The sequence below is a fragment of the Microtus pennsylvanicus genome, chromosome 13 (assembly GCF_037038515.1).
Source record: "Microtus pennsylvanicus isolate mMicPen1 chromosome 13, mMicPen1.hap1, whole genome shotgun sequence".
Taxonomy (NCBI): Eukaryota; Metazoa; Chordata; class Mammalia; order Rodentia; family Cricetidae; genus Microtus; species Microtus pennsylvanicus.
In genome coordinates this window covers 42,197,475-42,485,832 of record NC_134591.1, presented here as the reverse complement: position 1 = coordinate 42,485,832, position 288,358 = coordinate 42,197,475, and the positions used below count along the sequence as shown (strand labels likewise).

At 44.3% G+C, this 288,358-nt stretch overlaps 4 protein-coding genes across 5 annotated transcripts; 3 read left to right on the top strand and 1 right to left on the bottom strand.

The window, feature by feature from the left end:
* Positions 1-46,806: 46,806 nt before the first annotated feature.
* On the top strand, positions 46,807-54,866 carry Tmem61 (transmembrane protein 61). The gene is made up of 4 exons (XM_075945080.1): positions 46,807-46,873; positions 47,055-47,467; positions 50,573-50,919; positions 54,431-54,866. Exons 2-4 carry the CDS (start codon positions 47,453-47,455, stop codon positions 54,702-54,704), a joined length of 636 nt encoding a protein of 211 aa, XP_075801195.1. The 5' UTR covers positions 46,807-46,873; positions 47,055-47,452; the 3' UTR covers positions 54,705-54,866.
* Positions 54,867-63,422: 8,556 nt separating this feature from the next.
* Positions 63,423-72,414, top strand: Bsnd (barttin CLCNK type accessory subunit beta). Its single transcript, XM_075945510.1, has 4 exons — positions 63,423-63,703; positions 68,011-68,093; positions 69,169-69,423; positions 70,420-72,414. Exons 1-4 carry the CDS (start codon positions 63,527-63,529, stop codon positions 70,823-70,825), a joined length of 921 nt encoding a protein of 306 aa, XP_075801625.1. The 5' UTR covers positions 63,423-63,526; the 3' UTR covers positions 70,826-72,414.
* A 17,130-nt stretch (positions 72,415-89,544) lies between these two features.
* Positions 89,545-106,397, top strand: Pcsk9 (proprotein convertase subtilisin/kexin type 9). Its single transcript, XM_075945479.1, has 12 exons — positions 89,545-90,018; positions 93,021-93,212; positions 94,304-94,427; positions 96,246-96,379; positions 96,586-96,727; positions 98,694-98,890; positions 99,699-99,882; positions 100,689-100,862; positions 101,060-101,220; positions 101,729-101,906; positions 103,585-103,766; positions 105,056-106,397. Exons 1-12 carry the CDS (start codon positions 89,827-89,829, stop codon positions 105,269-105,271), a joined length of 2,076 nt encoding a protein of 691 aa, XP_075801594.1. The 5' UTR covers positions 89,545-89,826; the 3' UTR covers positions 105,272-106,397.
* Positions 106,398-107,312: 915 nt separating this feature from the next.
* Usp24 (ubiquitin specific peptidase 24) lies at positions 107,313-247,427 on the bottom strand. 2 transcript variants are annotated; one of them, XM_075945478.1, is made up of 68 exons: positions 247,000-247,427; positions 217,671-217,836; positions 216,363-216,430; positions 211,144-211,287; positions 210,501-210,623; positions 203,491-203,526; positions 202,735-202,800; positions 199,323-199,388; positions 195,933-196,007; positions 195,210-195,368; positions 194,158-194,272; positions 192,642-192,745; positions 188,666-188,773; positions 188,351-188,446; positions 188,098-188,259; positions 187,847-187,894; positions 182,363-182,470; positions 181,392-181,541; positions 179,988-180,119; positions 179,096-179,207; positions 177,580-177,656; positions 176,314-176,454; positions 176,083-176,136; positions 174,234-174,349; positions 171,881-171,947; positions 171,647-171,757; positions 170,554-170,652; positions 170,292-170,465; positions 167,097-167,182; positions 166,802-166,895; positions 164,812-164,967; positions 161,277-161,374; positions 158,730-158,825; positions 158,381-158,609; positions 157,593-157,752; positions 155,962-156,117; positions 153,527-153,597; positions 152,569-152,729; positions 148,870-148,931; positions 146,773-146,964; positions 145,733-145,850; positions 143,746-143,890; positions 141,233-141,352; positions 140,530-140,655; positions 139,661-139,759; positions 138,779-138,861; positions 138,228-138,369; positions 137,921-138,040; positions 137,358-137,578; positions 136,792-136,916; positions 135,799-135,940; positions 135,181-135,331; positions 133,802-133,897; positions 133,048-133,151; positions 131,503-131,616; positions 127,186-127,282; positions 124,855-124,971; positions 124,372-124,464; positions 122,915-123,017; positions 120,930-121,051; positions 119,827-119,940; positions 117,145-117,210; positions 115,516-115,582; positions 114,284-114,362; positions 112,267-112,342; positions 110,787-110,873; positions 110,399-110,509; positions 107,313-109,855 (listed from the first exon to the last, which is right to left on the bottom strand). In XM_075945478.1, exons 1-68 carry the CDS (start codon positions 247,312-247,314, stop codon positions 109,793-109,795), a joined length of 7,854 nt encoding a protein of 2,617 aa, XP_075801593.1. In that variant the 5' UTR covers positions 247,315-247,427; the 3' UTR covers positions 107,313-109,792. The 2 variants fall into 2 exon arrangements, with proteins under 2 accessions (XP_075801593.1, XP_075801592.1); XM_075945477.1 differs by having other exon boundaries at positions 217,671-217,833; positions 247,000-247,343.
* Between the last annotated feature and the right edge of the window lie 40,931 nt (positions 247,428-288,358).

The following is a 288,358-nucleotide window of genomic DNA, read 5'->3' as shown; positions in this document are numbered from 1 at the left end:
TCTCCTCTTCCTGTCTGCTATAAGGTAAGGGGCTTGGTCCACCATGCTCCTCATCCACGATGTTTCTGCCTTGCTATGGGCCCAAAAAGAATGACGCCAGCAGCCCATGGACTGGCTCTTCTTAACTCACGGGCCAGAGCTGACCCTTCCTTCCTCTAAATTGTTTCTCTCAGGTTTTTGTCACGAAAGTCTAATGTGACTGGCCTGTGGGGGGCTCTCAGTACTGATTCCAGCACTGGAAAAAAGGGTGAGGATTCTGATGGTGTTTGAGTTAAGGTACCCAGGACTCGAGGGTGATGCAGCTGTAGTGGAGTGAGGTGAACTGAGAACACAGGGGTTAGCAGGTTGCCATGGTCTCAGGGTTGGGGGAGATGAAGAGGCATCGAGCCAAGGGGGTGTGGGGATGGAAAGGAGAGATAAGATATGAAACAAGTTTCCAAAGCCAAATCAGTAAACACGGCTGTTGGTTAGATGGGGAGGGTGAAGGAATGGAGGGATGATATGATCTCACAGATGTTCCGGGTACAGCAGCATGGTGGCAGAAACTGAGGACAGTGACTGTGAGGTTTAGCGAAGCATCCAGGGAACCTTCTAGAAAGCGAGTTGGCTTAGAATTAGTAACTGAAGACATGTGTGTGAATGAGGTTTTATCTTGGACTTGGGAAGAGGACCAAAGACTACACTCTGGAGCATGGTCAGTGGATATCTGGTCACCAAGGTGGTTCAGGATCACCAGCCTCTCACAGGGTAGGGACTGGGTCAGGCTCTGTGTTTCTTGGGGGAGGGAAGTACTCTCCTTTGTTGAACAAGGGGAGGAAGAAACCAGGCTTTGTGGGCTGTGTGTACCTCCCTCCACTTTTTCTCCTTAGAAGACCACACCAGACGAGTGGTAATGACCTGTGATGATTCCCAGTGACAGCAGAAGAGAGACAAAGGAGGTAGCGAGGTGACAGCAAGCCACCCAGCACCGAGGAGCTATCAAAGCTCTCATGGGAGAAGGACAGAGATCAACACAGGGCCTGTTGTGCCGTGTAAAAAGAGCAGAGTTCATGGTAGGTTCCAGTTCATCCCGGTTGGTTTAGCAGGAAGAACAGCTATTGTAGGAGGCAAAAGCAGCAGGTAAGGGCCAAGAAGATAGTTTACTTGTTAAGGTACCTGCTGTACAAGTATGGGGACCAGAGTTTGACCCTAGAACCCACTTTAAAAAGGGGGAGACTGGATATGGGGACACGTGAGTGTAATCCCAGACTGGGGAGACGGAGACAAGAGGGTCCCTGAGGCTTGCTGGCCAGTTCAGCATGTCAGACCCATGAGTGGCCCTATCTCAGAAACAAAACCCATCCTGGTGGACTCCACATGGGTGTGCACATGTATACATGTGTACCTGAACACATATGTGCCCACACACAGACACAAATAAAAATCAGATATCCTGTGATATCTAGGCTGTCATTGTCTGAATAGTTATGACTTGCAGGATAAGTCGCTGCAGTAATGGCTAATGTTAATGGCCAGCTTGGAAGATGAGCTTCTGGGTACAATTGTGAAGGAGTATCTTGATTAGGTTAACGATGTGGGACAACTCTCCTTAGGTGTGGATGGGACTATTCTCTGGCCAGGGATCTTGGACTAGATAAACCAGGGAAAGGGAGCTGAGCATTCCTGGCTCTCTGTTCCTGACTGTGGATGCAATATGACCAGTTGCTTCAGGATCCTGGCCATCTTGTCTCCCCCACCATGATGGACAGAGCCCAAGCACACCCTTAGGGCACTTTTGTCAGGATGTTATATCCTAGCAACGGGAGAACAGAGACAACTGCCTGCTGCGGTACCAGCCTGGTGGGTTGCCATGTGCACGGTTATCGGAGTGCATGTGAGCGTGTGGGGTGTGCAGCAGGCAGTTCTGACTCTTCTCTCTGTGGGCCATTCTCCGCTGTTCAGTGTGCTGGATGGCATCACCAGCCTCTTCCTCATCCTATGAGTGAAAATCTATTCTAGGGTCTTTGAAGCCAATGAACATGGATGGGATGAGGTTGGAATGAACACATGCTGTCAACTGTGGCCAAGCCAGGAAGGCAGACAAAGGTGGTCACAGGAAGTGCGGTCATGCCCAGAGCAGAGCACAGTTTCCACAGCTTCAGGACATGGGGACAGGCAATGGCTTCTTCCTCTCCCATTGATCCTTGGATGACCGCACACAGTAGACAGACCATGCTCACTTCTTGAGTCTTCCATGTCAAGAAGGTGGGACACCCATCGGACGGGATACTTATAGCCAACACCTCCTTTTCCTCACATCTTCTTCTTTTTTTTTTTTTAAAGTTTTTTTTTTTTTTTTTTGTTTTGTTTTTGTTTTTTTTTTTCGAGACAGGGTTTCTCTGTGGCTTTGGAGCCTGTCCTGGAACTAACTCTGTAGACCAGGCTGGTCTCGAACTCGCAGAGATCCGCCTGCCTCTGCCTCCCGAGTGCTGGGATTAAAGGCGTGCGCCACCACCGCCCGGCTCCTCACATCTTCTGCAGGCAGGCAGCAGCTGCCCTGCTAATTGGGATGGATTTCAAACCTGCTTGTGTCTGTTTTATAGTGTGCTAAATGGCATCTGTATCCAGTACACATTTAAGGTTTCATTTATGCGTAACATACATTACAAGACATGTTTCTTGGGAGAAATTAAATGTGTATTCAATACTGTACAGCATCATTGCATGTCGCTGATATCCAAGGAGGTCAACCCTTTCGATTAGGTGGCCCTTATGTACTTTGTATTTTGTTGAAGATTCATAGCAGTTTGTTAAGTGGTTGCTCATGACCATGTCAGTGACAACCATAAAAGCTGACTGTGCTTTTTAGATGGTTTGTAAAATATTATTTTTTTCTACTTAGAATATAAGTTCTGACTGGCTGAGTTCTCTTTAGCAGACCCAGTAGCCTTCAGTTGCTCTAAAGAAAAATCTAGAAGCTTCCAGAGTATGGACAAGAACCAAACACAGCAGTAGGTTCTGAGTTAAATGACCTAAGGGACCAGGGGTGGTGGTGAGCTGGTGAAGCTGTGGTCCCACCCTCCCCCAGGATGAAGAGTGATCAGCAAGCAGATGACATCCCATGGATCTCCTGTGTCCCCTATCAGGGCTCCATTATGCCACTTCTACAACTAACTGGCCCAAATATGCCATCATCAACGGGGAAACTGGAGCCACAAGGGGAAAGACTTGTCTGAGGTCATTCCACAGACTAAAGGTAGAGTTGGGAGGAAAATCTGAGTATCCAGGCCTGTCACAGCGTGAAGTACCATCAACCCAGCCCTCATGTCACTGCTGAAGAGTGTCCTGGAAGCCCAGCGGGGGATCCTGAGTAGTAGTGGCTGTGCTAGGGCTGGTGCTAGGTAGGGGGTGTGGTGTGCAGAAGCCAGATCTCAGGCAGACAAAGCAGTTTAGTGAAATGTAGAAGGGCCAGGGTCTTGGACATAGTTGTAAGCAGACTGGGGTGGGGGAGGAGAGAGGTGGGTACAGGGCCAGGAATATGGGACTTTTCAGAAGACATGGGCCAGAAATGGGGTGACAATTCCAGACGGCTCCTGTTCCCTGCAAAGAGAGCCCTGACTCTGGACAGAATCTGGATTTCTATTAGATACCCGTGGGAACTTGTAGATTAATAAGCCAAACTCACAAGAGAGGGAAAGAAGAGAGAAAGAAAGAGGGCAGACCCTAGGCTAGAGTCTCAGAACTTGAAGGCTCCCCAATCTTTACAGACTGAAAACAAGCTGAGAGGGGGCAGAGAACTGGCCAAGGTCACATGTTGTGGTCCTGGTCCAAATTCACCCCTGTTGTCCCTGTTCTTCCCACCATTCAGTATATCGATGACATTGGTTGCCGTCTTGCTTGGTCCACCTAGATTCTCTGTAAACAGAGGGGCCCTGTGCAGGTTCCTGAGCACCCCAAGTGTCCTCTGTTGCCAAGGCTTCCACCAGCCCTCCCCTGAGCACCAGCAAGCCTGGCTCAGGTCTTCTGGGAATCTTGCCTTGGGACTTCACAGACCAGAGACCCAGAATAAGCCATAGACTGGCTTGGCTGTAAACTATGTTCCTCGGAAGCTGCGACCTTGAAACCTCTGATTCTTTTCTTACTCAAGAGCTGTGCTTTCATTTCTAGACCAGGAACTCGGGCACCAGTTCCTTGCTTCTCTGCGAACAGGCAGAATTTCAGGAATTGGTGGGGCCACTGCCTCTGGACATGACCAGTCATGGATCTATGAGGAAGGACCTGTCTCTTTTGAGCTTCAGAAGTCTGAGAAGTTCATTCCGGCTCCATGTCTGATTCAACTAACACAACAGGAATCTGGAGGTTTCTCAAAGCTTCCCTTCAAATCACCCACACGGGCTCATTCTCCCCTCGTGTGTTAACGAGTACCCACTATGTGCACGGGAGCCTCCTCTACAGGACAGAACTTACCCAACACAACAGATATCCTTGCTCTCAGGAAGTGGGAGGTGGTCCTGGAGCTACTCTATGTCCACCAAAGGCAGGAGGGTGCAGAGCTTCCGTGTGGGCAGATTCAGGTTCAAACGTGATCTGTTCCGGATGATCCTGGGTAGCTGCTTTGACTTCTCTGGGCCTCAGTTCTCAACCAGTTGAACACTGAGTTAACTGTATCATCCTGTAAGTCCCCTCCTCCCCGGTCACACCCCCAAGAGAAAGGAAAACGGGGCCATGCTAGACCTGGCTATGAACGTCAACAACAGCAGTGTTCGTGTTCTCCAAAGGAAGCGGCAAGCCAGTGTGGATCAGCTAATAAGATGAACTGTGTTTTCACACGGCCCAAGATGGTGTTCAGCAGTAAGAGCAAGCCATGTCCGAAAACATGGTGGAATATGAGGGGACCTGGCAAACACAATGAATGAAGGAAGCTGGACGTAAGGACCCTGCCTTATATGGTACAGTCTATGGGAGACGTCTGGAAGAGGTAAATCAGCAGAGGCAGAAAACTGACTAGTAGCTCCGGAGAATGGAGCCAGGATGCTGAGTGACCTGGGACTCCTTTCTAGGGGCGATTGATTACGGTGATGGCCACAGCTCTGAATGCACCAAATAGCACTTAATTGTACACTTTAGGTGGATGAGTTTTACGCTATGTGAATCATGCCTCAATAAAGCTGTAAGAAGGGACTCCTTCGACGCAGGACGGAGACTTCTATGATCTAGGAACACAACGAAGGTAACATAATGTCTAGCAGCTGGCAGCCACTCAGGATGTTGACTTTACTCTGTTGGTAATCTTTAACAAGCTGGCTTATGCAAAACCTTAAAACTACGTTCATTGTCTGCATTGGAAACACATGCCCTCTGGTGACTGGCTGGGGCTGAACTTTGAGCAAAGGTCCCTTTTACCTTCAGGATCTGCTGAAATCCTCTGTGCACTGGGTTGCCTCCTTGGGTGTCCAATACACATCTGAAGTACTTTCTGCACTGTCACCAACAAGAGACATTCGGAGGCAGGATCTTGTCACCACCTGGCTTGTTTCCGGGTTCCCTATAAATATACCATCTGTCCACGTGACACCTGGAAGTCCTCATCCAGTCTCTGGCACCACAGAAGGCAGGGCCGTCTTATGTCTTGTGTGTCTCCACACACATTCTCAGTGTTCCCAAGGAGGGCAGAATTCAGAGACCTCTGCTCTCTGGGGCTGACCCCGTGAAGATATGATGATACTTAGTGAGGGGAGGTTGGTAATTGTCATTCAGGTCCCCAGGCAACTGATGCTGAGCTGGGAGGAGGGTGGTCTAGCCCAATCACAGATGCTTCTCTGTCCAGCAGCAGCTGGGGCAATCAGGGAGTCTGGATGCCTCAGTCAGGATGGATTTGAGGGGCTGAGATGCAGGGGCCACGGGCGGGACCTGAGAGCCTCCCTTAGAAGGCCCTGGACAGAAACGAAAGCAATCCCGTAGTTCGTCAGTTACAGGACCTCAGCTCAGCCAGCATCTTGAGAGCTTGAGAGAGCTTGCAGGGGGGTGCTTTATCAGCCTCTGGAGAAGCCTGGCTTTGTTTTGGGGAGCCCTTGAGCAGAGGATCTTGTAGAGCCCACCTGGGCATCTGACCTACATGCTAGGAAATAATAACAATAAATGTTATTTAAAGCTGGTTCCTTTGTGATAATCTGCTGTGTACGGCAGGAAACTCGTCATACGGCCGCCATCTCTGTAGAGACAATTTCTTTGTATTAGTTTAACCTCACAACAGTCTTTTTTACTTTAAAAAGTGTGAAATCCATTCTTTGTTTTCAGGATATTGTTAATCCCACTGGTGGAGAATAAGACCACTACCACCGCTTAAAGCCAAATTTGGAGCAAGCTTTAATTAAATACTGGCCAAAGCACTGGCCAGGGCTATACTCAGGTACCTGGAAAATGGCCCAGAATCATAGTTTGCAGTGGCTTAAGAAGGAAAACCCATAATTCATTGCATTTCCCATCAAACCCAACCAGAGGCAAGCCTACATCCCGACGTACCTCTACCCTGTCAACCTCCCGCCCACTTGTGATCAAGCACAATGGTACGGATGGGTCAAACAAACTTGTTTAGGGGCTTGAAAACATGTGGCTTGCTATCTCTCATAAACAATGGTCTCCAGCATTTTAGTAACCATCTGTCCTCGAGCAAGGGGTTTGCAGATCAGAGGCAGCTTTGTTCCATGGATCTCTGAGTTGTAGTAATTAAAACTTAAAAATGTAACTTTGCCTCTCACAATGTATACCAACAGCAGCGACACTGGGGACTGGCATGTAGCTTGCTGGTAGAATGCCTGCCTAGCAGGCAGGAAGCCCTGGGCTTGATCCCTAGCACCTCACTAAAAGCAAAGGAAGGAAGGAAGGAAAAGAGAGGGAGGAGACAGGTTGGTCTTTGGTCAGGTCTGGTCTGGAGCCACAGCTCTTCCACCCTTCTACGTGCCTCACTGCTAGCCCTAGATATGGGTGACTGTATGGAGTGACTCAGAGGCTGGAAAAAAGGATTCTGGACTCCAGAACTCTGAATGTGGGTCCCTGCTGTGCTGAAGGGCTTCTGTGACTTTGGGCGGCCTGCTGTCCTTTACTGAGCCTCTGAGTCGAAGCAGGACAATGGCTTTGGACACATTCCCCTCCCCTCCCTCCACCCCAGGCCTTTTCTCTGAAGAAAAGCTAGAGTAAAAACCCCAATATCAAAAACTAATGCGCAGCCCTGGCTTGTGCCAGCCATACCTAGGCCCTGAGACAGGATAGAAAGGTAGGAACACATTCTGGTGACATGGGAGGGAAAGGCTGGGACAGAAGAAAGCCCTTCACCTCAGGATCTGATGGAGTCAGGAAGCTTCAGGCACCACTGAGACAACTCACGTTGCCTATGGAAGCAATGCAGTACTTGCCTGAAGATAACTCCATCGAAGTTGTCAAAGTCAGTAAACAAAGCGAGTTGACTCGTAACCAGGTCACCTACGGCCTTGAGAGGTTTTCATTATGACAATCTTGTTTCCAAATCTGGACGCTGACCACTCATAAAATTTATTTCACAGCTTTGTTTGTAAGAGAAAATTCCTTAACATTTAAACTGCGTTATGAACTACACCCCTGAGCAAGGCAGCTTAGGAATGACCATGGGGTCATTTAAACCGCTAGCATGCAGTCGGGTGCGTCTCTACCCCAAGAGGCCTGTGTCCACGCTGGGGCACGTCTCATTCTTTCACTGGGCATCTCTCTTTCTACTAACTCGTGTGCTTAAAATCTCCATTAAAGACATCTAAAACAATAAAATAAAATTTCAACTATGTTTCATATTAGCTGGTCCGGAAATTCTGTTCTGTGTTGAAGCTAAGAGTCCTGGTTTTTCTTAAATGGAAATCCCTAAGGAGAAGAAGAATGTTCTAGGCTGCTGCTTAGGGCTGTATCTCCGCCCCCTCCCCCACGTTGCAGATAGCCTACTCCCTCCTCGGGAGAGATCAGAATCTCTCTGCAGAATGTGGAGGCTTTGGCTCTCCAGACCCTCTCTGAGATCTGGACTCTCCTCCTTCAGACAGTGGGCACTTCTGTACAGAAACACTGTCTGTACCCATTAGGTTGCTACTCAATGCAACCCCATTTAAAACACAGTCAGAATAACCAAAGATGTTTCTATACACTGCTACATGTCCCTTGGGAGGATAAGAGCAGGTGAGGCTCCTCAGTCTGGGACTGGTTCAAGTCTTTTCTTAGTTGACGCCAGATCTCAGAATCCCGTTCTTTGAAGACACTTGACCTTGGCTGGCTTTCCTTGCCCTGCTGGACGACCTTGAGATGTGCAGAGCTGTTGAGAAAGAACAGAGGGGACTCACCATCACATAGCTCATGCTGTTCATAGTAGGTCTCATAGGCCTGTTGTCATCACTCTGAAACGGCATGGGGCAGATAAGGGACAAGGCACAAGATGTCTTTGAGATGTTGTCAGTGGGGGAGGAGCGAACATGTGAGCAAAGAACACAGACTCACACAAATGATTTAGAATAATGCTAAATGTAAAACCCAGATGTAGGTGCTGGGTAGATGGCTAAGTAGGTAAGGTGTTTGCAAGCATGAGGACCTGAATCTATGTGAAAAACTGAGCATGGCAGTGCTTGCTTGTAATTCCAGTACTGGCGAAGTTGGAATGGGGGCATCCCTAGGGCTCAATGGCCAGCAGATATAGCTTAATCTTTGTGGCCAAGGCGTGGCACTGTATCTTGGGCATGGTGACAGGGAACTTGGGAGTGACATAGGGTAGGGGAGTGAGGTTGGGAGGTGGCCAGAGTTTTGGTCACAAGAACATGGATGTAACTTAGCAGCTGGGGTGGCTCTTGGGGCAATGGGGAGCCATTGAAAGTGTAGGCAGGTGAGGGACTGACTGGGAGGCTGGTGTGAGAGCCAAGGCTGGTGCATTGTGACAGACAGGCAGCTTCAGAGAAAAGAGACAGAGAAAAGGGTTGCAGTTGAGGCTGTGAGTGAAAAGAAGGCAATGTCTAAGAGAGGAAATGTCTGGAAGATCCAAAGGATGAGGCTTTTAGCCCCTCCTCTCTCCACTCCTCACGGACCTTGGGCCAACCACTTCTCATAGAGTCTCCATGATTAGCAGAGGTAACAGGAGGAAAAGCACTTGCCTGGTAACAGAAAACGAGGAGGCACAAATGCCCTTCCCTGCTCCCTTGGGGTAGATGCTGCTGACCGATGCTCTTCTCCGAGTCAGCCTCTTGATGCCAGGAAAGCCTGAGGCTGCTTGTTCAAAGAGGATACGCAGGTACCCAGGCCTGCAGCGACCAGCACCGTGCCTCGGCTTCGTAGCTGGCCTCGGCATTGTAGCTGGGCCTCTGCATCATAGCTGGCCAAGAAATACCGGCTGCTGGAAGCCGGTAGGAAGGAAGAGGATGGAGGCAGACCAGCCCAGACCCTTGCATTCTAAATCTACTCAGTCCCAGTCCTCTGGGGTCTCTGGGACAGGTGTCTGGCTAAACCCTAAGCACCATGGTACTTGGCCCCTGTCATTAGGGAGGTCTCACAGGTTCATTAGAGGCATGCACAGAGCTCCTGTGAAATACAAGAGTGTATATATACATATATATATGTATATATACACACTTGTATTTATATATTTTATATATTATATATTGTATATATATTATATATATAGACAGACAGAGATAGATAGATAGATAGATAGATAGATAGATAGATAGATAGACAGATAGATAGATAGATAGTCCGGCTCCTTGCGGAGAAGGAAGGTCTTGTTAAACCCCAGTATCTGCCCTGAGAAGGGGGCTTTTCGAGTTACAGAGGACAAAGTCCTCTGTCCTGCAGCTGGCTGGAGACAGGAACCATGACTTTCCAGCTCTGGCCTTGATCTCCTATCCAGAGACTCAAGTTCAAATAGGGCCCATGCTGGACCTCAACCTTACTATGCAGTGACTCATCTGGGGATAACAGGCAGGGAGGACACACCCTATGTGGATGCCTGCACAGCCCAAAGTGTCCTGGCCCTCCTATCTCTCACCCACATCTCCTCTGAACACAGCACCAAGGGGCTGCTGGCAGACCTTAGTCACTGGCAGGCTGTCTCGCCGGGGTACAGCAACGTCAGAGGTCCCTGTCTCTGTTCAGCCACTCTGCTTCTCAGCCTTGTACAGGCAGGCATATTGCCTGCTGTAAAATTTATGCAAACCATACACAATGAGGAAGATAACAGATCATGCATGAAGGACCTCTCCAGAGGGAGGAATCGGTGCTCAGAGAACTCAGGCACCCTGAGTGGCATCTTTTTTTTTCAGACACAAGTTCCCTATGACTTTGTCCAGCTTTGCCTATACTGTTCCTTCTGTGGCCTGCTGTGATCACCCTTTAAAGATGTGTCCTCCCGGAGACATGGAACACAAACTGAGCTAACCCTCCTTCTGGGTTTTTGAACTACCTGTTTATCAAAAGAGCAGGCACTTGCCCTCCAGTGACCTAACACAGTGGGTGATGCAGGAGGAGGGTGCTTCCGGGAAGTCGGTGCCACAGCTTCTGGCCAGCAGTGTCCCCAGGAAGGAACGCTCCAAGCTGGTCCTCGGACTGCCAATGCTGTCCCAGATAACAGAGCGTGGGTAGGGGAGACTGCTCTCTGGCCCCCGCGATAAAGCTGATCCTGTCAGCACAGGATGCAGGAAATGCTTGGGTAAGTGTTTTTGAGCCTCAGTTTCTCTCCCCTGTGAAAGTGGTGTGAGAGGGTCCTGGCCCAGGCCTCCCACAGACAGGTCCCTCCCCTGGATGTCTCTGGGCAATGAGTTTCTGGGCCCAAGTTCCATCTGTGCAGTTTCCACCTCTCTGGGAAATTACTTCTCCCTCCTGTCCGGTAGGCTATCACTTTAAGTTTGGGCGGGGCCTGTTGGACACCGGCCCAGCACCTGGAACCTCGAGGAAGCACTGAAGCAGGCCACAAAAGTCTCTGAGGTGGTGAGTGAGGACATACAAGGACTAGGAGACAGGGAGTAGGTGGCTTCCCAGCGGGATCCCCAGCTGGGAACCCAGCTGCTGGGCTGGGTGGCAGGGAGGGAAGGACCTGTGGCCTCAGCCTTCCTGGGGACCAGAACAGAGACCTCAAGAAGCCGGTGAAGTGCCAAGGGCACAGCTGGGGACAGCTACTAGGGCCTCCCCAGATGCCTGCTGCCTGCAGAACTCAGCTACCACCACCACCACGCCTTCTAATGCGCTGGACTCTCCCCTGGACCGCTCCTGTGGCTCCTGGACCAGACTGATGGCTGTTCGCGAGGTGGGTGTGAACATCCTGTCTCCCTCCCTCCGGAGTACCTCAGCTTCTGCTAAGGGTGTAGCGTGGACCCTTCCCTTTAGCCTGTACCGTGCAGAATGGACCCGGGGTGGTACTCCTGATACTCAGCGCCTCGGCGCTTAGCTGGGAGCCAGTTTCTCCGCAGTTCGTGGGCGTAGGTGGGCTCTTCGTGTTCAGATGGTTGGATACTCCTTCAATGCTCTCACGGTGCCATTGCGGGGCAGCAGCAGCGGAGGCGACACTGTGGGTCTCTCCCATCTCTGTCAGTCTGGGGGCTGGTGCTCAGCTCTCTTCTCCCTCCTCTGACAGGAAGAGGGCTTTCTTCTCCCTGGTTTAAACTGAGCTCCCTGTAGCAGACTGCCGGGGCTAGAGAGCAGGTGATTTTCTGGTTCAAGTCCCTCCCCGCTGTGGCCGAGTGTTCATTTCAGAGGGGCGCGTTTAGACAACGAGACTCCGGATAACCTTGTAGTGTCTGAGTAGGGCCACCCTCTATCCAGCTGCGCTAACTCATGCCACAGGTACAACTTGCTGGACTCAACTCCCTAACCTCTTAGCCCTGAGGGCCAGGATGTGAACTCAAAGGTGTGGACAACAGGAGCCTGCTTAGCCAAGGGTCCCAGAGTGAACAGATTGGCCCCAAAGAGGGAGTGATGGGCAAAGCCTTGTGGTGGGAAAGTTCTCCCCTGGCTGGAAGGAGGTGGGTACAGCCCCTGGGACGGGTGATATTGGTCTCCTTTTTGAACAAGGGTGAAGTGGGGAACCAGTCAGAGGGAGTAGCAGGTCTAGGAGAAAGTCCCAGGTGGCTTAAATTGATGTGGGAGTAGGGTCAAGGAGAGGCCAGCAAAGCAGTGGAGGTGGGACCAGCTTGGCAGGCCCGGACTGAGTACCAGGATGGGGTGGAACTTCTCTGGGGCTGGAGAGCTTCCTGTCTGCCCCCCAGGGGTTGTAAGTCACACCCTCCATGGCAGGGAGCCCTCCCTTCCTTCCCAACAAGGTGCAGGGGCTGGAGGCACATTCATGTAAGGGGTAGTGAGATTCCTGATGGCGGCTTCTCAGAAGTGGGAGCGGAGGGGTCCAAAGGGAGGACACACTAAGAGCCACTCCAGGGACTGACCCGAGACTGAGCACAATACTAACTGTCACCGTCTGATGCTGGGAGGAGAGGGGAAGGCATCTTGTCAGGGAGAGCAGACTGGTGGACACAATACTCATGGTACGGTCTCAACTGCAGGCATCTAAATCTGTATATACAGGAATCCAGCAATGCGCGCGCGCGCGCGCGCGCGCGCGCGCACACACACACACACACACACACACACACACACACACACACACACACACACACACACACACACGGGCACTTGAGCTAGGTTAGATCTGCATCTAAATCCATCCCTAACCAGTATCCCTGAGATATCACTGTGGTGAGCATTAAGCAAGTGGATACCCGTAAAGTGCTCGGTATGGTGCCCAGCTGGGCAAATGCCTTGAGCACATGCTAGCCACCAACATTGTGTTCTGTAGATCAAGGGAGGGCAGGGTAGAAAACTGCTCAGTGGGGCTCATGCTTGTCTCTGAGGGGCAGGATTCATCTTGGCTTCATTATGCCACTCCACTCTTCACAATGAGCAGTGTTTGCTTTCCTGGAAAACAGAAAGCATCATAGGTGACTTCAAGTCTGTGTGTTCAGGTGTGAGCTCCTTAGGTATGTAGATCCCTGCTCTACTTGACTTTGGATGAGGACCTCCCCCAGTGTGGACTGTGTCCCCCACCCTCAGCTGGGGATACTCATTCCCCCACCCTACTCACCTGCCTTGTTTGTAGGAGTCAAAAATGTTGGCCGTGAGGGGACGGTCACCTTGTCAGGGCTGTAACATGCAGGCCCAGGATTTCCTCCGCTGACTTCTTTCGTGTTTTCTCCAAGCTGGTTCCTGCAGCCTTGTTCCCACCAGCCTCTCCCTGTGGATATGGGAAGGGGTTGGACTGCTTCAGGAAACTCTGGTTTAGTTAGGGGAAAAGCCAAGGGAGGGGCAACGGTAAGAGGTGAGCTGTGTGCTCCCAGAAGGTGCAGGGATCTCCAGAAGTTTCCCAAGCAAGGGCCAAGCTGACTTTTGCAGGGATGTGTGGGAAGTCACTAACCACACCAAGGGATCAGTAGGGGCAGTGGCTTAGAGGTGAGCTTTGGGGACCAGTGCCAGCCTCTTCTGGATGGTAGGATCTGGGGCAGGGCTTGCTTCTTGCAGTTATCCCATGCAACACTTCTGCCGAATCCTTCCTCTTCCAGTGATTCATGGGAGTTCAAAAGAGCAAAGCACATGCGTGCCCTCCTTCTGCCAAACACTCATGCTGATCCCCACTTAAATCTTGAAAATGTGTGTGGGTGTTCTGCTTGTGTGTGTCTATGCGCACTATAAGCACGTCATGCTCGAGGAGGTCAGAAGAGGGAAAAGATGGCCTGGAACTGGAATTAGAGACAGCTTGAGCTGCCGTGTGGGCGCTAGGAACTGAACTCAGGTTCTTCGGAAGAGCGGTTGGTGCTCTTAACCATCGAGCCTTCTCTCCAGCCCTGGCCCTAACTTTGTAATGATTTAGGTTATTTCACCTAGGGGTCATGACACCATCCATGCGCTGTTTTGTTAGGGCTGGGATTGTGAGCTCTTCCAGTGCTGTGACTCTGGTAGTGACATCTGTGTAGATGTCCTGGAAAAATCCTGCTCTATGGATTTAGCTACGCTCAACTTCACATCTAGCCCCGCCATTCACATTTGTCAAACAGAGACAAGAACTGGACCCCACGAGATGGTGACGATAGGAGAGGGGCAGAGCGCAGCCAGCAAACCCTGGCTTCTCCCAACCGCCCATAGACCGGCCAGCACAGGAACCATCTACCCACCAGGCCCAGACCCGATAGAATGTAGTGCATTTATTATTATATGATTTAGCCCCTGCTGTATCCCAGGTGTAGTGCTAGGAACTTGAAACAGCTTATTGGTGACCATCAAAGTAGCCCGGCCGTGTGTGGGTATCATCTTCATTTCACAGGTGAGGCCCTGAAGTATAAGTCAGAAGGCTCCTCCGCGGTCTTGGAGCATGTTGCTGGCCCAGTTCTTCAGATTCTCTCTCCTTCTGTGTGCAGACATGCGTCAGACGCCAAGTGGCCTCCACTGTGCGTTACTGCATGACGGTCGGTGGCACAGTGGTCCTGGTCATTGGGACACTCTGCTTTGCATGGTGGAGCGAAGACGATACAGCCTTCCAGCCTGGATCACTGGCCCCCACAGTGAAGCATCCACTGCCCAGGATCCCCCTGACGTGGCTCAAGTCTATCAGTTTATTCTGCTGTAGCATGGGTGGCCTGCTTCTCTTCTTTGGCCTGCTCTGGTCTATCCAGGATAGCACAAAGAGGTCGAGCCAGGGGGACCTGTACCAACTCTCCAGAGACCTGTGCCACCTTGCTGCTGAGTCTCCTGAGAAGAGCTGCAGGTTAGTGGGGCACGGTGGGGACCGTGGGCGATCACTACAGTCACACTACCCCTTTGCCAGAAGATACTCCAGTATCTTCTGGAGTATCTTGCTATTGGCCCATGGCTCCTTGAAGCTAGATGCATCTGACAGATGCTACCAAGGCCACTAGGCAGACCTCAAGTGGGGTATGGTGGGCACACCTGTAATGTAGCATTTGGGAGGTGAGTTCCAGGCTAGCCTGGGCTGCAGAATCAGACCATCGGTGGGAAGGGCATCTTACCCAGCCAGACTTTGCTCTTTTCACACGAGAAACTTGTCCCTGAGAGAGTGACGTACCTGCTCATAAAATGAGTTGTACTCTGACAGTCGGGCCAGGCCTGTCCTCCTGCCCCGCCCAGCCTGGCCTGAGCAGAGGAGTTGCTGTTGTCTATATACACAATAGTGTTGCCTCAACAGGGCCCAGGCCACAGCTGCCGGTTAGGTGGGCTACTCCCTCCCTCCTCAGTTAGGCAGGATACTCCACCTCCCCACCCTCCTCACTCCCACCCCTCCACCCCCTGTCAGGAAGCAGGCAGGGGCCCTTCCAGCTCTGAGACCCAGATTCAGAGACTGGTGTGACTGGGTACGGAGGAAGCCTGCTGGTCATGGGAGGCATGAGTTCACTCTCTTCCTGGGGTTGCCTGGTTGTGGCTAGAAACGGGCTTGGGCATTCCGCTTTCCACGTCGGGTCTTATGTTCTCTCATTTCGTCACCCGCTCTCTCTTGCTTCTCCCCAACACCACTGGGCACCTACCGTGTGGTGGGTCCAGTTAGGAGTGTTGGTGATGCATCGGCGACCAGAAAGACAAGACCCTACCCTAGAAGCTCCCCTGGCAACTGTCAGTCCTGAACAGAGGCCCCTGCTGTCCTTCAGTGAGCACAGCAGACTGTGCTAGGCCCCCTCGGAAGGCCAACTTTCTGTCGCTACCCTTTCTGTTCCAAGCTGTGTGTCTGCGAATGTCCCCAGATTTCCCAAGTCACACCTGACGCCTTGTCTGTCAGTTGCTTCAGGAGGAAGGGCAGACCCTCTTCTGTACCACAGCTCACTGCTGTGACAAGTTACCTGAAAGACAAACCAGAAGAACATTTTGAGGAAGGGTTTATTTAGGTTCACGGTTTTCGGGGCTATTCCGTCATGGCGGGGATGGCACAGGGACAGGAACGTGAGGCAGCTGGCCAAGTTGTGTCCACAGGAAGCAGACAGACGAACGGTCATACTCAGTTCACTTTGTCCTTTCTGTTCAGCCCAGGACCTCAGTCCAGGTGATGATACACCTCACATTTAGGGTGGACCTTCCCACCTTAACTGACTTAGTTGAGAAACTGTCCCACAGAGGTGCCCCGAGGTATGTCTGTCCCCTGGGTGATTCTAGACCTTACCAGGGTGACACCGAAGACCAGTCAGCTCTCTCTCTCTCCCCGAGGGGGCTGTGGCCTCCTGTGACAGGACCATTGTGTGTGTGCATGCCACGAAGCCTGCACCCCTTAGCTTTCCCTGCTCTCCGAGCCTTGGCTGCCTATAGGGAGGGCGCAAGGATGGTGGGACCTGTTTTCCGAAAGGGAGACGTGAGGGTGTAGCTGGCTCAGGAGAGCTGTGCAGTGTGGGGTGAGTGTGACCTCTGCCATTAGAGAGGGCTGTCCACTTAGCCGCCCTTCACTCATTCGTCTGTGAGATGGGTGGGGCTACTCCTGCCCTACTGGGTTTGGTCTCTCAACAGAAAGTCAACAGGACCAGCAAGGAGCCTGGCTCCTGCCCCCACAAGGCTGTCCTGGTCTCCTGGACAACCTGGCAGGACCACCCCATAACCACAGAACTCTGGTCTGGAATGTACTAGGAACCTCCTAGACTAGGACAGGCCCTTGCAAAGGCCCAAGTTCTGGGCTTTCCTGTGTTCTGAACTATGACCTTGGACAGTTAAGGTGGATGAGCCAACAGGCTACTGAGGTGACGGAGCAGGCTTGAGGGCTGTTGTACACCTGCCCTCTAAGCAAACTTCCTGCTGTGAGCTGAGCTCCTGTGGTAGCTAGCTTTGGGGCCTGTCTTGGAACTAGCTCTTGTAGACCAGGCTGGTCTCAAACTCACAGAGATCCGCCTGCCTCTACCTCCCCAGTGCTGGGATTAAAGGCGTGTGAGTTCTCTTTGACTTCCTGTTTAGGCTGTTTCTTTGGGGGGGGATGGGATGGGGTAGAGGTCATCACAGAAGCCCCCCCACTGTGCATCTGCCTTCATCGATGGCACAGCAAAAGCAGCTTCACTTCCCCTCACGCTCAGCGGGAGTCCCCATCATGGGCCTCCACACAGTTTCTGGCTATAGCACAGACCACGAACCTGGTCGCTCCCGTCTGCAGTGGGACCATGGACACAGACAAGGCCCTTGGCGGTAGTCCAGACCATGGGCATTAACATGGCCTCAGGTAGCAGTGCATGCACTCACATCAATATGGCTCTCAAAATGTTCTCAATAGGAAACTGTTAAGTAAGTATTTAGGTTAAGGCCACACTACAACCCCTGGCATCCATATATTCAAAGAGCCTGGAATGTTCAGGTGGGAAGTTCCATCCCAAGCCCCTTTCCCTGGGAGTTGCCTCAGTCCAGACTCTACTCTGAGGAAGCCTGCTAAACGATGACCCCTCCCCAGAGATGCTAAAAACCACTCCCACAGGGTATTTAAATTGTTCTCCAGAGAACAAACACGTGTTTTTCCTGGCTTCCTTTCCTGTCTCTTCTCTGGGGGGCTGGAAGGTCACCCAGGAGCACTGGTATCCATTAAACCTGGACTTTTTCTAATTTTGGTCTGATTTGGACTATTGCATTGGTGGAGAGTCTTCTGGGGCACAAAAACCTTTCATCTGAAGGTTCCACCGAGGGATAGTTTTTCTCACCGGCCCATGCCCACATGGTAAGAAAACACCTTCTTTTGTACCTGCTCTCCAGCTCGGTTAAGTTCCGAGTTCCAGACATTGCCTTAGAGGCCCAGGACTCATGCAATTTCCGGTCTGTTCTGTGGAAGATGTGGCCGTGCGAGGCATCCGACCTGACCCGGACGAGGACCTGCCTTGTCCCTGTGGGATTCCTTTTTCAAGAGATGTCCTCTTCTAGGTATTTCTCACACCCCTCTGTTATTTTGACCCAAAGTTTACCACAATGGACGCATTGCACTAGGTTATGGGTCCTGGCACAAACTTGCTAAATGGGTACCTACAATTCGAGGTCTGATCTCCAAACGCCCTTGGGCAGCCGTTTACAAAAACTTTTTAAATTGGTGCTATCTGACACTTGTACATCCTTGATGCCTAAAAATTTTTGCCAGCATGGAAACAGGTAAGCAAACCCCGAAATGCCCATGGTTTCTGGATACTGTGCTCCCGCTCCCCCTCCCCACTTCTCTTGCTGTTTGCTGTTTGTCTGCATTCCTGGCCTGTGATCTGGTTACCCTGGGATTCTCCTTACAACGGATCCCTTCCCCCTGTCCTTCCACTCTGAGATGCATAGGTGTTCCATCCCTGTGTTTCTGTTCTCACTTACAGCATCTACTGATCTGGCCCTAAATGGGACCACCTCTGTGCTCACCTGGCTTCAGCAGCCTACTCCAAAATTTTTAAGTTGGTCAGCTGACACAGGTTCCTAAAAAGAAGTTTTGTTCATCTGTCTGTTAATATATATGTATAGATAATGTGGCCACAGTCTGCTTGTTTTATGTCTGTGTGTGTATGTGTGTTTGTTTTAATATCTGCAAAATTTATAGTTCCAGGTTATCACAACAGCTGTGGAGAGATATCAACACGAGGAGAGGCGCCATTTTTTGGTTGAGGTCAAAACAAAAACCTCAGCGCCTTCTTTGGTAAGCTGGACCTACCAAGGAGACGTTCTGCCTCCAATATACTTAGGTTTATTTGGATATACCTGACAGGTAATGGTACCCCGATTCTCAAGTGCCTTTACAGATCTGAGAGTATGACAAAAGACCTTCTTAGGCCAGAGACATGCCTGCTCCTGCAACATCCTATAGCTCCTCTAAGAAGACGCATGATTGCAGAAGACATTTTGCCTGGAGGCTTGCCTTTGAATATGGCAAAGCCACCACACAGCGAAAAGCTGCCTTCCACCTCATCACCTTCCTGGACACTACCCCAGGGGATTGATCATCTCATCCTGCCAAGACAGGTAGACGGAACCTTACCCCCACAGGAAAATTTTCAATCCTCATGGGCTCAGCAGCTAAAGGCAAGTACTGCTTCTAAGATTGGTATTCACCAAAGACCACAGAGAGACTTGGGATTGCCTGCACAGCTGACAAAAGCTGTCTCTCTTCTGCTCATTTATCCTTCCCAGATCTGTCTGATGGCATTTGATGACTTAAGGTGCTGGTAGCTCATTACTTCATTTGTTAAGTTTCCTGCTAAAAGTACAGACAGGTGTGCTTCTTTCACAGGCTTCATAGTCCAGAATGAACCGTTTTCAGATGTAATTTCAGAGGTTCAGAGCTTCCACTTTCTTTTAATTGTCTTCTAAAATGTTCATGCCTCTTAGCAGAATCTTTTGCTATGACACCAAGATGTAAATCTGTTCCAGTTGTCTTACAGGTACGTGCAAGTTCCTGAGAAAAGTTCTGCTGCTGTATCAAGAAATCTGGTTTGGTGAAAACAGTCTCCAGAGCCTATTTTGACACCACCTATTTTCAATCATATTTTAGAGGCCACTCCTGCCTGGACCGAGACAAACTTGCAGAGGGTTCTCCAAATAACACCAGCACCTACTGGGGCTTCACCACTGGTACCACCTCTCCAGGCTCAAACAGGCACCTACCCAACAACTAAAGGACGCATTTGTTTTCATCTTACTCATTCACCCTCGCCTCTCCTGTACAACCAGGGCACTTCTCTTTTCCATTCTCTCTGGCAGTTAAAGACTCTTCCCATGGCTAGCCCCGTCCATAGGGCTGATAATCACATTCTATTTTGTTTCCTAGCAACCTGCCTTCTCAGTTCTCCCAAGAAACAGATGCCTAAGGTCTCCAGGATGGCAGTTAACTGGATGCCTCTCCAGCCACACTGGAGCATAAGCCCAGCAACTCCCAGCTCTCCTCACCCCGTCGCCCCATGCCTGCAGGAAGTAGCCAGACTTGAGCCGGTGCCCCTATACCCAAAGAATCTGGAATGTTTGGGTTGAGGCCACACCACAGCCATTGGCATCCATATATCCAAAGAGTCTGGAATGTTCAGGTGGGAAGTTCCATCCCAAGCCCTCTCCCCTGGGAGTCATCAGTCCAGAGACTCTACTCTGAGAAAGCCTGCCAAACGATGACCCTGCCCCAGAGATGCTAAAACTTTTCAGAAAGGTTTCTGTTAAAGCTGGACTACATGTAAAATAGTGGATATGTTATGCCCAAGGTCCAGACCCCCAAAGACCACCAAGAGACCAGATCCGATGCAAAAGCAAAGAGTCTTTTTAATTACAAGTTTGAACTTGGTCCCTTGTCTGTCTAATGCAGCCGTGGAGCAGAAGAGACCTCAAGCTGCAGTGGGACAGGGCATTTTTTGGGGGTAGAGCGGGAGGGGGGCTGGGGGTCTGCAAGTTGCATAGTCACAGTCTCAGGATTGGCAACCTCCAGACTGAGGGGCACCTGTCCTAAGTTGATTGGTTAACTACCGCGACAGGTAAATTGCTACATCCGATGGTGTTTGCTGTGGTTTCTGCATTCCTTCCTTATCAGCACAGTGTGTCCAGAGCCTGCTAGCCTCGCCTCTGATTGGTTCTTTACCATATGGGGTGTATCTTGTGGCCTTTTTAGTGACTAGGGCAAAGTTGGGTAAGGTCAGGGGGCACAGCACATCCTGCTGAGTCATGGCCTACGTCCTGCTGGGTCTTTCCTGCAGCCTATCATGGCTGCAGAATTGTCAAATGAGGGCCTGGCGACGGCCTGGGCCCTTCAGATGTAGCTCATTAGCTGTCAGTCACAAGGTGTTAGGTCATCAGCTGTCAGTCACAAGATGTCTGTAACAGGATGTTAGATCAGACATACGTGGGAGAGGCATGGTCATTCAGGGAGCTAAAGTTAGCTCAAGACGATTGCAAGTAGGCTCTGACCTGCCTGACCTGCAGCGTTCCAAGGGCTCCCAACTCTCATCTGTTGATCAGCCTTCCAGCAGGTTCAGTGGTCTCCAGTGATGCACGTCCTCCAACAAGGCCACACTCAGTTTTGTCTAAAACATAGAACGCACATACATGGTATCTCAAATATTTAACATTTATAAACATATGCAAAAGGCATTAGTAGTCTCGTTTATATTTGTGGTGAGTATGTTAATAATTTAACAAGTATTTTACCTCAACTGTTTTAAAATAAGATTTATTTATTTTTATTACATGTGGGTGTTTGCCTGCATACATGTCTAGTGCAGGCATAGGCCAGAGGAGAGAATTAGGGTCCCTGAAACTGGAGTTAGAGACAGTTTGTGAACTCCCCTGTGGACTGGCCCACATCAGTTTTCAGCAAGTTCAAGACTCACAGTAATTTAAAGTGTATGGTAGTCAGCAGCTGATGCTTGGATGTGTCTGTCAGCCAAGTGGAAATCTGCTGACTCAGATACAGACTAGGGGCAGAAGTTAAGATTTAGGAACTTAAAGGAAAATCTTACATTGGGAATCTTCAGGCCCATAGTCCTAGCAGTTGTGGAAAGGGAGGTATCCCAAGACCAGGAGAAAGAGAAACAACATCCCCAGAAATAGACAGGTGGGGAAACGCAGGCTGGGCTCATCTGGAGTCTGCTTGACCTGTGAGAGGTGGACCCAAGTCTGCTGCCTCCCCACATTCTCTCAAGCTTAGATGATTTTTTTTTTAGTTTATAAAAAGACATAAAAGTTTTAGATATTATTAGCCTTACCAATCTGTACTGAAATCCACACTGTGGAAAAAGCAGGTAACAGGTGTCTGCGAAGCAGCTGGAATAGACTCACACCTCTGAGTCCTAGCAAAAGCTATAGATTTGGTTTAAAAGGCATGAACATTTTCCCCTCAGTTCAGAGAGCTAGATATAGATTGGACAGAGATGTCTTTGGGCTGAAGAGAAGCACCTTTAAGTCTATACTTAGAAGAGAACTAAAGGAAGTTTAAAACCTTGAGCTTGTGACTGAACAGTAAGTAGTCAGCTTGCCGGGAACTCCACTGATCAGTGTTAAAACTCCGAACTTTTGAAATCTTAAACAATAGCATAGAAAGGAATAAGACATCTAGACTATTTCCCATTCTCACACACCTAAAATCACTTATTTATGCCTTTACAACTTGCTTTTACATCTTAAATGACTTTCTGAAACCTTCAGAACTTCTTAAACTTTCACATCCTTAGGCCTTTCTATACCTTAAATTTTTTTCTTAGACCCTCAAAACTTGCATAGACTGTAACATGAATAATAAAAACCTAGAGACAGGATCAACCTGAAGGTTAGAAAAGCAAAACAGCCAGCCACTGGCTCTTATCTCTACCTTAGTCCAAAATGGCAATTTTGCCTCCAGGAATCTCAGAATGAGACTGTCTGTGAGAGCTGTCTCCTCCCGTCTTATATTCCTCTCTAGGGCTGGGATTAAAGGTGTGCACCACTACTGTCTGGTTTCTATGGCTAACTAGTGTGGCTGCTGGGATTAAAGGTGAGTGTTACCACTGCCTGCTCTGTAAGACTGATCAGTGTGTCTGTTTTACTCTCTGAATTTCAGGTAAACTTTATTTATTAAAATACAAGTGAAGTATCACTACAATAGACTTTAACACTCTTTCCCATCTAATCATTTACCAGATACACAAGTGGATTACTAAGAACAATCATTTCAAATCATATTCCTTTAGTGGAAAGTTACATCTGAAACCTGTTTATCTTTTAATATGAAGCCCGTTAGCAAGGCAAACCTGTCTACCTTTTCTCAACAGGATGCTTAGTAGCTCTAAAAAAAAGCAAGCCTTGATTTTTACATATGAAATAAACTAAGAAGCTGGCTGTAGCCATGGAGAAGAACTTGGTTGTTGCTTTTAAGTTGACAAAGTCACAGCCTAGCCAACTTCAGAGATCTGAGAAGGGTAAATTATAGTGAAAGACTTTGGGGCACCTCAGCATTACTGCACACCCCCTTCCTGGGATCCAGGACCCTGGTAACCAACCATGCGTGCACTGGAGCTTTGAGTACTTTCCATCCGCTTTGTAGTCTTTCTTCAATAGACCAGACTCTGGAACTGGGGTGAGACGACCTGCAGCTAACCTGCAAGTGTTCCTCCTTGTTCAACCAACCCAGCAACCGCCATAACATTGATCAAGTAGAGTTAGCGGACCATTGAATGAACTAGTCAAAATAGTTGACAAATGATTTCTGGACTCTCCCTTTTGATTCTGTACTACTCCCCTTGATTCTGTGGTTTTCTCCTGTAATAGACAAAGCAGGGGTCCTTCTCCTCTCAAGGCTATGGGACCTCTGCCACGGCAGCAAAATAAAAATTCCTCTTGCTATTGCATCAACCGCGGTGAGAGTGTCTCTTGGGGCGACCTCCTCCTTGGTGGGGCTTTAGGGCCCAACAATAGCAGAAAATATAACAAATGGACTGTGTATCAATTAAAATGACAGAGATGAATTCATTACCTAGGTGGTCATCCCAGGCTCCTGTGGTTTCCATAGCATTGGAGGCATTAACCTTTGGCTGCCAGGCCCAGAAGGCGAGAGGCTTTCCTGTGGAGGAACACGGAAGAGTCTGACTTTACTTTGTCTAGACAAAGTGGGACAATCAACTCTTCTGTGTCCTGCTTGTCCATAGTTTGGGCAGGGTCCTGGCGGCAGGTGCAGCATTGGGACAGTCTATCTCAGTGGTTAGCATTACCACAATCCAGATGAGGTTATCCTGGTGTCCTGACATCTTTGGAGACCTTGGGGTCACTGCTAGGAGCTGGGAGTCTCTGTCTGTCATAATAATATTTTTCCATTAAACATTTTAAATGCCATATTCATCAGCGCTCTAACAAGTTTGAGGGCCATTATCTATTAAGTATATCTGAGCTAAACAAATCTAGGCTTAACCTTGAAAACACATACACAACATGACTACAAGTTTGATTATTATAGATTACCATTAACCCGCATTTTAAAATTAAACATTACATTTTAAATGAACTGCATAGGTTCAATACCTTAAACAAGAGTAGAAACTTATCATATAGTGTAACAAAAATAACCTTAAAGTCGTATCAATATACAAAAGTCATGCCAATGTGAAATATTCGAGACTAGTAGTTGTTTTTTTAGCTTAAAAGTAGATTCAATATTCTACCCTTTTATATTACCGTTTTTATTTTAAAAGCAGAATCAATAATCTGCCCTTTTCTAAACCCCTCCCTGCTTATTTTGGGGAAAAAAAGATTCCTGAATCTAGCTTCCTTTGTTTAGTTTCCGTCCTGACTATGACCAATAACAGCTTGTAACCAACCCCCTTAAACAATGGCAAACATCCACTGAGTGACCAGAAATTATCCACTTCACCTTTTGGAAATGTGAGTGTCATGTTCTCTAGACTGCTTCCTGTTGTCTGGGGGTGATGGTATCTCTAGGAGACCCTTAGAAAATTGGAATGATGATCAAGCCCTGGGAGAGCTAGGTGTTTATTTTTTGTTTAGTCTCTATGTGATTGGAAACTGTGGAGCTTATCTGAAGTCTTGGCTGGAGTAGTCTGTGAGGCTGGACCATCTCAACTGGCAGCTTTGAAGTTGTTCTGGATGTAGATTTTTGAGGAAACTGTAATGAAGGCATTCTGAGAAGCTGGGTCATTTGGGTTAGTTTATTCATATCTGGTCCTTTTGTTCTGAAAATATGCAAACTTTTAAAGGTGACATACGTATCTATATTAACAAGTATGGAACACGTGGTGTGCAAAAGTCAGCTAAAGATGATTTGTTTTATGTATGAGCAGGGAAACACAAATGTCAACTTTATAAGTCTTTTTGTACTGTATAACCAAACTCTTATGAGGACTCTGTAGCCAACAAGATTTATCAAGTCTCATCCAGTCTCAGAGCTGTTCCTATGTAGCAGGATCAGCATACACATCACCTGCCCTGTAGTCTTTCCTGGCTTCCTTCCTCACATCTGCAGCCAAGATCCTCAGGAGGTCTCCCCTGTCAAATCTAATCTTCATTAATTTTGAGGAAATTCATAGGTTTTTTTTTTTGTTTCTTGTGGAAACAAAAGCACAACCTCTCCCTCAATAGAACACATTTCCATTCTGAAGCCAAGACATCCCTAAAGCATACACTGATTTAATTTAGCAGAACCTTCTACAATCCAATGTCTCAGCAGCTGCTGTTTGCTCATCAGCATTTAAAAAATTCAAAGTTGAGCTGGGCAGTGGTGGTGCACACCTTTAATCTCAACAGTTGGGAGGCAGAGGCAGTTGAACCTCTGTGAGTTCGAGGCCAGCCTTGTCTACAAGAGCTAGTTCCAGGACAGGCACCAAAGCTACAGAGAAACCTTGTATTGAAAAAACAAAAAAAAAACCCCAAAAACTAAAACAAAAATTCAAAGTCAACAAGCACCATACAGGATCCAGGCACCCTGTGTATTTCCCATCCTTACGTGGCCTTTTTTAAAATATTACTTTATTTTTCTCTATAAACTTTATTATTTTAAAACTATTTATTAATTTATTTATTTTATGATTGTCTACACCCATTTTTTTTCTTTCTTTAGCATCTAAGCACATTTTCAAGCACATTATAACCTGTTGAAAGATTTTCTTGCCCTGGACCTGGCTTTTTTTCCCTGAGTCTGTAGCATTCTCTGTCCATGTGAGCCAAAGCTTAAACTGTTAGGCAGCAGCTAGGCCCTCTGCCATGAGGCTCTAGTGACTGGCTCGCCCCTCGGTTCCCTAAGAGTCTAGCCTCATGCTGGCAGGAACCCTGATTACTACTTCAGCTCTGGGAAGTTAACAACCCACTTTCTGGAGTTCTGGTGAGTGATACCCAACTGTTCTGAGTGCTTACAGAGAGGCTCAGACGGTGACTGTGACAGGGCCAACTGGTGTGACTTCTCTATCTGTGTGGCCATGCCATGTGTTGGATGCCAAATATAGTCGGATTTTTCTTAATTACCCTTAACAGTTTACAATAACTTATTAGCTTTCATAATACTATTACTTGCTGGGGTAGGGCTTGCAAGCAGATATTGGGGAATCCTAGAGGCTAGCGCTGCCCTTGGGCAAGTAAATAGTCATCACAGCCCTGTGCTCATGGAAGGCCCACAAGGTCCTTTTGTCAGAGATAAGAAGAATGCCTTCCTTTTTAGCAGGCAGGACTTTCTTCAAGCTCCTGAGGGAATGGGGGCTTTTGTCTAATGCCTGACCCTGGGAAAAGGATTCTATAGCTTTGTCTCTGTTAAGTTTGAACCTTAAAAGCAATTTCTAAATTGAAGCTCCTTTAGTATTAAAATAAATCTTTTAACTCATTAACACAGTCCACAGAGAGACTGGGAAATTTCCTGATCCCTTTATAGTACACCATTACAGAATATAACAGTTTCTAATGTGACTCAATTTATCAAAATAGCTTAAGCTTAATAAAGTTAGCAAAGATAAGGAGGCTAGACATACATTCTTAAGCATGAATAGAACTTAGGTACGGAGAGACATTTTCTAAGCCAGTGTTTCTCAATTTTCTCCATGCTTTGATCCTTCAACACAGTTCCCTGTGTTGTGGTGACCCCCACCCCAACTACAAAATCACTCCTTTTACTATTTTACAACTGTAATTTTGCCATTGTTATGAATGTCAATGCAAGCGTCCTACAGGCAGATGGTCCTAGGCTACCCCTATAAAAAGATATTTCTACCCCCAAAGGGTCAAGACCCAGAGGCTGGGAAGCTGCTCCAAGCCCTTTGCCAGACTGCTCAGGTTATTGTGTGGTTGCATCATAAGATAGGACTATCTCAGTTTCTGGTGTTTAGTATTTGGTGCTCATATCGGTGGCTTTAATTCTTAACCTTTTATTTAATTTTAAGTTTAAATATTAATAACATAAAACATTTTATAAACTTAAAATGTCCCATATATAATGATTCTGCCACACAACATGGCTGACACTTCCGGGTTCCAGGGCCATGCATGTGCGGACAAGATCTCAGGCAGAAGTGCCTAATGGCTCTGGGAATCTTAAAGGACCCCGCGTGACCAACGTGTAGCATGGTTGCATCATCTATGTATGGTGCAGCTGCGTGAGCCCATGCACGCATGTGTGAGCTCCATCATCTGTATGACGTAACCATGTCATCCCCCTGTGTGCATGCACTAGGCAACCCTTAAAAGCTGGAGGCGCCATCTTCATCCCCCTCCACTCTGTACACCGACCTCACCAGGCTTGTACACGCCCCCCAATAAACTCCTAAGTGGGTTTGTTGTGTGATTCATGTTTCCTTCTCACTCACGCCAGGTAATCTCATTGGTGCCATGAGACTTGGGAGGCATAGAGAAGCTGGGGGACCTGTGTAGAACACCTGATTTGTCTAATAAAGAGCTGAATAGTCGATATCTTGACAGGAGAAAGGATAGGCAGGGCTGTCAGGTGGAGAGAAAAAAATAGGAGGAAAAATCTGGGAAGTAGGATCGAGGAGTCAGAAAGAAAGGAAGAGATCTCCAGGGGTCAGCCACCACACAGCAAGCCACGGAGTAAGAAGTAAAGAAAGGCATACAGCATAGAGAAAGATAAAGCCCAAAGACAAAAGAGAGATGGGATAATTTAAGAGAGGCTGGCTAGAAATAGGTCAAGCTAAAGCTGGGCATGTATAAGAAAGAATAAGCCTCTATGTATTAATTTGGGAGCTGAGCGGTGCCCCTCTCAAGGAGTAAAAGGCCAAAGAGAAAAGAGTAAAATCAACAAGAGTACATGTCCTGTGACTTTATCTTAAGATGACTGTGTGGCATAAAGCAATAATTATAAAATTCAATCCCATTGAGCACTTGGTTTATATCTCCTTTTAGATTAAGGAAGCAACAAGTCTCAAAGATTTTGGAGTAATATGGATTTTTATACGATGATTAACTTTTAAGGTTTTAAAGTCATTGAGATTAACAAAAGTGATTTAAGGTGTATGTCTAACTGCTTATGTCTTTGCTAAATGTGTTAACACCAAGCTGCTAGAAAATTTGGATAAGTGACAACATATGTTTGATAAATAAGGTATATCTGATAAATAAGATTTATTTGATAAGTAAGGTATTGCAGTGGTTTGAAAGAAAATGACCCTCAAAGGGAGTGGCACTATTAAGAGATGCGGATTGTTGGAGTAGGTGTGGTCTTGTTGGAGGAAGTGTGTCACTATGGAGGCAGGCTTTGAGGTCTCATATATGCTCAAGCCACACCCAGTGAGATAGACTACTTCCTGTTGCCTGTTTATCAACACATAGTAGGGCCTTCTCCAGCACCATGTCTGCCTGCATGTTATTGTATGCCCCACCATGATGATAAAGGACTGAACCTCAGAAACTGTAAGCTGCTACTTCAATGAAATGTTTTTCTAAGAATTGTTGTGATCATGTTGTCTATTTTCAACAATAGAGACCCTATGACAGGTTTATTTAATAATCAAAATTAGTAAAGTCAGATTTATTACTTCCCAGTCCAAGATGGCCAACTGGTTTGTCTGCCTGTTCCTCACAGGCCTAGATCAAGGTGTCAGTCTGCTTATCTCTTCTGTGAGGAACTGAGGGAGCCTCCGGCTCCATTATTTCTAGCAGAATTGATCTCTGAGGCCTTGTTTCTGGCTGTTGAGGCCTGGCCCTCTGCACTCTTTTTTGGGTGGCCTCTGCCCCAGTGTGAAGTGTCCCTGGGCTGTGAATGCCTTCTGCAAGAGAATACAGCCTGACTGTAAGAGACCTATCTCAGTCTGCTTCCTCTCTGCCACCTTCCATGATCGTGGGAGCGGGATCCTTTGTATTTGCTGTCCCGGTGACTTTCACCCACTCCTCAGGACTTGGCTCAGAATTCACTCTCATAGGAAGCCTTCCCTGAGATCTGTCTTACTGGAATCCATTTTTACCTCTGTCAATTGCTTTGTATTTAACTCCATTTCAAGTTATAGGATTTGGGGGATTTGTTCTGGGGACTTTAGCCAAACCAGCCTTGAACTCCTGATCTTCCCGTCTCCACTCTCAAGTGTGGGGATTACATGTGTGAGCTATCACACTCAAATTTTCAGGATTATTTAAGTAAGGTCTGTGTCAGTCTGGAACCTGTGTGCTGCATGAGGGTAAGGGCCGATTCTGTTTCACTTATGTGGCTCATCTGTCACAGCATCGTGCAGTCTGACCTGCACTTAATCAGCTGCCCTGTAGGGGCCAGAGTGGGGCTGGCTTCTTAGGCAGTATATCAAAACTACAGCATAAATTACACGTCTGTCCACAAGAGGGCGTCATCGGCCCCTGAGTGCTGCGGGAATTGCGGTGCCGACTGTGACTGCAGCTCCGTGGGTACATACAGTGGCCCTTGCTGCTTACCACTTGAATATATATTTTATGAGTAGGATGGGAAGATAACTTTACTAGGATTCAGTCCATGCTGGTTGGTTTTACCCCAAATCTTTCAAATCCTCGAGCCCTTGGATGAAAAATAAAAGCTGCCATCACAAGGCCACCAGGTGGCAGCACAGGCAACAACGAGTCGTGAGGCTCTGAGTTGCTCTCCGTCCCCACAAGAGGGCAGAAGCTGGCCGGAGAACCCCAGTTAGACTCCCGATCCCCTTATAAGCTAGGAAGGACAGTTTTTGCAGCCCAGATAGAGTGCCATGGAGGATTCCAAGACACACTTCCTTAGCTCCCTTTGACCCCAGCTCTCTAATTCTGGAGTTGGCATCTGGCCCATATCCCTGCTTCTTTCCATCCCCCGCCCCAACCATTTGCTCATCTTTGGCAAACTTCAATGGGACCCAGATGGACAAAGATGACTCTCGGTTTGAAAAGTGCTAGTCGGCAGCTGGGCCTGGCCCAGGGTTATTCAGCAGAACAGGACGGACCCTGATTGTGGGCAGTGGTCAGGAAGGTGTCACAGGGGAGTGTTGGGCTGAGCCTGAAGTTGCCGTGTAAGCAAGCAACTGCAGGGGAGGGGGAGATACGGGCCAGAGTGTGGGATGCAGGGATGCCCGACCAGAAAGAGGCAGGTTGGGTTGAGAGATGACGTCAGGGGACAGGGCTGTTTCACGGGGTAGGGGAGCTGAAACATTCTGACACCCAGACATGGACCTCAGGAAGGCAGGGATCCAACCTTATGTGTCCTTTGGGTGGGGCCCAAAGTCAGACATATTAGCAAGAATCCCAGACCCTTCTGGGATGGGTTTTCTGTAGCGCAGGGAACACCCAGACAAGACCAAATGGTGATCTTTTGCCGGGGTGTGACGGTGAAGTTAGCTGGTCTTCACTCCAGTGGTCCTTGCCTTTCCTGGAGATGCTCAGAGAGGAGCAGAACAGGACAGAGAGGACTACTCCCAGCATGCTCTGCAGCAGAGAATCCTGTCATAGCCACTCAGGCCTGAGTGATGGGAGGGAGGTCACAGACCTAGATAGAGTTCAGGAGCGGACAGAGGTTCTTCCTTGGTGGCAGAGAAGGCCTAGCCACTCATCCATGAGCTCTTGTTTCGTCTTCTGTGAGGCAAGGAAGGACTGCCAGTACGAGAGTCAAAATAACCTGTAACTCCCCCACCCCCTTGCCCAAGCACGAGATAACTTCCTGAAGTGATGGGAGCTGAGGTTCTTGGGAAATAACAAGCCACATGCCTTCACTCCTCAAAACAAGTTTGCTTGAACCAACTGCACTTGGCCACATGGAGGTGGGCGGTACATAGGCAGGAAATACGTCAGGGTCTATGCTTACCCCCATTGGATCTGATGGGAAATGCAGTGAATTATGGGTTTTGCCTTTTAAAATTCCTGCAAAATGTGACATGTGGCCATCCTCTGGAAATCTGGGTGTGGACCTAGCCAGAATCCATCCATCTTTCTGGCCAGTATTTAATTAAAGTTTGCTCCAATTAGACTCAAAATTCTGTAACTGGTTTTTCTCCCGTGACTCTCAGGATTAACATCTGCTGTATACCATCCTGGTTGGGCATGGTGTTCTGGACCCTGAGAGGCAGGAGGTAGCAGAGAGGGCCACTGGACCTATTGTGCCTGATAATCCCGATGTCCTTGTTCTAGACCATCAGTGGCCATTTCTGAGGGCCCCAGGCTTCAGGATGAGTGACTGAGAGATGGCCTAGCAGTCTGAAGCCTGTCTCTGGGACTTGGCTTATCGGGTAGTCACTGACTTTATGTTGCCTTGATAGTAGATGTAACTACAAGGTGCCACTCACTCATTTTCCATGTGTGGGTTCGCAGTTTATGTTTTGTTTTTGGATGTGAAGATGAGACCCAGGACCTCGTTCACGAGTACTGGCTGGATAAGTGCTTTTTCACTGAGCTGCACCCCCAGCTTTCTGAAGTTATTCATTCCCATCTCCATACATGCACAGTGATTCTCTTCACGTGACTGAGCAAACAGAAGGGTAGCAGTCATCACAAGGCTGGCGCGAAGGGCTGTGCTATTTCCTACTTTGCCATTTTGCAACATTGTGCAATTCCCCTGCCTCCCTGTGCCTGAGAGGGGTAGACTAGGACTCCAAGACCAAGTAAGGGTCCTCATTCAGTAACCCTGATGGCAGTTGGCCACCAATGGCTGACAGGACAGCCCTCCAGACGGCTGCGTGACCTTCAGCAGGTCATCCATCCGCTCATAGCTTCAGGTGGGGAATACGAAGAGCAGGCAGAAGCAGTGCTTGGATTTGTTTTTGTCAGAGCTTCGGGAACTCAGCGTACACTTCTCTAAGATGCTCATAGTCCCCGACTTGACACCCAGCCTCTGTGTAACTGGCAAAGGTATCTATGAAGCATGGCTGCCTTCAGGGGCCCACACTCTGGGAGTCTCCTGAGAATGGGTCCTCCTTGGGCTTGGCATGTGAATGACTTTCCAAAAATGTCTCTTGGCCAATGTGTGGTCCATCTAGCATGTCCCAGCCCAGTAAAGGCCATAGGAATGCAGAGCAGTGACTTCAGCTCTCTTTAGTAGAACAAGGCGCCTTCTCATCAATCCAGGGACCTGTCAGCACCTTGGGATTAGGCTAACTGCTCCGAGTGAGGAAAGGGCTGACTCCTCTGCCCTCTAGTCAGAGCTGACAAGGAGACGAGGTCAGGTGGCCCCAAGGTGATTGAGTCTCCTACGGATCTGGCTCAGAACCTCTGTAGCAAGGAGCCCTGTCCTCTTGGTCATCCATGGCCTGCAGGAGAGGAACCACAGGACATACCTCTTCTTGAAGTTCCCAGGAAGGGCTGGCCTATGTGCTGTTTAGTCTGCTTCCTTCTCAGGAAGGAGACACCACATGAGCCTGGCCTCAGCTTCATGTTTACCCTAACCCTAAGTCCGGTCTCTCCTCCAAGTCTACTGGGACAGATAAGGCTCTTTTCAGAGGCCAGATATCAACAGCTCTCTCCGCATCTTGTTGACTACGCTCACTGCCAAGTGTAGCCCTGTGGTCAGAATTGCTGTCAGGCCTCCTGGGTTCAAATCCTGCTTCTACTCCTGGCTGGTTGGGTCCACCTAGTGAAGTGATTTGACCTGACTATTCCTGGGCTCCCCATCTGTGACATGGGCTGCTGCGAGAACTGAATGAATATGTTTGTAAAGTGCTCGCAACAGTCGGTTGTGAATCTCTTCTTCTTCTTCTTCTTCTTCTTCTTCTTCTTCTTCTTCTTCTTCTTCTTCTTCTTCTTCTTCTTCTTCTTCTTTTTTGTTTTTTTTTTTTGTTTTTCAAGACAGGGTTTCTTTGTGGCTTTGGAGCCTGTCCTGGAACTAGCTCTTGTAGACCAGGCTGGTCTCGAACTCATGTGAATCTCTTCTGAATTAGGCCTGCCTCACTGGGCTCTGGGCTCTGCTGGTGGGATGCTGTGGAGATCAGGGGACACGGGCCTTTATAAAGAGGCATTTCATCTGAAACACTTGACCTGTGGCATCTATGAAGCTCTTAATGACCACAGAAGGTAGGAACTTTCTTCCACCCCCATGTCTGTTGGACTGCTGAGAAAACAGACCTTGTTGTGGAAAGGGACCAAGGTAAGGTTATTGTTGCTATGGAGAAACGACCCTGTCCTCAAGACCAGAGCTTTTCCTTTGACGTCTGTGTCTTCTGGCCCAGGCTTGTAGGCTCCACAGCCTCTGTCCAGGTTGCTCTCCAGCCTGTCTGGCCTGGAGTCTAGAGGTTGTGTGATGCTGACCACCCTGGCACATAACTTCCACCACATATAGAGCTCGTTACTCACACCGCAACATCCTAAACATCAGGTTGGGGAGGGGGAGTCTATTCTACCCTGTCCCTCGAGGACACAGGGCCCCTCCTTCTGTGACCTTGCTTCCATAAGCATTGAGGCTTAGATGGACCATGAGGTAAGACTGTCTGCTCCATATCAATCCTGCCCCGGACCAGGGTATGTAATATATGTTTGCCGAATTGAGAATCCCTTTATTTGGGAGCTTGGCCTCTACTTTTCCCTGGGAAAGGAAATGAAGAAAGTGATCACCAAAACAGGGTCCCCTGAATGGTATCTTACAGCAGAAAACATTCTCTGGATAAAGAAAAGGAGGACATTTTTGGGAAAAAGAAACAGCATATGCGAAGACTTATCAGGAAAGGACCTGGTGTACACGGAGGTTTCCCTGTCCTGCCCCGCCCTGCAGCACTTTAAAAATAATCACTCAGAGGCTTAATATTAATTACAAAATGTTTGGCCTATAGTTCATGCTCATTACTAACTAGCTCTTACATTAAATTAGCCCATCTCTATTCATCTATGTACAGCCATGTGGCAGTGGCATTTACAGGTCTGCTGGCATCTTGTTTCCTGGGCAGCTGCTGTGTCTCTCCCATACTCTGCCCTTCTCCTCTCTGTATCTCTGTTTGGCTTTCTTGCCTAGCTGTACTCTGCCTGGCTGTAGGTCAGTTCAGCTTTTATTATCAACCAATGAGAGCAACACATATTCATAGCACGCAGAAGGGTTATCTATCCCACAGCAACCTGGTGTGAACAGCAATTAGGAGCCAGTGTGGCAGGATTATGGAGTACAAGGTAGGAGCCAGGTAAGGTGGAAAGGCTGGAGAGGGAACCAGATTTGGAGTTAGAATGCTCTTGTTTTGGTCTGAGTATGGACTTGTGTGCTGTGGACTATAGACAGACTTTTAATTTTGGACCGCCAGCTCACAAAAAATGACACGGAGACTTATTATTAATTATGAAAGTTTGGCCTTAGCTTAGGCTTGTTTCCAACTAGCTCCTCTAACTTAAATTAACCCATATTTTTAAATCTGCATGCTTCCACATGCTCGTTGCCCCATCTCCATTATGCCCATCCTGGTTATCCCGAGTCTGGCTGGAGACTCTGCTTGTCTTCTTCCCAGAGCTTCCCAGGCTGGCACCCTGAAGAATCCCATTTTTATGTAGATCTAAGTCTTTTCCCATCCCTCTGCTAATGGAAACTTCTAGACTGATTCTGTGACTTGGAGGTTGTTAATAGAGCTGTAGTAAACATGTTGTGCTGGTGTCCCTGCGGTGTGGTGACTTAGAGCCGTTAGGTCTGCACCAGGAGGGGTCCAGCCGGGTCAGACAACAGATCTATTTTTAGGGTTTTTGAGGAACCTCCACAGTGATTTCCACAGTGACCGTATCAGTATATATTCCCACCAACAGTGTACGTGGCTTCTCTTTTCCTGCGTACCCTCAATAGCATCTGCTGTTGTTGGTTTTCTCGGTGACAACTGTTTCACCTAGAGCAATATTTAAGGATGGTGAGGATTTCCCCATATATTTGTATATCTGTCTGTTTAGAGTTGGCAATTGTTTGCCCCTGGCTCTCTCTCTTTCTTTCTCTCCTTCTCCCTCCTTCCTCTCTTCCTTTCCTTTCTCTCCCTCTCCTTTCTTTTCTTCTCCTTCTCCCTCTTTCTTTTCATCTCCTATAGCCCAGATGAGCCTTGAATTCAAGACACAGCTGAAGTTAACCTTGAACTCCAGAACGTCCACTCTCCGCCCCTCAAGAGCTGGGGTTACAGACACGCGCTACCATAGCCAAAGTTTGTAAGCTGCCTTCCTCACGCCTCCCTCTGCTGTGCAAAGCAGGAAGAGCAGAGGAAGCTGAATTTACTTTTATAGCCAAGCCACTCCCATCCTAACAAAGCCTTCTCCTGACAAATGGCCTTCATCCATCACGAGGGTGGTGCCTCAGGACTTAATCTTCTAGTAAGACTCATCTCTTAATGCCATAGTGGTGGCAATTACGTTACAACGTGAGTTTTAGAAGAAGACGTCAAACCATGAAGGCGTGGCCCTCAGTGGTCATTTACTTGCTGTATGATCTCACTGCTTGGCCTCAAGTGACTGGTCCAGGGCTGGGCACCTCATTCAAGTGCTTGTCCTTGGGGTTGTTTTTCTGAGCCAAAGGTGTTAGCTGCTACTGTGGGGAGATAGTTTAGATAAAACAAGGAACTAACACAGCTTGGGAATGCTCAGGGGGGCAAGATTGCAGGCTTGGGTTTCTATTGCTGTGATGAACACCATAACCAAAAGCAACTTCAAGAGGAGAGGGTTTAGAACTCAGCTGGAAAGCTTACAGTTCATAGTCTCTCGTGAGGTAAGTCAGTCTGGTATAGCCATGGTATAGTCTCTCATGAGGTAAGTCAGTCTGGTATAGCCATGGTATAGTCTCTCATGAGGTAAGTCAGTCTGGTATAGCCATGGTATAGTCTCTCATGAGGTAAGCCAGTCTGGTATAGCCATGGTATAGTCTCTCATGAGGTAAGTCAGTCTGGTATAGCCATGGTATAGTCTCTCATGAGGTAAGCCAGTCTGGTATAGCCATGGTATAGTCTCTCATGAGGTAAGCTAGTCTGGTATAGCCATGGTATAGTCTCTCATGAGGTAAGCCAGAAGGCAGGAGCTGAAGCGGAGGCCGTGGAGGAGCTCACTGCCTTTCTCTCCTGGCTTACTTAGCCTGCTTTCTTCTACATCCCAGGACCACCCGCCCAGGAATGCCACCACACATAGTGAGATGGGCCCCACGTCAATCACCAATCAAGGAAATGCTCCACAGGTTTGCTCTAGGTCAATCCGGTGGAGGTGTTATCTCTATTGAACTTCTTTCTTCCATTGATGAGTCTAGCTTGTGTAAAGTTGATGGCAACACCAACAAAAAGCCAACGACAAAACCAAAACCAAAAAACAAAACCCCAACCAACACAGTTGCCCATCCCCTGGAGAAAACTGCTGTAACTTAGGAGACGACGAACTCAGTACATCACGATAAATAGAGACGAAATCTCTAGTGCAGACAGGAGAGTGTAGCTCAGTGGTAGAACGCTTGCTATGGTTGAATATAAAATGACTCCCTCGGGTTCCCTCAGGCTTAGTCCCTAGTTGGCGATGCTGTTCTGAGAGGTGTTAGGTGTTTTAGTTAGTGAAGCCCACCTGGGGGAAACAGATACTGGGGTTACACTCTTGGGAGCTGACGTACCCCATTTCCTATCTTTCTCCTCTTCCTGTCTGCTATAAGGTAAGGGGCTTGGTCCACCATGCTCCTCATCCACGATGTTTCTGCCTTGCTATGGGCCCAAAAAGAATGACGCCAGCAGCCCATGGACTGGCTCTTCTTAACTCACGGGCCAGAGCTGACCCTTCCTTCCTCTAAATTGTTTCTCTCAGGTTTTTGTCATGAAAGTCTAATGTGACTGGCCTGTGGGGGGCTCTCAGTACTGATTCCAGCACTGGAAAAAAGGGTGAGGATTCTGATGGTGTTTGAGTTAAGGTACCCAGGACTCGAGGGTGATGCAGCTGTAGTGGAGTGAGGTGAACTGAGAACACAGGGGTTAGCAGGTTGCCATGGTCTCAGGGTTGGGGGAGATGAAGAGGCATCGAGCCAAGGGGGTGTGGGGATGGAAAGGAGAGATAAGATATGAAACAAGTTTCCAAGGCCAAATCAGTAAACACGGCTGTTGGTTAGATGGGGAGGGTGAAGGAATGGAGGGATGATATGATCTCACAGATGTTCCGGGTACAGCAGCATGGTGGCAGAAACTGAGGACAGTGACTGTGAGGTTTAGCGAAGCATCCAGGGAACCTTCTAGAAAGCAAGTTGGCTTAGAATTAGTAACTGAAGACATGTGTGTGAATGCGGTTTTATCTTGGACTTGGGAAGAGGACCAAAGACTACACTCTGGAGCATGGTCAGTGGATATCTGGTCACCAAGGTGGTTCAGGATCACCAGCCTCTCACAGGGTAGGGACTGGGTCAGGCTCTGTGTTTCTTGGGGGAGGGAAGTACTCTCCTTTGTTGAACAAGGGGAGGAAGAAACCAGGCTTTGTGGGCTGTGTGTACCTCCCTCCACCTTTTCTCCTTAGAAGACCACACCAGACGAGTGGTAATGACCTGTGATGATTCCCAGTGACAGCAGAAGAGAGACAAAGGAGGTAGCGAGGTGACAGCAAGCCACCCAGCACCGAGGAGTTATCAAAGCTCTCATGGGAGAAGGACAGAGATCAACACAGGGCCTGTTGTGCCGTGTAAAAAGAGCAGAGTTCATGGTAGGTTCCAGTTCATCCCGGTTGGTTTAGCAGGAAGAACAGCTATTGTAGGAGGCAAAAGCAGCAGGTAAGGGCCAAGAAGATAGCTTACTTGTTAAGGTACCTGCTGTACAAGTATGGGGACCAGAGTTTGACCCTAGAACCCACGTTAAAAAGGGGAGGGCTGGATATGGGGACACGTGAGTGTAATCCCAGAACTGGGGAGACGGAGACAAGAGGGTCCCTGATGCTTGCTGGCCAGTTCAGCATGTTCTGTAAGGTCAGACCCATGAGTGGCCCTGTCTCAGAAACAAAACCCATCCTGGTGGACTCCACATGGGTGTGCACATGTATACATGTGTACCTGAACACATATGTGCCCACACACAGACACAAATAAAAATCAGATATCCTGTGATATCTAGGCTGTCATTGTCTGAATAGTTATGACTTGCAGGATAAGTCGCTGCAGTAATGGCTAATGTTAATGGCCAGCTTGGAAGATGAGCTTCTGGGTACAATTGTGAAGGAGTATCTTGATTAGGTTAACGATGTGGGACAACTCTCCTTAGGTGTGGATGGGACTATTCTCTGGCCAGGGATCTTGGACTAGATAAACCAGGGAAAGGGAGCTGAGCATTCCTGGCTCTCTGTTCCTGACTGTGGATGCAATATGACCAGTTGCTTCAGGATCCTGGCCATCTTGTCTCCCCCACCATGATGGACAGAGCCCAAGCACACCCTTAGGGCACTTTTGTCAGGATGTTATATCCTAGCAACGGGAGAACAGAGACAACTGCCTGCTGCGGTACCAGCTTGGTGGGTTGCCATGTGCACGGTTATCGGAGTGCATGTGAGCGTGTGGGGTGTGCAGCAGGCAGTTCTGACTCTTCTCTCTGTGGGCCATTCTCCGCTGTTCAGTGTGCTGGATGTCATCACCAGCCTCTTCCTCATCCTATGAGTGAAAATCTATTCTAGGGTCTTTGAAGCCAATGAACATGGATGGGATGAGGTTGGAATGAACGCATGCTGTCAACTGTGGCCAAGCCAGGAAGGCAGACAAAGGTGGTCACAGGAAGTGCGGTCATGCCCAGAGCAGAGCACAGTTTCCATAGCTTCAGGACATGGGGACAGGCGATGGCTTCTTCCTCTCCCATTGATCCTTGGATGACTGCACACAGTAGACCATGCTCACTTCTTGAGTCTTCCATGTCAAGAAGGTGGGACACCCATCGGACGGGATACTTACAGCCAACACCTCCTTTTCCTCACATCTTCTGCAGGCAGGCAGCAGCTGCCCTGCTAATTGGGATGGATTTCAAACCTGCTTGTGTCTGTTTTATAGTGTGCTAAATGGCATCTGTATCCAGTACACATTTAAGGTTTCATTTATGCGTAACATACATTACAAGACACGTTTCTTGGGAGAAATTGAATGTGTATTCAATACTGTACAGCATCATTGCATGTCGCTGATATCCAAAGAGGTCAACCCTTTCGATTAGGTGGCCCTTATGTACTTTGTATTTTGTTGAAAATTCATAGCAGTTTGTTAAGTGGTTGCTCATGACCATGTCAGTGACAACCATAAAAGCTGACTGTGCTTTTTAGATGGTTTGTAAAATATTATTTTTTTCTACTTAGAATATAAGTTCTGACTGGCTGAGTTCTCTTTAGCGGACCCAGTAGCCTTCAGTTGCTCTAAAGAAAAATCTAGAAGCTTCCAGAGTATGGACAAGAACCAAATACAGCAGTAGATTCTGAGTTAAATGACCTAAGGGACCAGGGGCGGTGGTGAGCTGGTGAAGCTGTGGTCCCACCCTCCCCCAGGATGAAGAGTGATCAGCAAGCAGATGACATCCCATGGATCTCCTGTGTCCCCTATCAGGGCTCCATTATGCCACTTCTACAACTAACTGGCACAAATATTCCATCATCAACGGGGAAACTGGAGCCACAAGGGGAAAGACTTGTCTGAGGTCATTCCACAGACTAAAGGTAGAGTTGGGAGGAAAATCTGAGTAGCCAGGCCTGTCACAGCGTGAAGTACCATCAACCCAGCCCTCATGTCACTGCTGAAGAGTGTCCTGGAAGCCCAGCGGGGGATCCTGAGTAGTAGTGGCTGTGCTAGGGCTGGTGCTAGGTAGGGGGTGTGGTGTGCAGAAGCCAGATCTCAGGCAGACAAAGCAGTTTAGTGAAATGGAGAAGGGCCAGGGTCTTGGACATAGTTGTAAGCAGACTGGGGTGGGGGAGGAGAGAGGTGGGTACAGGGCCAGGAATATGGGACTTTTCAGAAGACATGGGCCAGAAATGGGGTGACAATTCCAGATGGCTCCTGCTCCCTGCAAAGAGAGCCCTGACTCTGGACAGAATCTGGATTTCTATTAGATACCCGTGGGAACTTGTAGATTAATAAGCCAAACTCACAAGAGAGGGAAAGAAGAGAGAAAGAAAGAGGGCAGACCCTAGGCTAGAGTCTCAGAACTTGAAGGCTCCCCAATCTTTACAGACTGAAAACAAGCTGAGAGGGGGCAGAGAACTGGCCAAGGTCACATGTTGTGGTCCTGGTCCAAATTCACCCCTGTTGTCCCTGTTCTTCCCACCATTCAGTATATCGAGGACATTGGTTGCCGTCTTGCTCAGTCCACCTAGATTCTCTGTAAACAGAGGGGCCCTGTGCAGGTTCCTGAGCACCCCAAGTGTCCTCTGTTGCCAAGGCTTCCACCAGCCCTCCCCTGAGCACCAGCAAGCCTGGCTCAGGTCTTCTGGGAATCTTGCCTTGGGACTTCACAGACCAGAGACCCAGAATAAGCCATAGACTGGCTTGGCCGTAAACTATGTTCCTCGGAAGCTGCGACCTTGAAACCTCTGATTCTTTTCTTACTCAAGAGCTGTGCTTTCATTTCTAGACCAGGAACTCGGGCACCAGTTCCTTGCTTCTCTGCGAACAGGCAGAATTTCAGGAATTGGTGGGGCCACTGCCTCCGGACATGACCAGTCATGGATCTATGAGGAAGGACCTGTCCCTTTTGAGCTTCAGAAGTCTGAGAAGTTCATTCCGGCTCCATATCTGATTCAACTAACACAACAGGAATCTGGAGGTTTCCCAAAGCTTCCCTTCAAATCACCCACACGGGCTCATTCTCCCCTCGTGTGTTAACGAGTACCCACTATGTGCACGGGAGCCTCCTCTACAGGACAGAACTTACCCAACACAACCGATATCCTTGCTCCCAGGAAGTGGGAGGTGGTCCTGGAGCTACTCTATGTCCACCAAAGGCAGGAGGGTGCAGAGCTTCCGTGTGGGCAGATTCAGGTTCAAACGTGATCTGTTCCGGATGATCCTGGGTAGCTGCTTTGACTTCTCTGGGCCTCAGTTCTCAACCAGTTGAACACTGAGTTAACTGTATCATCCTGCAAGTCCCCTCCTCCCCGGTCACACCCCCAAGAGAAAGGAAAACGGGGCCATGCTAGACCTGGATATGAACGTCAACAACAGCAGTGTTCGTGCTCTCCAAAGGAAGCGGCGAGCCAGTGTGGATCAGCTAATAAGATGAACTGTGTTTTCACACGGCCCAAGATGGTGTTCAGCAGTAAGAGCAAGCCATGTCCGGAAACATGGTGGAACATGAGGGGACCTGGCAAACACAATGAATGCAGGAAGCTGGACGTAAGGACCCTGCCCTATATGTTACAGTCTATGGGAGACATCTGGAAGAGGTAAATCAGCAGGCAGAAAACTGACTAGTAGCTCCGGAGAATGGAGCCAGGATGCTGAGTGACCTGGGACTCCTTTCTAGGGGCGATTGATTACGGTGATGGCCACAGCTCTGAATGTACCAAATAGCACTTAATTGTACACTTTAGGTGGATGAGTTTTACGCTATGTGAATCATGCCTCAATAAAGCTGTAAGAAGGGACTCCTTCGATGCAGGACAGAGACTTCTATGATCTAGGAACACAACGAAGGTAACATAATGTCTAGCAGCTGGCAGCCACTCAGGATGTTGACTTTACTCTGTTGGTAATCTTTAACAAGCTGGCTTATGCAAAACCTTAAAACTACGTTCATTGTCTGCATTGGAAACACATGCCCTCTGGTGACTGGCTGGGGCTGAACTTTGAGCAAAGGTCCCTTTTACCTTCAGGATCTGCTGAAATCCTCTGTGCACTGGGTTGCCTCCTTGGGTGTCCAATACACATCTGAGGTACTTTCTGCACTGTCACCAACAAGAGACATTCGGAGGCAGGATCTTGTCACCACCTGGCTTGTTTCCGGGTTCCCTATAAATATACCATCTGTCCACGTGACACCTGGAAGTCCTCATCCAGTCTCTGGCACCACAGAAGGCAGGGCCGTCTTATGTCTTGTGTGTCTCCACACACATTCTCAGTGTTCCCAAGGAGGGCAGAATTCAGAGACCTCTGCTCTCTGGGGCTGACCCCGTGAAGATATGATGATACTTAGTGAGGGGAGGTTGGTAATTGTCATTCAGGTCCCCAGGCAACTGATGCTGAGCTGGGAGGAGGGTGGTCTAGCCCAATCACAGATGCTTCTCTGTCCAGCAGCAGCTGGGGCAATCAGGGAGTCTGGATGCCTCAGTCAGGATGGATTTGAGGGGCTGAGATGCAGGGGCCACGGGCGGGACCTGAGAGCCTCCCTTAGAAGGCCCTGGACAGAAACGAAAGCAATCCCGTAGTTCGTCAGTTACAGGACCTCAGCTCAACCAGCATCTTGAGAGCTTGAGAGAGCTTGCAGGGGGGTGCTTTATCAGCCTCTGGAGAAGCCTGGCTTTGTTTTGGGGAGCCCTTGAGCAAAGGATCTTGTAGAGCCCACCTGGGCATCTGACCTACATGCTAGGAAATAATAACAATAAATGTTATTTAAAGCTGGTTCCTTTGTGATAATCTGCTGTGTACGGCAGGAAACTCGTCATACGGCCGCCATCTCTGTAGAGACGATTTCTTTGTATTAGTTTAACCTCACAACAGTCTTTTTTACTTTAAAAAGTGTGAAATCCATTCTTTGTTTTCAGGATATTGTTAATCCCACTGGTGGAGAATAAGACCACTACCACCGCTTAAAGCCAAATTTGGAGCAAGCTTTAATTAAATACTGGCCAAAGCACTGGCCAGGGCTATACTCAGGTACCCGGAAAATGGCCCAGAATCATAGTTTGCAGTGGCTTAAGAAGGAAAACCCATAATTCATTGCATTTCCCATCAAACCCAACCAGAGGCAAGCCTACATCCCGACATACCTCTACCCTGTCAACCTCCCGCCCACTTGTGATCAAGCACAATGGTACGGATGGGTCAAACAAACTTGTTTAGGGGCATGAAAACATGTGGCTTGCTATCTCTCATAAACAATGGTCTCCAGCATTTTAGTAACCATCTGTCCTCGAGCAAGGGGTTTGCAGATCAGAGGCAGCTTTGTTCCATGGATCTCTGAGTCGTAGTAATTAAAACTTAAAAATGTAACTTTGGCTCTCACAATGTATACCAACAGCAGCGACACTGGGGACTGGCATGTAGCTTGCTGGTAGAATGCCTGCCTAGCAGGCAGGAAGCCCTGGGCTTGATCCCTAGCACCTCACTAAAAGCAAAGGAAGGAAGGAAGGAAAAGAGAGGGAGGAGACAGGTTGGTCTTTGGTCAGGTCTGGTCTGGAGCCACAGCTCTTCCACCCTTCTACGTGCCTCACTGCTAGCCCTAGATATGGGTGACTGTATGGAGTGACTCAGAGGCTGGAAAAAAGGATTCTGGACTCCAGAACTCTGAATGTGGGTCCCTGCTGTGCTGAAGGGCTTCTGTGACTTTGGGCGGCCTGCTGTCCTTTACTGAGCCTCTGAGTCGAAGCAGGACAATGGCTTTGGACACATTCCCCTCCCCTCCCTCCACCCCAGGCCTTTTCTCTGAAGAAAAGCTAGAGTAAAAACCCCAATATCAAAAACTAATGCTCAGCCCTGGCTTGTGCCAGCCATACCTAGGCCCTGAGACAGGATAGAAAGGTAGGAACACATTCTGGTGACATGGGAGGGAAAGGCTGGGACAGAAGAAAGCCCTTCACCTCAGGATCTGATGGAGTCAGGAAGCTTCAGGCACCACTGAGACAGCTCACGTTGCCTATGGAAGCAATGCAGTACTTGCCCGAAGATAACTCCATCGAAGTTGTCAAAGTCAGTAAACAAAGCGAGTTGACTCGTAACCAGGTCACCTACGGCCTTGAGAGGTTTTCATTATGACAATCTTGTTTCCAAATCTGGACGCTGACCACTCATAAAATTTATTTCACAGCTTTGTTTGTAAGAGAAAATTCCTTAACCTTTAAACTGCGTTATGAACTACACCCCTGAGCAAGGCAGCTTAGGAAGCCATGGGGTCATTTAAACAGCTAGCATGCAGTCGGGTGCGTCTCTACCCCAAGAGGTCTGTGTCCACGCTGGGGCACGTCTCATTCTTTCACTGGGCATCTCTCTTTCTACTAACTCGTGTGCTCAAAATCTCCATTAAAGACATCTAAAACAATAAAATAAAATTTCAACTATGTTTCATATTAGCTGGTCCGGAAATTCTGTTCTGTGTTGAAGCTAAGAGTCCTGGTTTTTCTTAAATGGAAATCCCTAAGGAGAAGAAGAATGTTCTAGGCTGCTGCTTAGGGCTGTATCTCCGCCCCCTCCCCCACGTTGCAGATAGCCTACTCCCTCCTCGGGAGAGATCAGAATCTCTCTGCAGAATGTGGAGGCTTTGGCTCTCCAGACCCTCTCTGAGATCTGGACTCTCCTCCTTCAGACAGTGGGCACTTCTGTACAGAAACACTGTCTGTACCCATTAGGTTGCTACTCAATGCAACCCCATTTAAAACACAGTCAGAATAACCAAAGATGTTTCTATACACTGCTACATGTCCCTTGGGAGGATAAGAGCAGGTGAGGCTCCTCAGTCTGGGACTGGTTCAAGTCTTTTCTTAGTTGACGCCAGATCTCAGAATCCCATTCTTTGAAGACACTTGACCTTGGCTGGCTTTCCTTGCCCTGCTGGACGACCTTGAGATGTGCAGAGCTGTTGAGAGAGAACAGAGGGGACTCACCATCACATAGCTCATGCTTTTCATAGTAGGTCTCATAGGCCTGTTGTCATCACTCTGAAACGGCACGGGGCGGATAAGGGACAAGGCACAAGATGTCTTTGAGATGTTGTCAGTGGGGGAGGAGCGAACATGTGAGCAAAGAACACAGACTCACACAAATGATTTAGAATAATGCTAAATGTAAAACCCAGATGTAGGTGCTGGGTAGATGGCTAAGTAGGTAAGGTGTTTGCAAGCATGAGGACCTGAATCTATGTGAAAAACTGAGCATGGCAGTGCTTGCTTGTAATTCCAGTACTGGCGAAGTTGGAATGGGGGCATCCCTAGGGCTCAATGGCCAGCAGATATAGCTTAATCTTTGTGGCCAAGGCGTGGCACTGTATCTTGGGCATGGTGACAGGGAACTTGGGAGTGACATAGGGTAGGGGAGTGAGGTTGGGAGGTGGCCAGAGTTTTGGTCACAAGAACATGGATGTAACTTAGCAGCTGGGGTGGCTCTTGGGGCAATGGGGAGCCATTGAAAGTGTAGGCAGGTGAGGGACTGACTGGGAGGCTGGTGTGAGAGCCAAGGCTGGTGCATTGTGACAGACAGGCAGCTTCAGAGAAAAGAGACAGAGAAAAGGGTTGCAGTTGAGGCTGTGAGTGAAAAGAAGGCAATGTCGAAGAGAGGAAATGTCTGGAAGATCCAAAGGATGAGGCTTTTAGCCCCTCCTCTCTCCACTCCTCACGGACCTTGGGCCAACCACTTCTCATAGAGTCTCCATGATTAGCAGAGGTAACAGGAGGAAAAGCACTTGCCTGGTAACAGAAAACGAGGAGGCACAAATGCCCTTCCCTGCTCCCTTGGGGTAGATGCTGCTGACTGATGCTCTTCTCCGAGTCAGCCTCTTGATGCCAGGAAAGCCTGAGGCTGCTTGTTCAAAGAGGATACGCAGGTACCCAGGCCTGCAGCGACCAGCACCGTGCCTCGGCTTCGTAGCTGGCCTCGGCATTGTAGCTGGGCCTCTGCATCATAGCTGGCCAAGACATACCAGCTGCTGAAAGCCGGTAGGAAGGAAGAGGATGGAGGCAGACCGGCCCAGACCCTTGAATTCTAAATCTACTCAGTCCCAGTCCTCTGGGGTCTCTGGGACAGGTGTCTGGCTAAACCCTAAGCACCATGGTACTTGGCCCCTGTCATTAGGGAGGTCTCACAGGTTCATTAGAGGCATGCACAGAGCTCCTGTGAAATACAAGAGTGTATATATACATATATATATATATATATACACACACACTTGTATTTATATATTTTATATATTATATATTGTATATATATTATATATATAGACAGACAGAGATAGATAGATAGATAGATAGATAGATAGATAGATAGATAGATAGGCCGGCTCCTTGGGGAGAAAGGAAGGTCTTGTTAAACCCCAGTATCTGCCCTGAGAAGGGGGCTTTTCGAGTTACAGAGGACAAAGTCCTCTGTCCTGCAACTGGCTGGAGACAGGAACCATGACTTTCCAGCTCTGGCCTTGATCTCCTATCCAGAGACTCAAGTTCAAATAGGGCCCATGCTGGACCTCAACCTTACTATGCAGTGACTCATCTGGGGATAACAGGCAGGGAGGACACACCCTATGTGGATGCCTGCACAGCCCAAAGTGTCCTGGCCCTCCTATCTCTCACCCACATCTCCTCTGAACACAGCACCAAGGGGCTGCTGGCAGACCTTAGTCACTGGCAGGCTGTCTCGCCGGGGTACAGCAACGTCAGAGGTCCCTGTCTCTGTTCAGCCACTCTGCTTCTCAGCCTTGTACAGGCAGGCATATTGCCTGCTGTAAAATTTATGCAAACCATACACAATGAGGAAGATAACAGATCATGCATGAAGGACCTCTCCAGAGGGAGGAATCGGTGCTCAGAGAACTCAGGCACCCTGAGTGGCATCTTTTTTTTTTCAGACACAAGTTCCCTATGACTTTGTCCAGCTTTGCCTATACTGTTCCTTCTGTGGCCTGCTGTGATCACCCTTTAAAGATGTGTCCTCCCGGAGACATGGAACACAAACTGAGCTAACCCTCCTTCTGGGTTTTTGAACTACCTGTTTATCAAAAGAGCAACTTGCCCTCCAGTGACCTAACACAGTGGGTGATGCAGGAGGAGGGTGCTTCCGGGAAGTCGGTGCCACAGCTTCTGGCCAGCAGTGTCCCCAGGAAGGAACGCTCCAAGCTGGTCCTTGGACTGCCAATGCTGTCCCAGATAACAGAGCGTGGGTAGGGGAGACTGCTCTCTGGCCCCCGCGATAAAGCTGATCCTGTCAGCACAGGATGCAGGAAATGCTTGGGTAAGTGTTTTTGAGCCTCAGTTTCTCTCCCCTGTGAAAGTGGTGTGAGAGGGTCCTGGCCCAGGCCTCCCACAGACAGGTCCCTCCCCTGGATGTCTCTGGGCAATGAGTTTCTGGGCCCAAGTTCCATCTGTGCAGTTTCCACCTCTCTGGGAAATTACTTCTCCCTCCTGTCCGGTAGGCTATCACTTTAAGTTTGGGCGGGGCCTGTTGGACACCGGCCCAGCACCTGGAACCTCGAGGAAGCACTGAAGCAGGCCACAAAAGTCTCTGAGGTGGTGAGTGAGGACATACAAGGACTAGGAGACAGGGAGTAGGTGGCTTCCCAGCGGGATCCCCAGCTGGGAACCCAGCTGCTGGGCTGGGTGGCAGGGAGGGAAGGACCTGTGGCCTCAGCCTTCCTGGGGACCAGAACAGAGACCTCAAGAAGCCGGTGAAGTGCCAAGGGCACAGCTGGGGACAGCTACTAGGGCCTCCCCAGATGCCTGCTGCCTGCAGAACTCAGCTACCACCACCACCACGCCTTCTAATGCGCTGGACTCTCCCCTGGACCGCTCCTGTGGCTCCTGGACCAGACTGATGGCTGTTCGCGAGGTGGGTGTGAACATCCTGTCTCCCTCCCTCCGGAGTACCTCAGCTTCTGCTAAGGGTGTAGCGTGGACCCTTCCCTTTAGCCTGTACCGTGCAGAATGGACCCGGGGTGGTACTCCTGATACTCAGCGCCTCGGCGCTTAGCTGGGAGCCAGTTTCTCCGCAGTTCGTGGGCGTAGGTGGGCTCTTCGTGTTCAGATGGTTGGATACTCCTTCAATTCTCTCACGGTGCCATTGCGGGGCAGCAGCAGCGGAGGTGACACTGTGGGTCTCTCCCATCTCTGTCAGTCTGGGGGCTGGTGCTCAGCTCTCTTCTCCCTCCTCTGACAGGAAGAGGGCTTTCTTCTCCCTGGTTTAAACTGAGCTCCCTGTAGCAGACTGCCGGGGCTAGAGAGCAGGTGATTTTCTGGTTCAAGTCCCTCCCCGCTGTGGCCGAGTGTTCATTTCAGAGGGGCGCGTTTAGACAACGAGACTCCGGATAACCTTGTAGTGTCTGAGTAGGGCCACCCTCTATCCAGCTGCGCTAACTCATGCCACAGGTACAACTTGCTGGACTCAACTCCCTAACCTCTTAGCCCTGAGGGCCAGGATGTGAACTCAAAGGTGTGGACAACAGGAGCCTGCTTAGCCAAGGGTCCCAGAGTGAACAGATTGGCCCCAAAGAGGGAGTGATGGGCAAAGCCTTGTGGTGGGAAAGTTCTCCCCTGGCTGGAAGGAGGTGGGTACAGCCCCTGGGACGGGTGATATTGGTCTCCTTTTTGAACAAGGGTGAAGTGGGGAACCAGTCAGAGGGAGTAGCAGGTCTAGGAGAAAGTCCCAGGTGGCTTAAATTGACGTGGGAGTAGGGTCAAGGAGAGGCCAGCAAAGCAGTGGAGGTGGGACCAGCTTGGCAGGCCCGGACTGAGTACCAGGATGGGGTGGAACTTCTCTGGGGCTGGAGAGCTTCCTGTCTGCCCCCCAGGGGTTGTAAGTCACACCCTCCATGGCAGGGAGCCCTCCCTTCCTTCCCAACAAGGTGCAGGGGCTGGAGGCACATTCATGTAAGGGGTAGTGAGATTCCTGATGGCGGCTTCTCAGAAGTGGGAGCGGAGGACACACTAAGAGCCACTCCAGGGACTGACCCGAGACTGAGCACAACACTAACTGTCACCATCTGATGCTGGGAGGAGAGGGGAAGGCATCTTGTCAGGGAGAGCAGACTGGCGGACACAATACTCATGGTACGGTCTCAACTGCAGGCATCTAAATCTGTATATACAGGAATCCAGCAGTGCACACACACACACACACACACACACACACACACACACACACACACACACACACACGGGCACTTGAGCTAGGTTAGATCTGCATCTAAATCCATCCCTAACCAGTATCCCTGGGATATCACTGTGGTGAGCATTAAGCAAGGGGATACCCGTAAAGTGCTTGGTATGGTGCCCAGCTGGGCAAATGCCTTCAGCACATGCTAGCCACCAACATTGTGTTCTGTAGACCAAGGGAGGGCAGGGTAGGAAACTGCTCAGTGGGGCTCATGCTTGTCTCTGAGGGGCAGGATTCATCTTGGCTTCATTATGCCACTCCACTCTTCACAATGAGCAGTGTTTGCTTTCCTGGAAAACAGAAAGCATCATAGGTGACTTCAAGTCTGTGTGTTCAGGTGTGAGCTCCTTAGGTATGTAGATCCCTGCTCTACTTGACTTTGGATGAGGACCTCCCCCAGTGTGGACTGTGTCCCCCACCCTCAGCTGGGGATACTCATTCCCCCACCCTACTCACCTGCCTTGTTTGTAGGAGTCAAAAATGTTGGCCGTGAGGGGACGGTCACCTTGTCAGGGCTGTAACATGCAGGCCCAGGATTTCCTCCGCTGACTTCTTTCGTGTTTTCTCCAAGCTGGTTCCTGCAGCCTTGTTCCCACCAGCCTCTCCCTGTGGATATGGGAAGGGGTTGGACTGCTTCAGGAAACTCTGGTTTAGTTAGGGGAAAAGCCAAGGGAGGGGCAACGGTAAGAGGTGAGCTGTGTGCTCCCAGAAGGTGCAGGGATCTCCAGAAGTTTCCCAAGCAAGGGCCAAGCTGACTTTTGCAGGGATGTGTGGGAAGTCACTAACCACACCAAGGGATCAGTAGGGGCAGTGGCTTAGAGGTGAGCTTTGGGGACCAGTGCCAGCCTCTTCTGGATGGTAGGATCTGGGGCAGGGCTTGCTTCTTGCAGTTATCCCATGCAACACTTCTGCCGAATCCTTCCTCTTCCAGTGATTCATGGGAGTTCAAAAGAGCAAAGCACATGCGTGCCCTCCTTCTGCCAAACACTCATGCTGATCCCCACTTAAATCTTGAAAATGTGTGTGGGTGTTCTGCTTGTGTGTGTCTATGCGCACTATAAGCACGTCATGCTCGAGGAGGTCAGAAGAGGGAAAAGATGGCCTGGAACTGGAATTAGAGACAGCTTGAGCTGCCGTGTGGGCGCTAGGAACTGAACTCAGGTTCTTCGGAAGAGCGGTTGGTGCTCTTAACCATCGAGCCTTCTCTCCAGCCCTGGCCCTAACTTTGTAATGATTTAGGTTATTTCACCTAGGGGTCATGACACCATCCATGCGCTGTTTTGTTAGGGCTGGGATTGTGAGCTCTTCCAGTGCTGTGACTCTGGTAGTGACATCTGTGTAGATGTCCTGGAAAAATCCTGCTCTATGGATTTAGCTACGCTCAACTTCACATCTAGCCCCGCCATTCACATTTGTCAAACAGAGACAAGAACTAACCCCACGAGATGGTGACGATAGGAGAGGGGAAGAGCGCAGCCAGCAAACCCTGGCTTCTCCCAACCGCCCATAGACCGGCCAGCACAGGAACCATCTACCCACCAGGCCCAGACCCGATAGAATGTAGTGCATTTATTATTATATGATTTAGCCCCTGCTGTATCCCAGGTGTAGTGCTAGGAACTTGAAACAGCTTATTGGTGACCATCAAAGTAGCCCGGCCGTGTGTGGGTATCATCTTCATTTCACAGGTGAGGCCCTGAAGTATAAGTCAGAAGGCTCCTCCGCGGTCTTGGAGCATGTCGCTGGCCCAGTTCTTCAGATTCTCTCTCCTTCTGTGTGCAGACATGCGTCAGACGCCAAGTGGCCTCCACTGTGCGTTACTGCATGACGGTCGGTGGCACAGTGGTCCTGGTCATTGGGACACTCTGCTTTGCATGGTGGAGCGAAGACGATACAGCCGTCCAGCCTGGCTCACTGGCCCCCACAGTGAAGCATCCACTGCCCAGGATCCCCCTGACGTGGCTCAAGTCTATCAGTTTATTCTGCTGTAGCATGGGTGGCCTGCTTCTCTTCTTTGGCCTGCTCTGGTCTATCCAGGATAGCACAAAGAGGTCAAGCCAGGGGGACCTGTACCAACTCTCCAGAGACCTGTGCCACCTTGCTGCTGAGTCTCCTGAGAAGAGCTGCAGGTTAGTGGGGCACGGTGGGGACCGTGGGCGATCACTACAGTCACACTACCCCTTTGCCGGGTAGACAGTATCTTCTGGAGTATCTTGCTATTGGCCCATGGCTCCTTGAAGCTAGATGCATCCGACAGATGCTACCAAGGCCACTAGGCAGACCTCAAGTGGGGTATGGTGGGCACACCTGTAATGTAGCACTTGGGAGATGAGTTCCAGGCTAGCCTGGGCTGCAGAATCAGACCATCAGTGGGAAGGGCATCTTACCCAGCCAGACTTTGCTCTTTTCACACGAGAAACTTGTCCCTGAGAGAGTGACGTACCTGCTCATAAAATGAGTTGTACTCTGACAGTCGGGCCAGGCCTGTCCTCCTGCCCCGCCCAGCCTGGCCTGAGCAGAGGAGTTGCTGTTGTCTATATACACAATAGTGTTGCCTCAACAGGGCCCAGGCCACAGCTGCGGGTTAGGTGGGCTACTCCCTCCCTCCTCAGTTAGGCAGGATACTCCACCTTCCCACCCTCCTCACTCCCACCCCTCCACCCCCTGTCAGGAAGCAGGCAGGGGCCCTTCCAGCTCTGAGACCCAGATTCAGAGACTGGTGTGACTGGGTACGGAGGAAGCCTGCTGGTCATGGGAGGCATGAGTTCACTCTCTTCCTGGGGTTGCCTGGTTGTGGCTAGAAACGGGCTTGGGCATTCCGCTTTCCACGTCGGGTCTTATGTTCTCTCATTTCGTCACCCGCTCTCTCTTGCTTCTCCCCAACACCACTGGGCACCTACCATGTGGTGGGTCCAGTTAGGAGTGTTGGTGATGCATCGGCGACCAGACAGACAAGACCCTACCCTAGAAGCTCCCCTGGCAACTGTCAGTCCTGAACAGAGGCCCCTGCTGTCCTTCAGTCAGCACAGCAGACTGTGCTAGGCCCCCTCGGAAGGCCAACTTTCTGTCGCTACCCTTTCTGTTCCAAGCTGTGTGTCTGCGAATGTCCCCAGATTTCCCAAGTCACACCTGACGCCTTGTCTCTCAGTTGCTTCAGGAGGAAGGGCAGACCCTCTTCTGTACCACAGCTCACTGCTGTGACAAGTTACCTGAAAGACAAACCAAAAGAACATTTTGAGGAAGGGTTTATTTAGGCTCACGGTTTTCGGGGCTATTCCGTCATGGCGGGGATGGCACAGGGACAGGAACGTGAGGCAGCTGGCCAAGTTGTGTCCACAGGAAGCGGACAGACGAACGGTCATACTCAGTTCTCTTTGTCCTTTCTGTTCAGCCCAGGACCTCAGTCCAGGTGATGATACACCTCACATTTAGGGTGGACCTTCCCACCTTAACTGACTTAGTTGAGAAACTGTCCCACAGAGGTGCCCCGAGGTATGTCTGTCCCCTGGGTGATTCTAGACCTTACCAGGGTGACACCGAAGACCAGTCATCTCTCTCTCTCTCCCCGAGGCGGCTGTGGCCTCCTGTGACAGGACCATTGTGTGTGTGCATGCCACGAAGCCTGCACCCCTTAGCTTTCCCTGCTCTCCGAGCCTTGGCTGCCTATAGGGAGGGCGCAAGGATGGTGGGGCCTGTTTTCCGAAAGGGAGACGTGAGGGTGTAGCTGGCTCAGGAGAGCTGTGCAGTGTGGGGTGAGTGTGACCTCTGCCATTAGAGAGGGCTGTCCACTTAGCCGCCCTTCACTCATTCGTCTGTGAGATGGGTGGGGCTACTCCTGCCCTACTGGGTTTGGTCTCTCAACAGAAAGTCAACAGGACCAGCAAGGAGCCTGGCTCCTGCCCCCACAAGGCTGTCCTGGTCTCCTGGACAACCTGGCAGGACCACCCCATAACCACAGAACTCTGGTCTGGAATGTACTAGGAACCTCCTAGACTAGGACAGGCCCTTGCAAAGGCCCAAGTTCTGGGCTTTCCTGTATTCTGAACTATGACCTTGGACAGTTAAGGTGGATGAGCCAACAGGCTACTGAGGTGACGGAGCAGGCTTGAGGGCTGTTGTACACCTGCCCTCTAAGCAAACTTCCTGCTGTGAGCTGAGCTCCTGTGGTACCTGAGCCACTTGTCCTGCTGGCTGCCACCTGCTGGGTTGGCCCTAAGCATACCCAGAATCAGCTCCAATAATCTGAGTGAGGGCAGGCATGACTGGGAGCCTGCAAGGGAGAGGAGGGTTCTGGAGCCCTGTTACCTGCATTTCCTTCAAGGCTGTTAACCCTTTTCTGCTTGTTCTCTTCTGCATGTGTGACATGGCGCGTATTATCCCCATTCCACAGACGAGGAAGAAGAGGTCCAGAGAATGTGAGAACAGAGCCCAGGCCACACAGCAATAGAGTTCAGTGTGCTGCCTCCAGGCACACAGCTTCTGAGAGCCTGCCCCCTTTCTTCTTTTCGGATTTGTTGAGACAGGGTCTTATTAGGCATCCCTAGCTGGCCTTGAACTTGCTATGTAACCCAAGCTGTCTTCAAGCATAAATCCTGCTGCTTCTGCCTCTAGAATTGTGAGATTACAAGCATGTATCACCAGGCTTGGCAGAAGCATTGCCCTCCCTTGCAAAGCCTGCTGGGAGCTCAGAGAAAGGAGAATGCTGGTTGGTTCTTGGCTGCAGGACTCCTGGCTGGTCCCCAGCCCTCTTCTATCTAAGCCCAGTTCAGAGCCAGGGCCTGCAGAGCTACTTTGTGAGCAGGAGGGTGAACTTGCCTCGTGGGGGCCTGCTGTGAGGGTGGCAGCCAGCTCAGAGTCCTGGGACAGGGAAAGGCACTAACTCCGTGGAGGTGGCCCTCAGGAGCTCAAAAATAATAGAACATTTGTCCTTGGAATTGGGCCTGCAAATCCTGATCTGGGGTGGGGGTGGGGCTTGAGGAACTGGTCTTTGCCTCATAGACTGTTAGGTGATTCGGTTGCCTAGGAGTGAGGGTGGGCTGGAGAGTCGGGGTGGGCTGCATTGTGGAGTGGAAGAAGAGACTGACTTGGTAAGCAGTGAGCTCTCTCTCCCCTGGAGGCGTGCAAAGAGAAGCAATTACCTGGTTAATTTACTGTCTCAAGCCTCAAGCATCTAGATGGGCAGGTAATATGAGGCCTCGCATTCTGCCCTGAGCATCACAGCTGTAATTTACAAATAGTATTTCAGTCAGCTGGGAGTCTTTATGTCCGTGGACCAGCACTCAGTCTCAGCAAACACACCAAGCACCTGATCTCAGTGTTAGCCACTCGAGTCAATCTCTGGCCCAAGAGACAAGCACACAGTGTCAGTACAGTGGCAGAAAAGAACAGCATGGATGCTCAGGGAGAGCAAGAAGTGGGGACAGGTCAGAAAATGTCCCCGGGAAGTGTCAAAGTGAAGAGGATGGCTCTCATGCTGCTTGCTGGAGCAACCTGAAGAGGAGGGAGGACTAAGGTCGCAGGCTGCTCCCCCAAGCATCATGAGAGCTATGTGGGCATGGTCACGCAGACTCCTCTGTCTTCCCTGGCATGCAGGAGAGTTTTGAGCAGGTCCTGCTAACAGCTTCTTTCCTGTTCCCATAGGCCTCCTAAGGAGGCTGCCATTCCCACTTACGAGGAGGCCATGTACTGTCCACTGGCGGAGGGTCCCCTGCCATCCCCTGTGCAGCCCGAAGAAGAAGACCTTCAGTGCCACGCCCCGAGAGACGCCCTTCTGGGATCTCCATCCCTCTTACCCCCACCCAGCTACGAAAGCATCGTCCAAGCTCGGGAGGCTGTTTCTGGTCCACATGCTGCAAGCTCCAGCCCAGGTCGAGCTCAGGCTGTAGGGGGGTTCCAGGGCTCTAGCAGCCTCTGAAACTGGCCCCTAAGCCACGAGCTTTGCTTTGGGCATACTCCAGTGCTGGGCTCCCAGCCGGCATTCACAGAGCTTTGCTACTGGATGCTGTTTATGTATCTGTTGCCGTGTAAAAGTCCATCTCCATGTCAGGTGGCTTTAAATAAACCCCACTTTATAACATCTCACTGTTTTTTTGCATGACTGATTCCTATGGTTCTTCTCCCCACGAGGTATTGGGGAGGCCATCATCAGGGTCCCAAAGAGAATAGGACTGTGCTGTGAACACAGGGCCAGAGGCAGAAGCAGAGGTGTCCAAGTTCATACCACCCCAGTTTGTGGCCAAGAGAACACAGACTGCAACCTAAGTCCCCCTGAGCCCAGGTTCCACCCTGTACCACCATGACAATGACTTCTTCTCTTGGCCTCAGTTTCATCATTTGTGAGAGGAAACTGGCATTTTTAGCAGCTCTGGCCCATGTCTCAGGGAGCCAAGTGGAAGGACCCGTGGGGTGACAGCACTGAGCAGCATACTGAAAGCAGGGGCACATCCCTGGGCCAGAGGCCCTCAAACTGCTGCACGCCTCAGAGTTGGTGGAGGTAAGCCTCCTCTACCAGGTGCTGGCTCAGCATCCAGTGACAAGGGCCTCACTGCTGTCCCTGGCTCTCCAGATGGGACTAATAGCAACTTTCCCTCCAGCTGCTCTCTGCCCACTCTGCCTCTGCCCACTCCACTATGCCACCAAATGGCTGAGTCCTGTACCTTCCTCGCTGGTAGTTCCTAGCTCACCCTTGCCCCACCCCACCCTATCAGCCTGAGCTACAGATCACAGACCGGCAAAGCAAATCCTGTTAACTCAGGCTGTGTTGCTCATGCTGAAATGTAAGGGACACATCGCAGCAGAGTAAGGGAGGCATATGTCATCTTGGGTCCCTTTTGGCCCTCCCTCAGGGACAGCGTCATTCTCCAGTATGCAGGCCAAGGGCCTAGAAGGCAGCCGGTCTCGTGAGTCAGGTTAAACCAGCTTCTCATTAGGGATATCATGTCAGGCTCACTCTCACTCAGGGGGACTAAGGGACCTCCCCAAGGCTCCAAGGCAGCAGGGGCTCAAAGGCTGGCTAAGGCGGCAGTCCCAAGGGGCAGCTGGTGCTAGGCTAGGACTCTGCGCCTATCTCCTCCTCACCCCAGGTATGTGTGGAGTCCCCGTGTGGGAAAGCAGCCTGTGCAAGCTGAGGGCTCCCTATCTAGGTTGGGCCACGGTGGGGTCCACGTATTGTCACTTTGCCTGCTTCCCACAGTATTCTCAGGTCACTGAGAGCCTCTCAACGCCAAGTCCAGGTCGGGCCTGGCTCCCAGCTCACTCTGAAGGGCAAAAGCCCTCACATAGCCTGGGCTGGGAGAAGAAGGCCTACTCTGCATAATAACACTCAGCTTGCTGCTTACTCCTGCCCCTTGTTCCTTGCTCCCAGTTAGACCCCTGGACCTTGGCACTTCCTGTCCTATCCTCCCGTCAGAAGTTCTGGCCCCTCCCTTTCTACCCTCCTGTCACATTCTGTCTCCCCAGAGGTTATCCTCGGCCACCAAGGAGTCTGGAGAAGCCTTGTCTCCCCACTCTGGTGGTGACCTAGGCTGGGTTTATATTAGACCCTCTGCAGTTCCTAAGGGTTTCCCAAGTGAGGTATTGACCCCAGGGCACAGAGTTAATGAGCGGCTGGTGTGAACAGGTTCTGTCTTGGCAGCAGCTGAAGGGCAGGTGGGGAGCGCTAGCCAGCCACAAAGGACTTTTCTGTCTCTCTGGATCCACATCTGTTCATCTGGCTCAGGAAAGGACAGTGACTTGGTCAAGGTCACCAGCCTGGACCTGAGCCAAGGCTATGGCAATCTCAGCAAGGCAGGGTACTTACTGTCCCTTTCTGTATTATGGTGGCCTCCCTGAAGAACCTGTGGAGGAGCCAGCCACCCAAGGCAGGTCTGTCTGTCCCTTGCAGCCCTGCCATGGAACCAGGCTGTTCCCTGCATCCACGCTTGGACTCTTCGTGATTGGCCACCTAGACAGTGACACCCAGATGTCAGGGACCTTTGTGACTCAGGCTCTCCATCTTTTTCCAGGATCCTTGCAAATACGTGTTTCTCAGCAACCCTTGCCCATCACTGCTCCCGGCCTTTAGTCTGGTGTCCTCCCACCCAGTGTGACCCCCTGTGACTCCACAGAGGCTCCTGCTGGCTTCAGGAAAATGTCAGCCCAGAGGTTTCTTGCCCTTACATTCTTGCTCTCCTCAGGTCTAGTCCTTACACTTCATCTCTCCCCTCTCAAATACCGCCCAGGGGGTTCCTTGGTCCAGACCTAGGGGACACAGAGGTAAACCAAATACAGCCACTCCCAGCAACCACTGTAGTTTGGCTTTTAATTGGAGGGACAGACAAGAGACGGAATAGATAATTTGTATAGTAAGATAGATGGTGGTGACGCTGTGGAGCACAACAAATTGGGACAACTAAGGGACCTCCTTGGGGGAGGACTTCTGCAATCTAGGGGATGGCTAGGGAAGACCCCACTAAGGTGACCATAGAGTAAAGGACTTAGCTAGGGAGACAGCCATGCAGATATCTGGAGGAAGATCATTCCAGGCAGAAAGGTCCTGGGGTGTCTGTACATTCCAGGAAGAACATGGAGCCAGAGTGAGCTTAGGGAGAGTGAAGACTTGGAGGGGTGATGAGCAGGCAGTATGCAAAAGTGATGTATGGACTTATGGACCGCCTCGAGGCTTTTACCCTAAGAAGACAGGTTGCTGTTCCAGAGTTCCGAGCAGAGTAGTGACGTGTGCTGACGTCCATTTGGGTTAGAAAGAGACGTTAGGGGTCAAAGGTGGAATCTGAGATCAGCAATAGGGAGAGGACAATAGAGGGAGAGTAGTGAGTTTTGTTTGCAGAAGGTAGAGTGTGGTAGTTTGAATAGGAATGGCCCCCGTAGATGTATGTGTTTGAATGCTTGGCCCATACAGAGCAGTGCTATTAGGATGTGCACCCTTGTTGCAGGAAGTGTGTCAATGTGGCGGTGGGCTTTGAGGCCTTATATATGTTGAAGCCATTCCCAGAGTGGTGCACAGTCTCCTTCTGCTGCCTGTGGATCAAGATGTAGAACTCTCAGCTCCCTCTCCAGCACCATGTTTACCTGCATGCTGACATGTTTCCTGCTGTATGATAATTGACTAAATCTCTGAACTGTAAACCAATGAAATGTTTTCCTTTGTAATAGTTGCTGTGGTCGTGGTGTCTCTTCATAGCAATAGAAACCCTAAGACAGAAGTTGGCACCAGGGACTGGGGTATAGCTGTGATAAGCCTGCCAAGCTTTTGTTTGGAGGAATGTGGACTTTGGGAGTTTGGATTAGAAAAGCAGCTGAACACTTTCAGTGGGTCTGAATGGGTCGTCCTAGTAGGAGCATGAAAGACATTTGTGCTAAGGGTGATTTGAACTGTAGGGATCTGGCTCAATAGGAGGAGAATTTTAGTATGTTGCCTAGAGACTGTTCTTGTAATAATGTGGCGATGAATGTGGCTGCTTTTTGCCCTTATCTGAAGAGTCTGCCTGCAGATAAAGTGAAGAGATCTGGATTAATTCTGTGGGCAGTGGAAATCTCAGAACAGCCTAGTATAGACCCTGTTGTGTGGTTACTAGTGTTAACTCTGATGAAGATTTATCATGAAAAGGATCAAACTGAGCTAGTAAAGATACAAAATGATCGAGGAGGAAAAGAGCACCAGGAAGTAAAATAGAGCTAAATTCTGTGTTCAAGGAGATAAACAGATTAAGAAATGGAATAAAGGGAGTGGTGACCTCGGGGCAAGACCTCACCCAGCTAAGCTCCAATTTGTGAGAAGGAATTAAAGAATAGTTTAGGTCCAGGCGTGGTGGTAAACACCTTTAATCCCAGTACCCAGAAGGCAGAGGCTGACAGATCTCTGAGTTTGAGGTCAGCCTGGTCTACAGGTCCAGTTTCAGGACAGCCAACCTTAGGCAGTGAAGGAAAACCATTGAAAACAGAAAGCTGGAGAAGATGTAATGGAACAAGGGAACCATGTTCCAGCCCCAACAAGCAGCACAACTTGGCAGCTTCAGCAATGCAGTTCTGGCTTTAGAATCACGGATTCTAAAGAACAGCCTCTGAAGCTAGGCTTCTTCCAGAAGCGGTCCCCATGGGGGCCCCCGAGAGGCCACTGTGAAGCTGTGAGGGTGAAGCCTGGGTTGCTTTGGAGACCCCAAGATGTTGGAGATGCCAGAGCTGTGGGACACCTGCTGAGAAAAGCTGCTAACAGGGAGTGGAACCAGCTTAAAAGAAAGAAGTGTGTTGCAGTCAACAAATCTGAAAGGGGTTGGTGATCTGAAGAGCATTTTGATGTCATATATGGAGATGCAGAGTTTGGAGCTGGTGTTTGGTCTTGCTTTGGTCTAGTATTTCCTTAATATGCTCCCTTTCCTTCATTTTGGAATGGTAATGTATATCCTGTGTCATTATGTGTTAGAAGAATGTGATCTGCTTTTTGATTTTGAGTTTACAGGGAATTACAGTTAAGAGATCTCATGAGTCTCAGAAAAGACTGAACTTTGGATCTTTAAACAGGGTTGAGGCTGTGATAGACTATGGGGATTTTGAAAGCTGGACTAAATGCATTTTGGACTATGTTATGGCTACAAGCCTATTGGGGCCTGGGAGTGGAATGTGGTTATTTGAAAAGGTATGGCCCCCATAGACTCATGTGTTTGAATGTTTGACTCATAGGAAGTGGTACTATTAGGAGGTGTGGCCTTGGAGGAAGTGTGTCATTGTGGGGGTGTGGGCTTTGAGGTCTCCTGTATTCAAACTTTGAGGTCAACTGTATTCACAGTTGCTTCTGCTGCCTGAAGATCAAGCCGCAGAAGTCTCAGTTCCTTCTCCAGCACCATGTCTGGTTTACACGCTGCCATGAAGATAATGGACTAAACCTAGACCTAGACGACAGCTGACACGGGCAGTGTATACCACGGTAGGCTGCACACAGTGAATCACAATCATGCCCATCATTTTTCACCATCCTGGAGATGATGTAGCTGAGCACTCCATCCCCGAAGCCATTCTTTTTTTTTTTTTTTTTTTTTTTGGATTTTCGAGACAGGGTTTCTCTGAAGTTTTTGGTGCCTGTCCTGGAACTAGCTCTTGTAGACCAGGCTGGCCTCGAACTCACAGAGATCGGCCTGCCTCTGCCTCCCGAGTGCTGGGATTAAAGGCGTGTGCCACCACCGCCCAGCACCCCAAAGCCATTCTTGTCAGCATGCCTTGACCCTCAGAGTGCCCTGTGTGGCAGGAGCCTGAGGAGAGGAGGTGAGAAAATGGTTGATCTCTGTTACTGACAGGCTCTGGCTCCTTAGGATGAGCCTTGTCTTCACAGGCTTAGGTTTCTACTTGTGTCCAGGGTGTTCTATGTTTGAGTATCTTGTGGGGGCAGCTCACTCCCCGGACCCCCAATTCCTTCAGGCATGTTCAACTTTTTGACTTGCAAAACAATGCTGTCTTTCACAAAGTTCACACTGAGAACAGGAAAACTGAGTTTAAAAGAAAAAACTTGAAAAAGTTTCATGTTTAAGTAAATTTACAGTTTTGTGTTTGGCTGCATTCATAGTTACTGTCCACAGGCTGGACACGCCTTCAAGAAGACAGCACTTACCACACGCCCTCTGCTGGAACACCTCTGACTCCTGGACCACTCCTCCGGCTGCTTCCTCTGGGTGCCAGGAAGAAGGTCAAAGCCAGGGTGGCCTCAGGCCTGTGAGAGCAGGAACCGCCTCTAGCACAATATTTCGTTGCTCTGAGCACACACTCCCATTTCATTCTTTTTTGTTTTGGTTCTCATTTTTATAAATTCTTTGAGAATTTCACAGGCTACACCCTGATCACACACAGAACCCCTCTCACGCCCGGTGCTCTACCACCTCCTCCCCATCCACCCAAGAAGAGCCTTCCTCTTCTTTCTTCCCTTTTCCTTCCCCCACAGGTACCAGGGAATGCCAAGTGTGGTTGCTCCAACAGAGACCACCACTATTTGCCTCCCAGTGGCCAGGGGCCAACAGCTGTCCAGCCAATGGCCAAACCCTCTTCCCTCCATGCAGGGACCCCGCTCAAGCTGAGCCAGTGAAGGCCCTGTTAGCGCTGTCACAACTGCCACCAGCTCATATGTGCAACAGCCCAGTCCTGCCCAGAAAATCTTGTGCCCCTCCCCCGTGTCATCTGCCACCTTCAGAGCTCACAATCCCCTTGCCCATCCCCGTACGAAGATCCCTGAGCCCCGTGGAAGGAGGGACAGGACAAACACAATTCAACCAGGGCAGGGCCCTCCACAGACTCTCACCCTCGGAAGTGGTGAGACTAGCCCAGTGTCCACTACAAGAGAAACCCCTTACGAGGCTGAGAGGCACACCCATCTACGGTCACAGCAACAAGTGTCACTAGGAATTGCCTTGGCACCATGTCTACACAGGAGAACAACACTGGACATTTCATTCTTTTAAAAATATTTTTTATTAGTCCTTTGGGAATTTCATGCAAGGTATTTTGAAAATATTCACCCTCCCTTCCCCAGCTCCTCCCATAACCACCATCTCCACCTTCCATTCCTTTCCACACAGCTTAGAGATTTTTTTCCCCCTTTTGTATTTTCCTCTCTTTTTCCAGGTGGAGCTGAGTTTGTGCTGCCCCAGCTTGTCCTGGAAGAGAGGCCTGCCCTATGACCGTTTAATTCTTGACTCCAGAAGAGATCGGGCCCTTTTAAGCCAGCACTGACATATCTCAGAGTTTCTTACTCCTCCTTGCTACTAAAGGGGCAAAGAAAGACTGGGTCATGGCAATGAAAGAAAGATCAGTGGATTGGGGAAGAATACCCAAAAGCTAGATCCATCCATGGGGGCACTGGGAGCATTGGGGAAGTCTTGGTCAATCTGTCACTCCCCGGGGCTTTGTCTCCTTATCTGCAAAGTGGGTGTGGCAACTCTTCTGTGCGTTCCCGTGGACAGAGACATGCCAGGTCACTACAAGGCCACCAGGGGGCACGAGAAGCTTCTGTGGATGTGGCAGAGAGTCATTCCCTGGGCCTTGTGTTTTTGTTTTTTTTTTTTTTTAGAATGGATACCAGCTAGGTTGCTCTACATTCAAGGCCTCTCTTGTCTCTAGTCTCTTTAAGATGCTTCTAACATCTCCCTAGAGGTCCCTGGCCAGTCACAATTCCAAACGACTATTCCTCCTCTACGTCACTTTCCGGTACCAGACCAAGAGATGATCTAACAGCTGCTTACAATCCAAAGGTGACAAAACTGAAGTGCACTGCCTAAGTTCACCCTGGGAATCAGACTGGAGGTAACCAGAGACTTGGCACCTGGGCGGTTTCCTCAGGGTGTCTAGTCCCAGTTCCTGGGGCGTTTACAAACTGTGAAGTAAATTTACAAGCTGGACAGAGCTGAGGGACAGAGATGGCGGGAGACAGAGAGAGCAGAACCCTCTCTGGGAAGGGACCCCATGGCCATGTAGCAGACGTGCATGGGCGAACACAGTGGGGCATGAGGGACACGCACAGCCCGTACAGGAAAGTCCCCGAAGGCAGGGATTCAGGCAGCTCATTGAGAGCCCTTGCCATTGCACAGGTCACTCACAAGAACCCCAGCTGTCACACTTTGGGTACCTGTGGGGGCTCCGAGTCTCTGCAGTAGCAGCGATGGAGGCAGATCTGACTTTCCCCCTCAGTCACATCAAAACTAGAAGTCTTCTAGACTGTCATTTTTCAGACAATGATGGCTTTCCAAGTTGGGGACCAGGCCAGGTGAGGTAGATGCCAATCAGTTAGTCACACCTGTAGGGACGCTCGTTCACTTGGCCCCCATGGAAAGCAGGTCTGGGCTGAATGTGGGCTATGAAGGGGATGGGGGAGGCAAGAGCTGGAGCCGGTTCTGGTTCTGGGAGGAGCTACAATTGTCCCTGGTATACAGAGGAGGAAAGAGAGACAATCAGCTGGTGAGCAAGGCTGTGCACCATACAGCTGGAGACACAGATCAGGGACCACCACGGGCTTCGCTGCTGGAGCCTGCCCCTGTTTTCACCTATGCTGTGGTTGACGAGGCACATGCTAGTAGGACCTGCAGCCCCTGGGTTCTAGTCCCAGCTGCTCTGTTATTTGTGACTGTGGGCAGGTTACTTGTTCATGCCCGCGTCCTCATTTGTGAAGTGGGAATATGGGACCTGTCTCCTTAAATGAACCGAATGGCTAGGATGCTGGCTATTCAGTAGGTTCAGAAACTCCTGTTGAGCCTAGGCGATCAGGTGTCCTTGAGAAGGTGTCTTTAGGTGTCCAAACTGTCAAGCTGTGGGTTTTGGACTCGGCCATGGCCCCACCCCTGCTTCCCAGAGCTGGGAGGTGCAAAGCCTGTCTGGGCTCAGCTCCACGGTAGGCAAATGAGATGATGTCAAAGCCAGGGCTGGCCCAGCCCCTGTGACCTCCCCCAGCCCTCCCCTGCCTCTGTCCCATGCTCAGATTCACAAACCCCAAACAGCTGGGCCCAGAGAGGAGAGTGGCAGGAGGAAAGGTAGATGGCTGGGCTCTTGGGCCCACTGACGCGTGTCACCTCCTGCCCTGCAGAACTTCTGGGCCCAGGGCCGGGAGCTGGACCTGTGGGGACCATTCCTTGATTTGGGCTTTATGCCTCAGTCTATGCCTCAAGCAAGCAGCGTATCATCCGACCCTGAGCCTGCTCGACATTCGCTTAGGATTGTGGGCAGCCCTCTGCCGGGGAGCTGGTCAGCTATCAGGGCTGGTTAGCCACCATGACTGAGGAGAAGACCTTCCGAATCGGCTTCATCATTCTGGGCCTTTTCCTGCTGTCCCTCGGCACGTTCCTTATGAGCCACGATCGACCCCAGGTCTATGGTACCTTCTACGCTATGGGGAGCGTCATGGTGATTGGGGGCGTCATCTGGAGCATGTGCCAATGCTATCCTAAGGTAGGGGGCTGGGACAGGGGCATGTGCCAATGCTATCCTAAGGTAGGGGGCTGGGGCAGGGGCATGTGCCAACACTATCCTAAGGGGGCAGGAAGATGTGTGACCCTCCTTGTCTCAGGGTACCAACCCCTTGACTCCAGCTGCTATGGTTTTCCCATTCAGACTCCCCATATTCTCTCTATTCTGGGGGGGGGTAATACTTTTGTTTATCCATCCATCCATCCATCCATCCATCCATCCATCCATCCATCCATCCATCTCTTGTTGTGGCTGATCAGAATGCTCCCACGTCTGGGTCTTGAGCCGCCAGAAAAGGGACACAATGGGATCTACACGCTGTTTCTGTGTTTGACCAGAAGCTGGCTAGCATTTACTCTCTCCCAAGCTTGAACCCACAGCTCACCCAGACCCTATCCCAAGCGCTCTGTGTTTTCTGCAGGACTCTGAAGCACAGATCTCGGATTGGTGCTTGTGCCCTGGGTGTTCCATCCTGGGTGCCCCACCCAGGGTGCTCCCTTCTGTGCCCCCAGCTGCTGAGGGCACTGTCGGGCTGGGTCTTTCCGAGTCACAGTGTTTTCATCTGTAAAGTGGCTCCCCGGTCTGGGCTCTGCCTAGCCCTGTGGTAGCCCAGAGGTGATGTGTGGAAGATGGGAAGGGTATGTTTGCAGCTGGCATGCTGTGTTTAGGCAAGCAGCAGCTGCTGCTGTTGCTCTTCTTGATCCCCACACAGCTCTGAGGGGTCGGCAGTCAGGTGTTGTAAACCTTCAATGCACAGAGAGGTAGGGTGACTCTTCCAATGTCACACAGCTAGTCAGCTGCAGACGCGGAGATGTGAGGAGAGCAACAGGAGTCTAGCCTGTGTTCTGTCTCTGAGTCCCCGGGGGGGCTGAGCCATTTTGTTCTCTAAACCTCAGTTTTCTTAACTATACAACGTGGGTTAGGACACAGACTGGGAGATATCTGAGTCTTGACTCTAACAGCCCAATCGCCCCAGCTTCCTCTACCCCTCCCCACTTTGGTGGCAAGTACCCAGAAGGACTTCTAAGAATTGGGTCCAGGTCCCAGCCTCTCCCAGCCCTCCCCCTCTCTGTGGCCAGCCCAGGTCTGTCACTTATATCTGGAGCTTGGGCAGTCCGAACTGGTTTGGGGCCATTTTACAAAGCAGTTTACAGTCAACTCTCCTCTCTGCGCTCAATGTCCTGAGCAGAGGTCACTGGGAGAAGAGGGCCTTGAGGCCAGAGCCACTACGTCACCACCCAGGGAAGGTGGGGATGTTGGGAAGAAAGCATCCTTCCTAGGGGAGGGAATGGGGCTGAGCATTAATGAGTAACTGTGAAAGGCTCACGTGCTCCTGTGTGGGGAGGTGGTATGGCTGGTGGAAACCCACACCTCCTAGTGTCCCTCAAACCCCAATTCAAGTCCCTGAGCCCTGTGCAAAGTCTGTGACCTTGGCAGAGCCTCCCTCCCCACTCCGTGCCTTGAATGGCCAAGTGGAAGGGAGCAAAGGGTGCTGTAGGGACGGGAGGGATCCTGGGTGACGTGGGTGCAGAGGCCTTGTTCTAGAGAGAATGTTGCTGGTACTGGGAGGGCTGCAGGGGAAGCAGGGAGGACAGGGCTGTGAGAGCTGTCACAAGCGGAACAGGAAGGAGAAGGGCTCCTGCTCTTCACCATGGCTGTTCTGTTAGGATTTGCATACAAACCTGGTTAGACTTTGGTGATCACCTGAGTCTCAGGCATGGTCAAGAGGGAGAATCAAGGCAGGGCAAATGTGGGGGCTACTGATGATGCTGGGCCTGGAGGTCGAGATCGAATGGGGGGAGTGAGGATGAGGGGTGGAGTGGCAGGGAAAGCAGATCCTTGGCTCTGCTGGGGCTCAAAATCAGGACCCAGTTGTAGGCTAGAATCTTTCCCGGTAAGCTACCACCTCGTGGAACTACACAGATTATTAGAAATAGGTTAATGAAGATGATGAAGATGTGAGAATTAGCCAATAAGAGCTGAAACTAATAGGCCAGGCAGTGTTTAAATGAATACAGTTTTCGTGTAATTATTTTGGGGCATAAACTAGCCAGGTGACCAGGAGCCAGGCGGCGGGAAGCGGCCCGCAGCGCCTTCAACACCTAGTGGTTGAAGAACCTGTCCCCTTTGAGGGCTTCCCTCTTTATGCCTCTTCCCTCTGGGGACTGGTCGGTGTGCAGCCTGAACTCAAATCTGATGCTATTCTCCTGCTAAAAATCCCCCTGGAATGCCCATGGCTGTGGATAAAGGTTGAAATTCTTAGTCTGATGTTCTGAGGGTTTCCAGGTCTGATCCTGCCCCGGATCATCAATCCTGCATATCTTTCCTCTTTCTTTAGAAAGAGAATCTGGGTTCTAGGATGCTGCTTCCTGTCTGTCTCCTCCTTGCTTCTCATGTCAGCGATGGTAGTCATGATTGCGGTGGTCGTGATGGCAGTGATGATGGTGAGAGTGATGGTGATGATGGTGATGGTTATGATAGTGGTTATGGCAGTGGTGGTGATCATGATGGCGATGGTGGTGATGATTGTGGTGATGATGATGATGGCTATGATGATAGCAATGGTGGTGATGTAATGATGGCCATGGGAATGGTAGCGATGATAGTGATGATGGTGATGGTTATGATAGTGGTTATGGTGGTGGTGGTGATCATGATGGCGACGGTGGTGATGATTGTGGTGATGATGATGATGGCTATGATGATAGCAATGGTGGTGATGTAATGATGGCCATGGGAATGGTAGCGATGATGGTGATGATGTTGATGATGGTGACAGAGTAGATGATGCTGCTGGGTCATGAGATAGGAAAAAGAGATAAATCTTAAAAAGTATGGAACCATGTGGCCAAAGGCATCCTTAGTGCAAATGTAAGATGCTTAGACACCTGCGGAGGTGCTTCCTCGGAAAGGTAAGAATCCTCTACCTAGCACCCCCTTCTTTCCAGCATCATGAAGCTTTGCTGGTGCAGGCAGAGCCTCCCTCACTGTACCGGTGCTGTTTATGACTCTGGAACAGCTCAGAAGGAGGCCATCAGATGTTACATGAAAGATGTTCAGACTTGTGTGTGATGTGTGTGTCCAGATGTGTGACCAGTGGCTTGGTCTTCATTGGGCCAGGCTGTGATTTATTAAGAAGCCATGTGTCCAAGTACCATATTGAGAGAGCCCTCTGTATTAAATACATAAGCGCAGGATACAGTGCTTTAACCTCTGGTAAGCATGCGGTTCCGAGGCATTAGGTCCATTCTCAACCTGGTCAGCCCATCTCCAGGACCAAACTGGGAAATGAAAGATTTACACCCACTATGCAACGGCTCCCCATTACCACTCTCATTAGCCTTGGGGATCCACCAGCCTCCTTTTGACTTCCACAACTTGGTATACCATGGAAGTGGGGTCTTTCAGTGTTTGCCTCCGCCGCAGCCCAGTCTGGCGTATCTCACTCAGGCCCGTGTCTTCAATGTTCATCTTTGATATAACATGCATCAGAACTTCCTCCTGAAGGCTGGCAGGCATGCTGTGTGTATGCTGTGTTCTTCTGTCTATCACCCATCAGTGGACCCTGGGTTACCTCTTGGGTGTGGGACACAGTGCTTCTCTGCGCATGGAGGAGCAGGTGTCTCTTGGAGGCTTCTCTCATTGACTAGAAGATTTCAAAGAGGCTCTGGAAGGAAGGGTGGCTCCCAGGATCCCCAGCAAGGGCCTGGTAGTGAGAAGATGCCCTCCTGTCTCTAGGGCCCCAACGGCAGGACTCTTTCCACCTCACCTGACTCATCCCTTTAAGGCGCTCCTTCCCAGCTTCAATGGCCACCCCTGAAGCTAGGCTGCTTGATATCAAAAGTTCAGGGATGAGATTTGTGGGCACTGCTCACTCCACGGCTGTGTCCTGTGAAGCACAAGTCAGTGCCTGGTTTACCATCCACTCACCAGGTGCAGACGGAGCATCCTCTGTGGATACCTCTGGGAAATGGGTCTGGGCTCTAGGGCGGGGCATCTCACTCACCGCTGCCCCAGTGTCCAGGTGGTGTCTGCACAGGGCAGGTTCTTAGGAGATTGTCCGGTAAAGGGAGAAAGTGGTTCGGACAGGAACCTAGATATCTGTCTACCCGCTGGAGTTGAGCCACGAACAGAAACTTGCTCAACAAACAGGGGCCCTACTGCGTCCTTCTCCTCCTACAATCTGCAGAGAAGCCTGCAGAGGCTCCAGGCCCAGCGGTCAGAGCGTGTGGCGGCAGTCAGCTCTATAGCCAGTCAATTGCAGAGACAATTTTCCTCTCTCCTTGCAGATCACCTTCGTGCCGGCAGACTCTGACTTTCTGTCCCCAAAGGCCCTGAGCCTGATGGAGAACAGGCTTTTGGAGGTGAAGAGGTAAGACCAGGGGGAATGGGTCCTCAGTCCAGCCTCCTGTCAAAAGAGGGGAAGAGGGGAGGAAGGGAAGAGGTAAGGAGGGAGGGGATCAGGATAGTTGGGTTGGATGTTGGTGTCTCTGTCTTATCCCAGCCAGCTTCCTCTTTGCCTCCCATTTTCTGAGAACACACTCAATCACAGGTAGTTTCAAACTCTCAGGTTGGTGTGCTAACATCATCATTCCTGTCTTATAGATGTGGACTCCGAGGCTCGGAGAAACAAAAACCTCAGATCTCTAGGGGAGTCAGTGCTAGGACAGGTCTGAATCTGGGCCTGAGTTGGCTGTGGAGGTGTCAAGCCCTGCTTCTGGCTTGGGATGGAGCCAAGAACTCTTTGGCTTTCGCTAATTCCTGAGCTGCGACTCCCAAGCTCTGAAAGCTGGGCTTATGAGGGTCACAGCCCTCTGCTTTGCTTGGGGTAGTTTGTCAGGCCGACATTTTCCATTCCAGAAGTGCCCCAGTGAGAAGCACTGGGCACACCCTGGTGGGCGGGGCCACCACAAACGTGTCCTTCCTTTGTCTGGTCACCTCCTGTGACCTTGGACAAAGACCTAGTCTCTGAAGCCCACAGGCAGAGAAGAGCAATAAGGCCCTGACCCACCAAGCTGGGTCTGTGTCACTCTGTGTACAAGCCAATTTTAGTTGCTGTGCCTCAGTTTCCTCACAGCACCTCCTGGAGTTACAGGGAGTGCAGAGGCGATCACTTCCCAGCCTTGCAGGAGCCCACAGGCAGCTGTTACACTGCTGCTGAACAGCAGAGCTGTGATTGGTGCATTGGGGTGTGCTTCAGAGAGCAGAGTCTTGGTGCTGGGCCTTCGCCATCTTAACATTACAGACAGTGGATACCTTTTGAGACATTGTGATGTTGACTTGGAATCTGGCCTCAGCCTCTCCGTCTGTGGTCTGGGTACAGTGACACCCTGAAATTTTTCTTTTGAAATCAGTGGGGCCATGCTCCCATAGTAGACAGGGTGCCATGGTGAGGGAACTCACGTCTACCCCACCCCGACTTCTCTCCCTCTGTCTGTTGGACCCAGCCCCCAACCCCCCTATGTCAGGCTGTGGGAGGAAGCCGCCTATGACCAGAGCCTTCCAGACTTCACGCACGTCCAGATGAAGGTCCTGGGCTACAGTGAGGACCCTAGGCCCCTGCTGGCCACTGAACTGAAGACAGGAGTTGGAAATGGTGGGGAAGGCGAGCCTCGTACTGCTCAGGCCTGGATGGAGGCAGCAGTGGTCGTCCACAGGGGCTTGGATGAGAATGAGGGAGAAAGATCTCGTGCCCAGAGCAGGTGAGAGGGCAGCATGGGAGTGGGAATGCTGCCCAGTTCTAGGGCAGGGAGGGGGGGCTGTGTGCCAAGAGGGCGGTAGGGACTCTTGGGAGTCAGGAGCAGGCGGTGGAGGGCCAGAGTGGCACAGGTAAATGAGGTTGGCCTGGGGCTCTAACGGACCTAGGTGCTGATCTTAACTCCCAGGCTATATAGTTGTGTTGGTTTCGGGCTCTCCTGAGCAGTTTCTCTCAGGGGAACAGTCATTTCCGTGACACAGGGACAATGTTTAAGTGCCCAGCACACAGTTCTTCCTTTTCCAAAGGCTTGTTATGAGCAGCAGGAGGCCAGGAGCCAGAGGGCTTGGGTTTAAATCCTGCCTGGGCCATTGACCTGCTCAGCATCCCAGGCAAGGCTTAGTCCCCAGCACAGCCCAGTTCCTGTTTGTTTTTGAGTCAGGTCTCTGATTGCTCCACTCAGCCACAAGCTCCATCACTACTGGACACCAACTCTCTCTAAGGCCTTGACTGGCCTCCAGTCTCCTGAGTTTCGCTGCGGTGGGGGGAGGTGGGGCAGAAAAGGACACTGAGGTACCTACAGTGTGACGTGGACTGTGAGGGGACAGAGAAAGATCCCGAATGCCTGCAATAGTGGATGAGCCACTTGGCTGGTAGTTTTGTGTGTGCGTGCGTGTATGTGCGTGCACGTGCGTGTGTGTGTGCGTGCATGTGCGTGTGTGTGTGTGTGTGTGTGCATGTGCGTGTGTGTGTGTTTTAGAGTTTTTTCTTTTCTTTTTAAATAACAGCCCTGTTGCTTGGGTACCTACCCTGTGCCAGGCACTGTATGGAGAGCTGTGAACATTCTCCCTGCACCGCATGGGAAGGAATTCACATTGCCCTGATTTCCAAGGAGGGGGGAAGGTCCAGGGATATATGAACTTACTGCCGCCAGTGGCTGAGGTCTGGACCCACACAGTGTGACTCAGGGCCTTCCCTTCACGCATTCTCTTTGCCTCTGCAGCCCTCCAACGTGTTCCCAAGGCTCTGCACCCTTGGCCTCATTCCAAGATGAGCTGGACATGGGTTCCAGTGAAGGCAGCAGCCCTTACCCATCCCCATCCAACAGAGATGAGCCACACCCACAGATGGTCTGGGCCAGCAGGGGTCCACTGGATCACTTCAGTGACTTTGCTCTCATTGATGACACCCCCACATCAGAGAACATGGTCCTGGAGGGGCAGGTGCGGGAGGCCGCTCTGTCCAGCAAGCAGCAGCAGTCCCTGAGGACGAAGGAGAAGGAGAGTGTCCATGCAAGTGCAGAAGAACCTGAGCAGGAGGAGGAAGACCTCTACTATGGGTTACCAGACAGCCCTGGGGACCCCCTCCCTGACAAAGAGCTGGACTTCGAGCCCGATGCTCAGGGCTGAGATGAATGGCTTCCTGGGTCTAGCCTGGTGGCACGGCTCTCTTCATGTGACCCCACCAAGCCTCAGTTTTCCACCTCCCAAATGGGACTGTATGGAGGGTCAAGTGAAGCGATGAGCTGAAGAATCTTGGGAACTGAAAAGAACACACATGGGGGCTATAATCACACACAACACACACACACACACACACACACACACACACACACACACACACACACACACACACACACTAAGCAGATGCTTCCAGGTGTAGCTTGTTGTGCTGACCTGGAGGAAGAGTGGGCTTTTCTGAGGTCCTGGGTTACAGCCAGACCCTCAGAAGCCCTTTCCATGTCCTAATGCTGGCCTTTGATTGGGCCCTTCTGTGGTGCTACCCAGGGCCCCTGCTCCTTCATGGAGGCCGATCAGGGACCCGTGTCTACTGAGGTTTGTTCCTTTGATGTGATGGGTAGTTGGACTCATCCCACTCGGAGCTGATGAGGTCTCCTGGCTCAGTTTCATTAGCAGGTCCCCTGCTCTGGGTTCTGTGATGCTCTGTGATTGACCTCTGCTGACCTAACCTGACCTCTAGACCTAACCTGGTCCTGCCTGTTCCTGTAGCTGCCGCTATCTCATGCCCATGCCCATGCTATCTTCTTCCACTGTGCTGGGGAAATTCACTCATTCCTATCTCCTGGCCAAAGTGACCTTCTTCCAGCTTTCCTGACGTTCCAACTCCAAGATGAGAATGTTCTCTCTGGGGCTTGGGTATCAGTTTCTGTGGCCCGTTGCTTGCCACGGCCCTGGGACAACTTCTTGGCCTCATTGACCATAGTTCCCAGGGGATGCTGAGCAGGTGCAGATCTCAGCAGGTCTGGGAAGCTTTGCAGATAATGTCACCCTCCCCAGTTTTGACAAGTATGGCCTCTTAGTCTCTGGAACTCACTTTTCTAAATGCTTCTGTACAGTCACAAAAACCAGGCACAACGTTGCCTGAAGAATCCTGCAGCAGCTTGCAGAACATACTTGCACTGACTTACAGGGGGCAAAATTCAGCTGCTGGATTAATTCCACTTGATGCCTTTGGCATTTCCTGAGCATTTGTTATATGCCAGGCACTCACCTTGGAAAGAGACATTGGTCCCAAAGGGTTCACAATCTTGTGAGCTTGCTGACTTGTAAGTCGGGGACAGAGCACAGAGCAGAAGCTGGGGTAGGAGCCGAGTCACCCCGGCAGAGCTGGCAAAGCCCTTTGCTCTTAGCCCAGGATAGAGGAAACAACAGGGAGGTGGGTGCTGCTACCTCCTCCGGCCAGCTCCACACACTTAGAGCTGTTGTGAGGCATCTAGAAGCAGGGGTCGAATGAAGGTTGGAAATCCCAGCCAAGGGAAAGAGATACCGCTGGTACTGAGTGAGGACACACTGTGCCCCTCCTGCCTTCCGGGGCATTGCTACCTCTTCAGCGAAAATGCCTCCCCCAGGTACCTTCTCTCTGTTGATGTGTCACAGACAAGGTGTCCCTGCTCATGTCGCAGCCATGGGTGAGGTGAAATGGAACAGGCTGCTGTGTACTGCTGGCCCAGGCAGGAATGTCTGTGACCCACATCAGACAGAGCTGAAATAAAAACGTTTTCAACATTAAAAGGTCACCTTTATTTGCCTGCAAATTCTTTTCTGTGAAACTGGCCATTCCCTCCGGGCAGAATAAAATGAGGCTTCATGCCTGGCTGGCACCCAGGGGCCTCTCTGAGAAGGAAGCAGGGCACAGCAGCATGGCCATGTGGGACAGCTGAGTCAGGGAGTGGCCCCTACGCCCAGAATCATGGCTGCAGAGATTTCAAGAGCCTCTAGCTGCCAGCCATGGGACAACGGAAAGTTAGCTGTGTCCTTTCTACAGATGGGGGAATCTGTAGTACACCACAGGTGTGCAGTGAGAAGTTTCTGGGCTGCCTGGGATGAGCCCACTTACACGAACATTTCTGCTGAGTACAGCCATTCACTCAAAGCCAGCTCACAGCGTGGGTAGGGAGCGACCTGTGGCACCAATCTTGGCAAGAAAGGATACACGAGGGGATAGGGGCTTCTGTCAGGTGGCAGTCAGGGGGCAGTCAGGGGGCAAGTTTTGCTCCAGATCAGGCAGTATCAAGAACAGGCTGATTCCTATGATCCTGCTGCCCTGGAAGGGGAAGAGTCTGGACAAAGCCACACTGGTGAGAAACCAGCAGTGGTCCTCCAGAGTTGGAGGGGCTGGAGGGGCATGGAGTGTCTGCTCGCCTTGTGGCTAGGTCACCATTCACCAAGCAGTAGTTGGGTTAATTCCACTTGATGCTGTTGGTGTTTCCTGAGCAGCTCCTGCTAGGCTGCTTTTGCTACCCCCTGACTCAGCCCTCCACTCTCCATGCCGGCCTCTGGACTGGGAGGTGGGGGTGACTGGTAGATGGGGGTGACTGGTAGATGGGGGTGACTGGTAGGCAGGGGTGACTGGGAGGTGTGGGTGACTGGGAGGTGTGGGTGACTGGGAGGTGGGGGTGACTGTTAGGTGAGGTGACTGGTAGGTGGGGGTGACTGTTAGGTGAGGTGACTGGGAGGTGGGGGTGACTGGGAGGTGTGGGTGACTGGGAGGTGTGGGCGACTGGGAGGTGGGGGTGACTGTTAGGTGAGGTGACTGGTAGGCAGGGGTGACTGGTAAGTAGGGGTGACAGTAGGCATGGGTGGAGGGAGGGCACTGCTGAGTCAGATCATGAGGAAGGACATGAATTTGGGCAGCAGGGGTAGTGGCCCACTTCCTCCACTATGGCCTTCCCTAGCTCTGGCTGTTCCTGCAGCTGCCACATTGGACTTACCCTTCTGTTGCCTACTGACTCAACGTTGGGTGATATTGGTACCTCTGGATGTCCCCCTAGATGGCTGATGGGATCAGAGGGGATCAAGGTATTCCCGATGGCTTGGAGTAGCCAGAAGGTGGTAGAGGAGCCCGGTGGACGTCATACCCCGGATTTTAGCCTCCAGCCCCAGGTACTGGTTTGTGTGCCAGGACAGAAAAGCCTGACATTTGTTTTCCCTGTCTGACTCTGGGAGTTTCCACTCTAGGGAGAAAGTCTCCGCAGAGGTGTGGCGTAATGGTTTGTTGTGACCTGGGCACCCTGCTGTCCTTTCTATTCATCTGTCCCTCCTCTCCACGTGAAGGTCAAAGGAGACATAATCCCTCCCCCCCTTCCCCTTCGGCACATTCACACCCTTTATCCCATCTTGTCCTCAGAAAAGCCCGGGGGGGGGGGGGCAATCTGTTGACCACACGTGGTAAATGTCCTCAGTCTCAGACTGAGCTACAGACAGTGGGGACACATTCATCCTCTGCCAGGTCCTCGCTATTCAGACTTGAACAAGTTACTGTCTCCAATCCTCTGAGTCTACATTCCTGTAGTGAAGATAATCCCAATGGTTGGAGTCATGGGTAAGACGGACAGATGGATAAAGTGCCCCCTGGCACGTCGCAGGTATTCAAATAGTGCCAGGCTTCCTTCCCTCTCTGCACCGTTTCCTGGTTAGTGAAGAGGGGATCAGCTGTGTCTCGTTCTTCAACAAGACAACCAAGTGATGTGCACACGGCAGGGAGAGTGTGCAGAAACTCCCACGGGGTGGTGAAGCTTCCGTCTGTGCGCCAGAGGTGCTCTAGCAGCCAGCGTCATGGAGCTAAACATGGCATCTCCTGAGCGAGAGGAGGGCTAGGGAGGTTGTTGTGGCCTCCCAGGAGTCTGTAAGAGAGGGATGGAGGGCAGGAGTGCTGGGCCTCACAGGTAACACGGTGCATGGCTGCCCAGCTCTACAGCGCTGCTCAGAGGCCATGCATGTACATCCTACCAGCGCTGAGATGTTGGTGTTGCAGGGCCCGCGCTGGGACCACAGTGCAGGTCCTCTTGTGAGCACAGTTGTAGGACTTGATAGTACACCTGTCCTGCTTGGCCGCCTGCTTTCATCTCACTTCCATAGCCTGCAAGGCTGCGCTGTCCCCATGCGACAGGAAACTGAGGCTCAGGGAGGCTGACTCTCTTGTCTGTTTTTTCAGAGTGGAGGCGAGGAAAGCTAGTCGTGAGATCTCAACTCCTGGCTGGAAGCGTCTGTCACCCCATGCTATTCAGGCCCTAGAACACACAGAAGACAGACAGACCAGCCAGTGAGGCCACATGGAGCACCCACCTGCTCCTACTTACTGCTGTGATGAGGGAGACTCACTCTTGCTTTCAAGCCTCCCATGACCCCTCCCCCCATTGTAGTCCGCTGAAGGTCAGAGTCCTCAGCCTGGCCTCACAGTCCTTCATCATCCGGCCTCTACTGCCCTGTGCAGTTGAATCATCCGCTAGGCCACGCGCATCCAGTACTGCACACCTACCTTCGTGCTGCCCTAGACTTGGGTACGCCTGCTCCTGGGTGTCCATCTCTTCCAGCCCTCAATGCTTGGCTCAAATTCTCTATCTGCTCCCTGGACTGTGAACCAGCCTGCCCCCCCCCCCCCGACCAGGGCAGAACTCAGTCCCTTTGCATGCTGTCCTTGCCCTGCGTGGCTCTGTTTCTGTACTTCCCTAGGACAGTTGGGTGATTGCCCATCTCTGCTCCTGAAATGGGAAGTCTTCGGTAGCCTTTTCCTCTCACTCTTCCACCTCGCCCAGAAAATCAAGAACAGCAGTTATGTGGGACAGAGTGGAGCTGGAGGGAGCCAGGTGCCCACGCTGCAGATTACTAACACAGGTCCAGTGACTCCCGCTTGGGACAGAGAGCCAGCTTTAGAGTATCATTGCTGAGCGTGAGGCTGGGCTTCCATCTGGCCTGTGACTCTGGCTGAGACATTTCATCTTTCTGGGCTTCATCGTCCTCATCTAAAAAGTAGAGGCAGTAACACAGACATCAGAGGTGCTCTGTAATGATGAAGCGAGCCGCTGTGTACAGAGTGGGCGGTGGCGTGGACACGGTGCCAGGGAGTTCTCCCTAAGCCCATGCTCGCCGTTACTCTCGTCGTCTGCAGAAATGAGCACTAGGAGTCAATGTAGGCCCGGGGCGGCCGCTCAAACTCTGTCACCAGCATTTCCAGACTCAGGGGATGAACTTGGTGAGTTAGAACCCCACCCTCAATCTTCCTCAAGCTAGAGATGCTGGAGGAATGGATGCTTCATGTTTTGTTTTCAATTGGATTATCAAGGACCTCAAACTGGGACCTAGACAGGAAAAAAGAGACAGGGGATCTCAGACAGGAGGCAGGACAGAGGCTAGCTCTGGGAATGGAAGGAGGGGCGCCCCCCAAACTAGAGGAAACTGGAACTGAAGGAAACTGGAACTGGAGGAAACTGGTATGCCTGGAATGATGGAAGTCAAGGTTGGAGGCTTCAACAGTCTTGGGCTCCTTGAATTCTTGCATGGAGCCCGATTTGGATTTAACAGCCAGGGCGACTTGATGATACTCATAAGCAGAGGAAAGGAGTGCTGAGGGCCCATATCGTTAACAGGCATAAAAGGGACCTGAGACACGCTGGTGGCCCGAGGATGCCACTGGCTGCCCATAAAGATTTATTGTCCTGGTGACCCTCACTGGATAGCAGGTCAGGCCTGAAGGCCATGGAGCCATGGTCCCAGATCATCACTGCTTACCACAGGCCCAGCCAACCCACACAACCAAGCCCAGTGCTTCTCCTGCAAGACACCAGAGCCCTGGTGAAGCCAGAGTACAACTCAGGGATGACCCAGAGTCAACTCTGAGTCCCAGGGAGACCCTAAGGTAGAAGACAGCTCCACTGCCCTGTAGAAGATGGAGGTTCTTAAGCTGTCTGTGCATCGTCTGCACTTTGACCTGGAAAGAGCAGAGCACGTGAGGTCAGAGGTTAAATGGCAATGGCACACTTTAGACATCTGCCCACAAGCCTAGCAGGTGGGAATGGACAGATTTCATTCATTCATTCAACTATAAAGACCTCTAAACCTCTGCAAGGTGCCTCTTCTGTGCCAGGTTCTGAGGACAGAGATGTGACTGGCCTTTCCCTGTCAGGGGATCTGACTCTCCTGGGACAACTGCAGAATGAGCTCATGGCTCTGAGAGCTGAGGGACAAACCTCAGGAGGCACAGAGGACAGAACTTACCTGAGAGTGAGCAAGAAGATGATTAAAGGGAGTGAGCAAAGAGAGTGAGCAAGGTCTGTGCCAGGCACACACCTGTTCTGTGGATGGTGTTCCCCGGCGGGAACTCGATGGAATCCTGTTTGTACAAAGGCCAGAGGAGAGTCATCTTTCACATCCCAGACTGGCCCTGAAGCAAATGGAAACCCAACCAACCAGGCATGGAGGGTGTCAGGAGAGGATGGAAGGATTGGGGAGACAGAACTGGATTCAGGAGGTTTGGGTGTTTCAGCAGAAGCCAGAGGGTTAGTTTGACAAGGACACAGAGGTTCTGAACAATACAAGAACTAATAATCCACAATTGGTGATTAGAACACACTATTCTAGTACAGAAAGTAGGTGTTGGTGAGGTATTCATGAAGAATGTGTCTTAAAAAATTAAAAACATAACTCCAAGTGTTATGGTTTTTAACATGTAAGAAATATCACTCTACATCCATAGATGCTGAATTGCATTTCCAGTAGAGATAGGTTGCACACTGCTCTGTAAAAGTGTTTGTTGTATTTCACACAGGAGTTGAGAAAATAAAGCGAAACTCACACAAAAAAAGGAGGAGATTTTATAACATATGTAACAGAAGTGTGTGTGTGTGGGGGGGGGTTGTTGGGCAGGGGAAGATTTGACAAAAGGAGAGAGGAATCCATCAGCAGGAAGGAGCTAAAATCTCCTAGGGAAAGAACAGAAAGATCAGCAGCTCCAGGAACATGATAGGAATGCAGCTGAAGACAGCCAGACATAATGCCACCACTCCTGTACCTGTAACAGTTTGGAAAGACAACAGTGAGACAGAAAGTGGTACTGGAGATGAGGCAGGGGATAGGCTCTGTCTTGGAGGACAAAGGGTGGGTGTACTGGGGAGAGCAGGTCTGAAGAAGGAGCTTCAGGCTAGCAATCCCCTACCAGCCAGCAACACCGCTACTGGGTACTATAGTTTACAACAGATTTATCCTAAGGAAGTGACCAGGCAGTGTGTTCAGATGGGCTTTCAGAGGGCACTGGCGGGTAAAGCTAAAACATGTTAAGATCTAACTGACAGCAAAGAGGCTGCTTAAGCCATCCCACCCCAGGAAGAGGACTCGGTGCAGATACTAGCGTTGTGACCTTCTGCTCATTATGGTGACTCTCCATTCAATCTGATGACTCAGCACAGGGTGTGATGATCTATCTGCTCAACACAGTGACCCACCAAACCCCATAGTGACTCCATTTGAATCAGCAGACTGACGCTGCACTCAACACGGTGAGGCTCCTCTCCATATGATGATACTCCACTCAACACAGTGACTCCCCCGCCAACACAATGGCCCTCCATTCAACTTTGTGATCCTCTGCTCAATGTGGTGACAACCCTTGTTGAGTCAAACCTAGACCCATTTTTCTGTGCCACACAGTAAAACCTAAGCCACACACTCTCTTTGCATTTCTTCTGCAGTTTCTGTGTGCTTCATTTAGCTCTATGCTTCATGACAGCAGGGCTTCATGATGCCCAGATAGGGTCCCAGAATGCACTACGTTCTCAAGGGTCCCAGAATGCACTACGTTCTCAAGGGTCCCAGAATGCACTACGTTCTCAAGGGTCCCAGAATGCATTGCGCTCTCAATAAATCATTATTAAATGAGTGACTGAGTGTGTTTCTTGATATGGACCAATTTGGTAGTATGGAATTAAGAGAAAGGGGACAGGCTATAAAACAGCACACACACATCATAAGGCTGTTTGTGTATGTTTTTCTTTCCTTGATTTTGATTGTGGCGATTACATGCACACTCACAGCTAATTAATTACGACTGATTCAAAGGCACTTATGACTCTTATTGTTGCTAGAAATATCTATATGGGTAGAGCTTTCTGTTTAGACCATCGAGATCAGCTCTGTCCTTCTAGCTGTTCCCCAAATAACCACACACAGGCTTATTATTAATTATAAATGTTCAGCCAATAGCTTAGACTTATCTCCAGCCAGTTCTTACAACTTGAATTAACCTATATTAATTTGATGTGGGATGCCCTTCTGTATGCTACGAATATGCATTGCTTTTGTTGATTGATGAATAAAGCTGTTTCAGCCAATGGCCAGGGAAAATATAGCGAGGCAGGAAATCCAAACAAAGACGCAGAGAGAAGGAAGGTGGAGTAAAGGAGATGCCATGTAGCTGCTGAAGGAGTAATGTGCCAGGGCAGCGTAGTAAGCCACAGCCATGTGATAACACATAGGTTAGTAGAAATGGGTTAATTTAACCCTGCAAGTTAGTCAGTAATATGCCTAAGCCATTGGCCAAAAAATCACAATTAATATTAAACCTCTGAGTGGTTATCTTATAAGCGGCTGCAGGGACTGGTGGGCAGAGAGAAACAGGTCCAGCGGGACTGGGAGAGATGGAGAAAGTCTCCATTCATATTAATCTACGTGCTTCCCTAAGGCTCCTTTACCTCCTCTGTGAACTTCCCATTTGCTCTCTCTGCATCTGGCTCGTGACTCCTCTGACTCTGTTCTCCTTCCCAGCATTCTCTCTGCCCCCCAAATCCTGCCTAGCTTTCGGCCAACCAGCTTTTTATTAACAATGAGAGCGGCATATCTTTGCAGTGTATATAGAAGGATTATCCCACAGCAAGTCCGCAAGACCAGAGTCTAACAAATGAGCCCTGAAGACCAACCAGCTGGGGTCATAGCTGAAAAACACTTTGGTTCCCAAGAGAAATGTAAAAATGACTGCCTTTGCTGGTCTCCACCATGGATGCAATGGGTGGAGCTGTGGCAGGCATGTTGCAACTGTGAGGAAAATTCTGTTGAGCCAGTGGACCAATTAGCAGCCTTAAACACTCCACCTAAATGCGAGAAGTCCACATCTTTCTTTAAGCTATGTTACTTGCACCCAAACACACTCCCAATGGGTGCAGAGTATGAGCCCGCAAACATCCGTGTGTGTAGAAACAAATAGAAATGCTTTATGGGGTTCCTTTTAAGTGGGATTTTCCTTCCCATTTTTACGTAATGAAGATTTTTTTTTTGTTAATGAGAAAATTTGTAAATCATGAGAAAGAAGTTTATATTTAGAAAATACTGCTTCTTTTTTTTTTTTCAACTAAACAAGACATCAGAGTCCCAGGAAGGACCTCATATCCAGTCACCTGTTGACACCATAAACGAGTTCAAGGGCGCAGTGGATGAGCTGGGAGTACAAGGGCTAAAAGTGCCCTCACAGTGGTGGGTGATCCCAACCCTGGGAGGTCAGCAGCAGACATGAGGGTTCCAGGGAGACAGGGATGCCCGAGGCTCTGAAATGATCACCCAACCCTTCAAGGACACATTGTCTTTACCCGAGACCAGACCCCTGGCATCTCTGCAGCCCCGCGTGCCAGGTGCTGTGGGGCCTGCAAGGTGGGGCTGGCAGGTGGCGTTGGCAATGTGTTCACTGTAAACGCAGGCATGCAGCAAGCTGCCCTGTCTGTTCTTCTCATAACAAACCCAGTTTGTCCTGTGAAAGTGACCCTGGGAGGAGCATAGGAAAGTGGAGGGGACGCCAGGGAGATGTCAACCACTCTCCTTGGTGAACATACTAGGGGCAGCCATGGTTGAGCTATAGGCAGTGCTCCTGTATGGCTGCTGCCCTGGGTATCAGTTTGCGTTATGGACTGACTGCCCAGGATAGGTGTCCTGAATAAGTTGGGCTATGGACAGACACAGATGACCAGGGTTACCGTGGGATGTGTGGGACACAGCCCCATAGGGACAGATGACAGTAGCCTTTCAGAGCTGAATCTGGTAGTGACGACACATTACCCACCCACCCTGTGGCTTGTCAATTAGGGTGGGGTGCAGACCAGCCTAGACAGCTGGGAACCTAGTGGGTATCCTTCCTCCTTGCTCCACCTTCCTCGCTTCTGCCTCTCGAACCCTGGATCAAGGCCTGTACCCCGAGCCCCTGCCTCTTGCCCACACCTACACCAGGGCCTCCCTCCTTCCCAGGAGCTTTCTCCATGACTGGCTCCCAGAAAAGTCCTCCTCGGCCTCAGTTTCTCTTTTCAGACAGTGGAGGACAGGCTGGCTGATGGTTGGGTGGTTTCAGCTGGCTGACTTCCCTGCACCATTAGCACCCAGGCCTGCGGGCTGGAAGTCTTCTGATTCACAGCTGTTCTCCCCACCCCCGCCACTTGCCCCGAGTCCTGGATGCTGGGGATTCCTTCCCGTGACCCTAGACCTTGATGCCAACCATGTTCACACCCTCGGGGTCCTTCAGATCCAAATCCTCAGTCTGAGGACAGGGCTGGGTGTTCACGGGGTTACACTGCCCTGACATGCACACTGTCCTTCCGTGCTGGACAGATGGTTGTGAGGTCCAGTCAGTGCAGTAAGCCCTGAAGCATTCCCCAGCTGCTCTCTCATTGGCCCCCTCCCCTTGGTGAGGTTGAAGTCAATGCCACCGTTTTTAAAAATGAGGGAACAGGAGGGGAGTGGGTAACTGGGTGCCATGGAAACACTCTCCAGTCAACAGCAGAGCTGGGATAGCTATCTGGGATTGAAACCTGGCTCTGCCTCACCTCACCTGCAGCCAAGTCCTGTCTGCTCCTCCCCTGCAAGGCCCCTCCCCACACTTCACCTCCCACTCTGGCCGCTGTCACTATCCCCCGAGACCTGCGTGTCTCCTGGCCTCTGCCTCTACACTATCCACCACACCCAGCAGAAATCCACTCCTGAATGATGACTGGGCTCTGAACCCACTTTGTCCAGACCCACACGGAGCAGGAAGAAGAGGCCAGGGAGAGATGGGCACACAGCAGTGTTGACAGCCTTGGCAGAGAGGACTCAGGGAGGCAAGGGATGATCAGGGAGTACGGCCTGGTGGAGGGTGCCTTACAGAGGGTCTGGAAGGATGGGTGTAAAGTCATGGGTGGGAAGAACCCTGGGGATAGGCGTACAGGAGGAGGGGGCAGGATTGTAGACATTTGGGGCATTTTCAGGTCCCTGCACAGTCTAACGAAGCTGACCTTCTCACGGGTTGGCACACAGCCAGTGCCCTGCTTTGGGCATCCTGGACCAGGGGGAAAAGCCTAAAGAGTTCTGGTCAGAGCATGTGGCCAGGCCAGAGTGGGGTGGGCCGTAGGAGGAGCTGAGGGGCTGCAGGGTGGCTCTCCCACCCCTTCCGGACACACGCGTATCCATCCTGTCTCTCCCGGAGCTCTGATCACCACCTCAGGCTGAGCACCAGATTCACTATTATCTTGTTTACAGCTGCGACCCAGTGTCTGTGATACTTGAGGTGACAGAGGAAAGTTTTGTTCCTTTGTCTTAATTCTAATTTTACGAGATGAGAGAAATGTGGGTATGCTTGCAGGAGGACGGGAAAAGGGGCGAGCAGGCCTCAGTTACATCTTCTCCAAATGGCCTGCAAGGGGGTTCAGGACAGGGAAGGGTGGAGTTGTCCCAGGGTTGTGGGGAGCCTGAAGAAGATCCTGCATGTGCAAACGTGTGTATGTGTGTGCATGCCTGTGTAAAAGCATTACTCTCAGCATAGGACTGTGGTCAATACCCTCTTCTGTTCCCGACCTTCCAGACGCTCTGTGCTCTCAGGAAAAACAGTGCCTTGTCTTGGCCTCAAGAGACAAGAAAGGCAGGCTTCCGCCATAACCACTCCAGCTGAGCCATGCACTGTATCCAGCATGTGGCAGCCATGACAACTGGATCATAGATCCTGCTTGCATCTGTAGCGCTGAGGTTACCACCAAGGAGTCTGGAGACAGTGGGTCTAGCTCTTCTCTCTAGAACAGGTGCCTATGGCATTGGCTCTACCTCACCAGTCTGCCAGCTGAGATTTCTCACGCGTGGTAGTGGGTGCCCTCTGCTGGTCCATTGCAGTCACTGCTCCTGGGCTTCTGGAGCCTCCTGTCTCAGAGAAAGCTTGGCCTTTCTTTTCCTCCCCTCCTCACTGCCTCATTGAGCCCTAAACACCATTGTTCATGACCACCAACCCCTTTTCCTCAACAGCCTCTCCCCCTACACCCCTCCTGCTCCTTGCTCTGGAATGCCTTGTCTCCCAGAGAGCCTGTTTCGTAGTCTTTGCTTTCCCCGGCCTTCCCAGAGACCTAAGCTGCTCCTTAGGGCCACCTCCTCCAGATCACGGTCCTCTGCCCCCACAAACACACAACAGCTCACCGTAACCACCCCCGTGCTACCCCTGCTGCATGAAGGACTCGTTCCAACTGGCTCATTGCCATCTCTGTTTCTGAGGCATTGCTGCCACTTACCTAGCCTCCCATTCCGTCCATTGTGCTCTCGGCCTATGGTACCTGTGTCTCTTCCAGCATTTCGGCTTTAAAGCGCTCACCCCTGCTCCAGTCTGACCACACACCCCTCTTCTCAGCAGCTCCCCTAGCCAGCATTCTCACAGACATCCTCGACTCACTGCCTCTCACCTCCTTCCACACCTTCCCTTCCCTCAGTAATCATGGCAGTCGCTCGTTCTTGGAGCCCCCTCTGCCCACACCCTCAGCTCCCTGACCCGGGACATGTGCTCATCCTCTTGGTCTCCCAAGTGTATGCTACCAGACACTGCTATTTATTCTAATTTAAAAAGGTACAGCTGGTTAGGTGATGGCGGCACACGCCTTTAATCCCAGCACTCTCGGGAGGCAGAGGCAGGCGGATCTCTGTGAGTTTGAGGCCAGGCTGAAAAACAAAACAAAACAAAGACAAACCTTTCTTGGTCTCATACACCTTTACTTTCTGTCTATTTAGGGTGCTTTTAAATTATTTTTTAAATTTAGTTGTCACAGAACAGTGTGTGTGTGTGTGTGTGTGTGTGTGTGTGTGTGTAGAGCAGGTGTTGATTGGAAGTCCTTGCTCCTTTCTCTAAGCCAGCACCTGGAATAGCATTCAGATGCAATGTGTGCTTGGCAGTTAAGTCAGAGGTCAAAGGGGCATGCCATGCAGCAGAGACAGGGCTCCTGCTCACACCAAATTCAGTTTCTGGGGAGGACAGACACCCTACCTGACTGATTGGCAGGCAACTATTTTTATTTGCCCTATCTGATGCAGCCCTTGTTGAACCTGGAAGGGGTTCACTGGGGCAGAAAACCGAAGCTCCTCTCACCCACCTCCTCCGCAATCCCCACCTGCTCTGCAATCCCCACCAGCTGGAGAAAGTGCCTTGACCTCTGACAGCTGCCCACGCTAGATTCAGCCTTTGCTCTCTTGGCTATGCTCTCTCTGGACCTTGGGGAGCAGCTGGAAGAGGACCCAGGGTCTCATGATGGCACGGTAGCCTTCAGTTTCTTCATCTATTAAGGAAAGACAATAGTCTCCGCCCAGCGTGCTCCATGGGGCCTGGAAGGATGATGCAGGGAGAAAGGAAACGCTCTGGATAAAGGCAAGGCGAGATGTGTCACTACTGCAAACGTGACAGACCTAAAGAACACAGGCAGCAAGACCCCTAACCCAGTTTGGGATCTATACCTGGAACATTGTTTTATACATGCAGAGGCAAATGTCATACATGCATATGTGCTATGGTTGGTATATCACTTGATCATCTGAGTGATTGAGGGTTTGGTTCCTAGGGTGCTATTGGGAGGGATGGAATTCTGGATGGTGAGTTCTTGTGGGAAATCCTTAGGTTATTGGGAGACCACTCTGGAAGGTCACATTGGAGGAGATGATGGGGTTCGAACCTGTCACCTCTCTTTGCTTTCCTTGGAGACATGAGCCTTTTTGGTCCATCACACACTCTTGTCATCGCCATGGCCACCTTCACGTGTGCCACCAGCCCACACTGGTGTCCTGCCCTAACGGTCCTTAAATGAGTAGATGCTTAGGAGCTGCAATTGTCCTTTAGCCACTGGAGTTTCTTAGGAACTAGTACACTCTTGTTCTCTGCCTTGCCCATCCTAGGCTATGAATGTGGGTGCACCCCCAGATGTGGGATGATCTGCAATGGGAATCAGTGGAATAGAGATGGCTGTATGGGGCCCTAGAAATGTCCGTAAATGAATGGAACCAGTTGAGATTCCAGAGGTGGGCGGAGAGGAGAGAGGGAGGGAGAAAGAGGGGGAGGGAGGAGAGGGAAAGGGAAAGAGAAATTAAATGCATGGCAAGTGAGGCCAAAGCATTCGCTCAGGTCCTTACAGAATGAGGTAGCGTATTCTCAGACAAAGAGAGACGGGCTGTCAGTTACTTCGACCATTCTATGGCGATCAGCTGTGGCCTCTTCTGTTACTCTGTACTGTGTAAAATGACTCTGTGTGTGTGTGTGTGTGTGTGTGTGTGTGTGTGTGTGTGTGTGAGTGAGTGTGTGTGTGTTTCTAGATATATAAATATAACCTGCTTGGTCTGTATAATGATATTTGCATGTATACAGTTTCAGGACTGACAGCTTGGTATTGGATCTTCCACAACAATCCCCGAGTCTTAGGTATAAGAGTTGTGTTGTAGATGTATTGCTTGGGATCAGACTCCACAACTCCAATTTTGATCAGTTGTGGTTTTCTATAATGGTCTCTACCGGTTGCAAAGATAAGTTTCCTTGATGAGGGCTGAGAACTATATTTATCTGGGGGCACAAGGACAAATATTTAGAATATAGTTAGGCATTATGCTGGTTTAGTAAAGTGGAGGTTTTCCAAGATTCTTGAATTCTAATCCTGGATAACTGCCTAGGTTCCCAGTACCGGATATGAGACCCCTGTTGTCCAGTGGGCCTTAAACAGAATTAGAGGGCTGTTGGTTACTATGAAGGCACCTGTGCCACTATTACATCCCTAAGGGTTTAAATGCCATGCTGGCCATTGCTATGGTTCATGGGCATCGTGGCTGGGTAAGACTATTGGCTGCTTCCCTCATTTGGAAGCTCACAAGGCACTTTCTGCTATGATGGAAGCTAGTCCCCAGGGAGGAGGCTTTCTGGTCAAATGTAGCTTGAGTGACTCCATTTTGAGTGTCCATGATGAGGCAGGGCGACTATCTTGTTTGTGCACATGAACGACCACACATGCCCAGCACGAAGCACGAGGCCTAGATTGATGGACAGCTTTTTCCTGAAAGTAAAAGCCGTCACCAATCTTACCAAAGCAGCTCAGTAGCACGTGGACACACAGGCAGCTTAAGATACCGGTCAGAGGCACTGGAGAGATGGCTCAGTGGTTAAGAGCATTGCCTGCTCTTCCTAAGGTCCTGAGTTCAATTCCCAGCAACCACATGGTGGCTCACAACCATCTGTAGAGAGGTCTGGCGCCCTCTTCTGGCCTTCAGGCATACAGACAGAATATTGTATACATAATAAATAAATAAATATTAAAAAAAAAAAAAAGATACCGGTCAGAGCAAGCCCGTGAGCTTACCGAGCACACCAAACACGCTCCTGTCACCCGGGACTGTGAAAGTAGTACCCCAAGACTGAAATGTGTGGACACACCAGCCTATCTCCTCTTGTCCAGGAAAATTACCACAGGAAAGGACTTCTGCCTCTGTCCCCAGGCTTCGGCTTTACTCTTTCCTGAAGTTGGTTGGTAAAGCTTCTTCTCTGGTCCCCTACGGAGACTTTCCTTGTCTCTCTTCCTCTTCCAGTTCTCTTCCTCTGCCTCCAGTGCAGCCTCTAACCCTCGCATAGCGGGCTGAGTCAGCACAGGCCCATCAAGTGTACCACTGCGGTGGGGGATGCTGACAGCAGGGGAGGCTGCGCATAAGGGAGGCCCTCAGGGGCACAAGGAACCGGGTGGGATTTGGCTCAACTCTGCTGTGGATAGAAGCTGTGTAAAGTGAAATGTGCGGCCTCAGTGTTACTATTCGTAATTAAGATTGGAGTAAAGGAATCTGTGACGGCCGGTGACCATTATCGAGATGAATCAGGATCACTCGGTGAACTGCAAGCAAGGAATCCGACATAGCATGTGGATGTGTTGCCTGCTAATAAATTCTGACTTTGTAGAAAGATGCGAACGTGTCTGTCTGTCTTTGTGACTCCTGCAGTCAGAGGGGCAAAGATGGAGCTGGTATGTGTCTAAAGGACTTTGGCTCAGGGTGGAGCCCAGGTATTTTGGACAACAATCTAGCGGTCCTTGTTAGTGCCCTGGAATGTTCAAGGTCGCGGCTTGGGTTCCAGCCTGCAGGGATTGGAGGACCTGCAGCTGGTGAGAGAGCAGTCAAACGCTCTGTGATTTTCAGTCACACAGATGCCTCAGGGTTGGGGCAGAGGGAACTGTGGTGCCCTATAGCTGGATTTAATGGTTAATACAGTCACCTTGACAGGATCCAGCTCACATAAGAATCAAGCCTCTGAAGAGGTTTGTGAGAGATTTCCTAGACTGGGTTAGTTGAAGGAAGATGGCTTCTGGACTGAACCAAAAAGAATACTGTCACTCATCTCTCTCCGTGTCCTGACTGGGTGCATCCGGATCACGTGGTCAGCGTCCTGACTGGGTGCATTGGGATCATATGATCAGCTGCTCCTGCAACTACACTTCTGCACAATGGACTGAACTGGTAAACTGTAAGCAAAACAAACCCCATCTTTAAATTGCTTTTCTCAGGTATTTTCACAGCAAACGAGAAAGGTAACTAGCACATGGGATAGGACGCTAGTATCGCCAGCACCTTTAAAAAGAAAACAAAACTAAGGTATCTCCTCACCACTTCACCAATAGAAATAAAAAATTAAATGTTGAAAATTCCATTTGAAAATATTTCTATAAAAATGCAGCATCTCTGAAAAGATATTCCAGTAAGTGACAATATTAGTTTTCTACAGATGACCACAAATTTGGCTGTTTCAAACAACAGAAACTTGTCACTTTGAGGTTGTAGAGGCCAGAAGTCCCTCCAGGGTGAGTGGAACTGTGCACTCCAAAGGCTACGGGGAGAACTGGTCTCTTCCAGTTTGGGGGCCCCTAGCTCTCTGGTGTCAGCATTGCTCCCATCCGAGCCTCCGTCTTTGCCCAGCCTCTTCCCCTGGTTTCTCTGGCCTATTCCCCCTCACCTTTTATCAAACCAGCCCCCTAAGCAGGGTAAAGGCTGGGCATATCTTTTGAGTGAACATTCTTCAACCTACAACTATGATTTCAGGAGTGGGAGAAAGATCTTCCCAGTGTACCTCTGGGGGGTAGGGCCACCGGCTGGTGATTGCTGGCTGGTACTAGGAGATGGATCTGAACAGGGAAAGGAATTGCTTGGGGGCAAATTATGGGGGGGCGGACAATTAATGAGGGATGAGAACCTAGCCAAGTGGCAGGCACCCAGTTAGGTGTCCTCTCTACCCCATTGGAGGATGCAGTGGAGGGTGTGGGATGAGACGTGACTGCTCCTCTCGTTCCATCTGTCACAGAGCCCAGGGTACACACCTTCCCCTTTCCTCATCTACCCCTCCCCGCCTCCTGTGTGTGCACACACACATGCTTGGGTTCACCCACACACTTGAGTGCACACACAAACACATAGGATACTGGACAGAGACTGTCGTGGGCTGATGTCGAGATGCTCTATCTATAGCTTCATCATCCACTGGGCGGGCCAGAGGGCGAGAAGCCTGGCCTCCCAGGCATGAGAAAGGTTAGCTGGGGGACTAGCTGGAGGTAGGCTTGGTGAGGATGCTGGCCAGGGTCTGGTTCACTGAAGCAAGGCAGAGTCTCCAGCTATCTCTGAGTAAATGTGAATGGGCTCATTTTCCTTCAGTGGTGGGCTGTTTGGTGGGGGAATAAAGCAACAGAACAAAGGGATGACACCAGCTGACCTCACAGGCCTCCCTTTAACCCACTCCGGTGGGTTCTCTGGTGTGAAGGACAGCTGCCTCAGACTCCAGGACTTGGATTCCCGGAGCAGCGGCGGACTGCGATCCCAAAGCCGCTTGGAGTCCTGCTTCCGAGCATAGCCTGGCATCGTGCCCTCCTTCTGCAGCACCTGCTATGATGCCAGAGCGACAGGCTTCGCTCAGCATCTCCTGCCCAGCGCGACGTTGGTGTTCACACGTTGGTGTTCACAGGAAGCTTGTTCCATTGAGTTCTTGGCTACAGTGTGTAAAAGGCAAGACAAAACAAAATAAAACCCCCCAAACAAGCAAACAAACCAAACCAAAAGGAAATCCTCAAACAGACACAGACTGAATCTTTGGATCACCCGGCTTGTGCTTACAATGGAGTTTACTGTCTGTGAGGTTTGAAATGTGGAGTCTTTGTAGAAACATCCCTGGAGGTGAGGGCAGCTGGAACCTGAAGAAAGCAGTTTTCTTCAGGTAGGCTATGGGAGCAGAAGGGTGAAGGCCAGGGAGGGGATCCAGGCCGGATGGAGTACAAAGTTTAGACAGGTGGAGAGAAGTTAGTGGGGAATCTATATCTGACATGGACTAAGGTCATGGGTCACAGGGAGGAGGAGGGCCCAGGGGAGGCTAGTTAATATTGTTGGAGAGAGAAGTAAGGGGGTGGCTGACAGACCCCGGAAACACTGAAGAGGTGGGCTCAGCATGGCTCTGACTTGGCAACAGGGCTGAAGATGAGAGGCGGGAGGAATGTGGTAGGCCCGGTATACAGTCCAATTAGGATTTGGGGTTTCCTCCTCTCTCTGAGCGTCATTTGACGCTGTATGGGGAGGGCGAGGCCGAAACCCGATCCTTTAGTACCCGGGGCCGGTTAATGTTTAATCAGAGAGGATCTTCCGATGAGGTTTGGGGTGGCGTGATCTCCCAGCCCCGAGGCATCCAGCACCCACACCCTGGAAGGCTTTCGCCCCCACGTGGACTCACGGACTGCAGTCTGAGACTGGAGGGCTAAGCTGGGGCTTGGTGCCTCAGAGACATCACAGCCCGCAGCCCCTGAGCCCGGCGCTCCAAGTCCCGCGCGTCCACGTCCTTCCCAACACCGCGTAAACCTCTCCTTTCCGCGATGGGCACCCGGTGGCCGCTGTCGCCACTGCTGCTGCTGCTGCTGCTGCTGCTATTGAGCCCAGTGGGCGCCGGTGCCCAGGACGAGGACGCAGACTATGAAGAGCTCATGCTAGCCCTCCCGTCCCAGGAGGATGGCCTGGCGGATGAGGTCCCGCATGTGACCACTGCCACCTTTCGCCGGTGCTCTAAGGTGTGGGCGAGGGGTGCCAGGCAACGGTGTGGCTTTGGGCTTGGGGTGGCGTTCTCCGAGGCTCTTCTCTGCGCATACAGTCTTCTGGTGGTCTCTAAGTGCAACCCTGGGGTACGGGAGACAAGACCCAGCGTGCAGCTGCACCTTGTGGCAGTGGTAGGGTGGGATAGGGGAGGCCATGTGCTAAATGCTTCGTTTTTAAGGTGTAGGAGGGAGAGGGAGCTACTGGTGTGGTCACGCAGAGAGGGTGCCCTTCGAAGTGAGGTGGCTGAGGACCAGGGGAGGCTGAGAACTCTGGTACCTCATCTTCTCAACTGAGTGCCAATAGTCATCCTGGGTGTCTGTTGGGGGCTCTGTGGGCCTTGGACTCAGGGAAAGGGTGTCACAGCTGAATGACTTGGGGCACCAGCGGGTGAGTGAATGAGTGGGTGGGGTCAACTTCCTGGGCATATCTGTCTCTGACCCTGGGCCACAGGAAGCTCCTGCCTGATCAGGATGGAGCCATTTTTTTCCAAGTTAATCTTCCCAGGGTTCCACTCAGGTTCGCTGCCTGGAAATGGACTTGGGCTTGGAGGCTGGAGTCGCTCACCTGGCTCTGGGTGTCCAGTTACTTTGTCTTGAACTTTCCTGAAAAGGGAAGTGAGGGACCCTTAGGTGACTACATAGGGGATCTCCGGATGTAACCAGGGAAGAAATCACTTGTGGGATTACAGCCGGCGGCAGTGTGACCACCTGGCCACATCTACTGGGGCAGAAGGCAGAATGGGCTCCCTAGAGCTACCTGGCCCCAGCCAGTGTGCTGGTGGGCTGATGTCAGGTTCTTAACTCAAAACACTCCTTACAATGTTCCCTGAACCCTGTACCTAGAGGGTAGAGGGGCATGGAGTAATAGAGGGCATTTTAGAGCCAGGCTTGCCTATAATCTTGGCTCTCAGGAAGCTGAAGCCTGAGCTATATAGCATGACCCTGTCCCCAAAGCAACCATCATTTGAGCTAACTGGATCTCCCAGGACAATGCGAAAGCACAGCTTGTAGGGAAGCAGAGGAAGGGCTAGCAGAAATGGCTTTGTCTTCTGAAGCAGGAGAAGAAACCAGCAGACTGGGAGTGAGGTGGAGCTGAAGGCTGCAGGTCAGGCTTGTCTGCATAGTCCCCGCTTCTGCCTGAAGGGGTGGTCTGTCTGGTGGCTTCTCCTTGCACTGGTAGGATAGAAGCAGTTTGCAAAGGCTGGATTACTCAGATTAAAAGGAGCCAGGCATTTAATGGGTTCATCTCTTCCTGCTGAGTACCCTGTTTGGAGAGGTGAGTGACCGGAAGTGAATGTGAATCCGAGGGGTTCAGGAATGTCCAAAAGGCCACTCGTTCATTCATTCAGTGGATGTTTTGTGGGCAGAAAATTTAGAATGAAAATCGTTTCAGCTAGGGATTTTCATCCAATCTTTGGCTTCCAGGAAAGCTCTGCTTCCATTGCAGAGGACCCCCCCCCCCACCCCAATTGTGCAGCTTTACACTGGGCAGAGGGCATTCTGCATGGAGCTTTGAAGTTTAACCAGGAGCTGAGCGAATGAATGAAGGTGGCGTGAGAGTTTTCTTCTGGAGAGGAAGTGGCATGGATGAAGGCACAGGGCTGGGGGAGGCAGAGGAGGCGTGAGGCTCACATGTCTGCAGCCCCTAGTCTGTCTTCTGAGGCATGAGATCCCTTTATGGGTTACTGATGGTCCATCGGACCTGGTCTGACTCAAGGTTGTTGATAATCTTCAACTCGTCCCATCACTGTGAATGTGGCTGTGCAGACATATGCTGCACTGACCCTTGAGCTGACTTCTCATTGCCCGTGTCTGCCTTTCTAAAGTGGTAATCACTGAAGAAGAATTAGCATTTTGGTTTTATGCTGTTCGACTAACAGTCTTTATGCCACCAAGTCCTGAACTGAAGGGGGTTAGCAGGTTTTAAACAAGTCCTGGCCAGCGTGTCCCAGTCATGGGGTACAAGATGATCCGCTTCAGCTATCCCTCTCAACAGTTCCAGAGTATATGGAGATGTAGCTTCAGATAAGGACACGATACACCTAAAACCCTCAAGTGGGGATGGCTTTGTCTTCTGAAGCAGGAGAAACCAGCAGACTGGCAGTGAGGTGGAGCTTAAGGCTGCAGGCCAGGCTCATCTGCATAGTCCCCGCTTCTGCCTGAAGGGGTGGTCTGTCTGGTGGCTTCTCCTTGCACTGGTAGGATAGAAGCAGTTTGCAAAGGCTGGATTACTCAGATTAAAAGGAGCCAGGCATTTAATGGGTTCATCTCTCCCTGCCCATGAGCTTGTTCAAAATAACACAAAGCATCTTTCTGTTGTTTTATGTGCAGTGTACACTATGGTGGCAGCCAGGAACAGTATGTGTTTATATATTCTAGCATTTAAAGAAATCCACTTTTTTTGGTAACTCCCCCTCCCCCCCCACACACAGTGCTTAGCATCATGTACAATAAGCATATATGGTCACCTCTTTTGCTTTTGGTTTGACCCATGATTACCCTGGTGCCCTGGCGTGGGCTCCTTGTGTGCTTGCTAGAACCATATACCTCTCATTAGAGTCCCTGTGGTTTGGGTGCCACATTTTTCACTCTGCCAGGGATGAGTGCCACTCGAGATTCAACAGAAACGGGAGACTCAAGGCTTTCATCCGTGTTCTGCGGAGTGCGTATTTGGATGGTTCAGAGTCCAGAGCAGGGACAGAGAAAGCATGGAAAATATACATATTAATTATTACTCTCACCAGACGTACTCCAGTGACTGAAAGTCTCATGGCCACAAATGCACTAAGCTGCATTGCTAAGGCCTTTCCTGAGGCATTCCTTGGGCAGGCGGAAACATTGCTGCCAGAGAACTAAATGAAGGTCTATAGGAACACACAGATAATGTGGGAAGGTCTGTTCTGTGCATGCTACATGGGGTCACTGTGGGTCCACTGGAACTCTCATGTCCTCTGCTTCTCTTCCTCCCTGGGGACCAGGAGGCCTGGAGGCTGCCAGGCACCTACGTGGTGGTGCTAACAGAGAAGACAGAGCGGCTGCAAATTGAACAAGCCACCCATCGCCTGCAGATCTGGGCTGCCCGCCGGGGCTACGTCATCAAGGTTCTCCACATCTTCTATGACCTCTTCCCTGGCTTCCTGGTGAAGATGAGCAGTGACCTGTTGGGCCTGGTGAGCTACCCTCTTGGGCATGGGACTTCCCAGGAGGGACGGGCTCCCGTTTCCATGTCTAGACTGACTTTAGTGAGTACCTATGAATTCTTTCTGGGTCCAGGAGGCCTCAGAATTTGCCTGGGAAGTTGAGCCATGGCACCTCAAAAAGTGCCATGGCCAGCTCGGTTTAACTTAGAGCAGAGGTCTCTGTCTCCCAGGACTAACTGTAAGCCAGATGTGGAAATGGTAGCCATTATTTAAGGACTAGTGGAAAATGTGACTTTTTAAAAATACATGTGCATACACACACACACACACACACACACAGGGATAGGTTGAGACAGTGTCATGCTCTATACTTCAAGCTGGCCTTGAACTTATGGTTTCCCCAGCTCTGCCTCTGGAGTGCTTGTGTTACCAACAGGCACCAACATCCCCACTGAACATGGAGTGTTTAAGCAGATGTTAAGTGATGAAACTGGCGGAGAATAGGTTTCGGAGCCCTGGGGATATTGAGGCCCCAGAGATGTGGTGGTCTTCCTGGAGGGGGGCATGGAGAGGGGATGCTGAAGCATGGAGAAATGGCATGTTCCCCGAGGATGTGGCTGCTGTGAGCCTGGCTACGGAGCAGGGTACAGGCCCCCTCACTATCACACTGATGTGGATGCCTCCTGGTAGCTGAGCTCACTGGCGGCCTCGGCCTGGGAGTCTAGTGCTGTAATCATTTCAGAGGATAGGGCTGGAGGCAGACACACAATGGTTAGCACTGCCGTCCTGATCTGAGTGTGAGATTTAGGCACTAAGATTCCTGGTCGCCTCCTCAATGCTGGGCATAGCCTGACTCCCGGGTGAGATGTGGAGGCCAGAATCCTTCTGACCAATCCCATGGGTTCATCCACTCGAGTTACAGAGCACTGTGTTCCATAGCCAGAGAGGAGTGAAGACACTAGCCTGTGGTCTGTCTGGCTTCTGGGCCCCAGGAGGGAGACTTTGGGAGAATGTGGGTACATGCTGGTTAGAGACACAGACAAGCAGTTGGCTCAGGTTGTGGGCTGCAGTTAGCTGGGGGGCTTTTGAAGCTAAGTGATATGGCTCTCTGGCTTCCATAGGCCTTGCAGCTGCCCCACGTGGAGTACATTGAGGAAGATTCCTATGTCTTTGCCCAGAGCATCCCTTGGAACCTGGAGCGGATTATGCCAGCAGGGCACCAGACAGAGGAACACAGCCCCTCCAGTAAGGTCCCCAGTAAGCCTCCCGCCTCCATTTGCTTTGCTCTGACCCCCTCCCCCGCTTGCTAGGGCTCCAGAGTCTGCACCGACCTCTTCTGTCCTCTCTGCATCGCTCCATGCAGAGTGCTAGGGTCTTCCCTTAAACGACCCTCCCTCCAGTTTCTCGTCCCTGTCGGCTTCATCCCCCCCCCCCCCATCTGCACAGGTCCCTCACGCTTCACTTCTCTCAGGGAAGAGGCTAAGCCTGACTGATGGGCTCTCTGTGGGATACCCAGCCCTGTAGCCTGGGACAGACCTCTCAGTAGTGCAGACACAGTCCACTGCAGCTGCTCCCATCGGAATATCTAGTTTCCCAGTTCACCCTGCCCCCTCCCTCCAGTACCATCCGACGGCTGGAGACTCTCTGCATCTGTCACTCGGTCTCCTCCACCTAGTGTGTCTTGTTTTCAGATAGAGGAAGGTGACCTGGGTCTGGTAGGATTGTGAGTGATACGGAGTCAGAAAAGCTGGCGGGTACCTGCTTTGGGAAAGAATTAGGTTCTGCAGAGTGTAACGTGTCTGTCCCCTGTGGGGCTTCTGGTCTGTAAGGAAAGTTAGTCTATTGCATAAATAGATGGAGTATGGATTATGTGAGATTGGTGAAGCCTTGTAGCTAGCTGGGAGTGTCTGAGCTTAGGCTGCATCCAGCCAGCCAGAGTGCCCCCTGGGGTGGCCACAGAGCTCTCCTGTGAGACACCTTGCCCTGCTCCCTTACCATACCTTCTAGGGACTGAAGTTGGCTTGAGGCCTGCTAGGGAAGTACTCTAGGACTTAACTGTGTCCCCAGCTCCAGAATGAGGATTTTTTTTTAAAGATACCTTCATCTTTATTTCCGGTGTGTAAGTGTATTTTCTAAACGTATGTCTATGCACCATGTACACACAGTCTCCGCAGAGGCTAGAAGCGGGCATTGGGTCTTCTGGAACTGGGGTTACAGATGGTCGTTGGCCTCTGTGTGGGTGCTGGGAAGAGAACCTAGTTCCCGTCCAGGAAGAACAAGTGCTCTCAGTCATTGAACCATCTCTCTAGTCCCCCAGGATGAGAACTTTTGAGAGTGGCTGTCACCTTGGGCTCCTCCTTCCCTCCCCATCCTCCTAGCTCTCTCTCCTTCCATAGGAAACAGGTATGTGCTATCCTCCACAGCCTCCCCACACCAAGCCTGCACAAGCATCCTCCCGCCCCGCCCCTTGTCTCACGCAGTGCTTACCTCCAGCCTTGTGCCTGCTTCTTGGAGACTCTCACCCTCTCAGGGATGGAAGGTGCAGGTGCCAGGTTCACAGTGAGCATTCCCGCCTGACCTCACTGGAGGAAGACAGAGCCCTGGGCTTACCTGGCCCTGGCTGGTGAATGTGTGGACTTGAGAGCGCCTCAGTTTCCTCTCTGGGAATGTGCCAACCAGGATGTCAGGCAGCCCTGTTGGTTTCTTTTCAGCCCCTGTCTCAGCGAGCTGTAAGAGGCTAATGCTTGGGAGACTGGTTTATTTTATACTATGATATTATGCTTTGAATGTTCCTATTGTTGGTCTCACATGGAACTGGATCGCTTAGCTCACCCCTGGATCTGTCGATTGCCAGCTACAGGCTTTGGGCAGCTCCCTCCCTGCTCTCTCTGTGCCTCACTCCTTGCGGTAAAATAGATTCAGTAGCATGTAGCTTGCAAAGATCATGGGGGGACTCCGTGAGCTGTCTGATATGTAGGGTGGCAGACAGCTCAGGACATAGCAACAACCGTAACCCCACAACTATTCTTTCCCCTTCCCTTCTGCGGATGCTACCATGGGAAGATGGAAGTGGCCAGGTAGAGGTGTATCTCTTAGACACCAGCATCCAGAGTGACCATCGGGAAATTGAGGGCAGGGTCACCATCACTGACTTCAACAGTGTGCCTGAGGAGGATGGGATACGCTTCCACAGACAGGTGAGCGTCTCAGATTCCCACTTTGTCTCAGAGGTCGGGAAGAGGTGAGCAGAAGTGCCCCCCCACACCCAGCCCCGAGCATCCTGTCAGATCTGCCTGACTTTCCCTGCCATCTGTGGGGTGGGATGTCAGTCTGATCAGGCATCTGCTGATATATCATGGGGTAAGGAGAGTCCTCTCACATGATCCCTGTGTCGATTGAGCAGGCCAGCAAGTGTGACAGCCATGGCACCCACCTGGCAGGTGTGGTCAGCGGCCGGGATGCCGGTGTGGCCAAGGGCACCAGCCTGCACAGTCTGCGTGTGCTCAACTGTCAAGGGAAGGGCACGGTCAGCAGCACCCTCATAGGTGAGTGGCTCTCTGGTTCTGTCCTCGGTGAGAAGGTAGCCAATGCTCAACAGGAACCAGGGTCTCATAGTCAGGCAGTCTCAGCTACAGTTTAGGGTGATAGAGTTGGTATGATCCCAGAGATGAAGAATGCAGGGAGGGGCAGGGCTTGTTCCAGGTGGGTGTCTGGGTGAGTGCTCTTCCACTGTTCTCCACTCTTCCCCATCAGGGCTTTTACAGTGCTTTTTTTTTTTTTAAATGATGCAGCATTAGACTTGCAAAGCCCTGGTGGTAGAAGGTGGTAGAAATCGTCTTTCCCCATCCCTTTGCTTCCCACCAAAGCCAGGGCCCTTACTCGGCAGGGGAACTGCAGCAGATCTTTCCAGACTTTTCTGCAGGTTACTCCATTAGTCCACTCCAGCAGGTACCCAGAGGGCTAGCACTTTGGGATGTAGGTAGAGGAAAGGGAGTGAGGGAGCACTTGGCTTATTGCCTCTCACTGTGCTGGGCACGTGAGTACACGGCTTGGCATATAATTCTGAAGCTGGCATGAGATGCTTGTTAAATGGCCAGTATTCACAGCCAGGGAGGGTGATTTGGCCAGGGCCCATAGCTGAAGCCTGCCAGCCTCTGGGGAAGGAGAGGCTAATTAATGGTTTGACTACAACCAACCTAGTCAGATGCTGGTCCTGAGCCGGCCCAGGCAGCATATGGGAACCAGCTTGGCCTATGAACCCTTCCTGGGCCTTCAGTTATTATCTATCTATCTATCTATCTATCTATCTATCTATCTATCTATCTATCCATCCATTTATCTATGATCTATCCATCCATCCATCCATCCATCCATTGATTCTTCCATTCATCAATTCATTTATCTATTTTTATAAGCATGAATGTCTTGCCTGCATGTGTGTATGTGTACCAGGTACATACCTGGTTCCCACAGAGGTCAGAAGAGGGGGGTCAAACTGTGTAGAACAAGACTGTTCATTCCCCGGAAGTCCTTACTCAGGTGGGGCTAAGCCTCTGGAGGACTTCCTGTGGGAGAATGCTCCCTGCTTCCAGGCCCCCACCAGTGTATAGAAAGCTCTTAGTGAATTCATTACAGGGCAGAGTGGGCTTAGCATGAGGGAGTTATTGCATCCACTCTGGCTGCATGAAGCTGTGGTGTAAGCACAGTTCCACACAAGCCAGGACCTGGTAGCCAGCTGTAATCACAGACGTGACCTACACACCTGTGTCTACTTCACTGTCCCTACCTCCTCCTGGTATGACAGGCCTCACCAGCCAGCCCTTATGAATATGGTCCTGGACTTCAGTTCCTAGCTCAGCCACAGCCCCACAGGGACAGCCGGACCTAAAAGGTTCTGAGTGGTTGTCTTGGCTATACTGTGTGTGGCAGAACAGGAGCCTGAATGGGAATGAAGCTGTCAGGACTGGACAGCTAGGGTCTCCAGGTTATGGGCTGACAAGGATTAGAGCGGTGGGCCTGTGATAGACTTGATCTTCACGCGCATTCAAAGCAGAGTGTCTCTGATGCTGAGTGGAGTCACATCTTTGGGGTGGAGAGTTGTGGGAGTCTGTGGTATATTTACCTCCTGAGGTGATATAAACAGCATTAGACCCTGTTTTATAGAGGGGGGGTCGGCAGCTTGAGAGTGAGTGCCAGGGTTAATCTGGGTACAATAGTGTGGTGAGGGGCCTCTGAGCAGGCCTCAGTGGGAGGTGGAGGTTTATGAAGCCTGGGGGATGCCCAGGAGGCTTGCTCATTTCTGGAGGACTAAGAATCTTCTCTCTCTCTCTCTCTCTCTCTCTCTCTCTCTCTCTCTCTCTCTCTCTCTTTCTTCTTTCTTTTGAACTTTCTATTCAACGTCTCTTTTGATAATATTTTAATCTATTCTTTGACAGTTTCATGCATGAGGGAAGGAACGGGAAGAGGAAAACACACCTCTCCAGAAGGGGACCTGGGCTTCTTTTTTTGCAGGCCTGGAGTTTATTTGGAAAAGCCAGCTAACCCAGCCTTCGGGGCCATTGGTGGTCCTGCTGCCCCTGGCGGGTGGGTATAGCCGGATCCTCAACACCGCTTGCCAGCACCTGGCAAGGACTGGGGCCGTGCTGGTTGCTGCAGCTGGCAACTTCCGGGATGATGCCTGCCTCTACTCCCCAGCTTCCGCCCCAGAGGTAGGTGCAATGCTGTCCCCCCAGAACCAAGGGAAGGTGGCAGATGCCCCCCGCTCTGCTGACTGAGCTCCCAGGGCTGAAAGTGGTTAGAGCTCCCAAGTGGGACCTTAGTGGGACTCGTGCCTTCTCCATCCCAACCAACTGTCCTGTCCAGTGCCTTAACCTCCCTCCTCCTGTCCAGCTCTCTACCCATAACTGACCCTAGTGAGACTGGAGGCTGCGGCCAGCCCCAAAGCCTGCATGTAATGACCATCAGCATATTCAGCATGTCTGGGACTGTGACAGGTGCATCCTGGGTGGGGCCTCCCTGGAGGACCTGACAATCCAGTGGGTCCATCTTCATCTGGGGGACACCTGCAGGGCAGTGGACTGTTAATGCTGGAAGTGTAGGAGTGGGAGGTACCTGTCCCAGTTCAAGCCTTGCTATAACTCAGCCTGCCCTCCCTGACCACAAGGGATTACCAGACTGATGGATTTAACATTGCCAAGGCCCTACATGTCTCTTCTTCCTGGCCTGTCTTAGGCTTCTACACAGTACCATGCCTGAAGGACAGAAGAACCGTTCCTCTTCAGTCTCTTCATTACAACATGGGCTCCACAGGGAATCAGGAATGGGGTCTGGCACATGGTGGGGATCTCTGGCCAAGGCGAAATGCCAGCGTTCCCTCCAGGAGCTGCCTTTCTCATGGAGGACAGCATTTCATCGGCACACAAGGGGGTGTTTGAGTTGGCTAGTCCAGAGGCAAGATCTTCCTATCCCCATTGTGGCCCTCATCTTTCTCTGCCACCCACCTCCTCACCTTGCCAGGTCATCACAGTTGGGGCCACCAATGTCCAGGACCAGCCAGTCACCCTGGGGACCTTGGGGACCAACTTTGGACGCTGCGTTGACCTCTTTGCTCCCGGGAAGGACATCATTGGTGCGTCCAGTGACTGCAGCACATGCTTCACGTCACAGAGTGGGACGTCACAGGCTGCCGCTCATGTGGCTGGTGAGTCGCCACCCCGCCATCCTGCTGCCATGGACCTTTGGCGGGCAGCAGGATCTGTACCCTGACCCTCTGCGATAGTCTGAGCCCAAGGGTGCCTGTGGTGAGCAGCTCTCTGTCAGTGTGTCTGAGGAGGAGGTGTTTATTTTGGATTGTGACTTCAGAAGGTTCACCCCATGGCCGCTTGGCACTTTTATTTTAGGGCACACCATGGTGGGGAGTATGCGGCCGAGCAAGACTGCTCTCCTCATGTGGTTGGAAAGCAGAGAGGGCTTTTGACTATGACACACCCCAATGACTATTTCTATTAGGACACATCTTCTCCTCCGATGACCAAGCCTTCAACATTTACATTTTTCGGGGTTTTTTTTGGGGGGGGATATTTAAGAATCAAATTATCACAATGTCCTGAAGAACACTGGGTATACCAGGTTGCACGAACCAATGGAAGAGAAAGCAGTCAGGGCTGTTGGAGCCCCACGGAGGCACCTGTACAGCCTGGAAGTCAAGGAGGCCTCCTTGGAGGAGGGAAGTTTGATGTAGGGTTTGATGGATGGCTTCCCCTAGCAACTGCCTGCAGTTGCCAAGGCCTATAGGCAGGAGAGGATCTTCTCATCCGACTTTTCGCCGAGTGAGGGGTTGCAGGCGTTTACATTCCCAGAGGAGTAGGTTTTATATGTGTGTGCATGTGTACATGAAATGTGTGTGTGTGTGTGCATGCAAGTGTTTGTTTCTTTGTGTACACCTGGGCAGGAGTCCCATGGCTGGGAACGAGGGTCAGGCCACCTTCTCTCATTCTGCACCCCCAGGCATCATAGCCAGGATGCTAACCCTGGAGCCGGAGCTCACCTTGGCTGAGCTGCGGCAGAGGTTGATCCACTTCTCCACCAAAGATGTCATCAACATGGCCTGGTTCCCTGAGGACCAGCAGGTGCTGACCCCCAACCTGGTGGCCACACTGCCCCCCAGCACTCATGGGACAGGTGAGCAGGGTGGCAAGGAGGGCACACTGTCCCCTTCCTGGTTCTCACAAGAGGGTTTTCTTTCCTTAGCAAGAGTTTAACAGCAGAAGCTTTGAAAGGGCTTGATGACATTTCCACGATGGTATTCCCATGGGAAAACAGTGAGCTTGAAGGCCCTTCTTTCCAGCTGTCAGCATTCCAAAACCCTGCTCATCTAGGACTTGTTGCCGACGGGCAGCTGCTCTGCCGGACGGTGTGGTCAGCACACTCGGGGCCCACACGGACGGCAACTGCTGCAGCCCATTGTGCCCCAGAAGAGGAGCTGCTGAGCTGTTCCAGCTTCTCCAGGAGCGGGAGGCGACGGGGTGATCGGATAGAGGTACCTTGGCCCTGTTCATGTGTCTGTCTATCTCCCACCAGTCCTGGCCCTCAGCAGCTGCAGCTGGTTGGTCCCATCTTCAGGCTTAAAGGCGTGGTCAGAGATCCACATCCAGGGTGAGCAGTGCCCACTGGGCATGCAGTCAGGGCCTTGTGGTGATGGAGCATTTTAAGAGCTGCTTCACTGTGCTGCTCTGTGGAGCTGGGGTAAGGGGTATGCAGATGCCGGGTCCTAGGGACAGCTTCTGTGACAACTTCCTAGCTGGGGCTGGAGCTGCTATGTCAGCCGCCCATTGTCTCCACTTGGAAGCAGAGTCTCGGTGTCTGGAAATTTTATGATGGAGCTACCTGGAGATGGAACAGTCTGGGGCCTGGCAAGCTCCTTGTCTCTATAGCCGTGGGGATAAGGATAATGCTGAGGGTTCCCAGGGTCCCAATTAGGTGTCCCTGTACCTTTGTCCCAGCCCTGTATTCTTTCTTACTGGTTCTTGTTTTTCTGTGGCCCTCAGACCACAGGGGGCCAGCAGGTCTGCAAGGCCCTCAATGCATTTGGGGGTGAGGGTGTCTACGCTGTCGCTAGGTGCTGCCTGCTTCCCCGTGCCAACTGTAGCATTCACACTACCCCTGCTGCCAGAGCTAGCCTGGAGACCCATGTCCACTGCCACCGGAAGGACCATGTGCTCACAGGTAGGAGTCCAGTGCAAGCTGGGAGAAAGAGGCTGTGTTTTTAAGTGCTTGACTCCAGAGCCTGGTCCTCTAGAGCCGGAGACCCAGGGCCCTTCTTAAGCTTTGCTTCCATGTAGTGCAATCCTCTTCCTCCTCGGTTTCCTTCTGCAAGAGAGGGGTGGAGGCAGTGCCTCCTCGGGGGTGATTATGGCTGGGTAGGATGGCGCATAGGCTGAGGGGGCCTGGTGTCACCCAAGGGAAGGTTCTAAGGCCTGTCTCCAAGGGGGCGACTTCACTTGTTATTCTGGCACTCAGCAGGGATCAAGCCCTTTTATCAGCCCCGTGCTTGGTTTCTTCACCACGAAGTGCAAGGATGCATGCCAAGCATGTTAGCCTGGTGCTGGGACAAGGTACATTAGCTGTCCTTGTCATCTCACTGCCCCGCCTCTGGGCGAGGGAGCCAGAAACATCCCCAGGCAGTAGTAGAAATCACAGGTTGAGTGCCATTAGGGGTTGGTGGCTCTCAGGTCAGGAGGCTGAGCAATCCCGTGTGGATAGAGAATGTGGACCACATGTGTGAACCACATGAAGGGGTCCCTGGGAATTGCTTGCTCAGGGACAGATTCCAGTGGCCTACAGGCTGGGGAAGCCACTGAAGGTCCCAGAGTGAAGGGTGGGGTGGGCCGAGCTTTGGCACAGAATGGATGTGCAGGGGGCAGATGAGGCTAGTGGGTGACTGCAGACTGGACTAGGCAAAGCTCCCTAACCATGTTGGTTGCACTTCTGTACTGGGCTCTCTTGGCTTTGGGAGTGTCAACAGCTAAGCCCCAGGGCAGGTCTGGAGCAGTGAAAGCCTTTGACCTTCTCTATCTGCAGCCTAGCAGAACTGCACTCCCCAGTGAAGGAAGCTGCCCCTCCAGGTGGAGCGGCTCTACTGAGGTCCTGTAGCCAGGATACAGGGCCCTCCAGTCCCGGACTCTGTAATATGCAGCCTTTGCTGTGCATCGTTCTATGTGAGGACTTCACACATACTGCCTAGATTCTTCTGCTTGCAATGTTACAAAAGGGAAACTGAGGCTTGGTATAGCTGAGTGTGACCTATATCTATGATTTTGTAGCTGGTGGTGTCCCTTACTTCCAAGACCAGAGGGGGTCTGTTGGTGTCCCAGGCAGATCTGGGTTCATGCCTTAAATTTTGGTGGTAGGCTGGGGAAGGAACTCAGAGGCTCTCTGAGCACCTCAGGCTGAGGAGCCCTGTCCTGTCCCCCAGCCCCCTTCTCTGGGTGAGAAGACCATGCTTTTCTTTTCTTTTTTTTTTAAATATTTATTTATTTATTATGTATACAGTATTCTGTCTGTATGCCTGAAGGCCAGAAGAGGGCGCCAGACCTCTTTACAGATGGTTGTGAGCCACCATGTGGTTGCTGGGAATTGAACTCAGGACCTTTGGAAGAGCAGGCCATCTTAACCACTGAGCCATCTCTCCAGCCCCTGACTATGCTTTTCTTAAGAAAGCAAGGCTCCAAGACGTTGAATGGCTCTGCCAAGGCCACCCAGATGGTCAGTGGCAGAAGTGACAATCCAGGAATCATGTTGCTCAAGCCAGCAACATCTCTTCTACTCTGCGCTGAAGTAAGTAGACAGAAAGACAGGAGGTTCACAAAACCCCAGTGTCTGAGCTGGATGCCCTCTGTTCTAGGCTGCAGCTTCCACTGGGAGGTGGAAGACACCGGTGTCCTGCGGCAGGCTGTGCTGAGGTCCAGACATAGGCCTGGCCAGTGTGTTGGCCACCAGGAGGCCAGCGTCCACGCTTCCTGTTGCCATGTCCCAGGCCTGGAGTGCAAAATCAAGGAGCATGGGATCTCAGGTCCTGCAGAGCAGGTGAAGGGGTTGGCGGTGACTGGGTACCTGGGTCTCGTGGGATGGCTGCCACCTGTCCTGTGTTGCTGGTACCCCGTGCTATTGTGTGTCAGGGTAGGTGGCGGGTGAGCCAGGCAGTGTTTACTGTGGTACGGACAGTACGTGTGTGTTTGTGCATGGCAGGCAGGGCTGGTTTCGCTCTTGTCCAGAGAAGCAAGGCTCGTAACTCACCCTGCTCCTCTTCGAAAGCATGCATGACCACGGGAAGTGGGAAAGAAACACAGTGCCTGAGCGTTTTCTGACCCAGCCATTATTAAGGCTGCTGGGAGGCAGCTGGGGCAGGGACTCTGCACTGTCTGGACACAGAGCCATGCAGGTTGACTCAGGGACAGCTAACTGAAGGTTGAGGGAGGGAAGAGCCCTGGGAAGAGGCCCTGAGGCCTGACAGCTGGCCTTTTGGAGCCTAAGACAGGAGGCTCTGTGGAGCGGGGCGGAGTGAGGCTGGAAGATGCGCTGAGGGGAATCTCAGTTCTCACTTTATCTACAGTGAGCATAGGTACCCTGTGGCTGCCTCCCTACTGGTCCTAGACGAGGTAGAGGTTCCAGCTAAGCGCACCAGGAGTGCCCATTCTGGTGGGAGAGGACAGTAAACAAAGTTCCAGAGTACCAGGAGGATAAGATGGAGTGGGATGGAGCAGGAGGAGTGGTGGGGTTGAGGCACCCATGGGATGGAATGGAGCCTTCATCAGGAACAATGTTTCTGGCAGAGGAAACAGCCAAGGCCAAGAAGGGTGACAGCAATGTCTTGAGTGACAGGATCATCCAGGCCAGTAGGGCAGGGTGGGACTCAGAGGTGTGGAGGAAGGATGGGGTGGGGGCTAAAGCACCAGTCAGACCTTAGGGATTGCTGCGTGATGCAGCCATGTAAGGCTGAGTGTGCTCTGACCTGGGGGCTGACCAGGCACAGTTCACTGCACTGGGAAGAGGTGGCAGGAAACATGCAGTGGTCCAGCCTAGGAGGTGAGAGCCTAGGCTGGGGTGGGAGATGTGGGGAGACTGCAGGTCTGGAGATGGGTGTGGGTGAGGAGGAAGAATGGGTTTGATGTTTCCGTTGAGCCTCTCAACAGTTGGTGTTAGCATTAAATGGGATGGAAGCCTGCAGTGGTGCTGACTTTGAGGACGTGAAGGAGGCCGAGTTAGCTGTCTGTCCTGGAAGGAGTGTGTGTGGCCCTATCTGGGTCTGAGAGGCTGTAGAGTTTTGACAGCCCCCAAGTCCCAGACACAAGCTTTCTTCCTCTGGACTCTGGCAGGTCACCGTGGCCTGTGAGACAGGCTGGACCCTGACTGGATGCAATGTTCTCCCTGGGGCATCCATCACTCTGGGGGCCTATGCCATGGACAACACGTGTGTGGCAAAAATTCGTGACACTGATCCAGCAGGCAGGACCAGCAAGGAAGCCACAGTAGCTGCTGCCATCTGCTGCCGGAGTCGGCCTTCAGCCAAGGCTTCGTGGGCTCACCAGTGACAGTCTCAGGCAGGGAGGGTGCCTGCTGCTGGGTGCAGATATACCTGCCTGGCTCTCCTGTGGCTAGCCACGGGTGGAGAGAATCTGTCTGGGAGAACTTGGTGTCTCACCCTGGATACCCCTTCCTGGTGTAAGTGTAGGGAAGCCCCTCCCTCATCGTGGGGCCTGTGCTTGGCACTCTGCCATCAGAGGTTGTGGTTGGCCAGATGCCATCAGTGGTTGTGGTTGGCTCTGGCCAGCTGCTTTAGTTACCAGAGCCTGTAGGCACTTGCTGCAAGGGTTGAATTCAGTCCTCAGGCCTCCAGCATATATTTATCCTGTGGGAAGGTAATGAGGGAGACCCTTGGAGGTTCAGGGACCAAGTGCCAGACTGGGGAATTGAGTGTGAAAGCTGCTGAGACCCCTTACAGCCTGCTCACATTGGAGATACTATTTTGGGATCCCTGATTAAATTCGGATCAGTTCTGCACACATCTGGGGTGATGAAGAAATCTAGCCAGTAGTGGATCCAAATGTGAGGCCATGGACATCTTCCAGATGTCATCATCTGTTGTACCCCAGGCTTTGGCCCTGCTCAGGCTAACTGGCTGTACGCTCCCAGCTGACTTTGCACTTGAGAGCCACATGGTGCTTACCCCACCTCACCCCATCCCCACTACTACCCCGCACCGGAAAGACCGGCAGTCTTGCTTTGTGGAGGAAGAAGACAGGACCAGGGAGGGGAATGCCTGGTGATGTCACACAGCCAGTGGTGTCAGGACATAAATCCAGAGTGGCTGGCCCTGAAGCTATGCCTCTTGGGAGTACCAGGCTGGGCACCCTATTTCTGAAACACATGAGACAAGAGGACAGTCTGTGCTTCAGCAGTTTGTCCTTGGACTGCTCCGTAGGGCACAGGCCCTTCCCATGGCTACCACAGCCCCCACTCACATGGACTGCGAGGAGAATGACTATGCCAAGGCCACACAAGATGACAAGACCACCTCTATCCTCTCAGCTTCTTCTGCCTTTTTACAGTAAGCTTTCTCTACTCGTGTTGCTTTTGTAACTTGATATTTATTCCGGGTTTTGTAGTTTTTATTACGTGGTGAGTTTTCAGAATAAAAGCAGTTATGCGACTACCTGCACCCGACTGTCTAAGGGACTGCCTGCTTACCAAGCGCAACCATCTGCTGGGTGCTGGTGTGCACAGGCCTGTAATGGGAACGCTCTCCTTGTGACCATTCTAGGAACGCAGTAACTGTCTTCCTGTAGCCTCCTGACTCCTCAGAGTCCTGGTACTTTGTCTTGGAGAACCTGGTTCCCTTGGGCATTCTAGATTCTTGTGGCTCCTGCCCACCAGCACGCCCAGTTCCCAACACCTCATCCATCTCTACCCAGTGAAGGTACAGGGCGCAGCAGAGTATATGGACTCATTCGCTCCCAAGTCTGTGGGTGTTTCTCAGGCAGACCATGGTTGCTCCTGATCTGAAGTGAAGCATGCTCTCAGATCTCTTCCCAATGTGTAATGTGCAAACATCGCCCTCATCTTAAGCAAAGTACGTTTATATAGCAAACGGATCTGCCAAAAATCTCCCAATTGTTTTCTGAACTTTAGTGTCATGTGTGGAAAGCACTCTAGTTGACGGATGCTAATGGCTCAAATGTCAGAATGGTGTTTTGGCACCAGAGCCACTGGTACTTGTGCTTTCAGCCCAGCTAGATCTCTGCTGTCCCCTACATGGCAAAGGACCATATGCTGGTTGGTCAGAGAGCCACACGTGGACAGAGGGTTGGCAGGCATTCACCAAGGATTGGGAGGAAGGGCTAGGCCTGCAGGGAGTGGAAGATGTAGTACTAAGGGGATGGGACCCATGTGAACAATGTAGGCCACCAGGAATGACTGACCAGAGCAGGAAACTTAGCTTGAGACTCCTTCTGAAAGCTGAGGCTACAGCCCCTTGCAGCATGGCCCTCACTCTCTGCCACCTACGCTGCTCCCCAGTGTCCCTCCCACAGCCCGTGTGACATTCAGAGAAAAATGTCTGTGAGACCCCAACTCTACATTTTTGAAAAATTTATTTCCTACTCTTAGAAGCTAAGAACTCCACCACACATGAACCAAATTTTGAATCCAGAGTCTTCCCTAGTTTATCTACTTCCTTTTGAAATTTTATAAACAAGATTTTGTACACAAGAGGTAGCAGAGGAAAATTCCAGTCTGCTTGTTCCAAGCTCAAAAGATGCTGCACACGCCTGGGTGTTAGCAGGGAGGGTGGGGCAAGCCAGGTGAGTCTTGTGGCTCGAGCTCTGGGTTTTGCGGCTACTAGCTGCTGGCAACCATGAGCGTCCACCTGGGGAGCTACAGGCAAGTTTCCTGTGGGAGGCTCATCTGTCTGTCCCAGGATGCCTTAGGAGTAGGAGAGCAGTCCTGAGGTCAGCCTGGACTGCAAGAGCTTCTTGAGAACACACAGCGTTGAGTCAATTGTGCAATTCCTGCTTGATTGCGGACCACTGTAAAAGATTATAAAAACATCTTCATCCAAAAATTGGCAGTAAAAAGGACAACTCTTCCAAGGCAAACTTGCCATAATTGTCACTTTGTGCACTACATTTTAAAAAGTCCTCATACGTTAGTGGACTGCAGCTGTTAGAAATCAAGTGGTTACTGGTAACGTGGGAAAGATGCTCAATGCAGCAACACGGGAAGAAGATGGACCAAAGTGTACAGTGCCGGCGATCCTGACGCAGCTTTATGTGAGGACAGCAGGTGCAGGGGCAGAAGGCGTCGTTTCCATAGGAAATAAGGGGACTGACTAGAAGTGGCAATTTCACTCCTGAATTCGGGCTCCTGAGTGCAGTTGCCGGCAGAGATATCCCATTGGTACCATCGCCAGCATTTCAATACATGTCCACACAATCTTTCTGCAAGCATGGGTGTGAAGAGATGGTGAGTCGGAAGGGAACAGTGGGACATGGATGTTCAGGTATTCAAATCAATTTTAGACTTCACATTCAAAAACTGTAAGAACACCAGAACCTGACCAAATCTGCCACTTGCCTCTGTTTCCCTGAGGACACAGCTCTGTTCTTCCATGCTAGCCTTTCCTTCTTTGTGAGTGACCAAAGCTGGCACTGGCCTGTGAACAGTGAATGAAGGGTCCCTGAAGCACACAGCAGGGAATGCCACCTGCCTGCCACGTGCCCCCACAATGCAAAAGTAACCAAAAAGGCACTTAGGGGCTGGCTGTGCCTCGCTGACTTGGCAAATCTAGCTGACAGCGGCAGCCTGGCACCTCAGAGGCTCCTTTTGTTCTGTGCATGGCAAGTGGAAAAAAGGCAGAACATGTAACTAAAGGTAACACAAGGAAGAAACTGAGCAATTCAAAACACAAAATGAAGAGCACAGGAATGGCTGTGTGACCCCAGCCTGAATGAGTGACTGATACCATGTTGGCAAACACAACGAAATGGATGGTATCTAATTATTTTTTTTTAGTTGTTTCAGAGAAAGTAAGTTTTAAATCTTGCCTTTTCAGTATCAGTCATGTCATGGAGAAACAAAGTCTTGGATTCTTTCTCTGTAGTAAAATTATGATCAATTTCACAAAGCAGCAGCTCCCAGCTTAGGTATTTAACTCAATATACAATCGATACAAGGGCCACAGGAATCATGTTTAAGTAAAAACAAATGATTGCAGATCACATGACTTAAGACTAGTTTATTCAATATGTCTCCGAGCATTAAAAAGGTAATTTTATGAAGTCAAACTCAATAAAATTATAAAGTGCTTTTAATTTTGTTGTTTTAAAATTTTATTTTGGGAACAACCCATCACTTTTCAGTGATTGATGTCAAAGAATGCACCCTATACTTCTAGAGAACATAGCTTTTTTGTTTTGTTTTAAATTATTGCTCTTTTCAATCTTGAATCAGAAAATACCTTAAAGAGCTTAATAATGCCACAATTTCTGATACTAGTAACATGTCATCAAGATCTAAGATTATGCTGAGGGCTCTTAACTAGACAAAACCAGAGATTCTGTACAAAGAGGGAGACATATTAAATACAAAGGTCTGTGTAAACCAGATTCAATTACTATTTTACAATGAAAGGACTTTTACCACATATCTTTACATCATTCTAAATTGGATATTCCTATTCAATGTTACTGCAGATTAAAAATTTCCCTCACATACCTAAAAATATAAAACCCAAAGGATCCTCCCCTAACAGCCCCCCAACACAGAGAAAACTGTAGCTTTATCCCTCCATTCTCACTCTCTATGTTCACGTATCAGAAGTTTGCCACCTGCTTTATTTCCTGAAGTGTCAGTGCACATATAATCCGGGGACAGCTGATCCACATGCCAGGATTCTCCCACTGCCAAGCAGCTCTCTAGTGACTAGAGAAGGCTTCCCTTCAGAACACATGGTCCTCCATCACACTCCTGGTTCAAACTCCAGGCTCTTGTAAGGGTTTCAAGGATGAGATTCTGGTTTCTAAAAGGTGCTGAGCTTCCCATCTGGGCACACTGCTCTAAGGGTCAACATCATCAAGGTCACTTCTTAATTCACCAATCATCATGGGAGATTCTGAACCCTAAGGCAAAGAAAGGAAGTTAAGGTTCCTACAATTAAAGTTAGGAAGAGTTTCCCACACTGACTTCCTTACTTGTGGTCTGTAATTTAAGTATATCCTCATTGAGCAACTTAGTTCTGCTTATTAGAAGGTAATAAAACACAATGTTATTTACTCTTCTGGCAATTTCTGATTATGCAAAACGTGTGCATTTGTATGGTCTTACTCAGTCACTAAAAGAACCCCTGGACTGGCCTCAGGCTACACTTTCTTCTCTACACCCACACAGGCAGACTTATATTTGGACTGACTGAGCAATGGAAAAAGGGGGGGGGGACTGGACACCAGTGACACTTTACTTCATGCCAGGCACTACCCCTGCTGGGTCGTTCCTGAGTCTACAATTGGGTTCTGCAATCTCATGCCTGGGGACTGACCTAGTTGAACTAGGGCTGAGCTGGTCTATCTTTATCCCCACTCTCTGGAGCAGGGTCTCTTCTTTCTTGATCTTTGAGATGCTTAGGAGCAAATGTCCCTTCAGCCAAAGACAGGCTCCTGTTGTACCTGTTGTAAGTGTCTCTCTCCATTCTCGTTGGCAGGGCTGCTCTCTGAGCCATTGCTGCTTCCTGATTGCTCTTTTTCATTCAACAAAGCTGTGGCATATGCTAATGTGTCCTGTAGAGATTCAAACACCAGAAGATAAAGTAGCAACCAGTGACAGCACTTTCCCCACATTGCCAAAGCATCCCACAAGCCGTTGTCCTGGGAGACCTGCCCAACAACCTGCAGCAGCGCTTTTCTCAGACAAGCGATCTATTCCCATTGGGTTTGAGAACACCAGCTCATGTTCATACAAAAACCCAAAGGCTGCTTCTGTATCTCTTTCCTGAGCTGTGGTTTTTAAGAACCTGGCATAAGGGTTTCAAAGCACGCCAGAGCAGACACCCCTCACCTGAGCTGAGATGGTTCGCTGAAAGGTTTTTCCAGTTGAGGTTTCGTTAGAGACATTGCTCTGTGGAGTCCAATAATGCTCTGACATCTGGGATAAAAGGCCAAGCAGAGGTGACAAGTAAGCGCCCATGAGTACACAGTCCTACCTTACACACCGGAGTCTAGCAGCCAAAGGTACAAGTCTACTTAGACTTCTACCACCTCAGTTATCATGGGGGATTATCCCCCAGTTTCCAACAGGAAGATAATGCTTCTTAATCGGAGCACCAGCCTCCAACTTTTCATCTCCGGAGTTAAGACAGATGTTAAGCAGTACCCCCCCTTATGCATGGATGTGTTTCCCATACTTTGTTATTTGTGAACAACCACGGTCCAAACATATTAAAAGGAGAGTTCTAAAAATAAGTCAAACTGTGTGCCGGTGTGAGTACTGTGATGAAAGCCTGCACTGTCTCACTGTCACTCCAGACATAGCCACTTGTCCAGCCAGGTTTCTACCCTTTATGCGCTAATGGCTCAAGCATCTCTCCACTGGTAACATATGAGAATTACAACAGTCACGTGGCCTTCTTATACCACCCATCTCTTCATACATACGTCACATCATTTCCCACCCCCAAGAGATGCATTAGTACAGTATAGATCCTTTGATTACAGTACACTGTTATCATTTTTCTAAGATATTCTGTCTCCATTTTTTCATTATTATCATTAATCTCTTACTATGCCAAATATCCAACTAAATTTTATCCTAGTTGTATGTATCTAAAAGAAAAAAATAGCATATATAGGCTCGGTACTGCCATCCACTTGGAGGCATGTCTTAGATCATAAACCTTTGGGGCTGGAGAGATGGCTCAGTAGTGAAGAGCACCTGCTGCTCTTGAGTTTGGATCCTAGCATCGCCAAAGTTTGGATGTGACACCCTCTTTTGGTCTCCACGGGCACTTACAAGCATGTACATATACTCACACACATGTACATAAATAAAAATAAAATCTTGACAACAACAACAAAAAACCCAAAGTCCTGTGAGATGTGGGGGAGAGGGTGTAACCATATTAAGACATAACTTTAATACTTGCAAGTATGTACTGACTAAAGAAATGTTTGAACGGCTAGAGAGATGACTCTGTGATTAAGAGCATGTATTCCACTCATGGAGGACCCAAGTTAGATTTCTAGCAAACATGTCAGACAACTTACAAATGACTACAACTCCAGCTCCAGGGGATCTGATATATCTAACCTCCATAGGCACTAGCGTGCATGTGTGCGTGTGTATGTGTGTGTGCGTGCACCCATACACACAATAAAAATAATAACAATAACAATAATAAAATTGATCTAAAAAATATTTGACATCTCAAAGTATCTTGAGATCATTCTATGAGTCAGTTTAAGGAAAAAAATCTTTTTCCAGGTAAGGTGTCGTTTTAGAGCCTATGCTATAGAGCTGGGAAAGCTCAGAATTCTAGTACCTTCTTCTGCAACCACTGCACAGCCCAACTCCAGTGATGGGAATTCTCCTTGAAGTATTCTTTAGCAGCAGGACACCTGGTGACCAAGCATATTATTACAAGTCAAAATACTTCTTTGAAAATATTCTTGTTCAACTACATTTGTACTTGAAACATGAGTGCCACTTTTACTAAAACTAATTTTCCCTTTATGACTGGACAGTAAAGACCATCATCTGTTTGAACTCCAAAAGGCAGCAAAAGCAAATACAGTGCCTAGTCTCACTATCTCTCTTATCAACAGCCCTGCTAAAGTTCAGAGCTGGAAAACTAAACAAACCCACCCAACTATTAATAAACTGTATATTTAATACGTAATCTTTTTATATAATCAAACTAAGCTTTAATTTTGTGTTAGAAGGGAGAATGAGATTTTTGGGGGAATACTTTTAAAGCATGCTTGGGAGCACCTCTCCTCATCTCCACTCTACTTGGCTTCTTCTATCACTGTCCTTCTTTGAAGACAGCCCTGAAGATGATGTTGCTGTTGGTGTGTGCAGACAGGACATGTGAGGACACTGACAGCATGTAGCTGCTGGTAGGGAAATGCCATTGGTCCCAGCACTACTTGGAAACAACCATTTTGACATGCTGATATCAAGTCTAATCAAGGGACCTGCAGTTGTGGTAGGATAACACCTGTGTATCCAGAGTATTATGTCTTCTAGAAAAATACACTATTTCAAATTACCCTAATTCTCTGTTTAGGAAGTTCAAGCACAACAGATTAAGCCCCATAAACTTCTCATTCTTATTCTGATACAAGTCTAAGTCTTATTCTGATATAAGTCTAAGAATATTTCTATACCCACAAAAAATGATGATTCAGTGCATATACAATAGAGTTACTAAAGTCACTGACCTTGTTTGACTATGGACTACACCAGGTTAGATTAGCACCACTGTAAGTTCCCAACATCAGTTTAGTTCTTTGATTCTTTAGGAATGACACATGGAATGTGGCACATAACTACAGTAACAGTCTTCAAAAGGAAGGAAGGTCTAACTAGAGCACGGACAAACCTTGAAGATATTGCACTAAGTCAAGCAAGGTAGTTATGAGGTACCCAGAGTGGCCGAATTCATGAAGGTAGAAATTAGAATGACTGCCAGTGGCTCAGGGAAGAAGGAAATGGGGAGCCAGTATTCAATGGGGGTTCGGAGTTTTAGTTTTGGAAGATGAAGGGATCTAGAGATGGATGGTGATAAGTACAAGCTTTCTTTAAAAATTTTTCAATTATTTATTTACTATGTACGTGCCATGGCACACAAGTATAGGCCTGAAAACAACTTGTGGGAGTTGGTTCGTTCTTTCTACCAACACAGAGGAGCCTCCGTCACTGAACTGCACGGACTGTGTATACTCAGCAAGGCCAAGGTAACATGTACTGTCTATCGTGTGATGGTTAGAAAGCACCTTCACTGTGAGGTCAACCTCCAAGTCTAAGTTTAGGTCGAAGATGGTGAGATGGTGGGTGTGCTACTCAAACCATCTGTGATCCGGCATCTCCCCAAATCCAGGCTGTTTTAAGGATCATGAAGCGGAGAAAACAAAACACCTGGCATAGAATTGCGGTTTGTAAGTGCTCTATTGATTCAGGTGACAAAATTCTGGCTCTTGAGAGACGTTCAAATTAGGGACTTTGGGCTCAAGGAGCTGCTGGTTAATGAAAGCAACTTTGGGAAAGCTCGCCAAATGTTCCCGAGGTTTTCAAACCCACTCGATTCTTACCCTTCTGATATAAGGCCAGGGGATCCCCCTTTTCTCCTTTTTGAAATTCTGGACCATCTATTACTTTTCTAACATTCCCCCTTCATTTCCTTTGGGGAGACAATCTGAATAGGGTCCCGTAGTTCCTAAGCAAGTTCCTAAGCAAGCATGACCACAAATCTGTGAGATTCTCTCAGGCCCCCAAAACAAGGCAGTTCCCACACCACAGTGAAACCCATGTCCTCTGAACTCTAAGTCTGTACTCACTTCTGAGCAAGAGTGACGAGGAATTTGACACACTGGTAGCAACGACTGCTGTCCACATGGTTGCTGTGGTGCATTAGTGCTGGAGGAAGACAAGATGCGTTAACAGGAAGGCCCGGAGAGGCTCAAGTAATAGTGATGCTCTTGTTCTGGAAATAAGTTTGATAAGTGGGTAGGGGACAACTACCTATTCAACAGAACCACGCAGATTCTAGTGTTTTACTGTGTTGAGAACACAGCTGTATGTAGTAGAACTGGAAGAACTACAACTTCAACTGGATGGTATTCAAAACTCCCCCATATGGCTACCCAGACAAGAACAGTTACAACTATCTATCACTTGATAACGGAAATTTATGATATTAGTTCTATGTAACAAATGTTTCCTACTTTCTCTTTTAGCAATTTAAAAATAAATACTTCCTCTTACTTGTCATGTGTTTATGCTTTTAGATTCCAGAGGACCTGGTATGGCTGATGCTATGTTTACAGTACACTACCCCAAACTGGGGCTTAGAAACCTTTGAGCTTGTAGCTCTTTTCTGCCTTAAATGGTGGCTCTTAGGTTCCTATTAATGCTGCCATGTGCTGCTTGAGGATGGGGATATATTCTGAGAAATGTTTTGTAGGTGAGGTCATTGTTGTAAAGATCAGGGGAACTTATACAAAGGAGAACAGCTATACCAGCCATAGCGACATATCTTATGTAACCCTATGTTAGATATAATCAGTGACAGATATGTTATGTGTGCCATGAATTCAAAGTATCTGTGATGAAGGACAATTTTACTGAACTATTTCTAAGGCAGTGTATTAAAGCTAACTCAGATTTTTACAAAACAAAGTCCAGACATACAACATGGTAGACAATGGACATGTGGGTCAAATGACAATCATACTTCACGTATCTGACAATACTTAGGTCTAAGGTGTTAGTTTTTCTTTCCATGGCTGCTGGGGAAGGAAAAGATTTCTGTCACCAGAAAAACCTCCTTAGCTCTTAGAAAACTTTATAGTATTCCTGAACCTTCCCTGACTTGGGAACAAACCCTAGATTGTACCATACTGAGTGGAAGGACAGTCTCCTGGTCAGGATGAGGAACCCAGTGACAATAAGAAGACTTCTAATGGAGAGGTCATCTAAGTCAGGGAGAGCAGAGGGGCCATGCCTGCTGGAACAGAGCTTATTTATAAATTTATAAATAAGGCACTTGTTCCTTAGCTGGCATACTTACCTAGTAATCCATTTTCTGTCTCAAATACAAATTTGATTCGCTCTACTTGTATGGGATCTTCAATGACCTGTCAGAGGAAGGAGACAAAGTTAGCAACTGAGAGCAGCAGCCTGTGCAGAAGTTACTGGTGTTCCCCACAGCTCTACTCAAGAAGTTAGTTTCTACAGCAGGGCCCAAACACTAAGGGATGTTATGATATCACTAAGCATCTCAAACACATCTCTAATTCAAAACCAAAATATAAAAATTTTAAAGAGCTATTCATTTCCTATATATGTGTTTCTAACAACTTTATGCTGAGGGCTGAAGACAGATGGTTTGTGATCCTAAGGACACAGGTTCATTTTTAATTTATTTAGCAAAAATGCATTTTTGCTTCAGGCTCTTGCTATATCTTTAGTTATTGGCACTAAGTGCTGTGCACTATAGCCCACTGCTTGGGTCTGCTGAGCCCAGTTCAATGATACATAGCTCTACAGCATTTCCCAAAGTCTATGAAGAAGGACTGGGGTCAAAAGTTAGAAAGAGATCAGAGAGACAATTTTTTTTAAAGTAGATGACACCCATCATGTATTTTCAATGATATATTTTTATATTTTAAGCCATTTCAAACCTCTGCACTAGGTTTTTAAAGGGATACAATCTTTCCTAGGAGGCCCTGGACTAGTCTCTCTCATCAACTCACTCAAATCATTAAATTTTATTAGCTCTCTTTCCAGCTGATCTGCTCCTTCTTGGCCTTCTACCGTCTGCCTTTTCTTTGCCAGGATCCTAGATGTTCTCCCAATATCCAATTCTGCTTGTTTTAGTTCTTCCTTCAAATAATTGCCAAAGGTGTCTTGCTATGCAAATGAGTCATTTCCTTTTTTTGCTTAAAGCATTTTCAAGGCTCACCATGACTGACAGCAGAGGCTGGGAGATGTGGTGATGAGCAAAAAGGCATGTTTCAGGAAGCAGGAGTGAAGGGAAACTGGAGGCTACATGCACATCCAAGGAAGAATATGGTTGTTACTTCTCTTAATGACTGGTGTTTGCAAGAAATGGAGCTAATATGGTTTGATCACTTCCATTCATATTAATTAACTAAATCCAACCTGTGCCCTACAGGAAGAAGTTGCTGTATCCTGGCATTGGTAGTAGAAGCCTTTTGTAATCTGTCTTTGTCATTCTCTCTCACTTCACCCCCACTCCAAGCTCTACTACATGGCTCCATTCTATTCTTTAGTCACACAGTCAAATCCATAGAGACCCTCTGTCCTAACAGAAAGGATATGACCAACAATATCATGCCTGCAAACCCATCAGCTAACTTCTGAGTGTTGCCCTCAGGGTTAAGCACAGTGAATCACACAACTGAGGCCTCAATAAAGGTTAATTGTCATCCATTACTCCTCTGATTATAATTGCCTGTGGTTTTGCCCGGCTTTTTCAAGATACTGAAAGCTCCAGGACTTTCATTGCTGGTCCTTTCCAAGTCACTAATGCATGTGACACATGACTGATATGAAGAAGAATCAGTAAACGCAGACAAACTGAACAAAACCCAGTAAGGAGCTAGTGGCTTATGAACACATGCGAACTTGTAAACATGTAAACGCAAGTGAGTCAGCAGAGAAATGTGAGACTTACCAATATCTCATGCAGCAGCTGGAATGTATTCTTTAACTCGTGGGGTGGAGCAGTGTCTAGCTGGTTCTGAAAACAATTTTGTGACAGGACAAACATTCTGGTGACTTCTCAGCGGAGAGCACAGTTCTGGAATCAAGCTCCAGTTCTACCACTGTCTGCCTGTCACTAGTCAAGTCAGCTCCTCTCAGGGCCTCAATTCCCAGATCCTTAGTTGCGGCCAAATAAACCCCTAAGGCTCTTTCAGTTCAGTATCCCGTGACACTTATGTTATTAGGAAAGTGAGGGAGAAAGCGAAATGGAACATTCTAAGTCACAAGCAGCCCTGATCTTACACAGTACCATCCACACTCTGCTCGTTTCCTAAAGGACGCTGGTAGCAAAGAGAATAAAGGGAAACCTCTGAGGTGAGCTCTCAGTGAAGTATATTAAAAAGGCAGCGTATGAAACAGAAAACTCTGCTAAAATGCACTAAGAAAACAAGGTTTATAAAACCTCTTTATGCATTTTAAATTTTATTTTATTTATGTGTATGTATGCACACATGTGTGCGGGTGTCCACAGAGGCTAGGAGGAGGCATTGAAAATTCTATGGAGCTGGAGTACAGGCAGTTGTAAACCGCCTGGAGTAGGTGCTGGAAACTGATATTTGGTTCTCAGCCTGTGCAGAAGAAAGTTGGGAAAGGATATTGCAATATTGGAAGTATTAACAGACTTCCAAGGAGGCAGGAATGGTATTTATAAAACACTTTGCCTAGTGCTGCACGGATTACAACAACTTTGAAATCAAGTTCTATTTCTTCCTGTTTTGTAGAAGAGGAAAATGCTTGGGTTCACAGCCATACAGTGAATAAGCAGACACAAGAGGAGGGCAGAACACCCTTTATTTACTAAGAGCTACAGCTACGCCTCACTAAGTACGTGCTCCTTGTTAACACTACGTGGATCACTATTACAAACACGAGTGTGCAATTCTACCACACAAAAGAACTTCTGTGGGTAGGAATAGTAGATACGTGTGGATTTCACATACAGAACCTGAAAGGAAAACACGCTCCTCGGGCAGGGGAAGTGGCCTATGGATGGCCAGCAGGACATGTCAAAGTAGACTTTGGCCTTATTTGGGTGCATTTTTTTCACCAAGAGAATCAAAAGCATAATTACTCAAAGATTCAAAAACTAGTAAAATGACATGTAGACTTTAACACTTTTCTAGTAACATCTAGAAAAACAGTGAGCGAAAGACACAGGTACAAGCTACCTTCTTAGTCCCAAAGCCTTACTCTGTCACTGGCCAACTGTATGACGCACCTTACTCTGCCTCAGCTTCATGTTTTGGGAACCATATCGATTTCATAGGACTACGTGAGAATCATGCGAGTTAAATGTAGTACATTTGGCATAGTTTTTGTGATTAGTAGGTGCAGTGGGTGAGATAGTGATTACTATATTGATCAATGCCTTATAATTAATTATATCACTGTTCAAGAAGATATGAAACCTATTTTTGATTTTTAAGACACTGCAGGTAAAGAAATTACAGCTGTGAAACAATTTCATCCACTAATGATCACCAGAACATTAATATTATTAAAACATTATTCTTAATTAGTTAAAAATTGAACCATATGCAAATGTTTACCACTAAGAAAAGGGCTAAGTGAATTATGGTACATAAAAGGATGAAGTATGGGAAATTACATGACCAAGTCAAAGAAGACAGAATCATAAAACTCTCAATTACATTAAAATACAAAGACAGAAAATAAAAACATATAACAGGATAAATTAAAAGGATGTTCCTGGTAGTAGTCAGCATTAAATATTGGGGTTAGGAATTCTTTTCTTAATTCTTTAAGAATCAGCACAATACTTACTATTTTTACAATTAAGAAAAATGTATCAGAATTGCCTGGGAGCCAGAAAATGCTCTCCCAGGGTCTCACAGAATGCTACCAGGGATGGCTAGGGTGACTGGATGCTACCAGGGATGGCTAGGGTGACTGGATGCTACCAGGGATGGCTAGGGTGACTGGATTCTACCAGGGATGGCTAGGGTGACTGGATGCTACCAGGGATGGCTAGGGTGACTGGATGCTGCCAGGGATGGCTAGGGTGACTGGATTCTACCAGGGATGGCTAGGGTGACTGGATTCTACCAGGGATGGCTAGGGTGACTGGATTCTACCAGGGATGGCTAGGGTGACTGGATGCTACCAGGGATGGCTAGGGTGACTGGATGCTGCCAGGGATGGCTAGGGTGACTGGATTCTACCAGGGATGGCTAGGGTGACTAGATTCTACCAGGGATGGCTAGGGTGACTGGATGCTACCAGGGATGGCTAGGGTGACTGGATGCTGCCAGGGATGGCTAGGGTGACTGGATTCTATCAGGGATGGCTAGGGTGACTAGATTCTACCAGGGATGGCTAGGGTGACTGGATGCTACCAGGGATGGCTAGGGTGACTGGATGCTACCAGGGATGGCTAGGGTGACTGGATGCTACCAGGGATGGCTAGGGTGACTGGATGCTACCAGGGATGGCTAGGGTGACTAGATTCTACCAGGGATGGCTAGGGTGACTGGATTCTACCAGGGATGGCTAGGGTGACTGGATTCTACCAGGTATAGATAGCTAGGGTGACTGGATGCTACCAGGGATGGCTAGGGTGATTGAGTTGTACCTTAATGAAATGCAGCATCGTGAAGGAAAAGTGCTCATTACAGAAACAGCAGTACACCACCATCTCCATGAGTGCCAGGAGGGAACCAGTCAGCTCTCGCAGAGCAAACATGACCTGGTGGGAGGACACAAAGGAGTAAGCTACAGCCACAGTCAGCAGTCTGTTCTTTCATCGGATTTTTCAGAAATTAAGAACAATGACATTGTCCTAAAACAGGGTTTCTCGCTTGAGGTCTAAGGAAGGATTTCAGCGTATCTGGATCTCTCTGTCATTTTATACAGACTTGTACAAACATGCACTTTTTATTTCCTGAGGACTAACCTTCAACAATTTTCAAATGCAAGCATTCTCATGAGAGGTTAAAGTAATAGCTGATGATAAGAAAATAAAGTTAAACAAAAAAGATGAAAAAACTACTACAATATGTTGTTCTCATCTCCATTGAAAATCAGATTATGGAAGTCAGAATTCATAGGAAGGTAACTGGGTAAAAGGAGAGCTGGCCAAGAATAAGGCACAAAACATGTGCCTCATGCAGACACGGGGACAACCCAGCCTGTGTATGGCCTGTGCAGACATGAGGACAGTCCAGCCTGTGTATGGCTTGTACAGACATGGGGACAGTTCAGCCTGTGTGTGCCTTGTGCAGGCACGGGGACAAGCATACTTGGAAGGTTCACATACACATGCTTTTAGGCTGCAGTGTTTTAGGACCAGGGACAGACAGACTGAGGACAAACTTTCTGATAATGAAATTACTTCAAAGGTGAACTCTCATTCAGCTTCTCCTGGGCCTTAAGGATAGCTGGTGGGGCTGGAATGGAAGTCTAGTTCTTGGATGGAGAGAAGATGAATAGTGCCCACTTGACAAATTCACCCATCTATCCACGCCGTGCTGGACATGGAATACACTGGGCAAGTGCTCTACCACCCAGCCATGCCTCATCTCTAGTGTTTTGGAATGCATATAAAAAAATAAGCATTTCTCCTCGTAACAGTATTTCCTTTCACCAGAGTAACTTGAAAAATATATCAACAAAAGGATTTTGCTCAAATAGGAGAAAATAACATAAGTAAATGTCTTCAGCACAGCAATTACATACCTCTAACAAATAAGGTTTCCCTTCAGACAAGAACAATAAGGCTTCTACTTCCTCGTGGAGGGGCAGCAGAGGGCTTGAGGGAGCAACACTGATAGGTGGCCGTTGTTTAAATATGCCAGGAGCTTTAGGAGACCCAAGAAAAAAACACAAAAGCACAACTTGTCTCACTTGGAAATGTTCCATGAAACACATGTCCACAAAAAAGTGAAACTCTCAGGTTCACACACACAATTGCTGCGTTCTTGCAACTCAATCCTTCAGTCTACTGGACCAATGAGCTAGGCAGATAATTTCCTTTATTTTTTTTTTCTCAAATTTTACCTCAGCTATAGCTATGAAAAAGTACTAAAAGCTGCTATCAGAGAGACACTGGACAAGTCACTGTTCTTCAAGCAATTGTTTGCAAAAAACAATTATGCTAAGCAGATAGGTATATACTCTTTCTTCTGTAAACTGAACTATCACAACCAGCAGTCTTTTGAGAGGAATGAGTCAGGTGTAGGAAACAAACTGCACTCACAACCAAGTGTCCCAGTCAACCTCAGCTGTCAGCTTGACACAAAACAAGGTCACCTGAAAGAAGGAACCTCAACTAAGAACCACCCAGAGGCCTTTAATCCCAGCAACTGGGAGGCAGAGGCAGGCGGGATCTCTATGAGTTCCAGGCCAGTCTTGTCTATATGAGCTAGTTCCAGGACAGGCTCCAAAGCTAGAGAAACCCTGTCTCAAAAACAAAAACAAAAACAAAAAGAATTGCCCAGATCAAACTGGCCTGTGGGGTATTTTCTTAATTGCTAATTTATGTAGAAGGGCCCATCCCACTGTGGGCAGTACCTTCTCTAGGGACGGAAATGAACCTGGGCTGTATGAGAAAGGTGGCTGAGCAAGTTGAAGGGGGAAACCAGCAAGCAGCATTCTTCTGTTGTTCATGCTTCAAGCTACTGCCTTGAGTTTCTGCCTTGGCTTCCCTTGATGATGGACTATAACCTGTATGCCAAATAAACTTATCCCTCACTAAGTTGCTTTAAGTCATGGTGCTTATCACAGCAACAGAAAGCAAACCAGAACTCCATTCATGTGTCCTTCAATGTCCCTCTATAAGGTGTTTGTTTATAAGTTAGAATGATGCACTCTGGGGGTTTTCTTATTTTCTGCCTTTAGATTTTACTTTACACATCACCACCATACTTGAGCTCTATCACTTAATGGCTATGAACTTATTAGCTGTGTCTTTATGTTGTCTCATCTACAGAGGGGGATAGCACCTCTCCAGTGTGCTACGGGGAACGAACACAGTAAATACAAGCACTATGTCATAGCATAGGACACTAAAAACAATCATATATGCTATTGTGTGATTGTCAGGACAAAGCCTATGAACAGTATACAGGCACAATACACGTTGTATGATTAGGATAATGGATAATCATAGTACAAAAGTGTATCTGTGACTGTTATTGGTAGGTGACAAAACAGGAAATGCTACTGCTTCTAACTGATATGAAAAATATTTTACTAATTTATATCTGAATCCCCTTTGCTTTCACAAAGCACTTTGGTATTTTATCTAATTAATCCTTACTATATCTAGAAAGATATTTATTAATATTTTCATTTTGTATGAAAAATCATAAAGGTCAGGTGGCTTGGTTAAGTTTACACAGCTTAAAGACAACAGCCCATACCTTGTCTATTCTTCTTACTACATCAGTTGTTCATACTATGGTGATGAGTGAACTCTGAATTAGTCTTTAATCCTAGAGCCATTTAAAATAAACTTTTTCTTTCCTGCATCAAATCAATGATTAACTTGATTTCTCTAGTTATTGATAAACTAGTTAAATAAAGTACAGTTTAGCATTAATTAAAACAAAAAACTTTTAAGTGCTCCTCAAAGATCAAAAGTCAACTGAGAAACAAACACTAACCATTCAATCCTACGATCAGTACTTCTCTCCATGCTTCTGATGTATGGTCAAACTTACCAACATTCCTCTGGGAAGAGACATCTGTATGCAAGACCAGCAATGCCACAGTGTTGTGAAGATTCCCAAATTCCCGTGCTTGTGCTGAACTCCATCGACGTATCTATCATTAGAGAAGATTGAAGAATGCCACTATTCTGTGTGGGGAAAGGATCTGCCGGCTGGTAGTTTACTAAACCATGGTCTCTCTCGATGCCCACACGATGCCCACAGTAAAGAGGTCAACATATAAAGTCACTGGTCTAATAAAGGTATCTCAAAGGATTTGCTCCCCTGAAAACATGAACTCATTAAAACATTAACTCTAAAATCAACCCATTCAAAGTATGCAGTTTAGGTTGGGTACACTCATGACATGCCAGGTAATTTTCCAGAGACTTAGTGTAATGGGCAAACCCATGAAGCTGGAGGACAGGAGGCCTGGCCCTGTGGCAGGTAGCTCATAGTGTCTTGTATAAATGGGCACATTCACAACAATGCTTTATGCAATGGCAGAGATAATGCTACCTGCTCTGCCCACTTTGTGGTTTTGAGGACCAAGTGAAATACTAAGAATGAAAACACTTGAAAACTAGTGCATTCTACAAATGCAAGACAATATTAACTGTACAAACAGTGCAAATACAGTGACCCCCCAAGTCCATCATCAGTCCCTGTGATGAGATTGAAACAAAAGACAAGTATGGCAGATCTCAACAGCCAATAACCACAGCACATTATAGTATCAGCACTTGTTTCTCACTACTTAAGTATAACAACAATGTTATAGGATGGGGAGTTGAGAGAAGTTTAGGAGCTTAAGAGGCTCAGACTCTGAAATCCTCAGAGCTGGGCATAGACCCGTTTCACCAACACATGCGCTCTGTGACCTTGCGTAAGTTACTTAGCACAGCTGTGCTTAAATTCTTGTCACAGAATAGGAGAAACACTGCCCATTTTACTGAGCTGTGTGTCCAAACTACCACCACAGAAAGACCAGGTGTACTTGGTCCACAAGAAGCACTCTATCATTCCTGGATCCTAACATTTTATGTATTTTAAAAATCTTTATCAAACAAAAATTAATGGATGGAGAAAACAGAGCTCTATAGGACTTTCTAACAGGTTATACATGGACACATCCATCCATATAATAGTAACGTTCTGGGAATATGCTCCGAGCATTCAACTGAGAACATCACACTGCAGTATAATTCAGTTTTTAACAGTCTAACTTCACAGATGGATTTCAACCAACCCTCAAAACACTCACGGCTCTAGGGAAGGAAGAAGAGGGCTCTAAGGCCACTGATTCCTTTTCCTATTGAACTTCCTCTTCCCCTAATCGCCAAAGACTTTTAAGGTCTTCATAGTATATACTACTCAGAACTAAATGAAGCTAAAACATTTATCAGCTACAAAAAGAAACAAAATGAAGCCCAACAGCACCTCACTGAGAACAGTAAGGCAGTTCTTACCTGACTGTTCTGTCGACTGACTCCGAGGAGGAAGCTGATCATGTGTCGCAGTGCTGAGTGCCGCAGAAGAAGGTCTCCGGCCCTAATGCCTTGCTGTCACAAGGCAGTAGAATGACAAATTATACTCCCAGCCAGAAAAAAGTTATTTTAAAAATACATTCAGACATTTCAAGAAATCACTATGTTAAGCGTTGTACCTTCTATGTAGGGAATACTTATTAATATCTTACACACCTCTTGAGCCTTACACTGCCTCCTGATGGCTGCTATGGAAAAACCAATGATGCTGCTTCCACTGTTGTCAGTAACTATACCTACTTGGGTTGTAATTCTTGAAGTAAAATAATCCATTAATTTGGATTTATTTAGAAACACTCATGAATCCACTACACAGAATGGAATCTAATATTTTTGCATATATAAAATATCTTTAGAATATAAATCTACTGCATTAGGAAAATACATTAGAAAACAATAATTTACCTTTTGTACAAAAGTGTTGAATAGGGAAAAGTATTGAGCACAATTTTTACAGTTTTCTGGGACATCTTTATCCAAAAGAGCAAGCAGGACTTCCAATAACTGATGAAGGCTTTTTAACTGGCAAGAGGAAAGAGGAAATTATATAAAGAAAGAGACGACACAAGACAGACGCTTGTCACAGGATTAACTTGAAGTAAACCACCATAAGAACAGAGGGAAATTACAATCCAGTCTCAGAGTTAGATGGATTTATGCTTTGGAGAGCAAAACAGAATTATCCTTTTACCTTCTGGAAGAGTGTCAGTATTGCTGCAGAACTAAGGGAGAGTCTATTTTATTTCCTAGGTACCGGAGTCCAGGTCACGTTTTCTCCAGAGCTAATCTCTCTTTTCTCTGTCTTACAGAGAGGTGGGCACCAAGGGGAGATGGATTTCTGAGTCCCTCCCTCCACTAGGCTGCTCTTCACAGTCACAGATGCAGAGAATAAAACACAGACACAGGCAGAAGGGCTAGAAACCAAGCCGATGGAGCAAATGGAGAGCAACAGCCTGACAGATGACACGGCAATACCGACTCAACTAGGAACTTACTTGAAAGCCCGCTGACGCCTCATGGAAAGCTTTGAAAAACATTTTATTTGTTTAGAAACCATTTGGGTATGACATTGCTTCTGCTTTCCCTCCCACCCCAAATGTTTCTGGACAACTCCCTAGAAATTCGTCTGTTATCCAAGCATTAAGACCAGGCTCACTACTCTTCTATTCCTCTGAAGATGGTATCCATCAACTTCTGGAATACCCCATCCATCCTGTCACACCCATTATAAATACAATACAAGTTAGCACTTACATAGCACTTCATTTTCAAAGTACTTTACAGTATGGATATAGTGGGTGGCAAGAGGCATAATTTCCATTGTGGGGAAAACAAACACAAAAATACATTAGTTGGATATCAAATAGAATTGACTTCAGGAAGTAGCTTCCATGCTTATACCCTCTACTCCTTCCTTCTGTCTTTAAAAGGTTGGTGATGTTCTATGGCCTAACCTTATCTGTAAGGAGACTGCACTAATTCTGTCTTTTTTCTCTGGAGTATACAGTGGAAGAAGGAGGGCAAGGTAATCCTTAGGGTAGCATTCTTGAAACACCTTAGACAGCTCCCACAGGAGTGTCATGGGGCAATGGTATTCAAGCTTTCTAAGCAGCTCCAGCAACTTTCTTTAGTCTGCCTGAAGCCAGGTATGATTTTTTGCTTGATGAAAAGTTCTGCTGCTTACGCTGATGGAAAACTATCACTTTATAGGATATGTAAGTCTAATGACTCCTGGAATTGAGAGGAGGACTTTCAAGACCTTTCTAAAGGGCACATTTGGCTTCCTGTTCCTCTGGCTGAGTGCCTGGTCTAACAGAGCTTGCGGGAATAGGTGGTACTGGAGAACTAAGGGTCTGGGTGCCCCGACACTGGATCCAGAACATCCTCCTTCAAGAATGTGCTCAAGGTTGCATAGTGAAGTCAACATCTAAATTTGAAGCATTCTGTCCTGTAGTACATGGATGCACAAAATGCCTGGAGTCAATATTTGTAAGGAACCAATTTATTTTGAAACTATTTTTCAAAGTTTTCCATTTAGTATCAGCTGTTTGAAACAGCAAACTTGGGGAGTAACTGTTGTACTTGAGAAGACTTAGTAACGGAATGAACAACCAGACTGATAATATACACCACAGACTTCCCCACAGGCTTAAAACCTTTGGGAACTGAAGATGGGAATAAACACCATAGTTTGGTTTATCGTGTGTATGTTGAATTAAGATTCTGAAGATATAACTGCAGAGAATAGGGTTAGGAAAAAGAGAATATTCCTGAAAGATAGAAACAACACTCAGGGAATGATGAAGACTGTGAAGGAACTACTGTGGCCTGGGATGAATGACACTGGTTTGGCTATCAAAAGCAGTCGGATCAGGAAAGCAGCTTTTGAGGAAACAGCCAAGGGTGACTCAGAATGTCTAGGTTAGTGTGTGTAGACAATAGTTAGACTATTTCAGAGTCTGACACAAATTCTTGAGAGAAGACTGGCCAGGGATGAAAATCCTAAAGCAGACAAAAGCAGACCTCAACTTTTTTCAGTCTCATCTTGGTATCTGGAACATAAAAAGGGATGGACAGAATGCCTTCTATCTGAGCATGTATCAGAAAGTCACCACGTACACACACATGCACACACGCACACATAGGCCCAGCCACCAATTTTAGGTCTCCTTTTTATTATGTACAACTGAGAACAGCTGATAAAACAGAATACATAAAGTTTACAATAAGACTGACCTTATCCTGATAAAACAAGGCACTGTCTAAGGTCTTCTCCAGAATGGTGGCCACAGCAACGCGTACTTCTCTCACACTGCATTCCAACAAGAAAACCCTAAAATAAAGAGAAACATATATAAAGAAGGACACAAGTATGTAACCCTAAGCTGCCCTGCATATTTCCAGTCTAACAGCCATGAAGTAAAATGACTCAGAGGTAGGAGTTCAAGTATCCCAAGAGCTTCCAGACTCAGTCACAGGAAGTGTGGCTTCCCCAGGTCACTCCATATGCTGTTAATAAGACATGGGAACCGGACATGAGTTCTGCCGAAAGTCCAAGATTCTAAGTAGTAACTCAAATGCTGAAAAGACAACAAATGCCCACATGATATTGCACGAAGGCTTAACCAACTGCATAAACTCTTGAGGAATACTGTGTAACACTAAAAAACTGAAAGTATACCTAGAATTGGGGAGGAGGTCTAGTGGTAGCGGGCAAGTGACCAATCTCCTCCAAAATAAAGACGAAGACAAAGAACGGGCGACTAGGGGATGTAAGTATTGAAGGTCAACAGTCACAAGAGACACATATACCAAAGCCAATGCCCAAACTCTGTAGGGCAGGATCTCTACAAACGTTATGTAGAGATATTTGGGGAAGGGGAAGAGTCTGAGTGGAGTATAAGAAAACATGAAAAAATTCTTAATTTTTGTTTGGTTTGAAAATGTTAAGGTGCTTATGCTGGAAAAAGCCAAAATCCTTTAATTGATAAAGACACATGTTGAAAAATCACAGTGAATTCTGTGTCTGAAACAAACTTTAAAATAGAAAGAAAAACAGAGACTGGGATAGGTAAGAATAAGCTCTGCAGGGTACTTCTGACTAACTTTGATGTCTGTTTATAAATGTCGACAATAAAAAGTCCTTACAGGAGATAATGTGTCCTTTATGTGAGTGGTTTACATTTCTTTAGGTCAGCTGGCAAGCATTCACTATTACAAAACCCACAAAACCCTACATTAAAAACTTGCATAAAGAAGCAGTATAGGGTGTTGATGTGAAAGAGGCCATCAGCATCTTCACACCTCAATTACAGAGATATAGGCTAACTATCCATCCTCACTCCAAAATGCGTAAAGTCTGAAATTTTCAGGTGACAATAGACGATATGATGTCACTATTGGAAAAATTCTATACCATCAAACAGGTTAACATATAAAAAGAGGAACAATACTGCATAAAATTACCTCTAAATTATGTATATGTTTACATAAAACAAAGTGAATTAATGTTTATATTTGTGTTCCATTCTATGACACATCACTATATCCCTCAACTCAAAAAATTTCCAAAACAGTCTGGTCCTAAGCATTTTAGAAAAGTAACATTCACCTTATGCATGTGCGCGCGTGCTCTCTCTCCCTCTTTCTTCTTCCCTCCCTCCCTCCTGTGTGTACTAGTGAGGACATTTTAATTGGAGTAATGATAAACTATCTTTAAGGCTTTATGGGCTGAGGAGATAGCTTAGTGAATGAAGTGTTTGCCCTGCAAATGAGTTCACTCACTCCCTAGAATCCCCAGATTGGTTTTTTTTTAATTCATTTTCTTTTTCATATTTATTTATTTATTATGTATACAATATTCTGTCTGTGTGTATGTCTTCAGGCCAGAAGAGGGCACTAGACCTCATTACAGATGGTTGTGAGCCACCATGTGGTTGCCGGGAATTGAACTCAGGACTTTTGGAAGAGCAGGCAATGCTCTTAACCACTGAGCTATCTCTCCAGCCCCCCAGACTGTTTTTTTTTTTTTTAAAAAAAAAAAACAGGCATGGTAATGCACACCTAAGTCCAGTGTTAGGATTACAATGAGGAAACAGGTGGCTCCTCAGGCAAATGAGACACCCAGTTTTTGTTTTTTGTTTTAAAGGTGAGAGGCTCTTCTCCTGAGTATGTCCACTGCCTCCATACACAAGGGCAGCCAGGTACATCCACCCATACATATATATATATGCACACACATACATAAATATCCTGGAGGTTCTAAACAAAGAACTAGATAAAAACCATTCCTTTCATTTACTCATTTTTTAGATTTTAAAAAAGATTTATTTATTTTTGTTTTATGTGGATGGATGTTTTGCCTGCGCCTATGTGTACCACACATGTCTGGTGCCTTAGGAAGCCAGGAGGGCAATGAATCCCTGGAACTGCAGTTAAAGATGACTGTGAGCTGCCGTGTGGGTGCTGGGAAATGAACTAGGTTCTCGCCAAGAGCAGCCAGTGCTCTAACTGTTGAGCCATCCGTGCAGCACCTGTTATTAACTGCTTACAACTCACGGCAACTGAAAGTAATCAGACCTCATAGAAAAGATCAGGTAATCAACTGGGATGCTTGGCATTAGGAATACTAAGAACTACTACCAAAGGAAGACAATTTCTCAGGAGACACTCAAATCATGAAATATTTTCTACGCACCTTTCAAACATATAATCATTCTTTGACACAGTGCTTGGGAGACTGATTGGGAAAATATTTTCAAACTCAATTATAAAAATCGGGTAAAGTTATCTTTACTGTACACTTTAAAGAGGCAGGTACGTAATAACTCTTCCAAGAAATGTTTATTAGTTCTCTCTTCATGACCAAATGCATTGTGTGATGTGTGAACAATATTTCAGCATGTGTTATATGGTAGGCACTCTGTGTCCAGTGTGGAACAAGCAGACTTGATTCTGTCCTGAAGAAGCTGAAGCTCAGTAGAACACACACACAAATCCCTAAGGAGTACATAGAGCAACAGGACAGGTCTGTATCAGTCTTTGAGTATGTGAAATCTAAGCTGACATTTGAAAGAGCAAAAGACAATTACTATGCCAAGAGCAGAGGGAACAATGTTTCAGACAAGAGTATCAGGCATAAGAGGCTTAAAGTAGGTTAAAAAAAAAACAAACCAAAAAACAAAAAACAAACAACAAAACAAAACTCAGCATGTTCATTGAACCTGTTAATTTAAGCTGGCCTTAAGAGGTGACTGACATCAAGGAGGAAGTGAACACTACAAGCCTGAGTATAAAGTGAAGACCAAGCAAAGCTTTTGGATTTTATTATAGTGAGGGGGAACCTACTAAAGAGCTTTCAGGATGGAAGTAACGTGATACAGCTGCTCCAAAATCAACACTTAGTCTTTATGGGCTGGGCGGGGAGAAATGGAGATATCAAGTAGGCAAATGGTATCTGGACAGAGACAGAGGTGAAGGAAACATGTCTGAGATTAAGAGCTCTGGTCAGGGTTGGTAGCTCACTCAGCACCTCCATGTGTAGGCCCTCGGTTTTATCCCAGTAACATTGAAAACTAAAATAAATATTCAATCAAATTTCTAACTTATCACCAGACTGTGCTCCCTTAGTAGGAAGGAACCTGTATTTCTCACTTTCCTGCTGGGCGTCTGTTTTAACACAGAAATACCAGAACACATTTGTATGCTGACAGAAGAGGTCGACAAGGTAAAGGCAGGAGTTAACTGAAAGGCCAAGTTCCTTTGAGGGACTTGCAAATACAGATTCATTTTGAGAGGCAAGGGCGTTTTATAACCTAGAGATGGAAAAAGACTATGGTAGGTATGTGGCATGTGTGATGAGTGACCATTATAATCACTTTCTTAGTGACACCCCCAGGCTAGGATGGGCTCACATAAGAAGTTTAGAGCCAAATCAGAGGGAAAGAAGAGCCTACCGGGGCCAAGGAAACAGGACAAGTTCTTGTTAACACTGAAGGGGTCATGCTGGGCTCCTCATATAATGATAAAGTCACCAAGGATAAGGGAAGTTGACTCAATAAGTTCAACTGAGAGTAAGAAGTAAACAATAAAGTGATTGCGGACTCTTGAACTGTTATCCAAAAAGGCAGCTTATTTTACTCATAGGTTCATAGGTAATGAATGCACTATCAGAGCTAACTCTTTTGGGGCCAGAATCGGAGAATAGATAGACTGTATAGTAATAGGGCTGTACTAGCAGCCTCAGACTGAGTACCTGAGGAAAGGGACTTGCACGCTTCTCCTGAGCCAGAGCAAGCACTAAGGGGCTGCATGCTGTGAGCACCTGTCAACCATCACCTCACACTCTCCCAGCAGTCCCTGAAGCCTTGCCAGCATCTAGTCCAACAGATAATTTTGGAGAGGCTTAATTTCCTGCTTTAGCGAAAAGCTTAAAATGGACTCTAGCCTGATAAACAATTTCAAGCTGAAATGTAAAGGGTTTATAAGAACCATTACTCCTAAATGATAGGAAAGGACATAAATTCCTTTTAATTTAGAGATCCTGAAACTTACTTTACCAATTCTCGTCCTTCAGAGCTAATAAAATACTCAACAAGCCACTGACAAGCATCCAAACTCTTTGAAAGCAATGCTTCAATAGTAGCAATCCATTCTTCAGTGTCAACCCTTTAGAAGAGAAAGAGCAATGTCAGACTCCAGCAAGTAGCCTCAAAGCGACGTTCCACAGTGTGACACACCTACCTGTATACTACCTGCTCCAGTGTGGACAGGAACGAAGGGTAGATTAAATATTCAGTGACGACCAACTCACATTACTCAGTGTTTCCATGTTTAGGTTATTCACAGTATAATCCCCCCCCCCCGCCTCCTCCCACCAGGCAAAAACATGTACAGGTGCCTACATCTATGATTTTACTTTTATCTTTTATATCTTTATCTTCAACTGATAAAGACATTTTGTCTGGCATAACTAAGCCTGTGTTACCAAAGGCTCACTTTTAAAATAGCTTATGTTTTATATCATATTCCTAAAATCATTAATATGCTTGAAGTATAATAATGGTTCAAGATTTGGCCAGAGAAAAGGTGGCCTGACTGTACTACCCACAATCTCATACACTCCTGAGACCCCAGTGCCCTCCAAACAGTAAATACAGACAAAATGGAAACAGTACATGTAGATACCATGAGTAAATTTCACAAATGAAAGTAGCAATCGAATTTCTCTACTTAACCCCATGCAGACCTTAAAGGACAGAAACATGTTCTCCTTTTTAGCATCATATAATATTGCTATCACTCAATGTTCTTCTGGATGCTACACATAATGAGGCTGCCATCCGTAATTATTTTTCTTCAAGAGTCTGGCTGAAAAATCTTTCCTCAAACCCAGACTTGAGACGTGTACTCACTTTGCTAGTGAGCGCTCCATGGACTTCCAACTTTAACCAGTTGCAACCCAAGTATCCTCTTTCTCCAGATATTTTTCTACAAACCACCCCTCAGCTCTGTCTCTTTCAGTCATATACAAGGACCAACAGTTACTAACCCAGAATCTATAATGATCCAGGCACCTTATCAGGTGCTGGAGATAAAAGTCAGTGATAAATAAGATGCAAACGGATATCTGGAGCTCAAACACATCCTGGTGCAAACTCCTCCATCAACTGTTACTGGCCACAGCCTAGATTTCCTAGTGTGGCACCTAGTGACTGGTCTTAATGAGCCACTTACAAGTAAGTATACAACTAGAAAAATACAATTAACCAGTCACTCGTGGGTGCCTTAAGCAAATTCTGCTTGCTACTCTAGATTCTTCCCTTCTGCCTAGGATGATGCCGTCTAGATTTCTTCCTTTCAAAATACTCTGAAGGCACCAATAGGTATGATTCTGCCCAGTTTTCAAAGATATGGAATTTATGTCTTGTAGCACAGCAATTTCTTTATCAGCCCTTCTCATTAAACCTTTCTTAAAGATAGAGGCTGTGTCTTGTAAACTGGACACATCAGGTAATACTGCAGTATTTTGAAAAGCTGAATTTAAAATTTTATTTTTTCATGGAATTAACCGGTATTAGCAAAACATATCACTCTTACCTGAGTTTTTTCTTTGTTCGTAGATAAGTTTGGAAAAGGAACTGAATGGCAAGCTGCAAGCTCACCTTCGCCATACAAGGATAATATGGGTGCTTTAGTTTAGTCTGAGAGGAGGGAAAGGAGGATATTTTTCACAAGTCTTACAGATCATTACATATTTATATAGAATGTAATAATGACACAGATAAGATTAATATGAAAAACCTAATTTGGCACTTAGGAAGTGAAGGCAGAAAGGTAGGATGTTCAAAGCCATTCTCAACTACATGGCAAATCCTTGGAGACAGCCTGGGCTAAGTGAAATCTTGTCTCAAACAAACAAAGTCTTGCCAGCTAGTAATAATAAACACTAATTAGCATTTCTAAAAGTTAAGATATCTTCATTTTTACATGAAGCCTTTTTAAAATAGAGTCTTTTCCCTTTTTTGGCAAATTATAACTGTACTCTCCACAAGAAAGTACTGGAATGCCATTTTTGAGTCTGACAGTATATGACCAGAGATTAGAAAAGGTTAATCCATAGAGCACAGGAACAAATGATAAGACCTCCAGCCACTCAACCTCATAGTCCCTCAGAATCTTAACATTCGGCGTGTGTAACCACAGCACTCATAACCCATACTCAACAGCCCCAAAGCTGCCTGTATGTTAGTGTAACTCATATAGGAAATGGACTTTGGCATCTAGCTGAATGCTAACACCTGAAACAAGGGCATCACTTTTTTCAGTTCTTCAGTTACAATTAGCTACTTACAGCATTCAGTGACGCTAAAGACAAAACAAAACTGAAATAGTCACTACTGTACACGTCTCTATTCTTCATAAACTTGAGGTTTTCATCTCTCACCATCTACAAAACAAAATCAGTGACTTTTAACAAACAGCTAAAATAATGTGGAGGGTTATTTCTACCAAAATGTTTAGGTAATAAGAGTTTGTAAAAAAACTATAATTTATAATAACTTTTTTTCAAGCTTTGAATTTTGAAAAACGAGTGAGAGAAATCTCCCTTAAACTTAAGACACTGTAGAAAGGTACATTACCACCTACTTACTCGCTTATCCCTTGGCGAACTCAGCAAGCTGTGTGAAGGGCCAAACACAACACCCTACACACAGCATTTCCATTAATTTCTGCCCTTCCCTGCACAGCTCTTCCTTCCCAAGGAGACTGCACACTTTCCTATCTAGCTTGGGCTGTCTAGTGTGTAAGGTCTGGACCTGGCAATGGTCTTGATTTCAAACCCTTGCCTTGTGAGATCCCAGGCTATTTCCTTTTTAAATCAGTCCTGTTTATATAAAAATAGGAGTAAGACCCCCTATTCTACAAGAGGTTTAGGAAGTTTAATTACTTTGTAAAAACCTGTTTAGCCAGGTGTAATGGTTGCATGCCTTTAATCTCAGCCCTTGGGAGGCAAAGGTGGGTGGATCTCTGTTGAGTCTGAGGCTGGCTTGATCAACACAGTAAATTCTAGGTCAGTCAGGTCTATATAACTGAAAACCAGTCTCAAAAACCAAACCAAATTAACACTTGCTTATGGTCTGTAGGACAGAGCAAGTATTCAGTAAATGATGGCGATTACTGTCAGTTTAGTCTTAACTGAAGGGTCTGAGTCTTAACTTGTTCTCTCCGATAAATTATTTCAACAATGTGTTTCTCTACTCGAGGATGATGCTGGCAATCTTGAGTGTATGTTCACTTTTGTGTTCTCACACTGTGGCACTATCTTATAGCCTCAATACCTGTCGTAGAAAACACAAGGACAAGTGAGGGTAATGAAGTGGCACATGAGGACAATAACAGAGAAGGCAGTCAGAAGTACGTTAGACTTACAATATGGACTCTGACACTTATCTTGATTTTCTCCCTTAGAGAATTATTTACCTGCTCTCCATTCAAATGTTTATTTATTTTCATTTTGTGTATCTGTATTTTACCTCCATTTATGTATGTGCACTGTGTGTGCCTGGTTCTGGGAGGTCAGAAGAGGGTATTGAATCCCTGGAACTGGAGTTAACTAGCTGTGAACCACCAAGTAGGTGCTAGGAACTAAACCCAGGTCCCCTGCAAGAGCAGTTAAGTGCTCTTAACAGCTGAGACAGCTCTCTTTCTCCCTGTTTCTATGGTTCTTACCTGGTATATCCGAGCAGGCATTTTCTCCACAAACAGTCCTTTCTTCTCACCCTTTTTTACCAGCTTGGTTAGAATAGAAAGCCTGTCATTATTAGGCCTGTGGGGCCGAGGAGAGGACTGAGGTGAAATCTCAGGTGAAGATGGAGCTGACCTGAGAGACAGAGTCAAAGAACTATTGAACACAAAGGGGCTTTTGTTTCAGCGTTTTAAAAACTAGCCACATTTATATACTGGGTACTGTACTTAAACATAAACTGCATACTTTCCCAATCCAATACGTAAAGGCAAATTCACTAAAAATAAGACCATTAAAAAAACATATTTCTGGTTATAGTGTTATGATTTGGACAAAAATACATTTAGTATTGCATATATACCTCAATTCTAGATTGAAAATAAAAAAAATTCAACTCTATCATAAATAATTTATATACATGTTTCTATATACAAAGTAACTTCTTGCCAAGGCAGTAAAGTCCTGGAAAAAGAAGGACTTAATCACATTTTAGAAATTTTCTTAAGCTTAGTTAATTATTTTTGAAAACTGAGCATTATATTATAAAGATTCTACCAATGCCTACCAAAACAACACAGCAAGTTACATGGCAGAGAACTTACAGAGAGAGATCCTCAGCTTCCTGCCTTACAACACTGACTCGACTTTTCTTTGGCAATACAGGGGAGTTCTGATCAGACATCCTTTGGTAGAAGAGCATGTAGGCATTCCAGTATCTTCGACGTACATCAGTGTATGGGTTAGCTATTTTGCAAGACATTAAGAGGGAAGCCTCGGTAAAAAAGATGTTTCTTCGCATGATAATCTATAAAAAAGGGACTACAAACTCAATCTATTTACTAAATTTGCAGAGAACAAATCGTAAGCAAAACATGGATCTTTTAGAGTGTTGCCTAGAATGCAAGTTAAGGTACTTCCCCTTGAGGAGGGAGGCGGAGGGGCAGACATCTTTACGACACTGCATAAAAAATAACAGTTTGGTAAGCATGGGTGCTAGAACTGTCTTCTGCAAGTGATTATACCTCTGTGTAAGTCAAATGGACATATAATTTTATTGTCCAATTAGTTCTGAAACTATTTTTAATGTTGAAATACTTTGCCCATTAGTTCTCCCTAATGTTATTTCATCCTCTTGCTATATGTTAATTCCCATTATTTTAGACTTTTTTCCCCTAAGCAGCTTGAGTATATCACATTTGGCTATCAAAAGAGTTGTCCAATGCAGAGTGGTCAGTCTTGAAACCATATACACAACACCAACAAAAACAGACGCAGTAGGTTGTATTGACATATATGTGCACTCAAACATATACATATATACACATATATCACAATTGTAAAGAAAAAGAGGCAACTTGAGTGTGGAGGGGCATAGGAGGGATCGAGGGAGGAAAGGGAGGAGGAAATGTAATACAATTCTATTTAGGAAAAAATATTAAAAAAATAAAAGGAAAATAATAGTTGTGGTTCTATAGCTGGGAGAATATAAACCAAAATAGATATATTTTTATATAAAGAATATAGCTTCTAATTTGGTAGAGCACTATATATTAAAAAATAAAATGAATGGAAACTATCTACTTATAAGTACTTACTTTGATCATAAACTTTTGGTCTATATTCTCCTCCAAAGCATTCATACTCCAGGGTCTCATCATTTAGGTCAAACTCTTCTATAACAGTGTCATTAAATTTATACCACTTTCCTTTTCCATACCCCCTAGGACCAGAGATCAGATAAACATAAGATTTAAAAACAATTATCTTCATCCCTTGCTTTTATTAATATGTATTATGCACAGATAAATCTGATGATGGTTATGTAAAAACATCCAGGAAAAATTTAGCAACATAGGTATAGTGATTTTAGTCTCTAAAACTTCTTAAATCAAAGGAGTAAAAATAGTTATCCTAAGTTAAAAAAATCTGAAATGCAGAACAAAGAATAATATGAATTTCTTTATAGCTGGGCATTACGTTACATTTCTATAATCCCAGCACTTCGGAGACAGAAGCAGGATTGAGAATTTGAGGTCAGCCTAGGCTATAAAACCCTTCCTAACCCACTACTCCTCCCCAAAAGTTTCTCCCTAGTGGCATGGATGCTAGAGTTCAGCAGAGAAAGCAGAGCATATGTGAGTGTTTCTGGAAGAGACCTTACCGCCTGTCCTTGATGAAGGAGTAGTAATGGCCTGCGTGTGCCTGCCCACTGTGTACAATGACACCAACAAGCTCATAGTTTTCTGTGAGGGCAACTTTTTTCCGTGGGGATCCTCCACCTCCTTGATCCATATTTCTTCCATTTTCACCAACTTCAGAAGATGAATCCTGGCGAGCCATTCCGGAGACTGTGTAAGGCTCCATATTTAGCATCCACGGAAACTATGTAAAAGTAAAAAGAATACTTTGATGTTAAGTGGGAATATACACAGCAGTACCTAGGAAAGTCAAGTTGTGCTTCCCAAACAAGGGCTGACTCCTGCCCCACTCACAGGCCTGGGTCACAGAAGCACTTCATTTCACAGCCACGGCTGGGATGCCTTCAGAAATGAAGGCACCATTTTTACATCTGCCTGTCCTATGAGTAGCAGCTTTTCAAACAAGGGCTGCAGATTCCTCATGCTGCTTTTCAGGGACAGACAGGATGTAGGGGAAGAAAAAGGAAAAAAAAAAAGAGGGAAAGGAGGGTCATGTTGAGAGAAATTTCAGGGGGAAAGAAGTTACCCGTATTTGTTCATCGTATTTAATGGATCGTCCACTCTCCCAGTCAAAGCCAAATCTCATCAGGTGAATCACCAGCACACTAGGTAAAGACTTAATGCACGTTCTTTTCACTGTTATTCTCTAAGAAAAAGCAAAAACCAATTAACTCCCTGGAGAAAATCAATGTAATGAATGTAAAAGCTCTTGGTACCCAAGTAAAACAAATAATAGCACAATCTACTGGAAGCAGCAACCCGGGCTTAATAATGAGCTGTATGCAGTAACAAGCAACACTAATACTGTCTCCTGTAAAGGGCAGATGCAATACCTTTTCTTTACACTTTTCACAGTAGTATGCATTACTTCCTTCTAAAACTTCACCTCTAACAAACTGGTCCAAAGAGATTTCCAAGCTTTGGCAAGAAGTAACTCCTAGATTGAGAGCCATGAAAGCTTCCTCACGCTCGTATCTGATTGGGAAAAGACAGACACCCATGAATGAAGAAGCACCGCAGCTGTCACAATGCCTGAACTCTAACACACTCCCCAACAGACACGAGAATTAGATGGACCTCCGCATTTTAAAAACACACTAACCAAAACATGATTTTCAACCAATACTTTAAGGCTACATAGCAATTATGGAAACTGAAGGAATGTAGTTCATTGAACATTTATAGATTCCCTAAGAAATAAATCTACAAGTCAGTCAACAAATTAACATTTAATAACTTCCTAAAGCATCATTTAAAGATATTTTCCCCCACGGTGCTAACATCAAAACCAGAGTTTTATAGCTGCTAGACAAAGCTGTACCACTGACCTACAGCCCTATCCCTAACAGCCATTGTTTAACATAGCAGTGACATCTTCACTAACCTGTGAGGACAATCTTTACAGATCTTCTGATCAGAATAGATGCCCTGGAAAGTATTCTTAAATATCTGTTCTCGTCCCATTTTCTGTTGGAAAAAAAAATTCAAATTTTAACTGAATGTACAGGTTGGTTCACATTAATATTTTACTTAAAAATTTTACATCACAATAGAATGAGTAACAATGGTAGTTTCAGCTAGAAAACAAAAGACGCTAGTAACCACCACTAAGAGGAGGAAGAGAGATGGGTCCATGAGAGCTGATCACGAGAAGTCCTCCATTATGATTCTGATGCTTCTTTCTGTGCTGTAAATTGCAAGGTAGCAGCAACTCTGGCAATCTTTGGTTTTTTTTCCTCAAAAACTGATACTATATAGCTCTAAGTTATTTTAATATAATAATTGTGCTTATTGATAAGATGTACAGTGGCACCTCTGGGCAAGTCTGTCACATGTTTTATTGGGAAAGACAGAAAGCTTTTAATGTAAGCATCACCACAAATAATATCCTATCTAGTCCTTTTGTCCTTTTGCCAGAGAAGTCTCCCAGTCCCCAGAACTGCGCCTCCAGGGGACCATCACTTCACTGGGCACTCTGCAGCCAGACTACCTCTAGAGACATTGCAAAAAATACACATGCATGAAAGGGCATTTATTCTGTAGTATAGATTAAGAACTACATTGTTTTATCAGCTTATATGAATATAGAATACTACTCCAATAACATGTATGCATTCACTTTAAATGCTGAAAGAATGAATAGCAGCTGTGATGCTCAAGATGACGACTTTCTGGTGTGTGAGTTTCAGTCACTGTGAACCTTAAGGCACCGTTCCAATATTATAAATAGTTGAAGGAAATAGAGGGCAATGGAGATCTTCATTACCTTGAGATACTCATCCATCTGATCAATGAGACTAGTGAAGAACTCATATGCATCCTGCTGCTCTCTCACATAGAGCTCCTTGTTCCACATCTTGAAGATCTGTACGGCAAGAATTAAATAGGTCTTTAAATGGAAAGCAGCATGCTCAACATAACACAAAGAATCATATAAGTGCTTTTGAAAAACGAGTTTGCTATTAGGATGAGGATGTTTTTATTGGTATAGACAGGCTTGTATTCTGCCACCTGTGCATTTTCTTGGTTCTTCATATCACAGCAAGTTTCTGAAACCAGAAGTGGGTTCAGTGCGTCCTTAGACTACACAATAGCAAGTGTCTCTCTTAGACGTGACCATTGCTCTGGGAGGCAGAGTGCAGCAGCGTCCTTTATTTGGAGGCACTAGTGATACAGGCACAGGTTCAGAGAGATGACCTGAATCACTATTTTATTTTCATTATTATTTTAAATTATATGTCTGTATCAATGCATATGTGTGAACGCATGCATGTGAGTGCAGAGCTCAAAGGTATCAGATCCCCCTGCTGCTAGAGATGTAGGTGGTTGTGAGCTGCCTGGTGTGGGTTCTGGGAACCAAACCTGAGTTTCTGCAAAAGCAGTATAGTATAACCGCTGAGCCCTCTCGTTAGCCCCTTATACAATGCTTTAAAGAACTAAAATAAGAATCATAAGAAACAGTCAAAACAAATAAGCAGACCCTCAGGAATTAGGAATGACTGGTTTTTAATGTTCTAATCATTTGAAAGTACCAATGTGTTGAACACTCAAATCTTTGACAAAAAACTATTATCACTAGAGAAGGAAATAGAGCCAAAGTCTAAATATTATCTAACATCCAATCTACAGCTATACCTTCCAGAAGTTTTCAGGCACATAATACTGCAGCTTGCTTTCCATCAAATGTCCAAAGAGAGACTGTACTTGGTAAAATACACTGTCATCTGGATTGTCTGTATCATCATCCACTGAGAGAAGAGACTACAAAGAGAAGCATGATTAAATGAGAAGCTTAAGTGCTTCACATGAATCCAAAACATGTACACATGAGTACCCACTCTGCTGTTTAAGTATGCTAAGGAGTGTCTGATATGGAGACAGCCCTGTAGATGTTTAGTTTCATCATTTCCTAGTTGGTGTGATCAAGGGTAAAGTTCCTCTTGAAGTTCTATTTTATTATGAAAAACTGGAGCTGATGAGGATCTTTAGACACAAATGCTACATGATAATTATGGAATATTCTTAAAATACTGCATGTTACCCCACAAGTTGAGACTATACTAATAAAAAAGCACTGAAAATAGTCTAAAATTCTAAAATATTAAGTACAACTTCATAGAATGGTTGAGAATTTTGTATGTAAAAAATTACATTGGTCAAATAAACAATTAAAGTAACAGATTTACAAAAATGTGTGACTGTAACATCTTTACCAATTCCAGAAGCTAATAAAGAATTTTTAACCACAGCTACAAACCCAAGAAACAATAATTAAGCATGGAACAATTTGCAGACAATCCATCCATCCTCTCTCCTGACAAACAGGACAGGAAATCACCTCAGGAAGTCCGGGCTGCATGTACAGCTGCTGGAAGACTGCATTCATGTAACAAGTCGCACCACCATTCCTGAGCCCCACAAACCCTGAACTGGATCTGCTGTCCACTGGGGGAAGGTACTGGGAAAGAAAGGAACACACAGTGGGGAGGAGAATGAGTACTTTAGCACACTTCCAAACAGTCATTTAGAATGATGGAGAAGAAAAAGGAGTAGACTCAAATTTATCCATCTAGCAGGGTATGAAACGAAACCAACAGAACCTATGTTCCTCAAGTACCTGTGTTAGGCGCTGGTGAAAAGACAAAATGTAATGGTCTTAATGTTTCTTTTCTGTTCATAAAATATGTGGCACAAAGCCCGTGTTAGCTCATCTATGTAGACCTGCATTCATTCACTTATCATCAATGAGTGTTTATTAAGGACCTCCCATGTGCCAGGCACTGTACCAGGGAGTAAGAGAGAACAGAAATGTTATGTCCATGGTCCCTGATCTCCAAGAGCTTACAATCTGGTTGTGTAAGCTTTATGGCATTAATCAAGCAGGTACATTAGATGCCTACAACAAGTGACATAGTTTTCTGAATAAAGGAACAATGTTCTAGGAAGTATTTATCATGAGGAACTCTGCAGTCAAGGAAGGCTTGTATTCTTTTTTATACAAGGTAATGTTCTTCTATTAAACTTTTTCTAGTAAGCATACAATTAAAATGACAGAAAAACACCCCATCGTTTTACTTACAAATGTTATCAAATAATGCAGATCCTAACACAGTGCTTTTCTGGGTAGAAACAATCCAGATGCAGCACCTGGACTAATGTTCAACACAGCACCTCTCCATGTGCAAAGGGTAGTGTGATTACATGTGGAAATGAGAGTGCCATATCACCACATGCAGTGTCTGCATCTATGTAATAAGCAAACAGCTGACAAAAACATGTATGTCTTTTGGATCGCAAGGCATCACTGGGTCTCACATGCTTTTCATTTAACATCAGAAGTAACAGACAGCAGGTACTTTCTAGGAGCTAACACGTACTTACATTTGTAGGACAAAGCACAGATTATTTTAAGTCACAAAAAAACATTTTAAGTGCTTAAAAAGTATTTATCTAAGACTGCTTTATTCCTTACGTTGGTATCACCCCTGACTTGAAGCAAACACATACATGGCTAAAGCACATCATAAAATAAACATTGCAAACTAAAGCAAGAGAAGTGAGCTTTTTTTCCCCAATTCAATGCTCACATAAATTTCTACTTCTTCATAGGTGTTATCTCTTCTCACCAGAACAAGTATCCCTACGGTTTGAACTTGTGTATTCAGAGACACTTCCTAAGAGGGAGTCTGAATTTCCCTTATGTAAGAGGAGAAAGCAAATACAGCTTTGACAGTGTCTTCTTATCCCTAGCCAGGCGTCCAGCGCCCCTGCACCTTATTTCCTTTCCGCACATCCTAATATACAGCAAGAGGCTCCACAGCTTTCCCTCAGCCTTCTCATTGTTGGAGTGTAATGAATGCCTTTTTTGCTTCAATGAGCATTCCTTGTCTTTAAGCCTCTATTTTAAGTTTCAACTTCTCTAGAAGCATTTTAAGATACACAATCAAGTGCTACTCTGTGTTAGTATAGCACTCAGGACACACCTCCAACTCACACCATACCTCACAGTGCTGAGACAATCTGGTGATGGGTCTGTCCATTCCACTGCCTGACAGCTGAGTAGTATGCTCATTTTTCAAATTCAAATGTCTAAAACCTTTCTTAACATATGCTAAACTCTATGAATCTTATTCAATTTATCTGGCTTTATAATTCAAGTGCCTGGCACTGTGCTAACATACACTTACTCAAAACACAAAAATATAAAATAAATTAACAAAAATGGTTAGAAGGCTACTTTTTAATTGAGGTTAACTATTGGTCAGTTTGAAAATAGCTCACCCCTAACTGAAAGGCTATTTCATAGTAATGATGAAGCATGGTTAAAGTTGATTTTAGTATGTAAACATGCCATGCCAAAAAAAAAAAAGATAGACTTGGTTGTGGTTAGGATAATGCAAATTCAGTCTTAAATTTATATATTTAGGAACTAGAGAAGTATCTCATTGGGTAAAGACAATTGCTGTAAAGCCTGAAAACCTGAGTTTAACCCCCAGGTCTCATATAGTAGTGGAAGGTGGGAACCAACTTCTGCAACTTGTACTAGCCGCCATACATACTCCCTGGCATACACATTTCTGCCAAAAAAAGTAAATATAAATTATATATTTAAGAGACCACTCTAAAAAGTTAAATAAAGGCTGGGATGATTGATGGCTTTGTAGGTAAAGTGAAGACTGGAGTTTGGGTTCCCAAAGCAAGCTGGCTAACTAGTCTATCAGTTCTGGGTACAAGTGATCCTCTGCTTCAGCAAAACCAAGCAAACAATGACTGAAGACACTATTATCAACCTCAAGCCTCCACTTATAGGAATACAAGCAACTAAGTATATCATTAGGTCTAAAAACTTACATCAAATTCCTTGGTGAGAGCAGGGTCAGGCTGATGATGCATTGACAGTAGTTCTTTTGTAATAATCTGAAGATTTGAAGGTGAGCTGTCAGCTAACATCACAAGAACTTCATAGGCTGCCAGTCGGCTATTTACTGTACTACACCTAAGAACAAAAGCACAAGCTATCTTCAAAATCAACCTCCAAAATCAGAGTGTAAACACTACAATCGCTTTAATAGTTCAGTTAGGCCTATGCTGGAAATTGAGTCATATATATATGCATGTCCTAAATACAGGAGGCAGGAAGATACTTCAGAGCTATTAATTCTTAGCCTGATAACAATCAACAAAATTCTCTCAATTAAGAAAAAGGAAGCTATGAAAATGAGAATAGATGTCTACAAACATTTCAAGTATGCCAGATGGTCAATAATTCTCTAATGACACTAACCAGTCTTCTACTCCGTTACAGAAAATGGAGACAGAAACAGCCTGTCAAATCAATGTGTGAAAGCAACATGCAAGAAAACAGATTTCCTCTGCTGCCTGCCTCTCAGCCTGGGCAGTAATTCAACTATCATTAAAGCCAGTGGTGCATTATTCAAGTGATAACAGATTAAAATGGATACACAGAAAAGAGGACATCCAACCTCTGCATGGGACTCTGGGGCTCTAGGGTTAGCATTGTACCTGACATTAAGGGCAAGGCCACAGAGGTGGCATTGTCATTTAATCCTTATCTAGACATATGGATTGAAAAGGATGGCAAGAAATGGACAGGAGGCACATGTGTGAGCAGCTGTTGTTACTGTGACAAGCGTGCACTGACTTTCAGAAAGAGGGTTCATATGTTTTTTGCCTCAAGGTTTTGGTGGAAAAGTCACTGTAATGAATGAACAAGCTTAGTACACTAGGGAGGGTGGAAAATGTCTGCTTTTCTATTCCAGGCATTATACAGGATTTTATTATTTTTAATAAAAAAGGGAAGGATTCATCAATAAAAATTTTCATTAAATCTTTATGTTTACTGAAAAATCAAAATTCTAATAATTTCTGGAACTTTAATTTGAGCCCCAGAGATCTAGTGTTAAATATTCCAAGACAAGACCAGAAAGGGATGAAGATGGAAGCCACAGTCCTAAGGATAATCCAAGAGCTCTAATAATTTCCTCTCCTTGCCTTCCAGTCTATTCTGCTAACAAGGGAATCTCTAGCTAGAAAAGTATTTACACATTACACTTCATGTGACTCCTCATAGTGCTTATTATGCCTTGCCTGTACCAGCTATCTCTGAAATTAAGAGTCTCTTCAGAGTTAGTCAGGTAACACTATTCTTATGAAAATTAAGTTCAGCTCGTAACAAGTTAAGTTAAAGCTTATTGCTGCCTTTTCTATGGACTAAAGTCTGAATATAGCTTGAGCAGGGTCACAAAATACATGGATATTTCACATTTATATCCTCAAAGATTAATATAAAACCTTGATTCCAAAATCAGAACTGTAATAAATTACTAGCAATTGCAGATATGAGAACAGAGTATGACCCAATAAATGACAAGGTTCTAGAACCTTCTTCTAAAAAATCCTGAAGCCTATACTTGGAGTCTGTTTAGTTAGAGGTAGTTCTTTATTCTCCCTTTGGTGCTGGGGCTTGAACTCAAGACCTCCCACATAGCTAAGTGTGTGCTTTACCACTGAGCTATCCTCCCAACCCCTATATATAATTCCTACCACCTCTGTTTCACTTGGAACTTGTTACTGACCATAGTTACTTACTATCCCGCCTTGATGATGAGAGCTTACCAGCACTTTCTCTGTGCTCACTATATGCTAGGCACATGTTACACAAAGCTCATTTGCGTGCATTTGTGTGCAATGTGGTAGAAAACAGAGGACAAACAAACTCACATGATGGAAGACAAACTCCAAGTTAAGAAAATCTTTTGACTACAGTTGTGAATTAAGAGATTTTACCAAAACTGAACACAATGTGCATTTTCCATACTTTGGATGAAAGTCCTGTTGACTGATGGCGGCACTGCCGGCTGGAGAATGACTATTTAAAATAATTCTAGAAGCTCGGAAAAGGAAGTCATCTAACAATGGTTTAATGAGTGATGAACCTGGAACAGAGCATAATACCACATTGAAGATGAACACAGATTTTAATTCAAAGATCCTATTGCATTTTCCTATCAGAGTAGCACAGGCCCCCGAGGCCACCCAACAGCAATGCATCCGGTTCAAGTTAAAGCTAACTTGTTGAGTTTACTGTGTGGCACAGATCTGTGGAGTGGTGGGACCAGGATCAAAGTCAAAAGCAGTCAGGTGATGTGCCTTCTTTTAGGAGTCTATGCTCTCACCCCAGAAACACAAGTGCCGAGAACACCACAAGTAGAATGTTCTGAGTGAGTAAGGCTTACTCTGGACAACAGAAGTCCTCCACACAAGGGCTAATGAAACTTTTAAGCCTATCTCCTTCAGGCAAAATGATACTCCCTTCTTTCTGGTTAAGATCACTCTTTTCTATGTATCCTCAATATCCAGGAAGATTGTAGAGAGTCAAGTTAGTGCATTAACTATGGAAGTTATATTCCAGTTTGCTTTCTGAATATAATTTATAGCATCTGGATATATATTTTCAAATTATAACTGTACTTCAGGGGAAATCTTAACATTTTCTCCAACACTGAGGAGGTAATGGCTGGTGATTATTACCTCCTCAGATAAGAATCATCCTTATAAGAATGAAGATATGTTATAAACTATGTAACAGCAAAAAGAGATAAACCTAGTCTGAATTATAACTTTTACTTGATATTAAAAGTTATATGATATGACTATTTTGAACAATGTAAAATTCTCTACGTGATTTAATGACACAGGTAAAAACACCCTATGGTTTGCTACAATTCCCTACTCCTAAAAGGTCAATTTTTCATGGAACATTTAGCAATTAACATATTGTCCCAATTACACACAACACTGGCAATAACTGAGAACTAAGGTACACTCTTCCACACAATAAAAAGAAGCAATAATTACCAAGCATTTCCTTTTCTGCCCCACAGAGTGAAAGCAGGGTCTTAATGAGCCGCAAATGTCCTGCCAATAAGATGTTGTCTGCTTCACTGGTCTCACATTCTGCCGTTCGATTAGGTTCAAAGTTATCCAGCCATGTAATCTCATCTTCAAGCATGATAGCTGGGCTGATTCGTAACTGTTCCATTTCTGAGGCTGAGAAGAGGGTAAAAGTGAGGAGGTAGATATCTATCACAAAGAAACATTTTTTATTCATGAAATCAAAGTCCTGAATAAGGAGCAGAGTCAAGTCCTAATCTTTAACTTTACACAGAACTCACAAAACCTTCTGGTGCAGATACTATCAAGGCTATGTCCTGCATAAACTAAACACTCGACTGCACCTGCTGTGTGGGCTACCAAGTTATCCATTAAGTATGAGACAATGGAGACAATCATTGCTCTAACAAAGCACCTGGTTTAGGAAACAAGATCTCCCAAGAAAAGGGAGGAATGGCCAGTAATGAGAACAAAGGTTCTTCACTGTGCTTTCTAAACCAAAGAGGAAGATCTACTCAAGAGAAAGGTCAAGCATTATAATCCTACATCTCTAAACAATGAATCAAACTCCAGAGAATAATTCTGTTTTTGTAGCAAATCTCTCCCCTACCCTGCCAAACAAGGACTGACAACCAAATTCTGCACTGGAAGCATGGCTGAAAAGTATCAATTAGGTTAGGTAGTTACTTGGACACGGTCCCATTCTCTACACATAAACACCCCATACTCGAGTCAAGGCACACAGTTCAACTATGTTTCCCAGTCTCCAACAAGCCAATTTCATCACAGTGCTTAGAGACTGAGATCTGATCTGAACGTCATGAAAGCACCTGCTTGCAGAGCTGTTGCTGAGGTGTATCAGTCACCAGATACCAGAGCTTTGTGACCATTTGCAAGAAGAAATACTTTTTACATTAAATTTCTCTTAGAATGAAGTTCTGGAAAGATTTCTTTCTTTTGAGAAACCATTCTGTTTCTTTTTCTAGGGCACAGAGAACCATGTGCTGTCCCTTTAGTCCTCTAGGAACCTCATCACCAAATTCTGGGTGGGCTGTACAACTTGTCAATAGAGAGGGGGTGTTTATTTCATCTCGCTTTGATGTTCTACTCCAATCAATATTTTTATTGATCCTGAATTTTATTTCTTGTAATCTGAAGTGAATTTGGGGGTAAACAGTAGGGAATATATTAAACACTTGGTCTGAAGAGCTAAAATTTACAAAGGACATTTGCATTCTTTATAATATATTTACATTATTTAAAAGTACAGATGGGTAAAATCTCCACATTCTAAAATGCAAGTTCTAATACTGCTACTTTAGACACTGACTGACCTCTGTCACTATCAACATGCTTCACCTGATTCCATTAGCTCTGAAATAATTGCCCTGACTGACAGAACAGGGGCTGGAGAGGTGCTCAGTGCTTAAAGGCACTGACTTCTCTCCCAGAGGACCTACGTTCAGTTTCCGTGTTCACATCAGGTAGCTTACAACAGCCAGTTAACTCCAGTCTTAGGGATCTAATACCTTCTTTCTGGCCTCTGCAGGCGCCCATGTATACATGTATACATCCACACAAATGCAAACATGTACACAAAAACAAAGTAAAAATAAATCTTAAAAAATAAAATGTGACAGAACAAATTACACTAGAGAGCAAGATTCCTCATGTTAATTCTCTTAGTTCAACTACAAATGAGTTAACCAGCTTTCTCTATACACTGGTTGGGTATGGAAGAGAAGTAGACATCAATGGCATATGGATTTCCAAGAAAACAAAATACAACATTCAAAATGTCAGCTGGGCAGTGGTGGTGCATGCCTTTAAAATCCCAGCACTCCAGAGGCAGAGGTAGGTAGATCTCTGTGAGTTTAAGGCCAGCCTGGTCTACTAAGTGAGTTTCAGGACAGCCAGGGCTGTTCCACAGAGAAACCTTGTCTAGAAAAAAAATATGAAACAAAACAAATCAAAACAACAAAATGACTGTCTTCCTGCTTTGTCACAGGCAGGTCACATATGTCTAATATCGCCCCCAGTCCCAGTGAGATGTTTACTTACTTGTCAGATCATCTAATAACTGGCACCGCAAATCAAAATACTCCATACACTGAGACAGCAGTCTATAAATCAGATAGATTTCAGTTACTAAAAAGAGGCTGATTTTAAAAAATACCATATTTTCCTTTTAGAAATAAGATCACAAAGCAGTTGAACAAGATAATTTTCCCAACCATATAATTACTTACATTAAATATCTATTTTAGCATGAAATAAATTAATAATTTTGTCAAATTGTATTCTAGGAATAACTGTGTAAAGAGAAGGAAAATCACTAAATGTATCATGTTTTAGAATAACATAAGCACTGATTGCATTTGTTCATTCAAATATGAACCATTACATACCAATGAACCACATGGAGCTATTTTAAGAAACACTGAATAAAAGAACAAGAAAGACTGATGACAATTAAATATCAAACAAGCATGAAGAAGAAGAAGAAGAAGAAGAAGAAGAAGAAGAAGAAGAAGAAGAAGAAGAAGAAGAAGAAGAAGAAGAAGAAAACAGAGTAAAAGGAGATACAGAAATTATGTAGATTACAGGGTACTTCTACAACTCTATCATAGTGGGTAGGAACAAAGGTTCTAGAATCAGACTGTATTACAGTGGATAGGAGCATAGGTTCTAGAACCAAAATGTATTAGAGTAGACAGGAGCACAGATTCTAGAACCAGACTGTATTAAAGTGGACAGAAGCACAGGTTCTAGAATCAGACTGTATTACAGTGGATAGGAGCACAGGTTCTAGAACCAAACTGTATTAGTAGACAGGAACACAGGTTCTAGAACCAGACTGTATTACAGTGGATAGGAGCACAGGTTCTAGAACCAAACTGTATTAGTAGACAGGAACACAGGTTCTAGAACCAGACTGTATTACAGTGGATAGGAGCACAGGTTCTAGAAACAGACTGTATCAAAGTGGATAGGAGCACAGGTTCTAGAACCAGACTGTATTAAAGTGGACAAGAGCACAAATTCTAGAATCAAACTATATCCAGTAGATGGGAGCACATATTCTAGAACAAGACTGTATTACAGTGGACAGGAGCACAGACAGTAGAATCAGATTGGTTTCAATCTTGGCTCTACTACTTATAGTTAGAGTCCATGGACACCTCCTTTCTATCAGTCTTATAATTTTTAAATGTTTATTATAGTCTTATTATAAAATAAACATGCCAGTATATTCAAATAGATATAAATGGCTCAAGCAAGTATAATGAACCAAGATTTTTTAAAAATACAAATAATAAAATGTCCAAACTCAGGTCTTTTGAGGGTTAAAAATAAACAGACACACAAAAACCTTGGTGACTAGTGACATAGTAAGATTTGGTAATTGCTAATCATATACCAAATTAAGATATTTTTAAAATGTTATGAGATACAAACATCAATTCATGAAAAGTATAACTATTCAATTGTATAAAACCTTTAAAGCCACTTCATAAGTCAAGAGACTGTCACAAAAGGTCTCATCTCATGGTTTGTCCTTTTTTTTAGAAAATATTTATTCATTTTATTTTACTTGTGAATGTTTTATCTGCATGTAGGCATGTGCCTCGTGTGTATTGTTGGTATCCACAGAAGCCAGAAGAGGGCACTGGATCCCATGGAACTGGGGTTATGGATGTTACCATGTGGGTGCTGGGAAATGAACCCAGGTTCTCTGCAAGTGCAACAAGTGCTCTTCACCACCGAGTCACCTCTGGAGCACTCTCCATTTTGCTTTTTTCCTCAAGTGTAGAGGAATTAAGTAACTCTCACAGTGAGGACAAGCCCAACAGCTTCAACTTCTTAAACAACTGAAAACTTACCTGAGAACCACCAACCTTCAAATAAATACATTAATGTTTACGAAAACTTCACCTAGAAAAAGTCCCAATTCCACAAGGGAAAAAGAAGATATCCACTTTTAGTTCAGATATCTACTAGGTAAACTATTTCCTGAAAATGAGTTTTAAATTACTAAACAATTATTTTTCATTACTAAAAATACACAACTATGGGGCTGGAGAGATGGTTGAGAGGTTAAGAGCACTGACTGTTCTTCCAGAGGTTCTGAGTTCAATTCCCAGCACCCACATGGCAGCTCACAATTGTCTCTAATTCCAGTTCCAGGGGACCTGACACCCATGGCAAATCACCAATGCACATAAAATAAAAGTAAATAAATTATTTATGGCTGCATTAGAAAGTGTGTGAGTATAACAAATGTTGACACACACAGCTAATCCTTTGGTGAAGCCCCACAAACAGGTGAGACTGTCACACAACTCAAGGACACTGCTCGTCCAGAAAATGTACACATTTTAAAAAGTTCAAAATGGATCAAAAAATTACAAAATTAAGAAATACCTTGATATCTTTAGTTAGATTGACAAAACAACAACAACAAAATCCTCAAAAAACTCAAGTATTAAACTTGAAAATCAAAGTGAGAATGTTCCCGCTGATTTTACAGAAAAAAGGTTATGAGAGTACCATAAGCAACTGTACAGAAAAATATTCAAGGTGAATTAAAAAAAATTCCAGGACTCAACCATTAATAAAACAGAACTAAAACAGCTCCCAGCTAAGAAAAGTACTATGCTAGGAAGCTTTACTGGCAAATTTTACCAAACAATTAAAACACAACAGTGGTCCTTCGCAAACTCTTTTAGGACCCTGAAGAGAGAAGGCAATAACTGGAGTTCAGTGGAAGAGAGGGAAGAGAGATTATAAAAGTTAAGGGGTCAAGATCATGTTGGGGAAACACACAGTGAAAGCTGATGCAAGCTAGTGGGAGCTCACTGACTCTGGACTGACAGCGAGGGAACCTGCATAGGAACAAACTAGGCTCTCTAAATGTGGGTGACAGTTCTGTGGCTTGGGTAGTCTGTGAGCTCACTGGCAGTGGGACCAAGATTTGTCCCTAGTACTTGAACTAGCTTTTTGGAGCCCATTCCCTATGGTGGGATATCTTGCTCAGCCTCAATACAGGCAGTAGAGGCTTGGTCCTGAACAACTTGATATGTCTTTGTTGACTCCCCATGGGAGCTATTACCCTTTCTGTTCAGTAGATGGGGAGTGGGGTGGGATAAGGGAAGGGGGAGTGAGTGGAGGGGAGGGAAGGGAAACCGTGGTTGGTATGTAAAATGAAAACAAAAAAAAACCTTTTAAATAAATTTTTTTTATAAAGTGCAAAATCTGAGAAGTAAATTAAGAAGACAATTTTACGATAGTACCAAGAATAATAAACTACTTGAGGTTCAACTTAATCAAGGAGAGAAGTCTTATGCAGTAAAGTGATAAACACTGCTGGAGAAATTAAACATGACATAATGAGTCATCTCATGTTTATAGATTAGAAAACAAAGTCTTCTGAAGATGACCAAACTACCCAGAATCATCTACAGACTCCATAAGATATCTGAGCTGAGGAAGCAACATGCAAGAGGACAGAAGTGTGACCTCGACCCAAGAAACTGGCTCAAATAACCTCAGGACTGCACCAATTAGGGAGAGTAAGGTGGGAAAAAGGATGATGGAGAAGGGAGCCTGGTGGTATTTAGCTCTCTTGTCCTGTGTGGGAGAAAATATGCAGAGCCTGGAGCTAGATGAGGAAAGAAATCCTCTGTCTCAAGAACTGTATGAACTCCACAGGAGTAGTATAATCAATCACCTTTCCAGATTCTCTTTGTATTTACATACCTCTGGTTGACTCCTCTCATGATACTGGTTGGGGACCAGAGAGGCAGCTGAGCTGTGAGAATGACTCCTAAGAGGAACTGATTTGGCTTCTGTACTTCTGGATGGGCTGAAGTATCTGTCTGACTGAGTGTGTACAGCTGATCGCAGGCAACACGGCGGATCTGAAATGTGATCAGTGGTCAAGGACGGATCGTCAACATTCCAGACCACTTAAAAAGCGACACTCTGGAAATTCACACCATTTACTCATTCGAGTGACTGAGAGATGTTAGAAAGGTGTAACCACTCTAAGTTTGAATGCTAAAGACTCTGCTGAGTAAATGGATTAATTAAAAATAAATGTGTTGCTGGGTGGTGGTGGCACACACCTTTAATCTCAGCCCAGCATTTGGGAGGCGGAGTTAGCTGGATCTCAGTGAGTTCAAGGCCAGCCTGGTCTACAGAGGTAGCGCCAGGACAGCCAGGGTTACACAGAGAAACCCTGTCTTGAAAAACCAGGTGTGTGTGGGAGGGGGGGGGGAGTGATTTGGAAACTAATCATTACTTTGAGTCAACAGGTCTTTAACTCAATGAAAATAAAAGTCAGAAAACGCCATTTTCAAATATTTAAAAAGTTCATGTTCACATATGAAAGAAATAAAACATAATTAAAGTTCATGGTTTGAAGGTGATCTCTCCAGACTCTGACCAACATGTTAAAGCTTAATTCCTGCTGCCCTTGCAGTCACAGATGATCAACACCAGAGGCTGCTCTTTGGTCATTATCAACAACAACGACAACAACAAAATCAAACCTCAATTAGTTCCACCACCAGTGCTGAAAGTTCTGTTGGACTGTGGAGGAAGAGACAGAAGGCAGGCAGTAGTCCAAATGGTCACTTTTCCTTCAGAGTGGTGGCATTTATGAAAGCCCGTAACAATACCAGCAAAAGGTTTTCTAAGGAACAGAAATCCTTACCTCAGCACTTGGTGATCCAAGCAAAATGTCAATGATAAAATCAGCAACACATGGCAAATTATAGAAAGATGCTAAGGAGAATGAGGGAGGAAAAAGAATTAATTAGGTGGTGTACCTACAAAATGTTGGTATTTGTAATTTCCTAAGCTCAAACTTAAGCAGAAATTTTTCTCCTTTCTAAGCAGAGTCAAACCCTAGGATCATCCCATGTCTGTCCAGAAATCCCAGGGAACTGAATGTGTAGCATTGCACATCTTAGCACCACTATCTCGTATGTACCAGTTACAGAATAAGGAAGTCTTATCTTTATAAATTACCAGTGCTAACAATAAAAAATACAACCTAAACCAAGTTTATACATGATAAAAAAAAACATGATAAAAAACGTGGAGAAGCTGTATTTTTTCAACTTGAAAAATCTCTAAATCAAACAATTCCAGGAAAAATATTTTAAAAAAGTAAAGGGGAACTTGATCGGGGGAGGAGGAGGGAAATGGGAGGCGGTGGCGGGGAGGAGGCAGAAATCCTTAATAAATAAATAAATAAATAAACAAACAAACAAACAAAAAAGTATGGTACAGGTTTGAAAAGCTATTTAATAATGATTTATGCTTCTCATATAAAACTCTTCAAATGCATTTGTTCTAAAAGAAAATCTCTGCAGATACTACTTTAATTAATTAATTATACAATTAGTTTGAATGTTAAAAAAAATACACCATTGGGATTGAAGAGGTGGCTCAGTGGTCAAGAACACTGGCTGCTCTTCCAGAGGACCTAGGTTCAATCCCCAGCACCCACATGGCAGCTCACAACTGTCTGTAACTAGACATACATGTAGGTAAAACACTAATTATACATGAAATAAAAATAAACTATAAAAAATACACCATGACCATTAATTCTGTATCTCTGGTGGTCTAAATAATTACAGCTAAGACTAGACAATTAGTACACATCTGAAAGTGAACTGCTAATACATTGTTTCTAAGTATTTCCTGAGAGCATCCTTAGGCAGAGTTTGGGTGCTGGAGATTCAGCAATTCAGCAGGGAAAAAAATGAACACGTCTCTGGCTTAGTAGAGCTCGCAACATAGTTGGCAGAAAGGGGATGGTGGCAATGCCATGATAAATAAGTGTATTATATTGAAGGCTATAAAAAGAAATGATGTTGAAAGAGTAAGTTGAAGGGCTTGGGTTGTGTGAGGGCACAGGGAAGGCTTTAACTTTTGGAAAGATGGTCAGGGAATGTCTAATGCATACATACATTATGTATGCAAAGACTTGTAGATGAAGAAAGAGCATTAAGAGAAAGGGGGAACAACCAGTGGAAAAGCCTATGGCGGGAACATAGCTCGTGTGCTGAGGAAATAGCAGAGCTGTCTGTGAGTCAGGGACAAAGTAGAAGAGGGGAAAAACAGAATCACTGGTATAGTGGATTGAGTGGGTTTTGGAGATTTAGTAAAGACTTGGTTTTTACTGTAGATGAAGAGAGAAGCTTGAAAGTTCTGAAGAAGGAATGGTATAATCTGACCAATATATTAAATGGCCCTCTCTGGTTATGCATGAAGAATAAACTGCAAGGGCAGAAGTAGGGAGATAAATTAGGTCAACAGTGGTACAGTCTGATTAAGAGATGACAGCAGTTTGAAAGTACCAACCACAACAGGGTTACAAATACAATCTGAAGAAGGCTGCGCTCCCAGAATAGATACAGATACAATAAAATGTAATAGTTATTCCAAGGTTCTTAGCCAGAGTATGCAGAAGGCTGGGATTGCCCATAATTTGGGAGAATTTTTGAGAGCTATGGACAAAATCAAAGTTCATCCTGGACAGGTTAGGTGTGAGATACCTCACGTAGAGCTACGAGAAGAGTGGCCCAAGCCCCAGACTGAAACTAATGTGTTGGATGTTAGTGTCTATGCGCAGTTAAGGCTATGAAACGGGATAGAATTACCAAGAAAAAGAGAGGACAGAGCAGAGATACCGCAAGACTAAGGCCCAGCATCACCACCCACTTGAAGTCAGAAAGATTATGGAGCCAGGACTAGGTTTCATAAATTTTAATGATGGAGTTATTACCAGGAACATCTAATTTATTATAAACTAGTAGCCTGGGGGCTTCAATTCCTTAGTTATAATAATTTCCCACAGGGCAGACATAGGGTCCTAAAACAACTGATGTAGAGTTTTGTGTGTTGACACAAATGCATATATGTATGTATGTATGTACACAAAAGGCTCATAAAACACTCAACTATTCCTGTAGAATACATCACTCCAGCACCATTTTCAGCTGTGCTACATACATCCTTATTCTCTTCACCCCTTCTCTCACTAAAAGAAGCTTTTTATAAAGCAATGTCAATTCCTGACAAATCTAGTTTTCTCCCAAAGAAACAATACTAATTACTAATAAGCCATCTCCTTACCCAGTTGCTGACTCCGAAGCTGTAGGCACGTAACAAGAAGAGACAAAGCCTCCCCAGCAATTAGGGCATCTTTGGTGGACACAGATTGCTGCCGGACACAGATTCCAGCATGCAGAGCTGCTGGTTCTCCTTCACTGCCAGAGCTGCAATTGCTTCCTGAAAGTAGAGAACACAAATTTGTGTGGCTTCTAGGATCACACAGTAAGATTCAGAGTCCTTGTGCACAGTAAATACTGCAAGAAAGCATTGCTAGGGAAAAGAAACGTAATCTCCACGCTCAATACATGTTAACTGCTTTGTCCTTAAACACATTTGCAGGATTTCAAAACATTTTCACAAGATAAAACTACTTTCAGATGGGAGAATGTCTTATATCTTGTAAGACAATCTTGATGGACTACACGAATATAAAAATATCATTCACCTAACATTTCTGCATATTATATGCCATAACTAAAAAGGACTTTTATTATTAAGCTGGGTGTCGTTATACAGACCTTCAATGCCAGTAACAAAGAAGTAGAGGTAGACAGATCTCCGTAAGTTTGAATCAGCCTACTCTATATAGCAACTACCTGCACAGCCAAGGTTTACAATGAGACCCAAAAAACAACAAACAAACAAAAAAACAAACTAGAAAAACCTCTTACTACTGATGTATTATTTATAAACATACAGAGCAGGAAAACGAAGCAAAGTTAAGAAATAAAACCACATAAAAAGGCCTAATAGAAAATAATTTGACAGGGCCTAGAAGGATAACTCAGTTGGTAAAATGCCTATTATGAGAACTTGAACTCAATACGCATAATTCATGTAAAGCTGGGCATGGTGGCACACACTTGTGCTGGGGAGGTGGAGACATGCACATTCCTAGGGCTTGCTGAGACAGCCCAGCCAAATGGATGACTTCAGGCAATGAGATACCCCGTCTCCAAACAGTCCCCTCGCCGCAGAACAAAAAGAAAGAGAAATGCCTGAAGAACAATAGTCTTAGGTTGATTCCTAGTTCACATACACATTATGTATGAGCCCCACCACACACACACACACACAGTGAGACAGACAGACAGACAGACATGGGTGGGCATGGAGCCATTCCAAACCAAGGAAGGAACTGTTTAGTACATTAGACTTCTGAAGATTCATGTTTCAGCCACACTTTCATGGCTCAGAAAAACTAAAGATGGTTGAACTTGACATCTCTATTTATTCTCTGCATTAAAATAAATGCCCTTTCTCTTAAATAAGGTATCAAGACTATGAATTTTTACTCGTGTTCAAAAGAGAAAAAAACTTTTTATAATTTGATAAACTTGCACATGAATTATTCTTATAGCTACTTCTTGCCTAATGTTTTATTACTGTCTTTTTTTTTTTTTTTAGATTTTTCTACATGAGTACTGTATTCACATCATTTCTATCTGCCATCCAATACCCCCACTCCCTCCCAAATTTATGGGCTCTTCCTCTTTAATTATTATTCTTATAAGTACATACACACATACATATATAGATGTTGACACACACACACACACACATGCTCACTCACTCATCAAGGACTGAAAAGCCATAGGGAAACATACTGTTCTGTGTTTACTTAAAAGCACTGTCCCATTTTAAAACAGTACCTGAACTGCTGAGTCTGCTTCTAATTCCAGCAGGAAACAGAGAATTACTCTCTTTAATCGGCTGGCTACTTCCGACAAGGTCAAGCCGTCCTGCAGCTGCAGCCCATGAGAGTCTCATGAAACAAGCAACGGTGGCAGTGAAGTCATTTGCTTCCATAGTCTGAGGAGGGACAGAAAGGGTGGTATGGGAAGGCAGAGCTCCTGAAGACATCCACTGATTTCTTTGACCTGTGGCCGCAGGTTATGGCTCTTCCCTCCCACGTCACCCAGGATTGCCCTCTCACACTACCACACTGTTCAGTTTTAAGACCTGTTAACTGGAATCTCTAAGCTCCATGTTTTGGTTTTACCCAATCATTCCTCAATTTGGTTTTTTGTCATTTCCTCTCCTAAAGTGTGCACAGTACACTTCAGCTTCCATGAATGTCCTTGTGACTTAGCACGTGAGCTCTGGTTTTGTTCTTTTTTTTTTTTTTTTTTTGAATAAGTCTCCTCTCCAACTCCCTCACTTTGTTCCCTATTTGGTCCTTAAGACCTAGCTCAGGCACCATTTTCAAATTAAAGAACACAGGACAGCCCTGGTGAAAGACCCCTTACTGCTGAGACTCCCAGAACGCTTTGTTTCTGCAGTTTCACCTTGATTAAGCTACTTTTGTACTAGCAGTCACTGTCTTTCCCACTCGTGCTAAACTGCTAGAAAGCAGTATTGACACAGGAGCTGTTCCATACCCACAGTTTCCTCTCCCGAGTAGGAGGTACTTATACTTCTATAATTAGCAGCCACTTACTTGTATTGCAACTCGAGCAGCGGGGATAATTTCCTCAACCCTAATGGAAGACCTGTCAGATACTGACAACTGTCTGTAGGATGACTTTTCTGGGGTCCCACATAGGGACATCTGTCTGCTTGTCTGCCGGCTGACATTTCGAAAAGGACGGGAAGAAAGTGCTTCTATGCCATCTTTGGTGAGGTCTTCATCTAATGATGTTGGCATTGTCTGTCCAACAAGTAAAAACCTTAAAAATAAAAAATAACACTCAAAGTTATTTCATACTACTTTAAAATGGTAAAATTTGTAAAAAAAAAAAAAAAAGTAAAATATTGCCTTGTGAGAATAATGTAATACATTTTCATACCTTGCAAGTTGTAGACAGATAGAATAAACACCCTGCCTTGTCTCGTAGTCTACTTCTGATGGAATGGAATCTCTCTGCATGACATTTACAACCAAACTTCAAAAGAAAGAACAAAGGAAACATATTAAAGACATCAATTTTTTAAAACAGAAAACTGTCTGTAACTAATGTAATAACCCACAAATGTTCTTAGTAACCAAGTTTCTACATATAAATAAACTATCTACATTAGTATTCTTTTGATAAAAATAGGGAATTCCATATTTTTTTTCCACAAGGACTTCTGTAAGAATTGGGACTTGTGGTTTAGCCTAATAGACAAGCAAGGTAGTGTGTTCAGGTGGCAGCCTTTCTCACAAACTGGTTTGCCGTCACTGAATAATTCACATTGTGGTATTAGTGGAACTAGCAATTCAAAAATATATCAAGAACTGTTATATTCAGTCAAACTTGTTTCCCATCTCCACTAGACACTTCATTATACAAAAGCTTCCTAATTTTTCCTGCTTCTATTCTTACCTCTCTACCCTCCAAATCTAGTCTCAGAAGGTCAACCAGATTGATTCATTTAACACAGAGACCAGATCATGGTACCTGCCTGCACAAAGCTGTTCAACGGCTTCCCACATGGAAGGAAAAGATAGAGTGTGCACAGCAGTGTAAGGGGCTCCTTACCCTGCTCTCAAGTGTCCCCAGAATGCCGCACCCTACTTCTCTTCCTCACTCATTTGGCCTCAACCACTCTGGCCTCTGGTGTCCTACATAGGTTACCATATAAGAGTAGACACTAGCTACTCTTCTGGAGACTGGTTTCCAGCTATCTTCAAGACTTGCGCCTCCATAGTTCTCAAATTTTTGTAAAATGTCACTTAATCAAGTGGACATTTTCCCATTTTAACTCTCTCCTTAGTTCTTATCACCTTCTAACATAAACCTTTACTCGCTGGCCTACTGCTTGGCCTCCCTAGGAGGCTGCAAGCTTTATAGGGACACGGGTTTTGTCTACTTTACTCACTGCTCTGTTCCCACTGCTTAAAACAATGTGTGAGACACGAACTAACAAACACACACAAGAAAGTCCAAGCATAATGCCTGACCATCATAGACATGCAAACTCTTGGGTAAATCAGCTTTTGTTTCTTTTTCTTTTTTCTTTTTTCGAGACAGAGTTTCTGTGTGTAACAGTCCTAGCTATCCTGGAACTCACTCTGTAGACCAGGCTGGCCTTGAACTCACAGAGATCCACCTGCCTCTGCCACCCTGAGTGCTGGGATTAGAGGCCTGTGCCATTATGCCTGGCTTTTGAAACTAGTTTTTAAAGAAGACTACTTCTAAAATGAAGATTGAAACTGGATATGGTGGCTGTAACAAGGCAGGAGAATTGATGTAACCAAGGGAGGCCTGTGTTAGAAAGTTAATTCTAGGCTAACCTGGGCTACAGAGAAAGATCCTGTCTCAAGGAAAGGGGTTGCGGGGTGGGGATAGGGAGGCAAGGGAGAAAGTGGGGGAAAGAAAGACAATAAAAAATTTCTTGTGTGTCTCAGACCTTCCACATTCATTTTACTATTAATTTTATGGGCATGTGTATACTCGCAATATCCTGCAGAGGTCAAAAGAGAGTACTGGATATCCTGGAACTAGAGTTACAGATAGATGGTTGTGAGCTGTCACATGGGTACTGGGCACCAAGCCCAGGTCCTCTGTAAAAGCAGTAAACACTCTTAACCATTGAAGTTAGCTACTAAGCTGCTGCTTGGGAATTCTTTTAACCCCCATTTTTCCCTTTTTATCTTTAAGGTCCCTGCCCGGCTTCTCTTCTATGCTATTCTTCCACACAGGACTTCTATTAACCATTCTTTGCATAAACTTCACGTTGGTCTTCACTACCTTCTGCTTGAGGACCTTTCGTCACTTTTACCTTTTACTCAGGTCTAACTGTAATACAAGAGACAAGCAATACATTTTTATGCTTTTCACTCATCCTGCCCTCAGCTTGGTTTAGAACTCTTTCTCTGCTTATGGATCTAGGGAAAATTCTACTCATTCTCATTTCCCAGCTCAAAGATCCCCCCCCCCTTTTTGTGAAGCATTTCCTACCTTTATTACCAAGTTTTTCCCTCCCCTCAGCTCTGGCAATATGCCACTTACAAACCACATCTTCCAGGCTAGCTAGTTAGCTGTTAGTTACTCTTTAAGCACAAGCCTCTGACAAAAAGGGTTCTGCCCAATTAACCCTGCTTCACCAGCATTAATACTGCTGCACTATGGGAACAAAACTGACAGGGACTTAAACAGAGATGGCTGCTTCACCAGTACTCCTCTTGGAAACTTCTCCCACTACCAGAGGGGAGACAGACATACTTCATTAAGTTTTCCCAAGTAGTCAAGTCAGAAAATGAAGAGAAATATCCTAAAGGATCCAGCATCATTCCTATTCAATTTAACACTCATAATGCTTCACACAATACACTGGAGGGGATAAGCAAGGCTTCTGGGAGAGAAATAAACTAATATGACCACACAGAACTGGTTTTGCAACTCACAAACCTCAAACCTCCTGCTTTGAGGAAGTTCTCACAGAAGGACTTTGCACAGCTTCTTGCCATGTCATCATCAGCTGTTGGCATGAGTTTAGAGCTTAGAACCTGGGGAGCAAGCAAGCAAAGTTAATCACCCTAACATTTTCTGTAGAAACAACTCAAGTCAGAATTTCTTTAATGCCACATCTTAGTTTCCCCAGAAGTCTATGAAGTCTGATTTCTCCCCAACAAAGACAATCACATTTTTCCATACTGCATTTAATTAGGATTTCTTTTCCAAGTTTTGAACTATGTTTTTTCATGAAATGCCTTCAAGTTTAGATAACAACAAATAAATTTATTTAATAAGCAAAATATATTCTTTAAACATAGAGGCCAGAGTTTTATAAACAGTTCAAAAACAAAAACCGCGAGCTGAAGCCCCTAAAGAACACAGCTCCTATTCACTAGACACGTGCTCGGCATTAGGTACGTGCATTTTATTTTGTAAGGAAGGGGCTAAGGTCACATGGTAAGATTTCAAATCTAGGTGGTTTTACTCTAATATCTCCACTCTTTTATGATACTGCAACACCTACCTACAGCTTAACTGAATATTGTGGTGGGTGGAGCATTCTATTACACAAATCACCAAAACCCAGTACCAATTTCTAGCACCAGTTCATGTTCTAATTTTACTAGCTATGAGCTGAGAGATCATATAATGTAATTTTTTCATTGCCTCATTTTCCTCATCAGCTAAAGGAGGATAATGAGTCTACACACCAGCAGACTGTCAATCTAAGAGAAATACAATTTTAAGGTGAGCAGCAGTACAAGCAAGTATTCAGGAAACAATAGCTCATTTAGTTGTTACGATTTAAAAATCTCATGATCATAGTTTTAAACTAGATATTTTGAACTCAAATTACTTTCTATTCTAAAAATTGTACTTCTGTAAAGCTATGGGCATTTTAAGCTTATGCGCTTAATGTGGGGTTTTGACTAGAGACACCTTCTTCCTAGGTTCTCTTTGGGAAAGAGCTCCTCAGTTTCAGAGTAAATACAACAAAAGGGAGATAGGGAGTCCAGTTATCTGCTCACACCCCATTCTCAGTGAGCCACAGTTTAGGGAAAATTAGTTTTCTTGAAAGGAAGAGGTATTTATAGTATTAGGTTTGAGGTTTCCTGGTGGACCAATGTAAGTTAATGAGCAAAATTCAAGGAAATTATCATTTTAGGCACCAGCTTTGGGGAGAATTAGGTTTTCCACTTATTTTGTACATCTGTAGCAAAACAGATCTATTAAAGGAATTCACAGTCCCTTTGCAGCCCTAAAATTACACTGAGATACTTTACAACCACACTGTTTTGGGTTATATGAGAGTGAAATGTAAGTCGTTGGTGATGAGCTACACCCCACTGCTGGTCTTGCTTTGCTAGGTGATCTCAAATACAGATGATGAAATTACACCTTAACTTTTCAGAAATATCATCTCAAAAGCAGTTAATCTAATAGAAATCAAAAGATAAAAAAATTGGGGCTGGAGAGATGGCTCAGAGGTTAAGAGCATTGCCTGCTCTTCCAAAGGTCCTGAGTTCAATTCCCAGCAACCACATGGTGGCTCACAACCATCTGTAATGAGGTCTGGTGCCCTCTACTGGCCTGCAGGCATACACACAGACAGAATATTGTATACATAATAAATAAATAAATATTTAAAAAAAAAAGATAAAAAATTTTAAGTTTAAGTAGGCCAAAAACAATTTTGTCTTAGAATATTGTACTTATTTTTAAATGTCCGTGTTATATAAGGTCATATTTCATTTAAAAAATGTTTTACTAAATATTTTCCTTTTAAATAAACTAATGTGTCTTCACAAAAATGAATACTTTAAGGCTAATATGTAATATCATCATACTTTGAACACATAAAAAAGTGTATGATTATATACTCCAAATAAGATTAGATGAGTAAACCTTAGGGAAAATACAGGTTTCCCCTTACTAATTATGACATTCGTTATGAATCAAAATCTACTTAAAATGCATACTAACCAAGATATCTGTTATTTATTAGGCTTCATGATACACTTAAGGCTACTTAGTTAATGATGTGGATATATCTCTCCAGGACAAAGCCAATTCATTCAAGGCTTTTACAAATATTGTGATCCAGGACATCCTGGGAGCAGGAGTGTTTGTACCCAGATACTTCCCACTTTGTTTATACTTTCCTTTCCTGATTAAGTACATCCAGAGTCCTGTGTGCCTCATATAAACCAAGAAGCAGTTACTTTGTCTTTTTAGCCACTGTAATGATTTATAAACAGAAAACAAGCAGTGTTTGGTGAGTTAAATATATTCATTTAAAGCTATTTTTAATGAGATAAATAATTACATTGGGCAACTGATTATATGTCCCTTGTGGTAGTTTAAATGCAACTGGCCCCCAAAATCTTATAGGGAGTGGCACCATTAGGAGGTGTGGCTTTGTTAGAGTGTGTATGGCATTATTGGAAGAAGTGTGTCACTGTGGGCTTTGAGGATTCCTATACTCAGGATACTGCCCAGTGTCTCAGTCGAATTCTTGCTGCCTACAAGATGTAGGACTCTCAGCTAATCTAGCACCATGTCTACCTGCATGCTGCCATGCTCCCTATTATGATGATAATGGACTTAACCTCTAAAACTGCAAGCTAGCCACTCCAATTAAAAGAGTTGCCATGGTCATGGTGTCTTCACAGCAATAAAAATCCTAACTAAGACACCCCCTAAATTCACTTTTTGAAATTTAAATCCCCAGTATGTACTACAGGGTAGAGGCTATTGGAAATGATTAAGTCATGAAGACTACACTTTCACGAGGGGGATTAGTGCTCTAAGTGACCTCAAAGAGCCCTTTCACCAAGTGAGGAGACAGGGAGAGCACAGTTGTCTATGAACCAGGAAATAGGCCACATCAGACACCGAATCAGCTGATGTTTTGATCTGGGGTTGTCCAGTCGGTTTCCACAACTATGAGCAATAATAAATTGTGGTTTAAGCTATCTCAGTCTATGCATTTATTATAAAACCCTAAATGACTAAATAAAACATAGTAAGATAAAAGATAATTAAAAATAATTGCTCTAATTCACTTAATAGTCTTCTCAGAACTTAAAATAGTAATGTTAGTGTGCTTCTTGACAAATTCTTCATAAATCTGTATTAACGTTAACTACAACTTAAAAAAATATAATGTATTTAACCAAGAAACCTAAAGATAATTCACATTATAGACTTGCAAAACTTACAGAGGAAGGCAATGAGATGCAGGACATGTAAGATTTCCTAATTCTTTACTTAGATCTTATTTTGTGAGTAAACAATGCATAGAGGTATAAATGGAAAAAAAAAATTAAGAATTTCCAAAGGTGAAAAAAGTTTCAATTTATCTCTTTTTTTCTACATTAATTTTCCAGCAGATCATCCCATAATAAAATCTTTGGTTGGAAGAGTCATGCTCTTCCAACCAAAATAGGCCTGTCAAAGGAAATGCGAGGAAAAAAATCTTTCTTACTTCTAAGTTGTAGAGCACCCTGAAGGTTGACATGCCAGGAGCAAAAGAGCGGAACAAACTCTCCAAGATGGAGCTGGCGCTGGGCTGATGCTGTTGCTTTGACGACAGGGACGGAGACTTTGAAGACTGGGAGCTTGTTTCGGAGAGCAAGGTTTTCTGTGTTTAAAGGGTAAAGAAGAAACACTTCTTAAAATCTTAAAGTGTCTTAAAATCACACTTTAAGGAGAAGCAGATCTCTATGCTTTGTGTTCTTTTCCTCTTTATTATAAGCCACACTAAATTCTCAGAAAAAAAAAAACAATGAATAAACGATTGAACAAACCTACTTCATAAAACCACCTAATTCTCTACTAACAAAGCACACAATGAGTTTAATGAAAGATGGCCAAACACTTCATGAATGCTTTGAGACTGCATTCTACGAAATACTAGGGAAGTCATCTTCATTTTCTCCCATGTTTAACTTTTGTGCTTTTAATGAACTGTAAGACTGCTAGCAGAGGAGTCTTGAGGACTGCTTCCAGCTGACGCTGTTTCACAGTTACAACAGTTCTTTCAGATTAATACCTAAGCCACAGATGACACAAATGAGCAAATCCAATTTCTAACTACTAAAATATTAAATACAAAACTTGGTTTCAACAACATTGCCATAAATGAATTTCTTCTGACAATGTAACTAAAATATGACATATAAAATAGTTTATATGTAAATATCTTGGGGAACAATATTCTGAAAATTAAACAAAATAAACCACTATTTTTACTTTTTTCTTTGCATTGATAGGGACTGAAGACAGGTCTTTGTATGAGGGCAAATGTTACAATACCCAAGCCTTGTCTTTTTGAGACAGGGTCTTAATATGTAGTTCAGGTTGACCTTAAACTTAGATCTTTCTGCCTCTGTCTCCTGAAAGTTGGAGTTACAGGCAGACACCAAAATGTTCAGTCAAAAAGAACGAAAGTGTTACTTGTAAAAAAAGTAATGGTGATTAACTTATACAAAGACTTTAGACAGAATAATCAGATCCGGGGAGGGATCTTGTTGGGAGTGCAAAGGTCCCTACACTCACAGATCTACAGGAAAATCAAGAATTTTAAGCACACTGAATTGCCCTCTCAAAGGAATGGACACATAACCCGTTCTTTCATCCAGGAAGCTGGGAGTTGGAAGTGATTAGTAGCCTGGTGTCTGCATTATCTGTAGGTCAAGTCCATGCCATGCTCCTACACCAGGACCGGAAGTGACTAGCAATCTAAATGGCCCTTACATTATCTATATAGTCAGGCGCTCCCCAAACTCCCACAACCAGAACCAGAGGTGGCTAATAGCCCAAACGACCTCTATGCTATCTGTATGACTGAGACCAGGCCAGATCCTTCCCTAGGTCCTTAAGCTAGTAAATTTAGCCAATCTTCGGAACCCATCTCCATAGAAGAAATGACATGTACTTTGAGTTGAGTTTTGATGTAGTCATGCTTCCTTGTGTATTGTATTACATTGGGAAACTTTTTTCCAAGTTATACTATTTAAATTTGTTGGGAATAAACCATGTGGCATCAGACTCCCCAAGGTTTAATACAGGTTGATGAAGTCAATCTGAATAGACTTCCCATTCTCACCTCTTCTTGGAACACTGCCTGCACTGACATCTACAGAGAACCCCCTCAGCATCTTGAAAAGGAAAACATCTCAACACCATCAGAACTGCCTGATCCCCGACAGTAAGTACATATCTCTGTGTACCAGTCACTTCTTTTATACCAGGCACAGGCTCTTCCTAAAACTTTATCTCATTATCAGATCTATTTGGATCTTTTACAGGGCCCCCAAAGTTCTGATTTTAACTTATGGCAAGAGTATTTTTAAAAAGGGAAAAGTACTATAGAAAGATCTATCATATGACCTTTGTAGGATTCAGATAATGTTTTCAATGAATCATAACACAAAATCTTAAGCTAGTTAAATAACTATCAAAAATATGAATACCTTTCTGCCTAAAGAATCCAGCTGATCAAGGGCTTCCTGAATGGCTGGATCAGTGGGTATCAAGAGCAGAAGCTTCCGTACTCGTAGAGTTATCCTGAGAAATTTTCAAAAATAAAATAAATTTCTTGCATATAAGCTATAGCTTCAGCAATAAGTCTTTTGGTATATATAATACACATACACATATATGTATGTTATGTATGTATGTATAAATAAAACACATTTCAAGCAACATTTACTTGGGTCATCAACTTTTAATAACTTGCTCTCAAACCTCACAAATACATGCATTTACCTTGGCTCCTCTAGATTGGCAAGCTGATATAGCATGTCAAACACATTACATACAAGTGCCATCACCACACCAGGGAGAGATTTCTCCTAAGGGAAAAACAAAAACAGCCAACTAAAAATACATACTAAGAACAGAAATTTCTTTTTCTAACCAAACTTACAAACAATAAAAATACTACTGGAAGGTTGGGACTACAAAGTTTGGGGGAGACTGGAAACATGTTATTCAGTCAACACTTCCCCTGGCTACCGGCTTGGACTAAGGCCCAAGAAGAAGGCAGCAGAAGTGATGTAAAGTAAGGGGCATGCGTAGGCACCACAACAGTGAACAGGCACCAATAAGCTCATCAGTGACTTTTAGAAAACATAAGGAAGGAAATGAATGACCTGAAAACAAAATTAAAGTAGTATCTATATGTGTCCACTCACACACACAGGTACGTGCAACTCAAGCTGAAAAAAGGTTACCCTGGTTTTGCTAAAGATCAGGGAAGAAAATGTGAACAAAACCACCAGAGAGAGAGAGAGAGAGAGAGAGAGATTGATTCAGATGTAAGTGCAGATACCTGGTCTAGGGTACAAGAAATGATATCATCATAAATGTATTTATATAAATGACCTTAATAAATTCAGGATATGTACCTGAATATATTACATAGTTTTAAGTTGTTGGAATTTGAAAGCAGCCATGTATACCGTGTTTGCTAACTGTCATGATATACCGAGTGAGACTTCCTAAATTCTTGTATGAAGTAGTGCAATAATGTTGTCAAAGTAGAAAGAGAGTCAAAGAGTTTACATAGAGAAGTAAAGGACTAAATGCAATAAACACACGTTACAAATAACTTCACTTCACACGAGCTTCCTCTCTAGACAGTAATACCCTAAAGAACAGAACGGCTGTGTTCAGTTCTGTGACCCTGAAGCCAGCCTTGGTCTTAACCCAGAGAAATATAAACAGATCTATTACTTCATGAAGTCACTGAAGTACTGACTGACTCATTCTGTTCCAGGGTATTGGGGTGTGCAGTAAACAACAACAACAACAACAACAAACCCAGTTTAATCTCAGGGAGCTTAATGTTTTACTAGAAGACAGTACATAAATAAAATGCGAAGTATGCTAATGAAAAAATAAATCAGAGAAGGTAGAAATGGGGTTGACAAATTAAACAGGATGTCAAAAAAGGCTCACAGAATAGCTGGTATTTGAGCAAAAGCTGGCGTGAGAGTCAGATACCCTATTGAACGCGTTAGGAAACAACATTTTTGGTGCATGCAAGAGAAAGTGCAAACCGAACCATATTTGAGGACATACAGAGAAGCAATGCAGCTCTAAAGGTGTGAAGAGAGGGTCATAGACAGGGCCTCAGAGACACTCCGGGGTTCTCAGGAAAAGTCCTAACTTTTGCTCCATGTGTGACGTGGCGAGTAGAGTGATTTGAGGGGTGACACAGTGTGATTCGGGGCTGCTGAGAGCCACACAGAGATTCCCAACTCTGAACAGTGGTAACATTCAAGTGAAGGTGGTGGCTGTATAGAAAGAAGCCTTGGAGGTGGAGGGAAGTAGCTGGGTGCTGAACATATTTTAAAGGTAGAGCCAAAGACTTGCAAATAGATATGGGTGTGAGAGAAAGGATCTAAGGCAGCAGGTCTCAACTTGTAGGTTGCAACTCCTTTGGAGGCTGATCTAATCTTTCACAGGGGTTGTTTAAAACCATCAGACACAAATATTTTAGAGAAATATGACAGTTATAAAGTAGCAATCAAATTATTTTGTGAATGAGAGTCACCACAACATGAAAAACTATATATAAAAGAATCACAGCATTAGGAAGGTTGAGAACCACTCAGGTATGAACAACTTACAAGAACAGAGATGCCTTGATCTGAGATGGAACAAGACTATAAAATGAGAAATTCAGGACTGAGGGCATGACGACAAGAGTAGGGTATTGGGGGAGGAGCTCCGCTTTGGGTGTACTTCCACTGGGGTGTCTAGTAGTCAGTGAAGGGACACTGAGTTAGTAGACAGATCATGTCTCGGACTCTATGCAGTTTGGGAATGAATACAGAGAAAAGGAAGCTCCAAGAACTAGGTTTATTAAAAAAATAGTGCAGAGGCAGAGGTGAGTACTCAATGAAGGAACTTTAAAACACAATGATCAAAGAGAAAATACCCCTCTGAAGCGTCAAGAAGATGAGAATTGAGAGGTAGACACATGAACCTGAGAAAGACTCAAGGAGAGCAAGAAAGAATGGACAGAAGTTAGAATTGAGTTTAAATCACTCTTTTCAGGAGCTTTGTTGATCTGAGGAGAAAACAGGCTCATAAATGGTAGTAAGACTGATTATTTTCGGATGGAGGTGTGTGCAAGTGAAATGTGTGCAGGTAAATATACGCATATAGGCCAGGCATCCACTTCAGGAGACATTTACCCTGTTATTTGAGATAGGGTGTCTTACTGGTCTGGAGTTCGCTGACCATGCTAGGTGGCTGAGTAGAACCACACCATCTGTCTCTACTTCCCAAGTGATAGGATTACAAACATGTTCTCACCTTCTCTCTGTTCTACGTGGGTGCGAGAATTGAACTCAGTTCCTCATGCATGTATGGCAAACACTTTACCCTCCTGCCTGTACACCACACCTGAGTACTGAGGAATGAATGACCCAGTAATCAACAAAGAGAGATGTAGGAGAGGAAAAAAAAAAGTCAGGTGGAATGACCGAGCCAGTGCTTCAGAACCCAGAAGACTGGTAAGTTATGTTGAAGGCGTAAGTCACGAACAATGCCACACCAATTTGGGATTATGATTAATAGGGTGATATTTATTTAAAGGGGAAAAAACTTACAGATCACTGTCAGCCCTCTGCGTAACCAGGAAGGAAGTCAAGTCACCGGCGGAGCAGGAAGTGAAGAGAGAGAGGAGAGGGAAGTGGCCGCTTTTTTAAAGGGAGAGAGACCACACCCCAAGGGGCTGGTATCTCAGCGGCGATAGGCTGGAGGAGTGGGAGGACCTCCCATAACATTATGTATCTTCTCTGCCCTGAATCAGTTCTCAATTACAGTTTTCTTTACTCAGATTTGGCCAGACTAGAGAGCTGTGATCACCCAAATCTGTATCAACCAAAGGCGGAAGGAAAGGCAGTAGTTATTACATCTCTGTTTCTACTCTGAAGTTGCTCTCTGTACCTGTTCCATGGCATACGATGAACTAAAAACCCCACTGCTGCTGCTACTGGAGCTTGTTGAGGAATCTGCAGAGCTCCCAGAGGGGGTCCCACTGCCAGAGGTCTTCACTGTGAGAACTTGCTCATCAGAAAATCCCAGCTGGTGGAGGAGCTTTTGATCTTTATTCACTGTCAGCTGCAAAAGGAGGTTTCTTAGTTACTGGGAGAAAAGAGGAGGAAACTACTCAAACTGGGCTAATATGCCAACAACTGCTTAAACCCACCAGACTATCATTAGTAAATATCTGTATGTTGTCCACAGGAGAGCACAGCTGTTTGGCTATCTTCCACCGGACACTGCCTATGGTTTCATTACTGTGTGCCTAGAAAATAAAAACCAACACTGGGGTGAGATCATTCATTTATTCATTTCATTTCATTTCATTATTCTCTGGAAGAGCAGTACTTGTAACTGTTGAGCCATCTCTCCAGCTTTTCATTACTTAGTCCTTCAAACCACAGTCCTGAGCATCTGCTATGTAGTGGAGCCTTTTCTAAAAACCAGGAATACAGCAGAATCTTGGCAAGACCCTGCCCTTGGGTCACTCCCTTTATCAAGTGTTAAATGTCTGATGCCATTTATGTATTCCTCCCCTTTATGTATGGAATAAGATCTCAAGCCACTCCCTGGAAATGTCTTCTATTCCTAACTTTCTCATCATACCCACTCTCAACAGCCACCTTGTGAGCCTTTATACCTGCTGCTCTCTGTCTGAAAGACTACCAATAAAAGCAATTACTGTGTTGCTTTTCAAATCCCTGTTCAAATACTACCCACCTCAGGGATCCATCTTTATCCAAGATATTTCATGAATACCATCATCTTCTACCAACTTATTATCCTTTATTATTATTTATTCTTTATAACACTTATCTTTATTTGGCATTATATATTTACTTATACTCCATGGTTTCCTTTCATTTCAGGCTTACTTTATTTGTACATTTGTGGTGTTTGAGTGTATGTGTTTATGCGCATGAAAACCAAATAACTGATGTCAAGTGTCTTCTACTTCTCTCCACCTTATTTTTGGGACTCATTAAACCTAGAGCTCACTGATTGGCTAAGTGATCTCTAGGGATCTTCTTAGATCCCACCCCTAGGTCTAAGATTACATAGGTACATACTACCATGCCAGCTTTTTACCTAGGTGCTCATGCTTGTATGGTAAGCACTAACTGAGCCATCTCCCCAGACACCTCAGTCTTTATTTTTAATTTGTTTATCAAATACCTTTGAGAACATCATTCATCTCCATTAGGATCATTCTTATGAAACAAGACATGAAAAAGTTACTGAGCTTAGTATAAACTTACCTCTACAGCGAAGGTATCTTTGGTAGACTCATAAGTAACATTAAGAGTTAAAAGATGTCCATGAAATGAGGCACCGTGAGGTAGAATAGTTCGTGGAACAGAGTAAAAATCCTTCAAAGAGATAAGCCAACTGCGTCAGATGCACTGTAGCACAACCAAACGGGTCAAAACACATGCTTCACCCACCTCATCTCACAACATGAATAAAGTTGCTCTATAAAGAATAGAACACACCTCTATTGTGATCACATAGCGTTCTGCTAGAAGAAGCAATCTCTCGATTATCACAAGTTTTGTTGATCTATGAAATAAAAAAAAAAGTCTTTAAACATATTTGAAATGAGTCAGTGGCTTCAGCTCAGTTCTGTTTCACTAAGGCCACAACCTCAATCAGCATCACTGGTCAAAACTGAAACATACAAAGATTAGGCTTTCCTTTCACCCACTTAGAGCTGTAGTGCTCAGATGGAATACAGGAGAAGCTTGTCTCTTCCCGTGTTTCCTTTACTCTTTAAACAGTCATTCCATAAAAACAGGATCTAGATCTCCAGGTGTCTGTGTTCACCAATTCACCAAGATTGAACAATCAGAGAACTTGACTCTCATAATCTTAAAACTAAAATATGCCACAAAATTCTTCAAATAGATGGAATCTGACAAAGTTTTGTGTTGAGTGGAAAATCAGAAGACAGGTGCAAACAAATATATCATTAATACAAGTTATTAATTGAAAATGAAATCAGACTATGAATGACTTTTTTGGGGGAGGGGGGAACAGTTTCTCTGTAGCTTTGGAGCCTGTCCTGGAACTAGCTCTGTAGACCAGGCTGGTCTTGAACTTACAGAGATCCGCGTGCCTCTACCTCCTGAGTGCTGGGATTAAGGGTGTGCACGACCACCGCCAGGCTTGAATGACTTTAACCCAAGAAGAGGTACTACCATTTCCCGGTGATTGGACTGGCACACTGATTAGCAGTATGTGAAAGTTCACTTTTGTAACCGTTGGTTAAGAACATTTTTAACAGTTCTGTCAAATCTATACAACTGCACTCTCTAACCTTCCAATCTATGGGCAAGAACGAGATTTAGAAGTCAGACGAAAAGTATAACAGAACCAAGCAACCTGTTCTGATACATCTCAATAATTAAATGAACTACAGAAAGCATTGTGATGTTGAGAATATGGTAGAAAATCCCACACTCTTTAGATTACAACAAATGTAGATTCCAAAAAATTCTTTTAAAACTACTGAAATGAGACAAAATACAACACTCTTGTTCAAATTCAACTCTAAAATACATTTTATTAACAATACTTAAATAAGGACATTTAAAAAATTATGTGGACTCTAACTAGCTAAATGTGAAAAGATTCAGAATAAAAAGCACTTGGTAAACGGGTAAAAAAATAGATTCATTTGAAGTAGCAGTTTGAAAATCCAATTCAATTCATAAATGACTTACTTGGTAAGATGAACTGTTAAGGAACCAAGCAACAGACCTGAACTAACCCTTAGAACATTGTACTGAGAATTCTTAACATAAATTCTATTTGAAATACACACATACACACACGAGATGGGAAAAGCATTTGTTCTTATTATGAACTAACTCTATAATGACTTCTACCATTTAAAAATGAAGCCTTAGGGGGATGAGTTTTGTTCCATTCCACTGTATTAATAAAGTATAACATCTAATGCTCAGCTCATTTTCTCAGTTTAGTAGAATTTTGGAAAAGACACTGTCTTGATTACCTTTCTTAAGGAAGGTTTAGAGAGAGAAAAAAGTATCTCAACAAGGGAAAACACACACAATTGTTCCAGTAGAGAAGGACTGAATATGAAGCTATCTGTAAAGGCAGCAGAGTTACTCAGAGCAAGCTCTTCTCTGTGCTACCACGGATCCAGAGCACCAACGATGTCTGGCTCCTTATGAGTGCTCAATTTAAGGCTCCACAGCAAACACTAAACTCAGACTCTACTAACACTTTAAACTCTAAGCAGCAGTGTAAATGTCAATTCAAAGTTGTCACACAAATATTATTTGATGGTAAAGCTCTGTCTAATTTTTAAAAAAAAAAAACTTTAGGTGAATATTTTAGTGGGCTGTGATTGTATTGTAGTGCATAATTTAAATCAGTATTGTTCATTTCCTTTTCTTTCTCCCATGCTCTGGGACTACTCAAGGAGAAAATCTTTACCTGCATATTTATATTGAAATATAAGTATTTCAAACCTGGATGAAAAAAAATCTTTATTAAATCCTTAAGTTTAGGCTACTCAGTTACTCAGTTACACATAACCAAAGTAGTAGAAAATAAAGTAAAAACAAAAGAACGTGTCCAAAGGGCAGATGGTGGAAGAAGGGATACTAAGGTGACTCTGGTGAGCACCTATAGATCTTTAGGACACTGACAAAGGTCGACATTAGGACATACAATTCTCCAAAATATAACAGCTTGCAGAAGCTATGACATAAAATGAGGACACCAGTGAAAAGATGTTGGGAATGGCATAACATCAACATTTTTAAAAAATATACACTTTTCTGTTATGTGATTGTATTTATTTTTGAAACCACTTACCTATATGGAGACTGAACTGATGTTGCTACGGTTGGCATTGCCGTTGCAGTGAGCATTTTTGTTGCTCGGGTCACAGCATGTGTTAGAGTGGGGCCACCAAGTGCTGAACTAGCTGCCTGTAAAGTACAAAATAATCATTATTCATTTCATATCTGGGTCTCTCAACCTGGGGCTAACTTCTTGTTGCAGAAGCTGCTCTGGACATTGCAGGATCCCTGGTGCCACTAGGTGCCAGGAAGACTCCTTCCAGTTGTGACAATGAAAATCTGTACCAAATAATCCCTGGGAGGCAAAATAAGAACTGGCTGAGGGCTGTGATATGGCTCAGCAGGTAAAGCACTTGCCAAGAAAGACTGATGACCTGATGTGAATCCCTGGGACCCATATAAAGAGAGGAGAACTCATTCCATAAAATTGAGTCTTTTGACATACACGTATGCAACACGGCATGAGAATATCCCTCTTGTGCTATCACACACATACTACACACAAGTAATAAAAAAATTAAAAAGAGCTAGTTAAGATATGTTAATACCTATATTGTACTTCATATAGGAGAATTTGAATATGAGTGTTTTTTAATGATGATATATTTGTATGGAAGTCACAATTTGGGGAATATTTTACAGAGTATATGCTTGCCACGGTGAAGATTAACTTATTAATAACATCTGTGGATGATGTAGGAGGTTCCTCTGTTCACGTGTTGCTTTCATTGGTTAATGAATAAAGAAACTGCTTTGGGCCTGATACGGCAGAACTTAGGTAGGCAGAGAAAACAGAACTGGATACTGGGAGGAAGGACAGAGTCAGGGAGAAGCCATGGATTCTCTGCCTGAGATGGACACCGGTTAGAATCTCCAGTAAGCCACTGCCACATGGCGATACACAGATTAATGGAGATGGGTTAAACTAATATGTAGGAGTTAGCCAATAAAAAGTTAGAGCTAATGGCCAAGTAGTGTTTTAATTAATAGTTTCTGTGTGGTTATTTCAAGTGTAAGCTAGCCGGGCAGCCGGGACAAACAAGGGGCCTGCTCCTTACAACATGGGGACAGTGGCATTTTATACTTTTGGAATACTCCATTAGCTATAAAACTTCAAGCACAGATTTCAACTGAACGTTAATCTTCAGTACTTTACTCACCATGACGGAACTAAAGTGGTCAAAATAAATATGATATAATATTAAACCATAGGCTCCTAATGAACAAAGAGAGCCAACATTGTTTGCTTCCTTCCAAGTCTCCTACTGCTGTTTTAAATGGCATTTATTGTATAAAATATGTAAAACACAGATACTCTACTACCAATGTAGAATACATCAACAGCAGATGTGACAGAGAGGTAGAAAGATAGATAGGAGAACGAAGGGATGAGATAGAAGGTAAGATTTTCTGAGTATAGATGGTGTGTGAGCACGCATGCATGCATGCTCACGTTCATGAGTACATGTGTGTGGAGGCCAGAGGTTAATATTAGGTGTCTTCTTCTATTTTCTCTACACCTTGTTTTTTGATACAGGGTCTCTTCATTGAACCTGAAGTCAATATTTTGGGTTAGACTTGCTGACCAAGTGAGCCCCTGGGATACACCTCCAGTAACTAGAGTTACTGACACCAATAGCAACGCCAATACCTAGATCTGAATATAGGTCCACATGCTTTGCAGCAAGTACTTAATCCCTGACAGACATCAATGCAAATGCCTGTTCCCATGCCATAACACTGTACTTCTGATCACTTCTCCAATAGTACCTAGCCACAAATACCAGCATTATGCATTATTCAAAACTATAAACTTATAGGGGAAAAGAACTAATTTAAAAAGACAAGAAATTGTTACTCACTTCTAGTCTTGTGTAGCAATCAGCAATAAATTTTTTATGTAAAGACACTGAGTCCTGAAAATAGGAAGTATATGGAAATTAAAATTACACTTTGGCATTTAATTGTAAACATTAGTCAAGACAAAATATCAAAATAAGTCAAATTGTGATACAAGGACCACAACTTACCAATAACAAATACATAACTTTCACATTTTTGTGTTTGAGTAGCATTTTTCCTTGGATACTCACCTTCTTTAACCTAGGGTTTAAATTAATGTAACTGTAGTTTATGATTAATTGAATAGCTTCATTAGCAATTTCTTCATCAGGTGATTCCATGGCTATTTTCCAAATGAAATCCATTCCTATCAATTCCAGCTTTTCTACATACTGTGTAAAATTAAAATATATATAAATTAAACAGTAGCCTATTATTATAACACTTCTGGTAACTATTTTCTGTTAAACCATTGAGTCTGAACCTCTGCTTAACAAAATAAAGATTCTTTATCAAAAACCACTACTGTAGTGGAACGCTCACATGAAAACCAACCAACCAGCCACAGAAACAACAGGAACCCTTCATAGCAATCAGATTAGGAGCAGAGATGTTTCTCTAGAAATTCCTAACACAAGGCAGACAACTACCCCAAGAAGCTAGTCAATCAGAAACCGAAAAGTGAGACAGATATCATCTTTATGGACTGCTCATCAAAAGAAACGAATTAACACTGAAGTGGCTACTAATTCTGGGAACTCGATGCAGTCCTTCCCAAAGCTTGGTTAGAAATAGCAGGATACCGCACTTTAAGTATCATGTAAACATTCTGACCACCTCGGGTACAGGACCTAAACAACAGGGACTTAGAAAGATCAGTGCTTTTGTGTCTTAAAGACACATGCGAATATGAGGATTCTATGAGTCCCGTTTTTCTAATTAATAGTCTGTTCCCACATTTCCCCCTGCAATCCTTGCAATGACAACCTAGGAAGAAGATTTTGTCATTCTCAGGTACAACTGAATTGTTATGTAGAAGTCACTGGATTGCTGGGCAGTGGTGGTGCACACCTTTAATCCCAGCACTTGGGAGGCAGTGGCAGGCAGATCTCTGTGAATTTGAGGCCAGCCTGGTCTACAAGAGGACAGGCTCCAAAAGCTACAGGGAAACCCTGTCTTGAAAAACCAAAAAATAAATAAACTAATTAATTAAATGAATAAATAAATAAAGAAGTCACTGGCTTAATTCCCCTGGAAATCCACCTGATAACCACAAGTTCAGGGCTACTCCTAGATGAGAGGTGAAGAGTGAACAAACTTCCTAGGTGATAGTGTTGGGCATGCATCTACCAGTGCCTTCAAAATGGAGCCTCTGCCACTAATGTCTAAGTAGGCAGGGAATAGGACCGTATTTAAACAAACTTGTTTATGTTTTCGTTCCATTAGAAGACAGGATCCCCCCTTTTTTTCCCTTTTAATATTAACCTATATCAAATAATTTAAAGTATGGTACATACCAATTGAGCTCCTTGTCTTTTCAATCGATGATCACAGAGATTCACATTTTCAAAAAAAGTCTTAAATAAGTTGAAACCTATAATTATAGAATGACAATCAAATCCATGAACTCAAACACAAGATAAAAAGATTAAAGTGAAAAGACTAAAGTGAATCAGAAGTGAAGGCTAAATACTCCTGGCAATGGTTTCTTGAATAGGTTTCAAAAGTGCAGTGGCTGTGCATACTGTAGGCTGTGTGTGGTATAGACTGTGTGTAGGCTGTATATGGTATAGGCTGTGTGTGGTGCAGGCTGTGTGTGGTGTAGGCTGTATGGTGCAGGCTGTGTGTGGTGTAGGCTGTGTGTGGTGTAGGCTGTGTGTGGTATAGGCTGTGTGTGGTGTAGACTGTGTGCAGGCTGTGTGTGGTGTAGGCTGTGTGTGGTGTAGGCTGTGTGTGGTGCAGGCTGTGTGTGGTGTAGGCTGTGTGTGGTGCAGGCTGTGTGTGGTATAGGCTGTGGGTGGTGCAGGCTGTGTGTGATACAGGCCTGCAATCACATCTACTCAAGGTGCAGAAGTGTGAGGACTGCTTTAAGTCCAGAAGCTCCAGACCAGCCCGGGCAGCACAGCTCTCATCTCAAAAAACCATAGGCACCTTTAAAAATGCACAAGTGAACCATACACCTTAATCGCAGCACCCAGGAGGTAGACGTAGACCTCTGTGGGTTCAAGACCAGATCAGCCAGGGATACATGATGAAACCCTGACCTAAAAAAACCAGACAAACCAGAACAGTAACAAAAATTTGAATTTGGGGAATTAATCTATTAGGCTATATAACTTTAAAATTCAGTAAGGTACCATGTGGATATGTACCAAAACATTCAGCTGCTTGTGAGAAGTAGGAAAAGTTAAGAATGAAGGTCTGCGAGCTCCTTGGCCAGCAAGGAGATCTGACCTTGGTACCAGAAGATCCATCATTGGGAACCTTCATCTGGCGATGGATGGAGATAGAGACCCACACTGGAGCACTGGACTGAGCTCCCAAGGTCCAAATGAGGAGCAGAAGGAGGGAGAACATGAACAAGGAAGTCAGGACCACGAGGGGTGCACCCACCCACTGAGACAGTGGGGCTGATCTATTGGGAGCTCACCAAGGCCAGCTGGACTGGACTGAAAAAGCATGGAATAAAACCGGACTCTCTGAAGGTGGCGGACAAGGAGGGCTGATGAGAAGCCAAGGACAATAGCACTGGGTTTTGATCCTACTGCATGTACTGGCTTTGTGGGAGCCTAGCCTGTTTGGATGCTCACCTTCCTAGACCTGGATGGAGGGGGGAGGACCTTGGACTTCCCACAGGGCAGGGAACCCTGACTGCTCTTCGGACTGGAAAGGGAGGGGGAGAGGAGTGGGGGAAGGGGGAGGGAAATGGGAGGTGGGGAGGAGGCGCAAATTTTTAATTAAAAAAAAAGTTAAGAATAAAATCTCCTACTCTAAAAAAAAAAAATTGAAACAAATAGTTGTAAGCTTTCCTACCATTCATAGTGATCTCATATGATTCCAGTTTCAGAATTTTCTCCTTGAAGAGCTGCTGCTGAACGTCACTCTCGAGATCGTGCTGCCCCTTGGTAAACCACTCAAAGCACATCTGTGGATCAAGACAGGACTGCCCTAAGGCCAACCACAACCCACTACAGACAAAAAACATGGATATCTAGACAGTGAAGAGACTATTTTCAACCCTTTTATCATTTCTGTAACTGCTAAAATGACACTCCACACTGGAACGTCTGGACCCTGGAGCAATGGGAACGGTTGGCAGGTCTCTCCCCGGGTGACTGTGCACTCACACTTTTCACTGGATCTTATACTTAAGTCTTCCCACCAGCATGCAATTAAGTCTTGCTGTATGCCAGGCACATTGCTAAGAACTGTCACAAACTCAGGCCTTCCAACATGCCTAGGAAGAAGTTATTACTATTCTGTAAAGTGAGAGTAAACTGAGAGTCGCTGTTAGCAACTGCAAATGTTACAATAAATGTTCCTATTCTGCTTTAGTTGTTCTTGACTCATGCTATCATTTCTGGGGATACAACATCATTTTTAGGAACGAACATTTTTAGTAGTGATTTAAAATTAGTTTCACAAACAAACAAAATTATTTCACAGGAAATGAAAAGAACTAAATTATACCCATAATTCTTCATCGAAATTCATTTTCTAGACTTTAGTATTTGGCCCAGAATTGAATCAAAATGATTAAAGAGCTCATACATTTACATACATCATAAATTTCTTTTAGGACATTTCTTCTAGTACTTACAGTTCCTACTCTGCCATTATTGTTCACGGAAACAATACAAACAGAGGATCCAAAACCTGGAAAGAAGACAAGATACAGAGCAGAGTGCAACACTGTCTTACACACCTCTCGATCTAACTCGCAGACATCCTGGCCAGTCACAAGGCACTCCCAGATTTCTTTGGCTCGGTTCCACCCGAGATACAGTGTAGCTTCTTGTAAGAAAAATGCCAAAAATTTCAGATGTGCCTCTAAATACTGGGAAAAAAAAAAAGCAATAATGCAACCAGTTAACTCATTTGAGGCATTCCTACCTATCAGGAACATCACAACAAAACTTCACAAAGAAAGGCTTACACAGAGCACTTCTCCTGTAATTTAAGATGAAGTAAATGTGGAAAATGGACGTAGCAGCCAATAATACAATGCTGCAGAAGCAACCTCAAATTAATTACAAAGTCAGTTGATTTTATATGTAGAACAAATTCAATTACGGTAATCTCCAAAGGATCCACCATGCTTACAAGTGGTGAATTTAAGTTTTATTTCTCACAGTTTTTTGCTGTTGTTTTGTATGAAACAAGGTCTCACTCTGAATTCCATAATAGCATAAAATTCAAACTATAGCCCATGCCATGAGTTCACAAAAATCATACTGCCTCAGTCTACAGCAGCAGTTCTCACCTGTGAGTCACAACCCCTTGGTGGGGGTGGGGGTGCCAAATGACCCTTTCATAGATTTCACACATCAAATACCCTGCATAGCAGATTATTTACATTATGATTCATACATAAGTACCGATGTGCCACTGGAGCTCCACATTATGATTCATAAAAGCAGCAAAACTGCAGTTATGAAATAGCAACAAAATAATTTTACGGTTGGGGGTGACCACAACATATGAGGAACTGTATTAAAGGATTGCAGCATTAGGAAGGTAGAGAGAGAGCCACTGGACTGAGGATTCTTGGATTACAGGTGTGAGGCACTGTACCCAGTTTTAAAAACACCATTAGCAATCAATTGATTTGAAAAAAAATGCATGATCTATACAGTTAGCAATTGTTGCTAACAATACTACTTTTCTGAACTTCAATCTGAAATTATAGCTAAGTATTAGAAAGAGAGCATGGTGGTTAAGAGCACTTATTGCTCTTGCAGAAGACTTAAGTTCGATTCCCAGCACCAACATGCTGGTTCACAACCATCTGTTACTCCAGTTCCAGGGAATCTGATACCTTCTTCTGACCTCTGTGAACACCAGGCCCATATGTGGCACACACACACATACACACACACACACACACATATACACACATATGCAGGCGAAACCACAAATTAGTAAATCTAATGGGAAAAAAAGGAAGAAAAAGTGCAATTATAGTTCAGATTCAAAAGTGTTCCCTCATTACAAAGATAGTTCACAGTACCCTTTTACAGTTGTACCCAACAAATATTTACTTTACAACTCAAATAGAAAAGTTAAATGAATGTTGAAAACCATGAAACAAAAACACAGTGCCTGATACCTCCCGGTAAGTGTAGCGGCCATCCACCAGTGTCAAGCCAGTTAAACCTCCAGGCCCAGCCACAGCTGCTGCAAGTCGATGACAAGCTAGTAAACTTCCTGTTACCAATTTGACTATTTCAAAATTCTTCTTCAGGTCTTGAATAATGCTCTTAACAAAAACAACAGAAGTGAAAGTGGCATGAGACTCTACAGTCATTTGGTTGTTTACTATAGCTTTTATTTTAGAAGGTAGCTCCAGATGAAAGAGACAACATGGATGAGACTTTGGATGACAGTTAACACAATCTGGTATTTTATTTAAAATTGATTTCTTATTACTCTTATTAATAAGTGCCCTCCTCCCAGGGAACTAAATCATTGCTATTACTTTGCATCTTAAAGTGAAATGAACACTGGAAGAGAGCTATTGCATGTTGTGGGAACTCCTTCAGTCAATAACCTTTAAGATACTGACCCACTATAGGTGTGGCCCTCTTTTCTCCTGGATTCGGTTCCAGTTCCTAGTGAACACAGAGGACTGTGGATTGCTACCCTTACTGTGGGAAATAAACCTTTGTTACACTCCATTCCGGACTATTGTGGAACTCTTTGGTATCACCATTACAATTGCACTTTATGAGGTTTCCTGGATCTTACCCCCAAATCCGTGACATCGAGAAAGCTCTACCTAGCTCTTAAACAAAGTAATCCTTTTGGAATAGTCCGAAATTTTTTCAAATTTTATAGTTACTTTTTTTAAAAAGTTGGCCTAGTTATGTTTATAAATTAAGCAATCAAAAAGAAAAATCTCCTCAGACATGAAGATAGAGTGATTTAAATTCAAGAGTTCCAAATGATAAGAATCAATGACATCAATAAACATAAGCCAGTGAGCTATTATCAATGCAACAACCTTAGCCAGGCTTGCCCGTTACTACAATGACTACAAAAGGTGATGCATGGAAGAATCAAAAGTAAGTCTGCTCCTACCTTGTCTTGCTTTTGATAGGTCTGTTTTATAAAGGAGCGAGTGATTTCATGGAGCTGGCGCAAAGCTGGTACCACCCATACAAACTGCGGATTATTAAGTTGAGATGACTAGAGTTAAAAAGAAATTACATTAATTAAGTTTAGAAATAAATGGCAGTCATTTATTAGCTATAAAAAATTTCCAAGTCAATTATTTCATTGTTACACATTCTACAATTTTTCTTTTCATGTTACTTATTTTTAGCGCATCTCCATGCAATCATAATTCAGTCTTCAACTTCTTATTCTGCATGCAATTTCCTAAGGCCAAAAACTGCAAACAGGAGTGGATGTGAAATGACAGTAAATGTACAGGGGACATCAGCAAAATACAGACGGCAAGGGATTAGCCAATTCAGAGGATAGATAAGTAGCACAGAGCTGCTAAGACATGTTGACTCCATAAAGTAAACTGATGGCAAAGCTTAACACTCAACTAGCCAGCAAGGAAAACAGACTAAGAATGCCTTTAATTATGTGATTAAGGTATCAGTGATCTGATCAAGATACTGACACTGATTATATTTCTATTTAAGATAATTTCATAAAAGGTAATTCTGTTTAATTATTAAGGGGCTTGGGTAGAGCTCAGAGGTAGAGCATGAGTTTAGCATGTGTGAAGTCCTGGGTTCAACTCCTAGTACTTCCCTTCCTCCACCCAACCCCATTACTATTTTTATTAACTATTATGGATATTTTTACTCAGACTACACTTTAATTTCAAAGCACTTCAAATATATGATTTCTGAAACTGGTACAACAATCAGATTTTTGTGTTGCAGATCAAAGAAACCTGATGTGCATGCAATTCTCCTTAAAGAGAATTGGCCTAATCAATAGCATCGTTGGAACTATAAAATTTCATTAAAAAACTGGTATCAGATTAAGTGCTATTAATCAACTGATTATTAGCCAAAACATCAACTAAAGCCTTAGTACTTATTTGAAAAGCTGATTTTTTAAAGTAATTTTATCAAATTTTCCTGCAAAATGAAGATCCTAATTGATAGAATAGTATTGTAGTCTTTTAAACACATCTACTGTAGGTTACTGTGTGCAAGTTACTGCCAAACAATACTTTTTCCTCATCTCAAATACATGAGCCAAATAAGCCAATAATTACAAAATACCATATTTCCTGGATTCTAAGACACATTTCTATGACCTTTAACGTTTCTCAAATTGATACTACTCAAAAGACACTTACCAGCCACTAAGCATTAAGTGTAAGCTTTTTAACTGTCCATATCTTTTTTATACAAACTTACCTAGACACAAAAGGCTATCTGAATTAAGCTGTTATTTATTATATGTACTACCAAACAAGGATGGCCTTTAAATCTCAATTTGGGCTACTAATTTTCTGATTAAGTGTTATCAGAAACATTTTATCAGCACTAACTAGCCTGTTGTGACTCAAAACAATTCAAATCATTTTCAAAGCCAGAAGCTGGCATGCAGACCCTTCCTTGGCACAGGATTCTATCACTCACACTGGGGCCTCTTTGCCTTAAGCTGCACTCTAATTCACAAGAAGCTGTTCAACCTGTAAAAAGTTACTTTCTGAAAGAAGAAGAGTACACAAACTCCACATGTTTCAGTATGCACCAAGGACTGCTGGGATTTAACATACTTGCCTAAATGTGCAAGGCCCAGACTCAATTCCTAGTAGCCCCAGTACCAAAGATTTGAGTGGTCTAAAACACTACTACAGATAATGATTATTAGAGTTTTAAGATGAAATCACACATAATTGATAAAAAAACAAAACAAATACACGTTTACATTTAGTCTCTGGCTATGAGTCTAAATAATGGCCAATAAACGTAAAATGACCTTTTTTTTTCTTTTCTTGGGATGGGGGCAGAGTCTCAAGGTACCATGTTTGGCTACAAACTAATTACATAGTTGAAGGTGATGATATTAAATGTCTGATTCTCTTGCCTCCATTTCTTGAGTGCTAGGATTACAGGCATGTGTTACCACACTTGGCTTGTGGGGTGCTAGGAATGCAACCCTGGACCTTGTCCATGCTAAGTAAGCAATGTACTAACTGAGCTAAATTTCAATACCAAAAGGTAGTTTCTGTTCTTCTCTACAAATTTAGTGTCTCTGTAATGCAGGCTGCAATCTCTGGCATCTTCAAATCACAGAAATAAGGTATATATTAAAGGCCAAATAGTTCTAAAATTAGCCAGAATATTTTTTTGCTAACACAAGATTGTAAAAGATAATGATGAAAATTGTGAGGCTTTATTTTGAACTGACATCTTCCAAAAGGATTACAGAAAGAAAAAAAGGGTTTATACATACGCACGCACATACACTTTAGCAATAAGTAGACATGTAAAAAGTAGCATTATGACTAATTAGGTAAATTATGGCTAAAGCAATTATACTTTGAATGTTACTCTTTATACAATAAAATTAAAAGAAAAATTATATAAATTGGAATTTAAGATTCATTGCTGATACAGTATCTCTGGAAGGTTAGCAACCAGGAAAAGAATGTTAATCACTGTTATCTATGGTATTATATTATGAAGTTATAAGAAAAATTGAAAATTACTCTCCTGATTGCTAAAGATGGTTGAAAATAAACTGAATATATTTGATAATTTCACTGAATTTAGTGAATTGTCCAAATTAGAGTGATGTTAGAGGAAGCTACAAATCCCAACTTGGATGTCTGCAAACCTAGGTTTATATTCTGTTCTCTTCACTTTCATGAAACTCATCACACGGTCACTTCCTCAACAGGAAGGCACTGTGTTCAGATACTTCACTAAAATGGCCACTCACTTCTCCCATGTGAACATGTTTCTATGCAGTATCTTAGGAGATATAAAACTAAGCCCATGCCATTTCTCTGCTTTTACCCTCTAAAGACCTAAAGAAACCATTCATATTTTTTGAGTTCTCTCTTCTTAGGGCTGAATAGCCCCCACTTTTTATGTTTTGCTTTTTCAGCTTTAGATTTTAATTTAAAAACAACATAAAATTTTATGTACAGGAAGAAAGTCTTTAAGAAGACTTTCCTCCTCACTAACCACACCACTGTGAGATTATTTGTACCAAGGGCATCTTGCTAGCTTTATTATGTTTCAGCAAACAGAGACAACTCACTAATATACAGGTCGATTGTTCTCAATCCAAAAATCTGAATTCTAAAATTGAAAGCTTTTTTTGTGAGTTAATATTATGTTCAAAACTTTTCTTATTTTTAATTTGGGATGCTCAACCAGTAAAGTTTATGCAAATATTCTAAAATCCAAAAGGCTCCGAAATTGGAAACATCATAGGTCCCAAGTGTTTCAGAGAAGGGATGTTCAACCTGGTTAAGAACAGCTTTATTCATCTTCAGACAGTGCAGGGGAAGAAGAGGAAGAGAACTATATTTACCAGAAGCCTGCCAGGTGCTGTTATGAGACCAAAAGATAGCCTATGGAATATGCAAACACTACTACTGGAGTAAACATAATTTTTTTTTGTTTAGTAATTATTTTTTGGATGAGAACATTTAAATTTTTAACTGAAGGAAATAAGAAGTGAAATAAGAGACAAAGGGTTGGGGGTGGACAGTGGAGGGTATAAAAGAAGCAAAGGAAAAAGGACCAAAGGGGAGCTGAGGGTACCTTGGCAGAATCTACAGAAATAAAGGCCAGAATTTCTGAACAGGGCAGTGGAATTTGGGAACTTGGAGTGTCAAAAGCAGCAGGAAGGGGAATCAGTTGGGGAGAAGAGGTTGCTGAGGACAGGAGGGGAATAAGAAGAGGTGGGTGAGCTTGTCTTACCCTTCGCTTAGTTTCTGTGTAGCCTGGCAGGGAGACATAATCCCCAGTCAGCCCACCTTGCTGCCTGGCAGGAAAGGGCATAGCATAGAAAAACACCTTTAGTGGCAGTAAATACTTCACTCCCCTGCCAGGGGGCTTTGATCTTCCCACTGCCCCCCTTTAGCAATGTGTACTTTGGATATCTGTGAAGGACTTAGCCCACTGGCAAGGGCTACATAAAATGCAAGCTATTGTTACTTGGAAAGAGCAACAGTGCACTAGGATTTCCTTTCTGAGAGCAGTGGGGGAAGGGGAGGTAAAAAGGAAGAATACTCCTTTTGAATCTGCAAAATGACCAGTAGTTCCCTTTTTGCTGTTGTTTTGCTATAAAGCAACAGACATGAATGAAGTGACTGCAAAGAGAAGCAATAAAGACACAACGATGCAACTGCCTAGGAGAGCTAGGTGATGCTTAGCTGTGACAAGGGAGGAACAAAGGTCCAAAGGAGTCTCTGGATTTAAAAGCTATTTCCCTGGAGGAAGGGAGATATCCCTTCAGCTTCGACCTGCATAAAGAAAAAAAAAAGCCTGTTGCCTATAAGAAAAGAGCATTTTTCTAGAGTCTCCTTTTCTTTTACTGATACTATTAAAGGATATACATTTCAATAACTCAGTGAAAATCATTCAATCATAAGAAGAGAGACTGCTAAATTGTCTGAGTCACTGTGCTGGGGGAACTGGAAAATTTCAATTCCATCTGAGTCGAAAGCAAGCAAGGCTGCTGAATTAAACATTCGTCATTCCTTTTAACCCCAGCATTACTAGCTCCAGCTTGTGAATGCTTTTGAAAACCACTAAAGCTAGATCGTATGCAGAAAATTCTGCTGATCAAGTTTCAGTGTTAGAAATATGAAACACCATATTCTTATAGCCTCACCTAAACTTTATAGCCAGATAAACTAAAGTGCACAAAAGCTCAGTAAATTGTCAAAGCTTCTTAGCAAGAGCTATGTGTCTGTGGATACACAGATGAAAGCCAGCAGTGTCCCAGCTCCTTTGAAGAATCACCAATGGAAACCACGAAACAGTCTGGCTGATGAAATACTAACCCTCTATCTATTTTTACCATAAACATTTATATGTTATTAATATGAAACTTCAAAACCAAAATCCTTCCTATCACTGACTGGGCTTTAAGTCTGGGCTACCTGGAGAGCTGCCCGTGGCTCGGGTCATGGATGCCATGAGAAGGAAAGCATGTGCACCAAATACTTAAAATCTCCTGTATGCTAGCATCACATGCACCTTTCCCTTCTTTTTCATCCACAAAGATTTATCTTTCCCTTATGAGAGAAAAGTGGGGACAGAATTTATTTAGAATTCAATTACTTTAAAAATTGTATATATACTTTAAATCGAACTTAAAAGGAAAATAAAGCTGGAAGTTATACAATTTCATAAAAGTTCTAAAAATTACCTTTTCAATGGAATTTTAATTTTTTCCTTTTAAGGGTAAACAGATACCAACTACTAAATAAATAATATCTCATAAAGATCACATTTATATAAAATCAGTCTAATAAGCCCTAAAATATTTAAAAGTATGATGCAATTTATTAAAGGTAATTTTAAAATTAGAATACCTTGGTTGATTCCATATGGAAATACTTACCTTGAATCCATCTTTCTTGTTTTTTTCCAAACCTGACCATTCTCCGGGCTGAAAATTCATTTTAAGAGAAATATTAAGTGACTTGATAACAAAACAACACCCAAGCTTCCACATTTGGGCTCTAAGGTAACAGCTTCCAAACAAGACATTTCTTAGTTTACGTAATGGGGGAAGAAAATTTCTTGGCTCTAATCACTCAGACAATATTATTATTGCCCTGACAACAAAATTTGAGCAAAACTAAAACCAACCCTTTTAATGTCTTCTATGCACTTAATGATGTAGCTCCTCTTGATTGCTTCCTTCACTGCATAGGCATCGCTAAGGATTGTCAGGTGCTCCTCCAAGGCTTGCTGAATAAGGCTACTGGGCAAGGTTGGAAGGTGAGCCAGTTCCCAGAGCACATCTAACACCTGCAATAGCACCGTTATGATGAGCCATCTCATAAGCATAGACAACTGTTTTAGGCATCTGTAGCTAGTAAATTCCATTTGATTTTCCTGCCTTTCCAGAAGTAGCCTCAAATCGAGCTTCACGGCCAATCCGTCCAATCAGACTCAATAGTTTCTGTCTTACTCGGTCACTCTCGCTCTCCCAGCTCTACACAAAAGAACAGACAAGGCACAGAGTGGTGAAGTTAGTAAACACTTTTAAATTTGAGCGTGTGTGTGTGTGTGTGTGTGTGTGTGTGTGTGTGTGTGTGTGTGACGGGAGGGGTGGGGGGGTGACTGGAGGGTAGGGGGGTCGGCTAATAAGGTAAGAAAAGAAGAGCACATTTAAACACAGCTGTTGGGGGACAGGCTGGAGTTTAAATCTCACCTTTTGAATGAGAACAAACAAATGATTAAGTTGATCTGCATTAAACTTCACAGCTGCCGCAGCAATAATGGTGTGAATGTTCTCAATTACCGTAGATGACTGTCCTGACTAGAAGAAGAAAGGGGACATCAGGAGCAAGTTAAGTCCTGGGACCTGGCAAAACCTAAGTCTTCTTCGTGGCAATCTATACAAACGACACGTACCAAAAATTAATTAGACTCTAGTCTCATCAGCATTCCCTTCCATGATAACACCGGCAGGGTTATGAGAAGCAACTATTACTAATGTTTATCAGCATTTCAACTTTCAGCAGCATTATCTTTTACATGTAAAAAAGCACAAGAATCATGATCTGACATTTACTTTAGGAAGAGAATAAAATATTTTCAACAAAAAATTATATTGAATTATTGTGAACTGATAAATTACAAGGCAAATACATTTTCAGTGTTTTTTACAGATGGTGATCACAGTTGAGAGTATTATCGGCCCCACATTAAATGTTGATTCTAAATTCTTTGTAACTTTAACTGATACTTAAAAGTCTTTCCCTTCCTTCCTTCCTTCCTTCCTTCCTTCCTTCCTTCCTTCCTTCCTTCCTTCCCTCCCTCCCTCCTTCCTTTCTCTTTCTTTCTTTCTTTCTTTCTTTCTTTCTTTCTTTTTTTTCCCCGAGACAGGGTTTCTCTATAGCTTTGGAGACTGTCCTGGAACTAGCTCTTGTAGACCAGGCTGGCCTCGAACTCCCAGAGATCCGCCTACCTCTGCCTCCTTAAAGGCCTGTGCCACCACCGCCCAGCTTACTTATTGATCTTATGGGCAGTAAGTATGAGCAGAGAGCTGTAGACCCTACTGTAGATGACTGACACTCACTTTATAATCTCAGTCATAAGACAGTCATGCCTCAGTGTTTATCTTGTTTGGAAAGAAACTTGAAAAGCAGGGGAGTCTTTGTAGATTCAGTTAATTTTCCCCATATCCACTACACATATCAGTTGTCCATCAAATGTAGGATTACATGAATACACACATACATACACATACCCCTAATCTTCAACCTCATGTGGGTTCAAAATGTATACTCTGAAAACAACATTATATGAGGGTATTCAGCCAAAGCCAAGATATGGAAAGTAAAGTCTAGAGACCTAGGACAGCTTTTCTTTAATCTAGTCCCTAACTGTGGTCTGCTCCGTAATGCTGGGAAAAGAACCAGTATTACAACAGTTCTCTGCCAGTTAGCTTCCTGAAATACTGTCAGTGAGGGGCAGTACTGAGAGAGGGCCAGGCTCAGAGAATGGAGGCAGCAAGTGTTCTGGCAGTGCGAGCTGGAGAGGCACTTTCCAGCGTCAGCACCTGTACTCAAAGTGCCTCTCCTTGGACCTGATGCTCCTTTCTCTCTATTCCTCCTAGCATTCTTCCACCTTAGCAACACCATTTTTGTTCTTATTTTTTGTTTAAAATATTAAAAAATTGCTTTATATTATGTGTACGGGTGTTTTGTCTGTATATATGCATGTATGTCTGTGTACCATGTGTATACTTACTTTGTAAATAATTCCCCAGGGCAAATTCCATGTGACTGAAGGCCTAGCAATTTGCTTCTGACCAGATTTTGACTGATACAGATTAAGTGGACACAGTTAAGGAAAGCTCCAGATTTCACTCTGGTTTAGCAATTAGGTGAGACACATGCTGCACTGCTTGGTCTGAATTAGAGGAATGATTCATAGTCAGCAATGTACACATGTAATTAAAGCCACTGGAGTGGAGGAAACTGACTAGTGAAAGCTCTTGAGTGAGAAAAGAGCAAAAGATTAAGGTTTGAGGAGGGAAAAAAGCAAAGTAGAAAAGAATAATTTAATGGGAAATTTCAGAAGGAATACTAGCTGCGCATGATAAAACACACCTATAATCCCAACAAACAGGAAACTAAGACAGAGGATTGCAATATCAAGTCCAGCATGGACTATATAGTGAGATCTTGTTTTTAGGGGGAAGAAAAGGGCAGCCAGAATATGGGAAAGCAAACAAAAAAGGAAGGGCATGTTGGGGTTTGCCATACATGAGAGTCCTAGTAAGCAAAAATCTAAAACACTGCTGCCACTATCATTCACATTTATCAGACTAGCAGGAAAAATTAATAATGAACATTAACAATAGAAGGGAAAATAACTGGGTGGAAACAGAAGATGCACACCGATTCCTAGCTCTGTACTAGCTGATACACAGCTTTTGGGAAGATTCTGAAATTTTTTTTTAACTGAAGAAATAAGACTAGTCTAAAGTCTGAAATGTCTTGTGAATATGACATTCACTTTTTTTTTATTTTATTGGTATTTATTGAGGTCTACATTTTTCTCTGCTCCCCTCCCTGCCTCTCCCCTTCCCCCTTCGGTCCTCCCCCAAGGTCCCCATGCTCCCAATTTACTTAGGAGATCTTGTCTTTTTCTACTTTCTACTTCCCATGTACATTATATCTATGTAAATCTCTCTTAATGTCTGCATTGTTGTCTAAATTCTCTGGGATTGTGGTTTGTAAACTGGCTTTCTTTGCTTTATGTTTAAAAACCACCTATGAGTGAGTATATGTGATAATTGTCTTTCTGCGTCTGGGTTATTATCTCACTCAAAATAATGTTTTCTAGCTCCATTCATTTTCCTGCAAAATTCAAGCTGTCGCCATTTTTTTTCTGCTGTGTAGTACTCCATTGTGTAAATGTACCACATTTTTCTTATCCATTCTTCGATCGAGGGGGCATTTAGGTTGTTTCCAGGTTCTGGCTATGACAAACAAAGCTGCTATGAACATAGTTGAGCACATGTCCTTGTGGCACGATTGAGCATCCTTTGGATATAAACCCAAAAGTGGTATTACTGGGTCTTGAAGAAGGATGTTTCCTAATTTTTTGAGAAATCGCCACACTGACATCCAAAGGGGTTGTACCAGCTTGCATTCCCACCAGCAATGCAGAAGTGTTCCCCTTTCCCTACAACCTCTCCAGCATAAGTTGTCATCAGTGTTTTTTATCTTGGCTAGTCTTACAGGTGTAAGATGGAATCTCAGAGTTGTTTTGATTTGCATTTCTCTGATGACTAAGGATGTGTCTTTCAGCCATTTTAGATTCCTCTGTTGAGAGCTCTCTGTTTAGGTCTGTACTCCATTTTTTTTTTATTGGATTATGTGATCTTTTCTTCGATCGAATTTCTTGAGTTCTTTGTACAATTTGGAGATCAGACCTCTGTCTGATGTGGGGTTAGTGAAGATCTTTTCCCATTCTGTAGGCTGTCGTTTTGTCTTGTTGGACCTGTCCTTTGCTTTACAGAAGCTTTTCAGTTTCAGGAGGTCCCATTTATTAATTGTTTCTCTCAGTGTCTGTGCTGCTGGGGTTCTATTCAGGAAGTGATTCCCTGTGCCAATGCATTCAAGTGTTCCCACTTTCTCTTCTGTGAGGTTCAGCATGGCTGGCTTTATGTTGAAGTCTTTGATCCATTTGGACTTGAATGTTGTGCATTTTTCATTTTCTATTTTCATTTTTCTACATGTTGATATCCAATTATGCCAACGCCACTTGTTAAATATGCTTTATTTTTTTCCATTTGATATTTTTTGCTTCTTTATCAAAGATCAGGTGTTCAAAGATGTGTGGATTGATATCTGGGTCTTCTATTCAGTTCCATTGGTCCTCCTGTCTGTTCTTATGTCAGACATTCACTTTATATATGTAATTTATTTTTTCTAGAACTGAGGGTGGAACTTAGGACACTGTATTTGCCAGGCAAATGCCCTATCACTTTACTAAATCCCCTAAGTCCTCAACCACTTTTATATATTAAATTTCAATAAACCGTAAACCAGATTAGGTATAGCTCTTCTAGTTAAAACCAGATGAGGTTCAATTTCCCAGACTCCTCACCACCCTACCCCCTTTCCTATGGTTAAAAAAATCAGAAAAAGGCAAAGATAATTCTAACTTACTTGTATTTTCCAAATTTTAGTGAGTTCATCCAATGACAATTTACTGCCCAAGAGTTCAATAATTCCCTTTATGCGATCACAGTATTGTGCTTGGTCTATGTTGCCTAATGGAGAAAACATTAGAGGGGAAGCCAGATACAGTGAATAATGACTCTATGACTCTATTAATTCAAAGCAGTAATAATTTTCTAAGATTATCTAAAGGCTAATAAAAAGAAACAAAATTTTTATACTTTTTAAAATTAAAAACAATTTACATGTCTGTGGAGGCCCAAAATTGTGAGCCTATTCCATCTTGTCTGAAGGTCAGCAAGTATGAGTTTGCTCAAAGTTGTTGACAACTATGGCTTCACACCCTGGCCTACGGTGTGGTTACTTGGTGTTTTGGACATTAAGATGGCCTAGACAAGTAGATCCATTCCACCCTGACCTAAGGTCAGAAAATTCAAGTACTTCTGTTCCTTCCTTTGAAATAGGAGGTTTGACCTTGGGAGTGGCCGCCTTCCCCTTCAGGATACTTGTTCAAGGGGTGGGGGGTTTACTGCCTCAACAACAGAATGCTTTTCTCAAGAAATTATGACTTGATTTTCAAGTGTTGGTGCAAGTGACTGTTCTGGTTGCCTTCTGTATCATGTTAAAGCAGCCTTTTGCCTTCTTATTGGGGAATAAAAGTATATGGAAAATTAAATATGGGCGAACTCAGAACTCAGTAAGCAGGAAAGACTGAGTGGCCCTCTCGATACTATCCTACTACTATCCTACGTCTCTGTGTTTTTCTTTATCTCTGTTTCTCCTAACATTTCTTTCTTTCTTTCTTTCTTTTTTTTTTTTTGAGACAGGGTTTCTCTGTAGCTTTGGAGCCTGTCCTAGAACTAGTTCTTTTTTTTCTTGTATATTTATTTATTTATTATGTTTTTTTGTTTTTTTTTTTTTTTTTTTTTTTTGTTTTTCGAGACAGGGTTTCTCTGTGGCTTTGGAGCCTGTCCTGGAACTAGCTCTGTAGACCAGGCTGGTCTCGAACTCACAGAAATCCGCCTGCCTCTGCCTCCCGAGTGCTGGGATTAAAGGCGTGCGCCACCATCGCCCGGCCTATTTATTTATTATGTATACAATATTCTGTCTGTGTGTATGTCTCCAGGCTAGAAGGGGGCACCAGACCTCATTACAGATGGTTGTGAGCCACCATGTGGTTGCTGGGAATTGAACTCAGGACCTTTGGAAGAGCAGGCAATGCTCTTAACCTCTGAGCCATCTCTCCAGCCCTACAACTAGTTCTTGTAGACCAGGCTGGCCTCAAACTCACAGAGATCCTCCTGCTTCTGCCTCCGGAGAGCTGGGATTAAAGGCATGTGTCACCACCACCCAGCCCTACCTAACATTTCTAATCCTCACACTCCTACCCTGGAACGTACAAAGTTACAACCAGGGTTGCCCAAAAAGGTGACTCCCAACACGGCAGCCCAACATGGCACGGCTCGCAATACATGAAAATTTTTATTTTTCAAAAGCAACTTACCTTCCAGTGCAATTGACAGAACTGAGTTTTCAACTAGCCAATCCAGTAATCTGTCTGTATCTATAGCATTCTTCACAGACTTGGATAAGGTACTATCTTCTATTAATTTGGTTACCTAAAATGATAGCATTTACATGACTGAATCAAATGTGCATAATCAACATCTCTCATATATGTATAGCAATTTTACAGACATATATAGCTCAGTTTGATAATCAAATACTTTGAAACCAACTTACTTCTTCAAGGTTAACAGACTACTGATGGTGGAGTCTCTTTAAAAAAACATGGAATCATTACCAACTCTTCTTAACCCTTAGACCACCCATGACTGGCTCTAACCCAAACTGCAAGCACAACTGTCCTCCCCATTTTATAACTGAAGTAAAGAGGCAGCAATCCCTCTCTGGAGACGGAAACTTCAGGTTATTCAGCTTGTGAACTATCCATGCCATGACCTCTTTACAGACAGTGGCCCAGTCAAATTCTACTTGTTCACATGTCTTTACTGAGTTCATGGTCTAGTTATTAAATTCTTCACATATATGAATTATATCAGCCTTTCAATAAATTCTTCTTTCAACTTAAAATGGTCTAGGATAGAGCCAAAAATCCCAAACTAAAGAAAAGTGACTGGAATCATGGCAGAATGGCACTGGTTTAACCTGCCATTTCCTGAAGGCAAGCATACTGTTTGTGCAGTTCTAAGTGAACTTTAGGAGGCTGAGGAAAGTATTTTCAGCATGTTGCTTAGACTCACACTATTATTAGTCACTTCGTTTTTGGTCCTAACATCAGCGAGAAGATAGAGTTACATCTGAAATAAAAACAACTGTCCCTTAGGAAAGTCTAAGGGTGATACTGTGGGACATTTCATGTGTTTTCAGGGAGTAAATCTTGAAAATACACATATGACCTTACTAACAGACAATTCGCACACAGTACCACTGTTATCTCTGTCTTACATGGTCAAGAGAAACTATTCTTTCTCCCATCTCCTTTATATTACTAACCACATCTGAGTCAAGTCTGAGAAACGGGTACAAACTTACTTCTTTGAGGGAATTCATCTTAGCACTAAAATGTGGTGACTTCAGCATGCGCAGCAGGATGTCGAGGCGAAGGTCATCAACAATCGTCACCAGATCCGGTTGGAAGCGCATGCAAAGTAACTTAATGGCAGACAAGAGCTCGGGGATGCTAACCAATCTCTTTCATTTAATAAAAACGGAAAAACAAACAAACAGAAAACAAACAAAAACTGTAAAACATCTGGCTATTAATTCTCATGACACACATAGGGTACAAGGTTCAGGAGACAAGCTTGTATTTTACATGACCAATGAACTATATTTGCTTCTAAGCAAAAGTTCCTCGTTGTGAGAAGAAAAAGAAAAGGCAATTGTTGTAGAAGGGATTCAAAGTAGAAAAGTCTTCGTCGGTGTTAAAATACCTCTAAACAACTTCAGATACATCTAAAAAAAAATCAATATTATTTTAATCTATTCTGATTTTAATTCCATCAAAATCACGTTAGAAAAACTGTTTAGTTTCACTCATGAGAATACAATATTCATTCTCTTTAGTTAGATGACACTATCCTCAGTTGTTTTGAAAATAGCTTTTTTGGATAGGGTCAGGAAACTTCAAGTTAATTTGATATGACCAGTATGTCATCAGGATCCAGTAAGCAATGTCATTGAAACTTGCCAAGACTTGGCTTTGTTATCATGGACTAATCAGCACTAGGCTCTACCTGGCTAGGGAGTAATTACCTTGTCTTTGAGGTCTTTCTCCTCAACACTCCGCACATCCTGAATTGTGGTAAGGATGACTGGGTCTAGCATAGGCTGTAAACATAAAACACTAGTTAAAAAGAACTCCTGAATTTGTTCTAGAGTAGTTACTTCCTTATCTGCCACTCACAAAGGAGAGGGCACAGAGACAGGTATGACTTCTAGCCATCAGGGCCACAACTAACTAGCTGACCATCCCAAGTGCCCTTAACTTGTCTCTTCAGTTAAAATGAGTGTAAAATGAGCACAGTTCTTCTCACTATATCTAAGAGTCATCTGAAGAATAACTCAAGATACACAGACTGCTCTTTTAAAACAATAATAGGTATAGACACCCCTTGTTTGTTTGTTTGTTGGAGACAGGTGTCACTATGTAGACTTGGCTGGCCTGGAACTAGTCTGGTCTCTAACTCAGAAATCTGCCTGTCTCTAAATCCCAGGCCTGGTATGATTATTTTTATAACAGAGTAAATATTTTATACGTAACTTTTAAAAATGGATAGAAGCAAGCAGAGACTATGCAAAACATGCCTCATACAGACTAGTATTGTTATAAATGAGATACATGACACACAGCTACAGAACGGGAACCTCTAAAATTTTTTAGGAGAAACAGTAAATTATTAACTAAAGGTAAACTGACCCAATGAAATAAGAAAATTTAAAAATTAGGTAAGAAAAACAGTATTTGGCTGTCAGAGGCAAGACTATATAGCCAGTGAATGAAAATGACATCAGACAATAATCTAGACAGAATTTCTTCCTTCACACAGATGCCAACAGGGCTGTGGGCTGTGTGAGTCAGTATTCTTGTCAGCATGTGCCAGGCCACGTAATCGTCACTGCAACTCTGTGAGATAGGTGCTGCTCATGTCACCATTCTGCAGGAGGGAGAACAGGAGCACCGTCTTCTGAAGTCACACTAAAGAGCAAGTAATGGAGACAATCTATGCCAGCTGACATAGTCCATGGTCTGTGTACAAATGACTGAACTTAGGTCTAGACACATTAGCAGCTAACATAGTCCACGGTGTGTATACAAATGACCGAACTTAGGTCTAGACATAGCAGCAGAACTAAAGATGATAGTAGATCTATCTTCTACTCCTCCAGTTTATTTTTCTAAGTATACTCTGCCCTAATATTTGCGTGCATGTATACACAATCTACAAATTCTGAAGAACTCAACTAATTAGCATTTAGAGTATTTATGATAAATTTTCTTCCACGGAATACATACATTTAAATTCCAGCCCTGAGTTTGAATCATTAAATTATTACTAATTATAACTAACAATCATCTCAAAAACTCAATTTACTTTGTTTTTTACATCTTTCAGCTACTAAACTACTGATTAGAGCTGACAAGAATACTTGCCAGGTAAGCATGAAGTCCTAGGATTGAGCCCAGTACTGAATAAATTTGATGTGGTGGTATACACCTGTAATCCTATCACTCAGGAGGTGGAAGCAGGAAGATCCTTGACTACGCTGTAAATTTGAGGCTAGCCTGAACTACATGAGGCTAGCCTGAACTACATGACACCCCAACTCAAAAATGAAAGCATAAGCCGGGCGGTGGTGGCGCACGCCTTTAATCCCAGCACTTGGGAGGCAGAGGCAGGCGGATCTCTGTGAGTTTGAGACCAGCCTGGTCTGCAAGAGCTAGTTCCAGGACAGGCTCCAAAACCACAGAGAAACCCTGTCTCGAAAAACCCAAAAAAAAAAATAAAAAATAAAAAATAAAAAAAAATGAAAGCATAACAAAAAACTTTATGTTGATATGCTTAATAAACTGACATTAGACATTTCTAAAGAACTTAATATATAGAATTAAGAAAATATCTAAACATTGCCTTATTTCCTTAAAAATCTTTACATATTTTTATATCTAAAGAAAGCACTTAACATTTTGAAATGGCAGCAATTTCTCACACATACTAAAGAAAATGGTATCATTCCAGTTAAAACGTCCTCCAAAGAATGGTGTACTTGCAAAAATGAATAGTACATATAGAAACAGGGACCCCAAGGCGCACTATGCTTGATGCGACTTCAACAATCTATGCAAGCATTCACAAACTTACTTAGAAAGAAAATTAAAAATGGAGGTATTCCGATAAGACATTTTGTTTGATAACTTATTAACTGAAACAGAGGGAAACAAGAAAGTATAATAGGTCTTCAGCATTAGAAAACTGAATACTCAAGGTGCAAGAAAGATACATTAATGAGTAAAGAGCTTGTTATACAATTATAAGGACCTGGTTTCAGACACGCAGGACCCTCCCCTCTTTAAAGTGGTAGTGTATCCCTGCAATCCAGAAAATCCCGGAGCTCACTGCCAGCTAGACAGCCACTCAGTGAGCTCCAGGTTCTGTGAGTGACCCTGTCTCTAGCAGATAGATAGATAGATAGATAGATAGATAGATAGATAGATAGATAGATAGACGGACGGACAGACAGATAAATGGATAATGAATGAATGAGGTGGAGAGCAATAGAGGGAGAATGCTAATGTTGACTCCTTGGCCTCCAGGGCAGTGCGTGTACACTTGCATGCATACACACAAAACTGAACACTCACAGTTTTGACTACTTTATGACTTGATGAATTATAATTCTCAAAGGAAGGAAGTCAAACATGATATGTTGCTAAGCAATTATTCAAAAGAGAGACCAGGCAGTAAGCATACCTAACTGACAATCAAAACTAATCTAGTAGAACCCATAAGGCAGCAAACCCAGAAACAATCCTGTGAAGGAGACAAGGTTTCTGATGTGGGATTCCCCTCCGTATGTTGTGAATATTTTTTATTACCATTGGTTAATAAAGAAGCTGCTTTGGCGTATAGCAGAGCAGAATATGGCCAGGCTAGAAGAGATATACAGAGAGAGTAGGTGGAGTCAGAGAGACACCATGTAGCCACTGAAGGAGACAGACACCTACAAACTGTATTGGTAAACCATAAGCCCCATGGTAAAATATAAAATAACAGGAATGGGTTAATTTAAGATGTAAGAGGTAGCTAGAAATATGCTTAAGCTATTGGCCAAACAGTATTGTAATTAATATAGTTTCTGTGTGATTACTTCAGGTCTGGGCAGCTGGGAACAAACAAGTGGCCTCTGTCTACACACACTCCTTCTTTATAAAAAAGACAACACTAAGAAATCACATCTGATAAAAATCAGTCTTTTTAGAAAAGCCCTAAAGTTAGAGAGCATCCTATACTTAGAAAACTTACTTTCTGACAATATTTTTACTAAAAGGGCAATCATTTTGAAAACCAGAAGTTATTCTATATTAAGCACCATTCCGAAATATTTGCCATGTCTTTGACCATGATATAAATGGCTTAATCATACCTGTACCACGGAGGAGTTCAAGTATTCTGCACACACCCCTAAGGGCTGCACCAGCGCTGAGACAGCCTGTGAGAGGACAGTAAAGACCAGAGTGAAATGTGAGCATTTCATCTTTTAAAATTAAGCAAATCTAAGCCGGGCGGTGGTGGCACATGCCTTTAATCCCAGCCCTTGGGAGGCAGAGGCAGGCAGATCTCTGTGAGTTCAAAGCCTGCCTGGTCTACAAGAGTTCCAGGACAGGCCCAAAAGTCACAGAGAAACCCTGTCTCGAAAAACAAAATAAAATAAATAAATAAATAAGATTAAGCAAATCCTTTCAAATACCTGAGAAAAATGTAATGGTTAGATAACCTAATTTCATAGATAGAAAGGCAACACACTTAAATTAATATAGACATTTAAACGAGAAAGTCAACAAAACTCCTTTGAAGCATTAAATGAAATGAACCTAAAGTTTATAATGATCAATATTAGAATATTTTCTTTTGAAAAGAAGAGAATACTTGAGGAGGAGGTAATATCCTCTAACCAAAAAAAAAAAAAAAAAAAAAAAAAAAAAAAAGTTAAGGCTTATTTGAAGGAAAAAAAAGTGTATGTAAAAGGAAGTCCAAATAATGAGGGAGACGCTGTGTTTCTGAGTGGGAAATATCAATTATAAAAATGTAAATTCTTCCTGGGTGGTGGCATATGCTTTAATTATAGCACTTGGGAGGAAGAGGCAGGCAGATCTCAGTGAGTTTGAGGCTTGCCTGGTCTACAGAGTGAATTTCAGGATAGCCAGGACTGTTACACAGAGAAACCCTGTCTCTAAATAAATAAATAAATAAAATAAGATATTAAATTCTCCGTTTACCAGCCTATATATTTAATGCTATTCCAAACATGGCCTCAGTGACTTTTTTCCCCTGACATGTTGACTATATGCAGAGTGGAAAATATTAAAATAAACTATATTTTAGAAAACAATGCCAATGGGCAATAGTAGCACAGCCAGTAATGAAAGATGGGTGCATTAGCACTGAATGAAAGCAACAGGTGTCCAGGGACAAATCACACTCTTAGAACTTTAAGGGAAGACAAATCTAGCAAATACCAACGGTAATGAAAACAAGAATTAGTCACAGAGGATCTTGTTTTGGCTGGTTATTTATTGAAAGAAAAGTATTGGACACTCGTCATGCAATATATAAAAATAAACTCGTTAAGCCAGGCAAAGGTGGCACATACCTTTATCCCAGCACTTGGGAGGCAGAGGCAGGTGGATCTCTGTGAGTTCGAGGTCAGCCTGGTCTACAAGGGCTAGTTCCAGGACAGGCTCTAAAACTACAGATAAACCCTGTCTCGAAAAACCAAAACAAAACAAAAACTTGTTAAATCAAGAATCACGTTTTAAAAATTAAAAAAAGCATAAAAAGAAAGAAAACTATAACTTTGAAGTAGGAGAATGTTTCCTAAGTAAGTCTGAAAAACTTTTAAGCCATTATGGAAAAGTATGATTCTGCAGAATTTTGTAATTTCTGACATCATGAATACAAATAAGGCTGGCAGGGTGGCTTAGAAAGAGGTAAAGGTCCCTGCAACCCAACCTGACTAGCTGAGTTCAATCCTCAAGATCCATGTATTACCAAGATTTCCTCTGAATGTGCATACATACATGTACACTCACAGAAAAATTAGTTTATTAAAATTTCTAAAATTAATAATGTACTACTTGAGATCTAAAATATCAACCCACAGACGAAATGCAAACAGACATTAATCACATGGGGAAACGCACTAGTTAACGAATACCAGAGCACTGTATACTAAATAACAAAACACCATTTTTGTCAATTATATTAGAAAATCACAAATTAAAAAACTATTTAGCATTATCAGTCATAGTGTAAAATGGGTTTGTATGAGCACAGACTCGTGTTGTTAGTTTTTTGGAAGGAGATTTAGCCATCAACTGCAATTTTAAAAACGTATAGTCTTTAAAAGAACTGATCCTTTAAAAACATGTATGTGAAGACATATATAAAGAACATTTTCTGCAGTAATAAAAACCAACAAACAATCCAATGACTTTAACAAGCAAGTGCATCACAGTGCAGCCTTTGTAAAAGTAGCCTGGAGCACTAAGAACATTAATGGTCTATAACATAAATGAAAATGTACTACTGTATACAGCCTGGCAACACTTGTTTTATTGAAGGGAGAAGGAAAAGAAAACAGAAGGCGTGGGATGAGAACACGGGGTGTAGGTGTATGTATAGGACAGACCAGTTTCATTTTTACTGTAGATGTTTTTAACTGGTGGGGATGAGACTATTTTTCCCAATATTTTTCAAGTTAAAAAAATATGACTTAAACAGTCTTATCATAGGACCTAAATTTATTCTGGGACACAATCACCTTAATTGGTCAGAAATCAGGAACTTATCATGAAATTTTAATTATACTTATTTTGGAAATAAGAGCTGAGTACACTACTAGCTCCTCAATGTACAATTCCCCCTTCTATTCCCTATCACCCAGCCCCCCCACCCCGGTAACCACGAAGAGTTATTTTGGAAAATGGTCTGACCTAAAGGACGATTTGGAGAGGGCTGTTAACTCCAGAACATTTAATACAATAGAGAATAAATCTTCAATCCTATATGTATCCATCCCCAGTGTTCATTCAGGTATGGTAGAAACTTGGGGGTGTTCTTTGGTGTTTAAAGACTAGGAAATTATTTAATGTTTTCAACACTCTCGAGAAATGAAATTAATTTCTAACATCACTCAATGCCTAAACAGCAAGTTCTTGAGAAACAAATAAACTAGACAAAACTGTCTCTGAAGAGATTTGTTTTCTTTTCTTTTTCAAATCACTATTATCTTTCATGTCAAAAGCCATTTTCATCATAATTAATACTCAATAAGGATCAAATGACAATCCAACAGCCTCAGTGACTCTCAAGGCTTCTCAAGACAAGGCTTCCGACTTGTGGCAGCAAGGTCAGTCTCTTTCCACACTATAAGTTTCTCTTCCTGATTAGCACTCTGCTTTCTTCCAAAGAGGGACCAGGAGAGTTGATTACTTGTCCTATAGGAACTGCCCAATTTTTAACACTTAAAGATGGTACTTCAGCACATCATTTCTGCATCAACCCAATTACGATGAACAGTATGTCCCAGTGATCTGCCGGTATGTCTCCCAGTGCTGTTATTTCAAGCATGTATACCATGCTTGGCTTTTGATGTGGGTGTTAGGATCAAACACGGGTTCTCACACTTGCACAGCAAGCACTATAATGACAGCTTCTCTCCCCAGCCTGATTAACCTTAATATTTAACTTGCTGTATTCAGATCATGTCTCCTAGCTGTGTATCAACCCAAATAAAGTGTTCCTACACATTAACTGTAGTGAGTGATTTAACTCACCCCAAGTTCTATATCTTCTGAATGGAGTTTGGCTTGGATTGCTGCAAATCCACCTAATTCTCCAAACTGAAAAGAAACAGGCATGAATTAATTTAGAAATACTCTACAGTAATAATTTCAACAAAGAATTAAGGCTAATATTTTACTTTACCACCATGCTCTGTGAGATTGCGCTTGGAACACTAGGAATATAATTCTAAGGTGTACCCCAAACCTGACGTTCAGTTGTGTATATCACATACACAAATGGAGAAGGAGCCATACCACATTCCTCCTCAGTTAAACGTTCTGATGTGTGTTGTTTGAATGAGAAATATCCCTCATAAGCTCACACATTTGAACACTTGGTCCCCAGTTGGTGGCACTTTTGAAGAGGCTATGAAATCTTTAGGAGGTGCAGCCTTGCTAGAAAAAGTGTGTCACTGGAAGCAGGCTTTAAGGATTTACAGCCTCATCCCACTTCCTGTTCTTACCCGCTGGTTCCTGTATGTGCCTAAGATATGATCAGTCAGCTTCCTACTTCTGTCTCCTGCTGCCATGCCTTCTGTAGCCTATAGACTCTGTCCCTCAACTGTGAACCAAAACTAACTCTTTTCTATATGCTGCTTTTGATCATGGCATTTCATCATAGCAACAGAAAAATAATATTTGATTATTCTCAGTAATTATCATTTGTTTAAAATACCCAGCTACCAGGAATCACATTAGAAAATGGGAATAGTATCTCAAAACAAAGTAATAATAAAGTATATATACCTTATTTACCAAGTCCACAACCCATCCATGAGGCTCCTGTGAGAAAATAAGGTCAAAATTAATATGGTAATATAAAAGTTTTCTCATTATTAATCTTGGCAGTTTTTTTTATTTCCTAAATGAGAAATCTGAAAATAAAAAAGCATTAAAATCTAGAACATAATTTAAAAGTCTCTCAGAAATGTTTCTTAATATAAGTCTTTGACATTACTGTATATAACAATCTTTGAAGCATATACATTTAGATTTTCAAAGTCTCTGATATTATAATTTTGAAGCAACAAATCTAGACCTTTATGGGATTCTAATATCAGGAACATTCATGCATCTGGGAGCAGTTGGAATCTGTTGTTTGAGTTCTCCAAGGAATAGAATAACTCAAGTTAAATTCTCTAAGAAAATTATTTTATTTACGGTGGTTTTCTAAAACAGGGTCTCAAGTAGCCCAGATTGCCTTTAAATTTGCTAGGCAATTGAGACTAGCTTAAAATTCCTTACACTCCTATTTCTACTTCCCAAGTGCTGGAGATTTCAAGAGCACATCACAACACATGGCTGAAAATTTTATTTTAAATTAAAAATTATTACCTAAAAAGTAGACAACTAGAATTCAGAGAGTAAAGTTAAGTCCCAGATTTATCATTAATGCCCTTAAACAAGCTCTTTCTTTTCTCTTGTTTTCTCTCTTTTCATTATCTCGGCACTTGGGTCTTAGGTTTAGATGGGAAGAGATGTCACACCTATTTCACAGAGCTCATATTTCAGCAGTTAAAAAACAAAAAATTACCACATATACAAGCAATTCAAACTGTGCTAAATCATCTTGTAAAACAAAGGTAAAGGGTCATTTAAAGAATAGAAGATTTGTTTAGTAGAGTGGGGCTCATAAAAGAGCTGTACGAGACAATAAAGGATAGTCTGAGCAGAGAGGCTGAAATGGCCAAGTCTATTTGAAGGCAGAAGATTTCACTGGGTAAAACACTATGAGAAATTTCAACCAGGCTGCACAGGTGAAGGACTTATGCAGAAGGACACGGGTGAAGGAGCTGTGGAGAGGACACGGGTGAAGGAGCTGTGGAGAGGACACAGGGGAAACTGCATACAGAAGTAAAGGCCAGGACAGCAACAAAGTGTTTTAAGAAATGGTAGTGTGGGTTTTGCATTCTAAGATAGCCATTTGCAGTTCTGATGAGAAGATTGGGAGGAATTCAGACCTCCCCGGTAGAAGACTAATGCAGTGTACAAAACAGGACAGGTGGTGTGTGGAACAGAATGGCTGCAGAAGACAGAGTGGTCTCTGAAGGCATGACTGGGCCTTCATAAAATAAAATAAAATAAAAGTATGTGTTTACGAATTAATACAGAAGAAAACAGGATGATTTTGGCAACTCTGGTTAGCTTGAACCCTGAGATAGACAGTGATGTTATTTACTCAGAGGAAAAAGAAAGGAAGGGCAGACAGCAGGGCCCCGTAGGCATGTGACTCCTGAGAACTGTGTGGCAGTTAAGAGGAGATGGTTGACTTCTTATCAGGTATGCTCATAAAAGAGTTTGAACCACAAAGATAAACTGAAGCTATCATCATGAAAGTGACATTTACAGCAATGAGAAGAGAGGACATTCTTGACAAGAGTATAGTACCAAGAGAAGAGGGTCTGAACCAAAGCTGGGTAGCAGTGAAGGACCCAATATTAGTAAGTGGTAAGTAATCCCTGAAGTCCTAATAGATGGGAAGCAGAGGCAGGAAGATCAGGAATACAGGGCCAGCCTATGGGGGCCTGTCTAAAAACAAAACAAACAAAATATACATATGTATTGAAGTTAAAGATTTAAATCTGCAAACTAAATACAAATAGGAAAAATAAAAGAAAACTAAATTATAGACACAGGAAAAAAAATCACAAAGCAAAAAGAGACAAAAAGATGGAAAAGATGAAGTAACATGGAAGACAGAATGAGACAGTCTAACGTATCCAATCAAAGTTTCAAACAAAAAAGACTGACAGAGAAAAAGTAATTCACTAAAAGATAATGGCTGAAAAGTGCCAGAAGTGATATAAAACATTAATCATTGGAGGCCAGGGCCTTGATGGGAGAACTATTCCCCTATGGGAAAAAGAGGACAAAGGAAGACTAAACTTTTCTGTCTCAGTAGTAGAAAGTGAAGAGAGGAGAATGTCTGTTGACTTCTCACCTGTTTAGTATTTAAGAAAAGCAGACTGTGTAAGTTTAAATTTCTTGACTGCATAAATTCTTCTTATACCTTGGTACTTGCCCCTGGTGAAGTACTTAAGTGGTTTTTATTCTCATTTGTAAATTAGAATAAAAGAGTACCTAACTCACAAGATTACTGTGGGATTAAATCACCATTCTTGCCACTCAGTGCTAGAAGTGTGTTGAAAGCAGCACTGTACTAGCTAATCCCTCCTCCACATTCCACACACAGGCTAGAATTACAACAAATGCTAATTTCATTGCATGTTTTGTTTTACATTGTCTCTGCTACACTACTGTGAAGTAGTGCACATTAGACTGGTAAATTGTTATACTTTAAGTTTGTTGAAAGCTGACTCTGGGAACAAGGAGCTCGTCTCCTCCAGTTTCCTGTTCTGGAACAGGCTGGTCCCTTCACTTTGTAAAAAAGGAAAGCAGCAAACAACTAACGGTATTAAAATCACTGTGTCCTTGCCAATAACTAGAAAGTAAATTACTTCCAAGCCTGATTGCTCTATTTATCCTACAGTATAAAAATGCCTACAGTAGGAAAGAGAAGGTAAAAAGCTCATCCCTGGAGATGAACTCTACTCAGCCTGGGACTTTCGATCAGGAACCCCAGCATAAACTGTTCAAGGTTTTCCCAGTCAGTTTTTGTTGGGTGATTATAAATGGCTGATTTGCTATTTCTTCTTTCACTTAGAAGCCTCACCTAGGGAGACACTCTGCTCTGCCTAGGACACTGCATTGGGAAACTCCAGCTGGCTGCCTCAGTGGAGGCTTCCCCAGTGGATTTCTGCTAGATGTCTACCAGCCCTGGTTTGATGTTATCTTCTGTTTGCTCTCTCAATTGGGTTACTCCAAGCATGGCTGATGGATGCTGTAAGGGCCCATACTGATGATATTTTGCATCTGTAGCTCCCTGGGTACTGTTTCACCTTTGTTTGCTATATATTTAAAAACTCGGTCATTCCAAACCAAAAGCAAAGTTATCAAAAATAGTTTTCTACACTGTAGAGAAGAATCATGAGCCAAAAACTGCATAATACTACACCTTTTTTTGAAAAGATTTATTTATTACGTATACAGTATTCTTGGTATTCTGTCTGAATGTGTGCCTGCAGGCCAGAAGAAGGCACAAGATCTCATTGCAGATGGTTGTGAGCCGCCATGTGGTTGCTGGGAACTGAACTCAGGACCTTCAGAAGGGCAGGCAGTGCTCTTAACCACTGAGCCATCTCTCCAGGCCATTATACTACACTATTTGATAAAGGCAAGGAGTAATGGTTCATTATCTCCCAAACTTTGATTAATCCTGGTAAACAGCAAGTGATCAATAAATGGCTGTTAAAAATCAGACTTCTAGAGCTAATATCAATACTCCTCAAATTGTTCCACACAATAGAAACAGAAGAAAAGAAGCATTGCCTAACTCTTTTTCACAAGGTTACAGTTACTCTGATAACCAAACCACACAAAGATCCTACTAAGAAAGAAAATTACAGACAGACTAATCTCACTCATGAACATTGATGCAAAAATAGTCAAAAAATACTAAGAACAATCAGAAAAATCATCCAACATGACCAAGTAGGCTTCATCCCAGAGATGCAGGTATGGTTTAACATATGAAAATCTATTAATGTAATCCACCATATAAACAAACTGAAAAATGAAAGCACATGATCATCTCATTAGATGCTGAAAAAGCCTTCAACAAAATACAACATCCCTTCATGATACAAGTCTTGAAGAGAGCAGGGATACAAAGAACATACCTAAACATAATAAAGGCAGTATCCAGCAAGCCAACAGCCAACATCTAACTAAATGAAGAGAAACTCAAAGTGGCCACTGAAATCAGGAACAAGACAAGGTTGTCCACTCTCTCCATATCTATTCAATATAGTACTTGAAATCTTAGCTAGAGCAATAAGACAACAAAAGGAGATCAAGGAGATACAAATCAGAAAAGAAGTCAAACTGTCACTATTTGCTGATGATATGATAGTATATGTAACTGACTCCAACTCTATCAGGGAGCTGCTACAACTCATAAACACCTTTAGTAATTTAGCAGGATACAAGATTAACTCAAAAAAATTTAGTAGCCCTCTTTTACGCAGATGATAAATGGGCTGAGAAAAAAATCAGAGAAACATCACCCTTCACAATAGCCACAAATAACAAAGTATCTTGAAGCAACTCTAACCAAACAAGTGGAAGGTCTGCATGACAGGAACTTTAAAATCTTTGAAGAAAGAAATTGAAGAAGACACCAGAAAATAGAAAGATCTCCCATGCTCTTGGGTAGGTAGAATTAATATAGGAAAAATGGCAATCTTACCAAAAGCAATCTACAGATTCAATGCAATGCCCCTCAAAATCCCAGTAAAATTCTTTACAGACCTTGAAAGAACAATACACAACATCATATGGAAAAAACAAAAACCCAGGATAGCCAAAACAATCCTATACAATAAAGAAACTTCTGGAGGCATCATGACTTCAAACTCTACTATAGAGTTACAGTTATGAAAACAGCCTGATATTGGCATAAAAAAAGACAGGAGGATCAATAGAATTGAATCGAAGACCCGGCTATCAATCCACACACCTACAAACACTTGATTTTTGACAAAGAAGCTAAAATTATAAAATGGAAAAAAGAAAGCATATTTAACAAGTGGTGCTGGCATAACTGAATATCAACATGTAGAAGAATGAAAATAGATCCTTATCTATCATCATGCATAAAACTAAAGTCCAAATGAATCAAAGACCTCAACATAAAACCAACCACACTAAATCTCATAGAAGAGAAAATAGGAAGTACACTTGATTCACTGGCACAGAAGACCACTTTCTAAATATAACCCCAGCAGTACAAACACTGCGAGAAACAATTAATAAATGGGACCTCCTGAAACTGAGAAGCAAAGGACACGGTCAACAAAATAAAATGACAGCCTACAGAATGGGAAAAGATCTTCACCAACCCCATATCAGACAGAGGTCTGATCTCCAAAATATACAAAGAACTCAAGAAACTTGGCATCAAAAGAACAAATAATCTAACAAAAAATGTGGCGTAGACCTACACAGAGAACTCGCAACAGACAAATCTCAAATGGCTGAAAGATACTTAAGGAAATGCTCAACATTCTTAGTCATCAGAGAAATGTAAATCAAAACAACTCTGAGATTCCATCTTATACCTGTAAGAATGGCCAAGATCAAAAACACTAATGACAGCTTATGCTGAAGAGGATGTAGGGTAAAGGAAACACTCCTCTATTGCTGGTGGGAGTGTAAACTTGTACAACCACTTTGGAAATCAGTACAGCAATTTCTCAGAAAATTAGGAAACAATTTATCTCAAGACCCAGCAATACCACTTTTGGGTATATACCCAAAGGATGCTCAATTGTGCCACAAGGACATGTGCTCAACTATGTTCATAGCAGCATTATTTGTAGTAGCCAAAACCTGGAAACAACCTAGATGCCCCTCAACTGAAGAATGGATAAGTAAGATGTGGTACATTTACACAATGGAGTAAGTACTACTCAGCGGAAAAAATAATGATGTTTTGAAATTTGCAGGCAAATGGATGGAACTAGAAAAAAACCATATTGCGTGAGATAATCCAGACCCAGAAAGACAAACATAATATGTACTCGCTCATAAGTGTCTTTTAGATATAAAGCAAAGAAAAACCAACCTACAATTTACAACCCCACAGAACCTACACAAAAGAACCCTAAGAGAGACATACATGGATCTACAGAGGAAGAAGACAAAGACAAGATATCCTGAGTAAATTGGGAGCGTGGGGGTCACAGGAGAGAGTAGAAAGGGAGAGGGAAGGAAGGGAAGGGAGAAGAGAAAAAGTATAGCTCAAATCAAACTTCTATTCTATTAGGATAATAGACACCTTTCCAGCATGTACTGGCTTTTTGGGAACCTATTCTCTTTGGACGGATACCTTGCTCAGCATAGATATAGTAGGAAGGGCCTTGGACTTTCCCCAAAGCAATGTGCCTTACCCTCTCTGAGGATTGGATGGGGATGGGGTGGGAGGGTTTGTGGAAGGGATCGGAGGAGGGCAGGGAGTGGGAACTTAGATTGGTATATATAATGAAAAAGATAGATTGTTTCCTTCTTTAAAAAAATTAATTATTTTTTTTAAGGAGAAACACCTTTCCTTTTTTTTTTTTCTGTTTTTTGATAAAAGATACCTTTCCTAACAACTAAAATGGACTTCTTTCAACTGTTTGAATTAGAGGACTATTTAGATTATGCACTTCTTATTGGTATAACGTTACTGCCACACTGCAGACCTATCAAAAAGACATTGGATCTGGAACTGTAAAAACAAAAGTTTTAATGCTTGTGGTGTTTGCAAGACAATTCTAGATAACCCTGATGACAAGTTGTTTGTTTTTTTTCAGGTAGAATTAGTTATTTCAAGTAATTTCTAATGCTTTACTCTGAAATACCTCTAGAAAAGTGGGATATCAATTAAACTGTAGTTCTGATAATCCAATATGTAAGGCACTGAAGCAATTTCTTTCACCAAATATAATTTCAGATAAAAAAATTCTTCATAACATTACATAACAGCTATATGAAAACATAAGTCATTTAAGAATTCTCAGTTCTATAAATCACATAAAAATATATATCTGTATTTCCAGATGAATTTAACTCTTCTATGCAAATTGTTAGTTTTATAGCACAGAAAAATTTTCAATATATTTATGATTAAAAGGGTGAAAAGAAACTGAATTTACCTTTTGGAACGTAGATACAGGTGAAATAGCAAACATGTTTCCCTCTCCAAACACCTCTGCCCAATTCCTCTGAGACACTTTCATTCTGTTTTTAAAGTGGTATTCATTATCAGGATTGAAAGCCTAGATTCAAAGAGAACAGAAAAATATTACCTACTTTTATAGCAACATATTAGCATTAGAAAAGAAGATAAAAATATAACACTGGCAAAACTCGTGCTCTGGGTAGTTCAGGAGTGAAGGACTGGCATGGTGCTAGCAGGGTGAGAGCTCTGACTTCAGCCAACACCAGCATCCCTGAGTGGCAAGAGCTGCCTCAGGTACAGTCAGACGACAGAAGGGGAGACAATGAAGTTGAGGAGAAAGCTGAAGAAAACGCACAACCCTCTGGAAATGGGTTTAAAATGGGACTAATTGGAGTCATCAGGGAAAACTTCTGAAAGTTCGTTAAAACTAGAGAAGCCTTTCTTCCGAACACGATGTCTGCTCTGCTTTTAAGCTAAAAGGCAAGGACTCTGTTGGCTAAATTCATATTGTTCATAATAAAATATCATTTGTTATTAATTACAAGTGGAAGAACAGCAAATTATCATCAATTAAATCAAAACAAAGAGAGTAGCACTTCATTTTCAAGATACTATACCATTGTAAGCACGCTTAGGAGACCAATGGGAATTGGATCCTGTTTTATTCTCTCTGCAACCAATTCTATCAGTAGCATCAACATGTTGTAGATTCCTTCATGAATTTCAGTACCCCACTTGTGAACAGCACTTGATGTCAGAAGCTACAAAAAGAAAGGGGGAATCTAGAGTTTCACTTGGACAATAGACAAGAAACACAGTTTATCAAGTAAATTTCAAGTGACCAAAATACCCTTTTGAATGCAGATAGCTTTAAGACCAGTAACCAAGATCCAGTTTCCTTAGTATCTCAAAGTCATTACAAAGTTTGTTTTGAGCTTTAAATTCTTTATATCAAAACAGCTTGTTCAAAAGCATTCTTTTTTCATGGTGTCTCTATGTAGTCCTGGCTGTCCTAGAACTCACTATGTAGACCAGGCTGGCCTCAAGGTCAAAGAGATCTACCTGCCTCTGTCTCTTGAGTGCTGGGACTAAAGACATGCTCGCTCATGCCTAAGATTAAAAAGACAATTTTTAATTTGCTCTTCTGTTCTTTGTTAGACTAAGTAACACAATCAAGCAGAAGTTTGACATCTATTGTGGAAACTACTGGTTCCTAACTGCTGTGATCTTCAACAAAGTTTCGAATTCTCAGAGACACTGTTTTTATTATTATATTACAAATAATAAAAACATCTCTAATGAGTGATGTTTCTGCTCAGCTCACTCAAATGTTACAAAGATCATAAGATTTAACAAACATGGAAGCACTTTATAAATGTAGGTATTATAAAATGTTGATAAGTTGTCAATATTAATCAATGGAACTGGAATCTAAGATATGGATGATGTTTCAAGGATTCAGACATATATTTAATTCACATTTTTTTCACATCTCAGAAAAGGGACTGTATCTTCCCATTGGTTGGCTAAACAATAACCCTCAACATGAACAAATTTATAAATAGTTAATTTGCTGGACCTTTATTTCCTTTTTTGGCATGTGCAAAAGTAATAGTTAACTTTTTAAATGGCTAAGGAAATCTAAAACAGCTCAAAATAATAAGATATTGCAATCTACTGTCTTTAGGCATAAATATCAAATATGTTTTATTTGGTCTATCATATAATCAGACCATTTCTTAGAATCATTAAAAATAAGAGAAACTGGACCCTTCAATTCTTCAGTCCTCAGGATGTCTAGTTCAAGACTAACTGCCAGATCAGGGAATGGAAAAAAACAAGGGCTGCCCTTAAATGTCTAGAATGGCTCCATAGGTATTTGTTTGTTTAGTTAACTAGTGCTTTCTTTTTTCATTGTTGATGTTTTGGGGATCTGGTATTTGATTTTTGAAACTGGATGTATCAGGTCATGATAGCCTCCAACTCCAAATCCTCCAACTTATCTTCCCAAACACAGGTGTGTGCCACCAAGCTCTCCCTAGTTCCATGTTTCTGGAAGATTTTCCTTTAGAAGGAAAATACTGTGCAATAAAAACTAACTTTGGTCACACTGAAACCTGAAAGAAAAAAAAAAAAGCAGCCTGGACAAACCCAGATTTCAGTAGTTAGAGAGGAACTTCAGTTCTACATTTTCAAAACACCAACCACCTTTACTGTTGGTTCAAATGAGCAAAAATCCAAAGACTACATCTATATAAACTGGTGAGGATTATCTTTTTTTCCCCAAGATTGGCTATATAGTGTTCCTATACCTAAAAATTACACATTAAAATGTGATTTCAACATTAAAATATACCACTCTATTGTCATCTTTCATTCTAACATGAAGTTCTTCTACCGTCTAAAAGAGAGACAAGCAGCACCCTGTATAGAAGACGGGCACTGTAGCCAATCTGAACTGCATTTTCTCTGGCAGAAGAAGTTGGCTGGAAGGTGATAGGTCAAGACTACAGAAGACAACAAAGTCCCTTTCCGGTCCCTTCTCCAGGCAGGCTATCAGCACCCTATCATCTAGAAACACTAGAGGCAGAAAAGCCTCACACTAGGAAGTACTAGAGGAAGCAGCACCAAGTGGATTAAATCTTGCCAAGTTTTCTGGAGGCACACACAACTCTACTACTGTTCTGACTTAATCAAAGAAAGCACGCCTAATGTTAGGAAGAAGAGCCTTCTCTGCAGTTCTAAACTATGAGAAAATGTAACTTTTGGGAATTCATACAATAGAATCACACAATTCAGCATATCTGTGCTCATGATTTCAGACAAAAACAACCAACCAGATTTGACTGTTCATTAACGTGCCACTATCAGCTAAGGGCATAATACATCAGCTCTCCCAAGCAGCTCTATTCTGAGTTAGATTATTACACACTGAATATGAAACTCACTCAGAACTTCCTGGATCTGGAGCTCCTTGACCAAAAGTCTGCTTTCTTTCTTAAAGATTTGTTGAATGTTTTATTTATGTGCATGTGTGTGTCTGTGTGTATATCTGTAGGTGTTTGTGGGTACCTGGGAGGCCAGAAGAGGGTGTCATGTCCCCTGGAGCTAGAGTTACAAATATTTGCCTGACATGGGTGCTAGGAACCAAACTCTGGTCCTCTGCAAGAGCAGCAAGAGCATTTAGCAGCTGAGCAAACTCTGGCTCCTAAAGGTTGTTTTTTAAACTACTAAGATATTTCCCACGACTAAATAAACACGCATTTCTTTCTCTGTAAACATAAGATCATACTATGACACATGTCAATGTATGCTAAGGAAGTCTGCTACTTTTAAAGTTATAATATATTAAGAGCATGTTCTATTCAAAATTATAAAATAGTGAACAAATTCATCTAAAGACAGACCTTAATTTAAATAATCTCCACCCAAATGATATCTTAAAAGAGATTTATTCCTTTCTTTCAATGATTAAACCATTTTTGTTTCTTAAATTAATATTGTTATTATTTAAGCCTTGAATCAAGGAATGTTTATACCAAAGTGCAGATGGGAATAACTGTTTTACAAATAGATCATTTGTGTCATCGAGTTTTAAGATAAATACAAACTTCATCCATCTGTAGTTCTAGTGACTTAATTTGCTTATTAGACAAAAATGAATGCAGAACGCTAAGTACAAGACACTGGGACACTCATTCATCTATTTAGCTAAGGGCACAAGCACTTGTTTTTCTGCTAGGGAAGCAGCAATATCTACAGCACAGTCCTTTCTCTTGTGAGGAATAAGACTCAGGTCCTAAACTGAGAAATAAGGCTGAGTCAGACTGCTTTTTAGAAATGCTAGCCTGTGGTCTCCTATTTGCACTTTGAAGAAAACTGCTGTCTGTGATTTCGAGACCAGCCTGGTCTACAAGAGCTAGTTCCAGGACAGGCTCCAAAACCACAGAGAAACCCTGTCTCGAAAAACTAAAAAAAAAAAAAAAGAAAAAAAAGAAAAAAAAAAGAAAACTGCTGTCTAAGAGATGTGACAGAATGAGGAACAAACCTATCACCCTGGTTTTGACAAGAGATGTTCTCATTCGTGTCATTTTTTTTTTCAGGAAGAACAAACTTTAAGTAGTTTAAAATACATTTTTATCTTAGTAAAACAATAAGCATAATGATGCCTGAGCCTTAGTGTGTGCGGGGCTTGTGTTGTAACTGGGCTCTATAACTGCATTTTGATTGGCTTTCTGTAACGGTCTCCATCTGCTGCAAAGAGAAGGGGTGAAGACTGCACTCATCTGTAGGTCTAAGAACAAATATGTAGAAGGTAGTTAGGGATTATGCTGGCTTAGTAAAGCGGTAGTTGTAGGTTCTCCTCTAAGAACCATGATATCACTAGCTCTGGATATCTGGCTAGGTTTCCAGGACCGGGCATGATATCCCTCTTGAGTATTAGAGTATTGTTGGTTACCATCAAGGTACATGAACAACTACTGCAACCCTTAGGGTTATAATGCCATGCTGGTCATTGTTGTGGGTTATAAGTATCATAGCTGATTGCTTCCCTCCTTAGGAAGCTTGCATGAAGCTTTCCACTAGAATAAGAGCTAGTCTTTGGGGAAGAGGCATTCAGGGGGCCTTTGAGCCCTGTATCTTAAGTACATAGTGTTTTCTTCAATAGGGACTTAGCTCCATCTGTGTAGGATGCTACCAAGGGTAACAAAATAGCCTATGATGTTTTGAACAACCCTGGGTTTCTCATGTCTGGTGTTGGGATTTCTGTTAGATTGTCTAGGGCTTTTGAGGGGAGCACTGTCAACTCAGATGGCAAATTATCATTTAAACTATATGTGCATATTTATATACCAATGCCTGTCTATTACAGTTTTTTTTTTGTAGGTTGAGAGTATACTTTTCAGACATCCTTACTCTCTTCCCTCTTTCTTCTTTCCTCCACCTCCCTAATTAGAGGGGTCAGAAAGATTCTAAGAGTCAGTGAACAGGGAGATAGCTGTAAGACTGTGTCTCCTAGAAATGTCAGAAGTTACACCATAGAGTCTCACCACGTGGCTGCATAAACTTGAGCTGAACAATAGGCTGGTGACAATAGACAAGCAAACATGAAGAAGGTGGAAACTCACAAGGCTGCAACCCTGCACAAAGACTACAGACAACTACAGAATGCTAAGAACAGGAGAAATAAGTCTTCATCAAGGACCAGCACATTAATTGGTTACCTAGTACCAAATGGTCAGCCCTGAAAACATAGACTGAGCAAGTCCGTCCATCCATCCATCCATCCATCCATCCATCCATCCACACACACGCACACGCACACGCACACGCACACACACATGTATATAATAATTTTAAAAAGAGGCCATGAATTTGAAAGAAATCAAGGGGGAAGTACAGGAGAGGGTTTGGATAAAGTATAAGGGAGATTTGGAGGGAGGAAAAAAGAAGGGAAATGATATAATTATATTATAATCTCAAAAAAATAAGAATTAAAAAAATGAAGTAGCTCCTATTTGTGTAATGAATACTAAATATTTCTAAATGCCACAACCTTTATTTTACTAAGCTACATAATAGCCTATTATAATTAAATTAATCTATTCTTTAACCATTAAATATTAGGAAGTAAGAGTTAACCAAAGGTAAATATAAACAAATATAATATAAGTAAATTACTGGTAACTTTCAAATTCAAAGCTTATTTCATATTAGAGAATTCCTCAGTTGAAGAAGATTCATGAACTGATTTTATGTATAAACATCTAAAACTAAAACCAAAAGTTCAGCCACCTTTGCTTCTACTAGCAATCAAATCAGCACATTTCCTTACCTTCTTGAATGCCTCAGGCATACACCGCTCCATAAATCTTTTGCAGTTCTCATCAGACTCTGAAAGACCTTGGTTAGATAAATAAGAGGATATGATTTGTGTAGATTTAAAGTGCTTTTTGTATGTTTATTCAAATTCAATCAAAGATCTTTATCACAAAATCATGTTTCTTAAGCAATTATTAAAAGCAGATGCAGACATTTGCTAAAGTAGCAGGCTGAGAAATAATCATAGCATTCAGACACTAATTAAGACTGAAATGGATGGTCTTATGTCTCCATGGCACAATAACTTGCGTGACGTGATAAAACAGCAGCAGTTACTTTCTAGTCACTAATTGCCTAAACAGCTATTTATAAAAGCACAGATATTTGAAACAAATGCCCAAGTTACTCTTTTCTAAAGCATGTAAATGAACTCTATGTAAATAAAATAAAGAGCTGTGTCTGGCACAACACATACAGCAAGTAATGAGTGCTAAGTGATTGGAAGAGCCTACTGTAAAAGTTATTCATAGGAAGAATGCATTGCTTTCTAAATTTTTGTTTACATTTGTTTCCTGTGGGGGTGGAGTGATGCATGTATATGGAGGTTGGGGGGAAAACTTAGAGGAATAGGTTTTCTCCTTCTACCATCTGGGTCTCGGGATTTGAACTCAGGTTGTTAGATTTGGAGGGCGTTTACCCACGGAGACAACTATTTCCCTTGGGTCTGAAATGCTTTTCTCTCTTAAACTTAGTAATGAATTTTATCACTGGGAATACTGATAAGCAGTTCTATTTTTCAGAACTCCTGCCTAGCATCCTAACAGTGTTGGGAAATCAATACTAAATGGACCATAGATGTCTGTTGGGATTAAATCCAAGACTAGTCAAAATATTTCCTTTGATGCATCTTACATTTAATCATGTTTAGTAAACTATGCATTCTTCCCATCTCCTTTGCCCCTTCCTTCCCTTTCTCAGGGAGCTGGCTTCACATATGCTAATGAAGTGCACTATCAGAATTCTTCCTATTTTTAAAAAAAAAAAAAAAAAAGCCCTGATTGAGCCCAAATTGAAAGTGCTCCAAGCTTCTAGGGAGAAGTTAATTTTAGCCTCCACAAAGCTCTTCAATTGTATTACATATAATCTTATACTCTACTGGAATTGAAAAAAAAAACAGCTGACTTAGTTAAAGCTCTTACCCCATAGGGAATGACAGAGACTAAGAAAATAAATGGTCTGACCAAAATCACACAAACAACGGCAAACACAAAAATGAAATTTGTCCCATAACAACATCTGAGGTACGAAAGTGAAATCTTACCAAGTCTTGCTAAGTACGTAGATGCCAACAGACATTTGCCTAGTGATTCTTCTCGCTTGTATGGGATAGACCAATGGTCAGTCAAAACGCGGCTTTCCAATTCATACAAATTTGTTGTAGGGAATTCAATTCCTTCCCCTGAGCAATTTCCATTTTCATCATTCTTCTGAAAAAAGGGGATGAGTATAAAAACAAATACTCCAGTTAGTGACCTCTCCAAATACTCAGAATTTAACATGGAACAGACACTTGGTCCATGGTAATTATGCATACCAATAGTGTGGACTCATCTTTCTCAAAATGACAACTTCACCAAGCAGCAGAAATTCTCAACTTATCATTCTGATATCGCCTTTCTCTCTCAAAGGTTATCATTCTCTTCAAAAATAAATTCCCATTTTCTCATTATAAAATATTAAAACTACCATCATTGTCAGCCACACTGCTTAACTTTTCTAATGTCGAGGATAAGCTGGAGGGAGGCATCTAATCTATTTTCATCTCCCTGCCTGACAAAAATTACTACTAATGCCACAATTGGAATCTCAGAGTCCTTACTCCCCAAAATGACTGCTCTTACGGTCATGACTGAACTTTACATTTACACACCTTTAAACCAATGACCATGTTTCAATCTTTACCCAATACTTCTTAGGAATAGTAGATCTTCTGCCTAATCCTCCTCTTTTAAACTTTCCTTACCCATGCCCATCTGTAGGTCTGGTTCCTCCTATTGGGCTCCTCCTTCTGTACATCCTCCCCTTCTTAGCCGCCAACTATGTGAGTCCCTCAAGTCTCAGTGTTGGGCCCTCTTTTATGCCAATCTGGGTGATTTATCTGCTATCCAAATCTCAATTATGACCCACAGATAACTCATAAACTTCTTTTGGCTTATACAGTTTTAAACATGTGTGTATGTGTTGATTATATGCATGTCCATGTGCGTGTCCAAGGAAGACAGAAGAGGACACTGGATTCCCCTGAAGTTACAAGTTGTAACTCATGGTACTCCCAATGCGGGTGGCAGGAACTGAAGCCTGGTCTTTTGCAAGGGCAGCAAGTACTCTCTAACAGCTGCACTTTCTCACCATCCCCAGATGCTTCATAAACTTCTATCCCCAGCACAGATAGATCACTCTTCTGACTTGCAGGCATCTATTACAATCCATTATGTGTCCTAAACCAAATTCATGTGTTTCTCCTTAATTCCAGTCCACTTCTCTGGTTTTCCATCCTGGTAAATGGTACATCTGTCTGGCAGCAAATCAGAATCCAGGAAACCATACTTAACACTTTGTTTTCTAATCTCCATCCTCAAGAGCTAATAATTATGCCTAAATTCCTTCCTTCCTCTCAGATCCAGCACCTCTGTTTCCATAGCCACCTCCTAGCCCACTTTACTCCTGAATTTAACATGCTTCCTAAATGGTGTGGGGAGGGGTGAGAAAGAGAAGACCCCCATATAGCTTGCCACACTGATCTTAAAAAAGCAAAAATCTAATGTTAACCCCAAAATATTTAACATCCTTAAAAATCAGTTCTGAAATGTTCTTCAAGCCTTGTGAATGACCAATCTCCTCTCTCCCTCTCCAGCTTTCTGTACTCTAGTTTCTCTAGGACCTACCAGCTTCTTGAGAGGCATAATACAGTAACACTTCTGGTCTCACCAATGTGCTATTTTCTTGATCAAAAGTTGACAGTTATTTCCCTTGGCCTTGAAGTAGAGTGAGGCTTTGTATTTCTGGCTTCATGTTCAAGCATAAGTCAGGAAAAGGGAAAAATCCTCTGGACTCCCAAGATACTATGTACTGATAAATTCCAGGAAAGAAAGAGGTAACCTACATGTGCCCTGTCCTATAGCTTCACTTGGGCCCACCAGAGAGCCAGGCCTCGAAAGCCAGGGAAGGAGCTTCCAGATTCCAATTTCTGGTCACCGTCAGTCTTAAGTCTTTCAGCTGAAGTCCCAGACGTCACAGGACAGAGATAAATTGTTCCATGGGGAGAAGTCTAAGGCTATTTTCTGCAGAACCAATGTGCACAACACTGTTTTATGCTACTATCTCCTAATTCATCTTTGTCCTCTTAAGCCTACTTGACTCCCATACTACTTAATTCTTTTACAGAAGACTCTCTGAAAGTTCTAAATGAGGCTAAAATTCACCCAAAAATTTCCTCTTGCCATTCTGAAGCCTTTCCTTGGAGCACTACTCACAAGTGTAATCTGACATTTATTTATGGTCTTTTGTTTGTTTGATTTGTTTTGATACAGAGTCTCACTAGGCAGTTCTGGCTGTCCTTGAACTCACAGACATCCATCCACTTGTCTCTGCCTCCCAAGTGCTGGGATTGAAGGTATCACCACATGCCAGGCTGATTTATGAATTGTTTGCTCCCACCAAGACCAAGCCCCATGATGGCACAGACCTTACTTATTACTTACTTTTGATCATGTTTCATCTCCAGAGACTAGCACCTAAGTCAAAGCCGGCCACAATAAATATTGTTAAATGGGAATAAGCCCATGCAAACAAAGACAGAACCCTTAACATGCCTTTAATTTTCACCAGGCTAATCTCTAAGCAATCAGAACCCCAACTGTCTAAAACCTACTAGGTTTTTTTTTTAAAACCTAGTTTCAATCACTCCATAATTCACTAATTACAAATAATAAAACCATTCCATTAAAAACACTATAACTTCAATAAAGGAAAAATCCCACAATTATAAGACAAAAATGATAAAGCACAAGAAAATTATTTTCAATTCCGTATCAATAATATCTAAAGGAATCTAAAAGTGTTTTCCAGGTTTAGAGCTGAACTAGTATGGCAGTAAGCAGAAAGGCAATTAAGTATAAAAAAATGTAAATTGGGCAGTGAAAAATGAAGGCGGTGAGTTAAACAGATGAGAATCATAATTAAAAAAAGCTAGGCGTGATGGTGCAAAGTTATAATCCCAGCAGCATTCTGGAGAGAAGGTGGTGGATCTCTGTGAGTTCACAGTCATCCTGGTCTACATAGTGAGCTCCAGGATGGCCAGGGAGAGACAGAGACTTTGTCTTAGAGAGAGAGAGCCAGAGCCAGAGCAAGGGGAGAGAGGGGGGGGTAAGGGGGAGGGGGAGGGAGAGAGGGGGAGACCTTCTTATTCCATGGATAAGGTCACTGTTATCAAAGTGAAAAGAGCTCTGCGTGGTGACGCACACCTTTAGTCCCAGCATTTAAGAGGCAGAGACAGGCAGATTTCTGAGCTCAAGGCCAACTTGGTCTACAGAAGGGAGTTCCAGGACTGCCCAGACTACATAGAAATACCCTGTTTTGGCAGGCGTAATAAAAAAAGAAATCTACAGAATGGGAGAAGTATTTGAAAATATGAAAAGGTACTTAATTCTAGAATACAAAAGAACTTACAACTCATTATGCAATTTTTAAAAAGGCAAAGGATTCAAGTGGACATTTCTCTAAAGAATATTGATGACTGGTATATAAAATATATTCACCATCATTAGTCATTAGAAAAAATGCAAATAAAAATTAAAAGATATTATTGTTCCACAAGCCTTAGCGTAGCCAAAAATAGGTAAAAGTCAGTATTGGTGAGGATGTAGAAAACTGGAACCATCATATATTGCTGGAAATATTATAAAATGGTCACTTTTGCAAGATAATCTGGAATTTTCTCAAAGATCAACTGTTATTACCAAAAGACCCAATAACTCCTCCCCTTGTTATATATCTAAGAGAAATGGAAACATTCATACAAAAACAACACAAATGTTCACAGGAGGATTACTAAAAGTGAGAATTTTCTAAATGTGCATCAAAACTCATAATTTAATATTATATTACAAAGTTATATCCACCAGAGGAGTATTCCCCCTAGAAATAAAGACATGGATATTGTTACAACAGGAATGAATTTCAAAACATTATGCTAAGTCAGAGAAGTCTGACATGTAAGTACACATACTGGACCACTCTGCTTCTATGAAACGTCCACAAGAGGCAAATCCATTGCCATACAGGACAAGTTCGTGGCTGGTAGCAGATGAAGAGGAAGGAGGGTGGTAACTGATAATGGGTATTACTGATGTTTCTCTTTTGGATGATGAAAATATTCTGAAGTGGTTGTGATGGTATACACAGCTGTGTGCACAGATACTTTAGAGGGCAAAATTTATGGCATGTGAATTATATCTCAATAAAATCATTAGCAGAACTAATAAATTAAGAGTAGTGATTATAGTCGCTCAACGAAGAATTTCAAAACAGAGTTGAACTTTATGACCTGTAATAAACTATAATGCCTATGGCCATAAGACAGTTTTAAAACAGTATTTTAAAAACAGTGATTAGGGTTTGACTAGTGAAAATAGCATACAGTCTTCTAAGCAGTTAACATTTTTGGTTATAAACTAAGGAGAGTTAAGATGTGTGCATATGATCAAGATATATGATATATGTGTATGAAATTGTCAAAGAATAAAAGATACTCTTAAAAGGGAGAGAAAAGCTATGCAATGCATGAGTGCAGCTCCGCGCTTTGAGGTGGCTGCCACCAACACGGACACAGGAGTTTCTGGGGGAGGAAACCATGGCAGGGACCCACATCTAGGTTGGTTTAATATTCGGAGTCATCAATTGGGCCTGTTTTGGCAAAAATGAGATATTGAGCAAAAGAAAACACACAAAGGAGCTTAGAGTTGTCCTACCTAACACAGTTACTAAAAGACAAAAATATGAGAGACATTTAAGAAAAACTCAGGAATGTAATATATTATTTTCTTATTAGACAGCAAATCTAAATGATAAAGTAACAATTAGTTACCACTCATTCTAAGTTAATTAGAAATACTTTACTGAAAGCCTGTTATATTAAGGCGCTTAATAGGAGGGAGCAGACACAAAAGCAATTCCTTCTTTACAGAGCAGGAAACATACAAGTTGAGGAAATGGACTAAAGGTGGGGTAAGCAAGCCTAAGAACTCGCGGTCTGCCGGGCAGAAGACACAGAGCACATTTCAAACCAGGAATACTTTATTTTTCAGAAGTAGCAACATCTCAGTGTTTTTAGCTTTTTAGTTTTTATATGACATGAAGGGATACCTCATTTTTAAACACATTTCCTTAATTCCATTAAAACTGAAAATCATTTATTTAAAAAATATTTTTCCAATGTTTAATAAGCCCAGCATTTGGTAGAGATGCACAGTTCTAATACTAAGGCAAAGGGGAATAGCCTCCCAACAACTGAATGACCCCTTTAACTGACAAAAAGCATTAATGATATTAAATCTGTATTCAGTTGTCTAGTAGAACGAAGTGCAGATGAGCTCATGTATACATTATAAATGTACTTCTAAACTGGCCAGTTTGGAATTAATTTTTTTTAATATTTATTTATTTATTATGTATACAATATTCTGTCTGTGTGTATGTCTGCAGGCCAGAAGAGGTCACCAGACCTCATTACAGATGGTTGTGAGCCACCATGTGGTTGCCGGGAATTGAACTCAGGACCTTTGGAAGAGCAGGCAGTGCTCTTAACCACTGAGCCATCTCTCCAGCCCCCCCGGTTTGGAATTAAAATCAAGGCGATTAACACTGCTGCATACACATACATCTTAAACTGTTTCCTGAACTTGCAACTAGCTCATTACTATAGATACGAAAATATAAACAAGGTCTCATCCCCATATTTGTTAGAATCGAACACTAAGGCAATGAAAAAAAGTTGTGATTACAATTTCATCTGTTTATAAACTGTCCAGACCAAAATATACTATTTTCTTTCTTATGCTGCCACTGTGTAGTATGACTCTTCCACCCCTGACGCCTGCTAGTAAAGAGATAAGCTTCCATCTGACCAGTCACTGAAACACTCTGACCAGTCACTGAAACACATATAAAGATTACTTGTATTAATGGATAAAAGACTGAAAATGTTGCTCAAAGTTTATTTTAATATTAAGTTCATTCATTTTTTAAGGATTTATTTATTATGCATTCAATGTTACGCTGGCATGAACATGCAGAAGAGGGACATGCCAGGTCTCATTACAGATGGTTGTGAGTCACCATGCGGCTTATGAGAATTGAACTCAGGACCTCTGGAAGAGCAGTCAGAGCTTTTAACCTCCGAGCCATCTCTTCAGCCCCTTAAATTCACTTATTAAGCTATCCTATTAACAAGCAACGTAGAAAAAAAACTTCCAAATTTCTAACCACATATAGAAAAGTGGCAAAATTTTTCTATGACTTTAAATAATTTATCTATAACTCAAAGACTACTACATGTCAATGGCTTAAAACATAAAAACCATTAACCTTTGATTTCAAGTCACTGATTTACAAAAACTTTCATAAAATCTTGAGGTTGTCCACTTTACTTATAAAATATTTTCCTGCCGGGCGGTGGTGGCGCACGCCTTTAATCCCAGCACTCGGGAGACAGAGGCAGGCGGATCTCTGTGAGTTCGAGGCCAGCCTGGTCTACAAGAGCTAGTTCCAGGACAGGAACCAAAAGCTACAGAGAAACCCTGTCTCGAAAAATCAAAAATAAATAAATAAATAAATAAAATATTTTCCTTACAGATCTAATACCTGCTATTTCCGGCTACAGAAATAATTCCTGAAATACCACTTCAGGGAAAAATGAAGTGGGTGGACAAATCAGGATAGGCAGCCCCCAAGCCAGCACACTGTCTCGGGTTGGTTTAAAACTGTTTTCCCAGAATGCCTTTTCACTCAGTGTTCTATTCAGTAAGTTTCCTACAAACACTGACATTTTTTCTGGTCCCTGCATTAACCCCTGATGGTTATCCATGTACTCAGAAGTTATCTAATTCAAAGGTACATACATATAATTTCTTTCTTTCTTTTTTTTTTTTTAAGACAATGTTTCTCTGTGTAACAAACAATCCTAGCTGTCCGGGAACTAGCTCTTGTAGATCAGGCTGGCCTCAAACTCACAGAGATCCACCTGACTCCTGAGTGCTAGATTTAAAGGTGTGCGCCACCACTACCTGGCCAAAGGCACATATGTAATTTAACCTTTAAAAGCTCGGGAATAGGGGCTGGAGAGATGGCTCAGCGGTTAAGAGCATTGCCTGCTCTTCCAAAGGTCCTGAGTTCAATTCCCAGCAACCACATGGTGGCTCACAACCATCTGTAAAGAGGTCTGGTGCCCTCTTCTGGCCTGCAGGCATACACACAGACAGAACATTGTATAATAATAAATAAATATAAAAAAAGAAAGTGATGGATTTGTGCATTTGTGTAAAAAAATCCAAATATATTATATACATGTATGAAATTATTTAAAACATCAAAAAAGCAAACAAAGATGGGGTGAAGTCTCACCATTAGTTGAATGATTTTTAGACAGAGATTTTTTAACCCTGGCTCAAATAATATTTTAGGCTGGATATTTATTTGTTGGTAAAACTGTCCTGTACACTGAAGAATGATTAACACTGTGGTACCAAGAATTCAAATTTTGAGTTATGATAGCCAAGGAGACTCTATACATTGCCGAAAACAATGTCTACTGATATGCACCACTATGCCAAGTTTATGTAGTACTGGGGACAAACTCAGAGCAAATTCATACTAGGAAAGCTCTCTACCAAGTGAATTACATCCTCAGTCCTCCTAGTTTAATTGTACAGTAGAAGTTTTCTCTTTCCCCATATTAGAAATGATAATCTCTGCAAATAATCTCCATACTGAAGTCCCAACTAAACCATGCAATAAAGCTATACAGAAACGGACTGGTGAGTACTTCTAAAAGTGAAGATTGTTTTTAAAGCATCTATTGTGTTCTTTCCCATGTACAATGCTATTCTATGAGCTAAAGAAGAATATAAAGCAAAGGAAGTGATACAGAATACCCAAGATCAAATTTAATGTGTTAAGTCCAAAACTGGTTCATTATAAAAACATGGCAAGAGTTCAAAAAGTTCATTCCCACAAACTGTAACAGAAAGTCAACACCCTGACAGGAATCTGATCAAAGTCTAAAATTTAAATGGCCTTCAGCTACTGTTTAAAGTCTTAGGCAACTAGCCTGGATTAAAAGGAGAATTCCAAGATGGCTAGAGCCACCTAGCGAGATTCTTGAGATTCTGTCTCAAAAAACAAAAATAAAAATGAAGCTTTAAGCAACATAACTTTAGGGAGTTACGTGACAGACATAAATGGAACAAATATTTCAAAATGGTGATGGCAATAAATATTTCCCAGAGCAGATTCTGCCATTTAGCTTTGTACCTCCAATATGAAATGCAACCTTAGCGACTTTAGGAGAAATACCAAAAACCAACCCAGTCCTCAAAGCACTCACAATTCAGTATGAGTGAAAAATCATAGTATCACTATAATGAGATAAATGCCATAACATGTGTTAAGTCTACTTGTAGAAAAGGATAAGTACAGGACCAAACTGACGACACACGCAGGTGTATGGATTAACTCTTACAGTCCAATACAAAAGAGTAGGAGAAAGGCACAGGCAAGACAGGACAGAGGGGAGAAAAGCCTTTTGCAGAGACAAGGAGTCATAATGTGATCCGTGATTTTAAAGTTGACTTTTTAAAGTATCTTCTAAGAGTTCGTTAATTTGTAGTTTCATTTCTGCAGTTATTAAAACACAGAATCTAGGTCAAGTGTTGTTTTCAACATACTAACATTGTTCAAAGTTATCTTTCAAAATGCTTAATTTCATATCTACAAATGTACACTATCTCCCTGATGGTATTTTTGATAACCATTGTGTTTAATACATAGACATCTGAAACAGTTTTTAAGCCAGGCCACATTATTATTTTTTTTCTGAATTCTTTTTTTTTTTTATTGAGAAAAGGAGAAAAAAAAAAAAAACAAGTTTCCACCTCCTCCCAGCCTCCCATTTCCCTCCCCCTCCTCCCACCCTTCTCCCCCTCCTCCCACTCCTTTCCCCCTCCCTCTCCAGTCCAAAGAGCAGTCAGGGTTTTCTGCCCTGTGGTAAGTCCGAGGTCCTCCCCGCTCCGTCCATATCTAGGAAGGTGAACATCCAAACTGGCTAGGCTCCCACAAAGCCAGCACATTACGTAGGATCAAAACCCCGTGCCATTGTCCTTTGCGTCTCATCAGCCCTCATTGTTCGCCATGTTCAGAGAGTCCAGTTTTATCCCATGCTTTTTCAGTCACAGTCCAGCTGGCCTTGGTGAGCTCCCAATAGATCAGCTCCACTGTCTCAGTGGGTGGGTGCACCCCTCGTGGTCCCGACTTCTTTGCTCATGTTCTCCCTCCTTCTGCTCCTCATTGGGACCTTGGGAGCTCAGTCCAGTGCTCCAGTGTGGGTCTCTGTCTCTATCTCCATCCATCACCAGATGAAGGTTCTATGATGATATGCAAGCCACATTATTGATTGAAGATTTTACAGCTTCTTTTCAAGTACTCAGTACCCATGCTGACTGGGTACATTCAGGCAGGTGCCCAAGGGTGTTAAAGTGATATAGGCTGACATAGCACCTTGAGACGTGACAGCAACTGCTTGGCCTCCTCCTGACACCCACCACCCTTCATTAACTAGAGATGGAAAATTAGATTAGAGATGGAAAATTCCTAAAGAAGAAAACAAGGGATTGGGGTTCCATAATAACTCTGACCTTCTAACCCAAACAATGCTTAACAAAGGGAACCATGCCTGGCTGTGGTGGCGCACGCCTTTAATCCCAGCACTCGGGAGGCAGAGGAAGGTGGATCTCTATAAGTTAGAAACCAGCCTGGTCTACAAGAGCTAGTTCCAGGACAGGCTCCAAAACCACAGAGAAACCCTGTCTCGAAAAACCAAAAAAATATTTAAAAAAAAAATGAACAAAGGGAACCATGATGCCTAAAGAACAGAAACTTCGTGAGGAAGACAAACTTAATAAGATGACCTACAGTCAAATACTTCCTTATGTTACAAAGAAATACATGGTTGTACAACACTTAACTACTCAAGAGGCTACAGCAGGACTACTGCAACTGAAAGACAGCCTGGGAGACCCAGTGAGTTCTAGCCAGCCTGGTCTATAGAGTGAGATCCTCTCTCAATCAAACAACTTGAGTGTGATGGTATTTGCTTTAACCCCAGTACTTGGGAAGCTAAGGCAGAAAGATTATTGTACATTTGAGACTTTGCCTTAAAAAAAAAAAGAGTAAGAAGAAGACATAAGGCAAAGTAAACAAAAACCACCTGAGGAAACAGGAGGAAGATTTTTTTCCTGATTTTGATAATGAGCCAAAAGTCACAGTCTTCTAAGTGACAAGATTTGACATACCAAGGGACACATCTGCATGGTTCCTTCTAACCCTGAGATAAATCTTCTATTTTAATCCCTAAAGTTATAGTGCTTAATTTTGTTTGCTGGAATAATGGGAAGGAACAGCAGATAACAGTGAGTTCTGTAGATAAGTGTTCCATATTGTAAGAGACATCTGCTCTGTAGCCTTGACACCTCCCCAGATAATAATCATATGCACTGCATGAATGAGAGGTAATGTTGCATCATTTCTGATCTTTGACCTTAGTGAATGTTTTGAATTCCTTTACTACAGACCTGTTCTAGACTTCAACCAAATGAAGTTCGGAGTGATGAAAAACAAATAGGACTTGCTAGCTATTTCCTACAAATCTTGTGGCCCCTCTGTGCACATATTGTAAACTATTGTTTTTATGGTACAAATTACATATATTTGGCCTGCATCATTTCGATAGGAACTGAGTGTTACTTACTCACCAGATTCATCAAAAACAAAATACCCTTGTTTCTATGTGTTTAAGGCTGAAGTATCAATAATCTGTTGCTACTATAATTCACCAGAACATTTCAAAATAAGGCAGATACCATGAAAAATCTCACACAATGAAAACAACATTGTCAATAATTTTAGTACCCCAATATAAAACACACCACAAAAATCAAAGTAGGAATAAGGCAGAGGCCAGTTGAAGGAGTTTTCATTTTATAGGGCTGCTGCAACTTCCATCTCTAGTAAGTCTTTCAAATATTCCCGACATCCACCCAGCTCTAAATGACTTTTGTATTAACAATCATGAAGAGACTTTTAACACAGAAACAGATTAGTTCCTGTCCAGAAAGAGTGGTTGACACTGTAATCCAGCACTTGGAAAGTTAGGCAGGCAGATGGCCACAATATGAGAACCCATCTTAAAAAAAAAAAGCAAGCAGGGAATGGTGGTACACACCTTTAATCCCAGGACTCTGGGAGACAGTGGCAGGAGGATCTCCTAGTTTGAGATCAGCATGGTCTACAGGGTTCCAAGACAGCCACGGCTAAATGAGCCCTGCTTTAAAATATTAAGCAATTTCGTTTTTTTTTTACATTTATGCTTTTAGGACAAAAAAATGGCATCATTCTTTAGAGACAGTGGTTGAGACATTATCAACTCATGAATATTAAACATTCCACAAGTAAATACAAATTCTGTACATTCCGTGGCACCAAAAAAAATTTCCCTTAAAAGATATTTGGTTTCCTGGCAATTGATACCACTACAGATAAACTGCATCACAAAAAAATTCCCAAGGCACTACTGAAATCTATACATCTATATTTCTATACTACACTTCTTCATAGTTAACTATTTATACTATAATATGTATATATATATTTCTATACTTCTTCATATTTAACTCATAATTTTAAAGTCTCCAGCTTCTAAATATCAAACATAGTTTATTACACTTCAGACATAAGAAATCTACTAGGCTCAAAGCTGTAAGAAAGAAGTATGGTGGTTCTGGTGTCAGCTTAATTGGATTAAGAAATTTCTAGGGCACCAAGGAAGCACAGCTTTGTGTCTGTTTCTAGGGAGAATAAACGGAGATGAGAAGACCTGGTCTGAATGTGGGTCACAGCACCCCTGGCTGGGGTCTGGAACTGAAAAGAAGGTAAATAGGAGAAAAGCAATTATGTCCTTTCTCTGCTTCCTGATTTGCTCAGATTAAAACAAGCTGTGAGCCCTCCTGCTGCTGTGCCCTCCCTACATGACAGACTGTGTTCCTCTCTAACCTGAGACAAAATAAATCCTTCCTCTTTAAGCTATCAGATCTTTGTCAGGAAAAAAGAACCAAGGGGCTATGTCTGATTGTTGAAATAAGAGCGGCGGGGCTGCGTCCCCAACACCCCAGCCGCCTGCTAGCTTATGCCCAAAATAACAACACACAAACTGTATTCACTTAAACACTGCTTGGCCCATTTCTATCTAGCCTCTTCTAGGCTAACTCTCGCACCTGGACTAGCCCATTTCTAATATTCTATGTAGCACAACTAGGTGCGCTTACCGGGAAGATTCTAGCCTACGTCCATCCTGGGTCGGAGCTTCATCGCCTGTGTCTACCCAGGAGCCGGGAGCATGGCATCTCTGTCTGAGGCGTCTTACCTCACTTCCTCTTCCTCCCAGCATTCCATTCTGTCTACTCCTCCCACCTATGTTTTAACCTATGAGAGCCAGCCAAGCAGTTTCTTTATTACTTAACCAATGAAATCAACAGATTGATATGACACTCCCACATCACTTCCCCTTTTTCTGTTTAAACAAAAAAAAGGAAGGCTTTAACTTAACATAGCAAAATTACATATAACAAAACAGTTATCAAGTAAAAATTACAATCTTTATCATACTTAAGGAAAACTATAACTATAACTAACTATTCTTTAACTCCATCAAAGACTCCAGAAAGATACAATATTACCTAAGCAAACAAGAAATAAGAAACTTACAAAACTCTAGAAATGACAGAGACATCTTGCTGCCTGGACAGTCACCCAAAGTTCCTCTGTACTATTGGGGCATCAATCTTCAGCCTTCAGGCCCATAGTATCCAGCAGACATTTCCATGAAGGAGGAAAATTCAAAGTCAGTCACTATATGCTTGTCCTGAAGAATGTCTTGCAGACTCTTTCATGAATCAGGAACCCCGAAAGACCATCTCACCTTTAGGCAAGTTTAGCAGTCCTCTCTCTACGGGTTCTCTGTGTCCAGTTTATGCAATAGTCCAGGCAAGAACAGTTTCTTGCCCAAATGGCTATCAAACTCCATAAGGATCCTCTTTGATGCCCATCTTCTTCTTGAAGTAGATTGGTGCTGCCAGGAGCAGAGTATCTCATTGTCATGAAAAACCCTAAGTTATTAAAACATTTAAAATGCCATATTCTATAATCTTTGAAAAATATGAAGAATGCCTATCTAAAATATATCTATGTACATCTAGAAAATCTTAACTAACATGACTACAAACTTGACTATTATGATTATCTATTAACAACCTATATACATTACATTTTTAAGTGAACTACACAATCACAATACCTTAATCAAGATCAGAAATAAATATACATATAGCAAAATTGACCTTAAATCTCTATCAATAAAGCAAAATCTATACTAATGCAAATTATTCATATCTATATCATTTCCCCTTTAAATGTTAAAGAACGTTTATAAACCATATTTGGGAACATGGGCGCAGTTTTTTCTCTCCAAACTGCTTCCTGCTGAATGGGGGCGTCGTTAATTAGGTCTTTCATGGTATAACCTGTGTGCTAGTTTCATCTCAGTTGGCAGTTGAGCAAAGCAATTTTCTGAAGATGTTCACAGCAACCCTTCAGGAGGACGTGGTCCATCATACCACATTGGAATGGAAGCAATCCACAGACTCTCACTCTCTGTGAAAACAAAATAAGAAACTCCTTTCCAAAGCATCATGTCCTTAAATCCAAATTTCAAAGTCAAGGCATTTTCAAAATATCTATGTTGGATTAGTTCAGCAGCATTTATAAATAAATATCTTTTAGCAGTTGTTGCTCTTTCCTCAGCATTCAAACAATTCAAAGAGAGCATAATAGCATACAGTATCAAAATTCTCTGTCTATTTTCCATCTTTGTACAGCTTTGTTTTAACCTCTATTTCGTTTATTTTTACTTTTAACTTTTTGCTTTTTGAGACAGGTTCTCGGTATCTTTGACCTAGAATAACTCTGTAGACCAGGCTGTCCTTGAACTCTTAGAGATCCGCCTGCCTCTGCCTTCCGGGCATTGGGATTAAAGGTGTACACTACTACACCTTGAACTCACAGAGATCTGTTTGTCTCTGCCTTCTAGGCACTGGGATTAAAGGCGTGTGCTACCACACCTTGAAGTCACAGAGGTCAATCTCCCTCTGCCTCCCAAGTGCTGGGATTAAAGGTGTGTACTACCACACACAACAACTCTCTTCCTTTTTTTGTTTTTTACTTTAAGAACTTCAACTTTTAGTCTGCATATATTTTTAACACTGTAAATCATTTAAAATTTTTCTTTGTCTTTGACGCTCTCTTTACTCTATCTCTGTTTTTCTGACCACATGAGTCTTTAATTTACCAAGCAATATCAGTAGGACTAAAGCCGTGGCTTTGCCAGCTAGATGTAGCCCATTCCTTAGCTTTCTGCCATTCCAACCTTGTGGCTGAGGTACCGGCCAGAGCCGCATTCAGTGCCACAAGTCTACAGTGTTTCAAGGTCCCTGCCAGCAAGCGAGCTTCAGCAGCCTGTGCTTGCGTAAAAGAGTCAGAGTTTGCCCTGGCAGGACAGCCCAGAAAGCCAGCATTTTTAAACAGCGCAGCTTTTTTCCTGCTACGGCTGAAAACCGAAAAGCATGCGTTCAGCTTTTCTTCAACACCGTTTAAGTGTTTCGTGGCAGGACCTCTTAAGAGCTGCAGGGTTTTGCAGCTGAAGCTGAGTCAGAAAGCCTCTCTTAGATGAGAGCGCTTGCTTGCCTGTAGCAAGCAGAGCAGACCCGAGAAATTGTCGCTACCAAGAAAACACGCTTTACTCTTTCCCAAGCTTTCTCAGGCTTTCAGTGGATACAGTCCACACGTCTGGGCGCCATTTGTTGAAATAAGAGCGGCGGGGCTGCGTCCCCAACACCCCAGCCGCCTGCTAGCTTATGCCCAAAATAACAACACACAAACTGTATTCACTTAAACACTGCTTGGCCCATTTCTATCTAGCCTCTTCTAGGCTAACTCTCGCACCTGGACTAGCCCATTTCTAATATTCTATGTAGCACAGCTAGGTGCACTTACCTGGAAGATTCTAGCCTATGTCCATCCTGGGTCGGAGCTTCATCGCCTGTGTCTACCCAGGAGCCGGGAGCATGGCATCTCTGTCTGAGGCGTCTTACCTCACTTCCTCTTCCTCCCAGCATTCCATTCTGTCTACTCCTCCCACCTATGTTTTAACCTATGAGAGCCAGCCAAGCAGTTTATTACTTAACCAATGAAATCAACAAATTGATATGACACTCCCACATCACTGATTTCTTCATCCTTGCACTTATTCTCAACACCTACCTCAGTGCCTAGCATACACAGTAAATTCTGGATAAAAACTAGCTAATCTGAATGCTAGTTCCAGTAAATGGGCATTAACTATTTTGCCATTCTGATAGTTCAGTATTATGTGTGTTGTTACTAATAAAGATTCATCTAAATAACTGCTTAGATTTTTTCTGAGTTTTTCTTCAGTGAACTCTTTCCATTTAATAAAAATAAGAAATTGCCATTCTGTTAAGAATGTACAATTTCTGCATATAAAAGACAGAAAGAATCCGGTGAGTGGAATCCTTAAAAACTGCAGGGACATAGGACCCTATCAATGGCCTAACAATTCTAACACTGCTATGGAACACAGGAAAAAAGAAACACCACTAACTGTGTCAACAATTCTACCTGAGTTCCTCTGTATTCTATCCCTTTTACCTAAAAACAAAGCCTCTTAATAGCTGCTTCAAAATACAGTCACAGATCTTTCCAAAGCTGGCAGTTAGAAATCAGAGATCAGTCAATACAGACAGCCATAGTTAGGAGAACAAAATGCTGTGAGATACTGGGGAGGGTGCATGGGGGGGGCACAGAAAAGAAGTGGGCAGGGCAGGAAGAGAAACTAAAAATGCTGCTCACACCCAGACTCAACCTGTGGAATCAGTTTTCTTACAGTTAGGAATAAGACCAGATCAAATAGCTAGATAACCAATGTGAATTCTAGTTTTTATAAAATAATTCCTGTGACAGATAACCTTGGTTGTCAACTTGACTAGATCTGGAATCAACCAAAAGGTAAGCTGCTGAGCATGCCTGTGAGGTACCATCTCATGAACTATCTGGATGGAAGGCCTAGCCTAAACATTTGATGACAGCAGACACAAGAGCACACGAAGAAGGAAACTGATTTGTGCGTGCCTGTTTTCACTCCTGGTGAGTTACCTCTCCTACTGCTGTGGCCGCATTTCTCCCTGGTATCAAAGCCAGCTTCCTGAGGCTCCAATATAGACTGAAGACAGAGCGCTCCAGGACTCCCCCAGCCTGCAGCGTCAGACTGAGACTGTACATCTTCTAGCATTACAACCTCTCAGCCTCTCTAGTGTGTGACAGCCACTGTGGGTCTACACAGACCATGCTGTGTAAGCCAGTCTAATAAATTCAATATATAATCCTCATTCTCTAGCTCAATTATGTGATGGTAAGCAATAAGCTTTCTTTTATTTTATACTTCAGTTAGGAAAAAAGTTCAGCTTTTTATACTTAATTTTCTTCAGAAACTATTTTTCAAGCAATTTTAGAATCTATTTTTGAGAACTGTTAAATGCTTTAGACTTTTTAATTACTTGTATTTAAAGGGCAGACAACAGAATTTGGTAGTCTGTATTTTAATGTATATTTTACATTTAATAAAACTTATAGGCCATGAGAAACTCAAGAAAACTGGTATGGAACATCAGTTTAAGAAGTGTTACTCATTAATGCTGTGGAATATTTGTTTAATGATGCAGATGTGTTGCATTCTTTTATGCTGCATTTGCTTAACTCTGTGACGCTGTGTTACTTTGCCTGTCTACAACACCTGATTGGTCTAATAAAGAGCTGAACGCCCAATAGCTAGGCAGGAGAGAGAAATAGGCAGGGTTGGCAGGCAGAGAAACTAAACAGAAGGAGAAATCTAGGGGGAAAAAAGAGAGAGGAGCGAGAACAGAAGAAGAGGGACGCCAGGGGCCAACCACCCAGACACACAGCCAGCCACAGAGTAAGAAGGAAATAAAGATATAGAAACAAAATGTAGTTAAAGAGAAACAGGATAATTTAAGTTAGAAAGGGTGGCTAGAAATACGCCCAAGCCAAGGCTGGGCATTCATAAGTAAAATATATCTCTATATGTTTATTTGGGAGTTGGACTGTGCCCCGCCCTGCAAAAAAAAAAAAACAGTTACAGAAAACTTTGATTCAGAAACATCAGCCTCATCATCCCAAAATAACATTATAAATATTTTAGTATTAGCTTATTTTAAGTAGTATGTATATATCTGTATGCAAACATGATTAGTTTTACAGTTTCTAACTTCTCAAATTACAATAAATGAAAAAAAATTAAAGCCAAGCATAGTGGCACACACATATAATCTCCGCACTTGGAAGTTAAAAATCAGGAGTTACATAGCAGGTCTGAGGACTGCCTAAGTACACAAGGCCCTTTCTCCAAGAGAGGTGGTGAGAAGAAAAAAAACTATAAACTGTCCAAGATGTGTGGTGTGTGTGTGTGTGTGTGTGTGTGTGTGTGTGTGTGTGCATAGGCCAGAGGTTGACACCAGGTGTCTTTTTAAGTCACTCTCCACCCTCCACTATACTTTATGAAACAGTGTCTCTCCCTGAACTGGGAGCTCACCTATTCAGCTACACTAGCCGGCCAGTGAGCTCCAGGGATCACCTGTTTGGCTACACTAGCCGGCCAGTGAGCTCTAGGGATCTGTTTCTGCTTGCCATATTGACTTTATTTGATGCTCTGGTTCATCTTATGTCAACTTGAAACAAGCTAAAATTGTCTGAAAGGAGGGAACAACCTCAATTGAAAAAATACCTCCATAAGATCCTGCTATCAGGCATTTTCTGAATTAGAAATTGATGTGGGAGGGCCCAGCCCTTTGTAGGTGGTGCCATGCTTGGGCTGATGGGCAAATTGTCCTGAGTTTTATAAGAAAGCAGTCTGAACAAGCCATGGGCAGCAAGGCAGTAAGCAGCTCCCCTTCGTGGCCTCTGCATCAGCTACTGCCTCTTGGTTCCTGCCCTTTCTGAATTTCTGCCCTCACTGCTTTAATGATGGCCTGTCATATGAACTGTGAGTGAAATAAACCCTTCCCTCCCCAAGTTGCTTTTGGTCCCTGTGTTTCATCACAGCAATGGTAACCCTGACTAAGGCATATGGGTTCTAGGAATCCAAGCTCAGGTCTTCATGACTACCTGGTACATTAGTTACTTTTGAAAAAACACTACTTACAGAAGAGTTTATTCAGGCTTATGGTCCCAGAGAGATAAGAGCCTGTTCTGGCAGGGACGCATAACAGGAAGCAGCGGGAACGGGGGCTGCAGCAGGAGGCTTAAAGCTCACATTTTTTTTAAACCATAAGCACAAAGCAGAAAGAACAAATTAGAAATAGTCAGAGCTTTTTATACTCCAAGTATACCCCAGTAACATACTTTGTCTAGCTGCACCTTCTAAACAGCCTCAAACAGCACCACAACTGGGGACCACGTGTTCAAATGCCTGAGACTATAGGGACATTTCTTATTCAAACCACCACACATGGCACACACTTTACAGGCTGAGCCAGCTCCTCATTCTAACTCAGGTACTCATTTTGGAGAGAAAGGAGGCTCAGAAACGTAAACTGACTTGCCCAGTAACATAGCTAGCAAGCACAAACCCTGAATAGGAACGTACAGTCTCCCCAAAACCCTGGTTGAACATTCCTTCAAGTATCACTTGCCCTTTAGTTTCGGAGTCTCCTTCTAGCCATCCATTCATCCACTAAGTAATTTCTCTATCAATCAACACAAGCCAGGAACACTACAGTCACAACACACAGATATAAACACCTCTTTAAACTAAAATCTCATCATCACCGTCAGGGCTTTACTGATGGATGCACAATATGCAGTGGGAGAATATAGATATTTGTGTACTTCATAAAAACTGGTATATTAGCTAACCTTGAGGAATAGATCAGTGCTAGCCAGGTAAGCGAAAAACAAGGAGTGCGAAAGCAGATGGCAGTAACCTATAAGGGAACAGGAAGGTGAGAGATAAGATCAAGTAAAATATGGAAACCCTGTAATAAAAGAATTTAGATTTTACCCAGAGGAAATGAAGAATTATAGATACTTATGACCAAGGTTATCCCATGATTAAAGCTTGGTTCCCATGCTCCCAATTTACTCAGGAGATCTTGTCTTTTTCTACTTCCCATGTAGATTAAATCCATGTATGTTCTCTAGGATTGTGATTTCTAGGCTGGTTTTATTTGCTTTATGTTTAAAAACCACCTATGAGTGAGTACATATGATAATTGTCTTTCTGGGTTTGGGTTACCTTACTCAATATGTTTTCTAGCTCCATCCATTTGCCTGCAAATTTCAAGATGTCATTATTTTTTTCTGCTATGTAGTACTCCACTGAATAAATGTACCACATTTTCCTTAACCATTCTTCGGTCAAAGGGCATTTAGGTTGTTTACAGGTTCTGGCTATGACAAACAATGCTGCTATGAACATAGTTGAGCACATGTCCTTGTGGCACGATTGAGCATCCTTTGGATGTATACTCAAAAGCGGTATTGCTGGGTCTTTTTTTTAAATATTTATTTATTTATTATGTATACAATATTCTGTCTGTGTGTATGTCTGCAGGCCAGAAGAGGGCATCAGACGTCATTACAGATGGTTGTGAGCCACCATGTGGTTGCCGGGAATTGAACTCAGGACCTTTGGAAGAGCAGGCAATGCTCTTAACCACTGAGCCATCTCTCCAGCCCTTGCTGGGTCTTGAGGAAGATTGTTTCCTAATTTTCTGAGAAATCACCACACTGACATCCAATGGGGTCGTACCAGCTTATACTCCCACCAGAAATGCAGGAGTGCTCCCTTTGCCCCACATCCTCTCCAGCATAAGTTGTCATCAGTGTTTTTTTATCTTGAGGGTCTTGGTTCTTACAGGTATTTGTGGGCCTCGCAATGGGTGCTGGGATCCAAATTCTAGTTCTCAAGACTAGGCAGATGTAAGCCATCACTCCAGCTCTGACAAAAGACTTCAATAGAAGGGAGGGGGTTTCCTATCATAACTGAGATAAATGATAGAGGAAATACATTTCTATTTTTGAGATACCAGAACATATTTTAAATAGTTTCTAAGTGCCTTGCTGTTGATTTCCAAGTATAAATTTTAATTTCCAGCTGAAACTGACAATATACAGTATAAAACACAAACTCATTGCAAGCTGGGATATGAAAGCACACATCCCAGAAGCTGTGAGTTTCTGCCATGAAATGTCTGATCAATCTTGCTTTAATTTCTGAAGTCACTTTAAAGACCTACTGATAAAGACTATAAGCATCTTGTTGTTTCAAAACGTATTTCTGATATAAACTCATGTGAAAGCATGTTAAATAATGCCAACTGACTTTCACAACACAAATAAATGGATCGATATTATGGGACAGCAAACGTTAACAGAACAATTGAGTTTACCTTAGAAGTGGGAAGCAACTAAGATCTGCTTCTCTGTAAGAGAACAGTCAAGTCTGAGACTAGCCCTGGAAAAACAGTCCACAAACCTTTACACCATGGCCAGAGCACTTTCTTTACCTTTTTTTTCCCCTTGTTTTTCAAAACTGGAGTTCTCTGTGTAGCTCTAGCTCTCCCAGAACTCACTCTATAGACCAGGCTAGCCTCAAACTCAGAGATCTGCCTGCCACTGTCTCTGGAGTACTGGGATTAAAGGTTGTGCCACCACAACCACAAACACTTTCATTTCTAAAAAGATTACCTAACTAAAATTTTGATTTACTTGAGTTTAGCTCTTCAGAACAATAAAAACAACAAAGACTATAGCTTTATAATCCATAAATTTGATTAATCTCTAAAAGCAAGTCAATCCTCCTCACACAAAGACAGAGAGAAAATTGTAAGCTACCAATGGTGGGGACAAGGATTTTCACTATTGGGAAACACCATAAACACAAAACCAAAATGGTCTTATGTTAAAAACTCACCACAGATGTTATAAACAATGTCACTCACCACCACTGTGAGCATAACAAAAAGTCTGCAAAAAAAGTCAACAATAAAAATTCCTATGCAGGAGCTGGAGAGATGGCTCAGAGATTAAGAGCACTGACTGCTCTTCCAGAGGTCCTGAGTTCAATTCCCAGCAACCACATGGTGGCTCACAGCCATCTGTAATGATATCTGGCGCCCTCTTCTGGCCTGCAGGCATACATGCAGACAGAATACTGAGAATATTGTATACATAATAAATAAACAAATCTTAAAAAAAATCCTATGCAAACAATGAGAAATACAATAAGCTTTAAAACAAATGAATGCTCTCAAAAAAGCAGAAAACACCTTCTTGTTCTGAAAATAAAGAATGATTTTCTAAGTTACATACCTGCAATCTACCTTACCCAGCCTGAGCTCTCTAATCTGATTTCACCAGGTATCTGGAAGCTTATTTATCTGTTGGATGTTCTAATTTTTTTTTAAGATTTAACTTTATTTTATGCATATGTGTGTTTGTCTGCGTGTATGTGTGTACACCACTGGTAGAGACAGGAAGAGGGTGTTAGATCCCCTGGAAGTAGAGTTAATGGCAGCTGTTTTTGAGTCACCATGAGGGTGCTGGGAGTTGTGCTCAGAAACCACTGGGTTATCTCTCTCCAGCCCCAACTTCCCTTTAAAAACAAACAAACTTCCGGGTGGTGGTGGTGCACGCCTTTAATCCCAGCACTCAGAGGCAGAGGGAGGCAGATCTCTGTGAGTTCAAGGCCAGCCTGGTCTACAAGAGCTAGTTCCAGGACAGGCTCCAAAGCTACAGAGAAAACCTGTCTTGAAAATAATAATAATAATAAATAAAAGCAAACAAACCAAAACTCAGTTAAAATATATTACCCATTCCTGGCCCTTTTTAAACAAAGCACAGAGACATCATTCTAGTTTGTGACATCATTACAAATGCAGACATCCTCTTAAATTACGGTGCACACAAAGGTGTTACCAATCACCCTATAAAGCCTGAACAAGCCAGCTCTCAAGGCTCCTCTCTCCCATCACCAAGCTGCTACAGACACTATGCAGTCAAAGGTACCTACTCCTAAGAACATACCACCTCATGTTCAAGTATGTTTAAATACAGGGGAACGGGAACAAAAGGAGGCAATGGAACATACACGTCACAAATGCAGGGTGGGGAAGTAAACTGGGCATGGGGCATATGCAGTGCTCCAGAGGTGGAGGCCAGCCTGGCTTACATTAAACCCTGTCTCAAAACCAAAACCAAAAACCATTCATACAAACTCCTCCAATAAAAAGGGGAAATATCTGTCTGTGAAGTGGGGGGTGAGGTAGAGCAAGAAGGAAAGAGGCAGGCTGGTAAAGGCGGTGTGGGGACTGACAAGCACAACGTATAATGATGCAGGCCTATGAAAATGTCATGGAGAAACCCATTTCCTTTATGCTAATCAAAAATTAAAACAACAAAGCTTAAACACAAATGAGTAAGTCTAGGTGCTTCAGTGTATTAATTATGAGGATGTTTTGAAATGGTTCATTCTTATTCAGACTTAGAAAACCTAATTCTGACTTTGAAAAATTCTATTAAAACTTTATTTTTCCCCCCTTTTTAAATTTTGAGACAGAGTTTCTCTTGTGGCCCTGGCTGTCTTGGAACTTGCTCTATAGATCAGGCTAGCCCTGAACTCAGAGATCTGCCTGCCTCTGCGTCCTGAGTGCTAGGATTAAAGAATTCACCTATTAAACTTTTTTGATACTTTCTTATTACAAATTAAATTTTTCAGGGCTAAAAAGGAATGTTAAAATCATGTACTGCTTTTGCAAAGAAATTGAATTCAGTTTCCAGCATCCACCCTGGGTAGCTTATAACCACCTGTCACTCCACCTTCAGAGGATCCAACACCTCCAGCCTTCACAGGCTCCTGCACTTACGTGTATAATGTCTATTCTCTCTCTCTCTCTCTCTCTCTCTCTCTCTCTCTCTCTCTCTCTCTCTGTCCTCTCTCTCTAAAACAGATCTTTCTGAAAAATCAGAATTTTTACCTTCAGAATCAAATCTTATATAATAGTTGGGAAGTAGCCGGGCGATGGTGATGCACGCCTTTAATCCCAGCACTCGGGAGGCAGAGGCAGGCGGATCTCTGTGAGTTCAAGACCAGCCTGGTCTACAGAGCTAGTTCCAGGACAGGCTCCAAAGCCAAAGAGAAACCCTGTCTCGAAAAACCAAACCAAAACAAAACAAAACAAAACAAAACAAAACAAAAAATAGTTGGGAAGTAAATCTAAAAATTTGAGTACATTAATATATTTCTCTATTAAAAGTTGAAACCTTGCCAGGCCTGGTGGCACAGGCCTTTAACCCTAGAACTTAGGAGGCAGAGGCAAGAGGATCTCCAGGAATTAAGGCCAGCCTAGTCTACACAGTGAGTTCCAGGCCAGCCTGGGCCTGATTTGAACTGATTTCAAATCCTAAGCTAATAAGTTGTATGATGCTGACCTGGTCTATTATGATAGACTAAAACATACACTCAAGACACAGTGAAGGAAGTTCCTTCATACCAATTATAAATATTCTTTTTTTTTTTTTTCAAGACAGGGTTTCTCTGTGGCTTTGGAGCCTGTCCTGGAACTAGTTCTGTAGACCAGGCTGGTCTCGAACTCACAGAGATCCGCCTGCCTCTGCCTCCCGAGTGCTGGGATTAAAGGCGTGCGCCACCATCGCCCGGCTCAATTATAAATATTCTAAAAGCAAACCAGGGGTAGGGAGATTGCTTAGGAGATAAAGGTCTAATGATAAAAGCCTCAAGGGTTTAATTGCCAGAACTCACATAAAAAGCTGGAGAGACGGCTTACAGTTAGGAGCATTCCGTTATTCTTGCAGGAGACCCAGGTTTGGTTTCTACATGTTTCTACATGGTGGCTCACCATCACCTGTAACTCCAATTCCAAGGAATCTGGTGCCTTTTTCTGGCCTCTGTGGGTAATAGACGTTCATGCATACAAACATACATACAAGCAAAACATTCATTCATACACATAAACAAAAACAAGTAAATAAAAAAAGCTGAACATGGTAGTATACACCTCTAATCTATGCTGCAGAACAATCTTCATACACTATAAATATGTATTGCTCTCACTGTTAATAAAGAACTGACTGGCCAATAGCTAGGCAGGATTTGGGGGGCAGAGAGACACTGGGAAGAAGGGCAGAGTCAACGAGTATCGAACAAGGCGAAGAACAACATGGGAAGTTCACAGATGAGGTAAACGATCCTTGGGGGAGTACATAGATTAATAAACATGGGAAGTTCATAGATGAGGTAAATGTGCCTCAGGGAACATTTGTTAATTTAAGTTGTAAGAACTGGCTAGAGACAAGCCTAAGCTATTGGTTGAGCAGCTATAATTGGTTACTATATTAGTTATAGTATTATGACTATTATATTATAATAAGTAATAAGTCTCTGTGTGATTATGTGGGAACTGGCAGATGGGATAAAAAAGTCTGCCTATAGATCTCTGAATTCCTACAGCAGCATGGATGACAGAGACAGAAAAATCTCTTCAACAGCAGAACCAACTGTTTAAAAAAAGTGCAGACAAAAAACAATCACACACACACACACACACACACACATCCCACTAAATAAAAAAAAATCTTGAAGCAAATGACAGGGCAATTGAAAAACGAGAATCCAACCCTTATGTGAACTCATACACCTAATTCCCAAAGGAACTACATAATGATCTTAGAAAAATGTTTACTTTAAAAACTAGGCTAGGGGCTGGAGAGATGGCTCAGCAGTTAAGAGCACCGGCTGCTCTTCCAGAGGTCCTGAGTTCAATTCCCAGCACCCACATGTTGGCTCATGACCATCTACAACGGGATCTGATGCCCTCTTCTGACATGCAGGTGTACATGCGGAGTACTCATACATAAAATTAAATAAAGTTTTTTTAAAAAAAAACTAGACTATGCTGACTAATTTTTCAGACATTTTTATTTTATTTACTTTCAACTGATCTGAGAATTATTTTTTCCTAAATGATTTTTGTAAAAGAAATTATCAAACCATAGTAAAGCAAACAACAGATCATATTTTCAGATCACATTAGTCAAAATGTATACTCATTTGATATTTATACTAAAACACACTAGGACTGTTATATTTTAGGAAAAAATAAAATGATTTTAATAGGAGCCTCATTTATAACTGGGGGGAGAGGGAAATATGATAAATTAAAAAGAACAACACATCACGGTGACTTTAATTCCCATGTGTTTTACATGTGGTATATGAGGCCCTTAACCTAAGAAACAAAACCAAACAAATTTAGGAACTCTTGCAAATATTTCTGATATATTACTACCAAAGGAATGTGCGCATTCAATAAAAACAAAACAAGTTCACAATTACTCATCTGATCAGAATATGAAATGACATTCAGAGTATTAACAAATAGAAATGGACAGCTAAGAAGTTACTTCATTAGTTAATGTGAAAGTCCCTGTTAAAAACTTTTAGCATTTTCTGAGGACAAAATTAAAAAAGGAAAGGTATATTTCATAATTATTAAATATTTCACAATTATTAAAATGTCTAAGATGCCCAAGATACCCGCTCAGACTTTACAGATCTTTGGGCAAGATTATGAAGACCAACTCCAAAGCTATAAAGAGAGCCGGGCGATGGTGGTGCACGCCTTTAATCCCAGCACTGGGGAGACAGAGGCAGGTGGATCTCTGTGAGTTCGAGACCAGCCTGGTCTACAGAGCTAGTTCCAGGACAGGCTCCAAAGCCACAGAGAAACCCTGTCTCGAAAAAAAAAAAACAAAAACAAAAAAACAAAACAAAAAAAAAAGCTCTAAGGAGAGCAGAACTGGGGGACCAGCTCAGCAGTGGCAAAGGGGCACAAGGTTGACTCTGGCCACAGAAAACTGTGAAGGCTTCCTACAGTGGGGGTTTTAAAGCTCAGGAGAAGTTATTTAGAGCAGTTGTGAGATCTCACGCTCTTTAATAATAGAACAGACTCCTCATTTGCCATGGAATGGTTCTGAAGTAAGGCCATTCAAATTCAAAATTAGAAGGGTTCTTAGAGACCCTTCCAGACCCAAAGACCAAGAACCGCAACTACATTCACACCCAACAAAACTGGCAAGAAAGCAGTACCTTTACTTAATTGGAGGACATCACAAAGGCTTTCTATGAAGTCCATGTGTTTTGCGCGTTATCTGGGTCTTTCTAAATCCAATAAATTCTCTTGCTCTTACTGAAATGCAACTTTTACTTTTCAAAATATTAATTTTTAAAGCTAATTCTAATTACAGAAGGGCCCCAAGTTACCAAACTGATTCTAGCTACATGACCTTGAAAAGTCTCTTCTTGTAAACCCTAAGCCGAGAGCCCGAAATGAAAGTAAGACCATTAGAATGTAAACTCTATGTTCTGTTGGTCACTCCACCCCTGCCAGTGGGACAGGCAGGCATGAAATGCTTACTGACTGACAGAATCATTGAATCATTTCTGTCCCAAAATATATGTCAAGTAAATACAACCATTTTCTTTTTCAGCTTCCTCCCCCCCCATTATTTTTTATCTAATGGAACCCAGGGTTTCATGTATACTAAACACATCCCACCACTGAGCTGCATCCCTGGAACCCAGGGTTTCGTGTACACTAAACACATCCCACCACTGAGCTGCATCCCTGGCCTCATTTTCTTCCTTTTTAACTAATTAAATTTTAGTCTGCATTACCTCAAAAAAAAATTTAAAGGACCCTAAAAGTAAAATTTCTTATGCAAAAAAGCAGAAATATATTTATTTTTAAATGAGACTCAGGTTTTAAAAAATAGGGGTAAATTATTTATAGCTGGCCACATCACTGTTTTTTACTCTAATTCTCTACCTTTGATCCATTCCTGTACCCAATTTCTTTTTCCTGTGTAAGGGAAGCTTCTGGTCCTATTAGCTGCTTCTATGAGGCCAACTTCCCCTTTGGGACCTGAAAGGTCATTTCTGTAAAGCAAGGGGACTGTACTCATTATTAATTTCTAAAGCCTCTGCTTTAAAAAAAAAAAGTATAATTCTGCTTTCATCCTACCCACGAACGTAGATGTCCTGATGCCTTGGATTGGTGCTCACCCCTCCTGGAATCAAAGAATAGCTCACAATTCGCCTCTCTCCAAACTCTTTACTGTCCCTTGTTATCTGTACCAGACCAAATGAATCCAATCCTGAAACTATTAAATGGATGCAGTGAAAAGCTCCTGGCTTTTGATGACAGAGACCTGGACTGGAATGTAGGTTCTGCTACTAATTCCATACCTAAAACAGTGATGCAGTAACTGTTTTTACTGAGGATTAGTAAAATGTACGGAGTACCTAGACCAGAACCTGACAGGCCTTTCAGAAGCCACATTTCCCCACTACTCACGTGACAAGGACACACAAGCTGCACGGTGGCACGGGTGAGGGCTTTAAAACTGAGCTTACTCTTACCACACTGGTGGTATGGTATCAGAAGCCAGCCTTACCCCGCCAGTGTACCACACGAGTAGAGCAGCCCTCATCAAAACAAGTCCTCAGGGGTCTCACAACTCAGTGCTCCAGCCTCCCAGAGCCCCAAACCACATAGCGGGGGAAATTAAAAGACAGAGTCTCTGGATTTTACCTGAAAGCAAACTTGTCATCTGCTGTTCACTTCAAAGAAGCCACTCGAGATTCTTCCAACTTAAATGTACAGGAAGTAAGCTAATTTAACGTGCTGCAAGTACTCTAACTTGTGTTGACTTTCAATCATAGGCGATTAAAAGCAGGAACAGAAAATAAAATTTCTCACATGATGAAAACACCGAGCTTTGCAGACTCGTACAAACATGTTCAGAAAAGGTGATAGCTTGCTTCTTGATTTCAAAATAGGTCAAGTCTGGCAAGAGCAAGGGGAGGAGTGCTGGGGGCTGGCAGTAAGAGTGACTTAAGAATTGTCACTTTCATTCAAGGCGGTGGTGGCGCACACCTTTAATCCCAGCACCGGAGAGGCAGAGGCGGGCGGATCTCTGTGTTAGAGGCCAGCCATTTTTCTGCAAATTAATCATAAACACCACGGCTTCCTTGTTTTGGCAAGCTTGTCATCCTCTCCCACATTCCTTGATCACATTGTAAACCAAAGCACTAAAAGGCCTAGTTTTCACTACCTAAGTTTTGAGGTGTCTGATCAAACGCACCAGAGTCTCTCCCTTCTCTAGGCTCTTCAGTCCTTCCCCTTCTCCTCGGGTCCACGCCCCCCCACCCCCACCAATCTCCCTAGGTACATCCTTTCCTCAACTCTAACTTCCCCTCATCTGTGTCCATACTCCCCTTACCCACGCTGGGTCCCAGCTTCAACCTCCCATTCCTGATCTTCTGGTCCTTCCTTTGCTCCTCTTCTGCCCAAGCTTCTCACTCACTCTTTTTCCCCGTCCAGTTCCGCTACCTGCCGCCAGCACACACCTGACCTTAGAGAAGCCCATCCCTTCAAGACAGAACTTGTAACAGACAGACCTGCTCCTTCGCCTGGCATTCATTCCCACCAGCGCTGGTCCTGTCTAGGTCCTCCTCATTTTGGGGGCATTCTCCTCTTTCTGAATGTTGGCTTAAAAACCCAAACCCTTTTTCTGACCCCAAACAGCTCTCCCGTGTGACCCGGCAAAGGCCTCTACTCTGGCTGGCCTATCGCACTATTTCTGACTCTGAACCTGGTACCTACCAGAATCCTTCAAGGAAATCAAGTGCCACAAATACCAGTCCACCAAGTCCCCCGTTTTGACACCTGATATTCATGTCCTTCCCATCTCCCAAGCCAGGAGAAAGTGGAAATGTAGACCCTCCTCCGCATGCCTCTAGGGACCGTACCCCTACTCAGCAGGTAGCCCAGGAGACCCCTCCACAGCCCAGGTCCGTGTTCCTAACTCCAGGCCGGCAGACTTCTCCCCCAAAGCCCTTCTCCCCATCTGACCCCGGTCTAGTGACCCCGTCTCTGACCAGAGGCCGGGCTGCTACCCCTGTAACCCCCTCCCCCAGTTTTGTTACAGTCCCCGCCCAAGAGTCCCGCTGCGAGCCGGGCGGGCTGCGCTCCCTGCCCACGGGACTCGAGCGCAGCCGCCTCTCCCGCGAGGTCAGGGCAACCAGCGCCACTCACCTCCGCGTCCACCACCTCGTGGTAGGCTGGCGGGGGGTCGAAGCCACCGCCACCTCCGCTGCTCCCGCCGCGGGAAGGCCCGCCGCCGTCCCCGCTGCCGTCGCCCCGTGGGCCGCCGCCCGGCCCCGGACTGGGGCCCCCGCTATCCATGGGCTCGTAGCCGCCGTAGTCCAGGCCCGGCCGCTCGTTGGTGAGCAGCGCCACGGCCTCGTTGATGTCGTTCTTGGCCAGGCGCAGGGCCTTGCGGATGGTGGCCGGGTCCGAGAAGCCCATGCACAGCAGCGTGGTCATGTGCTGCTCCTCCTCCGATTCCATGGCTCCGGCTTCAGAGCCGCGCCGGCCGGCGGGCGGGCGGCGAAGCTGCGGCTCCCGGGCCTGGCGGACCGCGCAGCGCTGCTTCGGCGCCGGCTCCGCACCCGGGCGGAGGCCCCTACGCTCCTGCCCCGCGCGCTCCGCGGCCGCGGGGCCAGGGTTGGGCGCGTGCGTGGGCGCCTTGAGCCGAGCCGGAGCGGTGAGGCTCTCAGGCGCGACCGGCCGGCCCAGCCCTGCGCGCCGCCATGTTGGCCTGCTCCTCCTCCTCGCGGGACCGCGCCTCCGCTCCCGGAAGCGGCACTAGCGGCGTTCGGCGGGCCGTCCCCGGGCGCGGGCTGCGCGGCGCGGTGTGTGTGCGCGTGTGTGGGTGTGAGTATGTGTGTGCGCGTGTGTGGGTGTGCTTCTCCAAGGAGAGGACCAGGGAGGGGCGCGCATGGAGCGTGGCTGAGGTGAGAGGCCGCGGCGCGCCGGGCGAGAGGGAGAGTCCTCCGCCGGCGCCTCCGCCCGCCCCTTCCCCGGCAACAGGTCCCCTCTGGGACGGGAGGGGCGGACGCGGAGCGGCTCGCTAGCGGGCTGAGATCCGCCACCGCCCGGGCCTCCGTGGCCTGATGCCACTCGCGTCTCATAGCGGGCGACTCCAGCTGCCGCTCCCGGAGCCCTGCTCGGTCCTCCTGAAGTGTTCTGCGGTCCGAGGAAAGTGATCCCACGCGCCGCCGAAGCCCTTCTCGCCGCCCACGGACACCGGTGCCCGGCTCCGCGCGACAAGCACCTCCGCATACCATGGACCTCCCACCCTCCAGTCGCCTTCTCCGGAGACCCTCAGGCCCTGAACTCCCTCTCCTGACCTGTCCCACCAAACCTGAGTAAACTTTACCAGACTTTTTTTTAGCTGAAATCCATGGAAAATCTAAAATACACCACCCACCATCACCCCAATCCGAAATAGAAATCTCGGTGCTCTGTATGAAAACATCTGAAAATGCAAACTGCATTGCCGTCCTCCGAAACATGCTGGGCATCTGTCCCATCCTGGTTCTGTCCACCAACCCGCCTTTCTACCTGACTCTTCAGCCCAGGGCGTTTTCTGTCTCTGGGGCTCACCTATGTTTCTGTCTTCCGGCTTTTGTCTAGCGTTTTGCCTCCTGTTTCCACTTCAGCATTGGCATTGCCGAGTCGTTTTTGCTAGTTCCCTCTGCCCTTTTACCCACCTCAGTTTCCTCTAAATCCCATTTCTTCTAGGTTCTCTTACAAGAGCCTGATTTTTTTCCTTCTCTCCGCATTACTTGTTTAGTTCATCGCCTCTGATCCTCTTCTTGAACCCAAAGTCCCCCCCAGCCTTTCCTTCTCACGCCGTTAAATCATTTCTCCACATACCCCAAATCTAAAATTATGGAAAATACCCAGAACTTTTATCTGCGTTCTCCCTGCCAATCTTTTTTCCTTAGACCGTGATGATTTCTTGCCTAGTAACTTGACGCTTAGTTTACCAACACCAGTGATTTGACTTGCTGGGTGGGCGAATTTATCATTGTAAGTAAAGGCACTATTTCTGTTGTTCTTATTAAAGTCTAGGTATTGGATTTGGTCACAGAGCAGACACCTACATAAAGTTTTATTAGGATAGCAAGTTCTGGGAGTGGGGCAGTGATTCAGTGAAGTTTTAAGTACATAGAGTAGATAAAGAACAAAAGTAGTGAGGCTGGAGAGATGGCTCAGTGGCTAAGAGCACTAGGATCCCATTCAGTTCCCAGCATCCACATGGCAGCTCACAACTGTCTAACACCAGTTCCAGGGGAACCGACACAGATATACATGTAGGTCAAATACCAATGCACATTTAAAAAGAAGAACAAAAGTACTTTGAGGTAAGCAACTTGTCATAGAGGATACACCGATACAATAGTACCGTAGGTCAGGATGTAAGACTTTAAGACAATCCTGAAGCCATTTTTGACAATTCTGAATCCTCTCAGCCTCTGTGCCATAGTGCTTCCCCTCCTCCCCTGGGAACCAAGGACCTAACTGCTACACTCGCAGGTAGTCAGTTCCTGAACAATTACCCATATACGTATGCTTTGGTTCGGTCCCCTGGGAAACGGGGTCAAAATGACCTCTTACCTCATCTGATCTGGCAACAGCTCTCCAGTCAATTATTGGTAATAGCCCTTTCAAATAAGCCAATCAGAATAGTCAAAGAACAACCCCTCTTGCTTCTGTGGCCCCTTTAAAAGTAGACTGTACCCGCTATTCGAGGTCCCTCGGCTTCCCGAATGCTGGGGGACCCTGTCATGACAGAATTAATAAAATCCTCATGCTTTTGCATCGGCTGTGGTGTATGAGATGGTCTCTGGGGGCGACTCCTTCTCGGTGTTTGGACGCTAGAGTCCAACAAGGACACCTGAAATCCTAGCACTCAGGAAGCTGAGCCAGGGAGGATCTCAGTTCAAGAGTATCCTGAACGACAGAGCAAAACCTTGTCACAAAACAGAGAGTACCAGTTACCAAGTCAGGTACTAGGATGGCTTGTGATGCCCCGGGGTGCAAAAAGACTATTTGATGATCAAAGGCTAAGTGAACCTTAGCATTCTACCCTGTGTTTGCAGAGTTAAGCCAGCAGCTGAATTACTAACTGAATTAGATGAGCAGATAGTAACAGCAACAACAAAACATTTGCCACTAAGACTGGAGCTAGAACTGGAGAGGCAATGAGACAGAGCTGACCCATTCAGATGGCACATAAAAGGACTCATCAACAGTGGCAGGCTTACAGAACATGACAGAGGAAGCTGCGCTTGGCTGAGAGGAGGAAGCAGAGAAAAACAAAGTCTGTGATGAAAACTGGAAAAGAGCCACAAAAGCCTACAAAAAACAAGGAAGGCCATTTTTGAATCAGATCCTGGAGTGACTGAAAAGCCAGAGTGTCATTTGAGGATGCAAGAGTAAGACCGGGCTTTTTTGCATTTAAAAAAAAAAAAAGCAGCCGGGCGATGGTGGTGCACACCTTTAATCCCAGCAGAGGCAGGCGGATCTCTGTGAGTTCGAGACCTGCCTGGTCTACAGAGCTAGTTCCAGGACAGGCTCCAAAGCCACAGAGAAACCCGTCTCGAAAAACAAAAACAAAAAACAAAACAAAACAAAAATCTAAAAAAAAAAAAAAGCAAATCTTGTTGAGTAAGCCGGGTGTGGTAGCTCATGCCTGTCATACCAGCCTGCAGGCTGAGACAGGAGGATCAAGAGTTCAAGATCGTCCTTAGCTGCATAGTGAGTCTGAAGCCATTCTAGGCTACAGGAGTCCTAGTCCTAAAATACATACATACATATCCTGCTAAATTGGGGGGTATAAGTGGGTCCTGTGGTATGAATATTCATGTTTTCATTTACATTTTTAATTGCTCCCAAATCCAGAAAGTTAAAAAAAGTAAAGATATTTAGATTACACCCATTTTCCAGATGTATTCTTTAGAAACCTAAAGAAGCCTAGGGGTGGTGTCACACACCTTTAATCCCAGCACTCGGGAAGCAGAGGCAGGCGGATCTCTGTGAGTTCAAGACCAGCCTGGTCTACAGAACTAGTTCCAGGACAGGCTCCAAAGCCACAGAGAAACCCTGTCTCGAACCCCCCCGCAAAAAAAGAAACCTAAAGAAGAGGAAGCTAGGCTGGAGAGATGGCTCAGCAGTTAAGAGCATTGCCTGCTCTTCCAAAGGTCCTGAGTTCAATTCCCAGCAACCACATGGTGGCTCACAGCCATCTGTAATGAGATCTGGTGCCCTCTTCTGGCCTGCAAGCATACACACAGACAGAACATTATATACATAATAAATAAATAAATAAATAAATAAATGGAATGGAATGGAATGGAATGGAATGGAATGGAATGGAATGGAATCTTGCATGATTACCCCAATTTCTAAAAAAAAAAAAAACAAAACAAAAAAGGAAGCTAGGAAGGCTAGAAGTGGCATGTGATAGACCATCTTGAGGGCAAGGCACGAAGGATTCTGACATCAGTCGTTTCACTCAGTGTCCATTCTGAGCTAAGACGAGGACAGTTGTGAGCCACTGCACAGCTTCTGTTCTCTTGAACTTATTGTTTATAGAGGGAAAGAGCTGTAAATAAATTATGATAAATGTCTTGATAGAATTTCATGAGATAAGGGGCAGAGAGAAATTACCAAGACCAGGGCACCTAGAAAGGAAGTAGTGTTTTAACTCTAGTGTGGACAAAAGTAGGGAAGCCCAGAACAGGAGTGTGAGAAGAGAAAGTTCCACCTGATAGAAATAGCAAGTGCAAATACCCTGAGGTGGGTGAGAGTGAAGAAATAGATATTTAGAGGAATTGAAAGTCAGGGGACTATGGCTGAAGTGCCGGTTCTAGAGACAGGAGGAGAAAGGAAGCTACAAAAATACCCAGACACAAGAGCCTAGAAGGCCACGTGAACTGCCATGAGAGTCTGAATTTCAACAGACAGAATAGGAACCCTTTAAATGTGTGTGGAGAGAAGAGGGGTGCTGCTGTCTGTGCGTTAGCAAGAGCAACCTTCGAAACAAAGAGTTGAGTTTTGCTCTCGGTTAATATACAACTTCTGATTTTTGTCCCTGCCCCCATACTGGGGGGCGGGGGGGTGTGTCAAAACCAGAGCCTCACACACAGCAAGTGCTCTGTAGAACTCAAGCTGGTCCTTATGCTTGTTCTTTGTAGGACTTTTACTTTGATATATGGAAACATGCCTTTCTCTGGGTCTATCTTTAGTGAAGATGGTAGAGCTTCTTATGTGGCTCGAGATCTCAGGAAATTGTTCTTCCCTATCACTGTACTAAGACATAGTCTCATTGTGTAGCCCGGGATAATCTCAAGCTTCCGAACCTGCTGTTCACTACACACAGCTGTTATTTCTTTACATATTTCTGTTTCATCCTACACACACACACACACACACACACACACACACACACACACACACACGAGACTTCAATTCCATACACATTCTCTCCGTCCTTACTATCTATTCCTTTGTCACTCCCCGCCTCAGCCTAGAGACTTTCTTTGAAGTCCAGTTCACAGATTTTCTCTTCAATTGTATCTCTTCTGTTAAACTGTTTACTGAGTTCTTAGTTCAGTTACTGAATATGTAAGCCCTTCTGATTCTCCTGTCTCTGCCTTCCCAGTGCTGGGTTTAAAGGTGTGCAATACATAAGTTCTTAAATTTCATTTTAGCTCCTTTTATGGTTTCTGTGTCTATGCTAAAACTATCTCGATATTTAATTCCTTGAACTATTAGTCACCGCTCTTTTATATCCTGGTACTATCCATAGCTGGGTCTCCCTTAGGTCTGATTTTCCTCTTGTCACTTCTTGGATGTCTGTAAGCAGAGTGGAATTTTTGTTTGTTTCTTTTAAAACTGGGCCTTGTATCTTAAAAAAAAATACTTAAGGATGATTTTGTGTGTTTCTACTATTTTGATTTAAGGTCTTGTTGTTCTGGTTAGCTGGGGCTAAAGGATCATCTGTAATTAACAAGCTATCAGAACTGCTAAAGCAAACCTTTGCTTTACTGGGACACTCAATGCTGGTTGACTTGTAGCTGAGACTTTAGTGGTGATTGAGAAGAGACCAGAGTCGTTGAAGCTTAATCTTCTGGGAGGTGTTTCCTGAGACTCAGCACACAGAAGCTGTGTTCCAGAGGTGGCCAAGGTTGTCCCTCATGCTGGCTGCCAGACTTGGTAACGCGTAAGAGTCACCCAGGGGGTACTGGTTTTGAACGCATAAAGTGGTCATGGAGAGCAGCTGAGGCTTGGTACTGTGAGAGGCCATTAATGAAGGTGCAGTCTCGATAGTATTTGAAGGCCCAGGACTGAGGGGTCATGCACAGAAGTTGAGGCTTGGCACCATGAGGAGAGCCTAGGAGAGGCTATTGGTGAAAGTGCAGCCCAGTTAAAGCAGATTTGCCCAGCTGTTTTTGGTTTTGCTTTGGTCCAGAATCTCCCTTTCTTCCCTTTTAGAATGATATTGTATATCCTGTGCCATTGTATATTGGAAGTATATGATCTGCTTTTCAATTTTGATCTTATAGGGGATTATAGTTAAGAGATTGCCATGAGTCCCCAAAGAGGCTTTGGACTTCTGTAGACTATGGCAATTTTTAAAGTTGGACTAAATGCATTTTGCATTATGATAAAGCTACAAGCCTATGGGGACCAGGGAGTGGAATGTGGTGGTTTGAATAAGGATGCCCCCCATAGACTCAGAGTATTAGAAGGTGTGGCCTGTTGGAGGAAGTGTGTCACAGGGAGTGAACTTTGAGATCTCACAAGCTCAAGCCTGGCTAGTATGTCACAGTCTCTTCCTGCTGTCCCTGGATCCAGATGTAGAATTTTCAGCTCCTTCGCCAGCACCATGTCAGCCTGTGTGCTGCAGTACTTCTCGCCATGATGATAATGGACTGAATCTCTGATGTAAACCAACCCCAATTAAATGCTTTCTTTATAAGAGTTGCTGTGGTCATGGTTTCTCTTGACAGCAATAAAACCCTGACTAAGACAGCAGGTAATTGGAAGTAGAGGTGATTTTAAAAAGGTGCACGCTTATTATTATTTTTAATTATGTGTGTGTATGTGAGGGAGTGGGTAGAAAATGTTCACGTGAGTTCAGGTGCCCTTGGAGACCAGAGACATCAGATGTAGGTGGCTGTGAGCCTCCTGATGTGGGTGCTGGGAACTAAATTCAGATCTTCTTTTTTTTTTTTTTTTTTTTGGTTTTTCGAGACAGGGTTTCTCTGTGGCTTTGGAGCCTGTCCTGGAACTAGCTCTGTAGACCAGGCTGGCCTTGAACTCACAGAGATCCGCCTGCCTCTGCCTCCCGAGTGCTGGGATTAAAGGCGTGCGCCACCACCGCCCGGCTGTTTGTTATGGTTTCTTTTCTTTTTTTTTTTTTTGGTTTTTTCAAGACAGGTTTTGGAGCCTGTCCTGGAACTAGCTCTGTAGACCAGGCTGGTCTCGAACTCACAGAGATCCGCCTGCCTCTGCCTCCCGAGTGCTGGGATTAAAGGCGTGCGCCACCACCGCCCAGCTCAGATCTTCTGAAGGAACTTCCCATGCTTTTAACTGCTGAGTCCAGTGATAATATTTCTTAAAATATGGACCTATTTTCAATTCACCTAAGGTTTTTTTTTGTTCCCAACTGTTTTAATTGTTTATCATCTCAAAACACCTCAATATTTGTGTCTTAAAACATTAACTTATTACTTCCTCTAATTCTCTGGGTTGGTGGAACAATTTTCTGCCCCAATTGGTGATGTACCCACACACATACACATAAAATAAAAATAAACATAAGTCTTTTTTTAAAACCTCCTCTACTTCCAATTACCAGCCAGAAGTAAAGTAAACACACAAAATCAGCCCTGTGGTTTTTAAGACATAATGCCTATTTCTAAAACAAACAAGAACTCCACTGTGCTTATAAAAATACAAGAAGAGACAAGAGGAAAATTGTACAGTAGAAACGCTTTTGGTCTTGACTAGGCCCCTCTTAAAGATCCATTCAGGTGTGAGTTCGATTGGGATATTAGACTGCTTTCCACATTGCCTCTTCCTCAGCATAATGTCACATCTTGCAGGCCTTGAGGCATGTCGCTCCCTTGGACTAACCTTGGCTTAAGTCTGAAGCCTGGGTCCTAAAATGCAACCTCAATGAGCAAGAGCGTGTGGAATAGATTTATTGTGTATTGTTTTTATTTGTGTGTCTGCGTGAATGAATGTGACATTAGTGTGGATGCCAGTGGAGGCCAAAAGATGGTGTCAGGCCCTAAGAGCTGGAATACAAGGTTATAAGCTGGGTTGGCTGCTATAAACCACACTCGGGTGCTCTGGAAGAACAGTGAGCATGCTTAACCACTGAACTAACTTGCTAGCCCATCAAATCTCTCTTTATATGGCCTTTACTGGTGTACTAGTGATAAAGACAGATCACATGGTCACACCCTGCGAAGAGGACCGTCCAAAGGTACAAATACTAGAAGACCTGGTTCATTGGGGGGAGGGTGGACAGGACGCCCTACCAAAATGACATATTCCTATAGCCTATGAAATTTTAGGCATCCTCTAAAAGTGGCCTTTGATCTCAAATTTGTCATCTTAGCTCAGTAAGACCACCCAATGTCCTCTGAGTTGCATATTGAGAGTCAATAAATAGTTCAAAGCCCTGTCAAGTGGTTGACAGGCTCATTCCCATGGACCTTGTTGACAGGCTCATTCCCATGGACCTTTTTTCTCTCCAGGGTTTGGCCCTTCAAGTTCTCACCCTCTTGGAAACTTTGAAGATTCTTCAAACCTCATTCTTGCATTCTGCCCAGATTTTCTAGTTGTCCTCCACAGACGGTCTTAGCTTAGATGACCAGGTCTACCACCCCTGGAAGCAGAAATCCCATAGAAGAGAGAAGATGGAAAAGAGAACTTCGGAGCAGAGGCTAAAAACAATAGGACATGTGGGTGAGATGATTCAGTGAGTAAGGGTGATTGCTACCCAAACTTGATTACCTTAGTTTGATCCCCAGAACCCACATGGTGGACGGAGAGATCAGACATCCTCAGCTGTTCCTCTGGTCTTCACACAAGGTTCCAGGGCATTTGTGTACCCATTCATGTATACACACTCATGAAATGAGAATTTTTTTCAATAAAAGTGATGGAGGCGACACAATAGGGAAGGCTCCTGACAGAGGAGACTTTCCAAGACAACAAGAAGCTCCAGTGGATGAAGAAGCCTTTTCTGCTGCCACAATGTCTAGGAAGTTGAGAGAGTTCAAAGAAAGACGACTGAGCTCCAGGTTCTCTGGTTTTCCTCAAATTTCCCAATCTCTAGCAAGACAGGGAAACATCACCACCTCCTCTTGGAGAACCCCTGCCTATGCAGCTTTAGACTATGAGCCTTTTAGTGCTAACCAAGGACCAGAGAGCTGTTTTGTGATGCTGCTGCAGAGGTCCCCTATGCCCAGAATAAATCCCTGTGGCATTAGGAAGGGAACCCAGATTATGTCTAGAATCCAGTGTGATTCTTGGGAAAATAGTTTTCAGAAGAATTTTACTTTAGAAATGTCATAGTCACTGTTCTATTGCTGTGAAGAGACACCATGATGAAGGCAACTCTTATGAAAGAAAGCATTTAATTAGGGGCTGGCTTACAGTTTCAGAGGTTTAGTACATTATCATCATGGTGAGGAGCATGGTAGCATGCAGGCAGGCACTAGAGCAGTAGCTGAAAGCTTCATCCTGATTGGTAGGCAGAGAGAGAGAGAACCTGGACCTGACTTGGGCTTTTGAAACCTCAAAGCCCACCCATCCCCAGTGACACACTTCCTCCAATAAGCCGCACCTCCTAATCCTTCTAATCCGTTCAAATAGTGTCACTCCTTGGTGACTAGGAATTCAAATACATGAACTATGAGGACCATTTTTATTTAAACCACCACAAAAATAAAGTAGACTAATAATCTACTAGAGTTTGTTCAATTCAGAAACCATGCCCATTTTATGTGTTAGGAAGGATAAGCAATGACTAGAACGCTGATATCATTGAATGCACTAATCTAGCATTGACTGAGGGCAAAGGACAAGGTTACAACTTTATTAAAATGTAATTCACATGCCACACAACTAATTTATAATAATAAAATTAAATTTATATAAATCTAGATTATAATAATAGTCGCATATGTCAGTAAATAAGCTTTAAACCATGCACAACTCCATATGCTACTACTACTATAATTTAGAACATTTTTGTTATTGGTTTTCCCTTTTCCTTCATCCCTGCATGTATGTTAGGGACCATTTAAGATGGAGAATTTTAAAGTGCTACTTTAAAAAATATGACTATAAATGTTTCTGCCAATGCTGAGCTCTAGGTGCCTACATTTTAAGTCTTTGGAAATTGTAGGTAAGTCTATAATTTCAAAATAGCTTTTTAAAAGCAAAATTTGAACCAACTCACCTAGGTGCCCTTTGATTCAGTCTATTTAGAGTCAGGTTTAACAATGACCACTGAAGTAACAGTTTTCATGGTGTTATCTACTTAATTTTTTGGTTTTTGATAAAACTTGGTTTCAAGGAACAATAAGCTGTAAGAAGAGTAAGCTGAGTGGAAAAAAAAAATCTTAGGCTAGAAAGCATTTGAGGCGATCTCTTCTGGGAATTAAAAGAAACACATTCCAACTCTGCGCTTAGATTTGAAGTTAGTTTAATAGAAACATATTTCTAAATAATTTATCTTCAACTCCAAAGTCCAAATGAGAGAAAGTGGGGAGGGCAAGGTTGAGAGAAGCCTCAGTAGACAACAGGCTCTATCTCCTCACTCCCCACTCCCTTCCCCCAACTCCCTAAGTAACCATCAACCTACTTTCTGTCCCTACACATTTCTGCCTGTTCTAATAAGACCTGGCCTTTTCTCTCTGACTGCCTTTCCTTTTCCCTTTCAAGTCTGGGAGAATGCCCCATGTTTAGCACTTCACTGCATAAGGCTGAATGGAACTGAATTATGCATGGACACACTAAACTTTATTTATTCATTCACATTGAATGTGAGTGTTCAACCACCTTTGGGGGATTATAAATGGTGCCTCAGCAAACACTCAAGTTTTTGTGTGGATAAATGTTTGCAGTTCTCTTAAGTGTGTACCTCAGGGTTGAATTGTTAGTGCTAATTCTGCTGGATGCTTTTAGGGATTGCCAAACTGTTTTCCAAAAGGGCCTCACCACTCCTTCCTTCTAGCAGTGTTTTGGGGTTTAAATTTTTGTGGGTGGGTGTGGTGTGTGTGCATGTTTTCTACTTCCTGTTTTCTTACGGCTTCAGATTAGAGGCTGTCAAGTGGTCTCACATTGTGGGTTTCTTTGGTTTGCTCTTCTCTGATGCCTGGTGATGTCAAGCATCTGTTCCGGTGCTTATTACCTGCTTCTCTGTCTCCTCTGAGGAAAGTAGTCCTCTTCAGGTCTCTCGTCCATTTTTTTAAAACATTTATTTATTTATTTATTATGTATACAATATTCTGTCTGTGTGTATGCCTGCAGGTCAGAGGAGGGCACCAGACCCCACTGCAGATGGTTGTGAGCCACTATGTGGTTTCTGGGAATTGGACTCAGGACCTTTGGAAGAGCAGGCAATGCTCTTATCCTCTGAGCCATCTTTCCAGCCCTCTTGTCCATTTTTGAACTAGTGGATTTGTCTTTTCATTCTGGAAAATGTATGATAAGATGTATGATAAGCAAATTCTCTTTTATACTGAGAACTGAGGAGATAGCTCAGTGAGTGAAGTGCTTGAGTTTGGATCCCCAGCACCCACATGAAAATCAGGTGAGGCAATGAGTGCCTATCCATCCATCATTGCTGGAGTGGAGACCTGACCCAGGAGGATTCCAGGTGCTCTTTGGCCAAAACAGGAAGCTCCAGGTTCAATGAAAGACACTGTCCAAAAAAGTTAAGATATAGAACAAAAGAGGTAGGCATCCCATATCAACCTCAAGCTTCCTCATGCCTATACATGGGCAAGCACACTACATGCACATATACTACCAGCACCAAACACATACCCATGTAAAAGTGTATAATTAAGTGACATTAAGTACCATTCTTGACATCCATCAATCTCTAGAATCTTTTTTTAATTAAGGTGATGCTGTGGGAACTCCTTCAGCCTTTAAGATACCAGTCCATTTTGGGCGTGGTCTCACATACTATAAATGCCGATGGAAAAAAGCGGGCCTCTTGGCTGCTGGATTCAGTTCCAGTTCCCAGCACATGCAGAGGACTCTGGATTGCTACCCTTTCTGTGAGTTTATCCCCAAATAAATATACTCCATTTTGGGCTATTGGGGAACTCCTTTATGTACCAGCAAGGTGATAATACTTTTAGAGAACCAGTTAGTAAGTAAGAGAAAATAGCCATTCATGATGGACATGAGTGGCGTGAGAGGAAACTAACTTCATTCTTTTTTTTTTTTTTTTTTTTTTTGGTTTTTCGAGACAGGGTTTCTCTGTGGCTTTGGAGCCTGTCCTGGAACTAGCTCTGTAGACCAGGCTGGTCTCGAACTCACAGAGATCCGCCTACCTCTGCCTCCCGAGTGCTGGGATTAAAGGCGTGCGCCACCATCGCCCGGCTAACTTCATTCTTTTGCATGTGGCGATCTAGTTGACACAGAACACTGTTCAAAAGACAGCATTCCCAACGGTTTGGTCTTCACACTCTTGTCCAGCACCAATTAAACATAAACACATGATTTATTTCTGGAATCTCCAAGCTACTCATGGCTGTGTATGTTTATGTCTGTACTACATTTTTTTTGATCGAGTGTGAATTTTCCAATTTTGTTCTTTAAAGATTGTTTCGGCCATCTGAATCCCTGGGAATTATATATGAATTTTATAATCAGCCTCTCAATTTCTGTGAGTAAGTCATCTGTGGATCCCACAAGATTACTTGGAATCTACAGATGGATTAAGGAAGTTTTTGCACTTTAATGATAATAACTCATTTAACTCATGAGTATCAAACATTTCCCCATCTATTTAGGTTTCCTTTCATTGGCTCTATTCTTTTTAGAGTACAAATTTCATATTTCTTTTGCTAAATTAGTTCCCAAATACTTTACCTTCTTTGAAGTTTTTGTAAATATTATTTTGAGTTTTTTTATTATAAAAAATGCAATAGAATTTTGCATCTATTTTGTTATAACCTGTGACCTTGTGGAACTTATTGATTAGATCTAACAGTTCCTGTAGTGGATTTTTTTAGAGTTTGTGAATGTAAGGTCTTTTTTTTTTTTTTTTTTGGTTTTTCGAGACAGGGTTTCTCTGTGGTTTTGGAGCCTGTCCTGGAACTAGCTCTTGTAGACCAGGCTGGTCTCGAACTCACAGAGATCCGCCTGCCTCTGCCTCCCAAGTGCTGGGATTAAAGGCGTGCGCCACCACCGCCGGCGAATGTAAGGTCTTATGATTTATGAATAGAGGTGGTTTTACTTCTTCCCTTCTAAGCTGGATACCTCTTGCTTATTTCTCTTGCCTACTTATCCTGAACCCCTCAGAACAGTGTTGGATAGAGCAGCCCTTTTTGTCTTATCTCCTGCTTCCGATCTCAGAGAAAATGCATCTATCTAATCTTTACCATTCAGAATGTCATCAATTATATATTTTTTAAATATCTATTTATTTCTTTATTTATACAATATTCTGTGTGTATGCCTGCAGGCCAGAAGAGGGCACCAGACTCCATTACAGATGGTTGTGAGCCCCCATGTGGTTACTGGGAATTGAACTCAGGACCTTTGGAAGAGCAGACAATGCTCTTAACCTCTGAGCCATCTCTCCAGCCCATCAATTATATTTTTCATTGTTGTTCCTTACCAAGTTGAAGGAGTTTCTCTCCCTTTCCCTTTTTCTTTTCATCATATCAAATTAGCATATCAAATGTTTTCTCCCCTCATCTAATAAGATGATCATATGAGATCTTCATTTCTTTTGGGCCAGGGTATTGTTATGTTGTTCAAGCTAGCCTCATATTCCTGGCCTCAAGCAATCCTCTTGCCAGTCTTTTGAGTAGCTGAGCCTATGTGCATGGGCCACTATGCCTAGAAAGCATGTCATTTTTAAAAAGTTATGTGGGCAAGGTATGTTGCTTTCTTTGGTTTTCAGACTTTAAAAACAATCTTGCATTTTGAGGATAAATCCTACTTGGTCATATTGTATAATTCTTTATGAAGACACTAAGTTCAGCTTGCTAATATTTTGTTTTAAAAATATAGTGATGAGGGTTAGAAAAATGGCAGGTAAGAGTACTTGCTTTGCAAGCATGGGAACCTAAATTCAAATTCATAGCATCTTGCATAGAAATGAGTTTGCTGCATATTTTTGATGGCTAATGAGAGGAGGATCACTGGAGCTTGCTGGCACTGGCCTGGCTCCAGATGCAGCGAGAGACCCTGTCTCAAGGGAATAAGGAGGAGAGAGATGGAACAGGACAGCTCACCTTCTCCTCTGGCTTCCAAGAGTTCACAGAGAAGCATGCCCACGCACATGTGCGTACACCACACGCACAAACGCTAATATGTATGTAAAGATATACATCCATAAATGTATATAGTGATAATATCAGGGAAAGAGCAATTACTCTTAGAGGAATGCAATGTTTCCAAAAAAAGTCAACATGGACAAGTGTCGTAGGAACTTTTTCTGCCGAGACGTGACAAATGTTTACTCCCACCAGATAGGACGTCAACCGCGCAAACCAGGAAACAACTCCTCCCAAGTAGCTTGGAGAATCAATTAATTTAATCGTTTTTTACAATTGTTCATTCATTTATTCACTCATGCTTAGAGACACAGGCCGTTGAAGGTGTTTTCTCACAGCTAGCCCTGGCCCTTGTGCAGGCTGGAAGCTGATTTCCGACGCGTCCTTCTTCAGGTGTGCTTGCGTGGCTTTCAGGTGTTTTCCTAAATGTGTAAAACACTCAAGAGAGTGGGAAGAACCTCTGAAGACCCACCACTCACCATTCCTAAACCCTGCCAGCGAATCTTGGGAGCCAGCAGCTCAGAGGTGCTACAGAAAAAAGTTGACAAGGTCCAACTTTCACATCACGAAATGATTCTATCATGTGCATTGCTCCCTTGAAAGACCAGCGTGGATGCAGCAGTGTGAATGGGAGCCGCGTACCTACTTCCCACAATCTCAGTCATTTGCCATCTTTCCTCTTCATCCTGAGGCACTGCCACAGGACTACCACACCTCTCCCCACCTCCAAAGTGCTTGGCAGGGCTGCTATAAATGGCCTAGAGGCAAGGAGGCACCAGGGCTTGGCCCCTGCTCTCACCTGCTGTACCTGCACAGGCTCTAGGCCCAGAGCTGTGGCTTGCTGCTGCTTCTCCAAAAGTCTGTGCTGAGCTAAGTGAACATCTTCTAAGCCCCAGGACACTTTCCTCAGGAGAGAAATGTATACAGCTTAATCTGAGCAATCACCATCCACCCTGGGACAAGCCTTGGCCTTCACCCACACTGTCCTCTCATGTATATGTCCTAAAACTTCTGCTCCTGCTCCAGCTTTAAAGCCTTCCAGAGGCTCACAGACACTGAATTTGGGTTTTATATGTATGCCGTTTGTGTTTGGTATGTGTGTGTGTGGCAGCGACGGTGAGGGGAGGCAGACGTGTATATGAATACACGCGGATGCCAGAGTCAGCACTGCGTGCCTGTCTCAGTTGCTCTCCACCTTAGTTTTTGAGACAGGGTTCCCCCGCTGAACCTGTAACTCACCAGTTCAACTAGGCTGGCTGGCTAAAACGAGCTCCATAGGTCTGCCTGTCTCTGTCCATACGTTCTAGTGCTGGGTGACAGCTGCTCACCTCCAGAGCTAGCTTTTTATGTGTGTTCTGAGGATCTGGACTCAGGATCAACCTGTTTAATTAAAATTAAATTTTAGGCCGGGCGATGGTGGCGCACGCCTTTAATCCCAGCACTCGGGAGGCAGAGGCAGGCGGATCTCTGTGAGTTCGAGACCAGCCTGGTCTACAGAGCTAGTTCCAGGACAGGCTCCAAAGCCACAGAGAAACCCTGTCTCGAAAAACCAAAAAAAAAAAAAAAAAAAATTAAATTTTAATCCTCCCATAAACACAGTCCTATCTGTCCCAATGAACTTGAGCACATTAAGCATTATGCTCAGTAATGTAATGTCTGACCCTCCTTTAATGCCCTTTAGTCAGCGTTAGGCCCAGATCGTGGGGTCCCTCAAAAACCACCAGGGAGTCCGCGCTCATATATAAAAGCAATGAGCCTTTATTCAAGCTCAAGCTTGGACTCTGTCTGTCCGATGCAGCGGTTAAGAGCAGAGAGGACCCAGTTTGGGTTGGGTAGGGTTTTTAGCATAGTAGAGGTTGGGGGTGAGGGGGTAAATTTTAAGGGTTCAGGACCCTGAATGATTGACATTTGTCTAGGGGTATCTTGGCAAAAGGGCAATAGTTGAGTCCTGGGCTCAAAGACCTCTAGTGATAGTATCTAATCTTATCTAATGGTTGGAATGTCAGATACTTCCCTGTAGATGCTGGCCCTCTCTGGGGAAGTTTAGGGCTTTTCCTGGAACCTGGTGCTGCCTGCCAGTAAGCTGAAACTCAGGCCTACCACGTTAGTTTTTATTGTCATGGCAGCAGTGTGGCCAAGCTGTTCTGTGCCCCTCAGTCAGATATCCAGAAAGAGAAGGCCAGTACCATGGCACATGTGTGGAGGTCAGAGGGCAACATTTGGTGTCAGGCCTCACACTGCACCTTGTTTCACATAGAATTTCTCGTAGCCAGGCTCCCTCACCTGAGAGCGAGGTGCAACCAGGCTTTAACTGAGCTCCTCAGACCTGCAGGGCAAGCTCTCTCCATTGATCCCTAGCTTCCCACCCGCATTCCTATAGGTAATTCAGTCTTAATGAAAGAGCTTACAGTTCCCTTCCTTGTTCTAGGACAGACAGACAAGCCTATTAGAAATACGTTTACCCTGGTAGCAGTGTCGAAATAGAAAGGTGGACACCCCTATGTCTGACTGAAAAATCAGGGTTTAAGACTTTTAAAGGACTTGGCCCACTTCACCTTAATTCTAACACGATCTAGAAGTCTGTTTCGTTTCCCTGATGCTGAGTCACCAGGCTGGATTAATTTTCCAGGGTGTTGTGCTAATTATATGTTACAGGAGCTAATGGATTAAATAAAAATGGCAACAAGTTGAAAAAGTAGCAGGGCATCCTGGCGTCTTCTCCAGCGCAGTGCTGTTTATAGCCTCGCAATTGTATGGTTACTATTAATTAGTAAGCATCATAGGGACCCTCAATTTTCTGAGGTGTCCACCATCATTTTCTAGTTAGTTACTCTTTCCCAACCATTACTGTGTTCACTTTACACCAAGGGCGGAGTTGACGAATTGCTTGCCTGAAGTCATGTCTGTGGTGAGGCCACAATTACACTTTAAATGGCATGAATAATAATAAAAATGAAGTGTCTGAGATGTACTTCACAGTTCTCAAAGGACTTCCTCCCTCATTATTTTGCTGGTGCTTACTAAGCCTCCTGGGTAGGTTTCCTGTTGAGTAGCTGAAGACAGCTGTCCTGGTGAAATGGGAACTAAGAAAGGATTGGAACATTCTTGTGCCTGAGGTCTATACTGTAGGAATTTCACCTTGGTAGGCTTCCAGGTTTTCCAGGATCTACAGAGCAAACATTTAGTCAATATGTACTTTGTATTTTGTGAGGCTTTCATTTTGTTTTTATCAGACCTGATAGTGTGTAAATTCCCAGAATTCGATGTCTACAGAAACCTAGATTAAGAGCCTGGCCTGAGCCTAGGCAGTTTGGATGCTCAACTTACTAGACCTGGATGGAGGTGGGGGTTCCTTGGACTTCCCACAGGCCAGGGAACCCTGATTGCTTTTCGGGCTGGGGGGAGACTTAATTGGGGGAGGGGGAGGGAAATGGGAGGCGGTGGCGGGGAAGAGACAGAAATCTTTAATAAATAAATAAATTAAAAAATATATATATTGATTATAAAAATATTTTAAATTAATTTATAAAAAAAAAAAGAGCCTGGCCTGGTGGCACAAGACTGTGACCACAGCTCTCAGGAAACAGAAAGAGAAGATTTCTATGAGTTTGAGACTAGCCTGGACTGTAAATTAAGTGCTGAGTAAGCTAGGGCTGTATAGCAAGACCCTGTTCCAAGCAAGCACAACTCAGTTAGATAAAGTTGAGTTAGTCCAAAGACTGCTCATGCTGGAATGTTGGAATAAAATCTCTGGAAATCTGAGCATCTAATGACTGCTATGGACTGCTATGGCCTGCTTGTACTAAGTATTCCATTTCTCCTCACTTTCTCTTTCTTTGCTCCCATACTCTCTCCCTTCCTCCTTACCTAACTCCCTTCTTTTATCTTCTGTTTGAGACAGAGTTAGTTCAAACTCTTTATATAGCCCAGGCTGGCCTTGAACTCTTGATCTTCCTGCCCTCAACTCCAAAATGCTGAGATTTTTGTCACTATGACAAAATATGAGCCACTATGCCCAGTAAAATGGATTGAGTAAAATGCTGCAGTTCCCAAGTGGCTACAGTGGGTCATGAGGGGCAGTGAGTTCCATAAGGAGAGACAGATGGATGGGCACATCTCCGAAGGTGGCTGGTCCTGGGCAGGGTTGGTGGGTGAAAGACAGAGACATGGATAGGCACACCATGCAGAGTGAGGTTGGATATTTATTTAGTGGGTTATGAAAGGGAAGGGGAGAAGGGAAAAGAGCAGAGAGAGGGGCAGAGGGAGAGAGAGAGAGAGAGAGAGAGAGAGAGAGAGAGAGAGAGAGAGAAGGGGGAAGGAGAGAAGCAGGGGGAGACAGAAGCTGCCTCTTCAAGAGGGAGAAGGAAAAGAAAAGAACTCAGGCTGGAAGGTAAAAATCAGCTGCCTCAGGGAGGGGGAGTGGGCATGGCTTGTCTCTTAAAGGGACAGAGCAGACCATTACACCCAGTACTACCCATGGTTTCTCAACACGTAGGTCTACCTTTGTAGACCCAGCATCCACACTCCCCACTCAATTCTAGAACTGCTCACAACAAAAAACTGCATTTTTGTTTTTCGAGACAGGGTTTCTCTGTAGCATTGGAGCCTGTCTTGGAACTCGCTCTGTAGACCAGGCTGGCCTCCAACTCACAGAGATCTGCCTACCTTTGCCTCCCGAGTGCTGGGATTAAAGGTGTGCACCACCATTGCCCGGCAAGAACTGCATTTTTTAAAAGACATGGCATCTATGCCTTTTATAAATGAAAAAAGTGGGGCTCAAATAGTTGCCTTCCAAGTCAGACCAGAGTCAAGAACCTTCTAGACCTTTGCTGAAGTAGAGAAGAACGGTGTGGCGGTGTTTGTCCAGCACAGTGACTGACAACGTACACACAGAACCTTTCCAAGATGTGTTCATACTCATAGGGCCGCCTCAGCATAGGGCTTTGTGGTCATATTATTTGACTTAGTTGGAAAATCATGATGCAAATTAGAAAATTGGAGACTCTGGAAAGTCCCTTGGGGAAGAATCTGTTTAACCAAGCATTTCTCAAAATACTTCGTCATCCCCCCCCCATAGGAAGTCTAATTACAGCCTATGAAATTAGTGTTCCATGGTGATAATGACACATTGACCGACAAATAAATGTTGTCTTTTGAAATTGGGGCAGTCACAAGCCAAGCCCTCTGCTACCAGTTATTTATTTATTATGTATACAATATTCTGTCTGTGTGTGTGCCTGCAGGCCAGAAGAGGGCACCAGACCTCATTACAGATTGTTGTGAGCCACCATGTGGTTGCTGGGAATTGAACTCAGGACCTCTGGAAGAGCAGTCAGTGCTCTTAACCTCTGAGCCATCTCTCCAGTCCCCCAGTTATTTTTTTTACATGACCTTAGAATAGGTATTGTCAAAGGGGGCTGGTTTAAACCAGGTGTGGTAGTACCTGGCCTGTAATCCTTACATCCTGTAGGTGGAGGCAGGAGGGTCAGAAGTTTCAGCTCATCTTCTCCGATCAGCCACATAGGAAGTTTGAGGTTAGCCTAAAAATAAAATAAATTAGAAAGGTTGGTTCAAGGTCCCATTTTTCTATTCAATTGGAAATAACGAGTAAGTATGTAAAAGTTCCTTTGGAGCTGGCAGCCCTGCGCTTGGGAAGCTTATGGGATGGGCCCTTACGTACAGGCCACCAGAGTCACACTTCTGACTCCAAACTCCTAGTTAGAAGTTTATTGCTGCCGGGCGGTGGTGGCGCACGCCTTTAATCCCAGCACTTGGGAGGCAGAGGCAGGCGGATCTCTGTGAGTTCGAGACCAGCCTGGTCTACAAGAGCTAGTTCCAGGACAGGCTCCAAAACCACAGAGAAACCCTGTCTCGAAAAACCAAAAAAAAAAAAAAAAAAGAAAAAAGAAAAAAAAAAGAAGTTTATTGCTTTGGGCTCCCAAAGACAGAGGCTTATGGTTCTAGCGTATGGATCCAAGCTTTCAAAGCCAGAGATGTATGGCCCTAGATGTTCAAGTAGGAAGCCTGTAGCTCTAGGCTTTGAGTCTCAACAGCCCAGTACCTGGCAGCTAATGCCATTGCTCTGAAGTTCCTGTGGTAACAAGGCTCGCAGTTTTTATCTTTCTGTGGTTCTCCTGAAGGTTTCCGACGGCGGGGATATGGATCACCGGCTCTCTGTGTATTTTTGCCTTTTATAGAGGTCTTGGCTCTTTACATGCTCCTGCTTTCTGGTAATCATAGTCTTTCCTTCTCATCTTCTTGGCGCTTCTGACGTCCTTCAGAGTTTCCATAATCTCAGCATCCCCAGCCACTCTCTGGAGCTCTTCAGCTGCTAGCTGAGGCTTAGCTGCTGATGAGCCAAAAGTGTAAAACCCAGGCCTCGTTACCATCAAGCCTAGGTTCTGCTTTGTCATGGGAGACTCCATTTTACATTTTTTTTTAAAAAAAAACTCCATTTTGAAGGTGGAGAATGATTGCATGCCTAGGTGGGCAGGCGAACAGCATCATTGTTATCTTTCATAAAGAGGTGACCCGAGGCCGGCCCAGACCCCACGAGGGATGGCAGCAGGAGACAGATACGCCATGCAGAGAGAACTGGGGTATAGAGTTTATTTACTGGTTATGGAGGGGGAAGGGAAGAGGAGAAGGGGGGAAGGTGAGGGGAGGAGGAGAGACAGAGAGGCAGAAGCTGCCTCTCCAGAAGGGCAGAGAGAGAAAGGAGGGGGAAAGAGGCAGTAGTTACCTCTTCAGAAGAGTAGAAGAGAGAGAGAGAGAGAGAGAGAGAGAGAGAGAGAGAGAGAGAGAGAGAGAACAAGGCCGTGAGACGTGAGAGCAGGCTAAAGAGGAAGTAGGAGATCCACTTGAAGGGGGGGAGTGGGTGGAGCTTGTCTCTTAAAGGGACAGATTACCCGGGTGACAGAGCACAGACTCATTCCTGGAAATAGAAAGGGTGCTACCCGATAAACTTGTTATGCCCAGATAGCAGAGCCCCCTAAAGTCCACCTAGGAGTCCGAATCCATATGCAAGATAAATGTTATGCCCAGATCCCCAAAGTCCACCAAGGAGTCAGAATTTGTATGCAAAAACTTGGGCTTCCAACACAGCAGTATGGACAGAGGGTGCCCAGTCCAGACATGGTAGAGTTTTATATTATAGTAGAGATTGGGGGTGAGTGGATTTTCAGGGTTCAAGACCCTGATTGGTTGACTTGTCTAGGGGGTGTCTTGGAGGAAGGAAATAGGCACGTGCTGCGTTCAAGGGCATCTGGTGAGCCTATTTAATCTTATCTAACAGTTGGGTTATTTGGAATGTCCTTAGATGCTGACCAGTCCCTGGATGGTATCAGCTTATAGCTTTTCCTGGAATCCAGTGCTGCCTGCCAGTAAATAGAAACACAGGCCTACTCTCTTGGCTGGTCTCTATCAAGCCTGCCATGGCAGCTGTGTGGCCTGAGCCCCATATGTGTTGCCAGGATGCCCTGAGCCCCGTATGTAATTCATCAGAGTAAATTGAGACTTTAGGAGCACTCGAGAATGTAAGAAATCACATTGGGGCAGCCAGGCCTGAGAACTTACTGGACTTGCCAGACTGAGTAAAGAGTATAACTCCCTCCACTGGACCCCATAAGACAGTCGATACTTAGCACTGTAATAGCATGGCTGCCCTAACCTGTCATCTGACACCGTGCATGTGTGTGTGTGTGTGTGTGTGTGTGCATGCGTGCGTGTGTGTGCATGTGTGTAAGGACTGATAGAGAACTCTTGAATCTTCCTAGGGCTTCAGCTTGTCTCAGTCCCCTGCTGTTGATATGTACTGTTTGCCTGGTGTCTATCTATCTACCTACTTGACCATCTGGACCTGAACTGGTTGATTCTGCTCTGAACCCGGTCCCACCCCTTCATCTCTGAAGCTGACTATGTCTTCTTTGTCAACACGCAGTCTTTTGCAGCCTGACAATAGCTTCTTCCTGGAAGCTGGTTTGGGTCTGTTAGTTTATCAATAAAGACTCTACATGCATTTCTGTCAGCCTGCTTCTGAGATCTCTGGAATTCTGCAGTCGCCTCTTGTATTCATTCTGCAACTCACATAAAGATAGATGACAGATAGACAGACAAACAGCTAGATAGACATGGAGAGATAGAGACAAATTTATTAGTTGTTGTGTGATACAAGTTAATATTAGTAATTAGGAATAAAAGAACCTGTATTTGCCTTGGCAAGGTTACAGGAGATAAGATGATCTGGCAAACTGTACTATCGCACCTTGTGAATTTATTTTTTAATGCTTATTTTTATTACTTATAGTAAAGTGTGTTCATGTGTCTCTGTGTGTAGATATCAGCTCTCACAGAGACCAGAGGCATTAGATCTCCCTGTAGTTGGAGTTACAGAGAGTCGTGAGCTGCCCAGTATGGGTGTTGAGAATTGAACTTGGGTCCTCTGCAAGAGCAGTACATGTTATTAACTGCTAAACCATCTCTCCAGCCTATGAATTAATTTTTATTCAGTAAATTCCAACATTGTGGAAAACACAAATGTGTTCATTTAAGTCTCTGGCATAGCATGCATTGGACAAGTCCTTGTGGGTTTATGACTTTGGGAGTCACTTTCCGGTTGCTGCTTCTAGCTGTTGTGACCAGGTACCTAGGGTGTTACCAATTTAGCTAACTCCTACCTATGATAAAGATCACAAGGAAGCAATAAAAGACCACCTAGAAGAGACTCTTAATAGGGTCAACTGTTGTAGCCCTTGGGGACAGTATAGAGGAAGGGAACCTTCCAGATTCATCCAGAAAGAGAAAAAAAAAACTGCCTGCTTATAGAGACACAAAAATGGTTTGCCTGTGCACAGCTTTGAGTTCCACCAATTACAAGCTTTTTGCTGAGTGACTAAGGTTTCTCTTCCTGGGTTTGGTGGGGTTGGTGTTGATGTGGGATTTTCCTCTGTATACTATGCACATGTTTTATTACCATTGACTAATAAAGAAGCTGCTTTGGCTTATGACAGGGCAGAATAGAGCTAGTCAGAGAAACTAAATGCAGGGAAAAAGAAGGTTGAGTCAGTCAGAAACCATGTAGCTGCTGAAGAAGACAGACCCTGGAACCTTGCCATTAGGCCATAGCCTCGTGGATATACACAGATGAATAGAAATGGGTTAATTTAAGATGTAAGAGCTATGTAGAAAAAAGTCTGCATCACTGACCAAAGAGTATTGTAATTAATATAGTTTCAGTCTGATTATTCAGGTCTGAGTGGCCAGGAAATGAACAAGTAGTCTCTGCTTACAGTGTGTCCTCTGGAGTCCCTGGAAGCTTGTCATAGCAAATGTGAGGTCTCCAGAAGTCAGTGAAGGATGTCTAGAACAGTTGTGATAGAGCATGGCCTCAAAGCTGAAGTTGTGGCTTTTTTTTTTTTTTTTTTTGGTTTTTTGAGACAGGGTTTCTCTGTGGTTTTGGAGCCTGTCCTGGAACTAGCTCTTGTAGACCAGGCTGGTCTCGAACTCACAGAGATCTGCCTGCCTCTGCCTCCCAAGTGCTGGGATTAAAGGCGTGCGCCACCACCGCCCGGCTAAGTTGTGGCTTCTTCACTGGGATGATTTCAGGCTCTTTTCTCAGAGTGACTATCATAGAGTATTCCAAGAAGCCTGGTTGTTGTGATGACGGTCCAGCCAGTTTGCCAAAGAGATGCTGCCGGGTTGACAGCTCTCCACTTGAGGCAAGAGTCAAGGGAAGGGTCTTCCAGCTGTTGATCAAATGGCCTATTGACTTACTCTGAATAGTTTTGTAAATTTAAAACATTAAAGGGTTCTTATAATGGATGTAGTAGGAAATTGATATTCTCAGTAGTACTTAATAGTGCCTAACTTCCCCCAAACACCCTCAGGGAGAACTGGATAGTGCCTAACTCTTACCCAAATACCCTTAGGCACAGCTGGGTAGTGCCTCTTTTCCACATAGCCTCAGAGAGAGCTGGATAGTGCCCAACTCTTTCCCCACATACCCTTAGAGTGCGCTGGGGAGTTGCCTAACTCTTTCTCACATGCCTTTAGGGAGAGCTGGGTAGTGCCCTAACTATTTCCTACATACCCTTAGGGAGAGCTGGGTAGTGCCCTAACTATTTCCTACATACCCTTAGGGAGAGCTGGGTAGTGCCCTAACTCTTTCCCACATACCCTCAGGCAGAGCTGGGTCTCTGATACAGCTCAGCATTACTGTCCCTACTCAATAGATGAGTTTGGGACTCTGGTGGCCAAATTTGAACTGAAACTTATTTTAAGAAAAGGGGCTGGAGAGATGGTTCAGCGGTTAAGAGCACTGACTGCTCTTCTAGAGGCCCGAGGACACACATGGCTACTCATAACCATCTGCAACTCCAGTTCCTTCTTCTGGCTTCTGCGGGCACCGGGCACACGTGTGCAGTGTTATGCCCAAATCTGTGGGTCCCCACAAGAGCCAACAAAGGAGACCAAGTCCCACATGCAAAAGCAAAGAGTTTTATTTTAATCAAGTTTGCAAACTTGGTCTCTCCGCATGTCCAACGTATTGGGATAACCAGAGAGCCCCAGCTCAATTAGAATAGGGTTTTTATAGTAGTAAAGGTGGGGGTGAGGGGTCTCTGAGGTTCAGGACCCCGATTGGCTGACATTTGTCTAGGGGTGTCCCGGTGAAGTGCCCTGGCAGGTGATCCTATCTACAGTGGTTGGAATGTCAGGCATTTTCTTTGAATGGTCTGCTCTTGGGTGGGGGTCCGGTAATCTCAGTTTGTGGTATTTTCCTGCTACCAGGTATTGCTTCAGGGTAAACTACTGAGACTCAGGCCTCTTATTTAAATCTACAGATGGCCAGAGTTCCAGGTGATAATGGTTGGAAGTAAAGAACTTCCCTTGGGTGACCTGCCCAGACTTAGCTTTCATGGCTGGCCCCCTCATGCAGCATCAAGCACACAAATGCTGAACAGACACATATGCAAGCAAAAACACCCACACACATGAAAGAGAGAGAGGAGGTGTTTTATTTATATAACTGGGAAGTTTAGAAACATTGAAAGTGACAGTTCTTTTCCTTATCTCTGCTTCCATGTTTACTAGGTCCATCCCTTTTACTGAGGACCATCCTCCAAAGACGGAGGGCACTTCTGCGCAGTTCATATTCACTCCTTCCCCACTTCGTGGCCTGAGAGGAAAGGCTTGTTTCTGCCAACCTCACTTACCAAAATCTGGAGAGGGCTTATGATGGCCCAGAAAGTCTAGTCTCTGCCATTCACCTCTATCACTGGGAAAGTTGTTCCCAGTGATGTGAAAGTCTGGTGTCAGCACCATGTCTCAGGTTACATAATAATAAGAGGAAAGAAGAAGAGGAAGAAGAAGTAGAAGAGGAGGAGGAAGAGGAGGAGGAGGAGAAGAAGAAGAAGAGGAGGAGGTGGAGGAGGAAGAAGAAGAAGAAGAAGAAGAAGAAGAAGAAGAAGAAGAGGAAGAGGAAGAGGAAGAGGAAGAGGAAGAGGAAGAGGAAGAGGAAGAAGAAGAAAGCCTTGTAGGAAGATGGGTGAAGTAACAAGAACCATGGGATTTAGAAGAGGAAGACATTATATTATATTCTTTGGGGATTATGGGTTTCTTTACAAATCTACTGAGCCCCATGGACTTTTCTTTTTTTTTTTCTGAATATACCCACACATACCCCACCTTCATACACACACACACACACACACACACACACACACCATGCTTTAAATTTTTCTTGAGGTTTTTTTATTTTTGAGGGGGGCTTACATTTAAGGTTGTTCACCATTACTTCTCCAAGGTACTTAAGATTTCAGACTAAAAATGGCGTTCTGACAATATACTTAGCTAGAAGAGCCTAGATGTCTAGATACAGAGATCTAGCCCTCTTATGGAATATTGGTACTAGCTACATGACCAGTCTCAGACGTGAACACAGAGGGTCTAGGAAGTCCAAACCGTGTGGGCTAAAGAAATCATGACTTCCCTAGAGCACTCTTTAGAATGTGCTATTTCACAAATGCTAAAACAGGCCATTGCAACAGCATGAGTTATTCGTAGAAGCTGCCAGTTATCACTGCCCTTTTTAATTTAAGTAATAGAGTCATTATGTTCTGGTCTAATCTTGTTTTAAAGAAAAAGAAGTATTCCAAAACAAAACAAAAAACAAAAGCTAGGTGGTGAGCGAATCTCTGTGAGTTCAAGGCCAGCCAGGACAGAGAAACCTTGTAGGGGAAAACCAAAATCAAACCAAAACAAAAACAACAACAACAACAACAAAAAAAAAATAGTGAAAGGCTAAAGAGATTTACCCAAGAGCAAATTAACCTGATTTGAACAAGGGCCATGGCGCGGAACTGTCCTATGCATTTTTTTTTTTTTTTTTGGTTTTTCGAGACAGGGTTTCTCTGTGGCTTTGGAGCCTGTCCTGGAACTAGCTCTGTAGACCAGGCTGGTCTCGAACTCACAGAGATCCGCCTGCCTCTGCCTCCCTAGTGCTGGGATTAAAGGCGTGTGCCACCATCGCCCGGCTGTCCTATGCATTTTTGTTCTACCATTCCATATAGTAATAACACTGCAATCAGACAGTAGGGCAGATGTGAATTCTACTACTCACTTGTGATGCTCACCTCACTTTCCTGTAACCTGTCTTGACTATTTGCTTTCTCTACCAGACTAAAACCTTGGTGGCTCACGCCTTTAATCCCAGCACTTGGGAGGCAGAGGCAGGCGGATCTCTGTGAGTTCGAGACCAGCCTGGTCTACAAGAGCTAGTTCCAGGACAAGCTCCAAAGCCACAGAGAAACCCTGTCTTGTAAAACAAAACAAAACAAAACAATATATATATATATATATATATATATATATATATATATATATGCCTGTTTCTAAAATCACTGTTGCAGTCAGTATGCTTGTAACCTTAGCACACAGAAATTGAGGCAAAAATAGTAATAATAATTATTATTATAATTATAGTTATTATAATAATAAATATTATGTTGTTTGTTAATTTACTATAAATAACTATTAATAATATTAATTAGTTATTATTATTATTAATTGTGAGTTTTATACCTACTTGGGTCACAAAAGAAAATGTCTCTACCCCATTTCTGTAACTAGCTCACAGCTGACACTCAGTAAGCACTCCCCTCCCTGGGGTGACTAAAGGTAACAATTAAAGGAGTTCCACTTCTTCACACGATGTACTGTTTGCTGTTTTAGAAATTTCTACACTGTGGCTTGTCACCTTACCCCTTCTTTTCTCCCTTACCACTTTCTGTGCTTTCGTTGTCTTCTTGATTCACATCAGGGAAACCTCCATCTTCCACATGGGGCAAAGGCCCACTGATCTAACTTCTGCTTGTGTTGGTCTTGGCTGAGTGGGGCTGGGAACACTGTTATTTCCTCCTTCCTCTCTAGATGCTCATTGGGAGAGGCCTAGTGTCTTGGCTGCTTTTCTGTTGCTACGGAGACACCACGGCAAGGCAACTTGTAAAAGACAGTGTTTATTGGGGCTCCCAGTTCCAGAGAGTTGGAGTCCAAGATCCTGATGGTAGGGAGCAGCAGGCAGGCAGGAATGGTGGAATGGCGCTGGAGCAGTAGCTGAGAGCTATATGCTGATCCACAGCATGAAAGAGGGAGTTAGGGGGGAGAGAGGTGGGGCTTAGTTGGAAATGCCATGGGATGTTGAAACCTCAAAGTCAGAATCCACTTACACACTTCCTCCTCCAATAAGGTCATACCTTCTAATCTTTTCCAAACAGTTCCACCAACTGGACTAAGCATTCAAACACATAAGTCTATAAGGGCCATTTTCATCTAAACCACCATTCCTAGTGTGGTCTCAGAGAAACGCGCTAGAGTACTTTGGCTGGTTGAGGATCAATCCCATCCAAGATCGAGCCACCCCAGTCCTTAGCAGACTCTACCACCCCATGCTGAAGGACATAGAACTCCTTTTTATTTCTTCGAGGCCAAGAGCAGCTTTAGCAAAAGGGAAGGTTCTCCCTGGTATTTGTCAATCAAACTGAAAGTTCTCAGTTGCTTGGCAGCAGGCAGGAATAGATGCCACATCTTTTCAACTCGCAGCTTCTTCAAACAGGAAGTATGTGCGGTGTGAGGTACTTTTAATATCCTGTAGAGGGGCAAGTGCTCAGACCTTTGAAGATGTACCTTGAAATTAATTTTTCAAGGTTTACATCAGTGCAGGCTATCAAATCCTCCTTGGAAATATAAAGTGAGATGAGGGGCGATGGGCTATGCAGATTTGTAGATGTCTTTCCTCCCAATGCTACTGTGACACTTAAAGGGGAGGGAGTGGGAGAGACACCCAGTACCGTGCTCAGTAAGGCAGTCGTCTTTGCTCTCCTTCCCTTCCCGGATCTGAGGGCAGAAGCAGCCAGAACAGATGAAGCTCCTGTGTGTATGGAGTGAGAGAGGCTTTAAGACACACAAACATTTGGAGCAAGCATGTAGACATTACAAAACAACCTTCAGATCCCTTCTGGAGAAACTACAAAAAAAAACGGTTCCTGTGTTCACACAAGCACATCGAATATGTTCTATATGTTGCCTTTTTTCTGCAGGGATGCAAAGAGAGGTGCAATTTCTTCAGCCTCTGGCACTAATAAATTATCCCCACATAACCTTGTCCTTCTCTATTGCCACTACCATCATTAATAAACATCTGCTGAATATCAATGACTCAGCTTCCGGTTTTAGTTCAGTTATGTAAAATACTGTCTGTTTGCTCAGGAAACCTTCAGTTACACTGGATCAGGAACATAAAAAAACGAGAGTAGTTTATTCTAGATGCTCCATGTTTTCTCTTCGCAGTGCTTATCTTGATTTATATTAAATACATGTGTATGTAATGCATATAATGTATGTACGTATCTGTATGTGTATATGCATAATTATATAAAATTTTGGTTAACGTTCCATCTTTCGAGACTGAGTTCCATTAATGGCAACATCTATCTCTCTTTTGTCCCCAGCTGTATCCTTCACTTTTCAAGGTCTGACAGATAATAACTAGGCACACAGCTGGTGTTAATTGGATGTATAAATGAGATGATTGGAATGGTCAATAAGAGGAGTGGGAGGTGGGAGGGAGAAACACCAGTGAGTGAAGTAATTAGAAACGCTTTACGCTTTTCGAGGTGCTAGGACTTGAGTAGGACCTTGAAGGAAGGGTAGGATGTAAACGAGGTGCCCTTTGACTGAAGCTAGAGCAAACAGCGGGAGTGTAGCTGTTGGGTTGGGGTCACCAGGGAGTCAGGATGCAAAGGAAGCAAGTACAGGAAGCAAATGCAGATGGAAGCTGGGAAGGGAAGATGGCCTGAAAAGAACAATAGCTGCTCCGAGATTTAAGGGACGATTCTGAGGTTGTAGCTTTGAGACTAGGGAAGTAGAAAGTTAGGATAGTGCAGGAGTCAGGATGGTGTGGGAGTCAGGATGGTGCGGGGAGTCTGGATGGGGCAGAGAATGACCCTGGGCCTCGAGTCTTTCCTCTTTTCATCTACTCTCCTTCTGGATCAGTCAGGGTTCTCTAAAGCAACAGAACTGATAGAATGAATATAATTTATATTATATGTTACATAAATATTAATATAATATATTAAAAGAAAATTTATTGTCGTGGCTTACAAGCTGTGATCCAAGGTAGTCTAACCATGGCTGTCTCACAATAGAAAGTCTGAGAATCTACTACCTACTTAGTCCATGAATCTGGATGTCTCAGCAGTCCAAGACTGGGGCTGGAGACCCGGAGAGTTATTGGAGAGCTGTTGGTCTTCAGTTTACATGGGAATCCAGAAGAAGTGGTGGTGCACACACCTTTAATCCTAGCACAGGGAGGCAGAGGCAGGCAAACCTTGACAGGCAAACCAAGGACAGCTTGGTTTACAGAATGAGTTCCAGGACAGCCAGGGCTACACTGAGAAACCCTGCCTTGAAAAGCCAAAACAGAAAAAAAAAAAAAAAGAAAGAAAGAAAAGAAAAGAAAAGTCCTCACATGAGTGCCCAGTAGCTTGGGCTTTACTTGATTCCAGATGTAGTCAAGTTGACAACCAAGATTAGCTGTCACGTCCTCCCTAGGTGATGTTAACCAATTCTATGACTTGAAGCACTTCTTCTCTTGGGCCCAGACTTAACATCTAACTGCTTAACATTGCCTTGTGAGCTCTAAAAGATGCTCCAAACTTACTATGCCTCCAACAGAGCTCTTGGTTTTGTATTCCATTTTATCCCATCCTGCTCCTCCCACTCTGGTCTTTTCCATCTTAGTGAGCAGAATCTCTGTTCTCCCTAGTACTGGGCTCACCATTCTTGGGCCTACACTAGTTCTCTTTTTCTGCAAACCACACCTGATCCAACAGCAGTCTCATCTGACCCAGCTTATCCATCCTGAATCTGATGGTGTTTGGCTGACATGTCTTTAACATCTGAACAACTTCAGGTAGCTTTCTAAATAGTTTCTCAGATGGCATGCTTTTTCATCGATACACTCCATACAAGGAAACCAGGATGGTCTTTTAACAATGCAAGTTAAATACTCTTTCTTTCTCTCTCTCTCTCTCTCTCTCTCTCTCTCTCTCTCTCTCTCTCTCTCTCTCTCTTGCTTTCTTTCTGTGTTATGAGTGTTTGCTGTATATATGCATATGTACCATGCACATAGCCTGGTACCTGAAGGTACCTGAAGAGTTCAGAAGGGTACACCAGATGCCTTGAAAATGGAATTACAGATGATTGTGAGCTACCAAGTAGGCACTGGAAACTGAATCTTGGTCCTCTGATCAGCAGCCAAAGCTCTTAACCACTGAACCATGTCTTCAGCTCTACCCTTTTAAATTAGCTATTTGAATCTAGCATTGTATAAAAAAGATATATACCATAACCATACAGAAATGGGTTTATTTCAGGTATAAAAAGCTGGTCAATGCTTGAAAATTATAGAGTGTTGTATTTTTTATAAAATTCTATTTTCATTCCTCAAAATGCTTATAAAAATGGGAGTAGACAGAAATGACTTAATTTGTTAAAAAGAACCTATAAAATTATTTATTGATAACATTATATTAAGTGGCAAAAGACTTTCCCTCTATGTCTTAGTAACTTTCTTTGTTGCTGTGATAAGATATCTGACAGAAATCACTACAGGAAGACCCTTTTAGAATTCAACAGTAAAGAAGACCTAAGTAGAAAATGGGAGGAAGATGTCATGGTGATTTGTTGTTGTTTTTTTTTGTTTGTTTGTTTTTGTTTTTTGTTTTTTTTGGTTTTTCGAGACAGGGTTTCTCTGAAGCTTTGGAGCCTGTCCTGGAACTAGCTCTGTAGACCAGGCTGGTCTCGAACTCACAGAGATCCGCCTGCCTCTGCCTCCCTAGTGCTGGGATTAAAGGCGTGCGCCACCATCGCCCGGCCCCTATCATGGTGATTTGTATGAGAACAATTGCCGTAGACTAGCATGTTTGAACACATGGCCGCTTGTTGGTGGAACTGTTTGGGAAGGATTAGGAGGTGTTGCCTTGTTGGAGGAGGTGCGTCCCTGCGCTCAGGCTCTGACATTTCAAAAGCCCACTCCATTCTCAGTTATCTCTCTCTGCTTCCTGCTTCTGATTCAGATGCAAGCTCTCATCTACTGCCATGCCTGCCTCCCTGCTGCCGTGCTCCCCACCACGATGGTCACAGATTCGGACCCTGGAACTGTATGTCCTATAATTGCTTTCTTTCTTTCATAAATTTCCTTTGTCATGATGTTTTGTCACAAAGACAGAAAATTAAATAAGACAGCAGGTGTCTTAGTGGTAGCACATGTTTGCCTCTTTTTCTTCTTCCTCTCTGTATTTTTCTTTCTCTCTTCCCTTACATACTTCTTTTATCTCAATAAAATTCCCACATAAGCTCTGTCTGTATAGTATGTCTGTCCCTCACCTGCTGTGGGCTTTCATCAGATATGCGGCCCCTTGGCCTGCCAAAGTCTCTCTCATCATTTTACAACATAAAGGCAATTGTGTGAAGTTATTAGTTGAAGCCTGGATTGCCTTGATGAACTCAAGATGTTAGAGATGCCATAGTCACAGGATACCAGCTGAGGAGAGCTGTTAACAGGGAAAGAAGTACGTTTCAGTCAACAAAGCTGAATGGAATTGGAGATCTGAAGAGCATTTTAATGTCATACATGGAGATGCAGAGTTTGGAGTTTGCCCATATGGTTTTTGGTCCAGCATTTCCTTACTATGCTCCCTTTCCTATGTTTTGGAATGATAACGTATATCTTGAGCCAGAATATGTTGGCAGTACGTGATCCCCTTTTTAATTTTGATTTTACATGAATTATAGTTAAGAGATTGCATGAATTTCAGAAGAGACTTTAAGCTTTGAAATTTAAAATCTTGTTGAGACTGCGACAAACTATGGGGACTTTTTTTTTTTTTTTTGGTTTTTCGAGACAGGGTTTCTCTGTGGTTTTGGAGCCTGTCCTGGAACTAGCTCTTGTAGACCAGGCTGGTCTCGAACTCACAGAGATCCGCCTGCCTCTGCCTCCCAAGTGCTGGGATTAAAGGCGTGTGCCACCACTGCCCGGCTTTCTTTTTTTTGGCCTATGGGGACTTTTGAAGTTGGACCAAATGCATTTTGCATTATGTTACTGCTACAAGCATTTGTGGTCTAAAGAGTGGAATATAGTAGTTTGAAAGAAAATAACCCCCAAAGGGAGTGGCACTATTAGGAGGTATGGCTTTGTTGGAGTAAGTATGATCTTGCTTGAGGAAGTGTGTCACTGGAGGCAGGCTTTGAGGTCTCTGATATGCTCAAGTCACACCCAGTATCTCAGCCCATTTCCTGTTGTCTTCCAATCAAGATGTATCCAGCACTATATCTGCCTACATGCCACCATCTTCTACCATGATGACAATGAACTTAATCTCTGAAAATGTAAGCCACCCCAATTAAAAGTTTTTCCTTTATAAGAGTTGCTATGGTCACAGTGTCTAAGACTGTAGGTATGCAGGCGCACGTGTGTGTGGAGGTCAGAGGTCAATCCTGGTATGGTTCCTCAGATACCATCACCTTGTTTTTGAAACAAGGGCTTGTTGTGGAATAATCTTTTTGTACACTGTGAAGATGTGCCACTCTGATGTGGAATTTTCCTCTGTATCCTGTGAATACCATTGGTTAATAAAGAATCTGATTTGGGCCTATTGCAGCACAGAATAATGCAAGGCGGAAATTCTAAGCATATAGAGGAAGAGAGTAGGCAGAGTCAAGAGACGCCATGTAGCCACCAGAGGAGAAAGACGCAAGCTGCCAACTGGAACCTTACAGGCCATGAGCCTTGTGGTAAAACATAAAATAATAGGAATGAGTTAATTTAAGATGTAAGAGCTTGCTAGGAATACTCTAGAGTCATTGGCCAAGCAGTATTTTAATTTATATAGTTTCTGTGATTATTTTGGGTCTGGGCTGCCAGGAATGAATAAGCAGCCTTTGCCAACGTCACTTGGATTGTTTTAATATAAAGCTGAATGGCCAATAGGTAGGCAGGATTTTCAGGGCAGAGAGGACACTGGAAGAATTAGAGTGGAGAAGGGAGGAGAGATGAAAAAAGCAGGGAAGCAGGATAGATAGTATGTAGAAAAGGTAAACAAGCCTCGGAGCAGCACACAGGTAAAGTAAATAGAAATTGGTTAATTGATGTTATAAGAGCTAGCTGAAAACAAGCCTAAGCTATCGGCCAAGTTTTCATAATTAATAATAAGTCTCTGTGTTGTGATTTGGGAACCGGCTGGTGGACAGAGAAAGGCTCACTATAGGCTAGAAGTCAACCCTAGTATTGTTCCTCGGATGCCATTAACTGTGCTTTTGAAACAAGGGCTCTTCCAAAGGCTTGGTGCTTGCCAGTTAGAATAAACAGAATGACCAGAGAGCCCCAGCGACACCTGTCTCTGCTTCCTCGATGCTGGGATTACAAACACGTTATCTGCTAGGCTATCTCCCCAGCCCTAGCAATTTCTTTTAAAACTAAAAGTGCACTCACTATACAGTGTAGTGATTGTACTCTTTGACATTCATTCCAGAGAGAAAAAATTATTTTCAGTCAAAAACATGTGTGCAAATGTTCTTATTACCCATCATAGGCAAGAACCAGGTGGAAACTAGACCTTCTTCAGTGGGTGAGTAGCACATAAACAATGGTCTTCTTTATCAGGGAGTACTACTAAGCAATAAAATAGAGCAGCGTGTTGGACGGACCTCGGGGAAATTCTGCTTAGCAGAAAGGCTGGCTTCAGAAGGGCACACTCCATGTGATTCCATTTATACAACATCTTTGGAATGCTGTAATTACAGAGTTGGGGAGCAGATCACTGGTTTCTTGGGATTTGAGGGGAGGGAACAGAAGTGCTTACAGCCGGGCAACACGACGGAGCCTTGTGGTGACGGCTTGGCTGGCGTCTTGATTTTGGTGGCGGTTGTGGAAAGCTATGTATGCCATAAAATTGTCGGCAACAGCCCCTTCTCTCTCTCTCTCTCTCTCTCTCTCTCTCACACACACACACACACACACACACACACACACACACACACACACGAGTGCAGGTAGAACCCGTGAGATCCAATAAACTCTGCAGACCATAGCTATGTCCAACAGTGTTGTTGTTATACTTCTACAATGATAATGAGCTGTTAACACGGGAACAAGGTGAAAGGTTTTTTTTTTTTGTTTGTTTGTTTATTTGAGACAGGGTTTCTCTGTGTAGCCCTGGCTGTCCTGAAACTCACTCTGTAGACCAGGCTGGCCTCGAACTCACAGAGATCCACCTGCCTCTGCCTCTGCTAGAATTAAAGGTGTGTGCTCCACCACTGCCCAGCTAAGGTAAAGGGTTTTAAGTACTATTTTTTGTACTTCCTGTGAATATAAATAGAAGCTTAAGAAATACCAATCAGACTATGTCCAGTCTCTTTTCCATAATTACTTCAAGGCTCCCCATTACAATTAGGAAAACCTCACATCCCTCAGTTTGCATCCCGCTCCTTTCTCATCTTGTTTGTTAGCTTATGCCACCACCTCACGCACACGCAGTCTGTACTCACCACGCTCATTCCCACCGTGGGGAGGTTGCCCCGACTGACCCTTACAGAAAAGCCTTTTGTCTGTCTCACCCCCATATCCTGTTAGCTATTCAGGCCCACAGTGATGTCTCTTCAGAACAACTTCCCCTGAGTCCCCACCGAAAGCTTTCAAAGTCCTCTCTATCCTCGTCAGTCACAGCTCATTGGCTCCCTAGTGCCCGCTCTATTTGAGTATAGTTTTCTTTTTGCCAGGCATCTCTTTCTTTCTTCCATGGAAATGTAGACCCTGTTAGAACTGGGCTGTACTGCCTTTATTTCTTTGGTTTATTTGAAGCAGGGTCTCTCTATATAGCCCTGGCTGATCTGGAACTCACAATGTAGACCAGGCTGGCTTCATACTCATGGAGATTTGCCTGCCTCTGTCTCCTGAGTGTTGAGACTAAAGGTGAGTGCCACCACGCCTGCCTCTTCCCCCTTTTTTGACCACACTGTCTTATTTATCTCCAGTGGGTTAGACCATGCCTCCTGCTGGGATCCAGAGAATGTTTCCCAATTGTAAAACAACCATTAGTCTCCAACCTCTCTTGAGTCAGGACAATCTCATACATGTAACAAAAGAGCAAAAGCCCAAGCCGGGCGGTGGTGGTACACACTTTTAATCCCAGCACTTGGGAGGCAGAGGCAGGCAGATCTCTGTGAGTTCGAGGCCAGCCTAGTCTACAAGAGCTAGTTCCAGGACAGGCAGGACAGGAACCAAAAGCTACGGAGAAACCCTGTCTCAAAAAAAAAAAAAAAAAAAAGCAAAAGCCCAAGAGAAAGCACCACCATGATTATGGTAGGGGCTAGTTTATAAATGTATTTTTGGTCAGGCTCATTGGCAAGCCAGGCAGCCTTAGCCACAAAGCATCTCTGGATCTCATTACCATTGCCTTCTCCAGTACCCGGATCCCAGCACAGGGCTGCGCTCATCGCTCTGCAGATGAAAGAGGGCAGGAGAGCAGCTGTGATGAACTTCTGAGCAGTCACCTATGTGGGGCTCCAGAAAAAGGTACAGAAGTAGGCCTGCTGATTTAAAGAGACAGGTCTCCCTGCAGAATGTGGATGGGAAAGGGTGGCGATACAGGGAGGAGGTGCCTGGAGAGCATCCCTAGAGCCGGGCCCTGGCAGCTGGCCAGGGGAATGGAGGAACCAGCACACTTTCTTACACCTCCTTCTGCTCATTCACCTGGTGCTATTTTTGTTATTTGGGGGAGGTGTGGGCGATTGTGTTTTCTATAACTAAGCTCACTTCACTACGGAACACGATACAGCATGAAGCAATCTGTCAGTCTTAGTGGGGTCTGCGTCTCTACCACACTGCCTTTTGTCAAAAATGATAAAATCGCACCACACGTGTCTACTCGCGTGGAATTTAAAAAAATGCCGGGTCATGAGTTACAAACCAGGTGTTTCCTTGAACAGAAAATCAAAGTTTCAAGAGCAACAAGATTGTCTGGAACAGTCTGGTCACAGTTGTGAATAAGAGATAAAAATAAGGGACACTGTCTGCAGACTCAGGAGAGAGCACAGGACCTGGCCCAGGTGTAGTATATGGGTCATACCAGAGATCCAGAGGGAGACAACACAGCCCTGCACAGCAATCCCCAAAAGAATCTTTCTTCTTTCTTGTTTCGATAATTATTTTTAGCGGTGTTTTTGTGTGTGTGTGTGTGTGTGTGAGTGCGTGCGCGCACGCATATGCGTGAGCAGTCACCAGCATGGGCAGAGGCTAGAGGCATTGAAGCTGCAGTTGCTGGCAGTTGTGAGGCACCAGATGTGGGTTCTGGAAACTGAACTTTGGCATTCTCCAAACTGCTGAACCTGAGAAACCGACTTTCAAGGAAGATGAAGAACTGTTTCCACCACCAGGTTAAAACCTTGACCCCATATTATTTGATATCTAGGTCCAATTTCCTTAATGATTCCCCATTCTCCAGCTTTCCCAAGTTATCTGTCTACATCTACCTATCTACCTATCACCCTCCCCCCCTTTTTCTGTCTCTCTGGTTTGGTTCATTCCCACAAGGCAAAGTTAAGCCTCCCTACATGTGGATGGGGTGGGGCATAATGATATGAGAGCCTGCTGTCTGTAAAACCAGAGACACTGTTTGTTTGCTTTAATTGTTCATTTCAAGATTTGATGTAAAGCCTGTCTGTAGAAACCAACTCATTTAAATGACATGCCTCTATGTTCGTCTACGCTGCTCAGGGTAACAGAAAAGGTTTTAACCAAGCTTTTTGAAACCGGGTTTTAGTCAAGAATTTGCCACAGTGATAAAAACTCATGGCTGTCATCCTCCAACCCACAAGGAAGTGTTTTAAAGGTCAAATCCAGGTATGACACCTCACCTCTGTAATCCCACAGCATGTGGGAGGTTGAGGCAGGAGGATTGCCTATTAAAGGATGGCCTAGGCTATATTGTAGGTTCTGAACCACCCTGGGAACCTCCCTCAAAACAAAATGAAAGCAAAAACAAAACCGAAAAAAACAAAAACAAAAACAAAAAAAACCCAAAAACCAAAAATCAAAACAACAGCTAACATAAAAAACGACAACAATTAAAAACAAAATAGAAAAGCAAAATAACAATAAACCCTTTTAAAGGGTTTAAAGTTAAAGGACTTTAAATATGAGTCTTGCTGGGCCTGGACTCAGCCTTCTTCTAATGCATTTATTGTTGTTTGATTCATATGGCCAGTTAGCTTTTTGACTGTCCCCTCCTTTGTTCCCTGAGTGAAAGTGGGGGAAGGGAAGAGCTGGTGCCTCAGCTAGGGTCCTACATCTCAGCTAGGATCGGAGGAGTTTGTACATCAGTCAGGATCCTGCATCTCAGCTAGGATGGGAGGAGATGGTGCACCAGTCAAGGTCCCACATCTCAGCTCATGGGAGGAAGCTTTGTTAGGGGTGAGGATGAACCTAAGAGTAAAGCTGTGGGAGCATCCAAGGACAAGGTGTCACCATCTAGAGGCCTTGGCTGAACTTTCCGCCTGTGAAAGGATGAAAAAGCCCAACAGGCCCCGACAGAGGAAATCTCAGGCACAGCAAACAAAACCAGCCATTGAATACAGGTTTTTATTAGGTAATGGGGAAATTCACACAGAGAGCATGGCACACAGAGAGAAAGACCCTCTGCAAAGCAGGCAGGGGTGACTGTGGAAGCTGAAGCCCATTCTCTGAGGGCAAAGGACTTTAGGGCTCTTTGAGGGTGTTACCCTGCCCCAATTTGGGGTTGCCTAGTTTGAACAAAGACATGGAAGCTGATAGGACTGGTCCACAGGTCAGGTCAAGAAGGCAAGGAAGAAACCAACCATCTTGAAATTTCACCATCTTTATTACCTACTCATAACCCCTCTCTCTGTCTGCCTATCAGGGAATCTAATCCTAGTCCCTCAAGGTCACAGGGAGAAGTCTCTACCAGCTGCTGGCCCATGGGACTAAAATCCCAGAACAGTTTCTAAGACCATGTTCTTGTCAGAGTACTGGTAGTGAAGAACAGGCTGGGGGTGGGGGGAATGTTGCTCCATAGCCTGTCAGTGCCTTCCCTCAAGAAAGCCCAGGGGATATGAGCCCTTTGGAACCCTGATCAAGGCACAGAATGTGGAGAGCATTTCTGGAGGTGGAGAGGATAACAGAAGAAGAGATTCTTGCCACTTAGCATCAGTGAACTCAATGTTCCAGGTAAGAGGAAATTTTCATTCAGATGAGAAACGATGGAATTACTCCTTTTTTTGGTAAAGGTCAACGAAACCACTGTCTTAGTCAAGGTTTCTATTGCTGTGATGAAACACCACAATCAAAAGCATCTTGAAGAGGAAAGGGCTTATTTCACTTACAGTTCGTTAGCAAAAGCAGTGAGGACAGGAACTCAAGCAGAGCAAGAACCTGGAAGCAGGAGCTGATGCAGAGGTCATAGAGGGGTGCTCTTTACTGGCTTGCTCCCTGTGGCTGGCTTAGCCTGCTTTCTACCTTAACCCAAAACCACCATCCCAGGGATGGCACCACCCTCAATGGGCTTGACTGTCCCCCAGCAATCACTAATTTAGAAAATGTCCTGGAGTTGGATCTTATGGAGACTGTCTTGGCTAGTTTATCACCAACTGGACACAAATTAGAGCTATCTGAAAGGAGGAAACCTCAACTGAGAAAATGTCTCCATAAAGATCTGGCAGTAAAACATTTTCTTAATTAGTGTTTAAGGGGAGGGCTCAACCTATGGTGGGTGATGCCATCCCTGGGCTGGTGGTCTATAAGAGAGCAAGGTGAACAAGTCATTAGGAGCAAGCCAGTAAGAAACATCCCCCCCACCCCATGGCCTCTGCATCAGCTCCTGCCTCCAGGTTCCTGTCCTGTTTGAGTTCCTGTTCTGGCTTCCTCAGTGTTGGATGACAATGTGGACCTATAAGCCGACTAAACCCTTCCTCTCCAACTTGCGTTTTGGTCATGGCATTTCATCCTATCAATAGCAACCTTAACTAAGACAGACATTTTCTTTCAGGTAACTCTAGCTTGTGTCAAGTTGACATAAAACTATCCAGCACGATCATCCAGGCCCAGGCTATTTGAGGAGGAAGTGTAGAGAAGATTACATACATTGTTTTCTGTCTCAGGGGACAGCAGAGAGCCCAACTCTAAAGCAACTGCCCAGTCTGGCAGTTTGCGGCCCATTCCTGCCTCAACGCTGCTCTATTTCATGAGGACTTTTCCTCTTTGCAAAGCTAAGATTGACTAAGTGAAAGGTCTTTGTTGTTGGAGAAATTCCATTGGCCAAGGAGCTGATTTCACCTACTGAGTCACCCACTCCCAGTAGTGAGACTTTATTACAGGTACCCAACTTCCAGCTGGATGCTTCAGCAAGGACTGTTACACAATACTTACTTCTAGGTTTTTCAGAAGTCTTCCTGCTAGAGAGACATGGTTTACCTCACACCACCTCCCTACTCTGCCCCATGAGTTTATGGGTGAATGGAGAAGAGAGTGCTGTTTGATGGAAGGGTGAAAGTTCCTTAATGTATTCTGGCAGTCTTTTTCAAAAGTCCCTTTCCTAAATTGTTCTTGCTGCTTCTTATACATTAATTCATTTTGTAATGTTTATTTTTACGAGTACACCACGTGGCTCAGATCCAGCATGTTGTAATGTATATGATGCCATACTGTGGTTAGGCTCTACACTTGGCCCAACCCTTTGGAAACATTTGAAGAAGAGGGCAAATGTGTGACATACCCCATTCAATACTGGGAGTCCTCAACAAATGCAGTCTGAGTGCTCAGGGGAGAGAGCATGAACGTGGCCTCTGGTAGTGTAAGAAGGCTAGATGGTCCACAGCATCTATTACTTGGGCTAAAACATCAAATACTCATTTCAAAACATTAACGTATCCTTGGAAGTGGGCATTGTCAACTTTATTCTTATAATTGCCGTAACTGTATAACAATTTTCAGACCTGTCTTTATTTGTTTGTTTGTTTGTTTGCTTTAGAGACGGGCTTTCTTTGTGTAGCTCTGGCTGTCCAGGTATTCACTATGTAGACCAGGCTGGCCTCAAACTCAGAGATCCACCTGTCTCTGCCTCTCAAGTGCTAGGATTGAAGGTTGGCAGTTCAGACCCATTTTATAGAAAATATTCAGCCAGTTTCTTCCTGTGAGTGCTTTCCAAACATCTAAGAACGCTCAAGGCTTGTGTCATCCAAGCCAGCTCCTCTGAACTCAGCTCCTCCCACACTTCTCTTTCCCCTTTCTCAGCACAGCAAAACTTCTCAAGGGAGTCACCCCCCATTCCTCCTCCTCTCCCTGCTCGCCTCACCCTCCCTGATGCACCCCATCAGCATGAACATTAATGTTCCAGGTTGCTAGAGCAACCAGCAACTTTTCTGTCCTT

Coding starts and splice junctions, on each gene's coding strand:
- Tmem61 (XM_075945080.1), top strand. Junction 50,920..54,430: donor TCTCCTGAGAAGAGCTGCAG/GTTAGTGGGGCA, acceptor CTGTTCCCATAG/GCCTCCTAAGGAGGCTGCCA.
- Bsnd (XM_075945510.1), top strand. CDS start 63,527: ATGACTGAGGAGAAGACCTTCCGAATCGGCTTCATCATTCTGGGCCTT. Junction 68,094..69,168: donor AGGCTTTTGGAGGTGAAGAG/GTAAGACCAGGG, acceptor TGTTGGACCCAG/CCCCCAACCCCCCTATGTCA. Junction 69,424..70,419: donor AGATCTCGTGCCCAGAGCAG/GTGAGAGGGCAG, acceptor TTGCCTCTGCAG/CCCTCCAACGTGTTCCCAAG.
- Pcsk9 (XM_075945479.1), top strand. CDS start 89,827: ATGGGCACCCGGTGGCCGCTGTCGCCACTGCTGCTGCTGCTGCTGCTG. Junction 94,428..96,245: donor AGAGGAACACAGCCCCTCCA/GTAAGGTCCCCA, acceptor TACCATGGGAAG/ATGGAAGTGGCCAGGTAGAG. Junction 98,891..99,698: donor CCCCAGCTTCCGCCCCAGAG/GTAGGTGCAATG, acceptor TCACCTTGCCAG/GTCATCACAGTTGGGGCCAC.
- Usp24 (XM_075945478.1), bottom strand. CDS start 247,314: ATGGAATCGGAGGAGGAGCAGCACATGACCACGCTGCTGTGCATGGGC. Junction 188,774..192,641: donor CTAAAATTTGGAAAATACAA/GTAAGTTAGAAT, acceptor TTCTTCTTCTAG/TCAGGACAGTCATCTACGGT. Junction 170,653..171,646: donor AAGATACCTTCGCTGTAGAG/GTAAGTTTATAC, acceptor TTTATTTTCTAG/GCACACAGTAATGAAACCAT.